This window comes from Ceratotherium simum, chromosome 20, assembly GCF_057802395.1.
Source record: "Ceratotherium simum simum isolate JZ-2026a chromosome 20, ASM5780239v1, whole genome shotgun sequence".
NCBI classification, from domain to species: Eukaryota; Metazoa; Chordata; class Mammalia; order Perissodactyla; family Rhinocerotidae; genus Ceratotherium; species Ceratotherium simum.
Genome location: NC_141919.1, coordinates 27,540,153 through 27,783,945, shown reverse-complemented (window position 1 = coordinate 27,783,945; position 243,793 = coordinate 27,540,153). Strand labels below are relative to the sequence as shown.

Genomic DNA, 243,793 nt, shown 5'->3' with positions numbered 1-243,793 from the left:
AGCTCATATACAACTAGAAGGACCTACAACTAGATATATACAACCATGCACTGGGGTTTTGGGGAGGAAAAAAAAAGAAAAAAGCAAGACGCATAGCATTGTGTATATTACGTTACTGTTGGTGTAAAAACAGAAAGTCGGAGAGTAACTTTATTTGTATTTCCTTGGTTATGCATAAACTCCTAACTAGTTGTCTTTGGGATGAGGTGCATTGGGAACTGTGCAAACAGGTTGCAAGGATGTGAAACAGATTTTTCACTATATACATTTTACATTTGAATTTTTGAATCAGATGAATATAAATCCATTCACCAAACTTAGATTAAAAATAGATTGGATTTTTAAAAATCACTAAAACTCTTACCCTTAGTAGCAGAAGTTTAGAGAGCAATTCCTTAGAATTAAGTTTGCTTAACTATGAAGGAAAAGCAGGTGGTACATTTATAACAACTCCTGATAATGTGATAAAGTGCACTGAATCCTTTATTCCACGGTTCAGGGTGAAAGAACACGGTTTTGAACTACAGGCCTACGAACATCATTTGCACAGGGCTACCAACATCTGCAGTAGTCAGGCAGACCACGTATTTGATCTTTAAACCTCATCTAGAGGAGCCACTCTTTCGTTCAACAAAAACATATTCCACAATATGCTAATCAGGTTCATAAAAGTGTTTTCAACAAGCTAAACTTAGATAAAAGACAAATAGGCAGCTGTTTTAAGCATTTTCTTAAAAGCATTACTTTTTCACGACATTTGAAAAGATCAAACAGCCTCATCTGTATTTGCCAAAACAGGAATTTCGCTGTTGCATGTCTGGAGCAGAGACAACTTCACTTTGAAATGGTCTTGCTGCTAATAAATACTCTTGTTCTTGTAAGGATCAGGTTTGAATTGTTTGGTTGGGAATATCAAGGTAGCACAAGGAGAAAAATATGTTCCAAGACAGCAAACCTAATAACCAGAGAAAAATATTTTTGAGATTTTTAGAGCATGTGTTTCAACAGAGTAGCCAGAGAAAATTATATCAAATATCATGAGAGGTACAGATGAGGGATGCCAGATACAGTAGCAAGCGTCTAGAGACGGTAGCAGTGGATTAGTCCCACTACCATGGGGTAGGGATGGAAATCAGGGACAAGAAGGAAGGCACTTCTTGAATTGGATAGCTAAAAATCTAAAACACTGAGGACAGTTTATATTTATACACCCATAAAGACCATGGGGCAGGTCTGGTACCGGTGGAGGGTCAGCTTTGACTTAAGCCGGGGTGGGGGGAGGATGATGTAGAGGCTACCAGTCAGAAGCCCGGAAAGAAGTGCTGTAAGGCTCCGAAACCCCTTAGCGGAGGAGAAGAAGGCTGTGGTTCTCCTAAAGGTGAGAATACGCTCGTGGGACGCAGGCTCCCTCCCAGGACGGCACAAGAGAGAAAGGAGGCGACGGCGACGTAGCCGCAGCACGCGTCACTAGCACGCGCGCTCCACACTCCAGCTCCGGCTCTCCCGGGAGCACCGAACGCAGGACTGAAACCCCAGGAGCGCCACCCTGCCTGTGGCACCCTTCCTCCCACCCTTGGGGTGGCGATCGCGATAGTCTCAGCAGATGACCGCCAGTTCCTGGACCACCTTTTCCCCCGGAGCCCAAGAGGGGCGGAGAGCAGGAAGAACGTCTCTGGACCCCCGAGGAAGAAATTGTGGGAGTGGGGTTTAAAAGACAATACGGGAGGCAGTCATGTGCTGCGCATGCGCCAAGGGACGGCGACCAAGGCAGCTGGGGAGAGAGAGCGGCGGTAAAAGCACACTCATCCCAGAGGCTGGTACTCTCAAGCGCAAAATCGCGCGCGACGCGGTAGTCACGTGACACCCCTCGGTGGTGGGGACCTTTGGGAAACAGTAGTAGCACTTAGCGAGTCACGTGAGCTTCTGATAGGCGTCCGCCCTCTGGTCAGGTTCCATTACGTTTAGCGGCGCCTAAGCAGGCGCCATCCTCCCACATCTTCTCGCTCCCCGGAGATGGGAACGCCCCCCTGCCTCAGAGATGTTCGAGCAGGCGGGAGGACAGGTGCACAGGACACTGTGCGGAAGCGCGCGGACCTTAGGGTATCCACGCGTGTCCCACAATGCAATAGGCTCCGTTGCGGTCCTACGGGGACTCTGCCACGTGGTGACGTCAGAACACGGCGTACCAGGGGTGGGGCGTTTGAAGCCGGCTGCTGCCCGCGTGCTTGCGCCCTTGTTCCTTAGCCCGCGGTGACCGTGTCTTGTGCGCGTTTCCCTCAGTTCTGTGGCTCGAGGCCTCTGCAGTCTGCTTCCCGGAATGGAGAAGGCCCCGGGAGGTACTTCTTTGTCCACGTGCAGGGAAATAGAAAACGAAAGTAGTTTAAAAACAAATTGAAAGTGTAGTCCAAAGTCTGCACAGAGAGGACTCCCTGCCACTCTGGCTTCCTTGACAAGTTAAACTAAACGTATTATGAGGAAAACTTAGTGCCCATTTTAATCACTTGCAGAAGAATGGGGAAGAGGTGACAAAAACAAGGTACACTTCAGCTTTTTATGAGATTTAGTATAACCTTGCTAGGAAAACCTAAGGACAGCAAATTGAAGGAAAAGGATGCGCCAGTTTTGGTCATGAATGTAGATGCAAAAACCCCTAAGCAAAATATTAGCCAAAAAGAGTGATACATTATGAGCAAGTTAGGTGGTTTTAACATCAAAATTCAAGTTATTAGTTGATTAATGGAGAAAATATGATCATCTCAGTAAATGTAGAAGAAATGATCAAACACTTATTCAAGATAAATGCTCATGGAAAACCAGAAATGGATGGGAAATTATTCTGATAAAGAGTATCTGCAAAATACCATATACACCAAACATCCTACTTAATGGTAAAACACTGAGAGCTTTCCCTTCTTTACAGTGTTCTGTGGAGGAACCTGGGCCTTTGGCTCTACAGTTTCCCCAAGTCTGGATTTTGCTGATTCCATATACATGGAGCATTTCAACATGTTTCTCTCTCCTATGTCCTGCTAATTGGTGGTTGGATTATTTTATTTCTTTAAACGTAGTAATCATAATTGCTTTGTAATCTGTATCATGATAATTCTAATGTCTGGATTATTTTCGGGTTCTTTTCTGCTGCCTGATATCCGCTGTGTATGGTCCATGGTGTCTACTTCCCTTGTGTTCACTCCTTATCCTTGAAAAACTATTTGTGAGAAAAAATATTTGTGACTTCCTCCAAAGAGGATTTTTGTTTGCTCCTGCTAGGTGCCTTGAGGCTTTCTCAGTCTGAGACCAGTGCTCATAGGTTGAGGTTCCTTGGGTCATTGCTAACCAGGCTACAAATCTGAGCAAAAGCTGCCCAGTAGCCACATCTAGTCAAAGATGGGATTTTTGTTTGTTTTTTTCCTATTATAGTCGATGTGAAAGAAACCTTTCCTAAAATTCTGGGGTACTGGCTCATCCTTACCCTTAGGGTATGGCCTATGGAGTCCCAGCTTAATATGGGATGTCACCTAATAGCATTTGTACTTTGGGTAGCTCTGGATCTTGACTGCTCTTTCCAAGCCCAGTGAAGCAGCTACTGAAAACAAAGCTAGATGTTCCCTGACTGGAAAATGTCCTCAGGGCCAGAGCAGCTTTTGTGCTTCTGTGTCCCATTTGCTTTTCTGGGTTCCCACCTTCTCTTAGCTTTTGGCCTAGTAGTTCCTTACTGTCGTGGCGGCAATTTGATGCTCTGGGGCAGATTTTTTTTATAGTTTGTCCAGCATCTTTATTCGTTATCAGTGGGCATATTGGTCTGAATAACATCATAACTGGAAATAGAAATTTGAGCTTTCATTCGTTTTCTTCAATCTCTTCCTTTTATATCTCAAGACACATTGCTGAGTGTTACATTCTTGCATCACACTTGATTGTTCCTACCTGTGTGCTTTGTGGGCCACTGCTCCATCTTCTAGCATTAAATTTTGCTAAAGCCAGCCTGATTTCCCCTATCCTTTATAATTGACTTGTTCTTTTTGTATGGATACACCACTTTTTCAGGGTCAGACTTGGAGAAAATTTACTGTAATTAGTCCCTTAGCTATTGAGTCTCCCTCCTACAAGATAAGTAGGCAAAGAACAACCTTCAGCTACCAAAGAGAATATAGGAAATAGCTAAATTTCTTTCGTAGTTTTATATATTTAGTGTTCACATACATAGATATATGACCAAAGATGCAAATATGGATAATCATGGACATTCATTAATTATTGAGGGCCTACTATGTTCTATTAACTGTGCTATGTGCTTGATTTATGGCTTTGAACATAAGATATAAGTTCTTGGGGCCGGCCTGGTGGCGTAGCAGTTAAGTGCACGTGCTCTGCTTCGGCGGCCCGGGGTTCGCTGGTTCGGATTCTGGGCGCACACCGACGCACTGCTTCTCAAGCCGTGCTGTGGTGGCGTCCCATATAAAGGAGGGGAAGATGGGCACGGATGTTAGCCCAGGGCCAATCTTCCTCAGCAAAAAGAGGAGGATTGGCATTGGATGTTAGCTCAGTGCTGATCTTCCTCACACACACACAAAAAAGATATAAGTTCTTAATCTGTGGCACTCACAGTCAACCCAAAGAGGTGGATATTCAAGAACAACCAAACAAGTATTATTTAATTAGAGTTGTGGTTTAAGTGCAGCCATGACAAAGTACAAGGTGTTATGAAAGCATAAAACAGACCTAACCTAGTTTGGAAGATTTGGGTAGGTTTCAGTGAATAAGTCACATATTAATTAGAGACCTAAAGGATGGGGAGGAATTGGTCAGGTGAAAAATTCTGGAGTAAGCCTTGTGGGCAGGAGGGACATGTGCAAAGGTCCTGAGGTTGAACAAAGCTCCGTGACTTCCAGGAACTGATAAAAAGTCAGTGCTACTGCAGCATTATGAGCAAAGAGGAGAGCTGCCAAGATGAGTCTGGAGAGACAGACAAAGCCCAGGTCATACAGGCTTTGTGGGCAACGTTAAAGAATTGTGACTTCATCCTGATAGTAAGGAGAATTGTTAGAGGTTTTTTAAGCTAGACAGAGATTGGATCATATTTTTGTTTTTATAATACAGTATCACTATAGCTGCAAATGAAGGATGGGTATGGGCACAAGTAGGAATGAAGACTCCAGTTAGGAGATGATTGTAGGAGTCCAAAAGATGAAGGCATTCTGAACTATAATGGTGATCTAAAGATCTAAAGAAGTGTATATATTCACAAAACATTTAGAAAGTAGGATCCTTGGGGTGTGGGTTAGATTACATGTGATGAGATGATTGAGAGAGCTGCCAAGCTTTTCTGAAGGAATCCAAGATTCCTCTCACTTCTCGCAGAAAAACAAAGCTTTATATTTCTGGTTCTGGAGTAAGGCTTTACTCTTCAGGAAGTGGTAAACATTGACGGTTTAGTCAATATGTAACTTAGCAGAGGCAATCACAGAGAGTCAGAGAGAGAGAGAGAGGGAAATCCCTGTAAAAGGAGCTAAATCAAACCTGCACAGCTTTGGGGGCTCTTGAGGAAATCAGAGGAGTTGGAGGAGTTCCGGTTGGGGATGTACTTTCAGGACTCAGTCCCTGGCTATGCTCCTACATGCCTTCCCTTGCCCTCCACGTGCCTTGCCCTTGCCCCAAGTGTCATCCTGGTTTCTGGGATCTAGCCTACGGTGATCTGGCCTTCACCACTGTCCCTAGCATCCCTTTTGTGACCCACTCTCCTCCCTTTGGATTAAGCTCTGTCTAGTTCCAGTCTCTGAGGCTAAAGCACCATGCCTCCTCTACCCTGATTAGACAAGACTTTGTTTCCTGGATAATAGCTACCAGTTACTGAGCATCCACTTCATGCCAACCACTTGACTCTGCATGGAAGCTACATTATTTCATTTAATCCTAACAACTTTGAGGGAGAAGCATTATCACTTTTTCCATCTTAAAGATGAGGAAAATGTGGAAAGTGAGGGTCAAGGAGTTTAAGTGCCTAGCCCACTTTCACAGTTCCTGTAATTAGCAGATCTGGGGTTCCAACACTGGTCCACCCCACTCCAGAATGCTGGCTTCACAGGGTGCTGTCTCTGGTTTAGTCTCTGCTTCACTTCAGATTCTTACCTCTGCCTGTCTTTACGAGCCCAGTCTAGAAATATTACTTGGTTTTCTAATGGTTTCCTTTGTGTAAGCATTTGGTTTGTCATTCTTAACCCTAGACTGCACACTGATTCCTTCTAACTTTGCCATAATGGCACACAGGAAGGGCCAGAGCCCCGCCTCTGAGAAAGCAATTTCTGTCAGCTTAATTTCATTTGGAACATTGAGGACAAGACGATTAATTCTCGGGAAGCTTTGGTGCTTAGTCTAAGTGATCATTTGTTATTTTCCTGTGAACTCTTTGGCTGCACCCCTTGCTTTCTTCAAGACTCTTGATGAAAATCATTTTTGGTGCTTATCTTCCTTGAGTGTTAACACAGAGATATATGTTAGGTTCAGGAATGCAGTTGTTTATCCCTGCATTATCTTGTATTGGTAAAAATCTGAAACAGATTAAACATCCATACTGAGTCTGGTTAAATAAAATATGATTTTCCATAAAATGGAACTCAGTGCAGTCATCAAAAATTATAGAATAGGGGCCGGCCCGGTGGCGCAAGCGGTTAAGTGCGCGCGCTCCGCTGTGGCGGCCCCGGGGTTCGCTGGTTCGGATCCCGGGCGCGCACCGACGCACTGCTTGGCAAGCCATGCTGTGGCGGCCTCCCATATAAAGTGGAGGAAGATGGGCACAGATGTTAGCCCAGGGCCGTCTTCCTCAGCAAAAAAAAAAAAAAAAAAAAAAAGAGGATGATTGGCGGATGTTAGCACAAGGCTGATCTCCTCACAAAAAAAAAAAAAAAAATTATAGAATAATAATTCTGTCATGGAAAACTGTTACCGATATATCTTAGTTAAAAAAAAAAGGCAACCAAACTGCATGCTTAGCATGTTGCTACTTTAAAAATTATACACATTCACACACATTTTCAAATACACATTTAAAACTTAAGATATACATCAAAATATTGAGAGGTTAAGTGATTGGACTTTAGAGATTATTACTGCTTTGAATTTTGTTTTCTCTTTCCTCTTTTAAAAAACTTTAACATTGAGCTCAAGCTAATATTTTAATTAAAAATCATTAAAAATAACATAATATCTCCATGAGTTCTGCAACAATGCAGCATATTATTTGGTTTCAGTTCTCCTAAAGATAAGGATGTAGGGTGCTTTTGGAAGGGTTAGTATTTTATTATTTATTGATCATTTTCCCTTTAAATCACTATCATCTGGTTCAGTTCTTACAAAGTTGAGTCAAGTTGATATGTACTGGGGCTGGCCCAGTGGCGCAGCGGTTAAGTGCGCGCGCTCCGCTGCAGCGGCCCGGGGTTCGCAGGTTCCGGTCCCCGACACGCACCGTCGCACCGCTTGTCAAGCCATGCTGTGGCGGTGTCCCATATAAAGTGGAGGAAGATGGGCACGGATGTTAGCCCAGGGCCAGTCTTCCTCAGGAAAAGGGAGTAGGATTGGCATCAGATGTTAGCTCAGGGCTGATCTTCCTCACCAAAAAAAAAAAAAGTTGATATGTACTTAGCACTGTTGTTTCTAACTTAGATATTTGAAAGTCTTGGTTCAGGTCTCAGTAGTAATGTTTATTTCAAGGATATTAATATGCAGAGGGTTTTGTGTTTCTTCAGTGCAGTGGTTCTCATGCAAGGACACCATAAAAATCTATGAGGATATTAACCAGAGTTTATGGGCTCATTCTAGGATTTCCAAAAGTTTAACAGGCACTTGGGGTATAGAGGAAAAAGCATAGAGTTTGAAACTGATAGACATGGGTACAAATCCTAATTCTTTTCTCAACTAGCTTCAGAAAACAAGGCAAAACAAAACTATCTAGGCCTCTATTTTTTTATCTTTAAAATGGGGACAGCAGTATTAACTCAGACAGTTATGAGGAGACCTGAAGTAGAGTATGCCTATGTAAAGAGACTGATGCATGAAAGATGCTCAAATAAACAGCCGTATTCTCCTCATTCGCCTCCACTACAGAAACCACATGTAACTGCAAGGAGGAGTCACAGGATAACTCAAATCTCTCATTTCTTTGATTTTGGTTGCAATTATACCAGTTCACTATGGGATCATTTCTGTTAGAATCTTAGGAAAATTTCCAGTTCCTCAGTTACCACCTCATTGCTGCCAAAAGTTCTGTTGTACTTTTGGTAATCAAAATTTCCTAAAACCCGGGATCCAATAACAAAACAGTATTAAAATGGTCCTTGCTAAGAGAAAGGATGGAATTTAGTTTTTTAGGACACTTCTAGCCTTCTGAAGTGAACACTAGATGGCAGCCTTCAGGCGGATTGTCTGTATCAGACCAACCCGGCTCCCCCTCCCACACCCCCCTCCCTCCAAACAAAACAAAAACCCGGAGATCTTTCTGCTGTCTTAGTTCGAACAGCAATTGAGGGACAGTATTTGACAGTATTTGCCAGGGACTTAACTCAAAGACGTACATTTGGGAGAGAAGGAGAATAATAGTAAAAGCTTATATAGTATTTACTTGTGCCAGGCACTGTTCTAATCACTTACATAGGGTAAAACAAAGAGTAAATAAATTAACAAACAAAATCCTGGCCCACAAGCCCCTCTCTCTCTATATATATTAAACTTCTTAGAAAAAATAAATACAAAGTGATTTCATCTTTATCGTAGTGGATGGGCAGGTAGTTTTTCAATCTCGTCCCTTTTTCCCTTCCTTTCCTCCTTTATTAAATATTTTCATTCACGCTTTCAACAAAACAAGTATTTCTTAAGAATGTGCTGAGTTCGAGGTACTCTGTATGTCAGTTTGGGCCAGGGATGGGAAGGTAAAAATAATTCATATAAGGCGGAGCCTGTAACCCTTGGGGCACTGCAAACTGAAGAGGAAAGAGGACACATATGTTAACACTACCGGACAAGATGGGATGTGCGATGTGCACATTTTGTTCTCACAAAAGAAGTTTTATTGGATGGCAAAGGAGGTATGAATAATTTTATATTGGGTTGAGCAGAGAGAGAAAGGGAATTAACATTTATTGAAAGCATATTATATGCCAGGACCCTGCTAGGCACTTTACGTATAGCATGTCTTTCTTTTATGAAAATTTGTTTTCATTTATTTATTAAACAATGCGTTTTTTTTAAAATTTTATTTATTTTATTATTTATTTTTCCCACGAAGCCCCAGTAGATAGTTGTACGTCATAGCTGCACATCCTTCTAGTTGCTGTATGTGGGACGTGGCCTCGGCATGGCAGGAGAAGCAGTGCCTCGGTGCGCGCCCGGGATCCGAAACCGGGCCGCCAGTAGCGGAGCACGAGCACTTAACCGCTAAGCCACAGGGCCGGCCCTTCATTTATTCTTAATTTATGTTAAGTGGTTGTTGGTGTATTCCCATTTTCAGGTGTGGAAATTGAGTCTTAAGGAGAGTAAGTAGCCTGCCCACAGGTATCCAGATAGGAAGGGTAGAAAAGGCATTGTGGATGAGTAACAATTGCTGCTCTTGGTTTCAATTTAAAAAGAGAATGCATGGGGCCAACCTGGTGGCATAGTGGTTAAGTTTGCCTGCTCTGTTTTGGCAGCCCAGGGTTCGAGGGTTTGGATCTTGGGTGTGGACTTGCACACTGCTCCTTAAGCCATGCTGTGGCGGCATCCCATGTGCAAAATAGAAGAGCATTGGCACAGATGTTAGCTCAGGGACAATCTTCCTCAACAAAAAAACAAAAAAAAAAAAAAAAAAAAAAAGGGCCGGCCCTGTGGCTTGGTGGTTAAGTGCACGCGCTGCGATGCTGGTGGCCCGGGTTCGGATCCCGGGTGCGCATCGAGGCACCACTTCTCCGTTCATCCTGAGGCCGAGTCCCACATACAGCAACTAGAAGGATGTGCAGCTACGACACACAACTATCCACTGGGGCTTTGGGGGGAAAAATAAAATAAATAAAATCTTTAAAAAAAAAAAAAAAAAAAAAAAGAGGGGCTGGCCCCGTGGCACGTAGCAGTTGAGTGCACGCGCTCCGCTGCTGGCAGCCTGGGTTTGGATCCTGGGCGCGCACTGATGCACCGCTTGTTCAGGCCATGCTGTGGCAGCCTCCCATGTAGAGTGGAGGAAGATGGTCACAGATGTTAGCCCAGGGCCAGTCTTCCTCGGCAAAAAAAAAAGAAGGATTGGCATGGATGTTAGGTGGTCTTCCACACGCACACACACACAAAAAAAAGAGAATGCAGGTATATTGTCAGGATATGAAGTAATAGATGTGCATTACAGGATGGTGGAGTTTTGATAGGCCAGATGGAGGCAGAAGAAGGTCTAGGCACAGCATGAACAAAGATACAGAGGCCAGAGGATTTGGGGCTGCAATAACAAATACTCACTCTGATAGGAATGTGTGTAAACAGTGCCTTTTTTAAAGGGGAAAAGAGGAGAGAGTTTAAAAATCTGCCTGGAGATGGAAGATACAGTGTGATAGATCTTTTAAGAGAGTTCTCCATCTGACCCAGCACCCCACTCTAGTTCAGCCACTGTTTGTGTTTTCCCTGTTGCCTTCTGCATTCTGATCTTATCCACAGAACTCAGAGAGGTGAGGGACATCAAGTTCTGGTCGCCCACACCTGAAGAGTTTTGACTCTTTCACTTTAACACACTTTTTTTTTTTTGGTGAGGAAGACCAGCCCTGAGCTAACATCTATGCCAATCCTCCTCTTTTTTTTTTTTTTTGGGCTGAGGAAGACTGGCCCTGGGCTAACATCCGTGCCCATCTTCCTCTACTTTATATGTGATACCGCCACAGCATGGCTTAACAAGTGGGATCCGAACCAGCGAACCCCGGGCCACCACAGCGGAGCGTGCACACTTAACCGCTTGTGCTACCAGCCCGGCCCCACACTTTTTGACTCCAGCGCCAACTACGTGCCAAGAACTAGGCTGTAAGGGGAACGTGCACAGATGCCAATTATGTGGGGTCCCTGCCTTGAGTCCTTCCCCCCAGATCCCTGTTAGATTGGCCATTCCTAGAGGATCGTAGGGAACATGTGGGCCACTCCCTTTATATTTTCTTGCACATACAGAGTGGCTAAAGCATGAACTTTAGAGTCAGACAGACCTACATTTGATGAAATGGAGTAAGAGAAAAGTGAAAATCCCAGCATAGAGTCCAAATTCTGAAGAAGCAAGTGCTCAGGTTGACAGCAACACTGCCGACAGCTTTCTCAGTCTCGATGTGCTTCAGTCAATATGTGGGCACAGCCTCAGGCTGCTGAAGCCCGTAAAGGTACATGGTGTCTGCTTGTGTGTCTGGGATGTCTTCAGCCTGACTGGCGCCTGACCTCTCCTGACCGTGAGCTTCTCTGACTCTCAAACAGTCCTCTTTCATGCTGGATTGATTAACATAGAGGAGATAGAGGAGAGTTGATGATTAAAAGGAAGATTGCATGCCCCAAATAAGGAAGTCATGAAGTAATTGGCAATGAAAATGTTACAGGAGCAGGACCCCGCAGGGGAGTGAATGAAATCAAGCTGCACTGAAGTGGAAATTTTAATTAAAAAGGGAAGATATGATCTGCAGTGTGCAGTCTCCTGGTCATCCTTGTCCTCAGGACAGAGGCTAATGCTCGTGGTGTGTCTGCAGAGGGAAGACCCTGGGGGGACCGGCCTTTGGAGACTGAGTCTGTTCCTCTTAGGACCTACTTATTGCTCCTTAGAGCTGAGAGAGAGAGAACTCAAGCCAGGCCCAGTTCTGCAACCCTGCCTTGGGACCCATTGCCTAGAAATGGAGGAGAATCCTAACCCTGGGGTGAGGTCAGAGTCAGAGAGCAGGGAGCTCTAAGGATTCCCAACTGGCTGTGATACTGAACCTCTTCATCTCAAGTTTGTGTTCCTGATGTGCAGTAAGCCAAACACTGAGACATTGGTTTGGCTTGGAGATGGAGAATGTTTTATTCGAATTGGCCAGGATGAGAAGGCAGGAGCATGGCTTCTCTCAAATCTGCTTTAACAAGAGAAGAAAGCAGGGGGATTTATAGAGCTAAGGGTGTGGCAGGAGGAGTTTCAGAGAAACAAAGGGCTAATCTGTGTTTCTTTCACTCCTGATAAGCCCCGGTGCAATCTGACTTCTTGGTGTCAACAGCAACTGAGGGCTGGTTATCTGGTGATCCTTGAATGCATCCTCTTTCTTCTGTAAAACAAACTCATAAATCCTTGTGACCCTTGAGTTACCCCTCAGGTTAAACAGGAAAACAGCAAATTGACAAGATTAACGTCTTTTCAAAACAAGGTTGAAAGGTAATCTTATTGAATATTTACAGTAACCTTCAGGTATGTGGCTTCAGATGTCGAGAAGCCAGAAAGCCACAGTGGCATGGTCCATTCGGATTCCACTTGGGGAGTTGTGGTATAATAAGAAGTATATTTGGTCTTTATCCCCAGTTCCTGGCACAAAGCTCCTAAAATCCTTGGAAGTTCCAGAGTGATAGGATTATCTTATGTTGTTCATAAGGTGTTCCTTTTGAGCACATCTGAGCTTATGCTGATAAGGTGACTTAGGGTGGAGCCCCTCAATAGCCTCAGGATGGGGCTGGTCACTAGAAAGACCTAGTGATTAGAGTTGGAACTTTCAACCCCACCCATTGACCTGCAGCAAGGGGAAGGCAGAGGGGGGCTGCAGATTAAGCTTTATGAAAAGTCTTGAACAAGATTTGATGAGCTTCTGGGTTGGTGAATACATCCATGTTCAAGGAGGGTGGCTCACCCCAGTTTCATGGGAACAGAAGCTCCTGCACTCAGGGCCCTTCTGCACCTTGCCCTATGTACCTTTTCACCTGTGTGTTCATTTGTATCTTTTATAATACCCTTTATAATAAACTGGGAAACATAAAAAAGTGTTTCTCTGAGTTCTGTGAGCCACTCTAGCAAATTCATCAAATCTGAGGAGGGGGTGGTGGGAACCTCCTATTTATAGCTAGTCAATCAGAAGCACAGGTGACAACCTGGACTTGCAATTGGCATGTGAAGTGGGGGCAGTCTTGTGGGACTGAGCCCTTAACCTGTGGGATCTGATGTTATCTCCGGGTAGATAGTGTCAGAATTGAGTTAAATTGTAGGACACCCAGTCGGTGTCACCTGAGAATTGGAGAACTGCTTTGTGGTGTTGGAAAACACTCCAGGAATCGATGCCCAAGGCTGAGCTGGGCACATAGCTTTGGCAATGACTGACTTGGTTCTGACCCCAAATCTCTTTGACTTCATCCTCTGCTGCAGGCCTTGACCTACCCCCAGCTCTGAGAGTAATCCAGTAATCTGGTCTCTAAACAGAGGAAATACTTAGGAGCTTAGGTTTCTTGCTTAGCCTGGGGTAGGGGTGGGTAGTGATCCACCTGGACCTTATTTCCTGGTTCTAGTAACTGGGATTTTGCCTGTATTTTTAGTTATGGGCACTCTGTATCATTCAATGACCCTGCCACCCAAATTATTTTAAATTCCAAGTAGACTTTCTATTACCCCAGTGTTTCTAAGGCCTCACCGATTCCTTGCAATATTGGAGTTTATCCCCAAATTCAAGTCATTGGATCTTTCTTTAGAGTTACTGCTTGCTAGAACATCTGCCTACTTCAGCTTTAAAAAAAAGAAAAAGACAAAGAAAAAGGTTGCCTGAGGCCAAGCTCTGGCTGCTGGTAGTGAAAGATCCTCCCCCTCCCCACAGTGGCTGTTGCTAACAGCTGAACCTCCAGATTCCACCCTCCTGAAGAATCTCTACTCCCATCCTTATGCTACCCCCTGAACTGTGAACTGGTTCCATGACCCTACCCATCTTGCAGGCTCTCCAAGCCCCTTCTTGGGAGGCACCACCACCACCACCACCAGCCAGTACCAGCGTGATAAGGTTAGAGGTTTTCATCTTGTGTGTTTGTTTGTTTTGTTTTTTAATAATTTTATTTATTTATTTTTCCCCCAAAGCCCCAGTAGACAGTTGCATGCCATAGCTGCACATCCTTCCAGTCGCTGTACGTGGGACGCGGCCTCAGCATGGCCGGAGAAGCAGCAGCGCGTCGGTGCGCACCCGGGAACCGAACCCGGGCCGCCAGCAGCAGAGTGCACGCACTTAACCGCTAAGCCACAGGGGCTGGCCCATTGTGTGTGTTTTCGTTTCCACTCTACTCTCAGCCTTTTTCCTCTTTGTTTTTTTGCAAGGACTGTATTTGTTTGGGCTCTGGCTTCCCCAGACATATGGATGAGCTGTTCATCTTCTGATGCATTGTCTCTATTCCAGTGCACTGCCTTTCCAAAAGGGGTTCCAAAGGAAGTTCTGAAATGTGCTATTCCAGAGGTCATTTTTGTAGACATAATGGGATTTGAGAAAAGAACACCCATGGTTTATTTGCTCTTTTCACAAGCTAGCCACTGAGTGAACTTTGGAATTGACTCTGTGATACCTGTTGGTGTAAAACTCTAACCGGGGAGCGCTGGATTACACCACCATGGCCAGCACTGGCCAGGAAACCCCACATAGAAAGACAGATGTCAGAAGAGGTGACCCATGTGAATGTATCACCAAATGCCACAAGGGTCCGGGTCTGCCCACTTTTTTTTTTTTTTTTTTTCTGAGGAAGATCAGCCTTGAGCTAACATCCATGCCAATCCTCCTCTGTTTTGCTGAGGAAGACCGGCTCTGAGCTAACATCTATTGCCAATCCTCCTCCTTTCTTTTTCCCCAAAGCCCCAGTAGATAGTTATACGTCATAGTTGCACATCCTTCTAGTTGCTGTATGTGGGACGCGGCCTCAGCATGGCCAGACAAGCGGTGCGTCGGTGCGCACCTGGGATCCGAACCCAGGCCGCCAGTAGCAGAGCGTGCACACTTAACTGCTAAGCCATGGGGCCGGCCCCCCTATATATATATATATTGTGTGTGTGTGTGAGGAAGATCAGCCCTGAGCTAACATCCATGCCAATCCACCTCTTTTTGATGAGGAAGACTGGCCCTGGGCTAACATCTGTGCCCATCCTCCTCCACTTTATATGGGATGCTGCCACAGCATGGCCTGACAAGCAGTGCATCGGTGCACGCCCAGGATCCGAACCCGGGCTGCCAGCAGCAGAGCACGCGCACTTAACCGCTATGCCATGGGGCCGGCCCCATTATAACTGGAAGTTTGTGTCTTTTGACCACCTTCACCTATTTTACCCACCCCGAACCCCCCACCTTTGGCAACCACCACTCTGGTTTCTGTCTTCGTACGAGTTCAGTTTTTTTTTTTTTTTAGATCTCACATATGAGATCATACAGTATTTGTCTTTCTCTGTCTTTCTCTGTCTGACTTATTTCACTTAGCATAATCCCCTCAAGGTCCTTCCATATTGTTGCAAATGGCAGGATATCCTTCTTTTTTATGGCTGAATAATATTCCATTGTATATATACACACCACATTTTCTTTATCCATTTATCTGTCGATGGACACTTCGATTATTTTACCTATATTTTCTTATTAAAGAAACAGAATAATTTCTCCCCAGAGGTCTACACTTCAACCATGTTCTCGGGGTTATTTACATCCTGGTGTCTCTCTGAGGCAGAGAGACAACTTCACTGCCAGCACATCTCAATGGATTTTTGTCAGGAAAAGGGGACCAAGCAGAGTCCCATGGGCACAGAAAGTCAATTGTTGGTTACCAAGGGCTGGGGGAGGCAGGAAGGAGAAGTAACCGCTTACAGATTTTTCTTTTGGAGTGATGAAAATGTTTCAGAACTAGATGGTGGAGGGATTTGTACACATTGTGAATGTACTAAATGCTACTGAATGTTTCTCTTCAAAATGGTTAATTTTATGTTATGTGAACTTCACGTCAATTTAAAAAATAAAAAGAGTCCTATAGCAGAAACATCATCCTGCCCTCCTTATTCTTCCCAGGAAGAGGAGGGATGGGAAATGGTGTGGTAGCAGCCACATGTAGGTACATGAGTCACAAACTGATGAGGACCAAGAATTCTCCACCTTCTTTCCTTTTCCTCTCTCATGTTTTGCCTAGGGGGATATTGACGGGGGAATGGACTGGCCTCACATCAGAACCAAGAGAAAAGGCAGGAAGTCTGTTTAACTTAGGAAAAGCACATCATAAAAAAAATTTCCGTTATTATAAAGGCAGACATAAAATACATATGAATAAAGAGTTAGTTGCTTGATATAAACATAAAGGTTCATTGCTATATAGCTATTTTTTATTATTAAAAATAAAGTTCCCAGGGCCGGCCCCGTGGCCTAGTGGTTAAGTTTGCTGTGCTCCGCTTTGGTGGCCCAGGTTCAGTTCCTGGGCATGGACCTATACCACTCGTTGGCGGCCATGCTGTGGCGGTTACCCATATACAAAATAGAGGAGGATTGGCACAGATGTTAGCTCAGGGTGAATCTTCCTCAGCAAAACAAATAAATAAATAAAGTTCCCAAATAATGTTCTGACTTGTGTAATTCTCAGAAAGAGGGATTCAGCAACTCAGCCAGAAAAACCACTGCAGTGATTGCTTTCTTTTTATTTACACCATCGAGACCACTCTCTGAAGCCCTTACCTTGAAATCATTGTAGAGACTCAACTGTTCCCCAGCCCCTCAGATCATTTCCTTTCACCAAGAGATTATTTGCAAAATGTCCTTCCATACTGAAAGGAAGGTTCTGACTGAACTAAAACTTCTGGGCCCCTTCTCCCCACAGATGGGACCAGCCACCCTGTACCTGCAGGCTCTGCCTGGATTTTCAGGCCCTGGGACAATTCTAAACTTGGGGCAGGCAGGGCCTGCCTGAGATGTGGTGGCATCCTACTTAAGCTAATAATTTGGAGTTCCTTTTGATATTTTTTCAAGGTTTATTTTATGGGAGCTGCACTGGTGCTTTTAGGTAATGTTTGTTGTTGGTGTTCTTTTAATTTTCCCTCGATGGGGTGGAACCACTTGGGTTTTGGCAGGTGTGTAAGTGGCTCCTTATGGAAACCTGCATGAAAGGGTGCCCTGGTGCTGGCTCATTTCTTATGGTTCTATCCCCTAGGATTGGTGTTCAGGCCAGGGCTTGAGTGGCCTGCCCTGATCTGGATTGTGTAGGAGGAGTTCAGTGAGGCTTTATATCTTATTCAGAGCTTAAGCAACTTGGCATCAAATCAGCTCTGGGCCTCCCCATCTGTGGTGTTTAATAATGATATGTATTAGGGCCGAGGTGGGGGAGTGACTAAAATACCCAAATAGCCTACCAATGTTTCCCTGACATCCATTATCCTGTACCTGACATTACTCCGAATTTATCATATTCTCAGATCTTTTGAATGATACGGCTTTTTTCATTTTGTATCCAGTGGGCATGGATGACGAGATTTCAGCCCAGTCAATGACCAAAGAGGTCTTGATCTTATTGCATCATGTTGATTTACCTAAGTTAGGAAATTCTGATGCACGCGAGTAAAAATAGCAATCTCTTTAAATATTTAGGTTTGTGAAGATGAACACTTTGGCAGTACAAGAAGAGGAAAGGAAGGGAAATGAACATTTCATTTATTCATAACTCACAATGATTGTGTTTTACTAATGAGGAATGGAGGTGGAGCAAGGTTAAGATCTGCTACAACATACACTTCCAGTAAGTGGCAGAGCAGGGACTCGGCCACAGGGACTGTGGTCAGAGAGCTGAGTTTCTGCTCCCGCCCTCAGAGGAAATGGTCATTTGCTTGAGGTGGCTCCCTTGCTTGCCCAGAGCACTACTGTCTTTGTGTGATATTTTTCCCATTATTAAACACATTGCGTTTTTAAAAAAATAAATTTTATTAAGAAAAATTAATTTCAAAGGGAAGAGATAGAACAAGAAAAGTCTATTTTCTATTTTATCTATAGAAAGAAATTTATTATTTATGCAATGAAATTTACAATCTGAATGAGGCCATTCAGAGCCAAGCAGTTATGATGAGCTGGTGGCCAGCCCTACATTGAAATCCTGTTACATATACATGAACAGCCCAGGTCTGGAAGCAAATGGTGTATGCACATTGCCTATTTTTTTGTTTTTTGTTTTTAAAAATTTTTCTTTGAGGAACATTGGCCCTGCGCTAACATTTATTGCCAATCTTCCTCTTTTACTTTTTTCTCCCCAAAGCCCCGGTACATAGTTGTATATCATAGTTGTAGAGTTGTAGCTCTTCTATATGGGATGCCGCCTCAGCATGGCTTGATGAGCGGTGAGTAGGTCCGTGCCCAGGATCCCAACCGGCCAACCCTGGGCAACCGAGGCGGAAGGTGCGAACTTAACTGCTGCACCACCAGGCCAGCCCCATCACATTGCCTGTTTTTAAGAGTGAATTAGTGGTTTTCTGGGCTTTGACTCAATCAGTCTTTTGCTTTCTGTCCTTCCACACTGCTGTGCTGGTCAATGAAAAAGACCTGAAGGATGATGCATTTTCTCTACCACTCACTGCCACAGTAATCTTTCTGCATCTGCCTTCCTTCTTCAATTATAGTAAATGCAGACATGTATCTACTTCATAAATTTGCCCTTTGGCAAATCCAGGGACTATAGCTAGACACTTGCAGGGCCTCAGCTAAAAGCTGAGTGGATTGTCTGTTTAAAGAAATTCACACTGAGTTGTTAATGAAGCTTGGCATGGCAGTAATTGCTTTTAAAGGAGAAAACGGTTAACACAAATGTATCTATAATTGGTGTATAGTGGGAAGGGACATTTTTGGACAGGGGCCACTGGTATTCCTCTGTTCCCTGCTCCCCCACCCCACTCTTAGCCAAGAAAAGTCAGGTACCAAACTTGCATCTAAATCCCTCGACAATTCTGCTTCTCTTGGAAAACAAAGCATCACCTGGGAGCCAGTCATGCTTGGCTCTCTTACTGGGAATCTAGAATTCACATACTGTATGTCTTAATCTTTTTTTTTTTTTTAAAGATTTTATTTATTTATTTTTCCCCCAAAGCCCCAGTACATAGTTGTCTGTCATAGCTGCACATCCTTCTAGTTGCTGTATGTGGGATGTGGCCTCAGCATGGCTGGAGGAGTGGTGCCTCGGTGCGCACCCGGGATCCGAACCCGGGCCGCCGGCAGCGGAGCGCACGCACTTAACCGCTAAGCCACGGGGCCGGCCCCTCACAGTGCCAGTATTTAGACCTTGTTTAGATGAGAATAAATATGCCACTTATTTCAGGTTTTCTGTCACTCATGACCTAACATAATCCTAAATAATAAGGTCTGTATATCCCAAAAGGCAGAGATTTTGGGGTAGTGAGTCCTTAAAGTAATACAGCCAATCTCTTTGTTTTAGTCCGACTAGTTCCAGTTTCCTTTGAAACAAGATATTAGATGCTAAACTGGGGTGTCATTTAGTTCTGGTTGCAAAGCATATCCTGAACATGGATCCAAGCATACAACGTTTAGGTCTAAGCATCCTTAGGGCTTGAGGAATGTTTACTGAATGTTGATTGTACGCCAAGCTCTGTGCTGGGCATGTCAAAGATGCTGCATTTATCCTGCTTTGTGATATCTGTGGATTTGAGAGCAAAGTATAATGCAGTGGAGAAGAGGAGGGAAAGAAATATTTCAAAGCACCTTCCCAGATGCTTCTTTCTAAGTCCCTCAAACCCAAGCAGTATATTCCTTTTCTGTTTCTACACGGATGCTCCCAGATGGATGTACCAGGTGACCATGATCTGGGTTCTTGCTCCTGCCTTTCTCTGCCTAGGCTGACAAGGGCCCATTTTTGTGGGGATTACACGTTTTTCAAGAAGCTTTCCCCTCTCAATCACAAAGTGGTTGTGGTCACCGAAGTGCTCAAAAGAGACAAACTGTACTTTTTTCCCCACTCCTTTCCCCTAGCCCAGTCACACAAAGCACTGCTAAATAAAATCACTTCTGCATTTCTCTCTCTCTCTTTTTTTTTTTTGTGAGGAAGATTGGCCCTGAGCTAACATCTGCCAATCCTCCTCTTTTTGCTGAGGAAGACTGGCCCTGGGTTGACATCCATGCCCATCTTCCTCCACTTTATATGGGACACCGCCACAACATGGCTTGACAAGTGGTGCGTCGGTGCATGCCCAGGATCCGAACTGGCAAACCCTGGGCCGCCGCAGCGGAGCACGAGCACTTAACCGCTTGCGCCACCGGGCCAGTCCCTGCATTTCTTAGAATGTCTCACTCATATTATAGAAATTAGTTTCATCAACTGCTCTACCTGCAGTGTCTCATTTACTTCTCACAGTAACTGTGTGAGCTGGGTGCTATTGTCATCTCTGCTTTATAATTGAAGAGTCCAGGGTTAAATTCCCCCCACTTCCCTCACTATGCTCCAGGCATATCAGTCTTTTAGCTGCTCATTTATGGCTGTTCTTTCCTGTTCTTTTTGAACCTTTGCCCATGTTGTTCCCTCTGCCTAGAAAATGCCTTTCCTCTTACCTGTCATCTGATTGATATTCACACTTTAGCTTAAATATCACTTCCTCAGCAAAGCCTTCCATGCATTCTCTATCTAAATTAGGTTTCTCTTATTATTATCTCTCATAGCACCTGTTTTTTTCTCTTTAGGTTGATTACCAGAATTTGTATTGAATAATACAATTTAATGTATTATATTGAGCACATACTAGGAGCCAGGCAGCGTTCTAGGCTTTGGGGATACAACAGTGAAAACGCAGTTATTCCTGACCTCATGGAGCTTACAGTCTAGTAAGGGAGACAGTTGGAAAACAAATAAACATAAAATCATGTCAAGTAAACATGTGAGTGTGATGAAGAATGGTAAAGCAAGAAGGGAGATACAGTGTGACTTGTTTTAGTGTTATTTTAGATCGGGTGGCAAGGACAGGTGTCTTCAATCATGTGACATTTACGCTGAACGAACTGAGGGAACAAGCCATATAAGGGGAAGAATATTCCAGGCAGAGAGAACAGCAAGTGCAAAGCAAGAAAGCTGGAGCTGAAGGATTTGGGAGATAGACGCGTATCTACAGACAGGAAAATGGCTAAATGAATTATGTTATATGTTAGAATATCACATAGCTGTGAGTTATTAATATTACATAGCTATTTACTTTTGTCATTTTAACGTATACAAAGCCTTTCTCCTAGCAGAGATTAAGTATTCCTCTCTATATTCTTTGTGTGTGTGTAGCTATATTTTTATATTTCTTTTATTTATCTGGAATTTAGTTTGGTGTGAGTGAAACTCTACCTTGAGCATTTTTCCAAATTCTTCCTCTTTTTTTATGTATTAAGTTTTTATACATGGTAGGATAGACCTTGGGATCTTGGTTTGATTCATCTGACTGTTTTGTCTTAGGCCAGTGACCCACTGCTTTTTTTTCCTACTTTATTATAACAAGTTTCCAAACAAAAGAAAAATAAAAGAATAATATATAGAATGAATGCCTATATCCTTGCCTTGATTCAACAATTATATACCAATTGCCATATTTGCTTTATATGGCTATATTCTAAATTTCTGTACTACGTCAAAATAAGTTGCAGACATCATAGGCTCTCTCCCTAAATACTTCATACACATCTTTTAAGTATAAGAACACTGTCCTACATAACCATTATCACACCTAAGATAATTAACAAAAATTCTTTAATGCTATGTAATACAGTCTTGTCTTTCATAGCTAGTGTTTTGAACCAGAATTGACTCAGGACTGTTGTGTGTATCACATTGTTGTAATTTTTAAAGTTCTATCCTCATTACTCTTTATGGTAAAAAAAAAAAAAAGTCCTAACAATTCTTGTTTATTATTTCAGATAAAATTTAGACCTATTTTGTAATGTTCCAAAAATTACTATCAGATTTTTATTAGACTTCAATTAAATCTATACATTATTTAGCGCAGAAGTGATCATTTTTACTATATTTAGGTTTTCCTTACAGGATCATCTTATGTCTCAATATTTATTAAAATATTATTTAGGGCCGGCCCCATGGCTTGGCGGTTGAGTGCACGCGCTCCGCCGCTGGCGGCCTGGGTTTGGGTCCCGGGCGGGCACCGACGCACTGCTTCTCTGGCCATGCTGAGGCCGCATCCCGCATGCAGCAGCTAGAGGGACGTGCAGCTATGACATACAACTATCTACTGGGGCTTTCCGGGAAAATAAATAAATAAAATTATTAAAAAAAAATATTTAATGTCTCAGTAAAATTTGAGATTTTTTATAACATAAATCTTAACTATTTAGTGTTAAGATTGTTCCTAAGTATTTATCATTATGTTGCTATTATGAATGCATTTTTTTCTCATTGTATTTTCTAAGTGATCATTGCTGATGTAAAGGAAAAGATATTGAAACTCTTATTAGATGTCTTGAAACTCTTATTAGTTCAAATTGCCTTCAGTTGATTATTTTGATTTATATTATAAGTAGTTGTTCACAGTCCATTCACACCTCCAGTACTTTAGTTAATGCAGTTTCAAGCTTTAATACAAGGGCTATGTTTTCCAAAATAATATTAAATAAATAAACATGTTGATTGTGGGCTTCCTTTCTTGTTTCTAGATTTGTTTTACAATATTTTATGATGTTGACTCTTTGTGACAAATTCTTATTCTCTCCACTCCAACGAGGACACCTTTCTTGGTCAAAATATTCCTTTATTTAACTGATTAGCTTACAACTATCTTTAGTTATATTCCACTTCTGAAAAAGACTTGACTGAACTTATGTGTTTCATAGGAATGCTCCACATACATCGTATTTACACATCGGCTAGAGCTGAATTCAAGGAAGCAACTACATGAAAGAGGACCAATTTGGATCAACATTGAGATATTTTCTTCTAGCCATTAAGAGTGACAATCTCTACTGAGGTGGAATAGTGGTAAATGAAAACTATATGCATTTTCCTGAGAAACTCATGTCACTTAACTCTATAGTTAAGGCTTTTCTAGGCTTAGTTAGGCTGCTTTCTTCTAGATTCCTGGATATGTAAGATTTCAACCTAAAGACTCTCTGTCAGGGGCTGTTCGAGTTCAAACAGTTCAAACCAGCCTTGCAGACAGGATTTTGAAACCTATGCAAAAACTATCAGCTACAAGGAATTACTTCCCCAAATCATGGCTGTAGTGACCTATAGGTGTGCTGGTAATGACCTACGGGTGTGCTGGCTTAACATGAGAGTATCCAACAAGTTCAACCAGGAAAACAGAAATCACTCGGGGTGTTTCAAGGAGAGAGTTATACTGGGAATCAAATGTTTACAGCAACAGTGAAGAAGAGGAGGGCCGGCCCCGTGGCTTAGTGGTTAGGTGAGCGCGCACTCCGCTGCTGGCGGCCCGGGTTTGGATCCTGGGCGTGCACCGACCCACTGCTTCTCCGGCCATGCTGAGGCCGCGTCCCACATACAGCAACTAGAAGGATGTGCAACTATGACGTACAACTATCTACTGGGGCTTTGGGGGGGCGGGGGAAACAATGAAGAAGAGGAAGTCAGGAGAAGCTGCCACTGGCTTCCAGGTTTGCACTGTTCCTGTGGTCCTGCAAATCAGTTAAGTCGTGGCTGCCATGCAGGTCAGGAAATTATGGGAAGTAGCCACCAAATGTCATTGCTGTTTTGTTGCACAGAGGCAACTGACTAACAGTGGAATGCCTGTGGTCATCACAACACTTCCCATCTGCCTTATCCCACATACCTGCCCACTCTGCCAGAGGAAGAAATGGCTTCTGCCTGTCTTCTGCCTTACAAATGTTGCATGAGTGTATCTCGTGGCTGATGATAAATTGCATCAAGGATCCTTTAGGCAATGGGTTCTGAGAAATTTAGTTCCAAGATTCTATATCCATTTGTGATACAGAGAAGATCATAGAAGGGAACGGGAATGCATCTTGGATTAAAAAAAAAGAAAAGAAAAGAAAAGAAAAAAGCACAGTCTATCTCTTTGGTTATTCAGCAACCATACAGAGCTTTCTATCTATATTTAAGTTTACAAACAATAATAGCAAAAATAGCATGCTTGCTCCTAATTTAATGCAACTATCCCTTATATAAAGGAAAACATACTCACCCAACCAAAGTCTTATCAGTCACTATAGTATTTCTAAATGATATTTCTAGTTCAGTCATAATCCCCCTTTGATAATCTGTACACACTGGATTAATTTATAACATTACTACCAACATACCTTATATAAAATACAGAAAGGGGAAAGGGAAAAAAGAAATACATTGATAAATAAAGTATATACACAACAAAACATGGAAAAGCATGCATAGGAACTTCATCCTTTTTCTGCAACTGGTCATCAGATTATAACATGTATTTATAACCTCCTTCATCCACTACCTATACCCTGTTTTCTGTTTCCTCAGCCAGCGCCTTAGCTGTTCATTGCTCTCTACCAGTAGTGGGATGACCCAAACCTCCATTTCTGAAGGGTCTGAGCTCTACTGGCCCTGTTTCTATTGGGTTACTATTATTTTTCATTACATTTTAGCCACCGGACATGGAAGTACGAAGAGGTGCTTTAGAAAATACCCTGAATTCTAGATATACTCCTCCTTATTCCCAATGTGAAGCAATAAACCTATTTTTCATTTATAGTTACCATCAGTTGCCCCAGCTGGTATAGTAATCCTTTTCTTTGCTTGTGGATTCAGTAGCATGAAAAGCCCCAGATATCCAAGTGGCAGTCTTAACTTCCAGTTCAATGGGATCATTGTATTTCCTGGAAGAAGCATTCCTTTCTTTTATTTATTTATTTATTTATTTATTTTTTCCCCCCCAAAGCCCCAGTAGATAGTTGTATGTCATAGCTGCACATCCTTCTAGTTGCTGTATGTGGGACGCGGCCTCAGCATGGCCGGACAAGCGGTGCGTCGGTGCGCGCCCGGGATCCAAACCTGGGCCGCCAGCAGCGGAGCGCATGCACTAAACCGCTAAGCCATGGGGCCGGCCCAAGCATTCCTTTCTTTAGAACTAAGTTTTCTTTTTTTTTTAAAAAACTTTATTTATTTTTTCCCCCAAAGTCCCAGTAGATAGTTGTATGTCATAGTTCCACATCCTTCTAGTTGCTGTATATGGGACTCGGCCTCAGCATGGCCGGAGAAGCGGTGCATTGGTGCGCGCCTGGGATCCGAACCCGGGCCGCCAGCAGCAGAGTGCGCGCACTTAACCGCTAAGCCATGGGGCCGGCCCAGAACTAAGTTTTCTAAACCCACAGAGCCAAAGACTGTGGAATGAGGATAATCCCATATTGTGAAGCCCATATTTAACTCCATGGCCATTTTCAACATGAGCTCATTAACCAAGCACTGGGGTGGTTGGGGAATGATTCTGGCTGACATACACAGAATGAGTTGTCTTGTCCACTTGATTATTGGGAGCCTTATCTGTAGTTTGTGCTCTTTGGTAAATGTTCACACGAAAAGCTACTATCTTCTCATTCTGTGCCATGCTAAGAGGTCCAACCACATACCTCTCTCCTTATCACTGATCATCTAGTCTTGTTGTGCAACAACCCATTATCCGCAAGCCGTTAGCTACTATCCCAGAGTCAGTGAGGTCTGTATCTCTGGACATCTCTCTTTCCAGATGAACTATGTCAAGTTCTGCCCATTTGGAGGACTTTTCTTTCCTGCTGTCCTTCAAGGCAATCCCTGAGTGGTACTATAGTTTTATAGTAGTTCCTTTTGGTTTTTGTCAGATATCATGAAGAACTAACTATACATCAAGGCTAAATTCTTTCTTCCATAAGACAATACATGTGGATTGAAGGAGAGGAGGCAATGCAGCACAAGTAGGTACCACAGGAGTCTGAGCACTTGTTCATGCAACTTACTGGAGACTTCAGAGACAGTTTGACCCATCTTCCACTGGATGATGGAATGGATACCACTTCCACTTGATGGAGTGCTACTGGGCATGCCCAGCCTTAAAGATTGTTGGGTCAAGTAACATCCAGTTCATGATGGGCATCATAGGTCACACGATCTCTTAGTGACTTCTTGTAAGATGTTCAGTTTCATGGCCTAGTATCAGTCCAGGAGCTGTTTCTCAAAAAGAGCATTTAATTGCAGAAAAGGGCATGGCCTTGCTTCAAAACCTATGGGTCTACTCTGTGATTCTCCCATTAGTGCTTACCAGAGGCTCCACATAGCATCCCTACGTGCCACAGACAGATCACTATTGGATTTACTGGGTCATGAATCCCAAGAGTTAGACCAGCTTGTATTTCCTCTTTCTTTGGCTCCACTCAAAACTGGCAACCTTATGGGTAAATGAGCTGGAGCAGTATACACAAATGTGGCATACGTAGCCTCGAAAATCCAAAGAGGCCCACCAAGCATTGTGCCTCTTTCCTAGTGGTAGGAGGTTTAAGGTGCACAAAATTGTGTTTCACTTTGAAGCGGATAGCTCAACATGACTAAGCCCAGTGGAGCCCTAGGAACTTTACTGAGGTAGTAGATCCCTGAGTCTTCATGAGGTTTATCTCCCACTCTGGCTTGTATCTTACCAAGGCATCAAGCTAACTTGCTACATTCTGCTCACCAAATCCTTCAAGAATCATGTCCTATTGGAGGGAAGACAATCAAGGCAGATTAGAGCATGACAGAGAGTTGAAGAGCTGACACAGCCCTGTCGTAAGACAGGCGGGTGTACTGCTTCTGCTGACAAATGAAGAAAGTGCTTCTGGTGGTCTCCACTAGTTGGTATACAGAAAAAATAGTTTTCCCAGACTAATAGCCACATATCAGTTGCAAGAGGCTAAGTTAATCTGCTCTAGTAATCAGTAAGAGCAACTCCAATTCGAATCACTACCTGAATAAATTTTCATAATTCATTATCAATCTCTAAAATTATGTCTTCTGCACACATCAAGCAGGAGAGTTAAAAGAGATATGAATCAGACTTCTGCTTCTGGAAAAATGGAATACATGTACTTTCCCCTATTCCACCTGCTAGTTACAACTAAAATCCCCAGTTGAAATACACAGAGCACCAATCAGAAGACTCTGAAGGGTGGAGAAAAGAAGGTGGCCTGGGTAGGCACTTTGGGACTTGAAAAATGACCCAGCAGTGAGCTTCTTGAGGTTTCTATTTTGCCTCCTGTGTATCCAGGCCTCAGTGCAAGAGAAGCTTGCTTTCACTAGCCAAAGGAATGGGAAAAGGGTGACCCTACAGGACAAAACCCATTTGACTATACCTGTCCTACTCCAAGTAAACACCATGAAAAAGCCACACCCATCCCCCTCATGGCTGGGTCTGCCCAAGACTGTGGGCTGGAGCCCTGTCCACCACTCCCGCCCTGCACTAACCCAAGAAGAGGCAGCACTCCCCTAACCTGGCACTGCAGAGACTATGAGGTGGTGCACTTTTGACCATCGCATCACTACACTAAGTGAAGAGCAGCAAAGAGGCAGCATGATACTCCATCCCAACTAGAGACCGGGCGAGAATTAGAGAGAAAAAGGAACTGGAAAACGGGATTCTTTAAATCTCTATATGAAGTCTTGGACAGACCCTTGAGCAGACCATATATGAAACTGACTATAATCAGCACAGCAAACTGTTATAGTTATGTGTGGACTACTGCTTAGGTTTTAGATTGGCTTCTGCGTAGCACCCAAGTAGGGCAGACCAGAACAATACTGCAAAGGCTTTAAAACTAATTGACATTTGAACACAGCCCATAAAAGTGGGCCAGGACATGCATTCTGAACCTAAACAGTTTTACTGCCTTATAAAATGGAAGATTTAAATAGGAACAAAATAGGGAGCCGGCCCGGTGGCTTAGCGGTTAAGTGCACGCGCTCCACTACTGGCGGCCCAGGTTCGGATCCCAGGTGCGCACCAATGCACTGCTTGTCTGGCCATGCTGAAGCGGTGTCCCACATACAGCAACTAGAAGGATGTGCAACTGTGACAGACAACTATCTACTGGGGCTTTGGGGAGAAAAAGGGAAAAAAAGGAGGAGGATTGGCAATAGATGTTAGATCAGGGCTGGTCTTCCTCAGCAAAAAGAGGAGGATTGGCATGGATGTTAGCTCAGGGCTGATCTTCCTCACAAAATAAATAAATAAATAGGAACAAAATAGCCTAGATACAATGCAAAATTACTCGCTATATCAAGAATGAAGAAAATTGTCAACTTGATGAGAGATATAAAGAGGAACTGAATGGATATTTTAGAACTGAAAAATGCAACAAATAGATAATAAATCGAAGGCTGGGCTTGACCACAGAATGGAAAGGACAGAAGAAAGAATCAGTGGACTTGAAAGTAACAATTACCCAATCTGAACAATGGAGAGCAAACAGGAAAAAAAAAAAAATTAACAGAACCTCAGGGACTTGTGAGACTATAACACAAGATCCAACATTCATGTCACTGAAGTCCCGGAAGGTGAGAAGAAAAAGAAGGAAGGGCTGAAGAAAGGAACAATGTATGAAAATTTCTCAAATTTGACAAAAAATACAAAGCTACATCTTTAAGAAGCTGAGTGCTATGCACTGAATTGTGCTCCCCACCCCAGATTCATATGTTGAAGATCTAACCCCAATGTGATTGTATTTGGGGTTAGGGCTTTTAGGAGGTAATTAAGGTTAAATGAGGTCATAAGGGTGCAGTGCTAATCTGATAAGATTGGTGGCTTTATAAGAAGAGGAAGATCTCTGTCTCTCACTCTCTGCTGTTATGCACACATCAAGGAAAGGTCTTGTGAGGACATAGCAGGAAGGCATCCAGCTGCAAGCCAGCAAGAGAGCCCTCACCAGGAACCGAATTGGCAGACACCTTGATCTTGGGCTTTCTAGCCTCCAGAACTGTGAGAAATAAGTTTCTGTTGTTTCTACCCAGTCTATGGTATTTCATTATGGCAGCCCAAGCTGACTAAGATGCTGAGAAAACCTCAAATAATATAAACGCAAAGAAATCCATGCCAAGACATGTAATAGTCAAACTGTTGACTACCAAAGACAAAGAAAAACGCCAGAAGAAGCAAAAGAGAAATGACGTCTTATCTATAGGAAAAAACCATCTGAATGATAACAGATTTCTCATCAGAAACCACGGAGGCCAGAAAGAAGTAGCACACATTTTTCAAGTGCTGAAAGAAAATAAGTGTTGACTCAGAATCCTATGTCTTGTGAAAATATCTTTTAGGAATGAAGGGGAAATCATTCTCAGATGAAAGAAAACTAAGAGAATTAGATGCCAGCCCTTTAAAAAAACGACTGAAGGAAGTTCCCTAAACAAAAAGAAACACTCTTGGAACATCAGGAAGGAAGAAGGAACAATGGAAAAAGCAAAAACATAGATAATGTCTGCTGGCTATAAATTCCTTCAATTTTTGTCTGAGAAAGTCTTTATTTCTCCTTTAATTTTGAAGGGTAATTTTACTGTATAGACTTGTAGGCTGGTGGTTTTTTCTTTTAATAATTTAAATATTTCACTCCATTCTCTTCTTACTTGCATACTTTTTTACAAGAAATCTATAATTCTTATCCTTATCCCTCTATAGGTAAGATATTTTTTCCGTTGGCTTTTTCAAAGATTTTCTCTTTGTCTTTGGTTTTCTGCCGTTTGAATACCATATGCCTAAGTGATATTGTTGTATTTCTCTTCCTTAGTGTTCTCTGATCTTCCTGGATCTATAGTTTTTGATGTCTATTTTAATTTTTGAAAGTTTTCAGTTATTATTACTTCAAAGATCTCTTCTGCTCCTTTATCTCTTTTTTCTCCTTCTGGAATTCCAATTATGCATATATTGCACCTTTTAAAATTGTCCTACAGTTTTTGGATGTTCTGGTCTGTTTTTTTTTTTCCATTCTATTTTCTTCTTTTGCATTTCAATTTGGGAAAGTTCTATTGACCTATGTTCAGGCTCACTAATTCTTTCCTCAGGTCTGTCAAGTCTACTCATGATCACTTAGAAGGCATCTTTCATTTCTGTTAGACTGTTTTGATTTCTGTCATTTCCTTTTCATTTTTTCTTGGGGTTTCCATCTCTCTGCTTACATTGGCCATTTGTTCTTATGTATTGTCTACTCTTTCTATTAGAGTTTTTTTTGTGTGTGTGTGTGAAGAAGATCAGCCCTGAGCTGACATCCGATGCCAATCATCCTCTTTGTTGCTGAGGAAGACTGGCCCTGGGCTAACATCCATGCCCATCTTCCTCGACTTTATATGGGAAACTGCCACAGCATGGCTTGACAAGCGGTGCATTGGTGTGCGCCTGGGGAACGAACCCGCGAACCCTGGGCTGCCGAAGCAGAGCACGCGCACTTAACCGCTGTGCCACTGGGCCAGCCCCCTCTTTTAGAGCTTTTAACATGTTAATCATTGTTATTTTAAATTCCTTGTCTGATCATTCCAACATCTGTATAATATGTGATTTTGATTCTGATGATTTGTCTCTTCAGACTGTGTTTTTTCCTTGACTTTTTGCATTACTTTTAATTTTTTGGTTGAAAGCCCAACGTGAAGTATTGGCTAATAGGAACTGAGGTACATAGATAGGGCTTTAGTGTGAGGTTTTATGTTAATTTGGCTAGGGTTGGGCTGTGTTTAATGTTTGCTGTAGCTAAGGGTGACAGAGGCTTCAAATTCCTCTAGTGTCCTCGTTTTTGTCTCCCTTGTTGCTTTTGGGATTCCCTACATAGTCTTTCTCAGAGTGAATCTGTGTCTTGCAGCTCTTTTAGTTGTTTTTATTGGAGCCCTGTTTATGTGGTGGTGTGTTGTGGCGAGGGGAAGTGTTCTCTAAAGTTCCAATTAAATATTAGTGTTTTTGTGGGCCTGTGTCTTGGGTTGTTAAGTTCCAAGTGTTTCTCCAGTGTTGTAGCTTTCTCAGCCCCACCCCTGACCCATACTCCCTTCCTTGGCTGCAGGGTTCCCAATCTATTTCCTTGAAGCACTAAACCCTGTCGACTATTGTTTTTCCATCATGTGAGACAAGAAGGCTGGAGGGGGCTGGAGTGGGAGGAATTCCCTTCCCCAGCTGGGATAAAGCTCTGGTCAAGTCCTTTCCTTTGGAGAGTAGGTATTTGTTATGAAGAAGGCTCTGATTACTCTTCCCCTTCCCATACCAGGGCTGTAAGGGGATATTTCTTGGATCTTCACCCTAACTTTGGTGGGGCTCCTGGAGGTAAAGCCCATGAAAGTGTGGGAGCCCCACTAAAACTGTAGTCCTCAGGAGTTTCTGCCTCTCAAATTAGTCCCCTCTCAGCATCCAGAAATTCATCATAATTACAATTACATGTTCCTACCAGTTTATAGCCCCAGTGGCTTCTGCTCCAGGTAAGCAGATCTTGTGTCTCTTTGTTTTGTTTTTTGTTTTTTGGTTTTTTTTTAAAGAGTTTTTTTTTTAAAATAATTTTATTTATTTATTTTTCCCCCCAAAGCCCCAGTAGATAGTTGTATGTCATAGTTGCACATCCTTCTAGTTGCTGTATGTGGGACACGGCCTCAGCATGGCCAGAGAAGCAGTACGTCAGTGTGCACCCGGGATCCGAACCCCGGGCCACCAGCAGCGGAGCGCGCGCACTTAACTGCTAAGCCACCTGGCCGGCCCTGTTGTGTCTCTTTGGATGAGTCTGTCTCATCAGATTTCAGGGTGGCATTTTGCCCTGCAATGCTGGTTTTCAGATGTGTCCAAAAGTCATTGATTTTCAGTTTGTCCAGGTTTTTCTTGTAAGGATAAGAGTGATGACTTCCATGCTCTTTTCCTATTAGAACAGAAACCAGAAGCCCCAAACTCCATTTATAATCTAACTTCCATAACATTCCACTGTGATTGGTGGACAACATTGTTTTGTTTTAAATAATTTTATTTATTTATTTACTTTTCCCCCAAAGCCCCAGTGGATAGTTGTATGTCATAGCTGCACATCCTTCTAGTTGCTGTATGTGGGATGCGGCCCCAGCATGGCCGGAGAAACGGTGCGTCAGTGCGTGCCCAGGATCCGAACCCGGGCCGCCAGTAGCGGAGCGCGCGCACTTAACCACTAAGCCGTGGGGCCCGCCCAAGATTGTTTGTTTTGAATCTGCAGAGTTTAGCATTTTCTTAGAACCAGGTTCTAGTAATCCATCCAAATTCTGGGTATTTTCCTTTCCTTGGCCTATTAGTCAGGTTTCTCCAGAGAAACAGAATCAATAGTATATGTATATATATTGGAAGGGATTTAAAGGAATTGGCTCACGCAATTATAGAGGCTGGCAGTCCAAAGACTATCAAGTAAGAGCCAATGTTGCAGTTTGAGTCCAAAGGCTGTCTGCTGCAGAATTCTGCCTTGCTCATGGCATATCAGCCTTTTGTTCTATTCAGGCCTTCAGCTGATTGGATGAGGCCCACCCACTTTATGGAGGGCAATCTGCTTTACTCTAAATCCATTGATTTAAATGTTAATCTCATCCAAAAACATTCTTACAGAAACATCCAGAATAATATTTTACCACATATCTGGGCATTGTGGCCCAGCCAAATTGATACATAAAATTAATCATCACACTTGGTAAATGGCCACAAGTATCTTTGGGGGAGTTTAGGTGGAAGATTTACATTGTATACTTATAGCAGAGTCCTAAGATCTTTTCTCGAGAATTCCTTCTCAAGATGCCATTCATCTGAGAGGCTCTAGGTCTATGAACCGGATAAAGCGAGAGAAGTAGTTGAGAGAGTACGTCTCTCCATTTGGGTGACATATCAAATTTTGGTTCACCATGGGCCGGCCCTGTGGCTTAGCGGTTAAGTGCGCACGCTCCGCTGCTGGCGGCCTGGGTTCGGATCCCGGGCGCGCACCGACACACTGCTTCTCCGGCCATGCTGAGGCCGCATCCCACATACAGCAACTAGAAGGATGTGCAGCTATGACATACAACTGTCTACTGGGGCTTTGGAGGAAAAAATAAACAAATAAAATTAAAAAAAAATTTTGGTTCACCAGATTAAGTAAAATTTTCATAGCGTGCTTATTAATTAGTGAGCACCAAAGATCTCTGTAGATCAAGCCTGATCAGTTACCCCTAGACATTACTGCCCATTACAGCAAATTTTCCCACTTTTCTCTGCTTTCTAGTGCTGCCACTGGCTTCTATCACTCTAAGACTCCATCATTACCATTGAAATTGGGGAGCCCATTTCAACAGTGGCATCTTTCATCATCATCTCACACGTGTAGACAGAGAAGTCCAGAACTTTTCAAGAACACTGCTGCTCCTCTTACCAATGGATTTCTCAAAGTTTAGGTAAAGTGATTGTCCTTTGTGCCCTCCTGAGCGATTAATTGCAAGGGTTGAGGAGTACATCGTGTCAACGCAAAATAACCAATAACCATTCTGTAAATAAGAGAAATAAGGTGAGTTTTACTTGAGCCAGAGCGAGGATTATAATCCAGGAAGGCCTTAGAAAGTATTTCAGAGAAGCATGGTTTTCAGTACAGTCATTTATCTTTTTAGAACTAAGAGCATACATTAAACACACCCAGGACACATTTTCCTCAAAGTTTGAAAGAGGTATTTAGTTGCAAATTAGCAGTCAACATGACCCTGATGTCGAGAAAGGGACTAATCTGGGCGTTGCCATAGGGCATTACCGATAGGGCGTAGGAGGGGAAGTATGCATTCTTACCTTAAGAGAGTGCATTCTTTGCTTTAATGGTTAAGCAGATGTACAATGTATATTTGATAGGCCATAAGTCAGACTTTTTAGTTCAAGGCGAATCAGTTTTGAACCCGAATAGTTACCCAATATACCTCAATATGTGAAAATCTCTTGTCAGTTGCACATGATAAATCCATTCCAACATTCCTATTTCACCAAGGCTTTGGATCCTTTCTTCTCTATTATACCAAGAAAGTTCTAGTATCTTAATCTAATTTAATGAAGGTCATCTTGAGTCTGGTCAACCAACTCAGCAAACACTTGGAAACACTCCTGGCTGATTGAGCTAATACATTGAATCCAGAATCTCTGGTGCTACAAACACATCAATAATTTCAATATTATATTCCTTTTTCCTTGGTCTAGAACCCACTCCTACACAGAAATCCTCCAATGATGATATACATTAGCAATATCTTGCAATTCTTTCCCTGTGAAAGCTTCTCCTCTGCTGTCATACATCTTACTGATTTTCCTCCGGTATGCTGAAATCTGACTCTGGTTGTGGATCTAGAGGTAAAGAAGCATTGGCACACCTTTGCAAGGTTAATGCTTTAGTGAAGCCATTATAGGATCTTCAAGCAAGGGATGGCCAACATCTCAGAGAGGGGAGTAGGGACTGCTTCAGCTGGCAAGGGGGTTTCAGTGGGATTTGGGGTTCAAAATAATCAAATTCAACCCAAACTACCAAAATGTTCCCATTCCAAGTCTTAGAGCTTTTAATTAATCCCAAACTTTCACATGTGAGACCTAACAAGGCTGTGAATTCAACTTGTTTGATAATTTGGCAATCTGCAGGATCAAACATTGGGTCTGATTTGTAAATATCTTCTCCCTGCAGCTATAGAAGTTAAGAGATTCTTTTAGAGTATTGAAGCTCTATAGTTCTCCGAGCTGCCATTTTATTCCATAAACTCTCTAGGACATTCAGAAGCCACTAGCCCTCTCTATAGTCCTTGTAGGCATCATTCCCACCAGGAGGGTCTAACCTAGCAACTATTTGGTTTAGCAAAGACCTGCCTTCAATAGGCACTTTATTTTCACTGATAATTTAAGTAACTGCTTCTATTTCATGGCTAAGATTATCATGATCTTGTTTTCCACTAGTGATAATGCTATCATTGACTTCAAACAGAACCAGGTCAGATAGCTAATCCCAGATTTCTATCTTTGGGGGTCAGTTTCCTAAAGCCTCTTGGCCTCAGTTACAGTCTCTGTTAATGTTTATTTAGGAAAACAAACAAATCACTCAAAGTATTTCAAGCACAGGAGGATTAAAATGCCAGCAACAGGTGCATATAAAACCATTGGGAGGGGGCTGGCCTGGTGGCATGGTGGTGAAGTTCGTGCGCTCTGCTTTGGTGGCCTGGGGTTTGCAGGTTTGGATCCTGGGCGCAGACCTATGCACTGCTCATCAAGCCATGCTGTGCCAGTGTCCCACAAACAAAATAGAGGAAGATGGGCACAGATGTTAGCTCAGGGACAGTCTTCCTCAAGCAAAAAGAAGAAGATTGGCAACAGATGTTAGCTCAGTGCTGATTTTCCTCACCAGAAAACAAAACAAAAAAACAAACAAAAAACCATTGGAAGGACTGGAAGAACAAAAGACAGGGTAGGTAGACCACCATGATCCTCAGGTCAACCACTGAAGCTCTAGTCCAGGACAGCAAGAAATTCCTGCTGCCTCCTAGGTTGGAAAACCACAGGAAATTTCCATTGAGGGTCACAGCTGCCTTGCTGTACCAACGTGGGTGGCTGGTAAGGAAGCACTCCATGTTTGCTGCCACCCCTCCATCTGTCTGGGGCTGTCAGAGAAACAAGAACATGGTTTCTGCTTTTCTTCCATTTTCCAGTTCTCATATAAGTGTAGCTTGTTGACAGGAGACTGAAAACATCCAGAACCCTGGAACCAAAGGAATCTGGGAATTATGGTTCTCTGGTTTCCAGTCCCTGTGATACTTAGAAAGATCATGGACAGGAATGGGGATAAATGCAGATTGCTCGCCCCCCGACCCGTGGCATCTAGCACTGAGGGTATCTCCCAACTTTTAGGAAGGCTGTAATTTCCATTCCAAATGGATAAATAACTGTTCAGATACATTCAACCAGCCCTTCTAGCTCACCACCTGCCCCTGCCTGCCATAGACACACATTTTGTCTATCGTTCTTTGTTTTATACTTTCCTGCCTCTCTGCCTAGTCTCTGTGTCTGTCAGCTACAGAACCCAAAGTGTGCAGAGGATGATTGAAGGAAGAAGCTTAGAGGAAGAGAAAAACTAGAGGTTCTTTTTTACCCTAGTCTAAGTACAAGAAATGTTCTGATGACTTTGGTCCTTCTCTCTTCCTCATATTAGAAGGACAATTGGAATTTTGAAAGTTCATTCTCTTGATAAAAATCTCAAGAGATAGCTAGAGAGCTTAGATTTACAAAATATCCAGGTATAAATAATTTTCCAACTAAGATGATGGTGCAAAACGTATACCTTAATACCTTTTGCATTTTTTCCGTATGCGCGCGCACACACACAGAAAGAGAAAGAGAGAGAGGTGTTTCTAGATCACGGTTTTGGATACCCGTGCTCTCAGTGTATAACTTCTTTTTAAATCCCATCCAGCTTTGTGAGATGAGAAAACTGAAGCTCAGAGGTTGAGTAACTTGCCCACTATCCTCAACTGTAAAAGAATTCTCATCTGCCCATATTGGTTTCCATGAGATATGTCAGGGAAAGATTCCCTAAAATTGATGAACGGAGACTTACCAACTCGGAGTCTGGCGTCCCCGTCAGAATCATCTTCCATCTCAGCTGAGTCTCCCAGGCAACTTGCCCGCGGCTGTCCATCCAGATCCCCCGCCAGGGCGGCCCCAGACTCTGGCACCGGGCGCATGGAGCGCCCCGGCCAGGCCAGAGAAGGAGTAGGAGTAACTGAGGATGGCAGGCTCTGGGCCAGAGCGGCGGCACTCCCCGGAGGGCCTGAGAAGGGGGAAGGGGGGCGGGGTCTACTCCGCCCTCGCCCCTCTGTCCACTCCCATTGGCTGAGCATTTGCTGGCCCCATCCCAACGCCCGCCCCCAGGGAGACGCTTAAAGTGTGCTGAGCAGGTGCCTCGCGTGGAGCAAGTACTTTGCGCGCGTGTCTAGGCTGAGCGCGGAGCCCATTCATTGCTCGGAAGCATCCGTCCATCCGTCCCGTTTGTCGTCCGGCGGGAAAGGGGCTCAAGGCCAGGGGGAGCCGCCACCCGGGGTACCGCCACCAGAAGAGGGGCCGAGAGCACGGCTGACCCCCGTGGCCGGGGCAGGAGACGGTGCCCGCGACCATGCAGACGTGCGCCAGGGCCTGGGGGCTGCGTCTGGGCTGCGGAGTCGGGGGTGGCGGCCGCCGCCTGGCTGGAGGCGCGGGGCCGCGTTGGGCGCCGCGGGGCCGCGACAGCAGTAGCGGCGGCGGGGACAGCAAGGGGGCTGGGGCCTCGCGCCTCCTCGAGCGCCTCCTGCCCAGACACGACGACTTCGCTCAGAGGCACATCGGCCCCGGGGACAAAGACCAGAGGGAGATGCTACAGGCCCTGGGGCTGGCGGTAAGGACCCTTCACCCAGTTCTCCGGGGCCTCACCCCGCCCAGCCCGGGTTCTGCCGGCGCGGCCTCCCGGCCCCCGCCCGGCGCTCTGCTTCGCTTGGGCTGGGACCCGCACCCTGGTGCCGGGCCCAGGCGCGGAGGCGAGCTCGCGCGCTCGGTCCCTGTGCCCCAGCCTTCTCCCACTCGCTTACTTTCTCCTCCCTCGCTCTTCGCGCCTCAAAACCTTGTGTTTTTCAACCCAAGTCGCCCTGCTGATGAGCCTTAACTTTGCAAGAGGAGGACCTCTTGGTTTATCCGATTATCTCCGCTTGCCCACTGAAATCCAACCAGGAGTGGCCGACTCACCACCCCGCTTCATTATTTTTTTTCCTCCGAGTGATTTCTGGTTTGCTCCAAGTTGTTCTTTTCTTTTTAAAAAGAAACCCTAATTAGGCAATTTAAATGAGGTTCCCACAAGCCTTTGTAGATGCAAAACACAGAAGTGACTTTTTAAACTCGGAAGCACTTTCCTCTCCTTTTAGTGTTCACGGACTTGCCTTTTAATTTTAGAGTGTTGATGAGCTGATTGAGAAGACGGTTCCCGCCAGCATCCGCCTGAAAAGACCCTTGAAAATGGAAGACCCTGTCTGTAAGTGGCCGGGAGGGCTACCTTAGACTCCGCTTGCTCTGGCGTCTTCTGTGGTCTCTGCAAGTCCAACTCAGGGTTAGGATTGCTCAGGACTGGGACTATGATTATTAAAATAAAACAGCGGCGGGTACCTCAAGGGGTAGGAGAGGGTGGAATAGTTAGTTCACGGAACAGTCGGTTCTGGACCCTAGGATGGAGTCCATGCAGCGCCTTTCTAGGTTTTTATCTCGAACGCAGGCAGAGGACTCCTCACTTCCCAGGCACCCTTCAGCGGCCACGGTTCTCTCATCCTCTGGGTTGTGAGGTGTCATCACCTCTTTGCAAATCAGGATATAGACTCAGAAGGGAAAAAGGAATTGCCTACTGTCGTGCAACCGTAGTGGCAAAAATGGGAGGAGACCCCGACATCTGGTCTCCTAGCCCAAGGTTCTTTATACCAAAATAGCCTCAAATTGTTCTCTTATCTCACACCCAAATTTTATTATTTATACCCACTGAAAGGCAGCAGTACTTTTCGAGTCCGGATGATTTTTATAGAGAAACACACAAATAAGATTCTTAACCAAGATGCTTGGCTAAGAAAGCTTAGTTTCCTCATAGACTTTCTTAGAATTTATTGTATGTTTAAAATATTCTTAATTGTCCGAAGACTGCCTTTCAGAGGTATTTTTCTGTGAATATTTGTCTCCCATGGACTGAGGCAAGAATCCACAAGTCAAGGGGACAGGCAGAGCTGAAGAGCTCTTTTTTTTTTTTTTTTTGTGACAGGAAAGAATTCTCATAAGGTTATCTGATTTTGAATTCTAGAGATGCTATCTCCTTTACTTCTGGAGTCAAGTGAAGAGAAGGCAATTGGTTTGTTTTGGTTTAGGTTCTGAGACAGAAAGGATTTTTGCAAGTAAGCTTTATTTTGTTTTAAAGTCGACAACTTGAGGTATGAAGCCAGTCCAGCTGCAGCTGACCAATGTCATAACTCAAGCAACACTGAGGACTGCTCTCCTTGTTGGTTTCAAATCTGAACCATTTCCTGTGATGGCAGGGACCTTGCTCATGGAAGAAAATCTGCACATTTTGTTCATTTGAACTGATTGAGATGTAGGGATAGATGGAAGCCTTAACTATTTCAATTTTAGGAAATCAGAATCCTGATTTGTTGGATGTTTAAAGAGTGAAGAGTTGTGTATTTTTAAAGCAAGCTTTAGGTGAATATTTGAATAAGTAAATGCCTTCCTGAGACTTTCCAAGTCAGAGAATATTTAGGTCAGCCCTTTTTACAATATACTCTAAAATAAGATGTTCTTTAAGAGCATTAGAGCCTAGGAAATATGTCAAAGTTGTCTACCATTTTTAAGCTCAGCTACTTGTTTCCAGCTGAATAATTTGAACGTTAGGGGATTCCATTTCTCCTCCTCTCTTGTTGGAAGCAGGCTCCTGATAAGTAATTTGTAATTGAGTGTAAACATTAAACCCAGCAGCCTCTGTGAGATTTGGGGCTGGTTCCATCTGGTTAGACTGAGGTGACTCAGAGAAAATATTGCACAGTCAGGAGTCTTTCCTTGCCCTGAAGTGGCAAGGAAAAGCTCTCCAACAAAGCTTGCTTCTTGGAAGAGTGAGCTCTGGTGGGGTGGTGGCTGAGGGGGTCATGCAGAATGCATCAGAAAAGCATCAATGTTTACTCTGAGGTGAGCACATGTCATGGTTAATGAATGTTCTCCACGTGGAGAGGCCAAATTGGTGCATGTAACCTCTAGTAGTAGCATTTCCATCTAATAGTGGAGTAGCATTATCTGAACTTGGTTTCGTGTGAATGCCTATGTTCTTTTGTAGTCAGAGAGGAATTCTGGACCAAATATTTTTCGCCATGTACAGAAGAAACTAATAAGAGCTAGTTATATGAGTCTTAAATGCCCTCATTGTTGAGTAGAAAGAAGATCGTGAGAGCTATAAGCACTATGGAAGTGCGTGGGTTACTTCTTATGCTAATTTAATAATCTCAAAAACATGTATGTAGTGCTTACTAAGTACTGAGCTTTTTAAAGTGCTTTTCATATATTAGTTTAATCCTTATTATAACCCTGTGAGGCAAGTACCATTATCACCTCTGTTTTAAAGATGAAGAAACTATGGCGTATAGAGGATAGGTAGCTTGCCCAAGGTCACAGCTGGTGGTAAGCAGTGGAGGCAGAATTCAAGCCAGGCAGTCCAGCACTCCAACCACTAGTCCACGCTGTCTTCATTATGTCCTCTGCAAGAGGGTGGTGTACAAAGTAGAAAACTCCTGTCCTGACTCTTCTGAAGTATCCACTTTACAGAGGTGCACAAATCCCATCACACTGGAATCACTCTGCCATTTGCCAACTGCCCTAGTGGAAATGCAGTGACATGCTGAGAGCACAGGTATGGGATCACTCAGGTCCGCTGCCAGGGTGAGGGAAGGGGTGACAGAGGTGCAAGACTAGGGCTCGGTATTGAAGGATGAGTAGTGATGCTCTGCTGGACAAGGCTGGAGGAGACTGCTGGAGGCAGAGGGACCAGCATGTATAGGACAGAGTGGCCTAGACAGTCAGGGAAGTACAGATGGTTCATCTGTCACGCAAGATGCTACTCACCCTTGGACGCTTCAGGAAGTGCCTTGAAAGAATACCTTGATTATCAGTTGGCTTCTCAGTAAGTCACACTTCAGAGAAACAAGCAAAGCTACTCAGTTCAATACCCTGTCTGTTTCATTCTGTTCAAGTGAATCTCCCCTCCCCTTCCCACACACACACACACATAGAAAAAAAGACTAGAATGATATATGTCAATGGGAACATTCGTTGCTCGGGATGGTGCCATTATGGATTTTTATTACTCTGCTTTTCCTAGATTTTCTATAATAACTATGTATTTATTTTGTAATTAATACAAAATTTAAAAGTCCTTTGTTTATGAACCAAGACAATCACTTTTAGCTATGGTATGCCTCCCTGTGTAGTATTTTCAGTGAAGCAATCTCAAGCTAACCAGACTGAACTAGCCCATAACTTCACAGAGCTGCAGGGTTTAAAGTTTACACAAAATTGCACATTGCTTAATGTGAGCATGCTTAGGAAGAGAGAGGAGAAACTAAACCCCCTAATGTTCAAATCATTCAACCAGAACCGAGCAGCTGAGCTGTCAGAATGAGACTTTTGATGGACTTGTGAGAACTTAATGTTCTAAGCTGCATCATTTAGAGTGATTTTCCATAAATGGTTAATGGAGGGCAGTGAGCAGAGGGAGGTGTTGTGTAATGCAGCTGCAGGTGGTGGCTATGTTGCCAAGTGGGGTTGTGCACTCTCCTGAACTGACCCCAAGGACACCTAGACAGGGCAGCTATTCCCCAGGCTGGGGACATCAGTTGTCTTTCAGTCGGATGATGTCTATCGTCAGGTCCTGCCTTAGACTTCTCAGTCTGTGATAAGGCTCTCCCTTGGCCATTCCTGGTTCCTTCAGTTCCCAGCTTATATGAATTATTATTTCATCTTTAACTAGGATGATTCCAGTGGATTTTCATTATACAGCTGTGGAAATAAATGAAGACAACCAAATGAGAAAAGCAAAGGCTGTTTATTCTGACCTTGCTATAGCAAGGGAGTCAGCCTTTTGTTTTGGCAGACGAGTGGGAAAGCCTTATAGTGGAATGAAGGGCAGGCTTCAGGTGTGCCCTTGATGGAGGCTGTTGGCACAGGGAAGCTGTAGGTGGACAACAGAAGCGGGCATCCTATGTGATTGGTCAGGGGTGCATATTTGCCTTTGTGTGATTTGTCCTAAATTGGAAGCGGGGACCAAAATTAGGGAAACTGTCAGTTATTCAAGTCCTGGCTATTTTGGGCTGATTTGTTATTGTACAGTTTCCTGGATTGTCACTGGAGATAGGAATTTGGCTTTCTGCAAGCCTAACTTATTATAGCAGACTGGCTTCTGGGGTGGTGTATTGTAGATAAGGGGTTGGTTTCCTGAGCCGGTTGCTGCAGGTTGTGGGTGAAAGTTCTATGGTTATATATGGTCTGGCTCTTGTTCACTTGTATCTTTAGTCACTCACAACAGAGTGTCTTGTCCTTATATTTTGTCATTAATGCTTGTTAGGCAGATACTACTGATGTGACTGATACCTTGGACAGTCAACCTATTGCCTAAATTGTTAAGTGTTTATCGACCATCTACTATGTGCAAGGCTCTGTGAGGATAAATATATGAATAAACATAATCACCATCTCAAGGAGCTTACATCTTACCTTCTTAATATTAATTTTTTTTTTTTTAAGATTTTATTTATTTTATTTTTTCCCCCCAAAGCCCCAGCAGATAGCTGCATGTCATAGCTGCACATCCTTCTAGTTGCTGTATGTGGGACTCGGCCTCAGGATGGACGGAGAAGCGGTGCCTCGATGCGCACCCGGGATCCGAACCCGGGCCACCAGCATCGCAGCACGCTCACTTAACCACCAAGCCACAGGGCCGGCCCTCTTAATATTAATTAAGTCAGAAAGTTAAAAAGTCCCAGGTGCCATGAGAACTATGAATTAAATGCTGTGAGTGAAATTGGATGAAGTGAAATTGGATGGAAAAACAGGGATTTCTGAAACAGTAAGGAGTTAAAAATACGTCTTCTGTTAGAAGCAAATACAATATCTTTATGTTGACTGGGTTGTTTTTGGCATGTAAGTATATTATATAAGAAGGAAAAAACTGAAAGAAATAAAGGCAGTACCTTCACTGAGAAAAAGAAAATGGCAAAAGGCCACGTGCAAAGCATAGTTAGAGAACTATTTGAGTATTGTTGCAGTCTCATCCTTGATGGAATCTTATCAGAATAATTATGCTGTTAATCATTTGGGGACTCTGGGGTATTTTCCAGCACCACCAAGCAATTCTCCAATTCTCAGCGGACATTGACTAGGTATACTACAAATTTAACTCAATTCTGACACTATCTACCTGGAGATAGCATCAGATCCCACAGGTTAAGGGCTCCGTCCCCCAAGCCTGCCCTCACTCCAGATGCCAATCACAAGTCCAGGTTGTCACCTGTGCTTCTCAACAACAAGCTATAAATTGGAGATTCCCATGATCTTCTTCTTGGGTTGGATTAATTTGGTAGAGCAGCTCACAGAACTCAGAGAAACATTTCTTTATATTTCCCGTTTATTATAAAGGATATTATAAAAGATCCAGATGAACCGCCAGAGGAAAAGGTGCATAGGGTGAGGTCTAGAAGGGTCTCTAGCACAGGAGCTTCTGTCCCCTGTCCCTTTGGAACTGGGGTGGGCCACTCTGCCAGCACATGGATGCCTTAGCCATCCTAGAAGCTCATCAAATCTGTTGTTCAAGAGTTTTTATAGAGCTTAATCTGCAGCCACTGCCCCCACACCCCCTTCCCCTTCCCAGAGGTGTGTGGGTGGGGCTGAAAGTTCCAACCCTCTAATCACTTGGTCTTTCTGGTGATCAGCCCCATCCTAGGGCTATGTAGGGACGTCACCCTGTCACTTCATTAGCATAAACTCAGATGTGATCAAAAGAGCTTTTATGAATAACAAAAGACACTCCCTATTACTTAGGAAATTCCAAAGACAACAACCAAATATACTTCTTGTTATACCACAGGGATTTTCAGATAAATATGTGGAAGTATATCTTTATAGAAGTAGAGAGGTGAGAGATTCATTTTAAAAGAGATGAATCCTAAAATAAGTTATAATCATTTTTTTCCCCTTCCTTTTATAATTAGAACACCAAGCTAGAAATCTCAGTCTTTATAAAGTATCATTTTTAGCGTTAAAATGTTTTGGACTTTCTTATTTTTTAACATACAAATGATACAAAAATGCTGAGAGGCCAAAGAGGTCAGTGATTGAGACAAAGAGCATAAAATGTAAAAGAATATTTCCCTCCTCATCTTGTTAAAGGATCATGGAATTCACACAGCAACATCAAAGGTATTTTATATAAATGGAATTACTTCTTTAACAATATTTTTAAAATTGACTTTTGGAAACGCCATTGTATTAGTTATCTCTTGCTGAATAAGAGATTACTGCAAAGCCCAGTTGCTTAAAACAACAATGAACATTTATTATCCACAGTTTCTGTGGGTCAGGAATCCAAGAGCGGCTAAGCTGGGTGGTTCTGGCTCGGTGTTTCTGATGAGTTGCAGTCACACGTTGGTGGATGCTCAACCACGGCTGGAGGAGCCACTTCAAGGTGGCTCACTCACATTGCTGGCAAGATGGTGCTGGCTCTTAGTGGGAGGTCTTAGTGCCTCCTCACGTGGGTCTCTACTGCTTGATTGTCCTCTCAGCCTGGTAGCTGGATTTCCCCAGAGCCAGTGATGCAAGAGAGAAAGAAAGCCAGGTACAAGCTATTTTTATGACCTACCCTCAGAATTCTTATAGCATCACTTGCACTATATTCTGTTAATTAGAATGAGTCACTAAATCTGGCCTGAATTCTGGGGAAGGGGAGTTAGTTTCCACCTTTCGAAGGGAGGAGAGTAAACAAATTTGCAGATGTATTTTTTTACTAGACTTTAGTTTTTTAGAGCAATTGTAGGTTCACAGCAAAATAGAGCAGAAAGTACAGAGAGTTCCCTTATACTCCCTGCCCCTACTCATGGATAACCTCCCCCTTTATCAACATACCCCACGGCTACGTTAGTACCCCACAACCTACATTGACATATCAGTATCACTCAAGTCCATAGTTTACTCACTTTTGGTGGACATTCTGTGGGTTTGGACAAATGTGTAAAGACATGTATCCATCATTATAATATCATACAGAATAGTTTCACTGCCCTAAAAGTCCTCTGCAGACATATTTTTATCTAACTTTTGAAAATATTCAATGCTATCAACATGAAATAAATTATACTGTGTTGTAAATATAGTGTTACTCTTGAGGACTATTGAGGGACATAGGACCAATAATACACTAAATGCTGCAGCCTACTCACCTTTGTCACCATTGGGTTATAAGCTACTATCACCAAATCTGTTTCTTCAGCTTCCTCCATCTACTTCCATTCCTCATTTATTGAGAGGCTTCTATGGAAGATCAGATACTATTTTAGGCACTGAGGGTACAAGAGTCAGGAGATAAAGGATGATGAAGATATGACCCTGACTGTAGGTTACAACTGATAGGGAGATAGATATTGAATAGCTCTATGGATTTACAAATACAATGAATCCTTTGGCTGAAGTTATGGCATGAGCAGAGGCATGGAATTGTGGAGATACATGGTTATTTGAGGGATGGTGAGTAGACCCTGTGTATAGGACATTAGGCTGCAGAGAGGCGTGGAAAACGAGGTATGGAGGGCTCAGAGCCATGGTAAGGGATTTGTTTTCTTTTATGTATTGTGGAGACATTAACATTACAGGGGCAGGCCCCATGGCGTAGTGGTTAGGTGTGCACACTCCGCTGCTGATGGCCCAGGTTTGGATCCCGGGCGTGCATTGACACACTGCTTGTCAGGCCATGCTGTGGCGGCATCCCATATAAAGTGGAGGCAGATGGGCACGGATGTTAGCTCAGGTCCGGTCTTCCCCAGCAGAAAGAGGAGGATTGGCATGGATGTTAGCTCAGGGCTGTCTTTCCTCAGACACACACAAACACACTAAATAAATAAATAGATTTATAAAAATAACAGTTATTACAGAGGGAAGTGACGTGATGCAACTTGTGTTTTGCAGAGTGCCTCTGAGATCAGAGGCAAAGAGACCAGCTGGGAGATTGCTGGAGAGTTTAGAGGTGAGATGTTAAATGTGCATTAGTTTAGGTCCACCAGGAAGCAGACAACAAGACAATTTTAGATATGTAGGAAATTTATTGTGGGTGGGAGCAGGAGAATGCAGAGGAGCCTTTAGGCTGTGATGCAGGTCTGACCCTGGTGGAAGGGGAGAGAGCTGGAAGGGCGATTGGGAACGAAGAGCCTTAGATTACAGCACAGATCTCAGAAAGTTTTGGTGAGTCTGAGTGGGAGTCCTTGAGCCAAAGTCACCCATGGGAGGAGTCTAGGAGGAGCTTTGGGCTGGGTGCTAGATAGACAATGAGATTGTGAGCTGCTTGCAGGCAGGTCTGTGTTCCAACTTTTATTCCTTATGTCCTCTTTCCATCCCACCAAATGGCACCGTGCCTCACTTTAATAAGGCTCCGTGAATAACGTTCATCTCGTTTGACTGCTCAGGTTTGTTTTACTTATTAAACTCAAAAGTATTTTTACAAAAATGCAAATTGAGAATTTTAGTAAGGATTCTCAATGCCTATATCGTCAACATACTAATTGATAAAACAATGAGGAAACAAAATTTCTGAAAATCTGAAATAATTGCATTAATTAATTTTTTTTTTTTTAATGAGGAAGATCAGCCCTGAGCTAACATCCATGCTAATCCTCCTCTTTTTGCTGAGGAAGACCGGCTCTGAGCTAACATCTATTGCCAATCCTCCTCCTTTTTTTTCCCCAAAGCCCCAGTAGATAGTTGTATGTCATAGTTGCACATCCTTCTAGTTGCTGTATGTGGGACTCGGCCTCAGCATGGCGGGAGAAGCGATGTGTCGGTGCGCACCCTGGATCAGAACCCCGGGCCGCCAGTAGCGGAGCGCGCGCACTTAACCACTAAGCCACGGGGCCGGCCCTACGTTCATTAATTATTGCACTGAATTGTTTCACAGAACTGGCTTAATAGCTTTGGGTTTTCATTTATAAATGTTTCTCTGAAGCCCAGGCTTTTAGGGATGCAGTTGAACTAAGTGCGAGAACAATTTCTGCATTGATTTGTCATCATGGATTCTGTGATGGATGGTTATTGTGAATATTAAGCTAGCTGTATGTGGGAGTTTAGGTGAGTTTTCATTGCAATACCTCCATTCTCCTGTTTTTCTGGGCACCTACTGTGTACTTAGCAATCTGCTATGCCCCTACCCTCAAAGAGGTTATAGTTAGTTGAGTTGGTGAGATTCTGGGTTGGACTGCAAATTTCTCTGTGTGCCTATTCCTTTGATCTATAAAAAATTATCTCTTTCCTGCAAGCATGTTAAATTGTTTGAGTTGGACTCTCAGACCATATCCTTCCCTCCTTCTTCTTTCTCTGCTGGTGTAACAATGTACCCACAGGGCAGCAAAGAGGAAAAACAAATACCGGGACTTCCACCCTGATTCTCAATTCAAACTGACTTGGCCTGATTACATAGTTCAACTGGTGTTCCAGATAAATATGAATTGCAGTGTATCTCCCTACATTTCTTTAAAAAATGTTCATAGATTGAATTAAGAGAGGTGGTGGAGAAGCCTCCCATAGAAAGTAGTGTCATCCAAGTCCAAGGAGTAGATAACAGACATGGCACCCCTCGTCTCCACTTCTCCGCTGTGGGATGCTGTTCTGGTTTTCCTACAGCTGGTATAAGATCTTGAACCTGTGTATCTTTTGGATGAGCAGGAAGAACTGCAGGGATTGCTCACTCCTGTGAAGACGAGGGACCAAGGAGCCATCAGAAACACAGATTGGACGTGTCTCGGCTCCTTTCAACTGGAGGTGCCCAGCAGAAGGCTCTAATCCCTGAGGGTCACGAGGGACTGGATGAAGTGGGGTGTTAATTGGCTGAGTAAGAAGATGGGGAAGAGCCTGGCAGGATTAGGGCAAAGAGAGTCAGAGCCCCAGGTCAGCCTGGGTGGTACTCTCCTGACCACGTGCTGTCACATGGGGTGGGGGGTGCCCCTCTACCAGTCTGGAAGGGTTTTCAATTCAAAGAGTTTCATTATTCCACATTACACAGAGCTTATGGATTGGTTTGCCTTCCTGGAATGAACAAATTCTGTGATTCAATAGACTTTGGTTGTGAAATGCTCCTTGGCCAGGGGAGGAAACTTGACAAATACGAGGCAGTAGGGTTTATGGGCTGGGTAAGTGGGTTTAAGTCAGGCTGTTATGGGGGAGAGAGAGGGTCCTGCAAATGATTAGGTGGTGTTGGGGAAAGGCTATACATTACAATGGAATTTTTTTTTTTAATGATTTTATTTATTTATTTATTTATCCCCCCAAAGCCCCAGTAGATAGTTGTATGTCATAGCTGCACATCCTTCTAGTTGCTGTATGTGGGACGCAGCCTCAGCATGGCTGGAGAAGCGGCGCATTGGTGCACGCCCGGGATCCAAACCAGGGCCGCCAGCAGCGGAGCGCGCGCACTTAACCGCTAAGCCACGGGGCCGGCCCAACAATGGAATTTTTAAGCAAATTCTCGCTTCCACCCAGAAAATCAGAAAATCCTGACATATGTGTGATTCATGGTCTGTTTATCTTGATTGAGACCCTCGTCCCCTCCCCATGGTTTCCTGAGCGGCTTTGAAGCCAAAGATCTGCCTGTTGGCAAGAAAAATACGCCAAGGCAGTCTCTGTCCTCACATTCTGGCCCCAGCTTCCCCCTTCAGCCTCCGGCAGAAAAAGGCCTTTCTGGGCAAATTCAAATATGAGTGTGTTGGTTTTCAGTCCTGATGATTTCCTTGGAGACCTTTTCTGAGTATCTTGCCAAGTGCATGAAGGGTGGGGTGTGGGAGGGAGGCTCTGATGCTGGTTGAGTGGCTGCTCTGTGCTGGATGCTGCTGTGCTGCTGGAAAATGCTCTGTGGACGGCCGGCCGATTGAAGACCGGCAGGTGTCTGCACCCATATATTTCACAAGGAGGATTTTGTTGTGGGCGTAACATTTTAATTTTTGAATAAATAACATAAACACATTGTCCAAAATTCAGAAGCACAAAAAGATATACAGGGAAAAGTAAGACTCATTACCACTTACCAATTTCTTGAGACTCTTCCCAGAGATATTCTGTTAATATACAGCATACGCATATATGTTTATTTTTTTTAAATATAAATGGCAGAATAATATATACTCTCTGTGGAAACTTAGGCATAATATTTTTAGATTGTCAAAAAAGTAAAAGCAAAGCATGGAAAACATTTTCCATATGCTGTAGACCCCCCTTATTAGAGGGGGATATGTTCCAAGACCCCCAGGGAATGCCTGAAACCGTGGATAGTGCCGAACCCTATATATACTATGCTTTTTCCTATACATACATACCTATGATAAAATTTAATTTATAAATTAGGCACAGAAAGAGATTAATGACAATAATTAATAATAAAATAGAACAATTATAACAATACACTGTAACAAAAGTTACCAAACTCTTAGCAACCTTAGCATACATTTTTGTTCTTATTAGGTTGAGAACTTTCACCTTTTCACTTAAAGGAGCACTTCACGGCTTCTCTTTGGCATATCTGAATTTCCAGCATCACTATTCTTGGGCTTTGGGGCCTTTATTAAATAAAATAAGGGTTACTTGAACACCAGCTTTGTGGTACCTCAACAGTCGATCTGATAATCCAGACAGCTACTAAGTGACTAACGGGCAGGTAGTGGATTCAGCTGGACAAAGGGATGATTCACGACCCAGGTGGGATGGAGCCGGCTGGTGAGAGATTTCATCACGCTACTCGAACGGCATGCAACTTATTTTTTTTTTTTTAAAGATTTTGTTTATTTATTTTTTTCCCCCAAAGCCCCAGTAGATAGTTGTATGTCATAGCTGCACATCCTTCTGGTTGCTGTATGTGGGACGCGGCCTCAGCATGGCCGGAGAAGCGGTGCGTCGGTGCGCGCCCGGGATCCGAACCCGGGCTGCCAGCAGCGGAGTGCGCGCACTTAACCACCAAGCCACGGGCCGGCCCATAACGGCATGCAATTTAAAACTTATGAATTATTTATTTCTGGAAATTTCCATTTAGCATTTTCAGACCGCAGTTGACCAGGATAACTGAAACCTCAGAGAGCAAGGATAAGCAGGGACTACTGTAATTGAGGAAAAAAAAGAAAAATCATAGTGTTGTGTGCTGGGGTAATGCGTTAAGGATTGGGAACTACGTGTGTGTATGTGTGTGTGTGTTAGGTGTAGCAGATATCTTGAGCCATACAGCCTGCCTGTCTTTTTTTTTTTTTTTTTTTGTGAGGAAGATCAGCCCTGAGCTAACATCTGTGCTAATCCTCCTCTTTTTGCTGAGGAAGACCGGCTCTGAGCTAACATCTATTGCCAATCCTCCTCCTTTTTTTCTCCCCCAAAGCCCCAGTAGATAGTTGTATGTCGTAGTTGCACATCCCTCTAGTTGCTGTATGTGGGACATGGCCTCAGCATGGCCGGAGAAGCGGTGCGTCGGTGCGCACCTGGGATCCGAACCCAGGGCCGCCAGTAGCGGAGCCCGTGCACTTAACCGCTAAGCCACGGGGCTGGCCCCCTGCCTGTCTGTTTTAATGACATTTTCCAGTCTTGTCAAAATTCACGTATTTGGGAAATTAAAACCTAGGTCTAGCAGTGCCTTGAGTATTTAACAGATAAATCAGCTTATTCCTGTTAGAAAGTATTTATTTGGTGTAGTGGTTGGTACAGATTTCTCCTTGGTATGTTAGGGGCAAGTGACAAGGGAGTTGCTATTGGAAAGGTTCTTATGTGAAAATATTTAAGGAGGAGGCGTTCATTCTGAATTCTGAGAAGCAGGAGCAGTGTGAGACCCACCTGTGGATTCTTAGGGAGTGGTGCGGAGGCCACTGACCTCTGTTCTTGGTACATTAGGACCACGGCATTATGCAATGCTTTGAGGCAGAGGAATAAACAAGGTCAGAAGCAGGCGTGTATTCCACAAAAAAGAACTTACTGCTTAGATTCCTGAAGGATGGCTCGAGGACTGTCATGGCTGAGAGTGCACAGTAATGCACAGCATCTGGCTGCCCTGCGAGGCTGTAGGCAAGCATCTGGAGAATGACAAATTGTCTCCAAGTGTTTTTTAATGGACACTCCCTTTCTCATTGTATCTCATTTCCCCCCTGGTTGGTTTCATTGTTGTTCACATTCAAGAAGATAGTTACTGGAATTGGGCCTGTTTACAGGAGGAAGCTGTTTTTGTCAAGTTGGAGGGAAAAGTGAAGAATGTGCACTGCTGTGGGGTTTGCCCGGGGGAAATCTGATCTTTTTCTTCTCTCTCCTTTTTCTACACAGCTTTCCTTGGGACATGCTCTTACTAAGCGGGGAAAAAAGGCTGCCACTTTGGAATTAAGGATCCCGTGCTATTTTCTCTGGAAAGGAATTCTTTTCCAAGGGAGAAAGGAATCTAAATCTACTGTGAAGCGCAGTGGTGGACATTGCATGGTTAGGATTTGGGCTTTTAATTAGACCAGTCATGCCCCCAAACTTGCTTTTAGAGACTGATTCTGCCGTGTTCCATTTCAGATAGGTTCAGTGGGTAGATCTCTGATTGTGGACTTTTCCCTTTTCTTTCCTTTTTTCCATGTCCATTGGATCTTGGCATCATTTAAAATAGTAACTCACGGGTCCCCCCGTGGCTTAGCGGTTAAGTGCGCGTGCTCCGCTACTGGTGGCCCGGGTTCGGAACCCCGGGTGCGCACCGACGCACTGCTTCTCCGGCCATGCTGAGGCCGCGTCCCACATACAGCAACTAGAAGGATGTGCAGCTATGACATACAACTGTCTACTGGGGCTTTGGGGGAAAAATAAATAAATAAAATTATAAAAAATAAATAAATAAAATACAATAGTAACTCAAACTCTAGCATCCTAAAGACACTGGTCCAATCGGCTTAAGAGCCAACCCAAAGTGGAATTTCGTTAGTGGGTGTGAGAAATGATGACCAGTGAACAAACGTTTGGAACAATTCAGACACTCACTAAGTTGTGTGTTTGGGAAACTTTTTTTTTTTTTTTTTGGTGAGGAAGATTAGCCCTGAGCTAACATCTGTTGTCAATCTTCCTCTTTTTGCTGAGGAAGATTGGCCCTGGGCTAAGATCTGTGCACGTCTTCCTCTACTTTATATGTAGGACGCCTGCCACAGCATGGCTTGATAAGTAGGTCCACGCCCAGGATCTGAACCCAAGAACCCCGGGCCACTGAAGCAGAGGGCATGAACTTAACCCCTACGCCACCTGGCTGGCCCCAGGAAATGTTTTTTATTATATGTGACAGATAAAGCCTGAAGTCTTGATTTTATCACAGTAAGAAACAGCTTACCTCTCTGTTCAAGTCACAGAATGTCTTGGCTTTTAGCTGGGAAGTTTGGTCATGATGGGCAATGGATGAGTGAATGGGAAAGGCTTCTCGCAGCATTCTCACTTTCAGAAGCATGACCAAGTACCTACCCTACTCTTGTTACCCCCCAAGGGGAGTCATCTGCCCCCTGCAAGACATGCCAATAGTCAAGAGGCAAGGTGGTAGCAGCGAAAGGGTTTTGTTACAGCTTACTAGCGAGGGGGAAGATGGCTGACTAATGTCCAAAAGAACCTTATTACAGAACAAAGACTACAGGGCAGTTATATAGGGGGCTGGTCTCTGACTTGGGGAGGCATCTGGTCTCCAGGGAGGGGCATCCATCTGATCTTCAGTTGGGGCAGATATCTGGTCTTAGTTCCTGATAGTGTTTTGTTTTACTGGATATGCAGAGACCGGAGCAATACCCTATACCCAGATCTTTCAGTTGTCACTGATGATGGCTATCAACATAGACTCTCTGTCCGGGGTTCATCACATTCCTAAGGAACTCAAAAGAACAAAGTTATCAACTTATCGCAGCTGCAAGGGGCCATAAAATCTACAGAGCTCCTGGAGGGTGCATATCCAGCTGGGTTAGTTAATCAGAGGTCATTCAAAGTTACAATATAGGGGCCACCTGGTGGTGTAGTGGTTAAGTTCGCGTGTTCTGCTTTGGTGGCCTGGGGTTCCCTGGTTTGGATCCTGGGCACAGACCTACTTACTGCTCATCAAGCCATGCTGAGGCAGCGTCCCGTATAGAAGAGCTACAACTCTACAACTATGATACACAACTATGTACTGGGGCTTTGGGGAGAAAAAGAAAAAAAGAGGAAGATTGGCAACAGATGTTAGCAGAGGGCCAGTCTTCCTCAAAAAAAAAAAAAGTTACAATACGGATTCTTTTCTATAATATGGCTTCCCTTATGTCAACCTTGTGGTGTTGAGCTGATATCACTTTTGATGGCTCAAGAGTGTCCATTAGCTTGGTTTTCAGAGGACTACTCATTCTATTAACTCACTTTGTTCCCAATAGAAGGTGAAATTGGTTGTAAAGACCAGGCTATGATGAGGGCCAATTGGGGTATATTCCTATTAGCCCCAAGCTGGGTAGGGGTGGAGCCCACAGGTACTTGGGAAATTTGGTCCTGTAGAAACTAGAGCATATCTGTTATGGGATTAGAAACTTGTGTATCTCAAGTTTGACCATTTTTATGTTTCTAGGTCTTAGCTATAACGTGTGTATATAGTGTGTAAGACATAGTGGCAGCTATGAGGGATGCTGATATGTATCTGGAGACTCTAAATTTTCAATTAGAATAGTGGAGGGAATCTGATTTTTCCTTTCACAGGAAAACCCATTCTCTCATACCTCCTAGCAAGGCTGTCCAGGAGACAGCCCAGTGAGAGAGCCTCGACTAGAGCCCCGTTCCCTTCTTCCTTCCTTCAGCAGCCTCCTGCCACTCAGGCCCTGGTGCTGTCCTACCCATATGCCTTCAATAGTAAGGAAGAGACGACACCACCCCAGACCAACCAGGAACCCACTGGCACATTCCACATCAGTTCAGGGTCTCCAGATACATATCAGCATCCCTCATAGCTGCCACCGTGTCTTACATTCTTGAATGAAACACTTGAAAAAATTTAGAGGCCAATTAGCATAAATGAAGAACAAAATAATTAATGATAGATAAGACCCAGAAGCATAAAAATGATCAGTCTTGAGACACAGAAATATCTGGCTGAGAGAGCTCCAAAGGGAAGATCTTAGGAGCAGAGGGGCAGTACTGGGTCCACTGCAGGCATCTCCTTGTGCCTCTGGGGTTCTTCTTTCTGCAGTTCCCATTAACTTACTTGCTATAGTCCTATTTTTTAAGGCAGAAAAATGAAAATCTTTAATCAGTAAAAGAAATCATAACAGGAAAAAGTCAAGCTTGAGAAGCAAGGCTTGTTGATCCTATAGTGTTTCTGTCATCACATGTTCTCCTTGTATGTGTGTCTCTGTGTCCAAATTTCCCTTTTCTCATAAGGACATGCGTCACTGAATTAGGGCTAACTTTAATACAACACAACTTTATCTTAACTTGATTACATCAGCGAAAATCCTATTTCCAAATAAGGCCACATTCACAGGTACCTGCGGCTAGGACTTCAGCATATCTTTTTAGAGGACACAGTTCAACCCACAACACTCCCTTGCCCAACTTCTTCCTGGACTATTGTGCTACCCTTTTACCATGTCTCCCTGTTTCCAGATCTCCCCTCTGACCTATACACACTACCAATGGAATTACCTTTCTATAATGGAGAAAAAAATCATACTCTTCTATACTCCATGACTCCCAAAGGCTAAACTCTTGATTTGACAGACAAAACCCTTCACAGACTGTTCTCATTTGAGAGCTGGACCTTTTGTCCTCGTGACATAATATGGAACAGAGACCTGTCCCTCTTGCACAGGATCTTAATTGAAGCTGGCCTTGCTGAATCGTCTGCCTGCCAGGCACGGCTAATTAATCTCCCCTCCTACTAGGCTTCTCAATCATTCTGCCCTAGCAAGACTTTGGGAAGTGATTGGATTTCTTGCGTGATCGTTCCTAAAAATGCTATACTTGCATATGTCCTCAGATATTGGTTTATTGTACTTTCACATATATTTCCTAAACTTTCGATGGAAGAAGGCAAGATTGTCCATCATAAGGCAGTTGGATTATATTTAATCATGAAACTGATACTTACTGAACTGTCCTCTCTTTCATTAACCTACTCTGGCAAAATGACACATCCCTTGTGGGCTTATTTCCTGTGAAAGCATGTGGAGTGGGAGGGTGGGATGGGAGGTGGAAGTGTTTTCATTGAAGATAAAGAAGGATTAATGAGAATAATATTCACATAGAGGTCAGTAGAGTTAAAACAACGTGAAGCATCCTCCTAGCCAGTTCGCGATCTTAGAGATTGCTGTACCTAGATTTTTCTCTGATATAGTACAATCAGTCAATTCCAAGATTTAAGTGACTTGAGTCCCTAAGAAGATCTTAAAGGAGCCAGACATTTGCCTAAGTAGTTAAATCTCAGTTTGGGCCTGGCCCCGTGGCTTAGTGGTTAAGTGCGCGCGCTCCACTACTGGTGGCCCCGGTTCAGATCCCGGGTGCTCACCGACGCACCACTTCTCTGGCCATGGTGAGGCGGCGTCCCACATACAGCAACTAGAAAGATGTGCGGCTATGACATACAACTATCTACTGGGGCTTTGGGGAAAAAAAAGGAGGAGGATTGGCAATAGATGTTAGCTCAGAGCCGGTCTTCCTCAGCGAAAACAGAGGAGGATTGGCATGGATGTTAGCTCAGGGCTGATCTTCCTCACAAGAAAAATAAATAAATAAAATAAATCTCAGTTAAATTGTAGTAGTATGATCTATCTATATGCAGAGGGGCAGAGAAAGAACAACGTAAGGTCATTTGTATCTAGAAGGTATCTTTTGGTATAAGTGCTGTACATGTAGCAGGTCTGAACCTGGCCTCGTGGAGAAAGTGTGGAATCTGGTTAGACAGACTCAGTCGTAACCCTTTAGTTTAAAGCTGTGTAGCCTTAGGTGAGTGATCCTCTTCGAGTTTCAGTTTCCTAAGCTGCATGAAAAGCTTTTGGTACAATTCCTGGCAAAGAGGAAGTGCTCAAAATGTCAGATGCTATTATTTTGTTGTTATTATATGAATAACCAAAGTAGGGTCTTACCTGCATCCAAGAACATTTATAATTCCTCCTTAATTACTTAAGTGCCCTAATGGGAGTGCTGGTTAAAACTGTCTGTGGGTCTTCTCTTACAAATGACATTTTACATTGCTGGGTGAAGGGTTTTTTGTAAGTAGTCCTTTCAGTGACACAAAGGAAAAAGTGTCGGAGTTGGGAGAGCAATTTTAGAGAAAAATGTAGATCATGTGTTATTTAAGACTTATACCAACTATTGGCATAAGGCAATTTAAAAGGGAAAACAATATTTTACTAAGAGAAAGCAGAATTTTTATTTGGTGTAAATACAACAGAAATATAAAGGGAACAGAAGAAACCTGGAATGAGGTGTTAAAATTGGGCAGTTCTGACAAAGCCAAAAAAAATTATGAGGAACCAACCTTGAGGAGTAATTGAGTGCTGTTTTGGGATTTTTTATATTTCTGAATACAGTACTTAGTGTTGCTGGGGGGATGATTCTTATATTTCCCATATAGCTGTTCTCCTCATATATATATTCAAACAAAATGAGGGTCTTGAACTATCACCAGAGCTCTGTTGTGAGACATTTTCTCTCGGTAACATTTCTCTCTTTCCTCCAATCAGGTGAAAGTGAAATCCTTGCAACTCTGCATGCCATTTCCAGCAAAAACCAGATCTGGAGATCGTATATTGGCATGGGCTATTATAATTGCTCAGTGCCGCAGACAATTTTGCGGAACTTACTGGAGAACCCAGGATGGTAATGTATTACTTGATTAAAAACCGGAGTATTATGACTTAATTTGCATGATTCTCCTCATCCTCTCAAACCCCCTCCCCTTTGGAACCTCAGAACTTATCCATTGACACCTACACTCTGGTGCTGTCTCCAACCTGCAGGAACCTACTTGGCTTTCTCTGGCTTGGGAAATTTCCTTACTCATATGTAGAGGGAATAGAAGGTTCTTCCCACTTTTAATCCCATAAAATATTCCACTCTAAATTGTGGATGGTGGAAGTCTCTTCCTCTTTCTGACATAATGTTTGTTCTCTTTATAAGTATATTTGAGCAAGACGTCGAACCTGCAGGCGGGCAGATTCAAGGCCGCATTCTTTGGAGACACTGGGATTTTAGGCTGTGTCTGCACTTACTTAGTGAGTCAGAATCTTGGTCCATTGTCTTCTGTCAGGATTTTAGGAATGTCCTTTGCCCCACTGCCCCTAATATTCTGGATTCGCAACCAACTGAAAAAGACAACGTTAGTGTCAGGTAAATGGAGATCAAAATATCAGCTTTATTGCTTAGCATTTTGTAGAGAAAGAGAACGTGTATTCTGTAAACAGTCTCTTCTAGAAGCTGTAACAGAAGGGGCTGAGCTGTGCATGCTTAGTTCCTTTTTCCTCTCTTACCTCACCTAGCAGGTAACTCATTCCTGGTCCTCTAGGGGTGTGTGTGTGTGTGTGTGTGTGTGTCCTTGACCCTGTCCACTCTGGCTGCCACTGATTGCACAAAACTGAAAGTGTTTCTGATGCACTTGAGGAAAACTTTGCAAGTCCACTTCCATGCTATTCAGCTATTTTCCAAAGCTGTTTGCTGTATGATAGAAATAACAAAACAGAGGTTCACAACCCAATAATAAACAAGAAAACACCTTGGTTATTTCCTGACAGGCAGAGCCCGTGGCTCCAAAAGTGCCTGAGAGCAGATCAGGGCATCTGTTTCTTCTGCCCATTGGGAAATAGTGTCTAACTATGGATGGGTGAAAGATGGGGACTCCTGGGCCTTTTTCCTCTTGTTTTTTTGTTTTTTTTTTTTTTTGAGGAAGATTGGCCCTGAGCTAACATTTGTTGCCAATCCTCCTCCATTTTTTTTCTCCTGAAGGCCCCAGTAGATAGTTGTAAGTCATAGTTGTACACCCTTCTAGTTGCTCCATGTGGGACGCCACCTCAGCATGGCTTGATGAGCAGTACGTATGTCCGTCCCCAGGATCCGAACCAGCGAACCCCGGGCTTCCAAAGCGGAGCATGTGAACTTAACCCCTACACCACTGGGCCAGCCCCTTCCCCTTGTTTTTGGATCCGTGTCATTGTATAAGCCAGCATCTTTGAATTGAAACTTTATTGCAAACTGATTCCTTAGCCTCCAAAGGAATGTGTGCACTTATTTCTAGCATAGTAACAAACCAAGTGTGAGGAGATGATGCTAATTCCTAGGTGATTTTTTTTTCTTTTTTGGTGAGGAAGATTAGCCCTGAGCTAACATCCGATGCTAGTCCTCCTCTTTGTTTGCTGAGAAAGATTGGCCCTGGGCTAACATCCATGCCTATCTTCCTCTACTTTATATGGGACGCCGCCACAGCGTGGCTTGACAAGCGGTGCCTTGGTCTGCGCCCGGGATCCGAACCTGCGGAACCCCGCTGAAGCGGAGTGCGTGCACTTAACTGCTGCGCCACTGGGCCAGCCCATAGGTGATTTTTTTTAGTTAGTTGGTATAGGAGGTAATTTTAATTTTTAGTAGAACCATTATTATGTGAGGACAGAGTAAGTGATTGCCTCTGCAATTCAATGGTTATTTATAGCAAGATGCAGAGACTCTTTTAGGTTAGCAAATATACAAAAATCAACTTAGTAAAGGGAAGGTGGGCTTCCCTATGGGAAATCACAGAATTGCATCCACATTAGCTTTTGAAATACCCAAGTACATGCTTCACAGCAATAAATCTTAAAAATTTGTGAAACACTTTGCATCTTTTTGTAAAATAAGTTTTATTTAATAAAATTCTGTCAGATTTAATTTGAATTCTGAGCGACCAGATTTCTCATTTTGATATAATTGCCTCACATAAGAAGCTCTACACCCGCCATTCTAAGACAGACTATTGAGACATCCATTAGTCTGTTGTTTTTTTTTTACCTTAAATACAGAAATATGCAAAGTGCCTGCTTGAGAAAACCCAAAGCTGTCAAAAACGTGTACTGTTTTGTTCCAGACAACACCTGAAGATAGGGTCTGTGTCTCCCAGCCTCTGTGGGAGGGTAGGAGCCTGACTTCTATGAGCGCCAGTTAGCAAGCCCAGATGGGTTTCACATCCCTTCCTGGTTTTTGTAATTTTTCATTTCCTGAACTCTACTGAGCCCCTGCTCACCACCTCGGTGCTCCCTTATTCTCTCTTTAAAATATCTGGTCACCTCTAAAACACATACACACACACACACTCACACACACACTCATACACACACACAGAGAAATATGCAGACCCATCTAAGAGTACAAACTTGACAATTTTGACATTTTGAAAAGTAAGCCTGACACCCCATTTAATCTTAAACTTTGCACAGCGTGTTCCTAGTACTAGGCATAGACGTGCTGTGGCGACTACTTATGATCTGTGAATTTATACTCTCCCCTATACCACCCACAAGCACAACTAGTTTCTGTGTGTCGGAGTCTGTGGGTGAGTGAATGGGTGTTGGGCCATCAGCTGGCCCTCGTCTGGTGCCTCAAGTCCAGACCTGTAGTTCTGAGGACCAAGGCATTTGTTGAGCTCAGGGCATAGGTTACACTGGTTACATAAGAGGACAGGGCCTTTGCATCTTTTGTCTGCTTTTGCATAAGTGCAAAATAGTCCTGGTTGGTGAGAGTGCTTTGTCCTAGATGCAGTTATTCATGTCCTATCATTATAGGAGCCAAGCCTGGTGTCATAATCACTCCTGCCTTGCCATCTCTGTCCAGAGCTTTTAGTTTCAATATGCTCCATTTCATTAATAAGAGAACAGGAAAGAACGGTCAAAGAACTAGCTTTTCTGCTTTTGGTGTGTGTGTGAATGTATTAGCATTGCTGAGGGCTTCTTTTCCGCTGTGGTATTGGTAAGAGTTTGAATGGTAAACTCCAAGTTTGATTTCAAAAGCAAACGCCTGTTTCTCTCCCCCCTTACAAAGTAAGCCTCAAAAGTACATGAATGGGCTGCAGCGTTCCAGCTGTCTGAATACTGGCCAGTGGCCTTTGCTCTTGGTGGCCATACAGAATATTCACCATATTGCTTCCCAGCTGTGAGCGGATGTGTTAATTTACTTTAGATGCTGCCATCATTTTGAGAGGGAGACAATGTTGTTCTTTGCTTTTCAGTCCTGGGTTTGGGGCACATTTTAAATATTGTTCCTTTCTGTTCTCCGAAAGCTGATCTGAACCAGAGGGTGTTACTATACCTCCCCAGCGGTGATAGGGAGGGCTGTGCGTATGAAGAAGGGTAGACTTCACATTATCACCCTTCTGAATGGTTTCCATAGAGACGGAACCAACAAATTCCGGTGACGTGAGGCGAAAATAAATGGGCAACGTAGCCTTGAAAGAATACAAACATTTGGGCTCTCACAAGAAAATTTACATCAGGTCTAGAATTTATTTTATGGAGTCCACTGTTCCAAATTTTTGACTGCTGATAACAACAGTAACTAATATAAAAAAATTTACATTTTCTTTGTGGCTATTTCTGTTTTGTGTAATTTTGACACTGGGATTAAAATGAGAGAATCTCATGAATGTTTGTCCGACTGCAAAACCCCCCACTGCCTCCCTCTTTCTCAATTCCAAAAGAGAGTCACAGCCAAAATCATAGAGAATACGGGTTATTTTGGAATAAATGTTAATGCCATGTTGAATATATCAAGCATCCAATTTGAGCGAGACAAAATGCCTTCTTGGATATGCAGATACTTTTTGTTTTTTAATATTAAAATACATCTAGAAACAAACCAATTGAGTTAAATAGTCAGTCGCAACATAGAAATTGTAGATCACAGGCACGTTTTCCTGATCACTATGTTTTGCCTAATTGAGGCAACTAAATCTTTGTCTGCAGGATGCAGGCCCTGTGCTAGCTTTTTTCTCCTAAAATGGGAGTTTATTTAGTGTCTCCAGGCTTGAGACTCACCAATCTAAGATAGTCCTTTAATAGATGATTGTGAAGAGCATTAATGCCGGTTTTATTTTAGTGGTGTAAAAACTCTGTGGATTATAACAGAAGTTTACAGTATAAAAGAAGTGGGCTCATATATTTGTTATCCTTGCAAGAAGACAATTTTAAAGCTCTCTACCTTTAGCAGTGCTAATTAGCATCAGCCTAAGCTTGGATTTATAAAAGGGGTGAGCAAGGAGAGAAAGGCTACACAAAGGAGGGGGAATATTAAATCCCAAAGTTGGCGATCAAAGGAACAGCACGGTCTCAGGTATGAAGAGCTGTGCTTGGGAAGGTTGAGGCTTTTTCCTGCAGGTAATGGTGAGTCCTCCCCATTTGGGTAGGGGCATCAGATACACATATTTGCACTATATTGGATGTAATATATATCCATATAATACAACAGAAAATTGGATAATTTTCTATATTAAGCACTGTGCTAGGCTGGTAAGGCAACAAAGAAGAAGAGGTGGATATAGGATGCTGGAAGGAAGATTAATGGAAATTGGTCATTATTTGGGGCTAAAAAAAAATTTTAAATTTCTATCTTGAGAATTGGCAGAATAGTGGTACCTTTGAAGGAATAAGAATATTCAGGAAGAGAAACTAGTATGTTTGGAGATCTAGTTGGAGGAAGAACAGGGAATGTGAAGCTGACATGGGACATGATGAATTTCCAGAAAAAAACAGTTTCCAAGTAGAAACTATTCTATCTGAATAGAACTATGAGTAAATCCTTTGGGAGAAGTCTATGAGTGTTTACGTTTAGAAATTTTTTAAAGACCAAAACAGAGGGAAAAAACAACTTTTCAAAACACCTAACATTTGGGCAGGACTTTACCATTTCCAAAATGCTTTATGTATATTAATCTGATTTGAGTGTTAAGGAAATGTCTGATATAGATGATGTTATCTCCATTGATCGCCAAGAGAAATTGGCAGAGAAAGGTTTACTTACTTGTCCCAGTTCACAGGTAGTTAAAGAATTAAAGTTGAAACCCAAGGCTTCTTAATATTTAGTATTGGTGAAGATGCAGGGAACCTGTGAATCACTATATACTTGAGGGAGCCTTAAAATTAATTATCATATACCTTATGATTTGAAATTCCACCTCTAGGAATTTATCCTAAGGAAATAAGACAAGGACAAGGCTATTCACTATTATGCTATTTCTAATATTTAAAACCAAAAGTAATATTCAACTTGAAGGGACTTGTTAAATAAATTATGATAAATAAAAATGATTTAATACCACACAACAATTAAAATTATATTGTTGAATAATATTTAAAGTTAATGGAGGGCCGGCCCCGTGGCTTAGCGGTTAAGTGCGCGCACTCCGCTGCTGGCGGCCCGGGTTCGGATCCCGGGCTCGCACCGACGCACCGCTTCTCCCGCCATGCTGAGGCCGTGTCCCACATACAGCAACTAGAAGGATGTGCACCTATGACATACAACTATCTACGGGGCTTTGGGGGGAAAATAAATAAATAAATAAATAAATAAATCTTTAAAAAAAAAAAAGTTAATGGAAAAAAATCGAGATACAAAACTTTACACAGAGTGTAATCTTATTTTAAATATTAAATATGATTATGATGTAGAAAAGATACTGAAATTAACTTGATTGTGATAATCACTTCACAAAATATATTAAATCATCACGTTGTACAACTTTTATATACAATTTTACTTGTCAATTGTATCTTAATAAAACTGGAGGAAAAAAGAGAAAAGAATGTATAAAGTCACAAATCAACAAGAAAAGGGGCAGACAACGCAACAGAAAAATAGGCAGCACACTTGAATGTGCCCATCACAAAAGAGAAAAAGAAAAGAAGAGACTGAAAAGAAACACACCTAAATGTTAACTGTTGTTATGTTGGAGTTTTGGGGATTATGGATGATTTTATTTTCTTGATAGTTATCTGAATTTTCCAGCTTTTTACAATGAACATGTATAACATAATCAGAAAAAAGGTTCTAAATATGTTCCTGACACATAGAAGGTGGTTAATAAATGGTAGCTGATGTCTTTAACATTTAGAACAGACAATAAAAAGAAAGCAAGAATTACTATTAATCTCACCACCTAAAGAAAACCACTGCTTACATTTTGGTTCACATGTTTTTACAAATTTACAAAAATGGAATCATGGTATTTTATATTTTACTTTTTAAATTAATATATCATGAGCATCTTCCATGTTAGGAAATATTCTTTTATATATCATTTTCACAGTGAATGTGTAGTATTATATTATATGTATATTGTCTAATTTTTTAAATCATTTTCCTTTTATTGGACACTTTGCTCATTTTTCAATATTATTTTCAGTGCTGTGATGAATTCCTTGGGGCATCACTCTCTCTTCCCACTATGTATTTTGTGTGCATCTTTATGGGTATACTGAATCTTTTCCTTTTATTTGATGGACTACCTGATATGTGCATATGCTTGTGTGTATGTGTGTGTGTATATATGTGCAAGTTAGCGTGTCTGTCTATATGTCAAATAATGATTCTGAGTAACATGGAAATTTCTTGTTAGCCAGGCAATCGAAGCATACGTCTTCATGGTGGCAGGCTATGCTGTGTGTGAAGGTCTTATCTGATCTGAGATCACAATTGCCCCTTGTCTCTGCCCTTTGTGTGCCCTCATTTCTGCTCAGATTCCCTTTCTATTTTGTCTACATCACGTGTTGTGTGCCTCATTCTTTCCAGTTCACCACCCACATAGAATTTGGCAAACTGATTTACAGTTGCTAAGCTAAGCTGTTCAAGGAGTTAATTGAAGCAAAAATTTACTCTGCTATACACACACACACACACACACACACACACACACACACACTCACTCTACTATACCAATAAAAGTTTCAGGAAAATTATTTCAAAGTCTTGACATTGTACTGCTTGGTTGTTCCCCTACCTCACTCCCCCTCAAAGGTAAGAAGACATTGATTTCAAAGCCTTCAAAAAACGAAAAAAAAAAAGATGGATGGAAATATCCTGAATGCGATTACCTGAACAAGGAGAGAAAGGAAAAGGGCTTAAAAAATGAAAACAAAATAAGAGAAAAAACCTAAATTTTTTTCCTAATACTTTTCTGACTTGGAAGAATGAAAACAATAGAGATACGAAATGATGTCAGTCACATGTGGGAGCATGGACCCCAATCTGACCCATCTGGTGGGAGTCAGAGTGAATGGATTCTTGGTGAAAAGACAGCAGCTCTGTGACAAGTCCTATCACCCTCTATCCTTTCACTTTGTTTTATTTTCTTTAAAATATTTATCCGTCTGGAATGATTTTGTTTATTTATTGTCTCTTGTTCCCCATTACAATATATTCTCCTTGAGATCAGGGACTGTTATCCATCTTGCTTATGATGTATCACCAGAACCTATCACAGTTCTTGGTACTTAGTAGGCATACAGTAAGTATTTGTAGAATGAATGAATGAATGAAGGAATGAAATAAAGGATGAAGGCACTAAGTGGGTTAACTCACATACCCGAAGGCACATTTTTGGCTAATAACTGGGGGTTATAAAATTAGAATTTATGTCCATGCCACCTTCTAACCATTTGTATCCTTGAATTTTGATAGCTATGGAATTAACTTCCATAGACCCTTAACAACGGGATAGTGAGAATTCTTATAATTTCTTAGTAACACATAGAACTTCTGGTTAGTATAAATCAAAGATCCTCCCTCCCAAAAACAAAAGTTTTGAGTATTAGACGTTAGTTTCTTGGATGCTTTCCTATTGTGAGCCGTGATTGAGGTGAGCTTCTACCTAGAAGAAAGATAATAGGAAGTGAAATTTCTGTTTATAAAACCATAGGTTGGCTCAACTGGATTTTAAGAGCCAGTTTACAATAAAACACGTACATAGGATAAGATCATTAAAATAGAAATGTAAGATTAAAAAATAACTAGAGGGATAGAAGAGTAAGTACTGATTATCCCGAAACAAAGGATAATATTGTTGCTATGATTTAATTCTGAGCTCCCTTACAAAGGCCAAAAGGGATGCTTACTGATATATTATATAATCCTCAAGAGAGGCAAACAATTTTCAGGTACTGAATTCTAAAATGAAGACATTTTGCGAGCTTTTCTGAATAGTGGAGTCACAGTTTAGACGCAGCCTTTTGTGTCCTTCACAGGATCACCCAGTATACTCCGTACCAGCCAGAGGTGTCTCAGGGGAGGCTGGAGAGTTTACTCAACTATCAGACCATGGTATGTGACATCACAGGCATGGACACGGCCAATGCGTCCCTGCTGGATGAGGCGACTGCGGCTGCAGAGGCAATGCAGCTGTGCCACAGGTGAGAGGCCCAGCATGAGGTTCCCTCAGGGCGAGGGACATCTTCCAGTCTCTTGCTTACTGTGCAGGTGGGGCTCCACTGCCCCTGTCGGTGCCCAGTGACTTATCTCTCTGTTTCTCTCTCTCTCTCTCTCTCTCTCTCTCTCTCTCTCACACACACACACACACAGACATTTGTATGTGTGAGATACATTGTATCAGTATCATTATACCAGTTAGCAAAGGTAACAAAAAGATCTATAATAGTGGCCTTTTAAAGCCACTATTGTTTATTGTTGAACATTATGTAAGAAAAAGTTTGGCTCTTCTCTTATATAATGTTAAGTTCAGAGGTTAATGTTCAGGGATGTTACAGCAGCGCTGAGATAGTATCAAGGACCCATGCTCCTCTCTCTCTGCCATCTTTAGTGCGAGGCTTTCGTCCTCATGGACACGGGACAACTGCCAAAGTTCTAGCCATGACATCTGCATTCAGGAGGAAGAAAAGGGGGAAGGTAAAGGGTACTTCTAGCTAAATAAGCCCTCTTTAAAGGGCTTTTTGGAAGCCCCCACTCAACACCTTTCACTTAAGCTTTGTTGACCACCCTTTTCTGCAAGTGACCTGGGAAAATTTAGTTTTTTCAGATGGGCACGTTGCTGCACCCTACATATTGGGGTCTGTCACTATGGGTGAGGGGGAGAATGGGTATTGGGTAGGAACTGGCAATCTGTAATGTAATATGTAAATAAGTATCCCCCTCTTTTATGAAGAATATTGTTCTTAGGTTGTAGTTACTGTTTTATAGCTTGTTTTCTTTTTCTATTTAACAATATATTGTGAACACTTCCCCATTTCTTTAGTCAGCTTTCCAGAAGATGGCTTTTATTGGCTACATAGCAGTATTCACTTGCATGGAAGTACCATGATTTGTGTAACCTCACCTCTATTGTTACACATTCAGTTTGTTCCCATCTTTTACTGTTTTTTTGTGTGTGTGTGTGTGTGAGGAAGATCAGCCCTGAGCTAACATCCCTGCCAATCCTCCTCTTTTTGCTGAGGAAGACTGGCCCTGGGCTAACATCTGTGCCTATCTTCCTCTACTTTATATGGGACACCGCCACAGCATGGCCTGACAAGCGGTGCATCAGTGTGCGCCCGGGATCCGAACCCGGGCCGCCAGCAGTGGAGCGTGCGCACTTAACTGCTACGCCACGGGGCTGGCCCCAATCTTTTACTGTTATTAATAATATTTTTGTGCACCTTTAGAATAAATCTTTGTCAAAAGTTCTGATTATTTCCTGAGGATGCATTTCTAGAAGTAGAATTGCTGGGTCCTGGTCTATAGTTAACAATTGCTCCCCAGTTCCTCACTTTTCCTTCATTCTTTGCCTTGTGAGTACATTTGAACTTACCTTCCTGGTAGAATTCTCACATAGATGGTCATCTGATTGGGGAATCTGCCCACGTTTGTGGTGTGTATATCTGAGGTTTTATGCCTCTGGCCCCAAATGCCCATATAAGTCTCTTTCTTGGCTTCCACAGACCTGAGAGGTGAACTCCAAACTCACTCAGCAGATATGGAGGCCTCTAAGTTCCAGCCATGGACCCTGCTTCCTCTGCAGCAGTGGGGGTGGGTTCAGTCTCTTCCTCCTGTCATGGAAGGACAGCCAGAAAGGAATGCTGTCCATCCACCCCTCTGGTTATTATTCTCAACTTTTCACTCATTTTCATCTTACCTCTTCCTCATGCACCTTCTCGATGCTCTCCCATCTCCCCTCCTGCCTTTTTTTCTAAGTAAGAGCTTTCATCTCACACTTGCAGAAGCTGAGATCTTTCTAGTTAATGGTTCAGGGGTTCTGTCCTGAGCCGATTAGAGTTAATAGGCTACTCAAACTCTGCAAATGCTTGATTTGCTTCCTCTCTCTTAATTCTCATACCTTTGGACCTGCATTTAATTTTACCCTTGAAAAGAAGCCTTGTGCTTTTGATCTTTAGCAAAATTTTTTTTAAAATTAGCCATGTTTTTGTTTCTGTCTTGGGTCATTTAGGCTTAAATAGCTCTTTTTTCCAGATTTTTTTAGATTCAAACTGTGAAGAGTGTTGTGCATTGGCTAATTAATCACTTTTGTATCTCCTCAACTCTGCTTACTCGTCTGTTAAGTTTATGTTTATTAGAAAAATAATACCTGTTTGTAGTGGAAAAAATATTCAAACAGTAGAGAAGGATATAATGCAAAGTAAAACCTGCTCTTTCTCTGTCCCATTCCATTGAGAAAGTTGCTGTTAGCTGGTCCTCGTGTATTTTTCTGGGAAATTAGATGCATATCACAGTATACATGTATCCCCACCCTTTTCTTCTTACACAAATGTGCTCATGATACATGAACTGTTATGCATCCCCATCAGTTCTGTTTCCTGAAACCACGGAGTGTTAAAGAACTCCCAGGATTTGGGTCCTAGACCAAACTCTGCTGCTTCAGTAGCCCTGTGGCCCTGCACATGTCACAGACACGTGGTTTAGATAATCTCTAAATGTTCCTTTGGCAATAAAATTCTCAGAAGATTTTATTTCTACTTGTACCTCATTATTAGCCTTTGCTTTTCTTTCTTTTTCCTCACAGTTTATTTTGAAAAATTTAAACCAGTTTAAGATTGATTTTGCTAAATGGGATTAGAATGGGAATTGGATTTCAGTGGAATTCTAAACAGTATCATTATTAGTCATTAATGAATGACACAGTATTTTTTATATGCTGAGACTTTCCCTAAGTACCATCTTTGCTTTGCATTCTTAGAAGATACTCTGTTTTCTTTAATGCTCATGTCGGAATGTGATTTTCGTTTTCAACAGACACAACAAGAGGAGGAAATTTTTTGTTGACCCCCGTTGCCACCCACAGACAATAGCTGTCATCCAGACTCGAGCCAAGTAATTAATTTTATTCATATTTTGAATGCAGGGATAATATCATGCTCATCTCTGCTGTTTCTCCCTCTTACTTGCAAACTGATTGGAGGTGAACCCGGTTTAAATTGGGGTTGTTGAGTTTTACTTTCCTTCCCACTTTCTTCCCGGGATCTCTCTGGTAAGTAAAATGGTCAGAATTGAGGAGAAAATACACTGTGGCTTCAGTTGCCTTTGCTTTGTATTAAGTTACCATGTTGTTTTGTTTTCTTTTTGTAAAAAGAAAACTTAAAATATTAAAATAATTAAAACAGTGTTTCAGAAAGTTTGAAAAGCAGAGGGGGGAAAATGGAACTCTGACACCACTCTTATGATTTTGTATGTATTCCTGCAAACATAGTTCAAAGGGGATCCACACAATACCTAGGTCGTAGGTGTATGATGTAGATGAAGCATGTTGTATTTGTTTAGTGCCGTAACCAGATAAAACAAACCCAGCACAACTACTACTTGTGGATGTGTTATTTGCTTTCTCCTTGTAAAAGCTGGGCAATCTTCCCCCCAACCCCGTACCACCATCTCTTCAGAAGGGGTTTTCTGACATATGAGTGGAATTAGATGGTTTTAAGAACCTGAGGAAGGTTCTTCCTCTTTGTCTTACTGATGGTTTCCGTTCACCTAAGACTGATCCAAGGTGAGAGTGGTGACAGCTCTGTTGTTAGTTGTTACAGGTATTGGTTCTGTAGCCCTAGGAAGGGACATTCCCGGTCCTCTCTCAGAAGCAGGTTCTGACAGGAATGGGGAAGGGGAGTGGTAAGAGTGGGAGAGAGAAACAGAAGATGAGCTGTTGGGTACACTGTTTGGGTGAAGCTCTGTTACCACTAAGGGGCCGGGTGTAGGATGGGCCATGTATGTGTGTGTTGGGATGGGGTGGAGGTGAGGGTGGGGGGCGTTGAGGAAGGACACAGAATTTGAATGCTGTATCACTGAAAAGAAACTTAAAGTAATTTGATTTTTTGTGGTAAACCAAAAGCATGATTGTTCTTTGTCTTCTGTCTTTTCAGATATACTGGAGTTCTCATTGAGCTGAAGTTACCCCAAGAAATGGACTTCAGTGGAAAAGATGTCAGTGGAGTGCTATTCCAGTACCCAGACACTGAGGGGAGGGTGGAAGACTTCACAGAACTCGTGGAGAGAGCTCATCAGACTGGGGTAGGCAAACTTCCCCTTGTAGGGGTCCATGGAGGTGTGTTCCAATTTTGAATTATGTTATTATTTTTGGTGTGTCTTAATTTCCATATGTTTATCACCTGTAATGGTAAAACTCTCTCCTTCCTACCCTTTTTCTTCAGTCTTGTTTTGTTCACTGATTCCTGGCACATAGTAGGCACTCAGTAAATATTTTTGAATAAATCAATGAGTAAATGAAGTTCACAGGATATGAACAAATTCTGCCAGTCTGCCTATAATGGAGGTAATTTGCTACTCTCCCACTGCTCTCAGGGGCAGGCAACAACCTTGTCCACTTGCTCTCTTGTTTCCCGTCTAGAGCCTGGCCTGCTGTGCTACTGACCTCTTAGCTCTGTGTATCTTGAGGCCTCCTGGAGAATTTGGAGTAGACATTGCCCTGGGCAGCTCACAGAGATTTGGGGTGCCGCTGGGCTATGGGGGACCACATGCAGCCTTTTTTGCTGTCAGAGAAAGCTTGGTGAGGATGATGCCTGGAAGAATGGTTGGGGTAACGAGGTAAAGCAGCGCATGTTTCTCCCCTTTTATTGTGGTTATCATTTTTCCTATTCCTTCTTTGATCAAAAAAGTTATCAGTTTCTCTCTGAATTTAACTGGGACATGCTGGGTTGGTTAAGGAAACGTACAACATAGATTCAGAAGAGAGAATCTGTTTGAGATATGAACTAGTACCTCTCGTCAAATGCATATATTTGTATGTATTTGGAAAAGTATGTGTGTAACTTGCAACATCTTTGTATTGAAGCCGTATAAGTGAATTTATTTAGGTTGATGAAAGCTTTGAGAGACTGAACATTTTAGGTGTGTTTTATACCTAACCAGTTGCGTTCTCAAAAGTACTATCGTGCCAGACAGTTAGGTAAAGACAAGTGCAATGGGAGATTACCATGCACACATTAAGTGTGATCCACATTATTTCCTGGAGGATCCTGCCTCTTGGCCATTCAGGTCATTTCTAAATGTGCTTTCTTGAGTGCTTCTCATTGATGAGGCTCCTCAGATTAAGAATTTAGATGAATGTCATGATTATTACTGGGAAAGTTTAGCATGATCTTTTTGACCTTTCATAAAAGCTGGACTGTTAATATAAGTGAACAGTCTGTATCAGCGAATGATGTGAATTTTTGAAATACTTTCAATTTGTCACATAACAGCAAAAAGCTGCCTTGCTTTTTAGTGTAAAAATAACCGTTTCTTCAATTATTATTACATTAGCTTCTTTCAGTGGTGTTTCTTCACCAGACGAGATGAGCCAGAAGGCTTTCTAATTCAAAAAATTTAATATATTAATTATTGTCTGCTGATTTTTATGTTGAACGTTTTACGTTTCTGAAAAATGGACCCCAGAGCTTGATGAAATAAGGGATAAGACTGCCGAATCTTTGTGTTTATCCAACTTTTTAATTGTGTTAGGAAGGGAAAAATTTAGTTAGTGAGAAGTGGTAAAATTATCTTTCTTTTTCTTTATAGCCATAGTTGCTTTAGAATTCTAGTACAGAAATTGTTTCCTTTGTCAGATAGTTCCCTTTTTCCTGTGTCTGCCAAGAAGCTCAGAGTGAAATTTAATCCTCAGTCATCATCATTATGTTAGGGTGGGTAAGTCCTGGGAGATTTCCTTTCAAGGTTCCCAGCCTTATTGTATATATCTCAGTGCTGCAAATCTTCAAAGTACAAACTAAAAATTAGTAGTCCTGTTGAGAAGAGGATGGTTTGGGAACTGTTTTTTTATGGCCTTGCATCAAAGTAAATTTGCTGAATTCACTTCAAGCAGGGAAGGAAAAGAAGCAGGTCCATTTACAACAACTCCTAGTGTTGTGATTATCTGTGCTAACTGGATGTTTTATTCTTGGTCCAGAGATGCCGCTGGGAAAGAAGTGTATCGTCTTGCTCTTCAAACCAGGGAACAACACATCCGGAGAGATAAGGCTACCAGCAACATCTGTACTGCTCAGGTAGATCACATGCCTGCCCTGCCTGCTGAATGCCTTACATTCTACAGAAATGAGCTACTCATTCACTCACTCAGTTGTTCATTCATTCATTCACCACCTAATGAGTAGTGTGCACACTGGAAATGGCAAGATTTTATTGGTAGAGAAGCCTTGTGGTCTTGTCAGAACCAAAATACAAAGTATTTTGCTGGTGCTCTGTGTACACACACACTTCACCCTTCAGGGTCTCTAGCATTCTTGGCTGTAGGCAGGACCTTTATGGGTGGCAATTGGGGCATTTTCTATTAGGGCTGACGTGGAGGCCCTTCAGGATAGGGTGAGGGAGGCAAAGTGAGGGTGCTTGAGGTAACTGTGCTTGAGGGCGTGGTCCAGATTGGCCAGCTGGTGTGGTCCTGAGGTACTCGCACTGGAAGCTCATGATAGGCGGTCCTGAAATGGATGAGATCAAAGAGGAGGAGCTTCCTGGGCTCCTGATCATCCTGAAAATTCTATAGCCATTGGTCTTGGGAGCAGTTTCCTCCATAGGTTTTCTTGTTATTACTTGTGCCTCAGGAAGGTGGCTGCTTCTTTTTAGTAAGAGCTCTTCTAGTATCACAGGAGGAGCCAGTTGTCATAGGCTTTCCTCTGTTGGACAGCAAGTTGATATTTTTATAATACCTTTATTTTCTGTAGTTTACCCTCCATTTGTTGAATTCTCTGCTTGCGTATTTTCCCTTCCTCTGCAGCGGACTGCTTCTGTGTTGCCCTTTCTGCTCATGTTCTTCCAGATGGTGTCTGTCTGATCATAAGTGCATCACGGGCCTCAGTTTTCTGCTTCAAGTTTTGAAATTAATTTTCCAGGTGAACTTGGGCTCTCTACAATGTACGAAAGTTAAGGTTCCTACTTCTTTATTTCTTCCAGTTCATGTTTAGCTGGTATTTCATCACTTAACTTGGATGATAAAAGGTCTCTATCTTTTTCAGCAATTATTAAAGTGATGTTTGCCCTGGAGATGGCCATACTCTGTCTTTCCTGATTTTCATTGTCTCATTCTGGAAATCTTCGAACTCTGTCTTGTCTAGTTCATTTCATGTGTTCCTTTTCATAACTGATTGCATAAAACGGTTGCTCATAACTCCAGGGTCATTCTCTTGGTAACCATGAAATTATTCTCTTTTGTTAGGAGATGACTGATGTCTTGTGAGTTGTTCCGTGACCACTCTATGTCATTGATTCCAGTCTTCTGCTTCTTGTAGCAACTGCACCATGTTCTTCTCAAGGCTGTTCCTTTCCTCCTGAGCATCATAGGGTCCTCAATGGACTTCTTTTAGTTTTGCATCATTGATGGTGCAGAGCTATTTTTTTTTTAATTTCTGAATTCTTTTTTTAATCTTTCTATAAACTTGTGACATTTCTATACATGTTTGAATTTGCATCATGTTCTGTTCTTTGTGTTCTTTTATATCTCACCTTCTACCACAACAAGCAGATTTTTTCACTAGCTTATTCTGAAGTCAGATGTATTAAGGTATAATTTACGTTTCATTTGCTCTTTTTTTTTTTTTTAAAGATTTTATTTATTTTATTTTTTCCCCCCAAAGCCCCAGTGGATAGTTGTATGTCGTAGCTGCACATCCTTCTAGTTGCTGTATGTGGGACTCGGCCTCAGGATGAACGGAGAAGCGGTGCCTTGATGCGCACCCGGGATCCGAACCCGGGCCACCAGCATCGCAGCGCGTGCACTTAACCACCAAGCCACAGGGCCGGCCCTCATTTGCTCTTTTATTGAGCTATAACTCACCATAAAATTCGCACAAAGTATACAGTTCAGTGGTTTTTAGAATATTCATAAAGTTGTACAATCATCACCAGCATTTCATTTCAAAACATTTTGATCACCCCTAAAAGAAACCCGTTCTCATTAGGCAATCATTCCCCTCTCTCCCCTCCCTGCAGCCCCTGGCAACCACTGATCTACTTTCTGTCTCTATGGATTTGCCTATTCTGGATATTTCATATAAATGAGATCATATAATATGTGGTCTTCTGTGCTTAGCTTCTTTCACTTAGCATCATGTTTTCAAGGTTTATCCGTATTGTAGCATACATCAGTACTTCATCTTTTTTATAGCTGAATAACATCCCATTGTATGGATATACCACCTTTTGTTTATCCATTCATCAATGGATGGACATTTGGGTTGTTTCCACTTTTGAGTATTTTGAATGAGGCTGCTATGCACAGTCTTGTACAATTTTTTTAGGGACATATGTTTTCCGGTCTCTTGGGTATATACCTAGAGGCAGAATTGCTGGGCCATATGGTTACTCTATGTTGAACTTTTTAGGGAACTTCCAGACTGTTTTCCAAAGTGGCTGCACCATTTTATATTCCCACTACCAGTGTACGAGGGTTCTAATTTCTCCACATTTTCGCCAATACTTGTTATTGCCTGTCTTTTTAGTTTTAGCCATCCTATATATGGATGGGTGTAAAGTGATATCTCATTGTGGTTTTGATTTGCATTTCCCTAATAACTAATGATTTTGAGCATCTTTTTATCATTAGTTTTTTTTAAAAATTGAGATATAATTGACATATAACATTATATTAGTTTCAGGTGTACAACATAATGATTCAATATACTTATATATTGTGACATGATCACCACAATGTCCAGTTAACATCCATCACCACACATAGTTAACAAAATTTTTTTCTGGTGATAACTTTTAAGATCTACTCTCTTAGCAACTCATCATTAGCTTTTGATTACTTTCAAGTATCCTGACTGTATTGTTTGTCCAAATTTATCACAGAAATTTGAATTTTCATGATCTCTATCTTTGTTTCCCTGAACTTTCTATGATGTTCTAATGCCTTTCCAAGATTTTTAAAAGTGATTTTATTTGTTTGCCAGTCACTTGATATAGTCTCCTGTTTGTGGAAAGAATCATCTCTGGATTAAAAAGGGACATGAACCAACCTCCACAAGGCTGTTTTGTTTTGTTTTTTAAGGAAGATTCGCCCTGCGCTAACATCTGTTGCCAATCTTCCTCTGTTACTTTTTTCTCCCCAAAGCCCCAGTACATAGTTGTATATCATAGTTGTAGAGTTGTAGCTCTTCTACTTGGGATGCTGCCTCAGCATGACTTGATGAGCGCTGAGTAGGTCCGTGCCCAGGATCCGAACCAGCGAACCCTGGGCTGCCAAAGTGGAACACGTGAACATAACTGCTACACCACCAGGCCAGCCCCCGCAAGGCTGTTTTGATGGATGGCTTCCAGAGCATTTTGTGAACAGCAGGTCTGAGTTTCTTTCCCCGAGGAGCATAGCCATGAGCATTTGGGTTTACTATGTCATGGATCATTTACTTCAGACCTGCCCTCTCCACAGCTGTAAGGTGTTCTGATGCTTCTGTATTTATTTCTATTTGTTATACAGACTCCACAAGAGTCTTGACACTCTCTCTGAGACTTTTGGTCCAGGAAAGTCTATTTATGTGTTCTGTGATGTCTTCTTTTTCTCCTCTTTTTGTTTACTGACTGCTGTCTTCACTTTCTGGCATCTTTTGAGAACTGTTTCCTGTTTTGCAATGGCCCGTAGAGATTTCTTCTAGCAGCTTATCAGAGAAAATGTGTACCTAACAAAATAGATCTGATATAGAACCTCATCTGACTTTAAAGCACTGTGTTTCTCAGTTGAGCAGAGTGTCTGTTCTGTGAGGTGCCCCTTCCCATCCTGGGGTGATTGGTCGTGAAGGGTGACCTTGAAGTGCTAACCTAGTACATTAGGACAAAAGTCACTTTAGTGGGTCTGAAAACCTCAGAGAGAGCATAATTTTGGACCAATGAGATGGGAGGGGCTGTGGGAGAATAGAGTGGACTGTGCAGGGGAGGAGTCTGAGACTTGAGTTTGGACCATTTACCTAGGGTGAAATTGCATGGTTAGAAGGCTGCTTATTGGCAGGATCTAAGGTGAAAAAGCAGGTGAGGGATGGGACCAAGAGGAAGAGAAGCAGGAGGTGGCCTCCGTGATTTTCCCCTGAGTTCTCACTCATTTTGCTTTCTGACCCTAGCCAACCTCTTTTTATCCTCTCCTCTTGACCCAAGGTGCCATCACAGTGGGTCCCTTCCTTGTTCTCTGTACAGGGTTCCCTCACTGAAGCATCCCTGGAGCTGTCTGTGTCCATTATCTCTGAAAGATTCCAATGCCGTTCCTTTCTATTTTCTGTCACACTAGATCATACACTTCTTGTAAATATTTTCCTGAAACCTGAATGCAATGGTCAATTTTCATCTTTGGTAGTCTTTTGCTACAGAGTCTTCATTCATCTCTTGGTTGGCTGAAATTCAGCTTCAAGTGCTTTATGTAAGGTCTCTGGAGAATTAAATTCCCTTATATCTTGTGTGATTAAAAATTGCATTTTTTTTTTTTTTTCCCACAATTAAAAAAATTTTATTTTATTTTATTTTTGTTTTGTTTTTGTTTTTTATTTATTTATTTTTTTATTGATGTTTTAATGGTTTTTAACATTGTGAAATTTTGAGTTGTGCATTTTTGTTTGTCCATCATCATATATATCACTCCCTTCACCTCTTGTGCCCACCCCCCACCCCCACTGCCCCTGGTAACCACAGTACAGATTTCTCTGTCCATGTGTTGGTTTATATTCCACATATGAGTGAGATCATATAGTGTTTGTCTTTCTCTTTCTGGCTTATTTCACTTAACATAATACGCTCCAGGCCCATCCATGTTGTTGCAAATGGGACGATTTTGTCTTTTTTTATGGCTGAGTAGTATTCCATTGTATATATATACCAAATTTTCTTAATCCAATCGTCAGACGAGGGACATTTAGGTTGCTTCCACTTCTTGGCTATGGTGAATAATGCTGCAATGAACATAGGGTTGCATAAGCCTCTTTGGATTGTTGATTTCAGGTTCGTTGGATAGATTCCCAGTAGTGGGATGGCTGGATCATAGGGCATCTCTATTTTTAATTCTTTGAGGAATCTCCATACCGTTTTCCATAGAGGCTGCACCAGTTTGCATTCCCACCAGCTGTGTATGAGGGTTCCTGTTTCTCCACATCCTCTCCAACACTTGTTGTTTTTTGTCTTGGTGATTATAGCCATTCTAACAGGTGTGAGGTGGTATCTTAGTGTTGTTTTGATTTGCATTTCCCTGATGATTAGTGATGTTGAACATCTTTTCATGTGCCTATTGGCCATCTGTATATCTTCCTTGGAGAAGTGTCTGTTCATTTCCTCTGCCCATTTTTTGATCGGGTTGTTTGTTTTTTGTTGTTCAGTTGTGTGAGTTCTTTATATATTATGGAGATCAACCCCTTGTCAGATGTATGTTTTGCAAATATTCTCTCCCAGCTGGTGGGTTGTCTGTTCATCTTGATTCTGGTTTCATTTGTCTTATAAAAGCTCTTTAATCTGATAAAGTCCCACTTGTTTATTTTTTCTTTAGTTTCCCTAGTCTGGGTAGGCATGTCATCCGAAAAGATTCCTTTATGACCACTGTCAAATAGTGTGTTGCCTATATTTTCTTCTATGAGTTTTATAGTTTCAGGTCTTTGATCCATTTTGAGTTAATTTTTGTGAATGGCGATAGCAGATGGTCCACTTTCATTCTTTTGCATGTGGCTGTCCAGTTTTCCCAACACCATTTATTGAAGAGGCTTTCCTTTCTCCATTGTATGTTCTTAGCACCTTTGTCGAAAATTAGCTGTCCATATATGTGTGGTTTTATTTCTGGGCTTTCAATTCTGTTCCATTGATCTGTGTGTCCATTTTTGTACCAGTACCATGCTGTTTTGATTACTATTGCTTTGTAGTATGTTTTGAAGTCAGGGATTGTGATGCCTCCTGCTTTGTTCTTTTTTCTTAGGATTGCTTTAGCTATTCGGGGTCTTTTGTTGCCACATATAAATTTTAGTATTCTTTTTTCTATTTCTGTGAAGAATGTCATTGGGATTCTGATTGGGATTGCATTGAATCTGTAGATTGCTTTAGGTAATATAGACATTTTAACTATGTTTATTCTTCCAATCCACATGCATGGGATATCTTTCCATTTCTTTATGTCATCATGGATTTCTTTCAATAATGTCTTGTAGTTCTCATTGTATAGGTCATTGACCTCCTTGGTAAGATTTATTCCTAGGTATTTTATTCTTTTTGATGCAAAAAAATTGCATGTTGTTTTTATCCCTGAAGAAATGTTTGATTGAGTATAACATTCTTGGATCTCACTTTTTTTTTTCCTGAGGGCTGTATTGCTCTGCTGTCTTCCAACATTAAATATTGCTTCTTGACATCTGATGACTACTTGATTCTCCCCTTAAGGGTAACATGATTATGTTACGTGGATGAAACCCCTTTATAATGGTCAAATTTGAAGGTTTAGTATAGTGACTCCGGGGTGTCTTGGGTGCTGTTTCTCCCTCAGATAGTCAGGCAGGTTATAAAGGGTCCCCAGCTATTATAGAGAATGCAGGAAATCTGGTCATTTTACATTGTCCCTGTTTATAGTTTTGGCATCCCAAGTCAAGTAATACTCCCTCCCACTAGTCATGTTCCATCACATTGTTGAACATGATTCTTTAAATGTTCTTTGTCATTTTAGGCTCTCTTGGCAAATATGGCTGCCATGTTTGCAATCTACCATGGTTCCCACGGGCTGAAGCATATTGCTAGGAGGGTACACAATGCCACTTTGATTTTGTCTGAAGGTGAGTCAGTTATCTGTTTTAAAACTTCTGGGCATAACAAGACTGATAAACTTGAGTAAAGTGGAAAATTCACTGCATGTTCAATACTGTATGCAAATTTAATTCAAATAAAAAACTGAATATTTTCAACAACTATGATAGACTGAGTGTTAATATTTTCAGGAGCTCTTATTCCCTCCCTCTACCCTTTGAGTTCATACTCAAGAAAGATGAACACTGAGAGAAAAATGGACAAAGGGTAATTTTGAAAGAAATAAGTATACGAATAAATGGCCAATTAACATATAAAATTTCAACCTCACTATTAATCAAAGAAATGTAAATTGAAGCAGTAAAATAGTATGTCTCCCATTACATTGGCAAAGATTAAAAAGAATGCTGATATTGCTATGACTTTTTTGAAGGCACTTAAACAATACTTTATTATTTTTTTTTTGAGGAAGATTGGCCCTGAGCTAGCATCTGTTGCCAATCTTCCTCTTTTTTTTTTTTTTTCCCTTTTTTCTCCCCAAAGCCCTGAGTACATAGTTGTGTATCCTAGGTGTAGGTCCTTCTAGTTCTTCTGTGTGGGACGCCACCTCAGCATGGCTTGATGAGTGGTGAGTAGGTCTGCGCCCGGGATGCGAACCGGTGAACCCTGGGTGCCGAAGCCGAACACATGAACTCAACTGCTGCGCCACCGGGCTGGCCCCTATTGTGTATTTTTTTTGAGGAAGATTAGCCCTGAGCTAACATCTGCCACCAATCCTCCTCTTTTTAGCTGAGGAAGATGGACCCTGGGCTAACATCTATGCCCATCTTCCTCTACTTTTTTTTTTTTTTTTTTTGTGAGGAAGGTCAGCCCTGAGCTAACATCCATGCCAATCCTCCTCTTTTTTTTTTTGCTGAGGAAGACCAGCCCTGAGCCAACATCCACTGCCAATCCTCCTCCTTTTTTTCTCCCCAAAGCCCCAGCAGATAGTTGTATGTCATAGTTGCACATGCTTCTAGTTGCTGTATGTGGGATGCCGCCTCAGCATGGCCGGACAAGTGCAGCTGGGATCTGAACCCCGGCCGCTGGTTGGGGAGCGTGTGCACTTAACTGCTAAGCCACAGGGCCAGCCCCATCTTTCTCTACTTTATATGGGACGCCACCACAGCATGGCTTGATAAGCGGTGTGTAGGTCTGTGCCTGGGATCCAAACCTGCGAACCCTGGGAACAATACTTTAAAAGTATCAAAAACTTTTAAAATGTGCCTACAATTTGATACAGAATTTCTACTTCTAGGAATGTATCTAAAGGAAATAATCAGATAAGGAGTAAAGGATGTCCACTGAAACATTGTATACAATAGCACAATCTTGGAACTAGCCTAAATGTCCAATAATAAGTGATTATTTAAATTATGTTACATCCATATATTTGAATATTATACAGCCATTGAAAATAATAAATATGGGTATCAATCTGTAGAAAAGCAAAGATGTTCATGATATATTAAAGTTATAAAGTATACATCAATGGACGAATGGATAAAGAAAATGCAGTACATATGTAAAACGGAATATTAGTTACAAAAAAGGGAAATCCTGCCATTTGCAACAACATGGATGGACCTTGAGGGGATTATGCTAAGTGAAATAAGTCAGACAGAGAAAGACAGATATTGTGTGATCTCACTTATATGTAGAATCTTAAAAAAAAACAACAAAAACTGAACTCACAGATACAGGGAACAGACTGGTTGGTGGTTGCCAGAGGTAGTGGTGGTTGGGGGAAACAAGCAAAATGGGTGAAGGTGGTCAAAAAATATGAACTTCCAGTTATAAAATAAATAAGTTCTGGGGATGTAATGTACAGCAGGTTGACGATAGTTAATAATACTGTATTGTAGGGGCCGGCCCGGTGGCGTAGTAGTTAAGTTCACATGCCCTGCTTCGGTGGCCTAGAGTTTGCAAGCTCAGATTCTGGGTGCAGACCTACGCACTGCTTATCAAGCCATGCTGTGGCAAGTATGCCACATATAAAGTAGAGGAAGATGGGCATGGATGTTAGGCCAGGGCCAATCTTCCTCAGCAAAAAGAGGAGGATTGGCAACAGATGTTAGCTCAGCACTAATCTTCCTCACACACACCCACACAAAAAATACTGTATTGTATATTTGAAAGTTGCTAAGATCTTAAAAGGTCTTATCACAAGGAAAAAAACTATAACTATGTGTGGTGATAGATGTTAACTAGACTTTTTGTGGTGATCGTTTCGCAATATGTACATATATTAAATCATTATGTTGTACATCTGAAACTAATGTAATGTTATATGTAATTATATCTCAATAAAAAAATAAAGTTAAAAAAGGGTAAAGAAATATATATATGTGATATTTCACACACACACCACTTCTAGAGGAATATACATCAAAATGTAACCAGATTTCTGGATGGTGATTATGGTGATTTTTCTTCCCTTTTTATATGTATTTCACAATTTTCTATAGTATAGTAATAAACATTTAATTTTTTTTTTTTAAGCAGCCACCAAAACACTGGGTAGGACCAGGAACACACTATAGTAGGAGTTACCTCATTATTTCTCTGGGAAATAGTGGATGAGCTGCAGGTTTCTGTGTTGGAGACTGGTGGCTCTCCTGTCTTGTCTAGGTCTCAAGCGAGCAGGGCATAAACTCCAGCATGACTTGTTCTTCGACACTCTGAAGGTTCAGTGTGGCTGCTCAGTGAAGGAGGTCTTGGGCAGGGCCGCTCAGCGGCAAATCAATTTCCGCCTCTTTGAGGATGGCACAGTAAGTCAAACGTCCAGTCTTTTAAAATTCTCTACGTTTTCATGACTTTTGTCATTAAAAACTTTTCTCTCTATTAAAAAAAAATTAATATTGGAACTTTAGGCACAATCTATTTTTTGTAAACAACTTTCATTTCCAGCTTGGAACATTGTGAGTGTTTCAAATAAAGGATAATTCATTCTTAGCTTTCCTTAAGACTTTGTGTTTTCGTATATGGGACTCTTAGGCACATATTTTCCTCATAATACTCTTGTCTTCACAATTTGACTGTTGAAGGTAAAGACTATGATAAGCGATGTAATAAAGTAAGTTGAGGGAAGAAAAAGGTAAGCATATCTAGTACCAATGGGAATGCCCTGCAGCCATCAGACCATTGGAGGCCAGAAGAGACTTGCAAACCTCTAAACCTGTGAAATCTAGGACTGGTCTAGCTGCCTTCACCTAAGAGCCAACTTGGGTATAATGGTACCCTGATATTTTAAAACAACTAGGACTCTTGTCTAGCATCTTCTCCCCTTTGACCTCTCTTGGGTTTTCTCCACTGATCTTGCCATTTAGAGCTGATGTTTTCCCTTTCGTTTTCACTTCTGTAGCTTGGTATTTCTCTTGATGAAACAGTCAATGAAAAAGATCTGGACGACTTGTTGTGGATCTTTGGCTGTGAGTCGTCTGCAGTAAGTAAAATGAAGACAAGCATTCCTCATAATGACTATTTGAGGTGGTATCAAGGATAGCTTTGCCTCTTGTGGGCCTGAGTATGAGGGAGAGGGGGCCCAGGTGTGACATTGTGCAGCCTACTCTTAAAATTATACCACTGACTCTCCCTGTTAGTGCTGATAGCTGGAGGTCACTGCTCTGTACCCATACCAGGGCTGTGTAGCCAGGCTAGTTGGAAGGATTGTTAATGGTGTTTAATTGAAACTATCCCTAATATGAAGATTCATGACATTGGCATCTTGATTATGTTCATTTTCAGAAAATTATGATACTCATTCATTTCACAAATATTTATTGGAGATGTAATATGTGCCAGGTACTCTGCTAGGCCCTGAGGAGAGTGGTGAATTAGACATGATTCTTGTTCTCGTGGAGCTTATAGGTTAATGGGGATCCAAACAAGCACAGGATTACAATCCAGATGATGTGTTATGTTGGGTGATATCTGAAGATTCTCAAAAAACTCTTCACCAAGACTTGGAAGAAATTGCCTTAAGCTGAGATCTGAAAGATGAGTATGAGTTTTCCAGACTAAGACGGCACAATTGAGGAGAAGGAGGATGGGGCTAGAGGTGTTCCAGACACCAGGAAAAGCAGCCACAAAGGCTAAGTGGAGATAGATTACAGAGAACCAGAAGCAGTTGAGTGTGACTGAGTTGGTTTATAGAACAATGAAATAGCAGAAACATGCAAGGAGACAGGTTACAATCCATGGAAGGAGAATGAAAGAGAGAGGGGTCAGTAGCTACCTAGACCTGGGGAAAGGTGTTAATCACAACACTCAACACAGCCTGGTGCATAGCAGGAACTCAGGAAATATTTGTTGAATGACTCAATGAAAGGAAGCATTTACTGTAGAATTAGAAAGGTTCCACAGTGTTGAATGATGCTATCCTGGTTGTCTATGTCTCTTTGAGAGAAAACTTGAGTATCAGATACCAAATGTAAATCATCAAAGAAGTATCACACTGTTCTCTTTTAAACTTTAATTAATAAACAGGACTGTAGGCATCTTCTCTCTAGAACTCTGCACTAAATTTAATCATAGGTATTTGTTCCATGTGTTCCAGGAATATTTGTGGAGCACCCAGTGAGGGCTTGAGATGGCCGTACTATCAGGCTGGGGCAGAATGAGGAGCAAGCCATGTATTTAATTATTTATTCTGGTTATAAAACTCCTATCAGATATATGATTCACAACTATTTTTTCCCATTCTTTGGGTTGTCTCTTAACTCTCTTTGGTGGTGTCCTTTAATGCACAAAAGTTTTTAATTTTAGTAAAGTTCAGTGTATCTATTTTTTCTTTTGTTGCTCATGCTTTTGGTGTCATAGTTAAGAAACCATTGCCAAATCCAAGGCCATGCGGATTTCACCCTATGTTTTCTTCTAAGAGTTTTACAGTTTTAGCCTTTAAATTTAGTGTCTTAATCCATTTCAAGTTAGTTTTTGAATATGGTGTAAGGTAAGGGTCCAATTTCATTCTTTTGCATGTGGATATCCAGTTTTCTCAGCACCATTTGTTGAAGGGACTTGTCCTTTCCCCCACTGAATGGGCTTGGCACATGTATTTTATTAGAATTGTTCTCAAACATAAAAGACCAGAATCCTCACTTGAGTGTTATCATAGTAACTTTTTTGATAGCCCTGTATAATAATTTACTGGAACTTGCTTTATTACTCAAGGAACATGCAGAAGATGTCAACTTTTTTTTTTTTTAATTTAGTAAAAATTGTACATACTGTGGCAAAGGTCAACAGAACTTAAAAATAGTGTTCTGGAGAATCGCCATAATTCATGACTCGTAACACCTGTCACCACACCATGCCACACGCCTGGGGCAGTGGGAGTTGGTGATGGTGATGGTGGTGGTGGTGGTGGTGGTGGTGGTGGTAGGGTTTTCCAGTGCTTTGTCAGAATACATGCTGACTGGGAGCCTGGATGTCCACACGTGGTTCCAGGCACAATTCCTGCTCTTTAGTTTCGGTGGTCTCTCCATGCAGGAGCTGGTTGCTGAAAGCATGGGTGAGGAGCGGAGAGGTATTCCAGGGACTGCCTTCAAGAGAACTAGCCCGTTTCTCACACATCAGGTGTTCAACAGGTTTGTGTGTCTTGTGTGACTTCTGCATTGTGTGCTGTGGCTTGAGAATGCAGTAGAGAGAGCGGCTTCTGACTCCAACTGTGATATGGCCTGGGTTATTGTGGCTCAGCCCTGGCTCACTAATAAATCATCGCTGTAAGGATCCCAGTCCTGACCCAAGTCCTGACCAAAGCACACTTATTTCTGGGTGGCTCTGCTCCCTTGGCACTGTCACCCCTAATTGCGCTTGTCAGGAAGAGGGGAGTTTGGATGCATAGTTGCCAGGCTGAAGTTCATATCCAGGAGCTCAACATCCTCTTCTTCCAGACCTTCATCTTGTGCCCACAGACACCTTCTTGTCCCAGGCATCCTCTGAGGTTCATGAGGGTTCCGTGTTCCTCTGATGTATTGTTGACATGTTGCCCATGGCCCAATTTGATCTGTATGTTGAAGGTAGATCTCAGTTTGTATTATCTTTCAGGAGGATGTGTATGGACCCTTACCTCATCTTCTTGGGCCTAATCATGTGTTTTGTGTTCACAGCTATCACTCAGAAACAAATATTGTCCGATACATGAAGAAATTGGAAAACAAAGACATTTCACTTGTTCACAGCATGATTCCGCTGGTAATTGTTGCCTTTGTTCCGACTTCCACCCCCTGATCCCACCTCTTTGCAGGTGGGGTTGCATCTAATATGCTGCAAGAGGGATGAAGGGGTGACCAAGTGGGGAGATTGGAGGGCTGATAGATGGACCATAGGAAATCACTAATGTGGTACATTTTGGATGTGCTTCTTAAAGGGGTCCTGCACCATGAAGCTCAACAGTTCATCTGAACTCGCAGTAAGTAGTTGTACTAAGAGGGAACTTAGTGGGGGCAATGTTCTGGCTTGTACACGAGCAGATAACTAGGGAAAGCTACTGGGACTCTGATTTAATAACTACTTTAATAATCCTTTACCTTGCTATTCCACAATCTTGGGAGAAACCCTAATTTCATCACAACCTCATTGTTTAAATTTATGAGTAAAATTATTTTTAAAAAAATTAAAATAATTAAATATATAGTATTATGTCTTCCTACCCCCACCCCCATTTTTTTTAAACCTGCCATGTTAAAAGCTTTTATTTTTATCAATTTGTAATTGTTTTGCTCAGGTGGCATTAAGAACCTTGAGCCTTATTTCTAGAAATCCATTCACAGTGTCAGAAGGGTAGAGATTTGAGGTTTGATTTATTTCTTGTGTCAACAGAAGATTTGTGTGACCTGCTGTTGTGGTTGGTAAGTATCTCTGCCAGGCTATAATCCGTTTTAGCAGAGCTGTCTTGTTCCTTTGTTTCCGTAGGGTTATTTTGATATGAAAAATCACATCAGGGAAAGGAAATCATTTTATATTGTAATAGGAAGATTTTCCTCATTTACTTTTATGTTGGTGTCTTGTTCTGCTTAATGAAGACAGAGAACAATATATGTGCTATGTAAGAGTTTGAGTAAATCATACCTGAAACAACTCAATGGGGTTCATGGATATAAATCTATTTTCAGGCCATTTTGTTCCTGAAAAGATAGAAAAAGATTATATTTTGTACAAGTTCCTTTTCTGGGTCTCTGTGACCCACTTGTAAAATGAAGATAGTCATAGTACTTATGTCATAAGATTGTGGTGAGACTTAAATGAGTGAATATATTTAAAGTGCTTAGAACAGTGCCTGGCACATAGTCAGCATTCTTTTTGTTAGCTATTGCTATCATCACCATCATCATTGTTATTAAAGTTTGTATTATTACTATTACAATATAAACATATGCATATGTTTTCTCCGCTCTTGCTCTTCAGCCTATCACATGGAAAGAATTTGCAAACATCCACCCGTTTGTGCCTCTGGACCAAGCTCAAGGGTACCAGCAGCTTTTCCAAGAGCTTGAGAAAGATTTGTGTGAACTTACAGGCTATGACCAGATCTCTTTCCAGCCTAACAGGTAAGAGGAATTCTCCTGTCAAGGGAATTCTTCTCCTGTCCTTTCAGTTGTCGATTATGTAACATGCATCCCAAAACATAGAGGCTCAATACAACAATTTATTTTTTTGTACCATTCTGGGAGTTGAGTGGACAGTTCTACTCCACTGGGGTGGGTACTACAAGGTCCAAAATGGCTTCATTCACATAGCTGGCAAGTTAGTGAAGGGCTGTTGGCTGGGAGCTCAGGTGAGGATATTGATCAAGGCCTTGGTTCTTCTTCATGTTACCTCTCCATGTGGTTGCTTGAGTTTCCTCCCAGCATGATGTCGGGGTTCAAAGTGGAGTGATCCAAGATAGAAGGATGTGGAAGCTGCAAACCTCTTAAGGCCCAGACTCTGAAGTTACACAGCATCACTTCCAGAGCATTCTGTCTTTTAAAGCAAGTTACAGGGCCAACCCAGATTGAATGTGGGAGGGGACGACACATGGGTGTGAATGTTGAGAATTTTGGTTCATTTTGGGACATCTTTGGAAACCAACTTTGGTGTGGTTTAGCTTTGGTTAACCAACTTTGGATAGTTGTAGCTACTGTACGTATCAATGACCTAGCATAAAAATTAGAATTAAGCACACATGTTAATTCCTAACAAGCAATAGGGCCAGGAGAACCTGGATCCTGGTTTATTCTGTCACTAGCTTTGAAAGTTCCCTTCCCCCCTTCTCCTCTGTCTTTGTCTATAAAGTAAAAACTTTGAAGAACAATGATTTTCAAAAGCAGAGGGCTCTGGGGGCATCTCCTTGGTACTTGATAAAAATAAAAATTCCTGGGCCCCACTCCAGACCTATTGATCATAATCTCCAGGAATTGAGACAAAGAATGTTTATTTTTAAGAAGCAACTAAGTGATTTTGATATCTAGCCAATTTGGAATCCACTGGATTTGTGATCTCTCTGTCTTCATAGGAAGAGATGGATAGATAGATAAACAGACAGACACATTATAAGTGTGTGAGTTAACATCTTAGGATATCTTCAGAAGAGGAGTTGCATATCTGCCCCAAGGTTCTCCACCTCCCACACACAAAGTGGGTTCTCCACCAGCAGCTTCAGCATTGGCATCATGTAGGAGTTTGTTAGAAATGCAGAACTTCCATTTCAAGATACAAAAATCAGATGATTTTAAAACTGATTCATTTATTGTCTCACTTACTGAGACAGAAAGTAATCAGATCCTAATCAGATATAATCAAGCTGCACTTCCTGTTTGGTAACATAGTTTACACAGCAAAGCCATGCACTTTGTAAAAACATGCCCTATACAATACAAACTCTTCAGGAAGAGGGCATGTGGCAAATGAAAGGACACAGAGCTTTTTAATAATAGCCTCTCAAACCCTCATTTCATAAATAGGAAGAAACTGACATTCATGAAAGTCAGGCTTTAGTGTACCTTCATTAAAACATCATCATTCAGGGGCTGGCCCCGTGGCTTAGCGGTTAAGTGTGCGTGCTCCGCTACTGGCGGCCTGGGTTCGGATCCCGGGCGCGCACCGATGCACCGCTTCTCCGGCCATGCTGAGGCCGCGTCCCACATACAGCAACTAGAAGGATGTGCAGCTATGACATACAACTATCTACTGGGGCTTTGGGGGAAAAAATAAATAAATAAAATTTAAAAAATATATTTAAAAAAAAAAATCATTCAGCTTTTTTTTTTTTAACTTGAGAAACCTTTTTTAAATTTTAAAATGTGAAATTTTTTTTAATTAATTTTTTCCAGCTTTTTTATTTTTAAAGCAAGGGAGAAAACTGAGTGAATTCTTTTTCTTTTTCAAATTATTTTATTGAGGTCGTAATGATTTATAACACTATGAACTTTCAGGTGTACATTATTATTTATCAGTTTCTGCATCGTGCTCACCACTAATAGTCTAATTTTTATCCGTCACCATATATATGTGCCCCTTTATCCTTTTCCCCCACCTGCCAACCCCTTTCCCCTCTGGCAACCACTAATCTGTTCTCTTTGTCCATGTGTCTGTTCATCTGAGGAACCTGAGTGAATTCTTAACCTGAGGCAGTAGGACATTTATTAAATGTAGAAAATGAAGAAACTTCGCCCTCTAGTGATGGAATGTGATCACATCTTCTGTGTCATATTGGAGAGTAATTTTTCAAGACTATTTTAACTCTAAGTCATTAGCTTTTGCAGTAAATTGAGATCCAGCCAGGGTCCCCAGAAGGCTGACCTAGGGATGAGGAGGCTTTCCTTCCCTTAAAGCAGTGGTTCCCAACCCTGGCTGGACATTAGATTCACATGGTGAGTTTATAAAAATCCTAATGTCCAGATCACAATCCCAGATTAAATCATAATCTCAACGGAGAAAGGCGGGAGTGAGGGAAGGGACCCAGGCACGAATATGTCTTTAAAGCTCCTCAGCTCATTCCAACTTGCAGCCAAGATTGAGAACAACTATCTGAGAAGTTTCTGTTGTTTTCCTCAGTATACCTGATGCTTTTTTTCTGTCCTACTCTCCTCATTCATATGATTGACAGTGAGATTCAGTACCCCATCTCAGTCTTGCAGGAGGGAAAGAGATCTTTATCAGCATGTAGTTCCTGGCCGTGATGTCTTCTCCAGCTCCAAAGATTCCCAGATATAACACTCATTTACGAGAGCTGATTTGAGAGTGACAGGGGCTGTGCACAAAGTTTAGGCTTAGATGAGGGATACTTCTGGTCCTAAGCAGAGGCTGCTGTGACAGGTGGGGAAATGCTTTATTCTTTGTTGGGAAAATACAGGGGCCATGCTTCCAGCGAGTAAAGTGATTTGATGTCTTAATTTGGGGAAGAGAAGAAGGGATGCACCACATATTCTATATGTGAGTGATTTTATTTTTAGCTTATTACAACCCTATCTTGGTTTATTTGTGCTAATCTTCTCTCCACAAGTGGATTATAAATTTCAGGTCTTATAATTTTTTTATATTCCAGGTCTTATAATTCGCCTACCACAGGGCTAACTACTTATTGGTTAATTCATCATGATTTACTGCTGGCTAGTGTCCACTCACATCTAAGGGACTGATGTAGGCTTCATACTTATTGTAAGAAGAAACGCAAATTTTCTTGACTCCTCTGCACAGAGGAAGAATTTAGTGTACCATATCAGCCACTGAAGTTATACTCATAAAATAGAGGGCACAGCCACAATTTTCATCAAGGGACCATTTCCTGGTGTTTTCATCACCTGACTAGTTAGAGTTGGTCAGTGTGTCTACAGAGTTCCAGAGTCTAGTCACCAAAAAGTTTTGAATCTAAATGTTTCCTTTCCTTTTTTTATTTTATGAAATTTGAAAGGTAAATATGGCATAATTTTTAGGAAGCAGCATTAGTAATATTTTCCAACTCTAAAATTTTTTTGTTGTAATAAAATATACATAACATAAAATTTACCATTTTAAACATTTTTAAGTGTACAGTTCAATGGCATTAAGTACATTCACATTGTTGTACAACCATCACCACGATCCATCTCCAGGACTTTTTTATCTTCCCAGATTGAAGCTCCGTACCCATTAAAAAATAACTCCTCATTTCTCCCTTACCCCAGCTCCTGGCAACCATGATTCTACTTTATGTCTCTATTAATTTGTCTACTCTAGGTATGTCATACAAGTGGAATCATACAGTATTTGTCCTTTTGTGTCTGGCTTATGTCACTTAGCATAATGTCTTCAAGGTTCATCCACGTTGTAGCACGTGTCAGAATTTCCTTCCTTTTTAAGGCTGAATAATATCTGATTGTGTCTATACACCGCATTTTGTTTATGCATTCATCCATCGATGGACATTTGGGTTGTTTCAACCTAGTGGGTATTGTAAATAATGATGCTATGAACACTGGTGTACAAATATCTGAGTCCCTGCTTTCAATTCTTTTGGGTATATGTCTACAGGTGGAATTGCTGGATCATATGGTAATTCTATGTTTAATTTTTTGAGGAACTGCCATACTGTTTTGCACTTCTACACAGAGGCATTGATGGAAAGAGGTATATGTAAAGATGGACTCTCAAATAGTTATCTCAAAATGGTAAAATTTCAGGTGATTTTACTTTTTGTCCTTATGCTTTTTTTTTTTTTTTTTTTTGTGAGGAGATCAGCTCTGTGCTAACATCCGCCAATCCTCCTCTTTTTTTGCTGAGGAAGACGGCCCTGGGCTAACATCTGTGCCCATCTTCCTCCACTTTATATGGGACGCCGCCACAGCATGGCTTGCCAAGCAGTGCGTCGGTGCGCGCCCGGGATCCGAACCAGCAAACCCCGGGCCGCCGCAGCGGAGCGCGCGCACCCAACTGCCTGCGCCACCGGGCCGGCCCCTGTCCTTATGCTTTTTTAGATTACTTAAAAAATTTTTTAACCATGATATGTCATTATAAAATCCAAAAAAAAGTTATTTTTATTGTGGGGAACATGCATATTATGAAACAATTAAATGCTTGGTAAGATGCTTTCAGATTCATTTCCACCTTGGTTCTCCTGATCTCAGAGGGTTTCTGCATCAGCTGATGGCATGATGAGGTCAGCTTGGAAGCTTGCCCTGGGGTTGGAGGCAGATCTCAGTCTTCCTTTGCAGCAACGCGATTCTCAGACATAAAGTGAGGGAGGCTTGCGACAAAGGGCAAAAGAGCCACGCTTGGTTCAAGCTCTGCAGAGTGGAATAATATTTAACATCAAGCAGACGCGAAATACAACTCTCTGCTTCTAAAATGCCTCTAGGAGACCTGCAGTTTTCAGGCATGAACCTGAATATTTCTGCATGTGGCCTGATAGGTTCTGCCTTGTCTTTGCTGCTGGGCCCTTCCATACCGTCTTGTAATCCGGTAGGTTCTATGTTAGGCTCACAGAAGGCTTTTATTCCTTCTGTCTGTCTCTAATAGTTCCTGCCTTTCTCTTTAGTGGGTTTTTTCTGAGAGGGAATTCAGCTCACAGGACAGGTTAGCACCCAAAATATGTAAGGGCCCCAAAGCTGTGTTATGTGACTTCCTCCTTAGTCGTGATGTAGGTTTCTCTCCTATAAGGCAAGAAAAGGAATGCTACATTATTGATTTGATTGAGATTTAATTGAGAGATGTTGATAAATATGGATAACAAAGGATTTTATAACCATAAATTGTGGTGTGAAAACTTGGGTTCATGCAGCCATAAAAGGACTGGAAACAAAGATGTGAAGAAGGTTGTCCCTATGCTTCTATTTATTTGCTCAGTCTACAAAGCCGGAGAGCATTTCCAGCTTGGTGGAGAACATAGCCCAACAATATTTAATTACCTGTCTATTTCCTACTGTGCCCAACACAGCTTGCTTCTGCTTGTTCCCCGTAACAATGTGACACTCTTAAAATCATTCAGCAGCTCACAAATACACTCTAGGAATTGCTGGGTTAGAATTAGAATACAATGTTTAAAGCAGACAGAAACAGTAATTAACACCTTCCAAGGATATCTAAAGTGAAAGACCAGCTGGAATCATTATTAGCTCACTTGGCTTATAAGAGTGAAGTTGTTTATATCTTTAAAAACTGCAAACTGTAATCTTGAATGTAGATAGATCTGGCAGTTGCTTTCCCAGAATCTCCTCCTGGGAAGGTTCTTAAATGAAGGTGTGAACAGGGCATAACCAATGGCTCTCAAACTTGATTGTGCATGAGCATCACCTGGGGGCTAAACCTCACCGCTACAGGTTTCTGATTCAGGAAGTCTGGGTTGGGGCCTGAGATTCTGCATTTTTAACAAATTCCCAGGTGATGCTAATGTGCTGGTTTGGCCATCACACTGTGAAAACCACAAGGGTTGCGGGATTCTCAGTCCTGGCTGCATATTAGAATTACCTGGGGAGCCTTTGAAGAATATTGATGCCTCCCCGCCCCACAAACTAGGTGCATCAGAATCTCCTCGAGGGGTGGAGCCCAGGCATCAGAGTTTTTTAACAGCTCCCCAGGAGATTCTAATGTGCGGCAATGGGTTGGAGAGTGTGTTGCCCTGGAGGAACACCAAAGAGGACCGCTTAGTTAGATGGCTAATATCTTCCAGTGGAGGGAACTTTGAAACTGGCCTTTGAAGGCCAAGCCACCACCATCATGTGCATAACACAATAGTTTACGGCAAGGAGTCAAACACCTGCTAATCGCCATCTCCCTCTGCTCCTTTCTTGAGCACAGGGTTGATGTCATTGATTAGCTTTAATATGACTGATGTCATTGATCATGTCTGGTACACTTTCCCACTAAGCCTAGTGCAGCATCAGATCCTCCCTTACAGAGATCTCTGGGAGGCCAGACACCAGAGACCCTCTCTGATTAGGTACTCATTTCCCAAAGAAACACTCAGAATGCCAGGAAGAAGAGAAAGAAGGGTGAAGGATGAAGAAAGCCATCTTTGGGGAAATATAAAGCAATGAGGAAGGACCTCCCCTCCCCCAATTTCCTTAACTCTCAGAAGTACATTGTGATTTTTGCCATTTGTAAGGCTTTGGAGCAGTGACTCGCACACTTATTGCACCCCCCAGAATTTCTGACTCAGTAGGCCTGGGACTGGAGCAGAGAATTTGCATTTCTAACAAGTTCCCAGGTGATGCTGGTGCTGCTGTTTGGGGATCTCCAGTTTGAGGACCACTGCTTTACGGTAGTCTTCAGGTATTAGAAAGGTTAGAGCAGGTTGATCTATCTAGATGGTTCTTGACCAGAATTCAAAAGTTAAATATAGAATTTAGCTTATGTCAAGTTAGACAGATTGGTAAGAACATCCCAGAACGACATGTTGAGGGGTTTCTATTTTAAGCTTATAGAAGTAGAGACCCAGGTAGTGTTTGGGGTACTTGAGGTATGCAACAAAGAGTAGGATCGATCAAATTCCTATTGCTTCCAAGGTATGTGTGCTGGTAAATTGTCAGTCGCGCTGTTTATCCAACCTGTAAGATAGGAATCTGCACCAATTTTTACCTTATTTTCTTGGGAGTGGTCTTATGAGGATGCCATGAACTGAAGCAGGTCATTTCAACAGAGTGGCTGTTTTGATCGTTTTACTGTGATCGGTTTTACCATAATGTCAGTTTCTTAGCTAATCTTTTACTTGGATCATTTTTGGTCCTGACCACTTCTTGGTATTTTTAAAGTAAAGAAGGGTTTGGATGAGGGGAGTTTGGCATCAAAATCTCCAACATCAAAACATTATATATCATAAGAGATACTTAATAATGTTTCTTTCCGGAGAGTGAGACTGGGAAGAATGGGAGGGCGTTGCTTTTTTTACCTTAAGCTTTGTACTCTTCTTCACTGATACAAATTTTTTTATCATATGGATGTATTACTTTTATAATAAAAAATTTAAATTCACCTGTGAGAATTAGGTGGCACATATCCCCATGTGACAGATGAGGCAGCTAAGATCCAGAAGAGTAATTTGCTTGGGGCCAAACTGCTTGAAAAGGGACAGCAAATCAAGGAGGGATTTGATATTAGAGGTAGGAGAAACTCCAGGAGGACCAAGCAACCATCTCTTTGTTAGACCTGCCTAGGAACAAGTGACTTCAAGACGCTGTGTTGTAGAAGGGATTTAATAATACCCCCCCTGTAAGGGTTCCTGGTTGCAACAACAACCAGGTTGTTGTTCTGGTTAAGGTTGGGCTAATTTAAGCAGAAAAGTAATTTACAGGGAAGATACTGGGCCCTTCGCAGAACTGATAGAAAAGCTGCAGACTGCGACTTCAGAAGTGAGCAAGACACAAGAGAGGCTGGCAGCAGAGAACAAATTAGGATCACTCCAGGGGAAGAGTGACCACTACCATTATGGAAAATCAGTGACTGTCCCATTCCTTGCGTCACTCCCTCCAGATTCACAAAGTCACAGGCTGGACTATCCTATGGGCTGAGACTGGGTTACATGTCCAACACCTTGTTAATGGGTAGTGATTGGAAATATCTGGTCCATTTTCCCATCTATAGGGGGATTTAGGACCCTTCCTTTCCCCCAAACCCTACACAAAAGGGGAAATTCCCCCAAATAGTAAGGGGACCGAAAGGCTGTGCATTCCCACAGACACGCCCATAAAAACAGCAACAATGAGGGCCAGCATGGTGGCTTAGCGGTTAAGTGCGTGCACTCCACTGCTGGCGACCTGGGTTAGGATCCCGGGCGCGCATCGACACACCGCTTCTCTGGCCATGCTGAGGCCGCGTCCCACATACAGCAACTAGAAGGATGTGCAACTGTGACATACTACTATCTACTGGGGCTTTGGGGAAAAGAAAAGGAGGAGGATTGGCAATAGATGTTAGCTCAGAGCCGGTCTTCCTCAGCAAAACGAGGAGGATTAGCATGGATGTTAGCTCAGGGCTGATCTCCCTCACACACACACAAAAAAAACAGCAACAATGAAACCCCAGCAAATCTCTAACATCCTAATGTAATCTTCCTTTATATTTCTAATTACGTTCACCTGTTTGATCTTCACAGCACCATTTTCTAATTTGGTTGTCTTTGTTTTTTATTGTTTGTTGGATATGTAGTTTGCAGATATTTTCTCCCAGTCTGTAGCTTGTCTTTTCGTCCTTTTAACAGGGTCTTTTGCAGAGCAGAAGTTTTTAATTATGATGAAGTGCAGTTTATCAGTTTTTCCTTTTTTTTGTGAGGAAGATCAGACCTGAGCTAACATCCCTGCCAATCCTCCTCTTTTTGCTGAGGAAGACCAGCCCTGAGCTAACATCTATTGCCAATCCTCCTCCTTTTGTTTTTTTTTTTTCCCCCATTTTCTCCCCAAAGCCCCAGTAGATAGTTGTATGTCATAGTTGCACATCCTTCTTAGTTGCTGTATGTGGGAAGCGGCCTCAGCATGGCCAGACAAGTGGTGCGTTGGTGCGCGCCCGGGATCTGAACCCAGGCTGCCAGTAGCGGAGCACACGCACTTAACCACTAAGCCATGGGGCTGGCCCTCAGCTTTTCCTTTTATGAATCATGCTTTTGATTTCAAGTCTGAGAACTCTTTGCCTAGCCCCAGATTCCAGAGATTTTCTTCTTTTTTTTTTTTGGTGAGGAAGATTGACTGTGAGCTAACATCTCTTGCCACTCTTCTGCTTTTTGCTTGAGGAAGATTAGCCCTGAGCTAACATCCGTGCCAGTCCTCCTCCACTCCGTTTGTGGGACGCTGCAACAGCATGGCTTGACAAGCGGTGCATAGGTCTGAGCCTGAGATCCAAACCTACAAACCCTGGGCCGCTGAAGTGGAGCACACGAACTTAACCACTATGCCACCAGGCCAGCCCTGATTTTCTTATATTTATGCCTAAAAGTTTTATAATTTTATGTTTTACATTTAAATCCATGACCCATTTTGAGATAATTTTTGTATAAGGTGTGAGACTTAGGTTGACCTGTGGATGTCTAACTGTTCCAGCACCATTTGCTGAAGAGGCTCTCTTTCCTCTATTGGATTGCTTTTGCAGCTTTGTCAAAAATCAGTTGGGTTTATTTATGTGAATCTGTTTCTGGTTTCTATACTCTATTCCGTTGATCTACATGTCTGTCCCTCCACCAACAATACACAATCTTGATTACTGTAGCTATATAGTAAGTCTTGGCATCGGGTAGACTGATTCCTCCCACTTTTTCTTCTTTTTTTTTTTTTTTTTTTTTTTTTTTTTTTAAAGATTTTATTTATTTATTTTTCCCCAAAGCCCCAGTACATAGTTGTCTGTCATAGCTGCACATCCTTCTAGTTGCTGTATGTGGGACGCGGCCTCAGCATGGCTGGAGGAGTGGTGCCTCGGTGCGAACCCGGGATCCGAACCCGGGCCGCCGGCAGCGGAGCGCACGCACTTAACCACCAAGCCACGGGGCCGGCCCCCACTTTTTCTTCTTTTTCAAAAGGTAGCTATCCCAGTCACGTTGCCTTTACATACAAATTTTATTTTAAATTTTTTTATTTTTTATTTTTTTTATTTTTTCCCCCAAAGCCCCAGTAGATAGTTGTACATCATAGATGCACATCCTTCTAGTTGCTGTACTGGGATGCGGCCTCAGCATGGCCGGAGAAGTGGTGCGTCGGTGCATGCCCGGGATCTGAACCCGGCCGCCAGCAGCGCAGCGTGCGCACTTAACCTCTAAGCCACGGGGCCGGCCTACATACAAATTTTAGAATAATTTTGTTTATATCTACAGCAATCTTGGTTTTATTGGATAATGATGTAATTTTAGCTTCCAAATCTAACAGTTTGTACAATGGGCTACATGCTAAATATTATAGATATAAATAGCTGAAGGGGAAAAATTCACTTCATATTTAAATTTATAATTTATCACTCATAAAAGAACTATTTCTCATGAAAAATGTCTTTTGAAATGTAATAAAATATTTTTTAAAAAACTTAAGAAACTTCTTAGGAAGTTCAAATATTATTAGAAATAAAACAGGCCTGGGGCCGGCCCGGTGGCATAGCGGTTAAGTGCGTGCACTCTGCTGCTGGCGGCCCGGGTTGGGATCCCGGGCGTGCACCGACGCACTGCTTGTCAGGCCATGCTGTGGCGGCGTCCCACGTAAAGTGGAGGAAGATCAGCACGGATGTTAGCCCAGGGCCAGTCTTCCTCAGCAAAAAGAGGAGGACTGGCATGGATGTTAGCTCAGGGCTGATCTTCCTCACAGAAAAAAAAAAAAAGGAATAAAACAGGCCTATTGACTTGTAAACAGCTTGAAAGAAACCTCTGAAATTGCACACTGTGGCCATCCATGTGCAAGCTATAAAGATGTGTTAAAAACTATAAAATGATTTTCAGAAGAGTAACTAGAGAAAATTAAAACAAGAATAGATCTGGTAAATCTAGATACTTGATAATTCAAAAAAAAAGTATAAACCTTAAATTACTGGCACGAAAATTTAAAAATGTTAGGATCCACAACATAGTTATTTTCTTTAGGGCACGTTTTTAACAACTTTTGTTAATACCTATATGTAAAGACAACATCCTACTTGAGAACACAAATAGTGTTTTCTCAGTACAATTATAGTATAATTCAGCAGGAGTTTTGGTGACTGCTAGGGTTCACCTTAAATCCTGAATTACAGCATATTCTGCAGTCTTGCAAAATGGGTTTTATGTTACTTTTTCACAAATATAAAAACCATGTGGAAATCTTTCTCTTAAAAGCAGCAGCTACAGTAATCCATCTCCAGATATTCCAGAGCAGCCAACTTCTGAGGAATTTCTTATGGTGTCTATAAAGTCAGCCACCATATTCTTTAGGCAGAATAAAGAGGTTATTTCATGACTGTTCAAGGATGACTTCTGTAATCAGTGACAAACATGCAAAGTGACTGACCGAAATGCTTTCTTTACAGGAAGCCATTCATTTATAATCTTAATCTATGTTAAGTTTTATGCTTAAGCAGTGCTATGCTTTCCACCTGTGACTATTGGCCTTGCATATTCTGCAAAATCATCTATAAGAGCAGGCCATGTTCCTTCCTTATCATAGATAGACATATCATCTGCAATCATATTTCTAAATCTAGCAGAAGGTTCCAAGTTTCTTTTGGGATTGATCTAGTGTGATGTCCCAATAAAAATTTGTTCCAAAGATCTAAAAATTTAACCCTTCCAGCTAGAACTAAGTTGCGGTATTTCTAAATCTCAACCTTTTTGCCCCGGGTTCTTAGCAAAGGTAAAGGTAAAATGATAATCTTTGAAGTTTATTGTGTCCTTAAACTCCTGTTCTAATCTTTACAAAAGAGCTGAACTGTCACACTAGCCCTGTCATGCCATCTTCAAATTTCATATACCCCTACTTTTTGCTAAATTCATGTTGAGTAGCTGCCCTGAAATTCCACACTTGTGATGATATGTTGATACTAACAGGGTCTAGGTTTAAGTCATCACAAAATGGTTGAATCCCATCGACTCCAATTTATGTTCACCTTGTAGGTCATTGTATTTGTTATACGGTGGTTCTGGCTTCTTCTAGTCTACTGGATTTCTCGTGTATTCTTTGTATAATGAGTCTGGGTTTTGAAAGAGGTTGTCTGCTAGTTGTCACTCATTCTGTGTTAAATGGTATGATATGTAGCAGTTCTTTCACCAGCCTGAGTAAATGCCATGACTGGAGGGCCTTGTTTTTCTAAGACAGTTTAAGCTTATGCTCACTCAGCACTTCTGTGGGTCTGATGTTCCCCATCCACTGGCATCCTCCTTGCAGTGGCCGGCTCTGCAGGTCCAGGCTACTAACCACTTTGTTTTAAACAGATGTCAGAAAACCACTCTCCTCACTGCCCCTCCACATGTAGTTTTCTGATGGTCTGTCAATCTGGGTTATGCAGATAAGCAGTTATTTTTTGTAATACTTTTCCACCAACAGGTGGCACTACTAATTCCCCTTATTTTAATAGCATCCCAGTAGTAAGCCTTGTGTGGCATTTAGAACATGTCATTTGCACTTTTTGAGTTGAAACATAGCTGATTTGAAGGGTGTATAAGGCAAAAACATCCAACATTTCTGATCAGGTCTTTAGCATATTGCCTTTCTCTTGGATCACTGGCTCATAGCTCCAGTCCTTCCTTTCATTCCTGGTCTAAAAACACTTTGCTTGGTCTTCCAACAAAACAAGATGAATAGAAGTCATGAGAAAAATACGGGGGGGCGGGGGGCGAGCAGGGAATATAAAGTCCATTTGTTGAGGTCCCTTACCATGGGGGAAAGGATGACATTAGTGTTGATTGTCTGGGCTGGAGGGTGGAACTCCATTTTGAACACATTTACTAAACATTTATTACAGAGCTACTCTTTGCAGAGGACTGTGTATTCCCTTGAGGGAATACACAGAACTCTAGGACCTGGATCGTACTCTCAAAGCTTACCGTCTGATTGAGAGAAGACAGGCATACTCAGTAAATGTGAGATCTATAATAATTTTCAATGTATTGTACATGTATAGAATTGTATTATCAAAAGAGTGAGTAGAGTAAAATACTATGAGAGTTTGGAAGAAGTAAAGAATCATTCATTCAATCAGTATTTATTGAACATCCTCTATGTCAGTGGTCTTGGCATAGAAAATACAATGTTGATGAAGACAGGTAAGATTTCTGCTTTCAGGGAAGGCCTCTCTGAGGAGGTGTCATTTGAGCTGAAGCTTAAATATTGATAAGAAGCCCAATATGTGAAGATTTAAAGGAGGAGCTTGCTCAGCAGAAGGACCATCTAGTGCAAAAGCCCCAAGGCAGGAACTTGCTTGATATGTTTCAGGGGAGGAAGAAAAGGCCTGGGTGTCTGGAGGGTAGAGAGCAAGGAGAGGATGGCAGAAGAAGAGGTTGATAGAAACCACAGATCATGTGGGGATTTGTAGGCCATGGTAAGGAGCTGCACTTGTGACTTTTGGGAAGGCTTTACAGAAACAGTGGAACTTGAGTTGGGACTAGTTGAAGAGTGGGTGGGATTTGGCTGGTGAGAGGGGAAAAAGAGGGTTATCCAGGTTGAGGGTTGTGGAAGTGCTCATTCAAATGCTGTGCTAACCCATCCACGGTGCCTGAGTTGCAGAGTGGTCAGGGTTGCTGCATCACTGATGAAGATGATGAAGAAGAAGACGATGAAGACAGTGATGATAGTGATGATCATTGCCAGTACTTAATGAGCATTTACCTTGTGCTAGGCACTGTGATAAGCACTTTACAATGGATCGTCTGATTACTCATCACATCTGCCCCATGAGATGGGTGTAATTATTATCCCTGTTTCAGAGATGAGAACACAGAGGCACAGGGAGGCTAAGTAACTACTAGTGGGAGTGGTTTGCTGAAGTGTGGCATATTCATTTTTCTATTCTCAAATAAAGAGCATCAGATGAGCTAGAACTTGTTTTCAAAAACCAGGAAAACAGAAGACTAGTGTTTTCCTCCATCCCTGGAAGAGAGCAGAGAGAGGTGAATCTCATTCAGCGTGGGTGATGAGGAACTGGGTGCTCCAGGTCTTACGGGGTCAAGCCTTCTTTTATGTGTAGCTAAACCTCCTGGTTCTATCAGTCAGACCTGGGTTCTGTGAAGGAAAACCAGCATTTGCTCCCTCGACTCTCAATCCTTTGGGAAGTACAGCATGCTCAGAGGAGCAGCACTGCTTACAAGGGAAGTATGTGGCTCCTTGAGACAGGTTGACTTGTACCGAAGTCTGCACCTGTCACTGTTGGCTGATTGGGCATGTGATACCCTGACCTCAGTTTCTTCCTGTACAAAATGGGGATGATGGTACCTACCTCATGGGGGTATTCGGAGGATTAAATAGATTAAATAGATGATGTAAAGTGCTTGGTGGTGACATAAACAACAGCAATGGCTACCATTTAACTGCTTTCTCAGCGCAGAGTGCCTGGTAAGTAGGAAGTGCTTAATTAATGGAGCCATTTATACTTATTGTTACTATTATTATTATTAATTAGCTCATCTAGCCTCTTCTCTTGCTCTGTGGTTTCTGTGCTATGGAAATCATCGCTTTGCTTCCCTTTCTCCAGCCTAGCTCTAAGCCCTCACCCCCAGATGTTTCCCTATTCTCTGTCCTCTCCCCATGCTGAGTCTTAAATCATCAATTCTGCCATCTCCTGATGCCAACCCATCAATGCTCCTATACTAGTTTGCAAACATTTCAAATCCAAATGGTGCCACCTCAACATTATCCAAAAAAATTTTTCCAATGCTCAAAATTTTAGCTTTTAGTTTAGAAATAAAAGGAAGTTTATTTAATTTATTCTTAAGTCTTGTGCTTTTCGAATATGATCTCAATATTACCGGGTGACTAGAAGGGACGAAGGCCAAAACCACCAGGCCTTCCACAGAGTCAAAGGATGGCGTAATTTTGCGAAATGGAGGACATATGCGCTTTGAATAGGATTAAAAAACCTATTACTCACTTCCCTTTCCTTCCTGCAGAGAGTACTGAGAACATTAAGTAACAGTTTACGATTGACTCAGCATCACTCACTGGAATGTTAGTCATTAAGTGTGCTCTAGAAGTGGTGCCTTCAAGGCCCGTTGAGATGGGTATGGCCAGCCTCCAGCAGTCATGTGCATGTGGGGCCTGGGGAAGCCAACCCTAAGACTCACGGGAATAGTGCCATGGTAAAAGTACATAGTTCCTTTGGGGTAATCTGATCATTGACTAAATATTTGGTGACATTAAGAAATTATTGTGAGTTGTTTTAGGTGTGATAATTGTAGTTATAGTTTTTAAAAATAATTCTTATCTTTGAAAGATACATATTGAAGTTTAACTGATGAAATGATATGATGCTTGAGCTTTGCTTCAAAAAATAATCTAGGCGCCGGCCCAGTGGCGCAAGCGGTTAAGTGCACGTGCTCCGCTGCGGCGGCCCAGGTTTCGCCGGTTCGGATCCCAGGTGTGCACCGAGGCACCGCTTGGCAAGCCATGCTGTGGGGGCGTCCCGTATAAAGCGGAGGAAGATGGGCATGGATGTTAGCCCAGGGCCAGTCTTCCTCAGCAAAAAAAAAAAAAGAGGATTGGCAGATGTTAGCACAGGGCTGATCTTCCTCACACACACACAAAAAAACAATAATCTAGTTCAGAATGAGGGGTATCAGTGAAGGATATAGTTGGAAACAGGATTGATCATAAACCGATAATTGTTAAAGCTGGGTGTTAGGTACATGGGGCTTCCTTATATTCTTCTCTTTGTTTTTGTATAATTTTGACATTTCTATTATGAAAAAGATTTTTTAGGTGCATGGTCTGAGTGAGGGTTGAAAGGCCCATCTCTGAGTAGGAGTGGGTGAGCTGTAGTTCACAGACCTTTAGATTCCTGCAGAGATCCTAGGTGAGCTTTCCATGGTGTCTGGGAGGGTGACTTCATGTCACACATTGGTGAACACATGGCCCATGCCCAGTGAATATTGAATGAGTAAATGAAAGCAAAGAGGCCTAGAGCCCTGATCCTTTTCTTCTTGTCTTTGCAGCGGAGCCCAGGGAGAATACGCTGGGCTGGCCACTATCCGAGCTTACTTAGACGGGAAAGGAGAGAGACACAGAACAGTGAGTATGGACAGGTGGTGCTTGCTCACCATGTGGCGGCAGGAGGTCCAGCTCTCAGGGTCCCTTTTGTTCTGTGGGACACTCCCTCCAAGCCTTCTTGGAAGCAGCTTGGGGAACGTATAATCCAAAAACAAATTTCTGTGAACGGGCCATTACTATCCTTGCCTCCAAGACATCTCACTGGACTATTTTGAGGGAAAACATTCAGAGATAAAAGGCTTTTGCTCAAACCCGGTATGTAAAAGTCAGCCAGTTGGCTGTGGAACTGCTCTCCCGAGGGACCTAAGGGAGGAAGGGGCAAGAATGTTGCCATTCCAAGCCTCCTCTCCTTGGCTCAGCCCTGGCCCCAGGCCTGGACAAAGGGCAGAGACCGAGCTTTACTTCTTCTGTGACTCCTACTGTGCCTAAGCCCAGTTCTGGTCATATGTGTGCTCAAAAAATATTTATTGAATAAATAAATTCCCTATTCAATGATTGTCAGCTCTAAGCAACAAAAGAAGACACGGAGCAGTGTTCACTGTTCTGCTTCATTGTTTGCTTTGGGTGTGAAGGTCTAGTCTCCAGGGTCCAGACTGCTCTCGGGGGCCCTGGTGGAGACCAGCAGGTGCTAATGGGCTCGACAGGACTCTACTAATCCCTAGAGGCAGTGCCTTTAGCAGTTGATCTGACACAGGTTTCAAATTGTGGCGGAAGGAGGCCTGTGTTCCTGGGGCCTTCATTTTGGTGATGACCAGCGCTAAGCTAGAACTTTCACTGAGCAATGGAAGTGGAGTCCTTAGAGGGAGCAGTGGCTAGATGTCAGGAGCAGGACAAAAGCGTGGTGCCTGTCCCAGGAGAGTTAGAGAAAAGAGTGCCAGGGTGGTTCTGGCTGCCCAAGTAAGTGGGGTGCGGTAGGTGGTGGCCCAGTCTTAGTCCATTCCTGGTTTTATTAAAACTGGAAGATTGTTTATGGCTAGTCGCCTGGATTTTGCAATGAGGAATCTAAAAACTGTTTCACTTCCCTTTCAAAAAAGGGGGGCGGGGGGAGAACATTTTCTCCCACCTTCCCTTGCTTATCTATCCTGATTCCACAGGTGTGTTTTCCCAGGCCTTCGTCCTAGTTGGGAAATAAAATTGATTTTCAAAGAACTTTGAAAAACAGGACACTGATTAATTGAATAAATTGTTGAATACTGGCCACATACAAGGCACTGTGTGTGCCTGTCCAGAGAGAGATCGAGCGATAAATCAGACAAACACAGTCCCTGACATTCCGACTTGGTTTTTTTCACTCGGGTATTTGCATGGTTTTTGAATTCTGTAACTTTCTAAGGAAGGGTTAGGTTAGACCTGTTATGGTTCTTTGGACCTCAGATTCTCAGCACTGTCACACAGTCAGAAAGGAAATGTTGAAGCTCCAGTTGTCCAGTGAAAGGACACCAGATGGCTGACATTAAGTTTCTTCTTCTGTTTTTCCTCCATGGCTTCCGTGTAGTGAGGTAGCCCCTGAAACTCCTCGTCGTTATTGTCTTTAACCATGAGGTGTCTGGGGATCCTGGGAAGGGAGCCGATCATCCTGTGTGACCATCTGCATGTTGGTCCCCTATCCCACCCCTACTCCTGCCCCTGCTTTATGGAGAGGCCTCGGATATCCATGTTGTGGTGCTCATGGAGGGCCAGTGACAAGCTAATGACAAAGGGCCAGCTGTGGTGCTTTTCACTCTGTGATGCTTCCCACCCCTCATTGTTTTCCAGTTGTCCAGTCTGACACCAGGAAGTATCTGTGAATGTCCAGGAATTGGGGACCAAACCAGAAAGGTCAAGGAGAGGATGAGAGACCTTTAGATTGGGTCTGGGCAGAGTTCTTCTGTGACTCATGGATTCTTCCCAGCAACTTTTCTCTCTCTTTGTGTTTTCCAGTCCTCCTTTGTCTCTCTGTCACCTTGTGTGTGACATTTCTTCTGGCACCATCGTCCACACTGCTATCGCTGAGGTGTCGTGAGAGGCTATTCCATTCTGAAGGACAGAAAGGAGCTGGATGCTGCATTTTAGGGAGGGGTGGAGGAGAGAGAGGCAGGGAAGGCCACCCAGTCATTGAGCTTGTAGAAATACAGAACTCTTAAGTTTGGAAACGTTGGCATTCTTTCAGATTAAAGATTTTAATTAAAGCCGACTTTTTTAGTTAGAGAAGAGGAAAATGACTTATTATTCAAATAATCAGGGAGGATTTTTCCACATCAGAGAAGTCTGAGACAGCTGCTCCTGCACAATAGCCTCTAATGGAAACCAGTAAAATATATCCTTCTTTTTTGAAAAGCAGTGTGGGGAAATCATGTGCTACAGAACCACCCGGGTTCCTGACGGTTCTCTTGCCTCAAGCTGTTTTTGGAAGTTATTTTCATATTTGCTCTTAGGTTAAATTTCAGAGATTCCTAAAATGCAATGGCTAAATTCTTGATTTACCAGTTTAATTTAGGAGAATACAAACACTTATATAGCAATTACCATGTACCAGGCACTGTCATAAACACTTTGTAATTAATAACTCAATTTGCTAGTCAAATATTAATTCAGGTTTGCTGACTAAAAACTGAGTTTCCTATACAAAGGGAAAACATTTACCAAAAAAACATCCCTCAAAACCTGGGTGGGAGTATTTTTCTCTTCCCAACTGCCTGAGGTAAGGTAGTGGCCTTTGATTGTTGAATTTTAGCAGCAGTAAGAAACTGATCTCTCTTGAAAAAAAGTTCTCCTCTTTAATCCTTCACTCCTTCACCAAGTCTTTGAGGAAGAGCTATGTTGGGTCCATGCCAGGCACACTGGGGAGTTAGAAAAACACAGCATCCACCTAAATGGGCATAAATGCATCAAAGAAGATTAGTTTTGGATAAACTAAAGCATCAAATCTGGGTCCTACTAGTTCCATGTCCCTTGTAACACCACAGTTTTAAAGTGAGGAAAAATTAACATTAAAAAAAACAATTCAAGTTTCCTAAATCCACATAGAAAACCAAAAATGTCTAACAGCAACATATAAATCAATCATTGACAAAACTGTTGAGACTTTTTTTCTTTCTGCTACTCCTTGTATCAGGATATGTGTTAGTTTCCTGTGGCTGCTGTAAAAAATTACTACAAACTTAGTGGCTTAAAACAACACAAATTTATTTTCTTACGATTATGGAGGCCAGAAGTCTGAAATTGGTTTCACTTGGCTGAAGTCAAGATGTTGGCGGGGCTGGTTCCTTCTGGAGGATCCAGGAGAGAATCTGTTTCTTTGTCTTTCCTAGTTTCTAGAGGCATCCTGCATTCCTTGGCTCATGGCCCCTTACTGCCATCACTCCAACCTCTTGTTCAGTTATCACATCTCCTACTTCCTATGTAGTCAAATCTCCCTCTGCCTGATGAGAGCCCTTGTGGATACATGTAGGGCCCCACCTATAATCCACATATCAAGATCCCATCTCAAGATCCTTAATTTCTCATCCTAAGATCGTTAACTTAATCACACCAGCAAAGTCCCTTTCGTCATATAAGGCAATGTTCATAGATTCTGAGGATTAGGACGTAGACATCTTTGGGGGCCCATTATTCAGGGTACCACAGGATGGTTGACATTTTTAGCTTGCATGTTTTTGTTTCAGTAGAAGTCCCCTGGTGTGAATTCTTACTTTAAGCCTTCAACAAATCTTTTATCTTCATTTTAATACTCGCCTTTCCCTTCCTTGATCAATGTTCTGACCAGAAGGGATCCTTTTATCCAAAGATCCTTTGGTAGAATAAAAATACCTTGTGAGAAAGGACAAGTAACTCCAGCTTTGGTCCTGAGAAATTAAAGAAAAAAATTTAACATAAAAGGAAAGCATTTAAGCAAGAAAAAGGATTTGAGGCCAACACAGCATAATCAGCGTGAGACCAGTAGCCTCAAAAGAGGCACAAACTTTCAGTCAGCAGAAGAGCGGTAGAGTAATTTCATGTTTGCCTCTGGTTGTGTTTCTCTTTTTGTACACGTGTATTTTTCTTAAGTAGATGACTTTGCTGTTTTGAGGAAACAGCTGTAAGCTAAGTTTTCCCTTCATAAGCCCATTTTTGTAATACCTATCCATTTCTCTTCGAAGAGTTGCAATATTGTTTCTGGGATTTAAAAAAAATAGGAGGATTATTTTCCGGGTGATCATTGCTTCTCCTTGTTGCTTTCTGTTGGGAGAAACTCTGTGATGCACTTTTCTGTAGTGGGGCATCATCAGATCTACCAGAGCATGTGGTTTGCCTGTGTTCACATGATCTTTGGGAGAAAATGAAAGTGATTTGAATCTGGGAATTCTAACATTGCACCCACCATCCACCTTCCATAAGAACTCAACACATCTTTAAGCTGTAGTGTAGGCTCTAGGTCTCGAATCACTTTCCCTTGATCTCTTCCACTTGAAGCGACACCCCCTTGTTCTGAGTTCCTGTGGCACCTGTGGGCTCTAGACCTTCATTTATACATATGCCAGTGTTGTCAGTGAACAAGTCAAGTGAGCACAGGGCAGGGGTTGATCGGTTTTCATGCTTAGTTTATGACTCTCGTGGCAACTAACAATTTGTTGCACAGAATAAGCATCCAATAAATGATGACATAATTGGTGTATCTGCACTGGGAGGCCTTGGACTTATGTTGACCATTATCATCTCTCCTGGATCTCAGCAGAGCCAACCAGGGCACTGGAACTATGCTGTGGGCATTTGGGTCCTAGAGTTTAACTTCCTGTCTCGTGTTCTTATAAGAAGATGCTTTCTACATATTGTAACTGAGACAAGGTTAGAATAAGCCCAGGCCTGTTTTTGGTATGCTAGGATAAGGGAGCAGAGTATTAATATTCTGAAAACCTTTAGGGAACAATATTTTGGGATTCAAATGGAAACTTCTCTTTTGGACATTGTTTTGCAGTACAGTAATGATGAAATTGTAGCAGATTTTAAGGCACTAGTGGTCAGCTTAAATAAAACATGTGGTGCCTGTTTAATTTGTGCTCCAAGCATGTTGTAGGACCTTTCTGTCATTATGAATAGCCTGGTGATTATTTTTTATCCTTCCTTCCTTCCTTTCATTCCATTCCTAAGGTTTGCCTCATTCCAAAATCAGCACATGGGACCAATCCTGCAAGTGCCCACATGGCAGGCATGAAGATTCAGCCTGTGGAGGTGGATAAATATGGGAATATTGACGCAGCTCACCTCAAGGCCATGGTACTTGTCTTCCACTTACCAGATGGGAGAGGTCTGGGTTGGGAAGAAGTGGTGAGGATCAGGGACTGGATGGTTTATATCAATGTTATCATCTTTTGCATTCTAATTAAAAGACTGCAATTCCTCCTCTGAATGGGTATGGGGAAAATGGTGTAAAATCAAAAAACCTAACTGTTCTCTATAAGAAAAATAAAAAGCAACAGTCACATTTTTGGTCCAGAATAAAGCTGATCATCTTCTACTTGACCTCTTCCTTCACCAACAGGGAGAAAAGCCTTTAAACTGAAATCGCATCCTCTAATTCACACATGTGTAAGAAACTGAGTGGATTATTCATGCTGGTAGTAAGGGTACTCCTTGCAGGACCTGCCTGCCTCCTTGCAGGACCTGCCTGCCTCCTGCTGCCCAACCTTCCTCTCCTTCCCCCATTAATAATCAAACTGCTAGTCACAGTTATTCTCAGTCTTTCTGTTGGGAATTAAAACATAAATGTAGATTTTACAAGTGACTGTGACTATCCCAGCCATTACCTGCTGAATTTCAGTCAGCATTCCACCCTCCTTCCTCAAAACACCCCACTCCCAACCTCCCAGCCTCCAGGAAGAGTTTGCCTAGCAACCATATCTGTTTTCCACTGGTGGACTGGAGGCTGCATCTTAAGAGGGAAGGAAATCAGTTGAATAGCAATGTGATTTTGTCGGGGTTATTAAGCATGAAGACTGAGAACTTCATGTAACTGCCTTCAAAGGGAAGCTGAAAACACACAATGCTGCTCATCTCTCCCATCCACCTCCATCCTTCCATCGGCCCACAAAGTTTTTACCAACAAATATTCTGGGCCAGTAGTTGTAATTATTAAGTCCCTCCAATATAGGATATGAGCTTTTTAAAAATTTTTTTTCATTTCCACAGGAGCCTACTCTCTCTGACTTGGTGACCAAAATATAAGAATATGCCTTTTATACATGCTTGCCTTCCGTCAAAAGGAAAAACGAGGGAGTTTTTTTTTTTTTTTTAACCAGAGCAAGAACGCTCCTGGGGAATTCTGATTTCAACAGAATGGGAGGGAAAGGGGATAAGGGTAGATATGGCAAGATGAGCAGAGAGAGATTACCTGTGGGAATAGACATGCTGAAACTAAAAAAATCGGAAATAATTATTGAGATGACTTTAACCAAAGGAAAATCACCTTTGAGAGTTGAGCCCAAAATATTCAAAAATCTTCTGAACTGTCTTTTTGGTCTTGACCATGGAGACCTAGACTGAAGGGATCTTGTTATTTCTTTGGAATGACTTATAGGGGGAGTAATGGCTGTGGCTCTTTTACTGTTGTCATCATACTTGGAGACAATTTTAGAAATGAAAAGACCAAGACTTCATCTTTCTTTAAAATAAAAAGCAAGCGTTTGGCCAAGAAAGAAACGTCTCCTCCTTTTGTGTCCCTCTGCCTTTTCTGTCCCACAGGTGGATAAACACAAGGAGAACCTGGCAGCAATCATGATTACGTACCCATCCACCAATGGAGTGTTTGAAGAGAACATCAGCGACGTGTGTGACCTGATCCATCAACATGGAGGACAGGTCTACCTAGACGGGGCAAATATGAACGCTCAGGTGGGCAGCATGAGAGGGGCTCCCTGAGAAAATGGTTGAGTCAAAACAACTTTTTTTTTCTTTGACTTCTTGACAGTTGTCTTAAAACATGCCACTGAATTCAGAACTGAGGCTGACTTTCTTTATTGCCAATTTCAAACAAAGTACACCAATTTCACTAAGATTACAGATCCTAGAGGAGGTGATGGGGATGCTGGGAGGAGGTAAAAAGGTTGAAAGGAAGCAGGCAATGAATGAATGGCTTTAGCTTGTCTGTAGGTGTGATCTCTCTGGAGGTGCTACAGGCAAAAAGGTCACCTGACTCCCTTCCTGAGAGAATTCAGACCCAAGTTCTGGCCACTGGTAGACGTTGATCTCCCATGGCCCTGGACAAGCCATTAACCTGGCTTCAGCTTCGTCAGCGTAAAACAGCTGAATGGTTCTGTCCCTGAAGAGCCGATCCCGACTACTGGGTGTGGGGGGTTCTGTGTAATGTGCACCTCTGAGGAAATGCTGTAGGAAGTCTTTGGAGGAGAGGAGTGTCGTCATGTCTTTCAGAGTTTTCTCAACTTCTTGGTCATTGTTTATTTTTTGGTTTTTGTTTTTTACCATTTCAGGCTCGTTCTGCTTTTCTCTGCTTCTTTCTGATTCTTTTTTAAGTGTAGTCCAAAGATTGTCTATTGCTTCAGTAGTATAAGTGCATTCTTTATCTTTAGCCGCATTCGAAATTAGCCCTAATGCCAAACTGGCAGGAATGCCCACTGAATGTTGTGGCTGGTATCAGGATGGTCTCAGGAAAACTGTCAGCCTCCTTTCCTCTCCCTCGGCTCAGCATCCTCTTGGGCAGCCCCATAGCCCCTTCCGTCCATGTGCCTGAAGGGGCCCTTCAGTAAAGTGCATGATACCCAAAGCCGACAGTGCAGGGGGTGGTAGAACTGCTGGGTGCACGTTCCCTGTTTCAATAGCAAGGAGGTGCTGTACTGTCTCGTACTGGGGGCACTGGCTCTCCTCCCTCTTGGGATGAATAATTAGGAATTAACTATATATTCAACTGTGTATTTTAAAATCTAAATTAGGGTAAATGGTCAGTTGCTGTTTCCATAGAAACCACAAGCCACACTGCCTATGGGGTGCCAGGTTTTGACTGCAGAACTCGGCCAGTATTGAGGACATTTTTGTGAACAGCTCTGCCTGCCTTTCCTCTGAGGGGAGGGGCCGCAGCAAACAGTATGGCCACCTCTCCAGAGCGCCCTTTGAAGCTCTTGACTTGTGCTTTTGGCTCTTTCCCTTTGTGGTAGGTGGGAATCTGCCGTCCTGGAGACTTTGGGTCTGATGTCTCACACCTAAATCTTCACAAGACGTTCTGCATTCCCCACGGCGGAGGTGGCCCTGGCATGGGGCCCATCGGAGTGTGAGTTCTGGGCTGCTGGTTTCAGGATGGCTTTGGAGACTGAGCATGAAAGAAGGGCCCCAAACTCACTATCTTTCCATGGAGGTCTTAAAGTGTCAGGGACACCTTCATATGTGCTGTGTCTGTGGGGACTGGGGGAGGAGCAGTGAAAGGGGTGCTTTTAGGATATGTCCAAAGAGGAGCATAATTAGATTTGATTAACCACAGTGCTTGATTGGCCACACTAAGCTCCCGGTCAGGCATAGATAGAGCAAGTTTATTACCGAAGTAATGACTAGGGAGACTACTGGAGCATTATGGATCAGAACTGGAATATCAGCACCTGGAAGCGCCTGTCAGCTTTAGCTTAGACTTCCAAGCAGCTTTTCTTGCTTTCTTTCTTTTTAAAATCAGCTGATAGTTACATTGGAAGTGAATTATCTAACAACGACAACAAAAAGGACTCATAGTAGAAAAGTTCTTGCCAGGGATTGGGAGCAGTGAGGGATAGGGAGAGGTTGGTGTAAGTGTACAAACTCTCAGTTATAAGATGAATAAGATCTGAGGATCTAATGTATAATGTGGTGACTATAGTTAATAACACAGTATTGTATAATTGAAATTTGCTAAGAGAGTAGAACTAAACGTAGTCACAAAAAAAAAAAAAGTGAATTGGATGTAAGGTGTTGAATACTTTGCAGCCTGAATTCTTATTACATTTGAGATAAGTAAGGAAGAAACAAACCTTATTACTAGAAATAAGTGGATAAAGTCAGAATAAGACTAAAGGAGTATCTCGTAGCCACTGATAACTTTTTACACTGTGAAATAGAATCATTTTATGAAAATGATGCTGAGCAGCCATTTCCTGAGCTGCTTCAGTCTTCCAAAAATGTGCCAAAGGGGCCAGTCTTCAGAGTTGCTGGGAGCCTGGCCCCTTGCTTCTTTCTGCTTTCCTTTTTGGTTATTATTATTTATAGTGAGTGGAGGAGCCCCAGTGCCTTGGCTGTGGGGGAGGTGAGGTGAATCATGTTCATATGCTGGCCTCTGATGTGTGGCCCCATGGGGCTTCTTCTCAGCACCACCCTTCTACATCCCTTAGATGCCTCGGGAAAGAATGTGGGGCGTGGGGCTGGGAGGGATGGGCTGTGGGGCTGGGATGTCCTCACATCCTGGTGAGCCCTTGGCTCTGCATGCTGTTCCATGGCTACCTGCCTCTGCCAAGTCCTCCACCACGGTTCTTGGGTGAGCTGCTGGGATACTGATGGCTGGTGAGCCATGCTGCCAGCAGAGGAGGAAGGAAGGAACACTTCCTGAACATCTGCCTCTTAGCAGGTGTCAATTCCCTTCCACCGTCAGAGTTCCTCTGCTAGGCATAGAGTTTCCTGAGAGGGCCCAGCACTTGCCTGTGTGGTTGGACTGGGTCTTTTTACATCTTCTGAATTTGTCCTTTAAAAAAAAAATACAGGAAGAAGCATCTTGGCCCTTTTCTGCCCAATCATCCCATCATTTCGGTAAAGCCAAATGAGGATGCCCAGCCTGTGGGTACTGTCAGCGCGGCCCCATGGGGCTCCAGTTCCATCTTGCCCATTTCATGGGCTTATGTTAAGGTGAGGTTTGTGAATGTGTGTTAGATGGGTGGGGGATGTGATGTGTGCGTGGGGAACTGAGACTGCAGACTTCCTTCTTGACTTAAAAATGAAGAAATCCATGATCTGACATGTGGTTCAGTGAAGATTGCTGAGGACTTGAGTGGAAGAAACCTTCCTACAGTGATCAGCTAAAACTCATTTCATCTCTTCATTAGGCTGTTTCCTTCGAGCTCTCATAGTGGGTTTAACATCTGACACGCCAGATGTATTTTTCCAGACACAGTTAAGTTCCATGAGTCATATGGATGTTCTGGCCACGTCATTTGGTTTCCTGTAGGATTTGTATGGCCCCTTGCAAGTGAAAAACAGTGCACATACTAATTATTACACTTGATTGATATCCTGGGGTAAATTTTAGGAATACATCTCATTTCACTTTATATTTTTGGGGATCCTAGAGGATAAGATGAAAAGTAGCAGAAATTTGCTTATGTGGTGGTTTCCCAAAGCTCTTTGCCCTTTAGGGCCTGTGGAACTGTCCTCTTGGGGATAATTAGACTTTGTCAGAGAACAGGCTTCCTTCCTTTGTGTTTCTCCAAAAAAACACTAAGGCCAGAGTTTATTTTGTACAGCTCTTGTTCAGACGGGCCTGCCCACCTCCTGGGCTGACAAGACCGTGCATTGGATAGGAATACTTGCTCAGCCGCTCATTAGAGCAGCCTTCCCAAACCAGCTCCCCTCCTTAAAGGAAGGGTGGCTTCTGGTGAAATAAACCCCCAAAACTCAGCTATGCAAATCATGCTGGATGACTCTCTGGCGCCGGCTGTTATTTCTGAACAGTGTGGCATTTATGATTCTTAATGAACACTTTCTGGGAAGCTGGAACAACAATTCTGTACCTCAGAGACTAAAACCTGCTTTTCAAAAGGATACTCGAGTTGTTTTGCAAATAGTAACAACAAAAACCATCATAATAAGAGTCTGCTTCTTTGCCAACAGAAACTAATTCCCAGCTTCCTTTTGGTCCGGTAGGTCCTGTAAACCTGGGTTATTTGTTATGGACGTATTTGGGGTGGAGATGATTTCCCACATATAGAAAGTAAATGCCCCAAGGCTGGTTTTGCCATCTGCCAGAAATGCCAGACACAGCCTCAGTTTAAAAATGAAATAAAGAGGGGCTGGCCCGGTGGCACAAGTGGTTAAGTGCCCACGCTCCACTTCGGCGGCCCGGGGTTCGCCGGTTCGGATCCCAGGCACACACAGACGCACTGCCTGTCAGGCAATGCTGTGGTGGCATCCCATATAAAGTAGAGGAAGATGGGCGTGGATGTTAGCTCAGGGCCAATCTTCTTCAGCAAAAAGAAGAGGATCAGCATCAGATGTTAGTTCAGGGCTGATCTTCCTCACACACACACAAAAAAAATGAAAAAAGAGAGTAGGGTTTAAGCTACCCTTCGCTCTTGGGCCCTCTCTTTATTTCAGGCTGTTGTTACTTATCACCTGGACTCTAGAACTATCTTCTTCTCTCCCTGCTGCAGTCCATCTTGGACACTCCCTACGAGACTGCTAGATTCCCCCTAGGGGCCCCAAATCCTCTCCTGGCTTCCCTTTGCGTTTACCGATGGGTTTCACTAGCCTACCCAGACTCCTTAGGGGATTCTTCCAAAACACACACAGTAGGCCCCACCCCAGAGAGAATCAAATGCAGCATATGTGGGGTAGATCTTAGGCCATCAAGCTGCCCCGTGACTCTGATGCCCAGGTCGAGAGCCAGTAGCTGGCTGAACCAATTCCAAGTCCTTTCTAGCAAAGGCTCGAGGCTTGCAAGAGGTGCTCAGAACCACCAGGCTCTACAGTAATTCCCAGACTGCAGCCATGTGCCTTCCCCACCACACCTTGGTTTTTTGCCATTCTTCTCACCTGGAGCATCTTCCCCTTTCTCTTTGCCCATCCAAATTCTACCTATTTTTAAGTTTCCACTCGAGTTTTGACTCTGACTCTAGGAAGCCTTCTTTGGCCAGCCTGGCAAAATGTGTTCTCTCCTTACTTTGGACTTCAATGTCCCTGTTGTGTTATTGGATGTTTTTTCATTTGTTTTACATTAGTTATGTATTTAATGCATATCAAGCCTCCATTGTACATGAAGTATTCTGGGAAGAAAGTAGGCAGTAAAAATTGGTGCAATAGTGATTTTAAGCTCTTTGCTGGGGATGATGTTCACCCTGTATAATCACAAGGACTTATGATCCACCAGAAAAGGATGAGATTAAACCTGGCAGTTGTTAAACATACATGGCCTTGACTATAGACAATTGGAAGACTATACAAAATTGATTCAGTGGGCATTTTGGACAAGATCCCATAAGATTCCTGGCAATTATCAAGATATGTCAAATTCACAGTAAACAAACAAACAAAAACTCCTCAAAATGCGTGTAACCTAAAAACAATTCCTTTTCCTCTTTAGATAACACAATAGTCAGCAGTCAGTTTTGCCCTGTTTTAAGCTTTGTTATCACAACAAAAAATGTAAAACTACTGTTCAAAGGAGAAAACCAAAAATTATTTCAGGCTTACAGAAGACCAACATGTCGTTGTTAGGATTTTCCACTCATCTGTAATCCACAGAGTGATGGGGGGCTGACTTCCTCTGAAGGTGGGATTTATCTGGAGGTGGGATTTATCTGGGGGTGTCTTGGTTAGTGTCCATTGGGTTTACCTGGTCCCTGTTGATGGCTTTTTCCCTCTGTTGCAGATGATGGGAGGCAAGGGCCTTAAACAGGCCACGGAAATTGCTATATTAAATGCCAACTACATGGCCAAGCGATTAGAAAAACACTACAAAGTCCTTTTCCGGGGTGCAAGAGGCAAGTATTAACTTTAGTCTACCATCCCCTTGGTTTTTTTCTTGTCTAAACCAAGTTTGACATAGTAGATGTGGTTTTTTTTTTTTTTTCCCCCAAAGCCCCAGTAGATAGTTGTATGTCATAGTTGCACATCCTTTTAGTTGCTGTATGTGGGACGCGGCCTCAGCATGGCCGGAGAAGCGGTACGCCGGTGCGCGCCCAGGATCTGAACCCGGGCCACCAGCAGCAGAACACAACGCACTCAACCGCTAAGCCATGGGGCCGGCCCTAGATGTGGTTTTCTGAAGTGGGTGGGAAACTTCTGTGTCTTAGCATATACCGGAGAAAAGCACAGAGTTATTGGCAATAACTTCAATGTAGTGAACAGTGTAGGGGTATCATTATTTAGAAGGGTCTGCGATGCACTTAGTCTACACAGCTCAGGTCAACAAGGAGCCCACTCTACTGAGAGATGTATACATAAATACCTTGAGCTAATTACCTCACAAAGTGCTATAGGAATGCCCCCAAAGCATGGAGTAATTCACACTAGGCAGAGTCAGGGCAGAATAGTTGGGAGGGCCTTCTGGGAGGAGCCATTTGACATGAGCCTGGAAGGAAGAGTGGCAGAAGCCAGGACACAGAGAAAAGGAGTTGTCTGGGAGGCTGGAGTGTTGGGTGGGTTGGAGGATAGGATAGGAGGAGAGGGAGCAGACAAAGGTGAGGTTAGAGAGGTGGCATGGGACCTTGAAGGTCTTGGAAGGCTCTAGACTTGACCCTTGAGCCAGATGATAGAAAGGTTTTTTTTTTTTTTTTTTTTTTTTATTGATGTTTTAATGGTTTCTAACATTGTGAAATTTTGGGTTGTACATTTTTGTTTGTCCATCACCACATATATGACTCCCTTCACCCCTTGTGCCCACCCCCGACCCCCACTGCCCTGGTAACCACAGTCCAGTTTTCTCTGTCCATGTGTTGGTTTATATTCCACATATGAGTGAGATCATACAGTGTTTGTCTGATAGAAAGGTTTTTGAGCAGGGAAATGACAGGATTAAGAGAATGTTAAAAACATTAAGACAGTGACAGGGAATGAACATGCTAGTAGAAGGAGAATCAGCTGGACTTAGTTATTGATTAGTTGAGTGTGAAGAGAAATTTTAGGTAAGCCTCCTAGGCTTATAACAGAGGTACACTAGAGAGAATAAAAGATGGAGGAACAAAGTCACCCTGTAAGTGAGGGGAGGGGATGGAGCCAGGTAGACATGCAGAGAGTTGGCTATGAGCACGGAGGCTGAGAGCAGACTCTTGGAAATGGAAAGACCCAAGGAAAGAGTATTGAGAAACCAGAGCAAAACCCCTCAAGCAGATGGCTACGTTCAGAGGGATGCAGAAGAAGGGGCACCTGGTGAGGAGAGACTCCATGCCTCAGGCAGCTTTAGAGCCCCCGCAGCATTTGTTACAGTGCCACTCCCTAGAAAACCCTCTGCTTGTCCTTCCTGCCTCTGTTCTGGCCCTGCCTCCTCCCTGAAGCTTCTCTTTCCTGGTGGAGGAAACTACTCCCGCCTCTTGGCTTCGTCCACCACTGAGGATTTCTCCCACTTGGTTTATTGTGTGGCTCTCTCCATCAGACCTCAGACCCCTGCAGGGCGGCATCATGCCTAGCACAGCACACGGTCAACAAACAAAGGCGCGTGGTGTTGCACAACAGGGAGAGACAGACAGAAGAGCAAGCGGCTGGTCTTATGATAGGAGTCTTAAAAAGAACTTTGGCCCTTAACAATTAGGAATGCTTTGGTCACCTTTGAAAGCAGTTAGGGCAAAATGGTGAGGCAGATGCTAGATGGAAATGGGCTGAGAGGTGGACTGAGATTGGGGAAAGAAGGTAGAAGCATTCATGGTTTGGGGGAGTTTGGTAATGAAGGAGGGGCAAGAGCTGCTTCAATATAATGCAGTTTTGTTTTTAAATAAGAAAAAAACAAGATTTCTCAGCTGCCAGGTAAAAGGCTGTGAAGAGGGGAGAGTGAAGCTACAATAGCAGGAATAATAGATGGGGGAACAAAGTCACCCTGGAGGTGACGGGAGGGGATGGCACTAAGAGCCAGGTAACCATGCAGTGCTTTGGCTGTGGGCACAGAATCGGAGAGCGGGAACCAAGGGGACTTGGAGCTTGCAGCGGAGAGACAGCATTAGTAACCAGCGTGCCCAGACCTCGGGCAACAGGAATGAGGCCCCTCTAGCTCTTGGTTTCTCTGGCCCAGGCGGAGTGTATCTCTACATCTGTGATTGTTAATGTAAAGGCTGGTCTTGCCTTATAAATATGTATCCAAAGGGGTGGTTCCCGACTTGGAAAATAGAAAAGAAATAACCAGAAGCTCTGGTTAGGAATGGTCCCCAGAGAGTAGGAAAAAAAGTTGTGGGCAATATGTCTCTAAGCAACACAATAAAATGCTTCTGAAGTGGGTATTAAAGAAGCTACAAGAGCTACTAATTCAAATATAGCTCCTGCGCTGTGAAATGTATCCTGCTTATGTATTGGCCTTAAAAATTAGCTTAAGTGTTTGTTTTGTCTGATTATGTTAGTAATGTATATATGATCCACATGGAAATTTTGGAAAATAAAGTGTGAGGAAAAAAATTTAGATGACCTATGGTGCCCTCATCCAGACATAACCCCTATTAATATTTTGCTGTATGCCTTCTCGTCTTTCTTACTTTTAGACAATCATGTTACAAACACAGTTTGTATCCTGTTTTTTAACTTTATCTTATATTGTGAGCATTTCCCATGTCAATAAATATTCTTTGAAAGTGGCTACAATGATTCCACTGTATGGACATACCACCATTTAAGCAATTCTGTAGGGTTTTTCCCCCGAGTTGTTTGCATTTGTAACAATGCTAGAATGAATATCCTTTACTTACATTTAGTTTAAAAAACATCTCTGATTATTTCCTTAGGTTAGAGTCGTAGAAGAGAAATTATCTTGGAGGATATGAATGCATTTAAGCTCTCCATGTGGCCGAGTTTCCCCCCAGAGGCTTCGCACCAACTTCTTTCACACTAATAGCGTATGAGAGTGCCCACTGCACCAGGGCCTAGTGAGTACTGAGCACTAGGCTGAAAAAGCAACATAAACCAAAAACAAAATATCTTTGCCAATTTGATGGGTGAAAAATGATCTTTTTGCTTTAATTTACAAGGTCTAGGTTTTTTCTAATTGGTTTTTTTTTATATTTAAAACTTCCTTATGATTAACTTTATTTGACAGATTCATTGAGATAGAGTTCACATCCCATACAAATCACCCACTTAAAATGTACAATTCAGTGAGTTTTAGTATGTTCACAGAGTTGTGCGATGCAAAGTTTAGTTCTTTACAGCAAGAATGAACGTGGTCTGGACTACGTGGGGATGGGAGCAGCTCCAGGAGAGAGGAGAATGAACGAGCAAGTGTTTCTTAGGCGCCTACCATGTACTTAGCATTTAAGTGACTGCTTTGGGCAGAGACTGGCCCAGTCCTAGGGGACTTGCAGCACAAAAAGATGGATGAAATTTCCATTTGTTTTGACATTTTACCCCAGAATGAATTGTATTTCTCATCCCAAGCAGAAATAGATTGGTGATTACAGACTTTATTACCCAATCCCAAAGTTCATGAAACCAAAAATTGCCTCATGTTTGGTCTGGTAAACACATTTATTATACAATTTGAGGCTTAGTATTTTAGGACCTAAAAAGGAATCATCACTGTGCCTCCTGAGGGCCCAAAATAAAAATGTTCTTAATAAACACATTGTATTCCAAAATGTCTGATGGCAATATTAGAAGACCGTGATTCACCTTAATCATATTTACTAGCTCTAACTAAGACTTTGGAATTGCGGATGACTATGAGGCAATAATTTTAATGAACTCCAGGCTTGCCTTTATGAACCAATTCTTTGAGAGATTTGAAAATACCAGCCAAACTGTTGAGGCTCATGGTTTTGCGAAGCAAGGAAGTGACAGGCAAGAATTGGGATCGGGGAGCAGCAGTGGTATTTATTCTGCTAGGATGAGGAAAGAAAGGAATTACCTCAGGTAAGATGATACGTTTTTAAAGGAGGAATTAAAAAAATTCACAGGTGTCTGCTCTTGTGGGAGGCTAAGCTCACTGTTTGATCTAAATGGAGTTTCCGTCAGCGGTGTAGACAACTGTGTTAGTATTCCAATGTTTTATTTATGTTTTAATTTCTTAAATGCCTATCCCTTTTTGACCTTAGACGAACCCAACTCTTCCTGGAAATTCCTGTCCCTGAAGAGGTTTCCTGGTGGCCTTTATGGGCAGACATGGGCCTCAGGAGCTGGGCCCTCACATCCCTGACCAGGAAGTGACCCTCCTGAGGCCAGGGGCCCCGCCTACCTGACCTCATTCCCAGGGAAACAGACAGGAGTTTTGATTCTGTTAGTTGTGATCCCTAGATTGCAACTGAAAAGCTCGACCAAGTGTTGATTGCCCTGCAACTGAAAAGCTCGACCAAGTGTTGATTGCCCACCCAAGCTTTAATTAGCTAGTGATTTCTATTTATTTTTAGGATTCACTCTGAGGATGTGGGATAAGTAAGGTTCGGTCTCTGCTCTCAAGGAGGGTTTTGAAATGCCTTATTTTTCCGTAGCACGTTCACATGTCATCTTCAGCCTCAGAAGATAATTAACACGGGGGGGGGGGGGCTGTTCCTAGCCTAGAGCCAAGCCACTTTTATTTTGCTTTTCCATCATCCCACCCCCCTCCTCTCCTTGCTCCTTTGCCTTAGTATCTTTTCAGACCCTCAGCTATAGTCATGGTTAAGGCCAGCGGAAACACCTACTCAGTGAAAATTAAAACTTGCACTGATCAGTTTATATAATTTCCAGTTCAGATTGCCCTGACTCACCATATGCCACAGAAGGTTTGTATATCTTTTGTCCTTAAAAACTGCAAACAAAGACAAACATCTTGGGATCTGGCCTCCGACAGCCACTAAGTTTTAATTTTACCCGTTTCAGGGCTCAAGTAGAGAGAGAGAGAGAAATGCTGAAATTGCAGTATAGTTTCTATTTGAACACATTAGGATATGGATTTAGAAAATAACATCTGAACCTCATTTTGAAAATGGAGCTCTTCCCAAACCGCTTGGCTGTGGTGGGGCCTCAGCAGATGAAGTCTTGTATTAGCAGTGCTGGGCTGGGCTGGGCTGGGGTTGATGGGGCCTTTCAGCTGTTACTGAATCTCTGTTTGGAAGACTCTGCTCTCTGCTGTCCTGTGTCCCTCCCTCTGCAGCCCCTCCTCTTGGCTGAGTGTCCTTCAGAGCAGTGAGCTTCATTAGCCTTCTTCCTCCTCTGTTCTCACAGTGCTTCAGGTAGTTGCCAGAGGCTCAGAGAAGAAAGGTCAAAGGTTGAGGCCAGCCTCCCAAAGTGTGGTAGCATAGTAGGGCATTTAGGACTCCTGGAATTAATAATTGATGAGGACTTAATCTCAAGATTTTCCCCCTGCACATTCCAACTGGTCATTCCTTTTAGGCACTTTTTTTCTTAGTTTATCTACCTATGAAGAGAACTTTCTACTTTTGAATCACACTCCTTACAAATTTAATCCCCATCATTGTTAGAAAGCGTGTTTTACAAATGTGCAGTGACAGTAATTCAAAGTCTCAGGCTCTCATACTTTTATTTTCAAACAAAACCAATCCTTCCATATGTCATCATTACGTAAGAAGCAGATTAGTGCACAGACTCTCTTCAGGGGCTGTTGATGACTGGAGCTGTTCTTCGCAGGCTTGAGGTCAGTCTGCTCCAGGTATCTGTAAGTAAATTGCTTGTTTGCTGCGAGTCAGGAAAGTGGGTAAGAAGAAGGAGTACACCGTTGTCTCATGAGTACATAGTTTCCTCAAAGGAAATTCATCAGTTATTTGGGCCATGGAATTTGGGAAGCCCCCAGGAATGTTGTTCGATTTATTAAAATGCTCACTTACTTATTGGTTTATTCTTGATGATAGATGGGTTGTCAATAGCTCACGCTGGGGAGATGGCGGCCTGGGCCTAGAGAGGCAATCACTTTACAAACTAGAACAAAGTGAACCTGACTTGGGCCTTGTTAACTCCTTGCCACTTGTGGTGTGCTGTTTGACAGCCCCTATTTCTAATTCTTAGTCTGAAGCCTGAAACCAAAACCTCAAAAGCCCCTTTGAAGAATCACATAAAATTCTGTATGTGTCTTATGGCTATATGTTTAGTATATATTTACATACACACAGAAGAAACAGTTATTTGATACTGGGCGGAAAGTTGCTGAAAAGAGTGTCAATGGATCTTAAGTTCTAGAAAGAATTTGTATAAAAGGATCAGGGCTGTGATGACATGTTTACCTGTTGCAAGTATACTTTAGATCCTCAGAGTAGAAATAATCTCATCCCCAGGAACCTCTGTTGAATGTTCCAGCAGTGCCTTAGCACCGAAGTCCCACCTCCCATCAGCCTCCTGGCTCACGGCTGTGCTGTGCACTAAGGATTGGACACATTGGCCCGACATGTTAAAAATGTTTATTTGTAGTAAGAGCAGATGAAGTCTTTGTTGCCAACTATAAACTTACCAAGTATCCATGTCTTCTTGGTCCTCATTGATATGTATTAAAAAGCTGATTTATTTGTTCATTTGCTTGGGTCAAACAAGTTGATGCTAATCTTGAGCTGAAACAATTTTCCTGAACAGGTTATGTGGCTCATGAATTTATTTTGGATACAAGACCCTTCAAAAAGTCTGCAAATATTGAGGCCGCGGATGTGGCCAAAAGGCTTCAGGATTACGGTGAGTGGCCTTATAGGAGCAACCCCTAGGGGAACTTGGGCTTTTTACATTCGTGTAGCTGCCCATGCTGGCGAAGGACCACTTCCTCAAGGCCCAAACCAAATGTGCAGGCACCGTAGTGAACAGATCCATAGGCTAAATGAGGATCCCAGGGTAGGCAATCTTGAACGTGACAGAGAAAAAGCTTTCCCTTATGACTGCATTGGTACTGTCCTTCGAAAGATACTAAATCATGCATCTTGAATCCATTGGCAGCCAAGAAAACAAGTCTTTATAGTTAACAAATTTAAAAGTCCCAAAGAAAATGATTGCTGTTCTTTGCCCATGTTTCTGGTAATTTCTTACTCCACTCCCACTCCTGGTAAACAGCGAGCTCCATGAAGTGGTAAGTTGGTGTAATGGTGAAGGAAGTGGAGCAAATACCCTGTAGAAGTGTTAGAGACAAATGGCATTTGAGTCTTATAACCACCTCAGTCATGGCATAGCTGTTTCAGCTGCTTCTAGAGATGAAGGAATAGGCCCATGCTGTTTTCACAGAGACGATGCAATTATCTTTGAAGAATTTTGAAAGACCTGGGCCCTTTGTGTATTAGCGGGTGTTCATTCAGCATAGCCCTTATTAAAATACATTTTCTTAGTGACATTATTAATAATATCAAAGACGCTTCAATTTTCAGAAAGGCTAAGTTGGGGAGAAGTTTGCCTTTCGATGGATGTTGAGTCCTATCTGAATCTTAATGATGATTTGAATAACTTCTTTTAATAAGGAAAGTGAAAACTTTAATAATTTAATAGTTTTACTACTGTATCATAATGGCAGTCCCACGTGTGTGACTCATTCCTCTCTTGAATGAATGATCTTATTATGCAGAGTTACACTGATAATAAATGAGAAAGCCAGAAAAAGGTTTTATAATGAAATTAGCAATTACTTCCTCAAAATCTCCTCTTGTAGCCTGACTCAACCTCCCAGCTAATGGCTAAGTGATGGCCGAGTCAGGATGAGGCTTCACTTCTGGAATGCACTGTCTGCATTGCACATCTGAGACAGCAGCGTTTGCAGGAGGGGCTGGGAGGAGGTGATGATTGAAGTTACTACCTGGTATTTCCAAGTCCTGTTCTACCTCCAACCTTGACATGATTTTGATATGTGATAGCGAGATTGCCACACTTGCCCTAAGCCCAGAATTGTCCAGGTACCTGACACACAGTAGGCACTCAGCATAGGTGTGTTTAATAAGTGAGAGAATGAATGAGTGAATGAATGAATGGTTAAGTAAAAAAATAACCATGACAATGACAACACAGATTCTGGGTCTTAACCACACCTATGGAATCAGAATTTCCAGGGGAGAGGCCTAGTAATCTGTATATTGAACAAGCACCGTCTGGATGGGTCTTATCAGGCAAGTTTGGGGCACACTGCCTTAGGGCAGAGGTTTCCAAACTTAACTAATGATCAGAATCACTTGGGAGTTTTAAGACTCACAGATTTCTGAGCCCTACTTTAGACCACCTGAATCAGGGTTGAGATCCAGGAGTCTGTATTTCCAAGACAACTCAGATGGTTCCAGATATGCGAACTGCAACGGCAGAATATGTTGGGCTGAATTTGCTCACACGTGGAATTGAGGTCAGACTTAATGGGCATTGAGATCAGCCTGTTTTTTTAAAAAAAATCCCTTTCTGGTTTGGGTGACAGTTGCATGCATTGTCAAAACTCATTAAATGGTCCACTTAAGATTTGTGCATTTCACCGTATGTAAATTTTATTAGAAAAATATGCGAACAGATATTGAATTCTAGTTAATGATATGCATGCTGAAGTGTTTTAGGGTGAAGTGTACTGATAACTGCAATGTACTTTGAAATGCATCAAAAATAAGATGGATGGATGAAGAGGTATGTACTAAAGCAAACAGAGCATCATTGCAGAACGGAGGTGGAAGGTATATGGGTGCTCACTCTACAGTCCTTTCAACTTAGCTGTATGTTTGAACATTTTTACAATAAAATGTTGCGACAATACCTTGAAGCATGCAGGCGTGACTCCAAAGCACCCTGTGAATGATGATGCACATCAGAATCTGGGAACCATTGCATCTAGGGCAAAATTAGCTGATAAGTATATCACCTGGGAGCTGTTCTTCATCTTTTTTTTTTTGTGAGGAAGATCAGTCCTCAGCTAACATCCAATGCCAATCCTCCTCTTTTTGCCGAGGAAGATTGGCCCTGGGCTAACATCTGTGCCCATCTTCCTCTACTTTATATGGGATGCCGCCACAGCATGGCTTGACAAGTGGTGTGTTGTTGCACGCCCGGGATCTGAACCTGCGAACCCCAGGCTGCCGAAGTAGAGCGCGCGCACTTAACTGCTACACTACTGGGCCAACCCATGTTCTTCATCTTTTAAAGTTTCATAGAAAGACTGTAAGAAATGGGAAAAAGCTGTTTTTGGCTTTTATCCAGGAAACCTCTCTCTTGACCATGGGTCTTGTTGATTCATCTTACATGTGAAAACTTTTGGAAACATGGAAACAGCTTCAGCCTGTATCCATGTAAAGGCAAAGGCTTTCCACGTGTTGGCCAAGCCTCAGTTTCCTCATCTGTAAAATGAGGACAATAAGACGTACTCCAGTTTCCTTAATGCTTGGTACCTCATTATTTAGCTTTTGATAGGCTATATCTATTTTAATTTCTCTTGATTGCAAGTAATACATGAGTGTTATAGAAAGATTCTAAAACACAATCATTGAAGTGAAATAAAAATCCCAGTCTCATTTTCTGGCGCTAACCCCTTGTTAAAATTTTAGTATTTATTCTTCAAGGCATCTTCCCTCATAACAAAAATAAATAAAATTATATGTATGTATATATACCCACACACACAATACTTTGTCATTTTTTTTTTTTACAAAAATGGGATAATATCATTACGTAGCTTGCTCTTTTTAGGTAATATTTTTGAATGTTTACCCAATTTAACAAATATAAATTTACATACTTTTGAACAGTTGCATATTTATCGTATGGATGCCCTGTAAAATTTGCTTAACTGATCCTCTATTGGTGGATGTTAGGTTATTTCCTAAATTTTTCTTCTGTAAACAGTGTTGAGATGAATCCCTAAATACATATATTTGCAGATTTATTTGATGATGTCATTAGGATAAATCTGGGAAGTCAAAGTTCGTGATGCAAGTTCCCCTGTCTCCCTTGCAGGATTTCATGCCCCTACCATGTCCTGGCCGGTGGCAGGGACTCTCATGGTTGAGCCCACTGAATCAGAAGACAAGGCAGAGCTGGACAGATTCTGTGATGCCATGATCAGCATTCGGCAGGAAATCGCTGACATCGAAGAGGGTCGCATCGACCCCACGGTCAATCCACTGAAGGTGCGTAGGCATGGCTACTTTATCCAAAATGTCCCATAGAGTAGAAAATGGTGTCTGGACCGTGTGCCAGCAACCTCTGAACTCTCCTCAGAGGATGATATTCTTGCCTGGAATCAGACCATTCTTCTGAGATGATGTGTTCATTGTTTGGAAGTTTAAATCTTGAACAACTTAGCAGCGCTTACTTTGTATAATGTGGATATTTTCTGATATGTTTTTATTTTGTTTATGTAATTGTTTCATGGTTGTAGGAGCTATACACCCCACATGCACCTAACTGGTTGCCAAAGGAGGGAGCAGAGGCTGAAGGACTCTGTCTAGTTGGGCAGGTCTTACTATTCTGTGTCTCTGTTTGATGCGCTCTGGGGAGATTCTTTACCTCACAAGTTCTGGATAAAGACAAGTTCTTTATGGGTTCTGTATTGGAGCAGCTGCCTCTTAGAACAACTGGATTGGTACTTGGCCTGAATGTTTTACAATGTTTATGGCCCATGTTGGAGAAAAGTTTGTTAGGCATTACCCTGCCTCTTCCAAAACTTGTACATTTTATATCTGGTCAGAGCCCTTAGTTTCTTGTTAGGTCCAGACATAAGCTGGGGTATCATGAATTGAGAATACCATTAAGGCTGTGTTTGTGTTGGTATGGCTCCAAGCCAGAGAACAAGTCTGACATGCTCAGAGAAGCTCAGGCAAGTTCCAAAACCGTCTACCTGACAGTGGAGTGCAGGGGCCAAGGGATGGCAGGAGAAGGCAGGCACCTTGCTCGACGTGAGTTTGACAGGATAATGGAAGAATACAATGATTGCTTTTTTTTGTTTGTTTGTGAGGAAGATAAGCCATGAGCTAACATCTGATGCCAATTCTTTTGTTTTTTTTTTTTTTTTTTTTTTTTTTTTTTGCTGAGGAAGATTGGCCCGGAGCTAACATCTGTGCCCATCTTCCTCTACTTTATATGGGACGCCGCCACAGCATGGCCTGACGAGCAGTGCGTTGGTGTGCACCTGGGATCCGAACCCGCAAACCTCGGGCCACCGAAGTGGAGCGTGCGCACTTAACTGCCTGTGCCACCAGGCAGCCCCACAATGATTGTTTTTACTGTCATTATTATTTCTCTTTTCTCTGGATACTGCTGCTTCTTTGGGATTTAGGCTATTTTTAAAAATGGCAATAGACATCTAAAGAACATAATCCAGTCATGTGCTGCATAATGATGTTTTGGTCAACGATGGACCGCATATATGATGTTGCTCCCATAAGATTAATACCGTATATTGGGGCCGGCCTGGTGATGCAAGCGGTTAAGTGCGGGTGCTCCCCTGCGGTGGCCCAGGGTTCGCCGGTTTGGATCCCAGGCGTGCGCCAATGCACCGCTTGTCAGGCCATGCTGTGGCAGCGTCCCATATAAAGTAGAGGAAGATGGGCATGGATGTTAGCCCAGGGCCAGTCTTCCTCAGCAAAAAAGAGGAGGATTGGCATCAGATGTTCGCTCAGGGCTGGTCTTCCTCAAAAAAAAAAAGATTAGTACCATATAGCCTAGGTGTGTAATACGCTATACCATCTAGGTTTGTGGAAGTACACTCTATAATGTTCACACAATGACAAAATTGCCTAACAATGTGTTTCTGGAATGCATCCCTGTCGTTAAGCGACCTATGACTGTACTGAGTTACAAAAGCAAGTGGATAATAATACTTATAGGATGATATAAGGTTTAAAAATGTACCAAACTATGCTATATGCTGTTCATTAATATATGCAGTAATAGTATAAAATTGTGATGAGAATGGTGAACACTAAATTCAGGATGGTGGTTATTATGGGGGAGGAGGGCAAGCAATGAGATGGAGAGGGGATATACAGGCAGCTTCAACTGTATCTGTAATTTTTTTTTTACTGATGTCTTAATAGTTTATAACATTGTGAAATTTTGGTGGTACATTATTGTTTGTCAATCACCATATAAATGCCTCCCTTCACTCCTTGTGCCCACCCCTCCAACCCCCTTGCCCCTGGTAACCACCATACAGTTCTCTCTGTCCGTGTGTTAGTTTATATTCCACTTTGTCTTTCTCTCTCTGGCTTATTTCACTTAACATAATACCCTCCAGGTCCACCCATGTTGTTGCAAATGGGACGATTTTGTCTTCTTTTATGGCTGAGTAGTATTCCACACCGCATCTTCTTTATCCAGTCATCAGTTGAGGGACACTTAGGTTGCTTCCACTTCGTGGCTATAGTGAATGCTGCAATGAACATAGGGGTGCATAAGCCTCTTTGAATTGTTGGTTTCAGGTTCGTTGGATAGCTTCCTAGTAGTAAATTAGCTGGCTCATAGGGTATTTCTATTTTTAATTTTTTGAGGAATCTTCGTACTGTTTTCCATAGAGGCTGCACCAGTTTGCCTTCCCACTAGAAGTGAATGAGTCTTCCTGTTTCTCCACAACCTCTGCAACATTTGTTGTTTTTTGTCTTGGTGATTATAGCCATTCTAACGGGTATAAGGTGATATCTTAGTGTAGTTTTGATTTGCATTTCCCTGATGATTAGTGATGCTGAACATCTTTTCATATGCCTATTGGCCATCTGTATTATCTTCCTTGGGAAAGTATCTGTTCATTTCCTCTGCCCATTTTTTGATCAGGTTGTTTGTTTTTTTGTTGTTCAGTTGTGTGAGTTCTTTATATATTATGGAGATTAACCCTTTGTCAGATATATGATTTGCAAATATTTTCTCCCAGCCCGTGGGTTGTCTATTCATTTTGATCCTGGTTTTATTTGCCTTGTAGAAGCTCTTTAATTTCATGAAGTCCTGCTTGTTTATTTTTTTCTTTAGTTTCCCTTGTCCAAGTAGACATGGTATCCGAAAAGATTCCTTTATGACCAATGTCAAATAGTGTATCGCCTATATTTTCTTCTATGAGTTTTATAGTTTCAGGTCTCACCTTCAGGTCATTGATCTATTTTGAGTTAATTTTTGTGAATGGTGAAAGCAGATGGTCTACTTTCATTCTTTTGCGTGTGACTGTCCAGTTTTCCCAGCGCCATTTATTGAAAAGACTTTCCTTTCTCCATTGTTATGTTCTTTCCTCCTTTGTCGCAGATTAGCTGTCCTTACATGTGTGGTTTTATTTCTGGGGTTTCAATTCTGTTCCATTGATCTGTGTGTCTGTTTTTGTACCAGTACCATGCTGTTTTGATTACTATTGCTTTGTAGTATGTTTTGAAGTCAGGGATTGTGATGCCTCCACCTTTGTTCTTTTTTCTCAGGATTGCTTTAGCTATTCGGGGTCTTTTGTTGCCCCATGTGAATTTTAGTATTCTTTGTTCTATTTCTGTGAAGAATGTCATTGGGATTCTGATTGGGATTGCATTGAATCTGTAGATTGCTTTAGGTAATATAGACATTTTAACTACGTTTATTCTTCCAATCCATGTGCATGGGATATCTTTCCATTTCTTTATGTCATCCTCAATTTCTTTCAATAGTGTCTTATAGTTTTCATTGTATAGATCTTTCACCTCCTTGGTTAGATTTATTCCTAGATATTTTATTCTTTTTTGTTGTGATTGTAAATGGAATTATCTTTTTGAGTTCTCTTTCTGTTAGTTCATTATTAGCATACAGAAATTCAACTTATTTTTGTAAGTTGATTTTGTACCCTGTAACTTTGCTGTAGTTGTTGATTATTTCTAATAGTTTTCCAATGGATTCTTTAGGGTTTTCTATATATAAGATCATGTCATCTGCAAATAGTGAGTTTCACTTCTTCACTGCTTATTTGGATTCCTTTTATTTCTTTTTCTTGCCTAATTGCTCTGACCAAATCCTCCAGCACTATGTTGAATAAGAGTGCGAAGAGTGGGCACGCTTATCTTGTTCCTGTTCTCAGAGGAATGGCTTTCAGACTTTCCCTGTTGAGTATGATGTGTAATTTTTTTTTTATTTTAAAAAGTTAAGCAAATATGACAAAATGTTGATTTATGTTGGGTGGTAGATGTGCTTATTATATTACCATAACTTTCTGATATTGTAAATATTTCACAAATAAAAATTTCCTACCTAAATTTCCTTCCCACCAAATTGAAACAAAACAATAGCCCTCTGTCCACGGGCTTCCATCAGAAGCTCACCGGTTGAGGTGAAGTGTGGGAGGAGAAGGCAGTGTTCTGCTCTGATCCCTCTCCCTCCATGTCTCTGTCTCAGATGTCTCCACACTCCCTGACCTGCGTCACATCCTCCCACTGGGATCGGCCATATTCCAGAGAGGTGGCGGCATTCCCACTTGTAAGTTCTCCTCTGAAGCTGAATGTGCCAGCTGGTGTAGTGTTCATGTGCGTATGAGAGGCCAACACCTACTCTGAGGGGCTCCCACTCTTATTGTCCCCTCATTATAACAACCCTATGTGGGACACCTTGTGAAATATGGGTCATGATGAGAGACGCAGAGCACAGGAACTGGCTTTCACAGCTCTGAGGTCCGAATCAGTGTCAGCCACAGGCCTGGGAATCCACAGGTTGCACAGTGAAGGAAGAGCAAATAGGGGTCCCTGTCAAGTGCATTAGTGTGTTTTCTACCACAATCCAACAAGGAGATGGCCCTGAATGCAATTTTTCTTTCCTTTCTGACTCTTATATGAAGGAGGAGGTGCTCTGCAGTCTGTTTGGCGGGTGGGGACAAGGGTCAAAGTTAGATTTTTGGAACAGTAATGACGGGTTGGCTTTTAGCTTCTTGTCCTTTTTGAGTACCTGTTGGGCTAGTGACATCTTAGGCTGTGGGGATATAATGGCAATCTCCTCCCCCCAAATAGAAACCTTTCAATATCCCACATTTCCTTCTTTTGTCCCCTGCAGCCCTTTGTGAAACCAGAGAACAAATTCTGGCCAACCATTGCCCGGATTGATGACATCTATGGAGATCAGCACCTGGTTTGTACCTGCCCACCCATGGAAGTTTATGAGTCCCCATTTGAACAGAAGAGGGCCTCTTCTTAGTCCCCTCCCTAAGCTCCAGTGATTGACTTGATGCCTCTCTCTGGAGCCTTTGATAAGCAAGAAATAGTTCATCTCCCACCCCAGACTCAAGTAGGGGTTTTATATACTGTGTATATTTTTTTAATCTCTGTCAAGGTAAATGTCAAGGAAGCTCATCGTTGGAAGACTGATTTCCTTCAGTGGCTCTGCTTCCACACATAGCAATTGACTTTCAAGTTGCCTTGACTGGGAGCCACTTAAGTTTTGCATAGAAAATTTTGAGTGTGCTAGGAACTTTAACTTTCAATGTAGCAAGTTTGAAGACACTGTAGAGGCTATACTGGAGACTCGATAGACATATTTTTGTTCCAAATAAAAGTCCTTGTGGACTGTGCCATCTGTGGGAAATCCCAGGGCAAATGTTTACATTTTGTATACACTGAAGAAATCTTTTTCCTCTGACTAATTTGCCTCATCTAGCATTTCTGAATGTTTTCCTCTTTTTCTCTGTGTGGTTTTTTTATCTGCAATTATTAGTATTCTAATAAAAGCATTTCAATTTGAAGTTATGCCTTCTTGGTCCATTTTTCAATCTTACTCCCAGGTACCCTGGGTTCAGAGGAAGTTGAGGGATAACGAGAACACCCAGCCCAACAGCCGTTGTTACATCGTCAGTTTTGTCTTCAGCTAAAGAAACAGTCTGCAGTCTTAGCAGTGCATGCCACTTGGGCCCTTTTGTTAGAATTCTGTTAGGCTGTAACAGAAACCCAACTACAGAAGTTTAATCAAATAGCAGTTTATTTTTTCTCATTTAACACTAAGTCCGGAGGTAGTAAGTCAAGGGCTAGAGCTCCTTCAGTCTTCCTGTTCTGTCTTCCTTTGCGTATAGTCTTCATCCTCATGGTCTTAAGATGATTGCTGCATATCCAGGCATCACATTCCCATTCTAGACAGGAAAAAGGGGGCAAACAGAAGAAGACAAAAGGCAGATTTCATCCAAGTTGGTATCTTTTGAAATGCTTTCCCAGAGGTTCTACTCAGTAACTTCTGCTTACTTTGGCCAGAATTGGTTCAGTTTACATTACATTCCTAGCTGCAAGGGAGTAGGGGAGGTTTTTTTACCTGGGCATGTTAGTGCTCCAGACAAAATCAAGAGTTTGTTAATTCAAGCAACAGGGAAGAATGGGTTTCAGGTAGGCAGCTAGCATGCCTGCCACAAGTAACTTCCCTGAGAAACAGCAAATGCTTCAGCTGTTCTTCCCCTATAGTTGCTTAGCACCTGCTCTAGCCAGACTGCTTGGTTCCTTGCGTGGCAGCTTACTCAAACAACTATGACTCAAGCTATCATGATAGCCAGCTAGCCAAAAGGTCTGAGTGCTCCACTGAATGCTCTGCAAGTGGTCCACTTATTCTCACACTTAAAACGTCTGTAGAATAATTTATTTCAGCCTAACTAAGCAGTAGACAAGTGATGGGATCCATGGTTCCTTATTTATGTAATAATTAAATGAGTAATATCTATTGAGTACTTCCAGGTGTCAGGTATTATTCTAAGTTTTTAAAATATATGATCTCATTTGAGCTTCACAACATTCCATTTTTGTGCACGATGGGGAGGGGATGGAGAGATGCTCAAGGTCACACAGCTGTGAGAGGGAGAGCCAGAATTTGAACCCAGGCGGAACATCTCCAGTGCCCACTGGTCAAAAGAGGCTACCACACTGCCATGGTCACTGCAAACCTGGAGACTGCCTTTCCTGAGCTGGAAACCAGGCTCTCAACAGGGGCTAGCCATCAGGGCATGGAGGAGGCCCTTCTGAGGAAGGACAAGCATAGGAAAACAAATCATTGGCATGAACAGCAGTCTTTTCTCCTTTAGCAGACTAAAGTGTTGTAGTCGAGTGCCAAAGTTGCTTCCACAGCTGGTTATGCATTGCTTGTTCTCCGAATACATAGAGGAAACGCAGGTGATTGAGGGAGTCGAAGTGAGCTCTTTGTTGTTCACTATTAAATCGCTCGTGTGTTCACCTGACACGCCTGCCCGGCTTTCCCACCTGGGCCTTGGCCTGTGTGGGTTCCTCCAGCTGGAGCACTCTCCCTGCACCTTTGCTTTGCTGGCTTCTGTTTGTTCTTCATGTTTCAGCATCTCCCCAAGACAGTCTTGCACACATCCCTGTGAAACGGGCTCTGGTCTTTTCTATCATGGCACTCGGTTTGCTTTCCTGTACTCTTAGCATAATCAGTAATTATTGTTTACTCGACTATCGTCTGCCTCCCTAAATTTCCTGAGAGCAGGGATCACCATGTCTTGTTGGTCATTGGATTCCCAGTGCTGAGCCAGCGTCTTCTACATAGTATGTGTTCAACAAACAGAAAGAAATATGAATGGAATGAAAAAAGGAAGAGGGATACTGTCATGGAAACCAGTATTTCCAATGCCTGCTGTAAGCAGTTCTGTTAAAGCTAATATAGAAGACGGGGCCTCTGGACAGGCTTTGTGTAGGATGTCCTCCTCCTTTTTTTATTGTGGTAAAATATATATAACATTTACCATTTTAACCATTTTTAGTTGTACAGTTCAGTGGCATTAAGTACTTTCACAATGTTGTGCAGAAAGTGCCTTGTGAACAATTTTGAAGATGAAGGGTCTGAGGTGGACACACATATCCTATGAATCAGGTATCCCCTCGGCCTCCTCACAGCCCTGGGACAGGCCACAGGCCACTCTTGGAGCAACTGTCACCTTGCAGCCGTGTGTGATACAGGGCACGGCCCCAGGCTGGAAACGCCATGAAACCTCTAGATACATATAGGGGCCATGTGTTCCAATGACAAAACTGGTGCCTTTCATCCAAATAAAGGATGTGGGTACCACTTCTGGGTGCAAGAAGCCACCTGGGACAAGTAGTTTGGAAACTGAGATGTTAGTGCTTTTAGTTGTTCCCAGGGCTCCAGGACAGAACGTTTGGCTCAGACATCAGCCAGGTCAGGGATGTTTCCTGGGGCAGAGGTTTTCAAACCTTAGTGTGTCTGGATCACCAGGAGGGCTTGTGAAAACAGAAGGCTGGGCCCTGGCCCCCGAGTTTCTGATTCAGTAGGTCTAGGGCAGGGCCAGAGAACTGGCATTTCTAATAAGTTCCAGGTATTGCCTTTCAGCTTTCTTTGTTCACATTTCAGGGAAATTTCCAGAACTCTAAACCTTTAAAAAGAAGGGGTTGGGGAGGCAAGTAGGGGTGAGAAGAGGCTGGACTTAGTAAGCTTTGCATTTTTAATGCAAATCTTACCATTTTAAGAGAAAAACCTCTCTGGCCCTGGTTTTGCCTGAGGCTTCCGTGGCTGAAGGAGACTGTCCTAGACCAGGTGCTACACACTGTGGCCTCACTCTCTGATCTAGGCTCGCTCCTGCCAGGACTGCATTGAGGAAGTCTTTTTTTTCCCTAGAGATCAAAATGTCAGCTTTATTACCAATAAAGCTGATTGGAGAATGTGGTTTTTAGATCTCTAGCCCGAAGGGCTTGCTCTCCATTTTTGCTCCCCTGATGCTTCACCAATCTAAGCCTGGGGACACCCCACCCAAGGGAAAAGTTTGAGTCTGTAGAGAATTGCGGCCCCATGCTGCCCGCAGGTGCAGAGACAAGATAGAAGAGGGGGCTTCCCCAGCGCTGGTGGAGTACTGTGGGTGAACACATGTCATCAATCACCTCCTCTGTGGGGAGTGGGAAGAGGCAGGCCAGGAGGCAGGAGTGTTACATCAGCTGAGGTCATGCCACAAAGAAAGCAAGAATCCAGGAAGCAGGAGTTAGTGTCCAACACAGAGCATACTACTCTTGTAAACCTGCTTATTTTCTTGCTGGGGGGAGTAGTCAGACTGCCTGGGGTCACAGCCCAGCTCCCCTATATCCCAGCTGCATGACCTCAGAGAAAATAAAAGCATCTCTGAGCCTCAGTTCCCTGACCTGTAAAGTGATATCCCCTACCACTCCCACGTGAGGACTCAGTGTACTGCTGGGAACAGTGTCTGGCACAAAGCCAGCCTCATAAGGGTCAGCTCTTGTTCTTATTCCCATCCTCACTCAGGGTCCTGTCTCCTGTACTGCACGGCCCTGCACTCCCTGCCTCAGCACAGAAGCCCCGACCCCAATCTGACCTACGCTACGTTTCGCTCCATGTCCCTTTCCTTTTCTCTCCATTCCTAACGGCCCTTTTCCTCTGGATGGCCAGAGAACGTGGAAGGAACATGGGCTTTGACCTCATACAGATCTGGATAAAATTCTCAGGTATGTCAATTGTGTTGTGACAACAGGCAAATTCACTTATCCTTTCTGCACCTGTTTCTTAAGGTGAAAAAATAACAATAATAAAAGTACTTACCTCAACCAGGCTTGTAAGGGTTAAATGAGATCACACAGAGTGAGCACGTAGCATGGGGGCTGGCACCCAGAAATCACTAACATATTCAGCAAACACTGACCGAGCCATCATGTACCACTAGGTACCATTCCAGATGCTAGAGATATAAGGTGAACAAGACAAGGCCTCTTTCATGGAGCATCAATTCTAGATGGACAAACATGAATCAGGATTTCAGTGTTAAATGTTCTTTAGAAAACAAGAAGCCAATATGGTATGTGTGAGGGGGTTGGGGACTCCTTTATATTGGGTGGGCAGGGAAGGATTCTCTGAAAAGGTGACTTTTAGGCTAAAATCTGAACAAAAAGAAGCCAGCCATGACTAGATGTGGGGAAGGAGGGTGAGAGTATTCAGGAAGAGGGAGAAGCATGTTTGAAGGCCTTAGTGTCTGTGCTCTCACTTTAGCGTTTGGTTATTTTCTCATATGTAAAGGGTTTTAAGAATCCCTGGGAAATAGGAGGGGAGAAAGAAGATGAGGAACAAAAGCTGCGGCTGGGGAAATTTGTGGGAATCTTTCTAGGAGTCAGGAATGGGGAGGAGGGGTTTAAGCCTACAGTCAAGATCATAGGGAATGAAAAATAGGGTCCAGAGAAGAAGGACCCTTGGCTCAGATGGAAGGCATTAAGGAAAAAGAAAAGAAGAAAAGGTATGGGTGGGGGTGCTGGAGGTCCAGGAAGGGATGGAAGGATTGTAATGGGGTTGGAAGGGAGAGAATAGGATTGAAAGTGGGAGAAAGATGCAGGTTAGGAACAGGAAGGAAATGGGGGGAGGTGGATCAGGGCCTATGGTGGGGATGGGGAGAGGTAAGGATGAAGATGTGGAAGTGGAAAGAACATCATCAGCTCAAGGACAGGGCAGATGAAAGAAGTCGGGAAGTGGGAGGGAAGAAAAGCCAGATGGTAGGGAAGAGGAGTGGGGAGAAGGCTCTCCAGGGTTGAAAGGAAGAGAAGGGAGTCAAGAGCATGAGCAATGAGGCCTGGGTCAGGAGGGGGAGAGCACTCCCTCAAGTTAGGAGGAGGAGAGGGATTAAGAAGAGAATGGGGAAGGCGGATAGTTAAAAAGCCGGCTTGAGAGCAGAGGACTGGCGACAGGAAGGGGTGGAGGGCAGGAGGAGGCCCCAAGTTTGGGAGTGGGGCTGGCCAGCAGTAAGCGGAAAGCAGAGGAAGGAGCGGAGCAGTAATTGGGGTGGAGTGGGGGTGGGGAGGAACAGACCTAGGCTCCCAGCTCCCTGGATGAGAAAGAGAGCCCAGGAGGAGAAGCAGCAGACTTTGGGAGCAAAGGTCGTGGAGTCGAGGGCCTCTCAGTAAGGGGTCGAGGGAGGACCCAATGATTAGGAGACAAAGGTGTGTGGGAGGGGAGAAGAGGAAGAGCAAGGAAGTCTTTTTTTTTTTTGGAAACCAACTGGGTAGCAAGATTGGTGAACTGAGGGGACCAAGCGGGAAGCAGGGGAGTGAATGTCCCAGGGGTTAGAATGTCTGCAAAGTTGAAAACTAAGTCCAGAGAGCAGTACAGCCCTGAGGACAGGGCTGGTGGGAACCTCCCAGGATCACTGTAGAAACCCGGGATGGCAGGCTGAGGGGCCCACTTGATCATCACCCACTATGGCTGTGGGCAGGGACCCCGATATGTATGATTAATGTAGAGTGTGGGTGAGTGTATGATCTTTTCCTAGCGCTGCCTTTTTCTTGCTTCTCCTGTTCATGTGTAATTCTCATTGCTTGCTTCACTGAGGACTTGATCTCCCCCTCCTCCTCCTGCTCCTCTTCTAGTCCTCCCAGTGCAGGGTGCCTCCCAGCTGTGGCTTTACTTTGCCAAGCTCTAACTTCCCAGCCTTCATCTGAGCTTCTCCCACATCCCCCTCTCATACACACAACCCCCTGGGAATGGGGTAAGTCCCTGATATTAGACTGTGACAATCCCTAATGTTAGATCACCCATCCCAGTTTGTTCAGAAAATGCAGTCAATTTGGGGCAGGGGGCAGTCTCTGGTGCCTGGAACTGGCAAGGGTAATTGGACACTTTTTTCATAAAAGCAGTGCCGCTAAATTGTGGTTTAATAGGCTTTCATAGGCTAACCTGGGAACCTACCCCTTTCCTCTGTTATCATTGTTCCTACAGGAAATATTTGTACAAATTTGTACAAGCAAGAGATTATTTCATTTTCAACCTATATCAAGTCAAAGATCATGGCTGTCATTCTTTTACAAATTAACTTCTGAAATGCAAGTTGGAGATTGTAATTTCTTCTGAATTCAACGGAATTGATGGAGGTTTTGTTAAAAAAAACAACTACAAATTATTTTTTCTAATGGAACTACTGACTCTCTGGTGTCTGGACCTCTCTTACAGAGGTCCAGGGATTCCAGAACTGATGCAAGAGAAATTTTGGTGTGCTTTTGATCTGTTTCATTGTACTTTAACCTCACTAGCAAAAGTGTTTGCATAGCTCGGGGTGAGACATTTTAAATTTCCTACAAAAGCACTTCTGAAGATTATTTGAAAAAACAAAACAAAAATCTTATGAGACTCAGAAGATTTACGTGCTTTAACAGCCAAAGTCATAAACTCCCAGAAAACAGGGTGGAATCCAATGGCACCAGGAGTGATGTCAGTCATCCTAAAAAAATGCAGACTTTCCCCCAACGATGCTGCCACTGAGAACTTGATCCAAAACTGCTACTTGCTGCAGTAGGAGCAGCCAGAGCAGAATCAGATGCAAACAGATTCTTTCTTTAAAGTCTGGCATAAAGAGTGGAAAAGAATGGGAAAAAAATTTTTTTAAAAAGATAACTTGCTTGCGTTCAAGACATTTTATCCAACAAGAATTACATAGAAATATTTAAGTTCCCCAAAATAGAAGGACTAGATGTTTTTATTGGTTAAAAGAAGCTGCTTTAAATGCATTCCAAAAGACAATGAGGAAAATACTTTCCATGGAAGGAGACAGTTGGGTAGGCTGTTAAATAAACTTGCAAATAGCAAAGGAGTGAGTATAGTATGTGGCGTCAGCCATGTGGAGAGGGGCAAGAGGAGGGTGGAGAGTCAGCAGTATTTCTGTATTTTGTCAAAAAGACAGCTTTGAGCCTGGGACAGTGTCTGCCATTCAGAGAAGTGCTGTCAATCTGAAGTCTAACTACTGAGCACAAGGCAGTTCCGGGAGGAGGGGCTGAAAAGTGCCACAGTTAAGTAGGCTCAATATGGTCCTTAAATAATTTCATTATTGCCCCAAAATTAGTCGCATTTAGGAATGAAGACCATGATTTTTATAGTATGAAAATGAGAAGAGTTTCTAAAAGAAATATGTGTCATGCAACAACCATTCATATATTTTTAGATGAAATTCAGTCAGGTTGCACATTAGTTCTCTTTAAAAGAGTGTCTGAACCTGGTTTTCAAAGGGAAAAAGGATGTAATATAAAAGTAAATACTGGAGTAAACAAACAACACAGTGAAGCAGAAAAAGTAATGGAAAGTAACAAGTTTATTTAACAGCCTTGAGTTTAAATTCTAAGTGTGGTACTGACTACCTGTGACTTAGAGTGACCAACTCTCTGAAACCACTACCTTGTCTGGAAAATGGAGATAACGCCATTTACCTCACAGGGTGTATATGAGTAGGAAATGAACTAATGTATGAAAAACACCAACAGTACTCACTTCTTTTTGGACACACACTGAACAGATGTGGGAACTACTGCCATCCCTGCTCCAAAGACATGGATATGCTCGTGAAATACTCTTCCCCCCATTAAAAAAAATAGATTCTCAAGGAAGAAAAGGAAACCTCCAGGTGGTAGAAATGAAGAGGAACCCACAGGACCTGAAACCACACAGCCCATGGAGGAGGCTGAACTGGACATGTGTCTTTGGAATTGAGGTTTCAATGATGTCAGGAAATGGATGTTGGGAATCGAGGCTGCGGTTCCAATGCACAGTAAGGAGCAGAAATGGGGTGTGTTTAGAATTGGGAAAGCCCTGTTTCAATAGGAGGACTGAAAAATTGGTCTCTATTAGCTCTGGGTCATAGCAAGACACAAGCTTTCCCTCCCAGGCCATAGGTGGAAAACAAAGTCACTAACAAGAGGCTTTGCTACATGTGAATGCAGAAGCCAAATTCATACTACTTGCATCGTGAAGGAGTCCGATTCAACAAAATAAACATAACAATTGGTTTAGTTTCAGGAAACCATATAGGGCCCCAGGAGAAACGATCTAAAAATTTCTCCAAAAGAAGCAACTGTGTCCACAACTAAGCCATAAAACAAAACCCTCTGAGAAGAAAAAGCCATAGAAGATGAGCTCACAAATTTACAAAACACAATGAAATTCAATGTTAAGCACCAACAAATGGCAGAACTCTTACTTAAGGAACCAGAAATGAGAGAAAGATTAAAAGGACTTATTTCAAAATAAGTATGTTTTAAATGCTCAAAGAGATAATGGAAGGACTAAAATCCATAAATGAGAATAGGAGATTATGAAGCAAGAACAGGTAAACTTGAAAACAAAATTGGAAGAAAACAGTTCTTGAAATAAAGTAACTTATTTAGATGGATTAAACAGTGGACTGACTCAGAGAAAATTCAATGAATTGGAGGAAAGATATGAGGAAATCACCGAGAACACAGCACAGAAGGAGTAGAGAGATGAAAGATATAAGAGATGTTAAGGTATGGGGGGTAGAATACTGAAAACTTCTAGCAGGTTGAGAAGGAGATAGAGAAAATGGGAGAGGAGCAATTATTTTTTAAAATAAAAGAAAAAATTCCCAGAACTGGAGACATGCATTTTCAATTTAAAGGAATACTATGAGTCCCAAACAGAGCAAATAGAAATTAATCCACACCTAGATAGATTTTAGTGAAACTGAGAAGCTATTATAGAGAGAAAACACATATCCTTCAAAGAAATAACAATCAAACTGACATTCAGCTTTTTTTCAGCAACAATAAGATGCCAGAACACAATGGAATATCTACAAGATGCTGAAGAAGAATAACTAGCAACCTAGAATTGTAAACCCAGCCAATCTATCTTTCTAAAATCAGTGTGAAAAATAAAGACGTTGTCAGGCCCGCAAAGATTAAGAAAATTGACTGTTCACAGATCTTCACTGAAAGGTCTGTGGTACAAAAACATCTTGAAGTAGTCAACAAGAAATAGTGAGCAGAGAAAACAGACTAAAATTGTCAGTAAATTAGTAAGTCATATTTAAAATAACTTGGATAAAAAAAGTTATAACTAAAATACTGAAGATTAACACAGAAAATAGGTCAAAAAAGGTAATGTAAAGGGAAATAAAAATAGGGCAAGATACTTGTCTCATTCAGGAAAGAAACTGAGGTATTGACCAATTTATAAATATCAATATGCTTCAAAGTATAGGTATGTTAAAAGCTAAAGGATGACCACAAAATAATAGAAACTGATTAAATAATGGAGTAACTTGCAGTCTAGTGTGCAGGTGAGGGGAGAGGATCAAACCCTCTTTAAATATAAGAACAAGAAGCAAAGGTAAGAAGGGAATTACCCTTGCCCCCTCCATAAGGATAAACACAAAACAAAATACAATGATAGAAATAAGTCTAAATATTTCAGTATCATAATAAATATACAGAGACTAAATTTACCTATTAAAAAAGAGTATCCCAAAGCATAAAGTTGAATGAAAAACAAGTTGTAGAATACTACGTTATTTGTATAAATTTTAACACTTGAAGTACTATATTTTATGAATACCTATACATGAATACATAAGTATAAAAAATAAACGGAAAAGGCATCACTAAATTCATGATAATTTCTTGGGTGGGGGAGGGGAATGGGCAGGGTGGACTGATAAAAGTATGTCAGCTTCATTTGTGGTATTTTGTTTTTATTTATTTTAGAACAAATATGTTAACAATGATCAATACTGGATAACCTGTATGCAAAGTGTTTGCTACAGTTTCTTTGTAATTTTCCATATTTTAAAAACAAGCAAAAACCCCACTAGGCGTAGAGCATGGCATAGATGTTACTTTCCTTCCCCTGGGTTGAGCTCGTCTCTTTATAATAAAAGGAAAATATCTTCTTTGTTGGGTTGTTGGAAAGTTTTAACATCACACAGTATAATGTCTGGCACACAAGTGCTTAATAAATGTTAGTTTCCTCTCAAATAGAGTTCTAAAACCTGTTTTAGTTTCTTAGAAAATAAAAACCTGTTTTTGAAAGGCTACTTGGGGGACTTCCAGTTCCACACAAGATAGAGTAAGTATATTCCACCCTATTCCTGCTGCTAAATATGACTAAAAACCTTGGACAAAATACATAAAGCATGGGCCGGCCCCATGGCTTAGCGGTTAAGTGCGCGTGCTGCGCTGCTGGCGGCCCAGGTTCGGATCCCGGGCGCGCACCGAGGCACTGCTTCTCCGGCCATGCTGAGGCCACGTCCCACATACAGCAACTAGAAGGACGTGCAGCTGTGACATACAACTATCCTCTGGGGCTTTGGGGGAAAAAAATAAATAAATAAAATTATAAAAAAAAAATACATAAAGCAACTATCAAAAAACTCTGAAAGGTGAAAAACAGAAAGTGGCCTGGGTAGGCACTTTGGAACTTGAGGAATGACCTGGAAGTAAGTTTCCCAGGGTTCTTCTTTTGCTTCCTTTTTACCTTCTTTTGGCTTGAGTGCAACAGAAGCTTACAATCCCAAAACATCAATGGGCCCAGACAAAGGAAAAAAAAAAGGCCTGCTCTCACAAGCCAAAGGAATGGGAAAGGGTGACTTGTAGGAAAAAAAACCCATTTGATTATACCTGCCCCACTCTAGGTAAACACCTATCCCCCTAGTCACTGGATGCGGCCAAGACTGGGGAAGAGTCCTGTAGACCATCCCTGCCCTGCCCTGAGCAACCAGCTGCAAAGAGGCAGCACCTTAACCATCCCAACTAGAAATTGAGGGAGGATTAGAGACAGAAGGGAGCTGGAGAAAGGGTTCCTTTAAATCTGTGGATGAAGGGCCGGCCCCGTGGCTTAGCGGTTAAGTGAGCGCGCTCCACTGCTGGCGACCCGGGTTCGGATCCCGGGCTCGCACCGACACGCTGCTTCTCCGGCCATGCTGAGGCCGCGTCCCACATACAGCAACTAGAAGGATGTGCAGCTATGACACACAACTATCTACTGGGGCTTTGGGGGGAAAAAATAAATAAAAATAAAATCTTAAATCTGTGGATGAAGTCCTGGGCAGACCTTCAAGCAGACCATGCATGAAACTGACCATAATCAACACAGCAAAATGAACTCTGAGCAGACTACTGCCCAGGTTTCAGATTGGTTTCTGAGTAGCATCCCAGTGGGGGCAAACCAGAATAGCACTGCAAAGACTTTGAAAATTAAATTGACCTTGAACCACAAATGTGGACCAGAACATGCATTCTGAACCTAAACAGTTTTACTGCCTTATAAAAAAGAAGACTTAAATAGGAACAAGATTCTCATAATACTCAAAATGTCCAGGATCCAATGTAAAATTACTCATCATACCAAGAAGCAAGAAAAATCTCAATGTAAATAAGAGATATATAGAAGACCCAAACAGAAATTTTAGAACTGAAAAATACAATAACCAAAATAAAAAAACTTATTGGATGGGCTCAATAGCAGGATGTAGATGACAGAGGAAAGACTCAGTGAACCTGTAGATAGATCATTAAGATTTATATAACCTGAACAATAGAGAATATGAATTGAATAAAAATGAACAGAATCTCAGACTTGTGGGCCAATAACAAAAGAGCTAATGTTCATGTCATTGAAGTTCCAGAAGAGAAGAAAGAGTGCAGGGCTGAAATCATATTTGAAGAAATAATGGCTGGAAACTTTCCAAATATGACAGAGGATATAATCCAGATTCAAGAAGCTGAGTGAACTCAAAACAAGATAAACCCAAAGAATCCCATGCTCAGAAATATCATAATCAAATTTCTGAAAATTAAAGACAAAGAAAAAAATCTTGGAAGCAGCCAGACAAAAACAATATACTACCTGCAGAGGAACAACAACATAAATAACGGCAGATTTCCTATCAGAAACCATGGAGGCTCAAGTCTCGACTAGGGAAAAATTCACTTCTGTGCTCACTCCTGTGGCTTCAGGACCTGGCTGGCTGTTGGCCAAAGACATCGGTTTCTTGCCACATGAGCCTCTCCATAAGGTAGCTCAAAACATGACAGCTGGCTTCTCTCAGGGTAAGCAAGAGAGGGTGCCCAAAGTGGAAGCCACAGTATTTTTGTAACTTAACTTTGGAAGTGATATCCATCACTTCTGCTGCATTCTATTCATTACAAAAGAATTATAAGTCCAGCCCACACTCAAGGGGAGGAGATTATAACAGGGCAGGAAGACCACGAGTTGGAGATCATTCGGGACCATCTTAGAGGTTGCCTACCACACTATCAACCAATTTATCAATAGCCTGTAGTCAACCGATTTGGATATTAAAGAACTTAGTTAAAAAGTAGTGGAAGTTCTAGTTTCAAATTATTAAAAGACCAACTAAAAAATTCAATTCCTTGGGGCCAGCCTTGGGGCGCATGGTTAAGTTCGCATACTCTGCTTCAGCAGCCTGGGATTTGCAGGTTTGGATCCCGGGCATGGACCTATGCACCACTCATCAAGCCATGCTGTGGAGGAGTCCCACATACAAAACAGAGGAAGATGGGCACAAGACGTTAGCTCAGGGCCAATTTTCCTCACCAAAAAAAAAAAAAAAAAAAAAAATTCAATTCCTTGTCTATTGGTAGACTGAGGATTTTAGGAATGTTTCTATTAGTCAGGATAAGTTATGCTGTGTTAACAACTCAGAAACCTTAGAGTCTTAAAGACTTACTCCTTACTCATGTTGCATGTCCACCACAAGTTGGCTAGGGGCTGCATCATTCTCACACTGGGACCCAGGCTGATAGAAAAGCTCTATCTGGGTGCTACTGATCTCCACGGAAGGGGGAAAAAAACTTTGGAGGACAATGAGATGCTCTGCCTAGAAGTGACACACAGCATTTCTGTTACAACTAACTGACCAACTGGTCACATGGCCCTAGCCAACCACAAGGAGGCTAGGATGTGCAATCCTAACATATGCACTTGAAAGCCAAAAATACTGAGTGAACAGTACAAGTGACTACCACAGTCATTCTGGTCACTAAATATTCAACACACTCTTGTCTCCTACAGAAACTACATGGCCTCCAGAATGGTTACAATGAAAAGAAAGGACAAAATGAAGTGTTAGTGAGAACACGGGGCAACCAGAACTTTTACACTACTGGCAGGAACGTAAAATGCTATAAACTATTTTGGAAATATCCCTTCATTTCTCTTGAGTAAATAACTATTAATGAAATCGACGGGTTGTATGTTAAGTACATATTTAATTTAAAGGAAACTGTCAAACTATCTGCCAAAGACTTACACACAAAGGTTCACAGAAGCTTTATTTATAATAGCAAAATCCTGGAAACAACCCAAATATCCATCAGCAGATGAATAAACAGATTGTGGGACATCCATATATAACAGATTACTTAGCGATATGTTCAAATTTTGGCAGTGTCCATTCTGTTTTGTCTGTTACATTTTTTTTTTCACAATCATGTTTACTTCCAAGAATTTTAATCTCAAATTACTCTTCAAGCAGCTTGTTCTTATTCTGTCAACGCAAGGCAATTTCATACTTGAGGATATAGTTGTAAAACTCATTCTTTCATTCATTTTTTCAATAGTACTCATTTGGTCCACCTGCTTGGCCCCTCTAGCTAGCTCTTGATTTCTTGTGTCCAGTGACTGGTGTTTAATCGGTTTTCTTCTGTGCAGTGTCTGATTAATCCAGGTTACTAAATATCAGTTCCTTTAAAGGTATGATGTGGGAACTCGTCAACAGACAGTGGACAAGCAGGGATAACTCTTCCCAAACGTGAGCTGGTGACAAGTGAGCCATCAAGCTCAAGTCCCTCAAATCAGATAGGCAGTCACGAGCTCTATCTTTCTCGGTGTCCTGAAGAAGAATGAAGAAAGATTTGGTTCCTGATGGGCAAAGAAAGAATAGCAGACAGTAGGAAAGTCAGGGCAGATTGCTATCCAGCTCCTATAAGTAGGATCTCTACTGAAATCCAAGCCTTTAAGCCACATAGGTAGGGCCCCTTTCTGCCAGCCGCACTGTCACAACAGGGTTGTGAGAGAGCTACGGGTGTTTTAGATTACCAGCTTCCCAAAGATTACCTAATATCCTTAAATACTAGCACGCACATATTTGTTCAATGAACCATGTTATTCAGAAGTGACTTCTAAAACTAAAGGCCCTGCCTACTCTAATAAGAAAAAGCTAAAAAAATCCTATCCATATGGAAGTGGCTAAGTACTTAATAGTAATTCCTGTAACCTACTAAATGTAACAGAATCCAGTGAAAAGCTCATGTTTTAAACTTAAGCCTAGGAGACAACCAGATACTACGTACCACCTGAAGAGCAACCACACCACTTAAGAATTCTTGCCAAAAAAAAAAATTCAAATCTGAATTTGGTCATGCTTGAATTCTAACAATTTACAGAAAAATGAAGAGAAACAGGTTAAAGTATACCACATAGTTAGAATCAGCAAAATCTATTCTGTAAGAAAGGCTCCAAAACAATTTCAACACACAAACTGTAAAAGGTGAAGGGGAAAAAAAAAGATTGAGGAGATATATAGATTAAAAGATACTTAAAAGACAGCAATTAATAATGTAAGGTCCTTATTTGGATCCTGATTCAAACAAACTTAAAATATAATATACATGTATGACATTTGAGACAATGGAAATTTGAACATTACTAGATATCTGATGATAGAATTACTGTTAAATTTTTTTTGCATGTGTGACAATGAGGTTATGTTTTCTAAAAGTCTGTATCTTTTACATACAAACTGAAATATTTATGTAAAAAAACTTGAAGTCTTCAAAAAAAGTTTAAGAACAACATAAAATTGCTTAGCTTTTGGCCATTCTTGATATATTTTTTTTTTTTTGTGAGGAAGATCAGCCCTGAGCTAACATCCATGCTAATCCTCCTCTTTTTGCTGAGGAAGACCGGCTCTGAGCTAACATCTATTGCCAATCCTCCTCCTTTTTTTTTCCCCAAAGCCCCAGTAGATAGTTGTATGTCATAGCTGCACATCCTTCTAGTTGCTTTATGTGGGACGCCGCCTCAGCATGGTCAGAGAAGCAGTGCGTCGGTGTGCGCCTGGGATCCGAACCCGGGCCGCCAGTAGCGGAGCGCACGCACTTAACCGCTAAGACATGGGGCCGGCCCATTCTTGATATTTCTGAACATGTTAAGCTGTAATCAGCTTTCTTTCCTAGTCTATCATGTTATAACAAAGTTAAGACAACATACAGTCTAACTGTGGGAATTGTTTATTTCGCTAATAAAAATGGGTAGAACTAAACCAGTTCAAGTAGCTGAAATTGGGATATTCCCCACCCTTCACAGAGATATGGCCAATGCCAGACGGAATATAACACTAGATGATGCAATTTAATGATTCATTTTCAATCTAAGAAGGTCCTATTTAAATTTGATTCTTCAAAATAAAAGTGATTCCAATGTTTATAACTAGCCCTAAGTGACAACAGCTCCAATCACCATGCTGTGTTTCCCAGAACCCGATTTTGAATTTAACTGAATGCAGGAAAAGCACTGAAACTAGTCTGGCTTATATTCAAACGAAGAGCCTGTACAGGCCAGAAGCAAGACTGCCAGGTCTGGACTCAGACTGCGCAAGTTTACAGCACAGCTCTGCCACTTCCTTTGAGTATAAACTTTGGCAAGTTTCTTAACCTTTCTGTGCCTTTGCCATTCATCCATCAGATGGGGATAATAGTACCTGCCTCTTAGGATTGTCAGTAAAATTAAATGAATACACATAAAAATGTATAAGTGACTAGTGCAAAGGAAATATTCAATAAATATTGGCTATATATATGGCTCTGAATTCAGGAGTAGGAAAACTGATTCCATCATATTAAAGCTTTTCTCCAATGAAAATGTAATAATATAGCTTCAAAGATTAGAACTATGTTTTAGAATATTCTGGTATCTGTGAAATAAGAAGTAGCACTGATTATGCTAAAAGTGAATGTAAGACTGAAGTTGTTATAGATAAAAGAAATTTTTTCCCATTTAGTAAAATTAAAAATAAATAAACAAATAAATCAAACCCAGGGTGAAATCTGTCCTTAGTACTTAAGATTTCATACTAGTTCTCATCACCAAAAGTCAAGAGTAAAAAATTGTGCAAAATGTCTGTTTCAACAAAAACACACAATGAAATACTCTGGAAATGACTGAGTCTTAGAAATACCTACTGTAAGCCAGACAAATGTAAAAAAGTGAGGCAAGATGAGCTATTTTTCTGGTCATAAAATATTTATTAAGGTATACTTTAGGGAATATAGTGAATATAAAATTTAGGATCACAATATGAAGCAATTTCAATCCTCTCAAAAGTCAGCCCAGTCCTCAATGCTCTGCAGATGTAAAACCACTGGTGACACTCACTAAAAGCAGTTTGACTAGTACAGAAGAGGCTTTTCATGAACATTTACAACTAGAGCATCTGAATATCTCTTTTAAGTGCAAAACCACACCACATTACACTAATGCAGCAACAATGCATTCATATTGTTCTCATTAGTCATTAGTAGTCAACTTGCATAAAACACCAGAAAAAAGCACAATGGAGCTCACAAAATGGGCTAAAAAATGAACCTGCAAAACACACATTGTAATGGAAGAAGACATTAAAAATGTATTATGCACACTACAGAAGCTGCATTCATCCCAACAATCTCAAGTGTCATTTCCTTTTGTGTAAAATCAAATTACATGAACCAGGCACAACTAATATTTGGGAGGCAGTGTGTAGCTAAAATTCATTTAACTAATTATTCAATGATTTAAAAAATCCCCATAAATCTTTTCTGTCCTGAGGTAGTTGCAAAATAAATCATAACTTGAATATCAACTAGAGCTGAGGCTTTGACTTTTTACTCATTAAAACTAGTTGTTACTGACAGGGAACTACCTTTTGATATTTAAAAGACAGTTGAGAAATGGGCCTCTTACTACACACACAAGATGATGGCTACGTAGGAAAGAGGATTAGCTGCTTCAGAACGTGAGAGATATGGTCCACCACTGCTCCCCTCCCACCCCCCAACCATTTTAGATTCTTTACTGTCCAAAAAGCCACCGGGAGCCACACAGTAGAAGTAGACAAATCATCGTCCTTTGCTGTAGCCAGGGAAGAAAAGGTCAAGTAGAGTTTGCAGAATCTCATTGGGAATCATGATGTAATTCTGGCCAAGATCATGCCGGCAAGCAGGGCAGGAGAAAACTTGAGCCTTAAAGGAACGCTGTAAGCAATCCTAAGGCAAAACCAAAACAAACACAAAAACACACCAATTTCATCTGAGGGTGTAGCATGTAGAAAAGTTCACAACAACTTATGCTTTCAAATAAGAACTAGAAACTTATTGTGGCAATAAGAGAAACCTAAAAGATGGACAACTGTGAAGGCCTGAATCTGCACCGTGAAAACTCGTCTAGAGACATGGCTTTAGGTCCACTTCTACCACAGACTGTGAGACTTGAGGTGAACGACTAACTCCTGTGTGCTTTAATTTCCTCATCCAGTAAAATAAGGGTGTTAGAATTATGTGTGGTTCCCACCAGCCTCCTCTTCTGGGTTGGATTTTAATCCTGTTCTTTCCTGATAGAGCACTAAAGAAAAAAAATCCAGGATTCTCCTGCTTAGAACTAAGGTATCTATTTTATCAAATCACTTACAATATAATGAGTCTTCTAAAAATATATTTATAATATATTATTAATGTATCAGAGTTAACTGACTCAAGGTCAGGCAAAAACGCTTAAGTGGAAAGTTTGTTTCCATTTTACAAAATAAACTAAAGTTCATAAGTTAGGTCAGTGCACACAACCACCGAGCAACAGAGCAACATTCCAACCTTGGTTTGACTAAAACTCAAATTTTCCTTTTACACCACTACTGATAACACAATATTCAATTCCTCTGGGCATGCTCCCAGGTAGAATCTGTTTTAGATTCCATTAAGTGCATGGAATTACTTCAGTTTGCAGTATATGAAACATACACAAGCTATAACATAGAAAACAGCATGACATCTTACTTTCTTCTTTGCCATTTCAACCTCTCCTCAACAATTCCAAACATGATAGAATACCTCAACTATATATATATTTGAATTACTAGAGAATTAAAACATGCATTTACCACCAAGATGTAATTAAATGCTTCTTAACTGATAAAGTTCCATAACTATCCTGCTTCACGGAAAACTGCTTCTTTACATGCTAAAAACAGGTTTGTAGGTTAGTGTGCCTTCTGGACTAACAAGGGAAAACGAGAAAGGAAGTCTACTTACTTTACAGACATTGTGGAGGCAATCTGTTGTCACAGGCTGGTAAACTAGCTCCTGGCAGCAGACACACATAAAAGATTGTTCCAATTTTTTCAGAAAATTCTAGAATGGTACCCAAGGGGAAGAAAAAAAAGGTTAGCATTTCATAATATATTAAAATTCTAAGTGATTAGGAAAAAAAAGTGTCTTAGCCACATTTAATATGTTTTCTATTAAGAAAAAAAAATCAAGTAGTGATTGTAACTATAAGCAAGCAAATAATGGAAACTGAAGAAAACCCATTCCATAAGATATACACATTAGTTTTAAATCTTAGGATTGGGTTGGAAAGGTTGCAAAGTCAAAATATATGGCATTAAAAAGTGAATATCCCCCTAAACCTCACATTCCAGAGATTACTATAGCTTGTCTCAAGGTCATTATACAGAGATCACTTTTTTCAAAAAGCTGCATGGTATTCCAGTATATGAACTCGTATTTACTATTTATTCAATCTTTTGCTGTTACAAAACTTCAATATTTATTTTAAGCTAAAAAATAAATAAATAAAAGCACCAAGCAATAATACTCTGTAGTATCTAAGACCCCAAAGAATCAACATATTCATTTTCCTAGGATTATTTTCTGTGACAATTTGCCTCAATCCAAAAATCTCATTTTCCTGACGCTGATGTTTACTCAAATTGGGACTAAATTATAAGGTAGAACCATCTAGAGCAAACATGATCAAATGGGTACTCTATACTCTTCAAAAGCCATTACTGGGGCCAGCCTGGTGGTATAGTGGTTAAGTTCGTGTATTCTGCTTCGGCAGCCCAGGGTTCACAGGTTTGGATCTGGGCACGAACCTACACACCGCTCATTAAGCCATGCTGTGGCAGGCGCCCCACATATAAAGTAGAGAAAGATGGGCACAGATGTTAGCCCAGGGCCAATCTTCCTCAGCAAAAAGAGGAGGATTGGCAATGAATGTTAGCTCAGAGCTAATCTTCCTCACCAAAAAAAAAAAAAAAAAAGAAAGGACAAAAGCCATTACTGATTCCATTTTACCCAAGCTGTTTGTTTCTCTTAAACTACAATAAGAAATTTTTCGAATAGTGACAATTATAATCCTCCATTCAACAGTGGGGAGTGTATTTTATGTTTGTTCTTTGTTAATAGAAAAAGTAGAATTTACAAGAATTTCAAGTAAAAGTAAAAAATCAAAGATCCTATTTCAAAGTTATGTCTTAATACTAACTTTTTTATGAACATGGATTACACAAGTCAAGTGAATTATCAATAAAGTATTATGCAACACATTAAAAGAATACACGTTAGGGGGAGACATGGAAAAAATTCAAAATGTAATACCAGGTACCCTCTCCCTGATGAATTACTCTATTAATGACTGGTATTTCCCCAGTACCTCCATGATCCCTGTAATATGAGTATATGTACTACAGATATTTTGAGTTCCTAGATGTGCTAGGCACTGATCTACCTAGTGGTGATAAAAAGGCAAAGTCTTGGGGCCAGCCCTGGTGGCCTAGTGGTTAAGTTCAGCGTGTTCCACTTTGGTGGCCCTGGGGCTCAGTTCCCGGGTGTGGACCTACGCCACTCATCAGAGGACACACTGTGGCAGCAGCTCACATACGAAATAGAGGAAGATTACAGATGTTAGCTCAGGGTGAATCTTTCTCAGCAAAAAAGAGGAAGATCAGCAACTGATGTTAGCTCAGGACGAATCTTCCTCAGCAAAAAAAAAAAAAAAGGGGGGCAAAGTCTCTACTCTCATGGAACTTTATATTGCTTTAGGAGAGCAGATTAAAAAAAAAAAGACTCAATTTCAGATAGTAATAACTGAGGAAACAAAGCAAATTAAAGCAACAGAGTAAAGAGTGGCTATTTTAGAAAGGGTGGCGAGGGAAGGCCTCTCTGAGGAGCATAACACTTTTGCAGAGACTCTGGGGAGTGTGGATATGAAGGAGTGAGCCACATGACGATATAGAGGAGAGCATGCCAGTCAGAGAGATAGCACATGTGTAAGGGCCTAGGAGCAGGAACAGGTTACATAGCTCAGAGACTACTATAGCCGAAGCAGTTTGGGCCTGAGAAAGCAGGGAGGAGACTGGAGAGGTAGGTAGGGATGCCAGAATATGTAGGGCCTTAGGAAGGTATTTGGACATAAATGTACATATAATATACGTATTTATTTAAAAGGCACTGTTGGCCAACACCTAATTTTTCTGGCTTAATAAATGTGTTCCTGGCTTATCTGAAGAGAACTGGACAAGAAACCTGCCCAGGGCAATAGTATATAAACGTCCAGAGTAATCACTAGCAGCAAGGTCACAATCAACTGACCTAGGTATATAAGATCCTGTCACCTGCGGGCAGGACTCTTTTTTTGTCTTTTTTTTTGTTTGAGAACTGTCAATTGGTGACTTTATTTCATAAAAAAGTTCCATTGAAAGAGGAGGTTGAAAAGTCAAGTATACTTGATTTACACATACTTGGCCAAGTCTCACAGGAGTCAACCACTTCAATAATATTTTCATTGATAAATAGGATATACATATTAAAAACCTCACTTTGAAGCCCAATACACATGTCCAACCCAGACAACAGATGTGCAAAAGAGAACTTCCATGTGCACTCAGGTGACTTTTTCCTTCACCTGCTACTTTGTCTCCTGCCCACTGACAACTGGAACTCACCTGAGTTATCACTAACTAGCTGGATCCTCTCCAACCAGAGAATAATTAGACCATGATTAACAACTGCTTGCTCTATCTTACTTGCTCTAAGTGAAAATGAGTCTGACTAACCAGAGTCAGACTCTCCTTATGCCTGGGTCTCTTGGCTAACAAGCAAGTAACACTTCTCATGAAGCCAAATCACTTTCCTTCCGTCCTCCAAACACGTAAGCCTCATTCTACCAAGGATAACCCAATATATCACATTTGTAGCCAAAGGTAATGATGACTCCAATATAAATTCAAAGGGTATTTGATAAACCTCACCTATTTCTAAAAGCTTAAAAATTATATCAGGAAGACTGTTCCTTAATATAGTGATAATGATGACTATTTCTCAAACAAAGAGCAACACAAAAATTCTATGAGAGTTCCCTCTAAAACTGGATAGAAAGCACTTACATATATTCATTAATTCCGTTTCAGGAACATGAAAAGTTCTGGCTAATGTACTAAGAGAAATAAAGAAAACACTGGAATGAAGAAATTACTAAAAGATGACAAGATGAAATTTCAAAAGAGGATACTAGAGCTCACCCACAATAGCTGCACATCACAATACTTTGGAGGGAAAGAAAACAGAAAAGTAACTATATTATACATGACAAGGGGCTAACATCTAATAAAAAAGAAGACTCAAATGTATAAGCAAAATTAAAAACATAATAAAAGCAAGTAAGCAAAGAACGAAAAAAGAATTTACATTTGAAACCTCCAGCTTTTGAGATTTGATAAGAAAGCTTCATTTGAAAAACACAGCTTGACAGAAAATACATATCAGTTAATCTTGTAATTCCTTTTCACTTTAAAATTTTATGATTACCAAAAAATGCAAAAAAACCCAAAACATATGAAGTATTTAAATAAATCAATGCTCATTTATTTTACCCCTAGGTTGAACACGTAGGCATTGAAAATTGCGCTGAATTACTTAAGACTTACACTATCAGGTAATTTTGAACTATAACAAAAACTTTCCTGATGAGTTTTAGATTAAGTTGAGTGTGTTCCACAACTGAAAATTCTTCCCATGAACAGTATCTAAACATAAATTATTAAGTTCAGGCACAGAGAGGTCAAAAATCAACATCAAAGAGGCCTAAATTCATTGTATAGCCTCAGATTATTTCTGAAAGGTGGCGGCACTGGATGAGAAGACTGCATTGGATGAAAGGATCAAATTCTGACTTATGAAAATGATACTCCACAGGGAAATTATTTTTCATCATTTGTTAATATTAGAACATCATTATTAAAAACATCTTTACATACTGGTCCTTCCACAAGAGATGCAAGCACTTCATCCCATAGCTTCTGGTTTTGATGATCTTCTCTGATTAGACGTTGTTGTTGAGGGGTCAGCTGGAAAGCCTCAACTGCTTCTGCTGAATCCGATGCTTTGAACACTTTAGAGGCACTTGGACAATCATCTATATTTATTTAAAAATACATCAGCAGACTTACAAGTGGTTCTAAGCAGAACTATGAAACAAAAGAGTTAACTGGCACCAGTAACGTTTAGCATGAAGATAACCTGCATAAACAGCATCTAACTTTTCCTGGAGTTTAGGATACTATACTTGCTGCTGTTTTGGCTCTGACACTATTAAAATACACTCCACACCCCCTTCAAAGCCTTCACTTTTAATTTTTGATGAGTTTCTCAATTTATTCTCTGAATATTTCCCTTTACTAGAAGCTACGTTATTAGGATTTATGTTGTGCACTCATTACCTACCATCCATAGTCGGTCTTTTCGAGGCCCCACTGGCCTGCTTCTTTGACTGTCCTTTAGTCTTCTTCCCTTCCTTATCTGAAGGGTAACCTACTGGATACTGATGGGGGAGAAAAGAACAATGTAGATTTAAGCTTCACAGAGGAGGGCTCTGGATCCTGTTAAGAAATTTAAAAAGGGAGCGGGGAGGAGTTTACACTTTCTCTAAACTGAAAGACTTTATACAAAGGAAACAGACATTTAAAGGAACAGAATTCAAAGGACAGAAGACCATGAAAATCTCAAATTCAGTGTAAAACCATGTAGTGTTTGACTGTTACGATATTTCACTTTATAATACAACGATCTTCGTTTCAAATCTAAACGAGGAAAGATAAATTCAGGAGTTGTGACTAGGTGGCTTGAAAAGTTTGAGGAAGAAAGGAAAGCAGAATCTAGATACTAAAGTAAGTACGATCAACCCCAGAGGACAGCAGATGGTACTCATATAGATGGGATTACACTAAATTGTGGAGTCAATGTAAACAAAACAAAACACTCAAAACATTAAGGGCCAAGTTTCTTATCTCCTAAAATTGAGGGGGAGGAAACTTTTAGAAGACCTAAAGCTACTAAATTACTGAATTCTTTATCAGCTAAAGGTTAGACTTTAAGGAATAAATTCTACCTATTACCCTTGTGTTTTACTGGCTACCCCCTTTTTTTTGACATGCTTTGTGATAACACTCATGTTTAAAGTTCAGTATGTTTCAGGCCTCATCAATGATATTATTAGCTCACCATAGATGGGCTTACAGGCTTCTGCTCACAGTTTCAAATCTAACTTATCTAGAACACTGCTCTGCTGAACAGTGGATCTGAAAAAACCTTTTGAAAATGTATTTAATAACAGGTTATTTTTTATATATAGTTATTTAGAATTATTTTGACAGTTTTTTCCATAGCTGACGGGTCTCAAACAATTAATTCTATGAGTTTAAAAAGAAAACAAGAGAAACAGACTTGCACTAGAAGACACACACTCACCTGCCTGGGTGGTCAGACACTTGCCCATAGTTCAGCCCCTACACATGCAGTGTGGGCAGAGCCAGGGGAAATGACAAAGCTGGTAGTCTTTATGGGAAGCACAACGATGGGGAATGATGGAGGACGAACTCAAATCATGTTCTGACGTCCGTGTTAGGGACAAAGTCTAGGGTGTATAGGCAGTGGAAGGGGAATGTAGCCATACCATCCATTATGCACACAAAACCAACAAAGTCTTATATGGGTTAACAGCTGAGCATGGGCAAAGGGAAAAAAAAAAAAAGCAAAGCACTAAACATGGTGACAGGACAGGGAAGCAGCTTTGAGGGGGAAGAGAGAAAAGGGGTGAGGAAAAGTGAGAAGGGTAGAAAGCAGACCACTCTTATAAGCCACCTCCCCCCTTCCCCTACCAGAGACACACCCCCTGTGCCCTCTAGGATAAACTTCCCTTCTCAAGGCCTCCTACACCTAAATTTTATGTAGCCCTTTCCCTCACAGTTCAAGTCATTTCCAAACTGAATTGGAAATATTTTACTTTTCATTGACAAGCCCAGCTTTTCTCAAGCACAGTTCTTGGTCTTACGGCAGTCTGACATCTAGGATGCTACCTTTTTACTTCTTTTCCTTCTGTATGATCTCATTCCTCACCTCTTACAGTCCACTGATCAATTGCTGTGGGTTATTTCCAGTGTTAAGGCACATAGATATTACAGAGATGTACGTCTTTATGAACATACAAGTAGCCTAGACAAATGTAATCTAACCTGTAAACGCAGACATAGCCTCCTTGACCGTTCTATTCCTTCAGAGGTCCAAGGAGCAGGTTCAACATCGTCTCTTCTTAAAAGATAGCGCCAAACCAAGAATCCATGGCTTGATGAAATCTCTGGCCAGTATTTCACCACCTAAATTATAATATTTCAGTACTAGTTTGAGATTTAAAGTTTAGATTTATAATGTAATATCAGTGGTTTAAATAAACTTGGCAGAACTAAATGCAACTTCAAAAGATACTTGCTTTGCCATAAGAATAGTAAGTAAATAAAAAATATTCACTAAAATATTGTTTTGATTTTACTTCCTAATTAAGATAGTTCCCATGTAAGTACAAATTGCTATAAATTTAAAATAATAACAAGATTATGCTCATTAATAGAATTTTGCATAATAGTAGATAAAAACGGTGGAAGTAAATGCCTCCCTTTTTTAAAGAAAGAATACAACCTATTTTAAAAATTATAATGTGCTCTGCTTTGAAAATCTATTACAATTAAAATCATTCTGAAAGATATCCAAGAATCAAGATCTACAATGGCCAAATTACTTATATAGTTTTATCATGGAGAATGCATACTTATAAAAAGCTTAACCCCAAAATAATAACTCTGCCCTTAGGACTTCAAATAAGCCTTAAAAGCAAAGTACCAAAGTTAAGAGCTTGTTCTGTGCATGTGTTACATTTCCAGAAAAGGAAATACCAACTAAGATGATCTACTGTTTCCTCTAGCCCCCCATAGTAGAGTAGTTCCCTGTGGCAACCCTGTCTTGAAAGCCCAGGAAGAATGACTAACAAGATGTCATGCCAGATAGAGCACCTTATAAATGCCATCATATCTGTTGCCTTCTTCAGGAGCATATTTGCTGATCTTCCTCCCTTTAAAACTGCGTATCACTCTGACTGGCTTACCAGCTCTCCAATTCCGAGACTCTGCTCCAATTTTATCATCCAATGGAGCATCACAGTTTAGGGCCAATGCCCTAAAAAATAAAACAAAGTCTTTATACCAAGTAATCTTTCTTTAAGTATATAATCACATCATTAGCTCAATTAAAAGGTGAATTATGCCTTACCTGATGGTTAAGATTCTATGATTCTTTCCATATTATTCCAGATAATAGGATTATGCTTTCCCCCACCAGCAGAGAAGAGAAATCAGTTTTCTGATGTCACCCCCAAGCCAGGGGATTGGTTCTCAGATAGCCTGTAGGGTTCTTCTGAAAGTAATAACATCTGTGCCACGTATAATAGAAAACAACTAGAAATACATGGAATTTTCTTTAAATAACGTTTGTTGAGGGAAGGGAGAAAGCTGGAAAACTAAAGCAAGTGATTGTTGTAATAGTTATTTTTGATAAGGGAGTGAGTTAAATTGCTGGAATAATGTAGAAAGAAATCCAGAAAATAAATTTGTCAGCAAGGCACAAATGACCTTTCTAGGTCTACTTTCTACATTCCAGACAATAGAGATTCCTTAAAGTTTTGAAGATATTAAGGACAAGTTCAATATGAGAAAATCCTTTAAAGACTTCCAGTAAAAAGATAAATTTAAATAAAATTGAAGCATTCAAATGCCTGTGCTAAATCATGACAATCAAGATTTCTGGCCGCTCGAGATCACTACAATTTACTCATGACACATGAATAAGGAGGAACTCTGATCTGGAGCAGCATCTGATTTACCTGAAGTTTCCTTAATATGTGTACTCACTTAGTAGTAATTAATCAGTAAGGGTATTAGATATTAGAGAATCTTTCTTGGGAGAACTTAGTCCTGCCAAAAATTAAAAAAACCCAAACTAGAATCTATTTTAAATTAGTATTTTTCCTCTAAGACACTTAGTTCCTAACTTAAGAGAAAAGAAAGCACTGAGAACACATAAGGTTAAAAAAAAGACACACACACACACACCCCCCAATCTGGTGAAACGAGGTATGATACAAAATACTTTTCCAGAGTATAGTTCTTTTTATGCAGGCTCAAATTAAAAAAAAAAAAAAAATAGACCTTAAGACTAAATGACTAATCTACTGAAATCTCTTGATCATAGTTATATTCTTAAAATAAATGAACTTAAGAAAGTGTTTCATTAAAAAAAAATGTTTATAGATGCGGTCAAAGAGTTAAAGCTTACCAAGTTATCTTTTTTATCTCAAAGGGAGATGCATTAAAACTCTGGGAGGAAGAAGAAAATATAGTCATCAACTCTAGGGGTAGTGTTGTACCTTATTTATGGAATACCTATTCATCTTAAAGAGCTAGGATAAGAATAAGTACTATCTTCATCCTAACGAGTAGAATGCTTTGGTGCTCACAGGTACCTTCAGTCATAATGACTGCCACCACTAACTGGCATTATTAACTCACTTCTAGCTTCACACAAGTATGCAGGCTGTTCAATTATGGGAAAGAGTCGAAGAGGATGAAATTAGGCAAAACAAGGCTTTTCCATTACTCTATCCACAGCTCAATTGGTTGCTTCTAACTGCCCTGATAAAAGACAGCCAGGTTACCTTGCTGCCCTCTTCAGTTTCTCAAAGTGGAAGAGCTGAGAAGAAATAGGAACAAACCCCTCAAAAGCAAGAAGCAGATGTCAAACTACCTCTTAGCAGAGAAGCAAAAATGAATTGGAGCATATACTAGTTAGGAAAGAGTATACTATGGGTCAGAGCTGAGGGCTTTTCACCTGTTTTCACGTTTATAAAACATATGAGTACCTTTGCCCAAGAGGTCTTTACAATCACAAGGCATACTCATGGTTTAATGTATAAATTAACTGAATGGATGTTAGAGTCTCTGTGATGAGTCAATTCTAAATTGTTTTGGGTTAATATTTCATTTTTATTACTTTCCTTTTAACATAAACATTTTTACTATTTGTCAATTATTTTCTAATGAAATTCTAACATATGGTAACGGTATACTCCTAAGATTCTTCAAAAGCTTGAAAAGAATCTACCGTGTACATTACAAGGATAGGTAGTTACAAAAGAAATTTCGTTAAAGCAAAATAATCTGTTATTAAAGGGAAAATATAATTTTGACATTTGACAACGTGAAAAGCCCTTTTGAAAATACAAGACGTTGACAAAAACACATCAAAATAGTCTTAACTCCTTTTAAAACCATTCCTCCTGAAGAGCTGTTTTCTTGCTAGAAAAAGACTAGCTAGAGGCTGGACTCTTGCCTCAGGAATGTTTTCACCAGCAAATCTGACCTGTCTCCTCTGCTGGTTCAGTAAAATAATCCTACTGTCAGAAATAATATAGAAGGAAGACATAAAAACAGATTCTACGTAACTTGGTATGCAACAGAGTTTTGAAATCGTACTAGTATATTCTTCACTTCACACGGTAATCGGAAATTAAGGGCACACTACTTAAAACCGAGTGATTTAGACTCAAGAAAGCAAAAAATACTCACTTTTACTCAATAATCCACAAAATACCCTTAATAGAATACAAAAAATTTAAACTTTATAAAATGATAACAAAATTATCAGTATGACAAGTTATAATGTGATCATTGCTATGTGATGGTTTGGGTTACTTAATCTATTATTACTGGTATCAACATGCATTTATGAAATAAAACATTTTGAAGATATTAAATTTTTGTTCCCATGGAAGCTGGAATGTATTAATAGTTCTATAGAATAAAGGTCAGCACAAGGTGGCTCTTCTGTAATGCCTGACAAGCATTTACAAGGTCACTTTTGTAACTAAACATTCTCTTTTGTAACATTTAAAAGACATATTATTACAAATCCTAAAAGCAATTTGAGTGTAGTTCTGATTAAGTCATCTGATGTTTCACTTATGCACATAACTGTGGCTCCCAAACATAACCCTCTTTCACATTAGCGAGCCTCCTCTAAAAAAAAAGTTTATTCTTTTAAAAGATAAATCTGTATTGATAGAACTTAACTTTGCCTTATGGGGTAGTAGATAAGCCACCTTGTCCTCAATTTTACTTAAATTTTAGAGGCTCCTTCTCTTCAAAGGTTTCAACATGTTTTCAAATGCAAAGCACATGTATTATGACTGGGAATTATGTCATTTTAAAAATAATGATACAAAGAAGTCAGGGTGCTTAGGAACAATTATACAATCAGGTAATGGGATTTTAATTTTAGATCTTTAACTTTCAGTTTAAGATTCTCCTCTACAGCCTAAGTTACAAATTATAGTTCTATAATCAAACTTGCATACAAAGCCTAAATTCTAAATAGTCTTTTACAAATTCTAACAATAAAGAATACCTGTTCATGTTTGTTAATGTTTGATCAGCCGATGGTGCACCAATTCGTTTATTACCAGCAAGATTTTTACCACCACTCCCAGTGTATGTGAATTCATCACCTCGGTCCTGCAGGAGAAGATTTTTGGCATTAAGACACCTAAACCTAAGTATAATGTCACCAATCTTATTTCAGAGTCAGAACATTTGGTTAGGATGTTATGAACTGACATGTTCTCTCAAGTTATCTATCAAAATAAAGCAAAATTCAAATGCAATCCTGTGTGTAGTATATCTTTCAAGTTATATCACTCGATCTAAAGATTTCATTTTAAAGTTATAGCTTCCAACACCTCCAAACATGGCTATACTCATGATATATATATAGTCAAATAATTTATAGAATGTTACAAAATAAGGTTTTACGGGTTGGGAATATTGTTTCATTTAACTCAATATTATTAAAATAAACTTACCAATATTAGCTTTATAGAGTACTGCTTTAATAAATATTCCATAACTGATTTCCCAACAGCAATCTACACCATATCCAAGTTTGCTGCTAAATTTCAAATTTAAAATCCTAATAGCATGGTTAAGTTCCCCACATTTCACACTCTATGGGTTCACTCAAACTACACTCAGGTAAAATGATCACCTATCATTAAAAAGAAAGTTGGAAAAGAATTTGAAAACTAAAAGTTGAATCAAGTGTCCAATAAACGTGAAAAAAACATGCCAAAAGAAGTAAATAAATGTTACATAAACTAGCTCCACAAATATTTCTGTAGTAACTACAAATTTATATTGATATTATTAAGTCTCTACTTGATTCAGTACTCAAAATAAATGGAGAAAAGTTAACTATCAGTTAACTTTTAATTCTAACAATTAACAAATTAATTCTACTAACACTATCTAAATAGTGGTTCTTAACATAAGACTTATTTTAAATAGTTCAGTATCTTGAACTTAAGATAATGAAGTTTTCTATGCTAAATTCTTGCTTGCAACAAAGGACAATTATTTTACCTCTTGTTTTTCCTTTACATTAAAAGTCATAACTAAAATCTCATGGTTTTGAGTGTTTTTATCTGTCCAAAAACCTTGTATTCACTTTTTGTTGATCCAATATTGAGGTCTACATTTTATTTTATTTATTTATTTATTTATTTTGTGAGGAAGACCGGCCCTGAGCTAACATCTGCCAATCCTCCTCTTTTTTTTGCTGAGGAAGACTGGCCCTGGGCTAACATCCATGCCCATCTTCCTCCACTTTATATAGGATGCTGCCACAGCATGGCTTGACAAGCAGTGCATCGGTGCGCTCCCGGGATCCGAACCAGTGAACCCCGGGCCGCTGCAGCGGAGTGCACGCACTAAACCACTTGCGCCACCGGGCTGGCCCCTGAGGTCTACATTTTAAATAAGGCATTGAGGAATTTCATCTTTAGTGTGTATTCCATTTGAAGGAATTCTTTTTTTGTGTGTGTGAGGAAGATCAACCCTGAGCTAACATCTGCCAATCCTCCTCTTTTTGCTGAGGAAGACTGGCCCTGGGCTAACATCTGTGCCCATCTTCCTCTACTTTTTTTATATGGGACGCTGCCGCAGCATGGCCTGACAAGTGGTGCATCGGTGCGCACCCAGGATCTGAACCCGGGCCACTAGCAGTGGAGTGTGCACACTTAACCACTACGCCGCTGGGCTGGCCCCCAAAGGAATTCTAATAAATAAGTACATCTAGAACAGTCCAGAACACTTCTTAAATTGATCAGAAAGGGTCTTCAAAATGGTATCTGGGTTGACTTCACAATGCTCATATTCATAACCCTGTCAACTTTTAGTTATAATTGTAGTAGTGCTATAAAGAAAAAAGGAATGGGTGGGGGGCAGCCCCGTGGCCTAGTGGTTAAGTTCCGCGCACTCCACTTCGGCAGCCCAGGTTTGGGTCCTGGGTGTGGACCTACACCACTCATTGGCGGCCATGCTGTGGTGGCAACCCACATACAAAATAGAGGAAGACTGGCACAGATGTTAGCTCAGGGCGAACCTTCCTCAAGCAAAAAGAGGATGATTGGTAACAGATGTTAACTCATGGTGAGTCTTCCTCAGCAAAAAAAAAAGAAAAAGAAAAAGAAAAAAAGAATGGGGACTAGGAGCACATGAGAGAGGCAACCTAAGCTAAACAGTGTTTAAAGTAGAAGAACAAAAACATTTCTGATTATTTTTCAAGCAGCATATGATCAAGTAAAAATTAGTTAAAATTCTATGTCATTAACTCATCTGTACTTCAATCTTTATACCAACAAAAACTTTTCATTGTCATTAGGGGAAAAAAGAATTGCTAGACTGTCAGAGCTCAGCAAATATTATTTCAGACTGTTTTTCCTATGGAAAAATGATCAGCCTAAATGTGCTGCATCTTCTACTCCACGCTCCACTAAATTGTAGCCTGTGTGGCAAGAGCCTAAACAAGACTGCTGACTGGGAGAAGCTCACATAAAGAAGCCATCATCTACACAGCGGACACAGTACTGTCCCAGAGTGACTCCATTTCTTACGATTTCCCAGTGTCTAGTGTTCTCGCAAGCAGTAAAGCAGCTGCCTAACACAATAAACTGGATGCTCCCACTTCTCCCATCACCCTTACCAAGCAAAAGACCTTCATCCCAGTCTTCTCAAGCCCCTCCCAAGACTATCAGATAAATATCCTAAAGCACAATTAAGATCATTAAACTTTCCCCAGACACCTTTAATGATTCCTTAATTCAAGGCTGTCTAGAATAGAGCCTCAATTTTTGCCAGTTTCTCTCTCTCATAATACCCCTTACATGTCTGCAAAACTGGGTACTACCAGTACACTGATAACACCTACCTAGCACTTACTGTGTGTGTGAAATTAGGTGAAGCATTTTACCTATCATTAATTAATTTAACCCTCAAATCAACCCTATGAGGTAGGTATTATAAGCCCTATTTTATAGATGAGGCAGAGGTTCAGCATCTCGCCTAGGGTCACACAGCTGATAAGACATGGCACCAGGACACAAACCCAAACAGAGGCTGTTCCTGATCACCAAGCAAACTACTTCTCAGGACAGCTGTAAGAGGCAGATCATTGTGGGTTCTCACGTGAGGCCACCCAAACACAGGGCACCAAAACTAGCATTTGACTAATTCTCAAGGTACCAGACTAAAATATTAACTAGTTTATCAGCAGGTATTCAGTTGTTTCACGTCCCCTCATTCAAACAGAACAAAGATCATTGGCTCCATGAATGTTATACCAAATTAAAGATTTCAGACCAATTTTTTTCTCAAATGAGAAAAGCTTATTCAAGTTTCCTCTACCTATTTCTGTAGATATGACTTTCCCATAATAAAAGATCAAAAGATTGAAAATGCTTACAAAATATATTATCTCCAGATACATCTTAGCTGACAATCTAAGACTATGTGTTTTAGTCCTAAAATAAATTATTCTTTACATTTTAATAGACTTAGAATTAACTGCTTGAGACATGTAATTAATAGCTCATCAGTACTTTTCTCCACAAATGTTTATGTTTGACTAGTAACTATATTCAAAAGATGGAAAGAAAAGGAAGTAATAACACCCATCCCACTTCAACTTGGTACTCGTTTTTAGCTTTATAATCACAGGTTTTATGTTTCATATATTTAAGATAAGCTACTGCTACAGACAAAAGAACTGTTTGAATCCTTGTTATATGCCCAGGACTACATAAATTATCTCATTTAATATCAATAATTTTCTGATATAAAATGATGATACTATTTTTTCTATGTTACACATCTGGAAACTGAGGTTTACCGGAGTTAAATAATTTGGCCAGGGTCTCTCACGTAAACGTTAGAGCCCAGATCACATACAATTGGCTAGATGCTAAAAACATATGCTAAAGAGACTCCACTATTAGTTGGTTTGTTTTATTTTTTTTTTTTAATAATTTTATTTATTTATCCTTTCCCCCAAAGCCCCAGTAGATAGTTGTATGTCATAGCTGCACATCCTTCTAGTTGCTGTATGTGGGACACGGCCTCAGCATGGCCGGAGAAGCAGTGCGTCGGTGCGCGCCCGGGATCTGAACCCGGGCCGCCAGCAGCGGAGCGCGCGCACTTAACCGCTAAGCCACGGGGCTGGCCCTGGTTTGTTTTCTTACAGAGCCTTAAAGGAATCTAACTGCTGATTGTAATAAACTATAGAACATCCTTTGTATTTCTGAAAAATACTTAAAGATATAGCTTCAAAATATGCACGTTAAAAGAAGTACTCAAAGGATTAACATGAATATTTTCATTGTCATACCAATGTAAATGCACTGCTAAATTTGCCTTTCAGAAAGATGGCAAGCTTTTCTACCTTTGTCTGAAAACATACTACATCTTAGGCTCTCCATAGCTACTCTAATTCATCATTATAACATACCATGAACGCAAGCAAATCAAACAGACTGAGAGAAAATACTTGCAAACTACATATCCAACAAACAGTAAAAGAAACAAATACAACCCAATTAGAAAATGGGCAAAAGATGTGAAGAGATATATCACCAAAGAGGCTATACACATAGTAAAAGAAGCAAATAAATCACGTCCAACATCTTTAGGCTTTAGGGAAATGTCAATTAAAACAACAATGAGATATTGCTACACACATATCACAATGGCTAAAATAAAACAAAGCAACGCCACCAAATGCTGGCGAGGATGCAGAGAAACTAGATCACTCATACACTGCTGATAGGAATGTAAAGTGGTACAGTCACTCTGGAAAATAGTTTGGTAGTTTCCTAAAAAACTAAACATACAACTACCATACAACCCAGCAACTGCACTTCTGAGCATTTATCCCAGAGAAATGAAGACTTATGTTTACAAAAACACCTGTACACTAATGTTTATTACAGCTTATTCATAATAGCCAAAAACTGGAAACAACCCAGATGTTCTTCAACGAGTAAATAGTTAAACTGTGGTACACCTATACCAAGGACTACTACTCCTTGTATAATAAATAAAAATAAAAAGGAACGAACTATTCATACACACCACAATTGGAGAATTATGCTGAGTGAAAAAAGCCAATCCCAAATGTTACATATGATATGATTCCACTTATAAAAATTTTTGAAGTGACAAAATTATAGAAATGGAGAACAGATTAGTGGTTGTCAGGGGTAAGGAGGGGTTGGGAGAGCAGATATAGTAGGTGTGGCTGTAAAAGGGCACCATGAGGGATCCTTGTGGTAAAGATAATGTTAAGTGTCCTAAACGTATCAACGTCAATATCCTGACTGTGATACTGTACTATAGTTTTGCAAGATGTTACCATTTGGGGAAAATGGGTAAAGGGCACAGAGATCCCTGCAGTATTTCTAACACTACATGTCAATCTACAATTATCCAAAAATAATAAGTTTAATCTTAAAAAATGAGCTCTACAGAGAATGTATTTTCATTGCAATAAAATTGCATTTCCGTTACCACATGTATATATAAATCAAATCAGTACTGCAAAGATTAAAGATTGCCATTGATTTACCTTGTGACTCGTACAGAACTGACCACTTCAACATAAAAACTGTGCTAAAAAGAGAGAGGATTTGATATATCCTAGACAAGCCTTCCGTATTTTACTGAATGATCAGGATAGGTTCTAAAGAACAAGGTTGTATCATGACTTACTACTTCATCCGCAAATCCACCAGCCAGGACAAGAGAATAAGCCCCATCATTACTTCGACCATGAATTCCACCAACATGGGGCCTATGGACACCTGCTTCGCTCACCTATAAAATAAATAAAGTCTCAAAATACCTTTGAAGAGTTACTTAAGTTACATTTACAAAACCCTTTCACATATATTATTGGTTAAAGCCTCCAACTAAGAACTGAATGTCACTCAGAGTTCTACCTTTTGCTCACTGACTTTACTTCTCCCCAACTATATATCCCTTAGGTACTGAGCTGATGACTGTTAGAACTGTTCAGGCCTATAATTGTGAGTTTCAAAATAACTATTAAATAATTACCATCTTATGTCTATTGGTAATTCCAGCTCAACTTGGGTAAAAAAGAATTTATGATCAGCGTTCCAGATCTCTTCCCTTCTTATTTCTTGCCTTTGACTATGGTACCATTCTCTAGCCAAGTCAGAAAGACAAGAGTCATTTAGTCTCATTCTTCTTTATTTTCAAACCCGCTTGATCACAAATACTGCTGATTCCATCTCCTAAATCGCTTAAATCCATCTTTTCTACTTCCACTTAGTTTGAGTCATGAATGCTTAAAATAGATCCTTTTTCACTGTCTCTAGTTTTGTTCCTTCAAAACCATTCTACGCATCACAAGCAGAATGATCCTTGTGAGAACTAATCTGCTTTTAATTTTCAACTGCTTAAAATTTATTAAACGATCTTATAGTATATCAAGCCCAAGTTAAGTATTATATACTACTCTCTTTCAATCTGGCTCCTATCTACTTTCCCAGACATATCTCCAGCTTCTCCTTCATGGAGCCTGTATGTTTGAGCCCAAACTACTTAATGTCACCCAAACATGCTACCCATTTTCTTAGTTTACTCATACTATTCTACTACTTCAACGGCCTACTGCTTTTTTCCATATAACTTCAATTCTGGCTCATTGAAACAAGTGTCACTTCTTTGTGTACTTCAAACTTTCTGAGAGAAGTAATTCTAATTCATCTGTTTATCATACAATTGTTCTTAGAGAAAAGGAAGCTGAAATCCAGGCCTGTATAGTGGGCTTGGGAAAGAGGCACCATAGAAGCCAATGAGAAGCTGATAAGAGCAACAGAACCTGGATTTAGGCCTTGGAAGTACCAGGTACTTCAGAAGATAGGACCATTTTATTCTCAATCTCATCAACCCTGATAAAAATAAATCTATTCTGAATCTTCTCCACTTCCTAAATGGCAAATCCATCATTCTAGTTGCTCAAGTCAACAACCTCCAAGTCATCTTAGACCGCATTAATGGGGCTGTTAAGAGTTTGGGAATGAATTAGTGACAGGTATATAAAAATGAAGCAAACAAAAAACAAAGCAATTACAAATACACTAAGTGTATTTTTTATTATATTTACATTATTTTACTATATTCTATTTATTTACAGTATTTTTACTGTGTAGATCTAAAGTCATAATAATATAAATGTTAAATACTGATTTAGTCAAAATTATGATATAACCATTGCAAGGATGGGAAGACACACAGTGTAAGTGTTAAACTAAATGCTCACCTTCTATGAAAGGAAGTTAATAAAACTAAAATATGAAGACAAGAAGTATAAATGTGTTATTTAGAAATAAGGAGGTAAATCTGCAAAAAATAACAAACTTTCAAGTGGTTGTCTCTGAGAAACAGAAAATGGGGATTAAAAAAGAGGGAGTTTTTAAAAATATAAATCATATACTAGTATTTAACATTTTAAGCTATGTATATATATTACACAATTTGAATTTAAAAATTTTATCAATGGTCTAAGCACCAGGGCCACTCAGCTCTTATTTTTTTTTAAATTATTTTATTGAGGTCATATTGGCTTTTAACATTGTGTAAATTTCAGGTGGACATTATTATTTATCAGTTTCTGTAGAGACTGCATTGTGCTCAACACCAATGGGCTAGTTTTTATCTATCACCATATATATGTACCCCTTTACCCCTTTCACCCTCCCCCCACCCAATTCCCTTCTGGTAACCACTAATCTGTTCTCTTTATCCATGTGTTTATCTTCCACATGAATGAAATCATGTGGTGTTTGTCTTTCTCTGTCTGGCTTATTTTGCTTAGCATAATACCCTCAAGGTTCATCCATGTTGTCACAAATGGCACGATTTTGTCTTTTTTTATGGCTGAGTAGTATTCCATTGTATATGTATACATCTTCTTTATCCATTCATCTGTTGATGGGCATTTGGGTTGCTTCCACGTCTTGGCTATTGTGAACAATGCTGCGATGAACATAAGGATGCATAAATCTCTTTGAATTGTTGATTTCATATTGATAGCTGGATCATACGGTATTTCTATTTTTAATTTTTTGAGAAATCTCCATACTGTTTTCCATAGTGACTGCACCAGCTTGCACTCCCACCAGCAGTGTATGAGGGTTCCTCTTTCTCCGCATCCTGTCCAACACTTTGTTATTTCTTGTCTTGTTAATTAGAGCCATTCTGACGGGTGTGAGGTGATATCTCATTGTTGTTTTGATTTGCATTTCCCTAATAATTAGTGATGTTGAACATTTTTTCATGTGCCTTTGGCCATCTGTATACCTTCTTTGGAAAAATGTCTGTATATATACTCTGCCCACATTTTGATCAGATTGTTTGTTTTTTTGGTTGTTGAGTTGTATGAGTTCTTTACATATTCTGGGAATTAACCCCTTGTTGGATAGGTGATTTGCAAATATTTTCTCCCCGTTGTGGGTTGTCTTTTCACGTTGTTCATGGTTTCCTTTGCCTTGCAGAAGCTTTTTAGTCTGATGTAGTTCCAATTGTTTATTTTTTCTTTTGTTTCCCTTGCCTGAGTAGACATGGTATTCGAAAAGATATTGCTAAGACCGATGTCAAAGAGTGTACTGCCTATATTTTCTTCTAGGAGTTTTATGGTTTCAGGTCTTATATTCAAGTCTTTAATTCATTTTGAGTTAATTTTTGTGTATGGTGTAAGATAATGGTCTACTTTCATTCTTTTGCATATGGCTGTCCAGTTTTCCCAACACCATTTATTGAAGAGACTTTCCTTTCTCCATTGAATGTTCTTGGCTCCTCTGTCAAAGATTAGCTGTCCATAGATGTGTGGTTCTATTTCTGGGCTTTCAATTCTGTTCTACTCATCTGTGTGGCTGTTTTTGTACCAGTCCCATGCTGTTATGATTACTATAGCTTTGTAGTATATTTTATAGTCAGAGATTGTGATACCTCCAGCTTTGTTCTTTTTTCTTAGAACTGTTTTGGCTACTCAACTCTCATTTAAAGTAAAGTTCAGAATCCTGTCTCTGATTGGAAACTGCTCTACCTAAGTGTTTTTTTTTCACATTAAGTTTTCTATAGTGATAAAATTACCTTTCTAAAAAAGTAGGAATAAATACAATAGACCCTTCTTCAAAAGGAAAAGAGAAGTAATTTTATCCTTGGATTATTTGGCACTTTCTCTGATTAATATCTTAACATTCATTCAGGAGCCAAAGCCCCAAAGAAAACACCCGAAGTGAACTTTCTTGGCATTCAATGACACTAAATGAGAACTTATCACATGACAAAGAAAAAAATTTAATATTTCAAATATTAAATTCTTGGTGAGAAAAATTCTTTAGAAATCTTAACAATAATGTTAACTACTATAACAGAACAGTAAAACAAAGTGATGAAGAGGCATGTCTGACGCCTAATTCCATGATGTATGTCCTCTGTTAGGCTGTGAGGAAGAAGCTACCCATCCTACAGAGAAGCTTTCATTCTGACAACTGAATGCCATGTCGCACCACCTAGGTTACTCCACTTACAATCAAGAGACACTGACATGGCTACAATTGGAACTATACCCAATTTTACCCTGTCAACTAAGCCAATTTTACCCTGTCAACTAAGCCAATTTAAAACATACCTGAACTCTAAATCTCCAAGTCGATCCAACAGGAATCCCAGGAATAGGTCCATAATGATTAGAAGGAACAATAGTACACTCTCTAGTGCGACCAACACAGGCCATTCCCTACAAGTCACAGTACAGGCTGTTTGAGAAATCAGTTATGTTAAATCTTAAAGAAAGCCCTCAATTCCCATAACATGTGAATAAAATAGAAATCCAACTATCTATATTATTAATAGTATATATCAATTTATATGAATAAATTCACATATGATGAATATTCATAACATATAAATTAACAATTCATATGATTAAACAATATAGTTATTTGTTAATATTTCTGATACTTAAAGTATCATTTATACTATTACTACTATTAGTACTGAAACATTATAACTTGCATTATAGTTATAAATATTATAACTAAGAAGAAAAGGAGGCTTTCTTCTTTACCCTGCCCCAGTCTCTCCGGCTTTCAGTACTAGCTGATGGCATCTTTGCTTTCTTTTTACTCATCTTGAGTCTTTCACCAGCCTTTACAACTTCACTGGAATCAGTTTTACAGGAAGGACAATACCTTTTAAAAAGAGAAAAAAAAAGGAATTTTGATAATACCATATTAAAGCTAGTAACAGAATAATGGCCTTTCTACGTTAGAACAAGTTTTTAGATGTAATACTTAGTGTATATTACAGAGCTTCAGCTGGCATTTAAGTATTAAAATTTTCAAAATATTTACAAGGCTAAGCTGGCTGGAAAAAAAACTTGTCATTCTTTAGAGAATTTAAAAGATTTTAATATCATAAATTCTCAAATTCAATCCAAAAGCCAGACAAAGCTGTCCAATTCAAATAGCACCATGAGAATATGACGTAATCTATGCAGAAATAGAAGTATAATGATGTACACCTGAAATTTATACAATGTTATAAACCAATGTTACTGCATTAAACAAAAAATTTAAAAAATAAATAAATAAATAAAACAATGGTAAAATGAAAAAAAAAAAAAAAACCAAATAGCACCATGAACTCTGATCTTATCACCAACAGTGAGAACAGAAATTATTCATTTCACGCTCTTATCATTAAAACCAAGGTAGCAAGAATAGATGATTCTAGGCTGAACACTGAACTATGCAACTGATACATACTCCCATCTAAATTGGTTATTAGGGCCGGCCCCGTGGCTTAGGGGTTAAGTGCGCGTGCTCTGCTGCTGGCGGCCCGGGTTCGGATCCCCGGGGCGCACGGACACACAGCTTCTCTGGCCATGCTGAGGCCGCGTCCCACATACAGCAACTAGAAGGATGTGCAGCTATGACATTACAACTATCTACTGGGGCTTTGGGGGAAAAAATAAATAAATAAAATTATAAAAAAAAAAAAAAAAAAATTGGTTATTAGAATTCTCCAAGTCAAAAATGTATCATCTATTATAACAAGTATAAAGGATTCAAGGATGTTTGTTTATATTAGCCTTATCCTTAGCTCAATTTTAATTCCCTATACTTGTTCATCCTTTAGCCTATTTGTAGTTGGTTATCCTACTGTAACTTATATATCATTATAGCTGCCTTAAATCATTTCTAATAAGCAAAGTATAAGTATGTCTATAGAATGAGATGGGGCTTTTCTTTTTTTTTAAAGATTTTATTTATTTATTTATTTCCCCCCGCAAAGCCCCAGTAGATAGTTGTATGTCATAGGTGCACATCCTTCTAGTTGCTGTATGTGGGATGCGGCCTCAGCGTGGCCGGAGAAGCGGTGCCTAAGTGCGCACCCAGGATCCGAACCCAGGCCGCCAGCAGTGGAGCGTGCGCACTTAACCGCTAAGCCACGGGGCCGGCGCGAGATGGGCCTTTTCTTACGCCACCAAGGAAGGGAAACTTTTGGAATATCCTAACAAAGATTGACTGGCCACTCCCCTCATTAATCTTAAATTTCTTTGTCTATACTTTCTATTTCATAATTATCTATTCCATGTAGCCTACAGAACAGACAAGAAGACACCTATGCCCACTCGTTAATTTTGACTGCCTAATTATGGGATATATTGTTTAGTACTATAGAAAAGAAAAATGTAAATATTTCAGTCCCTGATTCTGAGAAAATTAGTTAGGCAGTGAGATACGAACACAAATTCAAGGCAAAAATATGTAGGCAAAGGCAATAAACACTATCAAGTAAAATCCCTTCTAATGGGAAATCAGGAAAAGCTTCCAAAAATTATTTTTTTCTAAGAAAGACTGTATTCTACCTGAACTGCTAAAGTTTATAACTATAATTTTATCAAAGGTCTTATGAACAAAGCAGGTATTATCTCTGTCTGATGAGAAAGTGAGTTCACAGGTTAAATATCCAGATGACATGATTTAGAGAAGTAGAAAAGAAGATTTATGGTTGAGGAGTTCCAGGTGAAGTAAAAGACCTTGATCTGAACATAGAGATATTCCATAGAGTAATCTAAGACAGTCTTCCAATTATATCATCCTAAAGTCATCCCTGGGATTCATTCCTTCATCAGGTTTGTTCAGAACTTCCTATATTCCAGGCACTATTTTGGTGCTGGGGATAAATGTTTGTGATCAAAATGTTTGTACATAGCAGTTAAGGAAAACTAGTACACACAATGAAACAATTTCAAAAAGTGGTTAAGTGCTATAAAGGAAATACATCAGGGTGATGTGGATGGTACAAGTGATTAGAAATGGTATGTGTCTTCAGATACAGTAGCTAAAGCTTCTGAGGTGGTATTCCAGCAGAGACCAGAGGAGTCACGTGAGGAAGCCAAGGAAGGCATTCCAGGCAAAGAGACATTAAGTCCCGAGGTCCTTAGGCATAAGAAGGAATGGTATGCTTTGAAGAACATAAAAGTGGATATAGCTGAAGTTTAGTAAATAAACTAGATAGTGATAAGCGATGAGGTTAGAGAGTTGGCAGGGACCAGGTGATAGATGGCAAGGGCTTAGATTTTATTCTAAGTGCAATAGGAAGACATTAGAGGGTTTGATACAGATGAGTAACCTGACTCAGAACTTAGTAAGATCATTCTGCTACTATGGGAGAAAGGACAGCTGGTGGGCAATGTGAAAGCAAGGAGACTAGGCATTTATTATACAGTTCAGGGAAGAGATGATGCTTTGGATTTGCAGGTGAGAGAAGAGGAAGATTATGGAGAATTGACAAGATTTGCTCATATATTATAGGACAGAGTACATGATGGGGGCAAAGAGGGAATCAAAGATGAAGTTTAGCTCTTCGGCCTAAACAAGCAGATAAGATGATGGTACTTCTTTAAAGGAGCAGGATTTTTGGGAGCATGTTTGTGGAAATCAAGATCTCCATTTGGACTCACTTTTGTGATGCCAGTCAAATAAGCAGTTGAATATAAGAATATAAAGCTCAGGGGAGACTAGATCTGAAGATAAATTCAGAACCATTAGTTTGGTATTTAAAGTCTCAGGACCAGATGAGGTCATCTAGGGAGCAAGCATGAAGAGAGAAAATAAGTGAGTACTGCTTTGGGAAACTGTGAAACCTGGTAGATGAGAGAAAACCAACAAGAGACTAAGAATGAAAGGCTAGTGAAGTAGGAGGGAAATTAGATCACATGGTATCATATAATCTATAAAAACAGAGTTAGCAACTAAGCAGTACAGTAACCAGAGGACTGAGATGTGACCGTTGGGTTTGGCAACACAGAATGTGTCTGTGAGCCTAACGTAAGCAGATATAGTGGAGTAGTGGGAAGGAAAGTCAGATCGGAGTGCTGAGGTATGAACGAGAGGAGAGAAAATGGAAATCATCAGTGGAGACAGCTCTTGAGAAGCTTTGCCACGACGGGAGCAAAGAATTGGTGTAGGCAGCTGGTAGGAAAAATGGGATTGAGGGAAGGGTGCACGTGTGTTTGTTCTGAAAACTCAGGAGATTCTAGGATACTCATGAGAATGACCCAGTAATGGCAATTCAGGAGAGGAATTAACTGCAGGAATGAAGTTCCTGAAAAGGTAAAAGGATATGGAACTGTGCGAGCAGGCAGAAGGGTTTGCATTTTAGAGGCAGAAACACATTGTCCACAGAAACAAAAGGGAAGAAAAATATGAGATTTCAAAGGAAATAGTTACTGGTGATGGTAAAATTCAGGATGTGACCATGCAAGGTAGTGAGTGTGGGGAGAGTGGGGATGAAAGAAGTTATATCCCTTCTCTTCTCTCACCCCTACAGCCTCTGTTGTAATACAATAACAACCTTCCCAAGAGACCAAACAAATGGAGAATAATCTGTTCTTCACAAAAGCCACCCAATTGTCATGTTAGTATTTACCAGTATGTCATCCTTCTAACTTAACCCTCCATGGTAGCAAATTGGCCCATAGTTTAAAAAGAAAAAAATTCTTAATATGACATTAAAAAGTTCATTATAACTTTTGGCACATTTTTCCCAGTCTCTTTTCTAATCATTTCTTTTTCTAGCTAACACTACTCAGTAGAAGTATATAGATTTTGGCAAGTGTGCTTGACCTTGGTGCCTGGTTCTACTTATTAACCTCACGGGATTAAACACAATAATCTATATAAAGCACTTTGTTAGTGTCCAGCATATATCAACCACTTAATAACTATTAAGTACTACTATAGAATAGGCACATCTAAAATAATTGTAGGTGGACGGGACCATTCACAAAGGCTTCCCAGATGATGTCATATTTAAGTGAAAACTTGGAAGATGAATCCCATCCTGAAGTTAAGCAAAGAGAAAAACGTTTCCAAGAAGAAAACGTGTCAAGTGTCAAGCCTAGAGGAGAGAAAGAACATGACTTATTTAAGGAGCTGAAAGATATTTAATCTGGCTAGAGCATAGAGTATTTGGGGAAATGGAAGATGAAAGTGGTAAGACACACAGCTGGAGAAAATCAACTAAAAAAATATTGTGCAGGGCCCTGTAGAACAACATAATGCCTCTGAAGCAAAGGAGTAAACAATCAGATTTGCATTTTTGAAAGAACACAGACTCCATATTGGAGAAGGGACTAGAGGGATTAAAAAATGGAGCTAGAGATCGGCTCAGAGGCTGCCATACTAACTAAATAAAAGGTATCGATGCCAAGTAACCATTGGTTATAAAATTTTAAGCACTTTAATGCCCCATATGTATCTTTAGAAATCTACTTTTGGTAGACTTTTTGGTTGAAATACATATTTCACATTCAATTCTTAACACAGCAACAACAAAAAAATCCCAGATAATCATACCAGTATTCCTCTTCAGGGACCTTATCCAAAGGTGGACTCAGGCAGTAAATATGGTAGGCCATGTTACACTCATCACATAGAAGCTGCATGTTGGGTTCCTGTTTTCCACCGCATATATGACAGGAGCAAGAACGGCAGTTCTTATCTGGGTCTCCACCACAAAAGTCACATTCAGGGTCATTTTTCCCTATTAAGAACAAAATTAAAGCAAGCTCAGTCTTAAAATCATTTTTATATCTATGAATCTTATAAAGAAAAACCCATGAAAATAGCATATAGCTTTTTTTTTTTTTTTAAGATTTTATTTATTTATTTTCTTTCCCCCCAAAGCCCCAGTAGACAGTTGTTATGTCATAGCTGCACATCCTTCTAGTTGCTGTATGTGGGACGCGGCCTCAGCATGGCCGGAGAAGCTGTGCGTCGGTGCGCGCCCGGGATCCGAACCCGGGCCGCCAGCAGCGGAGCGCACGCACTCAACCGCTAAGCCACGGGGCCGGCCCGCATATAGCTTTTTTAATGAAGAGAAAGGAACCATAGGAATAATCAAGTGTGGGACTGTAAGAATAAATGCCTGAGATTCATTCTAGGCTTATGAACCAAAATTTCAGGAATGGGGCCCAGGCTTATGTCAGTGATAAATCTAACTGCCTGTAACCATGAAGATAATATACACTTTTGCCTAAAAAATTTGTATTGACTAGACCCACAGTTCCCCAAATGTGCACCAAGATGCCCAGGGGCAATACAGTAAACTCACTAGGGCACCACAAGACATCTTGAAATTTCAAGGGAAAGACAATACTCTGTTGAACAAAGTTGCTTGGACCTAACTACTTAATAAATGGAACTGTTAGGTACCATCTATCTTGCAGATCCAAACGTTTCCTTGGGTTGGCTAAATAGGTTTACTCATCAAGTTACCTTTTATTCCTAGGATATAACCATACGAGTAGTCATAAAGAGTATGCTTTCAGGTTCTTAATTCAAATCTAGATATGTTAGCACTGCAGCCTCAAAAAATGAGAATGGCCTAGACTGGTAACATGGAAGCCTACTTATTGATCTGCTAAAGGTCTTGTCTTGTTTTACTCTTGCACAAAAAGAGGTTAGGCAGGACCCTTTAGTCTTGAGTATTTCTTTTCCAGAATATACTAGACATTGACACACGGCATAAAGCCAATGGACTGCTCTCCACAAAAAATTCAGAATTAAGAGAGTATGAGACACTAATCTATTTGGAAAGATAGTGACTGAACCATGAAAGAAAAGGCCTAGAATCTAGTTCTACCTGTTACCAACTAGCTATAAGATATTCAACATGTAAAATATGCACAATAAAGAGGTATGGCTACATTCTAATACCCTAATGACTATATAAACCTCATTTATTACCTCCCAGAAATTCAAGGCTCAACTAGCATTATTATTCTCAGGCTCTACTGATATAAAAATAAGTCTCGTTATTAAAAATTAATCTTGGATGGCCAAAAAGTTACTGAAAAGGGTTTTTTATTTGGACAGAATCTATAATAGAGGAAATAGCAAGAAGATGGCAATAAAATGCCAACATGAGAAAATATTTCTTTGAAAACAAATTTTATTATTTGAGAAAGATCCATTAAACCAAAATGGATCTTAGATCAAAACTGTTGTCTTGAAAATAAATTTGTATGATCTACAGTTTTATACTTCCTCAAAAGTGATTCCTTGGTTAGTTAAAATGCCAATCATGCACAACATATGTAGTCTAAGCCCGTAAGAAAAATCCATACTTAAAAACTTTCCATCTGCCAGTGAAAGAGGATGGGCTCCAGGTTTCTCGATCTTGAAGATTTCATTTACAAATGTTATCTGGCAGTCATTTAGTTTTCCTTCGGAACCCCTGTTTAAAAAAGGAAGAAAGGTTAACCTCTGCCAGCAAAATCTAAACCATATGCAAATAATTAAAAGTCATTTTGGAAACTCACTGAACTTTGTCTATCTACAAATTGGGATTATAGCTATTCCAATCACTCTGAGCTATTGTTTCCAATAGGAGGAAAACTCCAATAGTGATTAGTTAATATTCAAAGTTAAGTGTAACTTTTATGTAACATTAGGAAAAAAAAATTAGAGACTTCACAGATGATCTGGCAAGAAGATACCTATCTTGTAAATTTAAAGACTAGATAAAAGGATACTCTGTCAATTAAAATGAAAGACTTAAACATATTTCTAATAAACATAGTAAGTTTCTGGGTAAAAAAATGACCTCTTATTAAAAAGAAGTCTGTCAAATACTAAGCCATATTTTTCGCAGACACAATTTATACCTGTTTGCATATGTTCCTTCAAAGTTTCCTGCAATGACCCTGAAATTGTGTATTTTTCCTTTAAATCTGTTAACTTTTGCTTTATGTTTTTGAAGCTGTGTTACTGGGTGCATACAGATTTAGAATTCTTAAATCTTCTTATGAAATGTCTCTATCTCTAGTAATGCATTCTGTATCAAAAGTGTACCTTTGTTTTTTTGGTTAGCATTTGCTTGAGGACTTTTTCCATCCTCTCACCTTTTCTTTTAAAATTTTAGTGTCAAATATACACAAACGCAGAAAACTGCATAGATAAAAGTATAGTTTAATCAATTATAAGGTACATATCCTTGTAATCACCAACCATGACTGGAGATATAACTGTTAGCTACCTCAGAAGCCCCTCAGAAGCCCCTGAAATGTTCCCTCCCAATCACTACCTCTTTACTCCCTTCCAAGAGTATTTACCTTAATTTTCTTCAGTCTTACCACCTATTTGCCTCCCTAAGCATATGGTATAGTTTTGCCTGTGTTTTAAAGACTCTAATCTATAAATTCCCACACGATCTCTTTCTTATTTGCAATGTGTTGAAGAATCCCCATCATCTGTCCTATTGAGTTTCCCACAGTCTTGATTTTGATATTTGCATTCCCAAAGTGTAGTTTAAATAGTTTTTTCTGTCGTTCGTATTTCCAGTAAATCGATAGTTGGATCTGGAGTAGAAGTCAGAAAACCTTGGTCTGCTGCCTGTTTTTGTAAATAAAGTTTTACTGGAACATAGCTATGCCTACTACTCATTTATGTATTCTCTATGGCTGATGTGGTGCTACAACGGCAGAGTTGAGTAGTTTTGACTGTCAAGACCATCTGGCTGCCAAAGGTGAAACTATTTACTATCTAGCCCTTTACAGAAAAAAAATTGCCAACCCTTGCATTTAGAAATGCTTAATCAAATCTAGGTTCATTTTTTGGTAAAACTATTTACAGGTTTATTTCCATCAGGAAGCACCTAGTTATTCATTTAGTGGTCTTTTCCTTTGATGACAGCAGCCGCAGATGCTCAATGCCTAGATTTATTAACTCACTGAAGATTGGAAAATGTTGATATTCCAGTTCTATCATTCTGTTCTCATTTAACTGCTAAAATAATTCCATAAAGAGAAATTTGACCTCATCAACTACCTGGTGGTTCAGTGACACAGCTTATATAACAACTGTAGGTTAAATGTTTTCTTTAGCAATTTTTAAAAGAAATAGTTCTCTGACATCCTATATAGGTGACCAATGGGTTTCTGTATTTACTAGGAATTCACATACATATTTGAAGTGTTTCAATCCACTGTAGTTATTTTCCTTATTGGTGTCCAGATTGTCTCATTTTTGGCCAATGGGATCTTCCAGTAGACTCCTAAATCTTTCTGATAAGAACTTAACAGTCTTTGTGGGCTTCCCTGTTATTCCTAAGACAAGATGTTCCAAGTTCATCTTGCACAGTTCTGCCCCCGGCCTGGGAGCCCTATCTACAAGGAAGCCTAGTTTCTTTTAGGTGAAAATGGTATTTCCAGACCACAATTTAGGCACTAGAAAAGCTTATTGCAACTGGACTGATCACCATTTCTAGGCTTTTTCAGTGGACAGAGCTACAAAATTTAAACATACACATCAATATACGTACAAAATACCTCATGAGTCCATACAAATAGTTTCCGTTCAAATTCAAGGTAAAGGGTTAATTCACTTTTTAAAAAACAATTACATACCTGTTTCTCCTTTTGCTCCCCCAATCAGAAAATCCTAGTTCTCAAAGACACCGGGGATGTCTAAATTAGAATGCTACAAATACTTCTTTGCTTTATCCCACATTACATACAAGGCATTCTCCTTAGTTGTCATTATGATTGCTGAATATAGCTTAAAACTTTCTGTATTCCCCCATGTCTTACAGTTACATCTACAGTGTCAGATCATATAACCATCACATATTATACCTTCTGCTTTATATATCTCCTTTATAGTTCTAAATGTAGAATCTCCTAGTTCTAAATGTAGAAATATTTTTAATGTTTATCAGCACTCTTTATGTCAAATTCTCTTCAGTCATCTTAATGGTCTGACACTAGTTCTCTAGAAGATTCCCCAGGAAGGGTTCATGAGAATACCTCCCCTAGTTCTTAGAAGTTAATGACAATTTGTCTCCAGTCTTTATAGTGAAAGCCAGTTTGGCTAGACTTAAAATCCTTGTTGGCTCATTTTTTCTTAACTCATGCATGTCTTTCTGGGATGCTTTCCTTGTAAGGGTGTTATCCTGGTTCCTTATTTTTTCTTTTTCTTCTAATTTTGTATGGAATTTGACATCAATGCTTTTCTTTTGCTTGTTTTTATAAAACTAATTTTCTTGAACCTTTAGAGGGTACAACTGCACTTAGCTTTGCTAGTTCACAGTAATAGAATTCCACAGAGCTCACTTTTGTTGTTTTTTGGAGAAACATTCAAAACTATGGCAGCTAAAATCTAGTCTGACAGAAAGCAGATCAGTGGTTGTCTGGGGCCAAGGCTGAGGGTGGTGGTGGTAACTCTAATGGAGTCCAGAGGAACTTTCTTGGGTGATGAAAATGTTCTATATCTTGATTACAGTGGTAGCATACTTGCCAATATTCACTTAAAATACATAATACATATTACTATGTATATGTATTACTATGTATTAATGTATTAATATGTATTACTATGTAAATTATGCCTCAACCATTACTTTAAAAAAAGACATGGAAGCTTAAATCTCCTGGCTCTATTCCCCACCTTCCCTATTTTTAACTGAACTCTTTTCCTTTGTCTTTTATTGTCCCTGTCCTACTCAATTTGGATTGCATTCCCAGTAGTTTCTTCTCAATATGGGGCTTTGTCCTGGAAGAGCTTTAGCTGACTAATTTTGAGAGTTCATAGGGCTCTAATCCCTTCAGACCTTACTGCAAACTGCTTGTACTAATCAAACTGGAGTGCATACCCCTGCTAGCTTCAGTTGCTATATTAGTTATCTATTGTTGTATTAAAAAAATCACCTGAAAACTAGCAGCTTAAAACAAAAATTATCTCACAGTGAATCAGGAATTTGGGAGCAGCTTAGCTGGGTAGTCCTGGCTCAAGATCTTTCACGAGGTTTCAGTCAAGCTATTGACCAGGGCTGCAATCTCATCTAAACGCTCAACTGGAGGAAGACTGACAGGCTATCTGAATCCTCACCTAATGGCAGCTGGCTTCACTCAGAGGAAGTGATCTGAGAGACCCCAAAATAGAAGCTTCAATGCAATGTTTTATAATTGAATCTCAGAAGTGGTATATCATCACTTCTGCCATATTCTACTGGTCACACAGAGCAACCCTAGTAAAATGTGGAAGGGTACTATGCAAGGTGTGAGTACCAGGAAGTAGGAATCACTGGGGGTTATTTTGAAACAAGGTCAACATAGCTGCTATTTTCAAAACAGCTTGCTGAGCTAATTTACTATTTTGGATTCTTGGGTCCATCATACATCCTGTAGTAACCCTCTCCTTCCTCTTGCACAGCTACTGATACCACACAGATCTTGTAGCTTTCAGTTGTTTATCCCATCAGCTATTTTGGTGTTTGTGGGGGACTATCACATTACTCTAAGTGGTTGTAGATACTGTCCATGAACTTTTGGATTGGATATTTTAGTTGCTCTATGTTTTTATAAGGACATCTAGGGAGATTAAAAATCTATGTCCTTGTCATCTTCCTAGAATCCCATCCATCCTTGTATTTTCAACTTCTGTGACTTTTTATTTAAGGAGTCTTTCTTATAAGCAGCATATGGGTTTTGTTTTAATCTAGTCTATTGATCTTTGTCTTTAATTGCAGTATGTAGCTCATATATAATTTTTTTTTTTTTTTGAGGAAGATCAGCCCTGAGCTAACATCTGTGCTAATCCTCCTCTTTTTGCTGAGGAAGACTGGCCCTGAGGTAACATCCATTGCCAATCCTCCTCCTTTTTCTCCCCAAAGCCCCAGTAGATAGTTGTATGTCCTAGCTGCACATCCTTCTAGTTGCTGTATGTGGGACGCTGCCTCAGCATGGCCAGACAAGTGGTGCGTCGGTGCGTGCCCAGCATCTGAACCCGGGCCGCCAGCAGTGGAGCACCCACACTTAACCGCTAAGCCACGGGGCCGGCCCTATATATAATTAATATAATGGCTGATATATTTGGATGTGTTTCTACCATTTTACTGTATGTTTTCTACCTTCTTGTTTCTTTTACTTTTCTTGGTTGCCTTCTTTTGGATTATTCCAATAATCATTCCATTTTCATTCTTAATTTGCTAATATTTTTATTTTTAATGGTTTTTAGAGAATGCAGCATGCAAACCTGACAAATCATTTCTACTTTAAGTTTTACTCTCACTACTTCCCTGATCATGTCAGGATCTCACAGCTTCATTTATCAATCCCACCTTTTGCATGGTTATCATGCATTTTATTCTACACATATTTTAAACTTCACTACGGTTTTTAATAATCTATTTGTAGTTACTCATACAGTTACCCTTCCTCTGTTCTTAATTCCCTCCTGTATTTCCATGTTTCTATCCGAGATCACCTTCCTTCTGCTTAAAGAGTTCATGCCTTTGAGTTCATGAATCCTATCTTCTGATGCGTCTTACCTGCTGTTACACCAATTTAATTGGTTTAACAGAGGTCTTAGTTTCACATACTATATTTTTCAGTTCTAGAATCTCCATATGATTATTTTATAGATTCCAATTCTCAGTTGAAATTCTCCACCTTTTTCATCTATTTTCTTTAACATATCAATCACAAGTACTTTAAAGTGCCTGTCTGATAACTTGAATTATCAAGATCACCTATGGGTCCATTTTTATTGTTGGTTTTTCTTCTTCTGGTTTTTCTTCCTTTTTTTTTTTTTTTTTTTTGTGAGGAGATCAGCCCTGAGCTAACATCTGCCAACGCTCCTCTTTTTGCTGAGGAAGACTGGCCCTGGGCTAACATCCTTGCCCATCTTCCTCCGCTTTATATGGGATGCCGCCACAGCATGGCTTGACAAGCAGTGCATCTGTGTGCGCCCGGGATCCAAACCGGTGAACCCCAGGCCGCCGCAGCGGAGCGCGTGCACTTAACCTCTTGCGCCACCCGGCCGGCCCCTCTTCTTCTGGTTTTTGATTATGTGACCCTGTCTTTTGGTAGCATAGTATTTTTGGCTCCATGGTAGACAGTGTATATAAATCATTACAGGCTTCATAAGTTATCTTAATAAAAAGAAGGCCCAACCTTCCTTCTGCTGGGGAGATACTGTGGTGGTTTAACATTTTAATCAGCAACTATGCTGAGGCAAGTCTGGTTTACAGCCTTGGTAAGATTTAGTCTACTCGTTTGTCTTAGCCATCCACAAGTTTTCGACTGAGACCCTGTTGTATACTCTGTGGGACCACTCTACCAGTGATCTCAAAATCTATGTTTGCCTTCTAAGACTGCTGAAAATTCCACTCTGCTTTTTACTTAGATTTTTAGCCTCCTGCCCAGCAGAAGCCCAGTATTTGGCAAAAGCCCTGAGAGGAAAACAGGTCTCGTGCTTGAGGCATCCCAAATATCTGCCCAAAGCTCTGATTTCTGTCCCCACCCTGGCCCCAATTGCTCTCAACTAGATTTGCACTGTATGCATAATTAGTAGAGTTCCCGAGGCAAAAAGCAACTATAATAGCCAACTGCCAGGGCCAGCGCAGTGGCACAACAGCGAAGTGCAGTGCGTGTGCTCCACTGCTGCGGCCTGGGGATCGCAGGTTTGGATCCTGGGCGCGCACCGATGCACCGCTTGTCAAGCTATGCTGTGGCGGCGTCCCATATAAAGTAGAGGAAGATGGGCACAGATGTTAGCCCAGGGCCGATCTTCCTCAGCAAAAAGGAGGAGGATAGGCATCGGATGTTAGCTCAGGGGCTGATCTTCCTCACCAAAAAAAAAAAAAAAAAAAAAGCAAAGTGCCTTCTAAGGTTCTTCCCTTTCCGGAGTCATAGCCCTGGTAGTTCTCTTTGCCTCTCTGCTACCTTCCAACAGATAACTGTATTTGATCTGGCTATTCTAGTTGTCTTAGGTAAGAATGCTGATCTACTGCCAACTATCCCATCCTACCTTCCATGTACTTCTTTACCTGCTTCAAAAAATGTCACAAAACAGACAGCTTCAAAACTAAAATCACTTTTTCACTCATTTATCTATCATTTTAGTTGAAGGCATACCACATCCATTTCCTCTGCACAAAACTGATGAAGCCATAGACCAACAACCAAATGTGTAAATAAATTGTCAATTCATTAAAGAAATATCATATTTCACTGAATCTAATAAACCAACGATTCTAAAAATGCATTATTTTATGTACTATCAAAAAAGAAATTGGCCTGCAATGGGGCAGTCTAAGAAGAACTTTTGAATAAAGTTGGGACGCTGAATGGAGGCCAACAACTGTAAGACACATTCTTTTATGAAATCCCAAGAAAGAAAAAAGTCTGAGATGAGGTGTCTAAGAAGGACCCTCAAATAAAGCTAAGACGCCACATGGCCTCTCCCACAGTTAAAGATAAATGGGAAATAAACCACCTTGCAGATAGAGACAGAAAATAAACATGGCTGTTTCAATATTACCACTGGGTATAAGGAGAGAAAGTATCCCCTGAGAATTGAACCACAAGGTATGATTCACGCAGGTCTGCAGATATGAATTCACACTACCTATGTGGTCTAAAAAAGTGCAGAGATTTTAACTTCAAGTTAGATGGCACTCCAAGGGGTATAGCAGAAGCAAACTCAAATCTCTGAAAGAACCCAGGTTCAGTCAGTTCAAGAGCAATTTTAAGATACATCCTAATTTCAGAGATGTTAAAATGTGAAAATGTTAATCTCAGATTCTATGAAATATTGCATTTGCTGAATACCCATTGCAACTTGTGCCTACAACAGGGCCTGGCCACAGCAGCAAACAAAAATCAAGGCATTAACATTCTAGTGGTATGATAAGCAGAATAATGGGCCCCAAAGATGTCCACGTCCTAAGCCTAGAAAGCTGTGAATATGTTACCTCACCTGGCAAAAGAGACTTTGCAAATATGATTAAGTTAATGACCTTGAAATAGGAGGGTTATCCAAGTGGGCCTAATGGAATCACAGGGGACCTTAAAAGTCGAAGAAGGAAGGAAAAGACAGAGTGTGAGAGAGATGCAACGTTGTTCACTTGGAAAGTGGAGGAAATGAGTCAGGGGCCAAGGAATTGGGAGGTCTTTAAAATCTAGAAAAGGCAAGGAAATGGATTCTTCTTTAAAGTCTCCAAAAAGGAACAAATCCCTGCCGACACTTGGATGGTAGCCCATTGAAACCCATATAAGACTTCTGATCTACAGAACTGTAAAATAATAAGTTTTATTGTTTAAGCCACTAAGTTTGTGGTAATTTGTTGTAGCAACAATAGTAAACTAATACAAGTAGGGCAAGAGAGATAAATAAATGTCAGGTGATAATCAATACTATAAAGAAAAAGAAGTCAGAATAAGGGAGAATTCAAGTAACCTACGCCTGGTATATGTATTTATGATTTTACACAGCGTGATCAAGAAAGGCCTCTTTTGAAGTGGTGTTTTAACAAAGAACTGACACAAAAGACACAGCAAGCCAAAAGAATAGCTGTGTGGGGCAGACCAGGCAGAGGGAACAGCAAGTGCAAAGCCCCTGAAGCAGGAATGTGTGTATATGATTAAGCAACACAGGAGGCTTGGAAAACAGCAAACTTTGATTTATAACTTGACATGGACACCAAATTTGTATCCTGTAAGAATGGTACATTCAATGATGAGAAAATTACTAAAGAGATTTCATGATAAACAAGTATGGATAAAATTTGGTAAATAAATAAAACCCTATAAAAATGACACTGAAAATAAAGAAAGTCCATCCACAGTTTTAGTAAGGTTAAAGAAATTATTTTCTTGCTATGAGATTCAAATTCTACTAATGAATATTTAAACTAGTATAACTTCATGTGGTATTAAATACAATATACATTAGAATAGTAAGTAAACAAAGTATTTGAAAAATGGATTTAAACCCTAAACTTTGGTTTTAAATTTTCTTCAAAGCTAAAATATAAACAGAAAACAAGTTAAAAATAGAATTTGATAACTAGAATTAGATAGTTCAAGTATATTCACTTTTTGGTACTCACAAATTAAAAATAGAAACAAGCATGAACTTTAACTCCAAGTTCCCTTATCAACTCTCCAAGGCAGATTAAAAAGCATGTCCTCTATTTGCTTCTTCCTTTGCACCTTCAATACAATAGAGAGGATCAAAGCTGAAGGTTAGTTCTTTGCAAAAGTCTAATAGAACTGATAAACCTCTGGTGAGATTGATTAAAAAGTCACAAACTAAATTCAGAAATAAAAAGAGGACCATCACAACTAAGACTATACACATTAAAAGATGAGGCTACCAAATAAACTTATGACAATAAATTAAAATTTAGATAAAATCAACAAGTTCCTGGAAAATTAAATCCCATTTCAAGAAGAAATAGAAAATCTGAATAGTCCTATGATCATTACAGAAACTGAATCAATCAGAAAAAACTTTCTCACAAAGAAAACCCAGCCCCAGAGGACTTGACTGGGAAGTTTACCAAACATTCAAGAAAAGGACACAAAACTCTACCATAAAATAGAAAAAAAAAAATATTCCACCTAATTATTTTATAAAACCAGCATAATTTGTAAAGGACAGCTAGACAGGAAAATAAAGATGCAAATTTTACTCATTAACACAAATGCAAAAATCCTACACAAAATGTACTGTCAAACCAAATCAAGGAAAGCATATCCACAAAATATCTGTATCAAACATTATAGTTATTGGGGAATTTTGAAAGTTTTTTCTTAGAGATCAGGGGAAAAAAAGGATGCCTGCTATCACCACTTCCTTTCAACAGTGCACTACAGGGCAGCTGGTGAATAAAGACAAGAGGAAGAAATCAAAGGAAAAGATAAAACAAAAATGTCATAACTCAGAGATGATGATTATAATCATAAAAATCCCAAAACAATCTACATGTAAATTACAATGAGTAAATATAGTAAGGCTTACTGGATCCAAGATCAAAGGTTACTTGTATACCAATAACAAAAAGAAAAATGAAATAATATCATTTACAGTGACAAGTGGTACCTAAGGTTAAATAAGGATAACAGACATATAAGATCAGATCTCTGGAGAGAATTATATCAGGTTGAACCACATAATTGCCAACATTCAAATATTTTGAACCTACAAAAACGTATTTCACACGGTTCAACCTAATAAAAACATGAGAAAAACACATTAAAGACCAAAATAAATAGAGAAAAATCACATTAATGAATTACATTCAGTGCAATATCTATCAAATTCCCAGTGGTTTTTATGCAGCAATTACCAAAATGACTGGAAAATTCAAATGAAAGTACACAGCGATAAGAAAACAGAGAACTATTGAAGAATAGTTCTTCAATAGAATAGAGCACGTAGGAAGACCTGCTCTGTTACATTATGAGTGTGGAACTGATATAAGAATACATGAAACAGACCAATGGTACAGAATAGAGATCAAATGGATACATCAAATACAAAGATACTTGATATGAAGTGATACTGAAAATCAATGAGGGAAAATGGGTTTTTCAATAAATGGTGCTAGGAAAAATAATTATCCACATGTGTCAAGACAAGTCAAACCCTTACCTCACACTGTACACAAAAACCTACTTCAACTGGATTAAAGACCTACAGAAAGGCAAAACTACCAAGCTTTTATAAGGTAATAATGGGATATCTTTATGCTCTCTGGGTGGGGAAAAATTTCTTCCCCTTCACTCCACGTTTTATTGATGTATAATTGACACAGCATAGTATAAGTTTAAGGTGTACAACATAATGATTTGATATATGTATTTATTGACAAAAGATTACCACAAAAAGTTTAGTTAATATCCATCACCTCACATAGTTACAATTTTTTTTTCTTGTGATGAGAACTTTTAAGATCTACTCTCTTAGCAACTTTCAAATATACAATACAGTATTGTTAACTATAGTCACCACGTTATATGCTACATCCTTGGAACTTATGTATCTTAAAACTGGAAGTTTGTACCTTTTGACCACCTTCACCCATTTCGCCCCCTCACCCACACCCTAGGAGATTTCTTAAGCAAGGCATGGAAAGTATAAGCATAAGGAAAAAAATTTGATAAATTCAACTACTTAAAATTAAGAATATTATTCAAACATAAGGAGAAAACATAAGCAATAGAATTGGAGAAGATATTTTCTCCATATATAACTGAAATGATCAAGTCTCCACAACTAAAACTCCTAAAAGATCAGTAAGACAGACTACTCAGTTAACAACAAAACACCAATATTTGGAACAGGATCCTCACAAAAGATATCCAAATTGCCAATAAACATAAGAAAAGGTTCTCAATCTCATTAGTAGTCAGGGAAATGCAAATCAAAGCCACAATGATGTACTATTTTATACACGCACCTGATTAGCAAAAGCAAATCTGACAAAATCAGGTGTGGATGAAAATGCTGAGCAATGGGAACTTGCATACCACTCTAAGTATAATCTGGTAGAACCACTTAAATATTTCGTCCTGTCTATTAAGGTTGAAGATGCATAGGTTCTACAACCCAGCAATTCTACTTCTAGAAAGAAGTTTCTACAGAAACTAATGCACATAAGCACCAGGACACAGGTATAATGCCATGGCGGCACTGTTTGTGACAGCCCCAAACTGTCTATCAACAGCAGAATACATTTATACCTTCACTTTGATTATTTATCTGCTCTTTCAAGGAGGGGGAAAAATTTCTAACCATGAAAAAAAATACCCATCCACAAGCCACACTGGCCCCTTTTTGGCTCTTGTGTTCCTAACACATCTAGTACAAACTTAATGATGGAGAACATAATATGTTATAGGACTGTGTGTTTTACTGGGATAGCTATCACATAATTGTTCTCTCTAGTGAACCAGTATTTGCCTATCTATAATTTCCACTCAATCTTAGTTCTAGTTCCTAAAGCCAGGGTGTTCCACTCTAACTGTACCTCAGAATCACTTGGGGAAACACTTTTAAAATAGCGAGTTATTTCTTAGCTCAATGCTATGAGTACTGTTATCTCATCCTATTGTGTATACCTGCTTTTCTGTACTTCCTACACTCAAGTACATTATAAGACTCCCTATATGACCAATTTACATAGATGCCTTCTCCTTTTCTTCATGATTTGTATCCATAACAGAATTTCACATTGCTTGTAAGTCTGTAATTGAGTTATACCCTTAGTATGGCAACAGAATCACACTTCTGTTTGTAGAAAGCTCTGAAACTGTTCTCTGAACTATAAGCTATTGTCAGCACCTCACAACGTTCTTTATCTTAATAGTCAGCAAACTTTTTCTCTGAAGGATCAGAGAGTAAGTAGTTTAGGTTTTGCAAGCCAAATAGTCTCAGTTGCAACCATTCAACAATCCTGTTGAGTACAAAAACAGCCAGAGATAATACATAAATGGACGGGCATTGCTGTGTTTCAATGAAATTTTATTTTCATAACAACAGGCAGCCAGTAGGCTATAGTTTACCAAGCCCTGTTTTATATTACTAACCATAAGCAGATACTTGATCCCAGACTTGTCACCTCCATGTTTTAATAGATACAATACATCCATTATATATAATATGTATTCATTACATATAATATATTTAGTAATCCAGTTAACCAGAACTTGACAACAGTATTAGTTTGGCTGCTTCCCTTATATAAAAGAAAACTGTCAGGGTCATTCTAGAATCCCCAATGCTCAACACAAATGTAGTTCTAAGAATTCATTCTAAAGAAAAGAAATGCACAAAAATGCATACACAAGGTTATTTACGTAAACATTATTTATAATAAAGAACTGGAAACAGTTAGATTTTTTTAAAAAGTAAATGATTGACTATTCATCCAATAAACTCTATTCAGAAGAATCAGACACAGAAAGATGGTGATAATATTTTCCCAAGTGTAAAAAAGGAGCTGTGAAACAATGCATAGTACTATACCACTTGAGGGAAACATCTAAAAGTGTTTCTTAAAGAACTAATGATGGAGGGGCCAGGCCAGTGGCGCAAGCGGTTAAGTGCACGCGTTCCGCTGCGGCAACCCGGGGTTTGACAGTTGGGATCCTGGGCATGCACCGACGCACCGCTTGTCAAGCCATGCTGTGGTGGCGTCCCATATAAAGTGGAGGAAGATGGGCATGGATGTTAGCCCAGGGCCAGTCTTCCTCAGCAAAAAGAGGAGGATTGGCAGATGTTAGCTGAGGGCTGATCTTCCTCACAAAAAAAAAAAAAAAAAAAGAATTAATGATGGAAATATCTGAGTGATCTGGCATTTGGGGTGACATTTTACATTTTGAATTCTCTTAATTAAGCTTGTTAAATTCTGTAAGTTGAAGAAAATTACTATGAAGGAAATTTTCAGCTAGTCTTGCAAGTCCAACAGACAGCTGGTTAGGTAGACATTCACTGCTATTAAGTCAACATGGATCCTCATAGCAACCATAGCTATTGAAATGCTTTTATTATTTGGTTTAATCTATAAGAACCGTGTGAGGCAAGCAAGGATTTCCCTAGTAAATAGAGACGGAGATTTAAGGGCTATTCTTAATAAAAAATTCTCAAGAATTTATAAAAAAAAGTTCTTCTTTGGTGTGTAATTTCCATCTTTCATACATTCTATCTTTTTTATTAAGGAATATGTGCTAATAGCTAAAAATTACATTCCTTGATTAATTCAGTAATTAAATGGCATCAGTAAAGTGAATCTTACCCCAAGAAAATATTCACATGAAGTTCTTTTTTGGTCCTTGAGATTGTCTTCAAAGCGGTAATTTCTGCATCAAACCAAAATCCTCTATTACCAGGGCTTTCTACATTGTAGTTAACCATTACCACATCACCGACATTTAGCTCATTCCATTTCAAAGTGGTTCTAGCTCGTGGTCGAAGATCCTTGACATTTATTTCCACAGTACCACTTTCTGGATATCTGAGGAGACAGAAAGAGAAGAATCACAAAATACTGCTTATTATTATTGCCAAAGAAGACTAAAATTATATCCAACGTATATAAAAACCTAATCATATTATTCTTAACGGCACTTAAAGTAAATGATATTTATTCATGATTTTAACTGCCAGAATAATTCTTGCTAAAATCTTAGTAAGACATTCTTTGCTAGCTTGGCGAGTGGGAGTAGGGGTAGGTAAAAAACACAAGTTCTTCTTGCTCCCCATTTTCTTAAGTTTAAGAATTACTTTAATAGGAACTAGATGCTGACTTCTTCCTGAACTTAGAACCAGTTCATCAAGTCCTGCCATTTGCTTTATGCATAATAAGAACACAAACCTAGTATGTTTTAATAGCCTCCATTTTTCCAGGTAGGGAAGGATAAGATTCTAATTCTTACATGTAGCCAGCTCCCTAGTAATGGCAAAAAAAAAAAAATGGAATTTTATATATATCAGAAAGTGGAACCATGTGAAAGAATTCTAGCAGAATCTTGATTTTGTGTTTCTAAAGGTAAGCTTAACATAAATCTAAACCTAAAGCTTTACAAGGTTCCTCAGTTTTAGGCCTAACTTCTGGTATCAGCAAGCCAAAAGACAGCAATGTAACAGTCCACAATGGTTTCTATAAAATTAAGACCTGTCGCCTTTATGTATTGCTTGGTAGTAGAGGGAAAATGAAATGAGTAATATCTGGTTCCTGCTCTTGGAAAGCTCAACCTATTGGGGTAGGCCAAACTACTATAGTGGTGCTTCTCAAAGTGTCGTCCCCAGACCAACAACATCAGCATCATCCGGGAACATGTTAGAAATGCAAACTCTTGGGCTCCACTTTGGATCTACTGAGTCTGAAACTCTGGGAATGAGGTCCAGCAATCTATTTTCACAAATTCTCTCAGTACTTCTAAAGCATGCTCAAGTCTGATAACCTATGCTGCTATAGGAATACAAGAATAATTAAATCTCAGACTCTAGTGTGACAGCATTAACAAGGTAGAAACTAAGCAAGAGACCACTAACCCTTAACCAACTGAGCGGCCTGCTCAAAATATAAGTGGGTCTACAGCTGGAAGCAGCTCTAGCAGGTAGCCTTGGTTCTTCCATATCAAACAAGTTCTACGCAAGCCTAGGATTTTCAGTGTATCTAACTCATTTAGAATAAACGGATATTAATCCTGGGTGGGATCTATAGTTAATCACCCAATTTAATCAAGTCTCTTCGAATTTTACTTAATTGAAAAAAAAAGTCTCAGAATTAGCAAGCAGCCGCAGAAAGGTTCTAGTCCATTTACCCTCTCAGTACCATAATTCCCTTCTACCACAAGCTTTCCAAACAACCATGCAACCTCTGCTCAAACAGTAAGTGATGAGGAGACACTAACCCTAAGAAAAGCCATTCTGTCTTCACATAGCTCTGACATAGGAAAGAGAAAATACTTAATACTGCATCAAAGATAAGCTTTAGAACTCATTCTATGCCTAAATTCCATGAAGAAATCTATACACTCTCCACAAAATACCTAATACATTACAGTCTAAATGTCCCTGCTACCTGCAATCTTCTCTTCTAAGTAAAAACATGTTAAGTGAATTTCCTTCAACTCATATGACAAGGTTTTGAATTCTTTATCATCCCAGTGTCTTCACTCAAAATATGTTCTATTTTCAGCCTGCCTGAGTTTAAATTCCCATTTTAGCGTCTTGCTACTGCTTAACCTTGGGAAAGCTACTAAACCTCTTTGTGACTCTCTCTCACGTGTAAAATATACCTAATGGTAACTAATCTCATATGGTTTTTTTTTTTTTTTTGGTGAGGAAGATTGGTTATGAGCTAACATCTGTGTCAAACTTCCTCTATTTTATATGTGGGACGCTGCCACAGCATGGCTTGATGAGTGGTGTGCAGGTTCACACCGGGGATCCAAACCCGCAAACCCCGGGCTGCTGAAGCGGAGCACGTGAACTTAACCACTATGTCACTTGGCTAGCCCCTCATATGGCTGTTTTGAGAACTAAAATGAGAAGACGTGTAAAGCGTTTAAAACAGTATATGATGGGATAAGGGAATGTCAGTTGTTAACATTTTATCATTATCACACAGAAATAATCCTAAAGAAAGAAACTGACAAGTACAAAGTCACGTCTATGGTTCTACTCTTCTCTCATTTCAATCCCATTTTTTAATGGTCAAACCTAAATTTAGAAGTCTCTAGCCCAACACTTGGTGTTTATATATTCGTGTTGTTTCACATTGGTCAGAAAAATAATCAACTTTTTTCCCAACCTATAAAATGAAGTTAAACTAGATCTTCTAGGGCTTTTCTAATTCTAAAGTTGTAAATTTGTTTTCTGCCTCAATATTCTTAAGGATATATAGGATAGAAAACTATTGTTAGAGGAGATTCTTTTCTCAGCTATAACGTGAAAATTATATTTTGACATCATGACATTATTGTGTATTTCTGTATGTTAAATGCAGGAAAAAAGCATATTTCAATGGCAAGAAAATTCTCCACTTATTTGCCTAAGTTTGTCAAAATTAGATACCAAGAATGGAAATATTTTGAACAAAGTAGAGAACTTAAACATGATTTTATATAAAACTTTGTTCATCAGAGATAAGGCAAAATAAATCATTCCAAACATCAGAACAAGGGGATTTAAGCTATGTTTGCCCTAGAACTAAATTTGTATGATTTCAGAACAGGATTATACAGCAGAGTTTATGTACAGGCATACCTCATTTTTATTTCACTTCCCTTTACTCTGCTCCACAGATACTGTGTTTTTGTTTTGCTTTGTTTTGTTTTTTTACAAACTGAAGGTTTGTGGCAACCCTGCATTGAGCAAGTCTACCGGCGCAATTTTTCCAACAGCATTTGCTCACTTCGTGTCTATGTGTCACATTTTGGTAATTCTCACAATATTGCAAACTTTTTCATTATTATTATATTTGTTATGGTGATGTGTGATCACTGATCTTTGATGTTACTATTGTAATTGTTTTGGGGTGCCACGAACCACACTCAAATAACACAGCAAATCTAATCAATAAATGTATGTATGACTGCTTCACCAACAGGCCATTTCCCCATCTCTGGCTCTCTCCTTAGGCCTCTCTAGTCCCTGAGACACAACAATATTGAAATTGGGCCAATTTATAACTTCATAATGGCCTCTAAGTGTTCAAGTGAAAGGAAGAGTCACACATCTCTCACCTTAAACCAAAAGCTAAAAATGATTAAGCTTAGTGAGGAAGGCATGTGAAAAGCCGAGACAGGCCGAAAAGCTAGGCCACAATTAGCCAAGTTGTGAATGCAAAGGAAAAGTTCTTGAAGGAAATTAAAAGTGCTACCTCAGTGAACACATGAGTAATAAGAAAGTGAAACAGCCTTACTGATGATATGGAAAAAGTTTTACTGGTCTGGATATAAGACCAAACCAGCCACAACATTTCCTCAAGCCAACACCTAATCCAGAGCAAGTTCCTAACTCTCTTCAATTCTATGAAGGCTGAGAGAGGTGAGGAAGCTGCAGAAGAAAAGTTTGAAGCTAGCAGAGGTTGGTTCATGAGGCTTAAGGAAAGATGCTGTCTTGGTAACTTGGAAGTACAAGATGAAGCAGCAAGTGCTCATGTAGAAGCTGCAGCGAGTTATCCAGAAGATCTAGCTAAGATAAATCAATGAAGGTAGCTATACCAAACAACAGATTTTCATTGTAGACAAAACAGCCTTATATTGCAAGAAGATGCCATCTAGGACTTTCACAGCTAGAGAGAAGTCAACACCTGGCTTCAAAGGACACGCTGACTCTCTTGTTAGGGGCTAATACAGCTGGTGACTTTAAGTTGAAGCTAAAGCTCATTTACCATTCTGAAAATCCTAGGGCCCTTAAGAATTATGCTAAATCTACCCTGCCTGTGCTTTATAAATGGAACAACAAAGCCTGGATAACAGCACGTCTGTTTACAACATGGTTTACCGAATATTTGAAGCCCAGTACTGAGACCTACTGCTCAGAAAAAGATACCTTTCAAATTATTACTGCTCACTGACAATGCACTGGGTCACCCAAGAGTTCTGAGGGAGATGTACAACAAGATTAATGTTTTCCTATCTGCTAACACAATATCCATTCTGCAGCCCATGGATCAAGGAGTCATTTTGACTTTCAAGTCTTATTATTTAAGAAATACATTTCGTAAGGCTATAGCCACCATAGATAGTGATTCCTCTGATGGCTCTGGGCAAAGTCAATTGAAAACCTTTTGGAAAGGATTTGCTATTCTAGATGCCATTAAGAACATTCGTGATTCATGGGAAGAGGTCAAAATATTAACATTAACAGGAGTTTAGAAGAAGTTGATTCCAATTCTCACGGATGACTTTGAGGAGTTCAAGACTTCAGTGGAGGAAGTAACTGCAGATATGGCGGAAATAGCAAGAGAACTAGAATTAGAAGTGGAGCCTGAAGATGTGACTGAATTGCTACCATCTCATGATAAAACTTTAATGGATGAGGAATTGCTTCTTATGGGTGAGCAAAGAAAGTGGTTTCTTGAGATGGAATCTACTCCTGGTGAAGATGCTGTGAAGACTGTTGAAATGACAACAAAGGATTTAGAAAATTACATAAACTTAGTTGATAAGGCAGCAGCAGGGTTTGAGATAACTGACTCCAATTTTGAAAGAAGTTCTACTGTGGGTAAAATGCTATCAAACAGCATTGCATGCTACAGAGAAATCATTCGTGAAAGGAAGAGTCAATTTATGCAACAAACTTCAGTGTTGTCTTACTTTAAGAAATTGCCACAGCCACTGCAACCTTCAGCAACCACCACCCTAATCGGTCAGCAGTCATCAACATCAAGGCAAGACCCTCCACCAGCAAAAAGATTACTACTTGCTGAAAGCTCAGATGGTGGTTAGCATTTTTTAATTTAGGTATGTACGTTCTTTTTTTAGACAATGCTATTGCATACTTAATAGACTACAGTATAGTGTAAACATAACTTTTATATGCACTGGGAAACCAAAAGATTTTTGTGACTCACTTTATAGTGATATTCACTTTATTGCGGTGGTCTGGAACCAAACCCGCAAATCTCTCCGAAGTATGCCTGTATAAATACTCTGTATGTATACAGTAAGTCTGTAAAAGATAAGTCATGAAAATGAAGTATACTTTTCCTAAATTCCAGCCAAAGAAATATTATGTCAATTGCTACATAAAAAAGCAAACATGGAAGCAGCACATAAAACTATTCTTACCAGAGTCAAGAACATGCCAAGTGTCCAAATATTACTATTATTCTTTCCCTGGGCATCTTCATCTATACATATCTTAACACCACATAGAGTGATGACTCAAAAATTCCACTCTAACTCAAATTTTTCTCTTCATATTCGTATATCCAACTACATTTCTTAACACAGATGTCTCAAAAGCACCTCAAATTCAAGGCATCCAAGACGGTATTCCCCATCTCACAATCTGCTGATGCTAAGAATTCTCTAGAGGAAACTTTTCATACTCCCAGAAACTTAGGAGTTATCCTCAGTTCCTCTTATCATACCTTCATCCAGTTACTAAATCCTCCTTATGCTATACCTTTAACATTTCTTTAACGTAACTGTACCCCATTAGTCAAGACCTGCATTTCCTCTTGAGATTACTGTCAAGGCCCATCACATCTCTGTCTTTAGGATCACACTACAATCCATATCATACTTTTGCTGAATACTCTAAAACAGATTTACTTAAAATATTTTGTAAAGTTTGATAACAATCTGTTCATAGGCTGTGGACAAAGAGGTATTTTCATACATTGCTGATGAGAATACAAAGTGGCACTGTCCTCTTGTAGAGGCGAATTTGGCAACAGCCAGCAAAATTGCCTATGTATTTACCTTTGGATGCAGGAATTCCACTTCTAGGAATACATCCCAAACATAAGTAACAAAAATCCCCATGGAAAGACACATACACAAGGTTATTTATAGCTATAAATAGCAGGACTAGGAACCATCAAATGTCCACAATACGAAATCACTTAAAATAACATATGGTACAATTATATAATGGAATATTATGCTCCTATAAAAGGGAATATGGTATCTGCTATTGAGTGATATATATGGAGAGATATATTAACTCAAAAAAAAAAGCAAGATGCAAAGTGTTTATAGTGTACTACTTTCTACCTAATGAATGTGTGTGGAAATACAAATATACACACACACATATATATACATATACAAATGTATGTGATATATAATTATACACACTTATATTTTGAAACAGAAGGATAAACCAAAGCTAATAATATAGTTACTATAAAAAGAGGTAAGAAATAGGGTAGAAAGAAGCAGGATGTGACACTGTTTATCTTAATGTACCTTGTTTTGGAGATTTACCTACAGAAGCCTGCAATGTTTCACGTAATTACAAAACAAAATTAACAAAATGTGAGACATCCCTAAAAATCAAAAGCAAAATGAAACAAAAGTACACAATTGGTGGCATAACTACACAGAGAGGAACTATTCCAAGTGATCTGAAAATACACTAAATTAACTATACATCCCTAATAGGATTATTTCCTAAAAACAAAGTAAAAAGAAAAAACTAGCAACTTTTCAGCAATCATATTGTTTGCAATATTAGTACTGCTAGTCTGAAACTACCATGTGAGTAGGATAAGGCAAATCAATGGTGTTATCAGGAACGAAGATTTTCAAGGTAAGAGAAAAAATAATAAATAGAAGATTAAAGAGATTAAATTGTAACCCTTTAACTCTAAATTTAATTGGAAATATGAATATAAACCTATGGTGTATTTAAGTATTTCCTAGCTGTGTTCAATGAGAAGACCTAGAAACATGATCAAACAAATATCAATGAGCAGTAAAGACTATGTGCTCTAAATACAATCTCTAACTAAAAAGAACTAGGGCTCCTTGAAGAAATGGCTGAATCCAGGCCTGGGCAGGAAATAGAAGAACTTGGGACATACTGTTGCACCTGAATGCAAAGAAGCTCTCAAAAATTATTTCTAGAATGGAAAGCCAGAGATGGGACAAATCGGGCACCAAAAAGAACTGAGTTAGATTAAAATAAGTGTTATTATCCATTAGTTTATAATGATACTTGAAAGTAAAAATCTCATTGGCCAACCTTTGGAGGATGCTAGGGAACTTACTCATTCTGAACACTGAAAAATTTCAAGAATCAATAGTTTATCCTACCCTGCATATATGAACCAACTGGTTGTTAAGAAAAGTTCTACATGAAACACTTATAGCTAATAAATGAAGGAAAGATAGAATGAGGTATCACCATTTTTGCAACACTTAATGAAACAGTAGATTTAGGTCAAGATTAATGGCTGCTAAAACCATTAAAAGCTAGTAGTAAATTTCACAATGGATGGATCAGGCTGACAATATCTGAATCTGACTACAAAAAAGAGAAGCAGGTATTACGTGCCTCCCAATACCATGTAATAAGTAAACACCATCTCTCAACTAGTCTTATCAAATAATGGAATCTGAATCAAATCAAACTGTTTCTGGATATCAGTAGAAGCTTTCAGGAAACTAACATTAACAGAGAAACATGTTAAATATCACTACAGGGATGTAATCAGTAAGTCCAGACTGTGGGAAAAAAACTGTCACCTGTCTTGCATAAGTAAATAACAAAGGGAAAAAAAAAGTAGGAGGAATCGGTAGGTTGAGACTTAACCTATCAACTACATGCAACGGGTCGATCTTATTTTTGATCCTTATTTGAACCACCTAAGTATATTTTTTTAAGAGACAAGGAAGTCTGAACATTGGTTATTTGATATTAAGGAATCATTATGAATTTCCTGTGAGATTTGTTTTTTTTAATGTATTAGGGTCCCCAAGACCATCGTCAGGTTCAGTGATTTGCTAGGAGATCTCACAAGACTCATTCTCACAGGACAGCATATTGTTGCTCCCATGGCTATGATTTACTACAGTGAAAGGATACCATGCAAAATCAGCAAAGGAAAAAGGCATATGGAGTGAAGTCTAGAAGAAACCAGGCGCAAGCTCAAAGAATCCTCTCCCAGCAGACAAAACATACTTAATTCCTCGGGGAACAAACTATGACAGCTGTGTGAAATGTCAGCAACCAGGGATATACAGTACAGAATGCTCAAGATTTTTATTAGGGGTGGTCACATAAGCACTCTATGCCTAGCACATACCAGAATTCTAGACTCCCAGAAGCAGGTATTCAGCACAAACCATATTCTTTGCACCAACAGTTTAGGCCCAGTAAGCCATTTTTATCATGGAATGATGAGAATCCTCCTGAAAGCTAAGTTCCCAAACACCAGCTAAAGGTCAACTACACAGACAGACCTTTTAAGGAATAGCACTCTCAGGCATGATAGGTTAGCTCTTTTCTACACACTTTAAAAAAGAATCCTTTTAGCTATTTTGTCAGTTGAATGCTCTGAGAAGAAGTCAAGATGAAGATGAACCTATGAAAACAGGGAGAAAGGGAAGGACTAGGTAGCAAAAGCCCTTAGACCGTGAGGCTGGTCTGTCACTTTGAGAGGAGAGGAAAGCAGGAGGGTTGGACAGGAAAAGCATCAGAGTGTGGTACAACTCTGAGAGTCTTAGCCAGTCCACTGGTGAGCTCTGTGCAGAGACCGACAATAGGGTCCCACATTGGGGAAAAACTGCCAGAGCCCAGGACTCCCACCACACACTTAGTCACTGGCAGGAGGATGCCAGGAAAGAGTGTGGCCTTGGTTCAAACACTGTGGCAGATCTCAACAGTGCTGTGGCTAAAAGTTATGAGCTAACTGCCTTCATTCCTTGCAGCTGGGTCAGCAAGTTCTTTCTTAAAGGGAGAGCTGAGCATTGTGCCCACCATAGCTGCTAAAGCCGTACATAAGGCCATTTCTGGTTGAAATGATGTAAGGTTCGGGACTTGCTTCAAAATAATCCAGTGATATTCGGGGATGCTGGTATAAATTAAACAATTGGCCGGGAGTTCATAGTGGTTGAAGCTAGGTGACGAGTTCATTATATTGTTTTCTCAACCTCTGTATCAGTTTAAAGACTTCTATAATAATAAAATGCTTTGTGGTTCAAGTTAAAATCCAAACAAAGGGCTCTTCTCACTTTCTGAAGCTTTTTTCCCTCATATGTGTACAAAATTCAAAAAGTTAATATTCAAGGTTTAATTATAGAGGACAAGCAGCTTCCTGCCCCAGTGCAACACACTCCTGACTCCTGTTTCCCAGATGCAACCATTTCCAATTCTTAGTTATTTACCTCCATATTTTAAAGTAACACACTTATACTTTGCTTTTTACTTTAAACTATTATTCTACCCATCCCTCATGTACAATTCATTTGCCTCCATCCCTCCTCCTCCTTATAATTGCTAACACAAGGCACTGCTCTAAGTGTTCACCTATTTACAACAACTCAGGATAGAGGTAGGTGCTATTCTATCCTCATTTTACAGATGAGGCACAGAAGTTAAGTCATTTGGACAGGAGTAAGGAGCAGAGACATGATTCAAACTCTGATCATCTGGCTCTAGACCTCAACTCTTGCAAGGACTGACCAACTTTTTCTTGCTCTGGACCACATTATACAAACTAAGTTGTTTGTAAAAATATTTTTTTACAAATTTTTTTTTTTTGCCTGTTGACTAAATAGTATTCACAGCCAAATAATGGAGTATGCTTTAATACATGTCCTTTCTTCCACAGCTTTGTTTTCTGTGGCGCGCTTAACTGTTCTTTTTGGATGGTGAGATCTCCTTTCATTACTTCCTGTGTTGAATCCTATTTCCTGAATACCATGTCTTCCTCTTTCTTGGTTTAAACTCAGAGTGGTTAAAATGTTCTTTCATATAGATTAACCAATCCTCTTGTTCTCAGTTTTATTCCATATGCCTACCTCCAAGGTACCTGGTGAATCCAGGGCCTGAGCCTTCCAAAGTTCTTCAATGTCAATTTACTTGCTTGTTGTTGGCTTCTCATCCTTAAGGTGTCAGCTTTCTGTGGTCTGCTAAGTTAGGTATCATTTACCCATTAGCCTCTTACCTTCCAAAATTTTGTTGCTTTCTCTTCTGTGTCTTTTACTTCTATCCCATTTTTTGTTTGGGTGTTTAGGCATTTATTCTTTTACTGTCTTCTAGGAGGGTTTAAGAAGTGCAAACATTCATCTTATCTTAACCTGCCAAGTTTTTTTCCGCTGAGGAAGAATTGCCCTGAGCTAACACCTGTTGCCAATCTCCCTCTTTGTGTATGTAAGCAGCCACCACAGCATGGTCACTGACGACACAGCACGGTCACTGACGGACAAGTGGTGTAGGTCTGCAGCAGGGAACCAAACCCGGGCCGCTGAAGCAGAGCATGCCAAACTTAATGACTAGGCCTCCAGGGCTGGCCCCTAATCTGTCATGTTTAATTGAAAGTCTTTATTCACCTTTAGTTTCATTTCTTACTACTCCTACACTTTAGCCATACTAATCTACCCTCAGGTAATCCCATATTTCCTACTTCTTTATCCTTGGTACCCTGCTCTTCTCCGTCAGGAATACAGAAGTATTTCCTCTATCTTATATTCTCAGCTTTAGGTACTCTAAAAGCTAAGTGTGCATATTTCTATCACAGTACTTACACTGTAAAACAGCAAGCTTTCACTGAGGAGCAGGTACCATACTCAAACTTTAGTGTGTTTGGGATACATCAGGCCTACCAATGTCTGGAAACATGCAACTCATTAAACAGACAAGTCTGTTTTTATATAACTAAATCTCTAAATGAAATATAATAAACTATAACCAAACACAATAAACTTTTTATATAACTACAAAAATATTTGTATTTCCAAAAGATCCCCTTGATTCTGCTTTGTCTCCTATTCTTCCTCGAGAAGCCTCGATCTAGATAGTTAAGTGGGAATACAGAATTCTATGCAGAGCTACCAAGAAAACGGCTTCTTATAACTTATGTTTTTGGTATTCTTAAAAACAAAAAACCTGTAGTCAGCTCAATTGTTAATTATGCCAGTACTCAAGAGAAAGCCTTTCTGAGTACAGGCAGTCCCCAACACAACATTCCCCCCTTCCCATGAGATCTAATGTATGGTTGAAGACAACCACTGCAAATTGGCCCAAGCAGCTGACTTCTTCCAGCATTTACACTGAGGAAAACTGTGCAGGAGACTGTATGAAATATTGAGAGGAGTTGGAAGCTTTAACAACTTCTAAAATGGGGCTCAAGATATCCTCGAAGACCTGAAGCACAGAGGTAGGAACGTATCAAGGGCAACTTGACCTAGACTGTGCTGAGGGCCAACCCTCTACCTATGGCAGGATGAAACTATGGTCCTCCTTTCTCTTGTACAAACTATATGACCTCCTGTACTCAGAACCTGAAATTACTCTAATATAGGTATAAGATAAATTACTCTAGTTAGCTACTTTGCATCCTTGAGAGTTTAGAACCACTTTGGTGTTATAAAGTCTATATTCTCAGATAAGCTTTAAATATCCCTAAGCTTAAGCTTTCCCAGTACATTGCTCCAAATACTCTTGGGACATCTTGAGAGCTATCCTTCAGAGTGCATCCTTTTGATTATCCTTAACTATGTGACATCTAAGCAAAAACCAATTTTGTTTTCAATTAACAAAACAATCATTGAGTAAAGCCTGGGGAATTAAAATTTCAGGGAAATTGATTAAGCACTATTAAAAAAAAAGAGTTTATTATAAAATAGTTAAAACTACATTTTCTTAGGTGGCTTCTAAGTTAACTAGTAATTTTAGAAGACTCAAACTGTATTAAGCCAAGTAGTAGCACTGAAAACTTTCCTTCAAAAACATGGCTTCCTGGGGCTAATATGCTTAAATAAGGACACCATTCATCTGGAGGCACGTTCTAGTTTAGCAAATCTTTAATGTCATACTACATGCAAAAAGAAAGCATTTCTTCTTCTAATAGACAATATTACTAAGTTTCACACCTTAAAGATAAAGCTTACAGACAATTAACAGACAATTAAGAATAACTTACTTAAAACTGCTTATAGTAGACTTTACATATTACATGGAAATAAATATCATTTGTAGAACACATTAACAATAGTGGATAACTGTTTTGGTAATAGTGGAAACAACATAATTAGGTTAAAAAATACCTATGCCAAAGGTAAATCTATATTATTTAAGAGTACTTACCAAATTAACCTGTCTTTGTTAATAAATAAATGAAAAGCAGAAAGTTTGATTCTATTATTACTGGATACACTTTTCAAGGTTATTAGGGGAAAAAAAAACAACCTAAGTCAAGTAGATATTTACAGATGAGGAAATTAAAGCTGAAAGAGTTCAAACAAAACAAAACACTTACCGATATAATCAAAGACCTAGAATTCTAACCAAATTCTGATTCTAATGCCTGAACTATACAGACTATAAGAGAACCACTGCTCTGTATACATAAAAGGCCCCTGAGGTACCTGCTTGAAAAGTAGGTTACTGGGCCCTAGCCCAGGCTTACCTAATGCAGAGAGTGGGAGTAGGGTTTGGTGTCCCTCAGCAATCTGCATTTTAAACACCTTACCTAGGTGAATCTGCAGCTGCTAACCATCTTTTTGAGAAACACTAACGCAAAGGGACAATGTATAAATCTGAAAAGGTGAAATCAACTGGTATGTGTCAAGTCATTTTTCCAAGCACTAAGTGATCTTACAACACAATAGAAGAGCAACGATAAGGTCACAGACCTGTCTAACTTCTTCCGCCCTCCTTTTGATTATCAACCATTCAGAACACTGCAAGTCACAGAAAGTTAGAGGAAACATTCTAAGTCTTGGTAAGTATGTTAGTAACAACCAAGAAGCAATGGGACAGACTGGTCACTCACTGCACCAGGGTTCTGAAACTTAACCTCTCTTTCTAGCTCCCTGCACTCAAGATCAACGTGACACTGACTGGATTAAAGAAAAGTCTCCTACTCCTTCTCTCCCAAAACCCAGAAATCATTACATTTCGACATTGCTTAAAACATTTTCGGGACTCCTTTAGAAATACACCACTACATCAATACATTCAAGAAAATCAGTTTTGTTACTTTATAGAAAAACTATTTTTATCTAAAAATACCACTTGATTTTATTCAGAATTGTCTGACTTCTATTTGCAGTAGACATAATTAAGGCTACTCAGAAGCATGTACCACAGGCCGAGAATAGCTCAAAAAAATCTTTAAAAATGTTGGGAGAATGACAACATTATCCTAAGACATTTGCAGATGAGCTTTTAATTATAGCCTAGCATAAGTTACCCTCCAAGTCCTAAGTGATGCTATGACATTTCCATTTGATCTCAATCCCATAGTAGAGCCCTGACACTTAAAAGCAGCAGTTTAACCTATTTGGTTTAAAAATTCTTTTAATACTAATGAGCTATGGATTCCTCCCACAGAAAAAGGCACATAGGCATTCATGGACAGGTAAAGAGCCTTTGGTTTAAGGTATCAATTCTGCGAAAGCATTACAACTGAAGAGATTGACAGAACATTTTTAAATTATGTAAACAATCCTATATGCTATACATAGATGCTATATAATATTTTATAAGTATGCTTTTCTCAAAATGAGAGGTATTATGATAGAGTGGTTGCCAGTCTGTGTTTTTCTGAATCCAGGTCTACCACTCAGCTGTCCAACACTGGGCAAGTTATTTAACCTCTCTAAATCTCAGAGTTATTCTCATTTCACACGTGAAAAAGCATCTACTTCATTGAGTTTTTATGAGGATTACATGAGATAATCTAGGAAAAATAACTGTATAGTGCCTGACACAGTGTTATTTCAGCAAGAGAATTACTGGATTAAGCTACTGCACTTTAAAAGGGGTACTCTGAAATAATTTACTAAAAAGTCAAAACAAAAAGAATCTTTGTTTCTGAGGTAAACCGACATTACTACTTTAAATGTGAACACTATAGACCATGGAAGACCATACAGTAATTTTCATGTCATTATGAAAACTCTTAGCAATCCTTTTGTACTCATGTTTAAAGATTTCAACTTTGCCTAGCTACGGACAATTATTATTCATTCTTAAGGTATGACAGAGAAACAAAATAACTTTCAAAGCATTTTCCTTCTTTACCTATATACTTCCCTGTTCAAACTACTAGGTGTTTTCTAGCTTTTCTCTTTAAAGAAATCAGCGAAAATTTATAAATCAAGATCTCTAAATCAGACCACTAGATTTAATAAAGCAATTAAAGAAAGCAAATCACTAACAAGAATAATATTCCCAAATTCATCTTTTTAACTGGCCTCTAAGACTAACTAAAGGTACATGCTGAATCCTTAAAAAGCAAGGTGTCAAGGGAGATTTTGAGATCTAGTTCAACCCTATGTCAAATTCAGAAAGCTTGTCTTAGAAGGACTGACTGGTATATTTAAGAGCCTAATTTAACAGGAAAAGCAGGACTAGATCTCAGAATATTCAACTATTACAGAGTATTTTCCCCCACTGAAGAATTTACCAACACATCAAAATAGATAAATTCTCCATAAACACATATGGACATTGCTTTCTATGCAAAGTTAGTGCAGATCAAGTCTGCATAGTGGAAAATGGGCCCTCATTTAAAGTCACATAACAGATCATTTAGCTTCAATAAAATATAATTTCTTTTAGAAAAACAATTCCAATAATTTTGTCTACATGGAAACAAAAATGGAAAAAATCAACAAGCCATAAACCACCTAAGACATGTCTAAAATAAGGATGAACACTCAGATTCCTCAGGCGTTATATATCATCTTTGGCCTTTAATAAAATATGTCTACTATATTTAGTTAAACTGTCATATCAACCCCTTTCCTCCATATTGTTCTTTAGTAGCACGTGCCTGATAGCAACTGATAAGGCTGGGCCAAAGGCAATCTATCAATAAGTGGTTCTCAAACTTGAGTATGCATCAGAATCACCTAGAGGACTTAATAATGCTGGACTATCCCAGAGACTGATTCATTTACACGTCTGGAGTGAGCCAAGAACTTGCATTTCTAACAAGTGATGCTGATGCTCCTGGCCAAGGGACTATACTTTGAGAACCACTGGTCTAAGGCAATGGTTCTCAACCACAGTTGCACATTAAAATCACAGAAGAACTTTTTTTTTTTTTTGGTGAGGAAGATCAGCCTGAGCTAACATCCATGCCAATCCTCCTCTTTTTGCTGAGGAAGACTGGCCCTGGGCTAATATCCATGCCCATCTTCCTCCATTTTATATGGGATGCCGCCACAGCATGGCTTGACAAGCAGTGCATCGGTGTGCGCCCAGGACCCGAACCCGGGCTGCCAGCAGCAGAGCGCGTGCATTTACCCGCTACGTGATGGGGCCGGCCCCTAAAATCACAGAACTTTCGAAAACACCAATGCCTGGAGGTCCCTCAGATCAATCACATCAGAAATTCTGGGGGTAGGTCCTAGGCACTGGTATTTTTAAAAGCTTCCTAGACCATTAATGTGTAGCCAGGGTTGAGAACCACTAGTCTAGTTAATGAAAATGAATCTAAAACCAAATCCACTGAGAACAGATGCTTCTTAATACAAAAGCAGGATAAGGATTTTAGCCTTTGTCTGTTGATAAAGCAGCCAAGTGATGAATACAGATTAAATTCAGTAGTTGCTTACATACCTACGGCTTAACTCAACACAAGAAGTTCTGTGTGTGCTATATGCTTTAAATTGCAGGCAAAGGATAAAGCAAATCTTTAGGTCCTACAAAATGGCTGACCTTTGAAGGCAATAGAAAGGTAGGCTACCATCAATTACACGTACCACGCTTAGGCTAAGTGGCAATATCGCATATTGGTTAACTCTTAGGCTCTGGAGTCAGACCATTTAACAGATGTGCTCTTTGGCAAGTTATATAATTAAGCCTTGGTCTCTTCATATGGGAGTTAATGTAACTAACATTATAGTTATGTTAAAGATTACGTGAGCATCCATATGAGAAGTTAGCTCAGACCAAAGTACACAAAGCAACTATTAACAAACCTAAAAGGAGATATAAACAACACCACAATAATAGTACGGGCTCTTAACACCCTACTTACATCAATGGCTAGGTCATCCAGACAAAAAGTCAATAAGGAAATACTGAACTTAAACAAAAAACTAGACAAGATGGACTTAACAGATATATACAGAGCACTCCATCCAAAAACAGCAGACTACACATTCTGCTCAAGTGCACATGGAATATTCTCAAGCATAGACCATATGTTGGGAAACAAGGCAAGCCTCTATAAATTCAAGAAAATTGAAATCATAACAAGCATCTTTTCCAACCATAACGCTATGAAACTAGAAATCAACTACAAGAAAATAACCGAGAAAGTGACAAAGATGTGGAGACTAAACAATATGCTACTGAATCATCAATGAAATTAAAGGAGAAATCAAAAAATATCTGGAGACAAATGAAAATAAAAATACACCATACCAACTCAAATGGGACGCAGCAAATGCGGTCCTGAGAGGGAAACTCATAGCAATACAGGCTTACCTTAACAAACAAGATAAATCCCAAATAAGCAACCTTAACCTACACCTAACTAGAACTAGAAAAAGAAGAACAAACAAGGCCCAAAGTCAGCAGAAGGAGGGAAATAATAAAAATTAGAGCAGAAATAAACGAAATTGAAACCAAAAAAACAGTAGAAAGGATTAATGAAACAAAGAGCTGGTTCTTCGAGAAGATAAACAAAACTGACAAACCCTTAGCCAGACTCACTAAGAAAAAAAGAGAGAAGAATCAAATAAACAAAATTAGACATGAAAGAGGAGAAATTACAACAGATACCACAGAAATATAAGGGATTATAAGAGAATACTATGAAAAACTACATGCCAACTAATTGGACAATCTAGAAGAAACAGATAAATTCTTAGACTCATACAATCTCCCAAAACTGAACCAAAAAGAAATAGAAAATCTGAATAAACCAATCACAAGCAAAGAGTGAAACAGTAATCAAAAACGTGCCAAAAAATAAAAGTCCAGGACCAGAAGGCTTCTCCGGAGAATTTTACCAAACATTCAAAGAAGATTTAATACCTATCCTTCTCAAACCATTCCAAAAAATAGAAGAAGATGGAACACTTCCTAACACATTCTACAATGCCAACATCACCCTGATACCCAAGCCAGACAAGGACAATACGAAAAAGGAAAACTACAGGCCAATATTGTTGATGAAGATAGATGCAAAAATCCTCCACAAAATATCGGCAAACCGAATACAGCAAAACATTAAAAAGATCATATACCATGATCAAGTGGGATTTATACCAGGGACACAGGGATGGTTCAACATCCACAAATCAATCAATGTGATATACCACATAAACAAAATGAGGAATAAAAACCACATGATCATCTCAAAAGATGCAGAGACGGTATCTGACAAGATACAACACCCATTTATGATAAAAACTCTCAACAAAATGGGTATAGAAGGAAAGTACCTCAACATAATAAAGGCCATATATGACAAACCCACAGCCAACATCATACTCAACAAGGAAAAACTGAAAGCCATTCCTCTGAGAACAGGAACAAGACAAGGGTGCCCACTCTCACCACTCTTACTCAACACAGTGCTGGAGGTTTTGGCCAGAGCAATTAGGCAAGAAAAAGGAATAAAAGGAATCCAAATAGGCAATGAAGAAGTGAAACTCTCACTATTTGCAGATGACATGATTTTATATATAGAAAATCCTCAAGAATCCACTGGAAAACTATTAGAAATAATCAACAACTACAGCAAATCTGCAACTACAGCAAAAATCAACTTACAAAAATCAGTTGCATCTCAGGGCTGGCCCGGTGGCGCAGCAGTTAAGTGCACAGGCTCTGCTTCAGCGGCCCAGGGTTCGCAGGTTCGGATCTTGGGCGTGCACCAATGCACCGCTTGTTAAGCCATGCTGGGCAGCGTCCCATATAAAGTAGAGGAAGATGGGCATGGATGTTAACCCAGAGCCAATCTTCCTCAAGGGAAAAAAAAAGGGGAGGGGGATTGACATCGCATGTTAGCTCAGGGCTAGTCTCCTCACACACACACAAAAAAAATCAGTTGCATTTCTAGATGCTAATAACAAACTAACAGAAACAGCTCAAAAAGATAATCCCATTTACAATAGCAACAAAAAGAATAAAATATCTAGGAATAAATTTAACAGAGGTTAAAGACCTATACAATGAAAACACTAAGAAATTACTGAAAGAAACCAATGATGACGTAAAGAAATGGAAAAATATCCCATGCACATGGACTGGAAGGATAAACAGTTAAAATGTCCATATTATCTAAAGCAATCTACAGATTCAATGCAATCCCAATCAGAATCCCAATGACACTCTTCATGGAAACAGAACAAAGAATACTAAAATTCATATGGGGCAACAAAAGACCCCGAACAGCTAAAGCAATCCTGAGGAAAAAGAACAAAGTTGGAGGCCTCACAATCCCTGACTTCAATATATGCTACAAAGCGATAGTAATCAAAACATCATGGTACTGATACAAAAACAGACACACAGATCAATGGAACAGAACTGAAGGCCCAGAAATAAAACCACACATGTAAGGACAGCTAATCTTCGACAAAGGAGCTGAGAACATACAATGGAAAAAGGGAAGTGTCTTCAATAAATGGTGCTGGGAAAACTGGACAGTCACGTGCAACAGAATGAAAGTAGACTATTTTCTTTCGCCATACACAAAAATTAACTCAAAATGGATCAAAGACCTGAAGGTGAGACCTGAAACTATAAAACTCCTAGAAGAAAATATAGGCAATATTCTATTTGACATCATTCATAAAGGGATCTTTTCTAATTCCATGTCTACTCAGACAAGGGAAACAAAAGAAAAAATAAACAAGTGGGACTTCATCAGATTAAAGAACTTCTACAAGGCAAAGGAAACCAGGGATCAAAATGACTAGCCAACCTACGAGCTCGGAGAAAATATTTGCAAATCATATATCCGACAAGGGGTTAATCTCCATAATATATAAAGAACTCACACAACTGAACAACAAAAAAACAAACAACCTGATCAATAAATGGGCAGAAGATATGAATGGATACTTTCCCAAGGAAGATATACAGATGGCCAATAGGCATATGAAAAGATGTTCAACATCACTAATCATCAGGGAAATGCAAATCAAAACTACACTAAGATATCACCTTACACCCATGAGAATGGCTATAATCAACAAGACAAAAAACAACAAATGTTGCAGAGGTTGTGGAGAAACAGGAACCCTAATTCACTGCTGGTGGGAATGCAAACTGGTGCAGCCTCTATGGAAAAAAATTAAAAATAGAAATACCTTATGATCCAGCTATCCCACTACTGGGTATCTAGCCAATGAACTTGAAATCAACAACGCAAAGAGGCTTATGCACCCCTGTGTTCACTGCAGCATTATTCACTATAGCCAAGAAGTAGAAGCAACCCAAGTGTCCCTCGACTGATGACTGGATAAAGATGTGGTATATATACACAATGGAATACTACTCAGCCATAAAGAAAGACAAAATCGTCCCATTTGCAACAACATGGATGGACCTGGAGGGTATTAAGCTAGAGAGAAAAAGACAAACACCACATGATTTCACTCATATGTGGAAGATAAACTAACACACGGACAGAGAACTGTTTGGTGGTTACCAGGGGGAAGGGGGTTGGGGGATGGGCACAAGGGGTGAAGGGAGGCATTTATATGGTGACTGACAAACAATAAGGTACAACTAAAATTTCAGAATGTTATAAACTATTAAGACATCAATAAAAAAAATAAAATAAAAAATAATTTTAAAAAAACACCAAAAAACAAAAAAAAGAAAAAAAAAAGAGAAGAAAGGAGAGAGGTTAGCTCAGAGTCTGGGACATAAGATTTAACGTAATCTAAATCGCTGTAAGCCATGCTACAGACATACTAACCTACTAGAAACACTAAAGAATGATTGTCCTTTTCCAAGTCTACCTCTGCCCCTCAGTCAACATCGTGGCTCTTCATCACAATAGCCTCGGGGTCTCTACTCTTACAAGACCACAGTCACAACTTTGTAAATTTAAATGTTCAGGGCCCTTAAGAATGTTAAACTTTAAATATCTTAACTATAAGAGAGGATATTAATGAGAATAAACACAACTTTTAGAAAGCTATAGAAGTATACAGTACAAGCTTACTATGAAATAAGGAAAAACCTCAATGTTCCTTCCCGTTTTTCTTTAGTTGACCACTTAACCACTGCATGATTTATAACTGCCTATATTATTTGACATTTGCTCACTTCTGAAGCCCCTTTCCTTTTGTTTTCTGTCCAAAATACCACTAAAAATAGAGGTTTCAATTAGGCATAGCCTCTCTCCAGTAATCATGGCTTTGGGAGGAAAAAGGTAGCTCTCTCCTCACAGCCAAGTTGTATATGCCCTCTAACAGCATGCTTTTACAAAAGCCTTATGGAGGATTTAAGAATCCCTTGGAATCTAAATCTCTAAAATTTAAATTTAATATTTCTACTGCCAACTCCTTCTCCCCAAGTACTTACTAAACAAGGCCCTTGCTAAGGCAAGGATGAAACAGATGAGTGGTACAGAACAGCAATCAGGAACAAAAAAGCACACAAGTATCTGTGTACCAGGCACTTTCGTGTTAACGCCACATGCTTGCTTTATATTATTTGCAGTAAGATGTGAATCGCAAAGCTGACAAGCCTCATCTAGACCTTATGATGGACAAACTACAAAATCTTCACAACAAACTCTCAACATTTCAGTCTATGTTCATCAAGGAATCTATAGAAAAGGGACCCTTACAAATAGTAAAACTCAAATCTTAAAATATTTTAAATAAATCTCTTAATCTGCTTTTTATGAACTTACAATGTTTTATCTATAATTTTGAGAGGAAAAATGGAGAAAGATTAGGAATCAAATGATTTCATGTACATTTTAGAACAGTGTCCACTAGTAGATTTTATTTGGCTTTTTTGGGGTTTTTTTTTTTTTTGAAACTCCTCTACCTAATAAGTAATATCATAAATCTGTAATACCTACCCATTTTTCATAGATTAAAAATTGTTTGTTTTTAACTCTGCTCTGACTGGAGTGGGGATTAAAGATGCAAGAGTATACCTATTTATCTTGTTCTGAGATAGCAACTGTTTTAATGAAGTTCATTTCAAAGACTGAGAATTCATCTGGTCTGGTAAGACATTAGATCTGTAGCTTCACCATAAAAACAGCTTTTGAACAGTGCCATTTTAAACTGACAGACACTGAATATCCCAAAAGAATTTCTGATGCAGGTTCCTTGGTCTCATGTACGATACCTCCCTGCCTTGGCTGAATGACAGCTTATTCAAACTGCACTGCTGTGCTTAGAAGTTTGGAGATATGATAATTAATTAAGCAGATTACTTTCAACTTACTCTAGTAGGAGAAAAATGAAGTTGGTTCATTGAGAGAAATGGTAGTACTTAGTATCATAAATGGAATGGGATGGTAGCCTATAAGCACTTAAAGCCTATTTAGTAAGTTCAAGTACAAAAATAGTATCTGAGAAATACCGTCTAGGAAGTAAAAATTATACTAAACTTAGAGGTCCTCTAATCCAATCGCTCTAAGTTTATAAACTCTCTTTGCAATGTAACATCTCTACTAATTCTCCCTGTCCATGGTTGAAGATGGCCAATGCTTATTTATTGGCTACTTCTCAGGGCTGACGATTCTGTTTTTAGAGATTTAACTGGTAGGAGGCTTAGGTTATCCTGAAACTTACCTCCTCTGTTGTACAGAACTTCCTTCTAGACAGAGCTTTTAAAATATGAAAGTTATCACGATCCAAGTCTTTTCAAGCTAAATAGTGCCTTCAGCTACTCTTCACGACGTAAAAACCACCGTTTTACATTTTTACTTTTTTGGTTCTACTTTGAAGATTTACCAGGTCCTGCTGGGATTGTTCTTAAAGCATGAGAGATGGAAAACAATATTTCAAGTAGCGAATAACCAGCCCAGTACAACAGCAAGATCACCGGGCTTGTTCGAGATATCTTACTTCTAATAAAACATCCTTACAGTATAACTATTTGATAGCCACATTCTACTGACTCACTTGGAGCTTACTACTCAATAAAAATCTATTACTGGGGCAGGCCCCATGGTGTAGCGGTTAAGTGCGGGCACTCCACTGCTAGCAGCCCAGGTTCGGATCCCAGCGCGCACCGACGCGCCGCTTGTCAGGCCATGCTGTGGCGGCGTCCCATATAAAGTGGAGGAAGATGGGCACGGATGTTAGGGCCAGTCTTTCTCAGCAAAAAGAGGAGGATTGGCATAGATGTTAACTCAGGGCTGATCTTCCTCACAAAAAAAAAGAAAAAGAAAAAAATCTATTACTATGCCAAGTCACACCCTTCAAAAGCTCTCTTCAATGCATCCTCCATCCAAGGAAGGAAGAATTTGTTTAATAACTTATTGAAATCAACATGTATTTTACTATAGTTTTTAACTTACTTTTCTAGTAACCAGGAAGAATGAAACTTTAACAAGATTTGTTATCACATCCCTAATGGGTCATGATTCTTTCTAGGTGCTTCACCAACCTTTTGTTATTTGGGACTCTTAACCAGAAGCTCATTCTTTTACCTTATACTTTATTTTATACAGTCCAGAAGCTCATTCTTTTACCTTATACTTTATTTTGTATAGTCCTTTTCTCTTTTTAAAGATGTGAATGACATTTACCTACCACCAAGCTTTTGTTATCTTTTATTTCTCAAAGAAAGTTCAGCTATCATATTTTTAAGCTGCCAGCACTGAAACCTTTAACTTCATCATGTAAAACTATTCAGGACAGATAATTTTAGTCTCTCGTGCATGTTGGATTTAGACTCCCTTTTACTTACCTTCATTCTAATCAAGACAAATTTCTCTTTCATTTAAAAAATAGTCAAATAACACTCTAACATTATACCAAACTCAGGCCTATCCCTTGGAAAGTCTTAATCCAAACCTAATAAAGAGTCCATAAAACTGTAAAAATTTAATAAGCCTTAGTTCACTTAGTATTTGAAGCTTATGTTATTTCTATGTCATATCATTCTATACAATACTTTTTGCCAAACAATAACTCCTTTATTGGCCAGAATCAGGCTGTAGGTAGCAGTTTTCTTAGCTATCTCTTCTCTTCTCCAAGAAAAAAAACTCAAAGCAAATCATGACCTCTACTTGTTGACAGCAGATATACAGATAGCTCAAGTAACCCCCACCTACACTATCTTGCCTCTTTGCCATGGCATTCATAAACCCAGAGACCGATTATAATAATGCACCACGTAATGATGTCTCAGTCAATGACCAACGATATATATGATGGTCTCATAAGATTAGTACCATATAGCCAAGGTATGTAGGAGGCTCTATCATCTAGGTTTGTGTAAGTACGCTCTATGATGTTCATGCAACAAAATAGCCTAACAATGTGTTTCTCAGAACATATCCCCGTTAAGTGATGCATGACCGTACTATCAACACAACAACTCCAACTCCTTTCTATCCCAGCCTCGATTTACCAATATTGCCAGTCCTGGTCAATCCTAGATCTTAATACTCATTCTAGTTGTTGGTTCTATTAACATCTACTATGATAAAAAGCAGTATGATGGCTTATCCGAAATAAGCCACGTTGGCAAGTTAGCCACAACCATAAAAGTATCAGAAAAGTAAAGATTAAAGGGATCTATTACTGACCCCTTTCCAGGTATCCTGGAAATCTGAGTTGACACCAACTCACAACTTATACCATTTTGTGGTAGGAAAAAATATCAAAACCATTTTAGGATCTCAAACTTTTATACACAATAAGGATTTGGCAGCATAATATTTTCCATACGTATTAAGGTATCACCTGAGGGCTGACTTAAGTTCATTTAGTGTGTTAAATACTAAATCTGTCCCAATAGTAACTTTTATACTAGGATTTTAAAAAGGTGAAGAAAATGATAATTCAGTGTTAGAAGCTAGTATCTCAAGGCAAGTTCTTAATACTGTTTTCATACAAACATTTAGAAACATTTCATTGGGGGAGAGGGATTGAAGAGTGACTGCTCGGTAGGGGGTTTTCTGGTGGGGGGAGATAAAAATGTTCTGCTATTAGTTTATGGTAATGTACAATCCTGTGAATACACCAAAAAATAGTGAATTATACCCTTTAAACAGGTAAATTGTATAAGTGAATTATCTCAATAATAAGTTGTTTAAAAAATATTTCAACCACATTCTAGTAGCTATTACAATAAATATTATATACTTTCTAAATTATTAAAATACATATCAAAAAACCTAATAGAGGAAGAGACAAAGAGAAACCCTTACATACTAAATTAAGCCAGGTATTAGGACACTGAAAACAACACATCACTTAGGAGCCAGAGATGACTGAGTGTTAAAGAGCCCTTATTATATTACAACCACTAAACAAACAGAAACATAACAAACAGATGGTAATAGACTGAACATGACCCCTAAATGATTTCTTCAGAAAGACTATTATTTGAAAACAATCTTGAAATGGAAGGCTTTGCCTCTATAAACAAAAACATGAATGAAGTCCTCAATAGCATGAGCACTTACTCATCATACTCGATATGATAAATAACGTCTTCATCAGCAGCAACAGAGTCTGAATTAGACGTAGAGGGTACACTGTCCAATTTATTTGTGTTCTCTTTGGAATTATGATTTACATTTCCATTAGTCCTTTTATAAGAACTGCCATTCTTCAGTGGAGTTTTGCCACGTGAATGTCCATCAGAAGCTCTAGTAACGCTATGTATACGTGCTTCAAACCAAGCACCAAGGCCGACATCTCTGGCATCCACCAATTCATTTACCTAAAAAAAGTTTAAAATTAGTTAATGAAGCTAATTTCATCTACTGCTTCAAAAACCTTAATATAACTCAAGTTATTTTGAGCATCATCATGGTTAACAATATTTTCAGCTACTCATGTTTAATTTCAAAGAGTCGATTAAAACTATTCTTTGGATTATACTGTCAAATCTGTTATTCACTAATATGAAAATTAACTTTCCTCCCAATTTCCTTCAATGAAATAGGTGTTTTCATTTTAACTACTCCTTACCTGTGTCTACATTAGACTTTTAAAAATGTAATTCTTGTGTACCCAAGAGTCCTTCTGGCAAGTCATTCAATAAGAATGTCACTAACGAAAAGCTAGGACTTTATAAACTATTATGACTATGTTATTAATTTGTTCCATTAATTTTTTCAGACCCCTAAAGATAATTTACACAGTCAGTCCAATCGGAAAAGAGTAAAATATTAAACAGAAAATGAAACTTGAAAATGAGGGAATTATGTACACATACAAAGGGAAGAATCTAGTGAACCTATCTATACAAAATGGGGTAAATTCCACCAATACTTAGTAACTCACTAGCAAATGCATTATTTAGTATCTCAAAGAACAAAGCTAAAATAGCAAAAGAACAGAGGTATAAGATGCAAAATGGATGCAGTCAAGTCTAGTGGATGTTCCAGAACTGAACTGTGCAATCTGACAAAAGGAAAATAGAGTATTAGAAAACAGGTATACCAGAAGTTAAGAGTTACAATATGGAAGCTGGTTAAAAAAAATCCTCTCCTAAAAAACCTGAGGAAATTGGCCTAAAGGTCAAGGCTCTTTCAGGAGCAATAACCAAAAGGCAGCCCCAAGTGATAAGTCCTTAAAAATAAAAAAATGACATCACTAATACAAGATTATCACCTAATCAAGCTAGCTCTTCCTGAGGGTATAAGAGATCACTTAAGGTATCCAATAGAATTCGGTCAGATGGTATAGTTTGGGGGCAGAGGGAATATATACTAGAAGTTAAATATCCATATGCAAGGCTCCTTAACTTAAGCTTATCTAACTCTAACAACCTTAATTAATAATTCCTATTTTACAAGATAAGGAAACAAAAGCTCTGACAAGTTAACTTGCTCCAAATGAAAACTAATGAAATGTAAAGCTAGGATTTGAAGACGTCTCGACCTTGAAGTTTATGTTCTTGCCACTGTATCATGAAAGCTTGATGACAAGACAGGTAAATAGGAACTTCAAAGGTCAAGTGATAAACTTAGAAACAAGGCATTAAAAATGTAAAAAGGTTTCAAACCACCAAGCTAACACAGAAGGTAGAGAGTGTACAGACAAAACTAAAAATTATTAACTATCACTACCACCAGAAGAGGTACAATATTTGACCAAAGGCACTGTATGTAACAAACACGGTAGCACTGAAACAGCTTGAAAGACATAGGTTCAATGTAACATAAGAAGGAAGAGTTGAGGAGAAAAGAAAAAGACCTAAGGGCCAACCAGGCTAGACATAACAAAGAATCAGAGATGGAACAAGGTATATATTGCATAAATCAATTCACGCATTAAATGGACACAGGCTCTTTTCCTCCATAATAGTCAATGACAAGTTTAAAGACATTTGGTTTCTTACAGGCAACACTAGCTAAAACAAAAAATAATCAACGTCAAGGTCTATCATACTTGGGAGAATAAACTGAGGCTACTACTCTTTCATAGCAAATCAAAATGTAAGAGGTTTCACATAGCACCCCACCATTATTATTCTAGCCAAGAATGGGGCATATAGTTCATACTAAACCTGTAACAGAAAAAATACGTTTAGCAATATAAATCTTACTATCGAACAGTAAGAGGTAAAAATGAAATAATTAATTTGCATATCAAACAAACTAGCAGGCAAATCTAGTATCTGGATACCTCAATATTTGGCAACACAATTAGAGTTAATGAAAATCTAAGTCAATCCAAAAATACTGCCACTGTTTAAATATTACACACAAAAGAGAACACGTTTGCTTATAAAGCTAGCTAGGGCATTCTTCGAGAACAGTAACCCTACTTTTATAACTGGAAACAAGAATTACAGGGGCTGGCCCGGTGGTGTAGTGGTTAAGTTCGCATGCTCCACTTTGGCGGCCCGGGGTTTGCAGGTTTGGATCTTGGGCGCGGACCTACACACTGCTTCTCAATCCATGCTGTGGCAGCATCCCACATACAAAATAGGGAAAGATGGGGGCTGGCCCAGTGGCACAAGCGATTAGGTGTGCGTGCTCCGCTGTGGCGGCCCAGGGTTCGCCAGTTCATATCCCAGGCACGCACCGACACACTGCTTGGCAAGCCATGCTGTGGCAGCATCCCATATAAAGTGGAGCAAGATGGGCATGGATGTTAGCCCAGGGCCAGTCTTCCTCAGCAAAAAAAGAGGAGGATTGGCAGATGTTAGCACAGGGCTGATCTCCTCACAAAAAAAAAAAGAAAAAATAGGGGAAGATGGGCACCGATGTTAACTCAGAGCCAATCTTCCTCAGCAAAAAGAGGAAGACTGGCAACAGATGTTAGCTCAGGGCCAATCTTCCTCAGCAAAAAAAAATAAAATAAAATAAAATGAAAATTACAAATACTCCTATTAAGTATAGTTAACCACTCATGACAATGCATATAAACTGAGTAAAAAAAAAAATGCTTTTAAATTCAAAAGTAGGGCCGGCCCCATGGCTTAGCGGTTAAGTGCGCACGCTCTGCTACTGGCGGCCCTGGGTTCGGATCCTGGGCTCACGCCGACGCACCGCTTCTCCAGCCATGCTGAGGCCGCGACCCACATACAGCAACTAGAAGGATGTGCAACTATGACATACAACTATCTACTGGGGCTTTGGGGGAAAAAAAGGAAGAGGATTGGCAATAGATGTTAGCTCAGAGCCGGTCTTCCTCAGCAAAAAGAGGAGGATTAACACGGATGTTAGCTCAGGGCTAATCTTCCTCACACACACACACACAAAATTCAAAAGTAAAGTTTCTGCACATTACACAGGCATACTAAGTTAGGCCAAACCCAAATGGGTCAAACTGCATGCAAGATGTTAAAGCCTCTTTCGTAAAGCCCGGGTTTTGAAGATGGTTCAGAAGAGGATACTTAAACTTGTATGATTAACATGAAAACAGAGGATACTGCCATGGTAACTTTCTTAGTAGTAATCCAGTTGAAATTAAGAACCAAAAAGTATGTCCAAACCTGCAGAATATACAACACTAAGAGTGTACCAATGTAAACTATGGACTTTCGGTGAAGCTATGTCAATGCAGGTGCATGAACTCTAACAAATGTCCCACTGTGGTGGGGATGTTGATAATGAGGAAGGCTATACATGCATGTGGGTAGGGGGTATATGGGCAATCTCTGTACCTTTCATTCAATTTTGCTGTGAACGTAGAACTGCTCTAATAAGCAAAGTCGAGTAAAAAAAAAAAAAAGCCAGAAGAGATCTCACAGCAAAAAAGCAGATGGGATGACAAAGAGGAAAACAGAATATGGGGGGGGGGGGGTCTCAATTGCTCCCGCAGAATTTTTTTTTTTTTTTTGTGAGGAAGATCAGCCCTGAGCTAACATTTGCCAATCCTCCTCTTTTTGCTGAGGAAGATTGGCCCCGGGTTAACATCCGTGCCCATCTTCCTCCACTTTATATGGGATGCCGCCACAGCATGGCTTGACAAGCAGCGCGCTGGTGCGCACCCGGGATCCGAACCGGCGAACCCCAGGCCGCCACAGCAGAGTACGCGCACTTAACCACTTGCACCACCAAGCTGGCCCCCAGAATTTTAATTTATGAAGGTGACTGACAACATGGGGAGTCTAATACCATTGGAAAACTGATTACATTTCCCAAGAAAAGGGGGCACTCCATGTAAGGCCACAAGGGAAAGCAACAGGTTAGGTCAGGAGGCAGAAGGAGCAAGGGGAAAGCATGGCCCAGAGACTTTATTAAGTTTTCCATGGAAAAGGCAAGTCAGGGCAGGGTATACATCTTAGGATTGGCTAGTTTGAATAACGTTGGCAGGCTCTGGGCTATAGGGGTGGTCTCTAGTTGTCTGATACCTGAACCCCGGATGGTTAGAGCATAGCAATGTTGGTTGGTCTGTGAAAGTAGATAAAGAGGTGGCTGGGGTTGTAGACTCTGGACTGGTTGGTTTGTATTTGAAAGGTGAGTTCACTTGTTTACTGTCTCTTCCTAGCTAGCCCCAAAAGAGGTAATCTATCCTCAGCCAGCAAGGGCTCCCCAAAAATGTCAAAACATAAAAGATAAAGGTGGGGGGGACCACACACACCAATAATGCGTATGTGAGCTAAAAAGTCATGAGATAAAGTTAAAAAAAACAAAAACAAAAAACACAACCCAATCACATAAATCTAAGCTTAAGAGCTGGATTTATTCATATCAAAAATACAGCCACATCTACAGAAGAATATATCTTCCATGCCCAAGTACTTGATATAAAAAAAAAAAAGTGAAGTATATGTGAGGATTTACTATATGATGGGGATACTTCTAAGCACTTTGTATGTTCTGTGGAAAACACACCAGCTCTGCAGCTAAACTTAGGTTTAAGTCCTTGTGTGTCACCTACCAGGTGTAACCTTGAACAAGTTATTTACCTGTCCTAGCCTCAGCTTCTTTATAAAATAACGTACTTTACAGTGTATTAAGAAATTATGCGACAAAATCCACATGACATGTCAAGCTAGCAAGCACCAAGTAGGCACAAAAGAAACAACTGTATCCTTTCACTAAGTATAAGTATGTTCGATGTTAAGACTCATTAAAACTCAGAGTATAGTCTCACTGCTATATTCTGCTTAGTAAACATGTTAGCAGTTTAGTGTTATGTACATTATCTCCTTTAATAATTACGATACGAAGTCATTCTTATTTTCCAATGAGGTTCAGAAGTGAAATACACTTGCCCTCAGCAGATACATCGCTAGAAGTGGGAGCTAAGCTGATAAAGGTTTCTCCAACTCTGAACATGATTCTCTCATTATACTGTTTCTTCAGAGGTACAAATCAAAATGGAATATCGTTTCATTTACAGAAAGTTTAGAAAGAAGAAAATTAGGGATGCAGACATATGTTAAAGGTTATTATGAGGTTGTTCAAGGGTAATAATAGGATAAAGTTAATAAAAAGCAAAAAATTGATTACCACAGAAGTTTGGGTAGTAGTTACAACTAGAGAAGAGGGAGTTAATCAACAGGGGGCACATGGGAAGTTCCTGGGGGTACTGCTGTTCTATTTCTTAATTTGGGTATTGTTTATGAACATTGACTTCATAATATTTCATTAACCTCTACTCTTTTGTATTGTCTATTATGTTTCATAATCAAAAAGGTTAAATATCAAGAAGTGGAGTTGCACTGTAGACAAAAGACAGGAAAATACTAAAATATCCATGATTTTTACTTAATAATTATTGATAATTTTCCTCTTTCCTTTATTTCTCACAACGAGCATAAGAAAACATGTAAAAAGTTTAACAGTGCTATGCACTTAGCTAAACCCTAAAACCTCACTATCATCCTTCTGAAAAGTTATTATTTAGGCCAGGATGACAGTCATTTCAACAGTAGGATCTTATGTGAGTCATATAAAGCCTCCACATCCAAAAACCAGAACTAAAATCAACTTAGGTATCAAAAGTCTACCTTGTTTCAGAAAATAAATTATTTCCTAGAGTCAGTGTGATTCAATCCGTGTTGTACAATGGGAAGATGGACACAGCCTCTGCATATTTGATAGTGGTATCTAGTATCTTAAAATATATGAAAAGATAACTGTAAGTGACCAAACGTTGCTCAAAGTTATCAAATAGGGCAAACAAGAATGATATTGGATAATAACTTCAGATTAAAATTTCATCTTAATGTATTGAGTTTAAATGTTTACCTATGCCAGTTTTAAGTAACGCTAATTTGAAAATTCACTTTCTGTATCTGCTTATCATGCACGAGGTTCAAAGAAAATTTTAGGCAAAAGGAAGAAAAGCCCCAAAATTTGTTGGCTCATCCACAAAGCAATTTTAATTATAAAAAGCTCTATGTACATAAAAGGAAAATCTTTACAAAAGTAAAGCAAAAGTAACATAGGCAAGAATTCAAGATAAAGGCAAAAAAATCCCTCCCAATTTTTAAGTGATCTAGAAACAATTTAATGAAATTTTGATATACTTACTATTCAGAGACTAGTTGCTCTAAGGAAAACAGACAAATTCAAAGTGAATTCAAAACAATTCAAAAGTAGCAGGTTCTGAGCATTTTCAATTTAGCCAAAAAGAAGTTAGTATCTAATAAAACTCCATGAAGGCAAGGGGCAATATCATTTGTTTACTACTCTATCTCTACTACCTAGTACAAATATATACTTGATATCCAAATATTCACTCAATGAATGAATTATCCAGAAATAAGCACTTCTATATGAAAAAAGTCACTAGTCAAAATTTCAAGTACCTATGACAATTACTGAGCTTCATCAAAAAAAGCAAATAAATCTGTTAGGCTCTTCAACTAACAAGTTAAATGCAGCTTTGACTAAACATATTACTTTACAAATAACAGTAGCCTTTTGAGAGTTTAAGTGCCAGGTTTTAAGCATGTTTCTAAATGAGGAAAGGGAGACAATGTAAAATTTACTTGCCAAGTTTGTAAAACTCCGAAGAGGTTGAACTGGGATTTAAAACCAAGTCTGATGACAAAACTAAAGTACCTAACATCTATGCTATATATTAATATGAAATATAAGAGATGTTAAAAAAAAAAAGTTAGGTACTAGAAGTAGTCAACAGCCAAAGCACTAACACTGAAAATAAAAAGCAAAGATGTGCTGAGAGAAGCAGTTTCTCATGATGCTCTTCTGAGTTAGACTGAGGGGAGGGGATATAGCAAGGTACTGAGAAGTATGCTAAAAAGAAAGAATTTAAATTGACCGGAAATGCTCAACTTTGTATAATCACAGATCTGTAGACACATAAACTGGCCCTCCTATGAAAAGAAATTCATACCTTCACAGCCCAAAACAAATCAAGTCAAAAGTAGCAGCTTCTAAATTTTTGCCCTTAACCAAAAAGTTAAAAAGTAATAATGTAAGCTTAATATAGATACAGATAGTTAAATATTTATAGATATATGTATATACAGGAGTTATATTATACATAGATATAGTTCCTTGCTTCCTCAGCTGAGGGCCTTCAAAGCAATGACTCCCTAGTAGAAAGGAGCATACCTAGAGCTTGCATCTTGGTTTCTAATACCATTCTCCAATTAAAGGAACCAAAACTCCTTGGAGAAATGGTCGAATCCAGGACTGGGGCAGGAAATATTTAAGGTGAGCTTGGAGCACCTTCTAGTGCCAGAAAGAAAGTGCTTTAACAAAAACAAACAAAACACACCACAATAATGGGAGTATGTCGAAGGGACACATGAAAAAAAATAGCCATATTTATGTAAATAAATGACTTACTGAATAAATAAATGGGGGAGAAGAGATAAGTCTCCCATGTAGAATTCCCAATAATTTTTGTAGATAACCTGCCCTCAAGGAAGTGGAGTACATAACTCCCCACTCCTTAAATGTGGCTGCATATAGTGACTTCATCTCAAAGAACACAGTATAGAAAGGGGGAGGGGGGCGATTAACTTCACAGTGAGGAAGCCTGACAAATACTACCTCAGCCAGGTGATTTAGGTTCATATTAACAGTGGTAAGTCATTAAAACATAAGTTATAACCAGCAAATGGAATATTGATAGTATGTGCCCTAGACACGATGTGATGAAAATAGCACTTCACCTCCATGGTCCTCCTCTCAAAATTATGTAAATCCAGTCTAACGATGAGGAAAACAACAGACAAATCCTACTAGAAGGACATTTTACAGAATACCTGACAAGTACTCCTCAAAACTGTGAAGGCCATCAAAAACAAAGAAAAGTCGGGGAAACTGTCACAGTCAAAAGGAGCCTAAGGAGATACGACAACTATTCAATGTCACACTAATGTAAATGTAATGTAGTATCCTAGATGGGATTCTGGAACAGAAAAAGGACACTAGATAAAAGCTAAGTAGATACAGTTCAGTAATTATAATAAATGTACTAATGTAAGATGTTAGTAACAGGGTAAACTGGGTGTGAGATATATGGAAACTGTACTATCTTCCCAATTATGCTGCAAATCTAAAACTGTTCTAAAATAACTAGTTTATTTAAAAAGTAACAACGTAAAAAAAATCAACATAGAAGGTATTGGTAACTGAAAAGGATGAAATCAATGGGTGATGTAGACAACAATATGGCAAGTGGGCTTTCAATATTAACAATTCTGTCTGAATTATGAGCACTACATAAAGCACGGTTTTAATTTATATAAGTCTTGCCCATATCATGTAAGTTTATTCTCAGGCTTTGTTTTGTTATTGAAAATTTTTTTTCTCTTTTACTAAATGATTGTAGCAAGGAAAGCTATTGGTATTTAAATAGCCACCTTACTGACAACTCATAATGCTCTAATATGTTTATTTTCTCAACTTTTCCAGGTATTTATGACTAACAACTTAGCCTTCTCCAATATTTACACTTTGTTTTTTTCCTGTCTATCTAGCACTTCTAGAAAGATTTTAAACAACAGTGGCATTAACCAGCTTCCTTGTCTGGCTCCTGTCTTTAATGGGAATGCTTCTGGCTTTCCCCCCACCATTAAGGATGATGCTGGGTGTGGTTTAAAATATTCATCTATTCCATCTGTTCCTCTTACCAAGAATTTTTTTTTAATCAGAAATGGATTCAAATTTTTATTTAGATGCAAAAAACATTTTCAATTAGATCATTTGTTTTATTTGGTTTATTAATATGATAAATTATATTAAAACACTTCCTAATAATGAACTATTCTGCTTCCTGACAAACCATACTTGGTCAAGGCATTATGTTCTTTTAATATATAGTCATAATTTTATTTGCTAAATATAACTTACGTTTTACATCAATATGTAATGATACTGGTGTGCTTTTTGCTATCTTTTAGTATCAGTGTTATACTAAATTTATAGAGCAATAGGAAGCTTTCCTTTTATTATGTTGTGGGTCAATTTAGGTAACATCTTAACTATCTATTCTTTATAGCTTAAAAGCAATTCAGCTGTGTAGCCACCCAGGCCAGGTACTTTTGAGATATAGCTTTTTGCCAGTTTTCTGATTCTTTCCAGATATACAGATCTGTTTGCATTTTTCCATAGATCTAAAAGTATCACTATTTGTGCTTTCTTATTCAATTCATCTACCAATTTCTAATTTTTAGCCTTGAAAATACTCTGAAAAACTGAGTCTGGGTCCCAATTTATCCCAACTGATAAAAGAATTAAGAAAAAATAGTTCTAAGGATAGGAAAGGATGAAGCAAAACTGTCATTCCATTATTTCTACAAAATTTATTAGAATTTGAAAAAGTTGGATACAAAAGTCAACAATAAATCAACTGCATTTCTATATATTGGCAAACAAATCTCAGTTTTAAAAGATAACCATTTAAGATAGCATCAAAAACAAAGCTACCAGAAATAAATCAAACAGATATATAAAGAGAAAACTGAGAAAGATGATAAAGATCTAAATTAATGAAGACATCGATCATGTCCATGAATGAAGGACTCAACATTGCAAAGATGTCAATTCTCCAAGCTGATCTACAGATTCATTCCCCAGTGAAATCCCACCAGATTATTTATCTGTAGAATTTTGACAAGCTAATTCTAAAATTTTTACATGCATGTGTTAGAAGCAAAACATCAAGAAACCCTTAAAGAGGAATTACATTTGGGAGATGGGGGAAACGGAGGTATCAAAATAGTCTACCAGGCTACTTACTACTTAGAACAATATAGGCACAGGGCAGACAAACAGATCAACGGAACCAAGTAGAGGGCAGTTTGGCAGTATCCTGTCACTGAACAACCAGCACTTCTATTTCCAGGTTAAAATTCCTAAAGAAATTCTTGAACACGTGCATGAGGATACACATAAAAGGTTCAAAACAGCACAGTTTTTAATGGCCGAAACTGGAAACAGCCCAAATAGCTATTAATCATGGATTAGATAAATACAATGTGGCATGTTAATAAAATGGAGTAACGTAATAGGTGAAAAATAAAACACAGCTATATGTATGAGAATCCAAGTTGAGAAAAAGAATTCCATTATATAAAATTCAAATATAGGCAAAAGAAAACATATTGTCTAGAGATACATAAGTAGTAACATTAAAGAAAAACAAGACAATGTTCATACAAGTTGAACAAGCAGTTTATCTTTTAGGGAGATAGAGGGAGATGTGTTCTGGTAGCGGCACACAGGAGGCTTTAAAAAAGGACTGCCAGGGCTGGCCCCGTGGCTTAGTGGTTGGGTGCTCGCGCTCCGCTGCTGGCGGCCCCGGGGGTTCGGATCCCGGGGGTTCGGATCCCGGGCGCGCACCGACGCACCGCTTCTCCGGCCACGCTGAGGCCGTGTCCCACATACAGCAACTAGAAGGATGTGCAACTATGACATACAACTATCTACTGGGGCTTTGGGGGGAAAAATAAACAAAAAATTAAAAAAAAAAAAAAAAGAACTGCCATCATTCTACTTCTTAACCTTGGTGGAATTACACAGGCGTTTGCTTTATTATTCTTTAAACTGTACATATACATTTTATACATTCGTCTATATATATATCACAATTTTTTAAAGACTACTTTTAAAAGTTAAAGTATTAACAGCCCAGTCTTTACTTTCAAATGGCAATCAATGTTTACTTATTCACAACAGCCTGAAGAGAACAGACATCTGTATTCTCACAACTAACAAGAAGTTGAAGACGACAACATACCTTATATATTCCAATGCCAGGATCAATAAGAAAATCACGAGTTGATGTAGATGGCTGATTGGAAGTTCCCACCCTTGGGGTTTTCTTTACTTTAGGTGGACTATTAGAATAGAGTTTGGCTTGTACATCAGTCTGTTTCGATGTGCTAGGAAGATCAGGGTCTGGGCGAACTAGTAGCTGAATTATGTCATTCAGTCCAACATCATAGTCAAATAAAGTATATCCGTTTTCCAACTAGAAAAAAGAAAAAGATTAAAATGCTTCTCTCAAAATTTGATCTTCCTACATCTTTAGTTACCCAAATGTCCTAGCCAAATTATTAAAATAAAATTCATAGCATTGCAATTTAGTGATCTTGAAACTATTCCTATTACTTCATGGCCTCTGATATCAGCATCTTTTCAGGACCTCAATAAACTCTTAAGATTCATCCCATGTTAGCTATAGGGAACACTGATAGCCACTGAAACCAAAAATGTATCACTGCTGCTATGACCTCATCGCTTAGGTAGAAAAACTCGATTTCTCACCAAGTTTTGTTTATTTTAACGAACAGTGCCTGAATCCTCAGCAAGAAAGAAAAAGTGAATTTTGAAAGTGAGTTGTTTTATGACCTTGTGTTCTTAAAGACATTAAGTTAACCATTTTATTTCTGAAGCACTGTCAGTAATTTTTCTTAAAAATCAAGCAGGAAAAAAAAATTCGAGCAGGAATCATTACAATTCTTCCTCATGCTATTCCACCTGCCTAAAGTTCTCTAATTCTATCCATTTGTAAAAGTTACCAAGTTGTATCATGGAAAGTCTTCCAGAATGAATAGTGAATAAATCATCTTATTTTGGCAAGGTCTCTGTAATGGATTGAATTGTCCCCCCAACCACCACCCCCTGCCAAAATATGTTGAAGTTGAAGTCCTGATCTTGAGCATCTCAGAATGTGATCTTATTTGGAAAAAGGGTTTTTGCAGAGGTAATCAAGTTAAAACTAGGTCATATGGGTGGGCCCTAATCTATTGTGATTGGTGTCCTTACAAAAAGTTGAAATTTGGACAGAGAGACAGACACACAGAAGGAAGATGTAAAGGTACACAGGGAGAAGACAGCCATGTGACTGGAGTGACATATCTACAAGCCAAGGAACACCAAGGATTGCTAGCAAATACCAGGAGCTAAAGGAAGCAAGGAAGGATTCTTCCCTAGAGCAGAGAGAGCATTGCCCTGCTGACACCTTGATTTCAGACTTAGAGCATCCAAAACCGTGACAACACATTTCTGTTGTTTTAAGCTACAGGTTTTAGTAGTTTGTTACAGAAGCCCTAGGAAACTAATAGTCTCCATTTTGTTTCTTTATAAAATTCAGGTGGCCAATTCACCATGATTCAATAAGAAAACTAAACTCCTTGAAGATCAGAACTATCATTTCCCCAGAAACATTACCAATTTAGTCACTGTTCATTTTTCCCCTTTGAGTGTAATACCTGTCACCATTCACAACTCTCTAACACAGTAAGACCATATTCGAGAAGTCAACCAAAGGGAAAGAATGAAAGTCTGTCTTTGAATGATAAACTCACTAAGGTACTAGATATTTTAATTCAAGTGGTCCAAGAACACACCTAGCACAATCCTGCACATTACAGGTCTTCACAAATGTTAAACAGAACAAAGGATCAAGAAATACACAAGTTTCCAGTGGGAGAATTAAATGAGACAGTATCTCACAGGTTAGTTAACATGCTTATTCCAAATAAGCCTAAGGAGTCTCCCAAGTCAGTAAGCAGATAAGCCCTTATAGGGATAAGAATGTTAATATTGCTTACCTTATTAAAAAACAAGAACTCCCTCTAATTCTGAATTACTGGGGGAAAAACTCAAAGAGCAAAAAACTATACATTCACACCTTCATTTTGACATTCTCCAATAGCTCTCCCCAGCCCCAAAAAGTAAGCACTAATTTTGAAACAGTTGGAAAAGCACAACTTGATTAAATAAAAAACTGCTGTGCATTATAACAATTAGAAAAATGGAAGTGTTCAAAGTAGAAACTAAACTAACAGCATAGAACATGCAAATTAACTGGTAGGGCATTCTCCAAAATGAATATAGCCGTTCAGGTGGTGAAATAATTGGAAACCCAAAGTGTTTCCATAAACATTCTTCTGCTGAAATTTGACGCACAAGAGTCAGAGGGACCTTGGAGGCATTCTTACACTCAACCCCTCTGACTAGTTTCTACCAAGTGATCAAAGTAAACATAAGCTGGTTTAAGCGGTACTTGGTTTGAAAGGAAAAGCAATGTCTGAAGTTGGAGTGCAACATTAAGCTTATCAAGGTATGGGGCCCTATAACAAAAGTTAGGCCCACATTCACATGTAAACACCTTTCCTCCAACTATTCTCGCTTGCTATGACAGCCACTTCCACCCAGATTATCTACTTCCCTAATTTACAGGTACCATTCCAGTTTTCCTAAAAGTAATTGTTATCCATTGCATAGCAAGTTCCACACAGCTAGGCCATTGTGAAAAGTTGTAAAGAACACTAGAACGATTTGTTATTTGAAAAGTACTGAAGTTCTCCCAAACTTAATGAAGGTGCAGACTGCAAGTTATCTGTCACTTAAATTATGCTTTGAATGGGGAGAAAGGTATTGGTTCATTTAGAAATTACAACACCTATGAGTTTCAGGCGTACAACTATAGTCCAATGTCTCAGGACCTCAATAAATTCTTAAGAATCATTCCATATTAGCTATAGGGAACACTGATAGCCACTGAAACCAAAAATGTATCACTGCTGCTGTGACCTCATCACTTAGGTAGAAAAACCCTATTTCAGAAAATGTTTGAGAACTGCCATCTGAGACGACGGGGCTGCAGGATTTACAATACTAGAGAGGCAGGAATGGCTCTAGAACTTTTTTGTCTTGCCAGACTGCATTCTTGAATTTTTATTGAGTTCACAGAAGAAATTCCAGGTAACAGGAAGAAGTGCAACAGTGATGCAAGGGGAAACTAGGAAGCAAACACCAAGTGGCAGGGGCTGAGAAGGCAGTGGGCAAGTCACCCCCCAGGGGCTACCGATAGGGGATACAAGTGGAGGACGTGAAGTTAGTAACTTCCATGTGTCTTTCACATCGTATTATATATACATAACACACATACACTCCTTTAACTAGGCAAACACTTTTATTTTGTATTCCACATGAAAACAAAGAGTCCGGGGGCAAAAGGCCACTATTCAGTTTTTCTTCAGCTCTGGGGCAAGCTCCACACCTACAATCCATTCTAAGGCTATCCTTATAGTGGTACAAGGGAAAGAAGGAAATGAGGGGAGAGAATCCTTTCAAAGTTGGAAAAGCTGTAGATTCTCAAAAGATTTAGAGATCCACCAACATAACTCTTCCTTTAAAAAACCCAATTCCCAGGGTGCCTCAAACTCAATCTCCCAGAGAAGGAGAGCCAAACGAGGTTACCCTACTCTAACCAGAACTTACAGCCCTGAATTGCCGCTCTTCATTATGACCCTCAAAAGTGGAGTCATTTACACAATTACATTGCTTCTCAAACTTAATTTGCATACAGATCACCTGGGGACTTCGTTAAACTACAGATTCTACTTCCGTAGGCCTGGCGTGAGGCTCCCAGGTGAAGCTAATGCTACTGATCCTGCTGATCCAGGAACCATACTTTGAAAAGCAAGAAAGTAGTAGGAGAACTGACTATACTTCAACATTCATTTTCAAACTCTGGTGTTCATCAGAATCTCCCATGGGATCTTGTTAAATTCAACTACCTGCAATTCTGGGGTGAGCCAAGCATCTATAATAAATATCCACAAGTGATTCTGATATACACCAAAGATTAAAAGTAGCAGACCTAACACACGAAGTGCAGGGAAAAGGGGGAAAGGGTACCATTTACATCACAGACATTGTAAATTTGTTTTTATTTATGACGTTTTTCACCATGTGGCAGTAAAGCATCTTGAGGAAGGGGTGCCTTTTGCTAACAAGCACAAAGGCATTTTATAGGATAGGCACAGCCCTGTGATGCCAATCCAGTAGTTGCCTGCTACAGACACACTACCCTGTCCGTGGACTGTGGACTCCAAAGACAAAAGGAGAATGAAGATAATAATTACTGCCATGGCTACCTGTCAGCTCATAAGGAAGTAAATACAGCTGCAGCAGTGTCTTCCTTCTCTGTCTCCAACTCAATGGGGCACCAAAAGTCCATTCTTCATCCCTATTGGCTTATCACTGAGCTGAAGAAATCAAAGGAGTGAGTTATCAACTGTCCTGAGCTAAGAAGTACAAAATGTTGTTATCCTCAACAGTTTTTTCCCTGAACCTAGAACCAGCTTTCTAGTTTATTGGAAGTCTACTTTGTTGCCCTAAATTTAACCCAATCCCTACCTTTCCCCAAGACAGCCAGGTGCATATTTTCTTTTAGCTGTTTGATAATCAGACTTTAGTGATGTTGCCCAGGAATACATTCTCATGCTTCATTCCTATCTCTAGTGCTGAAGTCACCAAAGTATCCCAGGAATTCATGTACTACTGTCCCTAGCTAGAAAATAAAATTCTTAGGACTTGATTACATGCTTTTCACCTCTGACCAAAAGATAAAAAGGTATCAGCCACTGGAGTCACAGCAATATAAAGCTACATAGTGTTTAACACACATACAATTATTTCAAAAGCAAAGTTTACAACTAAATTGAACACCTGTTTTTACAAGTCAAACACTAAAGGATCAATATAAAACTGGCTGCAAACACATATCAAAGATGCTATCACTTATTTAAAAACAAATTAAAACAACCTCTAGCTCCTTCTTTCCCAGAATGAAATCTTGTTACTCGGAAATTTCTGGGCAGTTTTTGAAGCGTAAGCCTATGAAGGGGAGAAAAATATTCCTTTCAAATCCTTTGTGGCTGTAGGAAAACGGCTACTTCTACCAAATCAAAGAGAGCTACATTTATTTCAAACCACAGGACTGGAGCCAAACTGTGGTCTATCAACTGGAGGATGCCAACTTTTTTAGTGCATAACATTTTTTGAAAAAGACAAAGAAAGACAAGAAAAACAGGAGGGGTCTGAGTCTCTAGGTATAGACTACTTCCTATCCGTGGGGGATAGGGAAAAATCTTCAATGGGCCAGACCACGGCCATACCATACAACGACCGGAGACGCCCACAAGACACCCTCACCGCCAAAAACAGTTTCAGCCTTCAAGTATGTACCGCTGGCTATGCTCCAGTTGCTGTGTTAAAAGCCTGGGTGAGGGGACTCTTAGAAGGTGACAAGTAAGAAGAGCAAACAGTCTTTTAGACTCCTTTCCACTCTGGGAATAACTTCCCCGGCCTATACTGGGCAGTTTAAATCCGGTCCCGGGTTACATCAATAGCTCCTTCAGTCCGGGTCTCTAATCTCCCCCAAGACAGGTTTCAATCCTAGGAGAGGTGGTAAGGGAGGGAGGCCAGAAGTTCCGGAAACCCTTCGAATCTTCAGTGTGTACAAATCCCTTCCACGCGAAGAGGCAGAGCTAAGGTTCTTGTGCCTGAGAGAGAGCAAGATGTAAGTTTCCCCCTCCTACTTGGGAGCCAGGAGCGCGGAAGAGCCACGGAAGCGATGCGAGCCGTTAGCCGGGTCAGCGCTGCCGGGAGCCGGAACCGCCGGCCCTCCCCACCCGCACTGTGGCATGGCCGCCAGCGCCCGCTGCCCTCCCGGCCCTCCAGGGGCCCCGGACCCCGCCAAACGCGGGAAACGAGAGAACCCAGGCGCTCTGATGGGCTGTGCCTGCGGCTGCTGCCCCACTAGGAAAGGGCGGTCAGGTCTGCGCGCTCAGGGCGCCCCCACCTCCGACCCCGCCGGGCGCACCTGCTCTCGGGGCTGGCGGGGACCCTGCTGCGCCCCCTCGGCGGGCCCTGGGCCCGCACTCTGAGCCTCGCGGGCTGCACACCCGAGGTAGAGCCAGGTGCGCTGTGCGCGCGCGGCGCCCCAAGTCCTCCGGCCCGCCCAGCTCACGCGTCCTGGAGGTTCACACGGGCTCCCCGAGGGGCGCGGTGGGCGCGCCTCACCTGCTTGCCCCGGTAGAAGAGGCGCTGGCACTCGGGCCGCACGTCGAACAGCGCCCACACCCGCTCGCGCAGCTCCTCGATTGTGGCTTTGCGAGACACGTCCTCAATGGTGCGCGTCTGGGAGCCGTCGATGGTGCGAACCTGGATCCACATCTTTGCGCCGGGAGAGGGGACCGGCCCCGCTTTGTCTCCCCCTGCACTCCGGGCGCCGCGCCCCGCCCGGCCCGCGCCGCTTCCCCAGCGGCTCTGGCTCTCCGCGGCCGGCGGGCGAGCGCGCGCACAGGCGAGGCAGACCGACCAGACGCCGGGCCCGACAGGCGGCGGCGACTCCTAGACCGCGCGCGCCCTCCCAGCGGCCCTGAGGAGGGAAGGAAACCGGAACTAGTCGCAGGCGCCGGCGCCACCGCAGCCCCTGCCTCACAAATAGGAAGAAGCCTTGTCTGCGCCGCGCGGAGTGTTTACTTATAGAGCTCTAGCTCCCACATGGAGGTCACGGCGCCAAGCCGGATCTCGCGAGATCCACGCTGCGCTCCGCCTTAAAGAGGAAGCTGCTGGGGAAGTAGCTACAGACCAGAGGGAACTAAAATGGGCGGGTGTGGGGAGGGCGGGGCGGGGCGGGGGGCGGTGCTTTCGGGAGCCGTTATTTGCCCCTCCGCCTGCACCTGGGCTCTGGACACGCCCTCTAGCCTTTGGGTTTCGGGAGGTTACAGGACCGCCCACAGCAGTTGCCGTTTTGGTTCTGGTTTCGGGACCCAGGGGAGGACCGGACTCCTCAGGCCTAGCGGATACGGTTCTGTAGTCTCAAAAACATACCAAAAATTAGAAACTCTGACGTGCACTTGTATGATCTTGAAAAGGGGGGTGCAGGCGAGCGCGGCCTAAATTTCTGAGAAAGCACATAAGGAAATGAGTCCGCTCAGCCGGACACCGCCAGCCACGCGGCCCGGCGGGGCCGGTCGACAGGAAAGGCCCCGGGGACCCTTCTGCTTCGCGAACTCGTTTCCCGCCGGGCCCAGATGCTGCCTTCGCGCCGCAACCCGCTTCTTGGGGTTTCCCGCCGCCGGCCTGAGGTGGCGGCCCCGGGCCCACAGGCCGCGGGTCCTGCTGGGATCGCCCTCGGGCCTGCCGCGGTCACACCCAGACTTCCGGCTACAGAGGTGGTGGCGCCGCCGCCCGGAGGGCCGCTCCACGACCGGACGTTTCTGTTTGTGGACCTTCCGTGATCGTGCGCCTTTGGCCTAAGGGATTTCGGGGTCAATGGAAAACACTTTTAAAGGATGCAGAGCTACACGCCTCCGAAGAAAGAACTCGAAGGATCCCACGAGGAGTAAATTCTCAGAAATAGGCCCAACGCAGCATTACCTAATAGTGGACTTATTTAAAATGACAATATGTCTTCACAAAAAGGAAGAGAGCATCTGAAAGTAGAAAAATATACATAAAAAACTTGCACTTTATATTTGTCAAAATCCGTAACATGAATATTCAGGCTGGTGCTAATTATTACCGTAAAGATAGAGCAGCATTTTTGTAATAAACAGTTGAAATAATTACAAGTACAGAGAAGTCCAGTAGTATCATAAAGAAAGATGGCTCAAGACGGGACAGAAAAACATGTACTACATATTTTGGGTTTGTGTCCTTGCTGAAAATTTTACATTCACTTATATCCTCTAAATATAATTCATCTTGTCTACTCCTGAATTAAGTAAAACAAATATTAAGTATTCATTACACGTGTAAATGAGATGATAGAGTTATGTAAAGCACGTTTATAACCTGCTCCAACAAGGGATAGCTATTTGCTATTATAAGGATATTCTGTGCCCTTGTGGGGCCATATTAAGAATTTCTTTTTTTTAATTCCCTGCTCACAAAGAATTTACAAGCTAGTTCAGATAAGATTCCAAAAAATGAAAATATTAAAGAATAATTTAGTACTAAACAGTCTGCTATTGGTTAAATATAATAGCAATTAAAGATGAGAGAAGGCGGTCTAGAATGATCTGGGAGTTTAATGATAGGGGTACAACTTGACCTGAGTTAGATGGTATACTGTAATGGGGGCAGCATTTAAAGGTTCAGTTCATGGGTTGAGGTAGACCTAAACCGTAATCCTAGTTTTGCTGTTTACTTAAAATGTGATATTGGACAAATTATTTGCTTCAATTTCCTCAATGTAAAATGGTGCTTATAACATCTAATGAATGTAAAGTGTTTAGCATAGTGCCTATCCCTTGCCAGTACACAATAAAATATTTTCATGCTATTATTATGGAGAGGATTTAGATAAGCAGAGAATGCCCAAAGAGGAGAGAGTGCTTAAGCAAAGACAGAACATATGCATTTTTACAGGTCAGAAATGATTGCATATCAGAGAAAGGTTGACTAAATAGAGAAGGGCAGAGTGTGAAGATTAGCATTCAAAGCAGTAGATTTTTCGGCCCCAGGGAGAAACTAAGGTTTTTAAAGAGTCCACTGATGTGATTAAATATGCATTTGGAATGACAGCAGAAGGAATGTGGAAGGATGCCTTAGGGAAAAACTAAGGGAGAGGAAGAGAAAGGGGAGATGTTGTCTGAAAGCTTAGTGTAGAGGCAAATTGTGTCGATTTTGGTGAAATTTGTGGCAGTGGGTAAGAGAAGAAAGGGTAGATTCCAGAGTATTCTAGAAAATCAAGCTTATCGGACTTGTAGAATGTAGATATGAGGGATGAGGAAAATGGAATGCTGAGACTAATTCCCAAGTTTCTAGTTTGGGAGATTTACATGGATGGCTTGGGTAGACGGTGATGCTCTTTTTTTTTTTTTTTTTAATAATTTTATTTATTTATTTTTTCCCCCAAAGCCCCAGTAAATAGTTGTATGTCATAGCTGCACATCCTTCTATTTGCTGTATGTGGGACACGGCCTCAGTATAGCCAGAGAAGCGGTGCGTCAGTGCGTGCTCGGAATCCGAACCCAGGCCGCCAGCAGCAGAGTGCGCACGCTTAACCGCTAAGCCACGGGGCCGGCCCAACGGTGATGCTCTTAACTGAACTAAAAGAGGAGGCAAGTTGGGAAAATGCAGTGAGTTCCATTTGAGCTGTGTTGCATTTGAAATGCATCCAAAATATACCTAGATGGAGATATCTAACTGACAGTTGGAAATACAAGTCCAAAGTTTTGAAGGGAAGTAAAAAACCTCTGAAAGAGGAACTAGTCAAGACCTCCTGTACTCACTCCCATGAGATGACTTATCTTTCTTAATGTGGTGGGTCTTTAATGGAGAACCCTTGGGGGGAAAAAAAGACTACTGTCAAAATTGAGTGTCTACTGGGACTGGATAGGATTTGTGTTAATCTAGTCAGTATAGATCCCAAAGGATTGACAGGACAGGGCTTTGAGATGTGAGAACCAGAAAAGATATGTTTGTCCTGTGCAGACCAAATTAATTACATATGGAAACATAAGCTTATGTGTGTAGTAAGTTACTTAGGATATAAATAAGTGATTGCAAATAAATGATTCTATATGTAACAAAATGCATCCTTCTGTGTTTCTCCACACAGTACATATTGTAACTAAGGTTTTCTCTCTTTCCCTGCAATGCTGTTGTTGTCTGCTTAGGGAGCTGCCCAGTTGTAAAAACAAGGTAGAAGTTCTCTGACAAAAACCACAATATCAAACAGTTCTGACATACTATGCCTTATTACCAGATGTGTAACTAAAACAACATGGATGTGAACAGGGAAAGAAAAGAGGAATTATTTACATGGATGAAAAGTAAATACTAAAACTTATGCCATCAGTCATGATTTGATATTTGTTCAAGTCAAAAGACGCAAAACAGAAAGATAAAAGACTGAATGTAGAACTAATTATTCTAGAATCTTATTACAATTCAGAATGTCTCCAGTTTTCTCAATTAATGTCCCAAAGTCAAGAACTTTTATATATATTTAAAAAGTGAATTTCAGTCTGCTCTCTGCAGCTATGATTACCAGCTTTTCATCCCCACCTCTGTGCTGGTTGTCTTCCTTTTGCTCCTCCAGGGCCACTCTCTACCTGCTCGCCATCCTGGAGTCCAAGGGCAGGAAGTACATCAATGGGGTCAGTGCTCTCAGGCTTCCAACTGAGTTTGGCCAGTGGGGAGGAAGCACAGACAGGAAACTGTAGGTTGGGAAGAGAATGAGGTCAGTATATTTACTCCCCCGGCTTTCTCCCTGAAAGGTCACCTCAGGCTGTCTGTTGCCTTCTTGGGAAGTCACTACTTCTCTTCAAGTGGCCTGCTCTATGTAACTCACCCTTCCATGTTCTGGTAACCTCTCCCTCCTCTTGTTGCTTTGGGTCTAGGGATTGTAACAGTTTACAGTCCTAGATTCATGCATATTCCGTCAGTTCCGTATACCTTGGCCCACACCCTTTTAATTGGTCTTTTGAGGAAAAAGACATTAAAGTACCTTAACTGGAGGTTTTCCGTTATAATGTTTACCGATATTTTTAAAAGAACTACATGTTATAAGAGTAAACTAGAATTTCCATTGACTAAAAAGCACTTCATATTGTGGCTCGTTACTTAAACTAGCCATATTTTAAAGGATGTGCTCTTTCTTTTTAATAGAATCACAGATTTTTACTGTGGAAATCTACTTTAGAGATCATTCTGGTCTAACCTTCTGTTTAACAAATGAGAAAATTATTTGGACAAGGACATGTAATCAATGAGTGACAGTGTTAGAGCTTAAACCCCTGGTGTCCTTCTCTAGCCAGTGTTATTTACCCTTCAGCTAGCTGTCCCACTTTTGTTTCTCTGGTGGCTTCCCCATTCACTTCATCCAGAGAATAATCCTATTCCTTCCTGCGGTGAGTGCCCCTGGTTCTCTGGAATACCTGATGGCCCAGGTAGGAGTGGGGACCTGGGATTCTTACTAAAGACTTTCAGTTTATCCCTGTTTTCAGTGGTATGCCTTCTCCTGCCTTCTGAGATTAGTCCTTCCTACTGCTGAACTTTTCTGAGGGTCTGGGGAGCAATTCAGTTTAGATTTCCCCCACCATAGGCAGTTAAGGTTCAACTTCCCGATGATGGGGTCAACTTAGGGTTCAACTTCCAGTTACAACTTTCTGCAAAACAAATTTTAAAGGTTTAAAATAACAGCAGCCACTTTACTATCTCTCACAGTTTCTATGGGATAGGAATTCTGAAATGGCTCAGTTGGAAAGCCTGAGTTCTGGCTCAGAATCTGGCATGCCATTGCAGTCAGATGCAGCTAGAACTGGAAGACTGGGGAGTAGAACAGTTGGGAACTAGCTAGGCATCTCTCCTTAAGAAGTCTCAGGACTTCACCACGTGGTCTTTCTCTGTGGGCTAGTTTGGGCTTTCTTACAGCATGGCCACCTCAGAGCAGTCAGGCTGCTTACAAGGTGGTTGAAGACTTCAAGGGTGAGAATTCCAGTGAGCAATGTGTAAGCTGTATCACTCTTTATGCCTCATTTGAAAGTCACATAGTGTCACCTCTGCTATATTCTTTTGACCAAAACATTCACAAAAGCCCACTCAATTTCAGGGGGAGGGCATAGAGACCGGACCTCTCAATGTGAGGGGTGTCAAAGTCACATTGTAAAAAGAGCATATGGGATGGAAGATATTGTTGCAGCGCATTTTAGGGAAATAGAATCTGCATCACAACTCCTCCATCTATTTTTTTCCATCTAATTTTTTTGTAAGACCAAAGAATGTTTAAATTTTGAAACTCATCAGTCATACAAAAAAGATACAGAGAATAATATAATAAACACTTTTGTATTCACCATCTTGCTTTAGAAATAAAACATTCAAATAGTTAAAACCCCTCTCTGCTTACATTTCTCTTTCACTCTCTTTTCCAGATAGAAACATTGTCTTGAATTGGGTATTATTGTCATGCCTGTTTTTATACTTTTAATACGTGTACATGTATCTCTAAACAATAGTAAATTTGGAGTTTTTTAAGCGTTATATAACATGATTCTTTATAATATTGAAATTTACTTTTTGAACTCAGTTATTTTTCTGGGATTTATTCATGTTGATATACAGCTCTAGTACAAACTTTCTTAAATGCTCAGATGGTAAATATGTTAGGTTTTGTCGGCAGACGATCTCTGTTGCAGCTACTCATTCTGCAGTTGTAATACAAAAGCAGGTCTACTCAATATGTAAATGAACGGGTGTGCCTGTGTTCTTATAAAACTTTATTTGCTAGAATAGGTGGCAGAATTTGGCCTGTGGGCCATAGTTTGCTGATTCCAGCTCTAGTATAAAGTTCATAACACTTTGGATATCTTGTTCCCTGAAAGTTACTTTAGATTATAACCCAGCCCCAACCCCATCCTTATTATGTTCCTCTGCCTTAAGAAGACATTTTGAGAAACACTGATTTAGGAGGAAAATTGACAGATTTGCTAAATTTTGATTTGTGGAAAGCCTCATTGGACTCCGGTTTTCATCTTTTATTCTTGAGAGTAAAGGTCAGGAAACTCCTGCCTTTAGACTCCTCTAGCCACCCTATTTTGAACTTGGCCTGACTCTTTCTTATCCTGTCTTCTCTGCCTGGAAAGTTTCAACTCATGTGTCAAGATTTCCCTCAAATGCCACTTCTTCCAGGATGACTTTCCTGATACCTCCCAGCTGAAGGAAATGCTTCCTCTGTGTTCCCAAACTTAGTCCATATCTCTAGTCTAGCACTTAACTCAGCTGTAATTACTTGTTTGCATGACTATCTTCCCCATTAAAATTTTGATGCCCTGGAGAACAGGGACTTATTCTGTTTATCTTTGTTTCCAACACAAAACTCAGTGCTTGGTACTTAGATATACTTAATAAGCGATTGTTGAAGGATGGAAGGAAGAGAGGGAGGAACTAAAGTCTATTCAGGTGACCACTTGGAACAAGAAACAAATTTGCATAGTCTTTAGGCCTCTAGAGGCGGAGGTGCCTCTCTGTTCATTATTCTATCCCACCTTACCTTAGAGGCATTTCTTCATGCCCTCCCGCCTCCTCTTTGCAGGGAGGCAGAAAAATCACATCTTCTTTTATACAGATAATTATAATTTTTGCATAGAAAAAACTTTGTTGTACATTTTCTTATAATCCAGTTTCCCAAGTTCTAAGAGGTTGAACACCCTCAAAACTATTGCTATTTATGAAGAAGGAGAAGAAAATTGAAGTAATCAAAAACAGATTTTTTTCTAGACTAGTTTAGAGGAAAAGAATCAATCTCACTAATATAATATTTAGTTTGCTGTTAGGATTATTGCCTGTGAAGGGGAAAGGTTATTGACATTAAAATACTTTCTATAGAAAGGTGTTTCCCCCCATTTTCCCATTAAAAACACATGTTGACATTATTCTGCTGATTTGCATGAGCAAGAAATCCTATATAACTGATCCTTATCCATTTATTAATGAGTTTGTCTAATGCAGATTTAATGAAGATGTGTAACACGATGGATAGAACGTGGGCTCTAGAATTGATAGACCTGAATTTGAATCTGAGATCTGCTAATTACCAGCATTATGGCATCAGGCAACTTATTTAATGTCTCTGAGCCTTGATTTCTGCATCTGAAATGGGTGTAATAATACCTCTCATAGTGCCCCAAGAACCAAATGAGACAAAATCTCATTGCATAGGCACTCAATAATGGTTACTTTCCTCTGTTTTTGTCACAATATCTGAGTGCATTCAGTCAGTAGGATTTATTCTGGTTTTCAAGTGATTCTTTGGGTGATTTGAGACAATAAAAAATTTGGAATGGGAAGCTTTGTTGTCATTTTAAAAGCATTTTATAGCTTTGGATTTATGAGCTTGAGGGAGCTCTTTCCGATAGGGTTTCAGTCAGCTCAAGATGGAGATAAATTATGAAGTGCTAACTTCTGCTTGGCAAATTTACATGTACCTAAAATTATTTTGGTGTTTTATTAGCTCAACAAACAAATCATAATGTTTGTTTGTAAGGAACTTTAAGTAGCTTTCTATCCTCTTATGAAATCCCAGAGGATTTCAAAAACTCACAAAGATCTACTATCTGCTTTCTCTCTGCCCGCTTCCAGACCCCAAACTGAAAACCTAAAATATAACTTTATGAAGCCAAAAAGAAAAAAAAAAATCACAATACAATTGCAAAAAATATTTATAACAACATAAAATCACATTTTCTCATTTTCTTTCTGGTATCTAAAATGATATTTACACAATGCAAATATCGATCTTCCTCAACTTGCGATGGGTTTACATCCTGATAAACCTATTGTAACTTGAAAATGTCTTAAGTCAAAAATGCGTTTAATACAACTAACCTACTGAACATCATAGCTTAGCCTAGCCTACCTTAAATGTGCTCAGAAAAATTACATTAGCCTACGGTTGGGCAAAATCATCTAACACAAAGCCTATTTTATAATAAAGTGTTGAATATCTCATGTAATTTATTGAATACTGTACAGAAAGTGAAAAACCAAATGGGTACAGAATGGTTGTAAGTGTTTTGGTTGTGTATCCTCATGATTGCATGGCTGACTGGGAGCTGCAGCTCCCTGCCGCTCCCCAGCATCATGAGAATCATACAACAAATTGCTAGCCCAGGAAAAGATCAAAATTCAAAGTATGGTTTCAACTGAATGTGTACCACTTTTGAGCCATCATTAAAGTAAAAAAATTGTAAGTCGAACCATCGTTAAGTCAGGGACTGTCTGTAAACCAAATATATCTAATGCACTCCCTCCAAAACTGTACTATTAAAATTGCATTTTATAAGGTTTCCAGAGAGTGAGGGAATTTTGTTATCCCTTCTAGGTTGTTGAAAGAGAATTTTTCTAGGATATTTAGCCTACATATTTTCTTTTACAAACTACAACAGAGATTTTTTATCATAAGCATTAATACAATTTATAGACTACGAAGAATTTTAGCAAAAGACTACATTAGACTGGGAGTTAGAAGCGACTGCTTTGGGCAGATCAAAGCTTTTCTCAGCTATCAATTTCTTATCTGTAAATTGAGATGAACAAGAAAAGTAGTATTCAGTGATGCAATGGTTGAGATCTTAAGCTTTGGAGTCAGCTTTGGAGTCAACTGAGAGGCAAACCTTGGTTTTCTCAACTGTAACCTATTAGGTACCCAATAGATTTGTGGTAAGAATAAATGAGCTATCACCTGTAAGTACTTAACATACCATTCAGTGAATGTTATCTGCCATTATTCAGCAGCAGCAACTATTAGCAGGACTCAGAAGCAATTTATGTGTGTGTTTTTCATAACGATAATTAAGAATTCCTTCTCCATCGAGTACTTGTGATATATTACTTGTATTTGTTAGATTTTGCTGCATAACAAGCCACCTCAAAACTTAGAGGCTTAAAACAATAGCCATTTATTTAACATTATTCTCTGTGTTAACAATTTGGGCTAGGCTCTGCTGAGCAGTTGTTCAGGTCTCAGCTGATGGCTGGTTGGTCTAGAATGGCTTCACCTGAGATGATCTGTCACAGCACCATGTGGGGCTAGTCTGGGCTTGTTCACATGGTAGATGTGCATGGTTCTAAGAGATCCATTGGAAGCCTACAAGGCCTCTTGAGGCCTAGGCTTGGAATTGGCACAGTGTCAATTCATCAGATTTTATTGACCAAAGCAAGTCAGAGGCCAGCCCAAATTCAAGGAGAGGGAAAACTTACTCCTTCACAGGAGGAGCTGCAAAAACTTGTTGCAAAGGAGTAGGGAGGGAAATAATTATGGCCATTTTTATAATTAATCTAAAACACTATCTCCTACTAATGTTAGTTGTACATACTAGATTACCTATGGGTAACCTTTTATGGCATTAGTAATCTTGTTATTCTATTTCTCATAATCTCCCAATCTCTCAGTCTACCACAGATTATTGCTGTAAATGTGCTTCATATATTTGCTGGTTTAGGCTGAATTATTTTGTCACATGACCAGTTGATGCTGGTAAACTTTGATCTACCTCAAACTTGTGACCCAGTTTCATTTTATCTAATCCCAGCTAAGGCAAAATTATATACTTTCTTGACTGGCCCCTCAGAATATACCATAGTGCAATCTGAAAGACATTAGGAATTGTTGTTTTGTTTGTTTTAAGTCCATAGTAATAAAAATTGCTTTTAACAATACCACAATAATATTTAGTTGGTTAAAACTTACCACAAATCCTGGTAGAATGGACTAAAGATAAAAAGACTGAAAATATTGAATGTTAGCAGGAATATAGAGCAACTGGGACTTGCATACATTGCTGATGGGAGTGCAAATTGATTCAACCAAATTGGAAAACTGGGCCGTTTCTTTCTTTCTTTCTTTTTATTTATTTATTTTTTTGTGAGGAAGATCAGCCCTGAGCTAATATCCATGCCAATCTTCCTCTTTTTGCTGAGGAAGACTGGCCCTGAGCTAACATCCGTGCCTATCCTCCTCCACTTTATGTGGGATGCCACCACAGCATGGCCTGACAAGCAGTGCATCGGTGCATGCCCCAGATCCGAACCCTGGCTGCCAGCAGTGGAGCTCACGCACTTAACCCCTATGCCACAGGCCAGCCCTGGGCAGTTTCTACATACCTACCCTAGGAGCAATTCCACTCATAAGGTATACATAGAATAGACATTAGTGCATATGTTCAACAAAATATGTACAAGAATGTTCATAGTAGCTTTATTTATAATAGTTCCAAATTGGAAACCACCTAAATGTCTATAAAGAGGAGAAGAGATGAACGAATTGTGGTATATTCATACAATGGAATGCTACACAGCAATAAAAAAGAATGAACTACTAATAAATGCCATGACATGAATGAATCCAAAAATAATTATGTTGAGTAAATGAAGCCAGGTACAAAAAGCACATACTGCGTGATTCTCTTTATATAAAGTTCAAGAAGATGCAAATTTAATCTATAGTGTTAAAAGTCAAAACTTTGGAGAATGGAAGAATTGGTGGTGTTGACTGGGAAGAATACAAGAGAAACTTCTGGGTAATCGTAATATTCTATATTATGATCTGGGTAGTAGCCACAGGAGCATTTATATATGTAAAATTTTGGGGAATTATATACACTTATGATGTGTTCACTTTACTATATGAATATTGAATGTTTGTATGTGCCTACAGTCACATAATTATATAGATGTCCTTGTTAGAAAAAGTGGACTTTTGGGCCGGCCCGGTGGTGTAGTGGTTAAGTGTGTGCGCTCTGCTTCAGTGGCCCAGGGTTCAGATCCGGGCATGCACCGACGCACTGCTTATCAAGCCATGCTGTGGCGGTGTCCCATGTAAAGTAGAGGAAGATGGGCACAGATGTTAGCTCAGGGCTGATCTTCCTCAGCGAAAAAAAAAAAAAATGGACTTTTTTTTTCTATCTATTGGTGGTATAAATGAAAACCTAAATCCGACTCCTGGCCTCAGAGTTGATCTGTACAGAGAAATTAAAAAGCTTTCTGCTCTTCTTCCTCTTCTTTCAGAGATTAATTAGGGAGAAAGCCCAGTATAAGAGTTTGATCTGGTCGAAAGTAAAGAAAAGCTAAATTTAAAAGCTTCTGCTGGTTCTGCAGTTATGGATATTGATGAGAGGTTGGTTGTTCTCGTTTTTTTGAAAGGTACTGTGTGTACATGCACATACATGTGTGTGAATCTGTATGTGTGTGTGTGACCATGTGTGTGCATATGCTCTGTGCACACATGTGGTGCATGTATATGTGCACATGAGTGTGTACGTGTATGCATGTGTGTTTTCTAGATTCCCATAGGAGGAGCGAGAAAGCATAGTTTTTCTCCAAAATAGCAAAGGTTTCATGAAAGGGTGTATGCTTTGAGTTTCAAAATTCTGCTGAAGATCCCAAGTACTATTATTCTAGATATAACAATGCAGAACTGGGGAAATGTTCAGCTTCAGATGAATTGCTCTAGGTGGAGGTGGGGCACGAGGCACACAGCCTAGGACTAGTACATCACTCCTGTGTTAGGGAGTAGGATATTTCTAAAGTAGGGTTAGAATCTCACTGTGAAGCGAGAAGGAGGGGCTCTCTGGGGAACACGAAGGAGGTTGGTGGAAGCAAGTCTAGGAACTGTGGTACTCACCGAAGGGAATCCTTATTTCTGTTCATTGGGATCTGTAGCATCCAGTTCTATGTTTTTTCCTACATTGTAATTCACTCTAGCTGTCTCCCACTTTTTCAGAAAAGCATAGTGCCTGTTCTGCAGCCTTCTGTGTGGTGGTGTGGGGACACTGTGCAGGGAGAGAAGAGGCGAGGCAGTAGGTGGAAGAGCAGCCTTGCCACTTCACCTCTTCTTGAGGCCAGTGTACCTGGGACCGCAGCGTGTAGAGAAGGAGGATGGTGACCCAGAGTTTATAAGGCCACCAGGAGTGAAGGGAACCAAACCCCACTGTGGAGGTGCTGGTTAGGAGCTGTATGACAGCAGAGAAGCTGCTGCAGCAGGGACAAATGCAGGAGGGGATGGGAGACCAACCCCCTGAGGTGAGGCAGGGTGGGAACAGTGGGAGAGACTGAGGGGACACTTGGTTCACAGTATGGTTTAGGATGTTTGATAAAGAGACTGGAGTGACATGTGAATGAGAAGATAGGAAAGAATGAGACGTATTGGATTTTTTTTCATGTGTTGAAATACCCCATGTGTATAATTTTAAAAAGCCAAAATACATTTGCATTTAGCTTCCTGATATCATGAGATTATGGGGA

General features: G+C 40.4%; 2 protein-coding genes, 1 long non-coding RNA gene and 1 pseudogene across 6 annotated transcripts; 1 reads left to right on the top strand and 3 right to left on the bottom strand.

Moving 5' to 3' along the window:
• Window positions 1-465: 465 nt before the first annotated feature.
• Window positions 466-36,636, bottom strand: LOC147914389 (uncharacterized). Its single transcript, XR_015555436.1, has 3 exons — window positions 33,267-36,636; window positions 23,738-24,770; window positions 466-2,342 (listed from the first exon to the last, which is right to left on the bottom strand). It is a non-coding gene; the product is annotated as an uncharacterized LOC147914389 (long non-coding RNA).
• Window positions 36,637-36,814: 178 nt separating this feature from the next.
• GLDC (glycine decarboxylase) lies at window positions 36,815-129,847 on the top strand. Its single transcript, XM_004436810.3, has 25 exons — window positions 36,815-37,274; window positions 37,823-37,901; window positions 56,353-56,488; window positions 64,861-65,025; window positions 67,856-67,933; window positions 68,974-69,121; window positions 69,459-69,655; window positions 71,013-71,109; window positions 77,733-77,838; window positions 80,480-80,619; window positions 81,213-81,293; window positions 83,339-83,436; window positions 83,959-84,043; window positions 84,219-84,260; window positions 85,256-85,398; window positions 101,382-101,457; window positions 106,543-106,668; window positions 108,133-108,282; window positions 109,560-109,672; window positions 111,120-111,261; window positions 113,999-114,110; window positions 120,820-120,915; window positions 124,138-124,310; window positions 128,515-128,595; window positions 129,163-129,847. Exons 1-25 carry the CDS (start codon window positions 37,017-37,019, stop codon window positions 129,301-129,303), a joined length of 3,063 nt encoding a protein of 1,020 aa, XP_004436867.1. The 5' UTR covers window positions 36,815-37,016; the 3' UTR covers window positions 129,304-129,847.
• LOC106802895 (DCN1-like protein 2 pseudogene) lies at window positions 96,779-97,525 on the bottom strand (annotated as a pseudogene).
• UHRF2 (ubiquitin like with PHD and ring finger domains 2) lies at window positions 129,731-231,549 on the bottom strand. 4 transcript variants are annotated; one of them, XM_087444565.1, is made up of 16 exons: window positions 231,059-231,547; window positions 224,976-225,209; window positions 213,809-214,068; window positions 188,825-189,043; window positions 175,368-175,477; window positions 173,596-173,782; window positions 168,795-168,918; window positions 168,357-168,464; window positions 164,405-164,509; window positions 158,715-158,821; window positions 155,270-155,432; window positions 154,439-154,579; window positions 152,652-152,748; window positions 152,186-152,343; window positions 148,179-148,277; window positions 129,731-130,228 (listed from the first exon to the last, which is right to left on the bottom strand). In XM_087444565.1, the coding sequence occupies exons 1-16, from the start codon at window positions 231,209-231,211 to the stop codon at window positions 130,181-130,183; spliced, it is 2,313 nt and encodes a 770-aa protein (XP_087300691.1). In that variant the 5' UTR covers window positions 231,212-231,547; the 3' UTR covers window positions 129,731-130,180. The 4 variants fall into 4 exon arrangements, with proteins under 4 accessions (XP_087300691.1, XP_087300689.1, XP_087300690.1 ...); XM_087444563.1 differs by lacking the exon at window positions 129,731-130,228 and adding an exon at window positions 143,143-143,728 and having other exon boundaries at window positions 231,059-231,549; XM_087444564.1 differs by lacking the exon at window positions 129,731-130,228 and adding an exon at window positions 143,583-143,757.
• Window positions 231,550-243,793: the final 12,244 nt, after the last annotated feature.

Excerpts from the sequence above, each read along its gene's own strand:
- GLDC (XM_004436810.3), top strand. The coding sequence starts at position 37,017 with ATGCAGACGTGCGCCAGGGCCTGGGGGCTGCGTCTGGGCTGCGGAGTC. Across the intron at positions 85,399-101,381 it reads ATCTCTTTCCAGCCTAACAG|CGGAGCCCAGGGAGAATACG; the intron begins GTAAGAGGAATT and ends TTGTCTTTGCAG. Across the intron at positions 109,673-111,119 it reads GGCATGGGGCCCATCGGAGT|GAAGAAGCATCTTGGCCCTT; the intron begins GTGAGTTCTGGG and ends AAAAAAATACAG.
- UHRF2 (XM_087444563.1), bottom strand. The coding sequence starts at position 231,211 with ATGTGGATCCAGGTTCGCACCATCGACGGCTCCCAGACGCGCACCATT. Across the intron at positions 225,210-231,058 it reads TCTTCTACCGGGGCAAGCAG|TTGGAAAACGGATATACTTT; the intron begins GTGAGGCGCGCC and ends TCTTTTTTCTAG. Across the intron at positions 164,510-168,356 it reads CTTGGAGATTTAGAGTTCAG|GTGAGCGAAGCAGGTGTCCA; the intron begins GTATGTTTTAAA and ends TTTATTTTATAG.